Source organism: Haliotis rufescens, unplaced genomic scaffold (assembly GCF_023055435.1).
Source record: "Haliotis rufescens isolate VD_foot unplaced genomic scaffold, xgHalRufe1.0.p SCAF_20, whole genome shotgun sequence".
Classification (NCBI taxonomy): Eukaryota; Metazoa; Mollusca; class Gastropoda; order Lepetellida; family Haliotidae; genus Haliotis; species Haliotis rufescens.
Genome location: NW_025963891.1, coordinates 2,082,707 through 2,357,774, shown reverse-complemented (window position 1 = coordinate 2,357,774; position 275,068 = coordinate 2,082,707). Strand labels below are relative to the sequence as shown.

General features: G+C 41.7%; 9 protein-coding genes across 17 annotated transcripts; 6 read left to right on the top strand and 3 right to left on the bottom strand.

Moving 5' to 3' along the window:
- Positions 1 to 25,925: 25,925 nt before the first annotated feature.
- Positions 25,926 to 32,544, bottom strand: LOC124142733 (UDP-galactose/UDP-glucose transporter 7-like). The gene is made up of 3 exons (XM_046511362.2): positions 32,431 to 32,544; positions 30,962 to 31,520; positions 25,926 to 26,953 (listed from the first exon to the last, which is right to left on the bottom strand). Exons 2-3 carry the CDS (start codon positions 31,440 to 31,442, stop codon positions 26,313 to 26,315), a joined length of 1,122 nt encoding a protein of 373 aa, XP_046367318.2. The 5' UTR covers positions 31,443 to 31,520; positions 32,431 to 32,544; the 3' UTR covers positions 25,926 to 26,312.
- A 4,989-nt stretch (positions 32,545 to 37,533) lies between these two features.
- Positions 37,534 to 66,763, bottom strand: LOC124142734 (mitochondrial Rho GTPase 1-like). Of its 3 annotated transcripts, XR_007222507.1 has the most exons (22): positions 66,431 to 66,763; positions 64,052 to 64,110; positions 63,679 to 63,760; positions 62,779 to 62,822; positions 61,717 to 61,770; positions 60,697 to 60,807; positions 60,228 to 60,278; positions 59,711 to 59,812; positions 58,938 to 58,979; positions 58,718 to 58,774; positions 57,518 to 57,626; positions 56,709 to 56,829; positions 56,154 to 56,238; positions 53,906 to 54,051; positions 52,908 to 53,002; positions 52,005 to 52,096; positions 49,273 to 49,395; positions 46,807 to 46,932; positions 44,395 to 44,591; positions 42,597 to 42,665; positions 38,223 to 39,692; positions 37,534 to 38,181 (listed from the first exon to the last, which is right to left on the bottom strand). XR_007222507.1 is itself a non-coding variant. In XM_048400737.1 (21 exons), the coding sequence occupies exons 1-21, from the start codon at positions 66,471 to 66,473 to the stop codon at positions 39,575 to 39,577; spliced, it is 1,926 nt and encodes a 641-aa protein (XP_048256694.1). In that variant the 5' UTR covers positions 66,474 to 66,763; the 3' UTR covers positions 37,534 to 39,574. The 3 variants fall into 3 exon arrangements, 2 of the variants coding, with proteins under 2 accessions (XP_048256694.1, XP_048256695.1); XM_048400737.1 differs by having other exon boundaries at positions 37,534 to 39,692; XM_048400738.1 differs by lacking the exon at positions 42,597 to 42,665 and having other exon boundaries at positions 37,534 to 39,692.
- A 32-nt stretch (positions 66,764 to 66,795) lies between these two features.
- Positions 66,796 to 96,357, top strand: LOC124142736 (uncharacterized WD repeat-containing protein all2124-like). 5 transcript variants are annotated; one of them, XM_046511368.2, is made up of 10 exons: positions 66,813 to 66,944; positions 69,366 to 69,489; positions 76,525 to 76,713; positions 77,465 to 77,592; positions 77,957 to 78,137; positions 85,960 to 86,066; positions 88,055 to 88,201; positions 89,782 to 89,862; positions 90,807 to 91,013; positions 94,377 to 96,357. In XM_046511368.2, exons 3-10 carry the CDS (start codon positions 76,635 to 76,637, stop codon positions 94,491 to 94,493), a joined length of 1,047 nt encoding a protein of 348 aa, XP_046367324.1. In that variant the 5' UTR covers positions 66,813 to 66,944; positions 69,366 to 69,489; positions 76,525 to 76,634; the 3' UTR covers positions 94,494 to 96,357. The 5 variants fall into 5 exon arrangements, with proteins under 5 accessions (XP_046367323.1, XP_046367328.1, XP_046367326.1 ...); XM_046511367.2 differs by lacking the exon at positions 69,366 to 69,489 and having other exon boundaries at positions 66,796 to 66,944; XM_046511372.2 differs by lacking the exon at positions 69,366 to 69,489 and having other exon boundaries at positions 66,806 to 66,944; positions 94,032 to 94,519.
- Positions 96,358 to 105,095: 8,738 nt separating this feature from the next.
- LOC124142738 lies at positions 105,096 to 115,497 on the top strand. The gene is made up of 5 exons (XM_046511373.2): positions 105,096 to 105,329; positions 112,542 to 112,658; positions 113,469 to 113,550; positions 114,527 to 114,682; positions 115,064 to 115,497. The coding sequence occupies exons 1-5, from the start codon at positions 105,156 to 105,158 to the stop codon at positions 115,147 to 115,149; spliced, it is 615 nt and encodes a 204-aa protein (XP_046367329.2). The 5' UTR covers positions 105,096 to 105,155; the 3' UTR covers positions 115,150 to 115,497.
- Positions 115,498 to 117,553: 2,056 nt separating this feature from the next.
- LOC124142739 lies at positions 117,554 to 122,004 on the top strand. The gene is made up of 5 exons (XM_046511374.2): positions 117,554 to 117,838; positions 118,824 to 118,940; positions 120,157 to 120,235; positions 120,949 to 121,104; positions 121,458 to 122,004. Exons 1-5 carry the CDS (start codon positions 117,662 to 117,664, stop codon positions 121,541 to 121,543), a joined length of 615 nt encoding a protein of 204 aa, XP_046367330.1. The 5' UTR covers positions 117,554 to 117,661; the 3' UTR covers positions 121,544 to 122,004.
- A 4,601-nt stretch (positions 122,005 to 126,605) lies between these two features.
- Positions 126,606 to 131,652, top strand: LOC124142740. Its single transcript, XM_046511376.2, has 6 exons — positions 126,606 to 126,619; positions 127,004 to 127,205; positions 128,023 to 128,139; positions 129,792 to 129,870; positions 130,597 to 130,752; positions 131,106 to 131,652. The coding sequence occupies exons 2-6, from the start codon at positions 127,029 to 127,031 to the stop codon at positions 131,189 to 131,191; spliced, it is 615 nt and encodes a 204-aa protein (XP_046367332.2). The 5' UTR covers positions 126,606 to 126,619; positions 127,004 to 127,028; the 3' UTR covers positions 131,192 to 131,652.
- Positions 131,653 to 133,130: 1,478 nt separating this feature from the next.
- On the bottom strand, positions 133,131 to 139,635 carry LOC124142742 (cilia- and flagella-associated protein 299-like). The gene is made up of 6 exons (XM_046511379.2): positions 139,481 to 139,635; positions 137,564 to 137,694; positions 136,403 to 136,493; positions 135,362 to 135,504; positions 134,197 to 134,326; positions 133,131 to 133,322 (listed from the first exon to the last, which is right to left on the bottom strand). Exons 1-6 carry the CDS (start codon positions 139,586 to 139,588, stop codon positions 133,224 to 133,226), a joined length of 702 nt encoding a protein of 233 aa, XP_046367335.1. The 5' UTR covers positions 139,589 to 139,635; the 3' UTR covers positions 133,131 to 133,223.
- A 109-nt stretch (positions 139,636 to 139,744) lies between these two features.
- Positions 139,745 to 224,524, top strand: LOC124142741 (trichohyalin-like). Of its 2 annotated transcripts, none has more exons than XM_048400735.1 (14): positions 139,745 to 140,154; positions 156,776 to 156,949; positions 160,431 to 160,620; positions 161,504 to 161,612; positions 171,267 to 171,364; positions 172,631 to 172,710; positions 173,365 to 173,473; positions 173,951 to 174,048; positions 174,186 to 174,260; positions 176,162 to 176,262; positions 176,576 to 176,703; positions 183,791 to 183,946; positions 185,391 to 185,618; positions 224,027 to 224,523. In XM_048400735.1, the coding sequence occupies exons 2-14, from the start codon at positions 156,804 to 156,806 to the stop codon at positions 224,180 to 224,182; spliced, it is 1,674 nt and encodes a 557-aa protein (XP_048256692.1). In that variant the 5' UTR covers positions 139,745 to 140,154; positions 156,776 to 156,803; the 3' UTR covers positions 224,183 to 224,523. The 2 variants fall into 2 exon arrangements, with proteins under 2 accessions (XP_048256692.1, XP_048256693.1); XM_048400736.1 differs by lacking the exon at positions 139,745 to 140,154 and adding an exon at positions 149,159 to 149,269 and having other exon boundaries at positions 224,027 to 224,524.
- A 4,365-nt stretch (positions 224,525 to 228,889) lies between these two features.
- LOC125382663 lies at positions 228,890 to 236,842 on the top strand. Of its 2 annotated transcripts, XR_007222506.1 has the most exons (3): positions 228,890 to 234,504; positions 235,595 to 235,649; positions 235,815 to 236,842. XR_007222506.1 is itself a non-coding variant. In XM_048400734.1 (2 exons), the coding sequence occupies exons 1-2, from the start codon at positions 235,123 to 235,125 to the stop codon at positions 236,230 to 236,232; spliced, it is 945 nt and encodes a 314-aa protein (XP_048256691.1). In that variant the 5' UTR covers positions 235,103 to 235,122; the 3' UTR covers positions 236,233 to 236,842. The 2 variants fall into 2 exon arrangements, 1 of the variants encoding a protein (XP_048256691.1); XM_048400734.1 differs by lacking the exon at positions 228,890 to 234,504 and having other exon boundaries at positions 235,103 to 235,649.
- The last annotated feature ends 38,226 nt before the right edge of the window (positions 236,843 to 275,068 follow it).

Genomic DNA, 275,068 nt, shown 5'->3' with positions numbered 1-275,068 from the left:
TCTGGTCCAGACTCGATTATTTACAGACCGCCGTCAGGTTACGGGTGGCCCAGTCGTCTAAGGCGCCGCGATTCGCTGTGCAGAGTTGCGTCCCCTCGACACGCCAGAAACCTATGATTGTGGGTTCGAATCCCGGTTCACCCCGATTATGTTTCTAGGTTTGTCAGCACCATACCCGTGCTCGTGGGTTTCACCGAAGTGGTCAACGTCTAAGACCTGCATCACTTCGGGCTTTCATCCCACATTAAGCTGACACGCCGTGATATAACTGGAATAATGTTAAAAGCGGCGTTAAACCCAACTCACTCACTCACTCACTCACTACAGACAGCCGTCATATAGCGGGAATATTGCTGAGGGCGGCGTTAAACAACAAACAAACAAACCAAACCCTGCACATGTCAGTTCAAGTTGAACCTGTTTGCTGAACCAACGAGGAGTGTTCATTAAAGATTTCCCCTGACCCACTTCCGATGGACCTAGTGGAATGAAACTTGGCATAGGTATTAGTCTTTCTCCACATAGGAACCATCAAGAGTTACATACTTCTCCCATGGTTTTATGCAACTATGGAGACCTCGCTTGTAAAAGCCCTCATTTTGCGTCTCAAACAAGGACTTGACTCCAGAAATCAGTGTTTCATCATCTGTGAAACGTTTTCCCTTCAAAAATGACTCCATGGTTGGAAAGAGGTGGAAGTCATATGGTGCAAGGTCAGGAGAGTAAGGAGGATGTGGAAGGATTTCATAGCCACAGGACCGCGCTTCTGTCTGGGCAACATGAGAGTTGTGTACTGGAGCATTGTCTTGCAGGAGACGGACACCCTTGGTCAGCATGCCACGCCTCTTAAGCTTGATAGCGTCCCGCAATTTCCGCAGCAGTGAAGCATAATAAGCTCCTGTAATTGTGGTACCCTTTGCCAAGAAATCCATCATCACTACTCCGTGCTGGTCCCAAAACATCGTGAGCATGACCTTGCCTGCAGACGGTTGGACACGTGCCTTCTTTGGGGGTGGTGACTCCACATGCTTCCATTGCATCGACTGAACTTTAGTCTCAGGATCATAGTGATGGACCCATGTTTCATCCTGTGTGATAAGTCTGTCAAAAAAGTGTGCCTGTTTTTTTTGGCACATGTCCAAAAGATCCTTTGAGCAATTGACTCGTTTCTGCTTTTGGTGTGAGCAACCCGGGAATCCATCGTGCAGACACCTTATGTATGTTCAAATTGTCATGGATGTTTTTTTCCACAGACCCTACACTGATCTTGACATCTTGTGCTAACTGGCGAACAGTTATACGTCGGTCTGCCAAAATGGCGGTCTCCACTTGATGGATAGTGTCCTCATCAATGGCTGAATGGGGGCGACCAGGAATGGCAGCTGTTTCCACAGATGTCCGACCACATTTGAACTGGCGATGCCAGTGTTTAACAACGTCATATGATGGGGCATCTTCCCCATAAGTAGCTTTCATTTCATCGAAGGTTTCCTTTGGTGTGCGACCTTTCAACTATAAAAACCTAATCACTGCTCAGTATTCTACTGGCTCCATTGTCACACCCTACTCGATCATAACACCTGTAAAAGTGGTAAGATTAATAGTTCGGTGCTGCAAATTCAGACATAACCCATAGATACATCATTACACATGTGAAATTTAAACCAAATATGATAACTGAGTGTTTTAGGGGAAATCTTTAATGAACACCCCTCGTATAAACTGTCTTGTCTGAAAAAGAAGATAATTTTAATGTGATTGTTGTTGTGCTGAAAGAACTAGTGCATAAGGGACACTGGCACCTTTGTGATCAACAGCAGACAAGCTTGACTTCAATCTTAACCTGAACATCGGTTGGCATAATATGACCAAGAAAACCTTATTGGTCTGTTACCAAACCGTTCAATGCAAAGCAGTGATTAGAAATTATTATTCCCAAGTAATACCTTTCTGAAATCAACAACCATTATTTATAGTACAAGCAGGAAATCAAATGGGTAGAATAGCTCATAATACTATTGATGCTTCAACAAGGGCAGCACTAATTTAGGACTGAAATGATAAAAACAATTGATTCTTGGGCAGCTTTTGAGAAAGAGTGTGGCAAATAGTCGTTTTTATGTCTGATAAATTGTTATCCAGGTTTCAGAATTGATATTTAAGATAAAATCGCAAAGTTTCAGTTTGACATTGATGCATACGAGTCAAGCATCTCCTCACCTGGGAAAACAAGGTTTCAGAACTATGGAGCCAGGGCACTGATTACCCCAACTGATTGGAACAAATTGACAAGTTTGAATGATTTCACTGTTTTAAAAGATTGATGAATGAATGATGAACTGGATGAGTGTATATGGCGTATAATCTTATTTACTTAAGGTTTGTTTTAATGTCCAAATTTTAAACTCTTGCTTTGTTGTTTGCATGTCTCATAACCCTAAGCATGCTAAGGGTGGTTTTGACATGAATAGGGAAAATGTATTTCATACTGTACTGTGTGCAGAAAGTGGAACAAATGTAAACAACCTCTCTCTCTATGTATGCATGTAAATCGCCCAGCATGGGAGGGTCATGTGTGTTTGTCATGGGACAATGCCATCTAACAATCTGGATCACTGACTCGGCCACATGGAGGTGTAGTACTGATACAGAGCACACATAATGCATTACTTTTTCAAAAATGAAATACAGCAAAACTGTGAAACCGTAATGCCACTTTATCTAACTTTATTTATCTTTAGTTCAAAGCCCCAGTCTTGGTCTAATAAGTAGTTAAGTTTGTTATTTTGAAACTATTCAGATTAAACAAACAGTCTGAGGCATTATCTAATTCTAACTTTATGTAACTGTCTGAAGCCTGTGTCGCAAAAACATTTATGTTCTGTCCAATTAACTCCTCTAATAATTGTCCATATAATAACACTAAATGTTACTGAAAATGATGCTAAGAGCTGTATTTGGTTAATAGTCCCATAATATTTTGATAATACTGAAACTACACCAAATATAACAGTATGGAGTTGTGATCTTCCTGCTCCTTCCTTACTGTTTAAATGGCTGAATGTGTATTATTGAAAATGGCAGATTTACCATTGTGAGATGAAATTTATCGTTTTTCTATTATGTGGGCATCGATCTGGGGCAACATGTGTTGGTCTCCTGGAGGAAGAGGGCTCCAGCTGAAACGATCAATATAGCCTCAAGGCCAGCTTTAAGATGAGTATTGACACACCCTGGTATGATTAATCACCTGGCGTAATCGATGGTATCATATTGTGAAACTAGTCATAGAAACCTGTGACGATCCGGGGTAGAATAGGTCTTCAGCAACCCATGCTTGTCGTAAAAGGCGACTATGCTTGTCGTATGAGGCGACTAACGGGATCGGGTGGTCAGGCTCGCTAACTTGGTTGATGCATGTCATCATATCCCAACTGCGTTGATCGATGCTCATGATGTCAATCACTGGATTGTTTGGTCAGGACTCGATTATTTTTCAGACCGCTGTCATATTGCTTGAACATTGCGGCGTTAAACAACAAACAAACAAACTAGTCATTGAAATTACTGAAAACACCACAAACATTAGCGTTGCGAATCTATGGTTAAATTGTGCTCATTTCACGAGACCATGGTTAAATTGTGGTCATTTCACGAGACCATGGTTAAACTGTGGTCATTTCACGAGACCATGGTTAAACTGTGGTCATTTCACGAGACCATGGTTAAACTGTGGTCATTTCACGAGACCATGGTTAAACTGTGGTCATTTCACGAGACCATGGTTAAACTGTGGTCATTTCACGAGACCATGGTTAAACTGTGCTCATTTCACGAGACCATGGTTAAACTGTGGTCATTTCACGAGACCATGGTTAAACTGTGGTCATTTCACGAGACCATGGTTAAACTGTGGTCATTTCACGAGACCATGGTTAAACTGTGCTCATTTCACGAGACCATGGTTAAACTGTGGTCATTTCACGAGACCATGGTTAAACTGTGGTCATTTCACGAGACCATGGTTAAACTTTGGTCATTTCACGAGACCATGGTTAAACTGTGCTCATTTCACGAGACCATGGTTAAACTGTGGTCATTTCACGAGACCATGGTTAAACTGTGGTCATTTCACGAGACCATGGTTAAACTGTGGTCATTTCACGAGACCATGGTTAAACTGTGCTCATTTCACGAGACCATGGTTAAACTGTGCTCATTTCACGAGACCATGGTTAAACTGTGGTCATTTCACGAGACCATGGTTAAACTGTGGTCATTTCACGGACCATGGTTAAACTATGGTCATTTCACGAGACCATGGTTAAACTGTGGTCATTTTACGAGACCATGGTTAAACTGTGGTCATTTCACGAGACCATGGTTAAACTGTGGTCATTTCACGAGACCATGGTTAAACTGTGGTCATTTCACGAGACCATGGTTAAACTGTGGTCATTGTATGAAGCTTTGGTTGAGCAGGTCGTTTCACTGAGCCGTAGTGAAACGGTGATCATTCCACGATACATTGTTGGATTGATGGCTATTTCGTAAAACATGGTAAAACCTGTGGAATGGAATAACAATAAATAAGCGGCGTAAAACCATACTTACTCGTAACCGTTCATGACATGATAATGGCGTGTTCAATTTTAAAGATGGGGTCCAGTCGTGTGCTTTGACATTTCGATTTTTCAAATTTGATCAATATTGGTGTTTGCTTCAGTTTCATTAAAACCTAACAAAGTTATTCTGATCAACCACCGTGAAGTAGAAAATCAAACTAGAAACACTTGTGTTGGAAATTAACTCGATCAACAACATATCAGATATCTCCAACAAATGTCAAGGATATCACAGCTGTGTCCATTTCTGTTCACACTGAAATGCATTTGTTTCTTTCGAAAATGATTAATGTTACTCAACACCTGCCGGGTGTCTCTGTCGCTTCGATTCTTTCAAAATAGTTACTATATTGCAAGACATTTTTGGATGAAACGATTTTATCCCTTTGTCCGCATCTGTCACATGTTTCAATCCTTTTTGCGATCAGTCTGTTAATTAAAGATAGTCCTGATATATTTGCATACACTCAATCGATCAGAAAATTGTGTATTGGGGTGTTTTGTTCGTTAGTTTGTACGCGTATAATCTCACTGTCGCATTTTGACGTCATAGGGGAAAACCATTATGGCAAGGTATTTTATGTAATGAATGTATGGCGTTATGCATAAGCATACAAATCCATTTGATAATTATTTATGTCGTTCAGATATCAGGCAGTATTTTGTTCGCTCAGTTTCCATAAATCTGTTAAATAATAACATTTCTCGCACAGTACTATTTTGTTACCGGACTTACGTACCCTCTCAGGGGGACAATTGTTTTACATACTTCAACGCCCTGTGAAGATACAGCCACTCCATCTCAGTTATGAATTCATTCTACCAAATTAAAAATCACTTACTTAATACTATATATATTATTATCAAAATTTATCTATTAATTCAATTTCTTTTTGTGAGTGAGTGAGTGAGTGAGTATGGTTTTACGCTACTTTTAGCAATATACCAGCAATATCACGGCGGGGGACACCAGAAATGGGCTTCACACATTGTACCCATGTCGGGAATCGAACCTTGGGTCTTCGGCGTGACGAGCGAACGCTTTAACCACTAGGCTACCCGACCGCCCCTATTTCTTTTAAAAAACCAATGAGCACTTATTTGACTAAAAAGATCCTTGATCGATGTAATTTTGAAATACTTATCCCTTCTGATGGAAAAATCAATGCATTCAAGCAGGACATGCTTGACCGTGATTCTTTCATCACAAGGGATGCAGAATGGAAGATCCTCACCTTTTAATAACTATTCGTGGGTATATCTGCTGTGGCCAATATGACATCGTCGCATAATGACCTCTTCAAACCTGGACTGACAGCCCAAGTAGGTGTAACCCATAGTTGGTTTAATTTCATGTAATTCATTGATACCTACTTGGGTGTCCCACTTCTTCTGCATGAGATCCCTGATGTAACATCTAATAACAGGTTTATAATCACTGTATGGGATAAGAAGTGGTGTCACAGATTTGTTGAGCGCTGCTTTTGCAGCAGCAGCAGCCATTGTGTTACCAAAGATACCAATGGCTGGGTAACAAACAGAAAACGATGTCGTATTGGCCAGTGGCAAGATCATTAAACAATTCAATAATTTTGATTAAAATCGGATGCGTACAACATAGATTTTAATAGCTTGAAGGCAAGAGAGTGAGTCTGAAAATATAATAAATTGTTTTTGTTTTGATTGGTTATTGTTGTATTCTAGTGCTGTGAATATGGCCTTTGCTTCACTCCGAGCTACCCAGTCCTTGTTTTATTGAATGCCAAGCGCCAGACAGGGTAACAACAAGTACCATCTGTAAACGTCTTTTGGCATGAATCGCGAACCTTCCGCTCTTACACCAGAGCACTGAGACGCATGACAGCTTGGTCTTTCGTTTTCCAATATGTATAGTTAAGAATAAAACATGAACAAAAGAGTGAAACATAAAAAGAGAATTTTTTATGCTTGAATGCATTGTTTTTTCCATCAGAAGGGATAAGTATTTCAAAATTACATCCATCAAGGATCTTTTTAGTCAAATAAGTGCTCATTTAATCATCGTTTTTTTAAAAAAGAAATAGGGGCGGTCGGGTAGCCTAGTGGTTAAAGCGTTCGCTCGTCACGCCGAAGACCCAAGGTTCGATTTCCGACATGGGTACAATGTGTGAAGCCCATTTCTGGTGTCACCCGCCGTGATATTGCTGGAATATTGCTAAAAGCAGCGTAAAACCATACTCACTCACTCACTAAAAGAAATTGAATTAATAGATAAATTTTGATTATAATATATATAGTATAAAGTAAGTGATTTTTAATTTGGTAGAATGAATTCATAACTGAGATGGAGTGGCTGTATCTTCACAGGGCGTTGAAGTATGTAAAACAATTGTCCCCCAGAGAGGGTACGTAAGTCCGGTATCATTCAAAGTATTTTTTTCATTTCTTTGTGATTTTAATCGTAGTATTTTTGTTCTTTTTAACTGTTTGGCTAATCTTTCTGACCATCGCCAGTAGCCAGAGGGATGGTGTAAATCCTGCTAGGGTACCATGTAGGGGATACATGCTCTACGGAAGATATGTGTTTGGTGAATTTCAGCAGGATTTGGAAAACACTATCGGTGAGTTAACACTATTCTGAAACTGTTCATGTATCCTTAATAAGAACTTGGGATGTTTCATTTCAACCTAGCTTTTACAACATACTTACATTCATTTATCATATGTTCGGTGAATAATATGTGATGTGAACTAGATATAATTTAAGAAGAATATGTATGGTCGGATTTAGGGTTTAGATGGGAAATTTAGGGCACGATATGAGCGAAGGAAATCTTTCAGAGTTGGAAATTAAGATTGAAAATAAGAATAAGACTGACTTTTTACAACGAAATATATCACGGCGTGAATAAAGTAGAGAAATATTTTTTTAAAAACTATACTCTGAAAATGATTGATGGTATTGGTTGAATCAGATATTTTTCCATCCAAAAATGAAAGGTCCGTCTGTATTTTGTTAGCAAAAACAAAATATATATATTTCCTTGCAGTCGACTGTGATGATCAAATGGTGAATGAGGACATTCTCCTCTTCGTCTCGATGACGACATTCTAGCTACTTCATTGAGTAGCTATATCAAGAGATCGAGGACTGTTTCATTCTTTCACGATAGGGTGACATTCCATTTGCTGACGTTCATTCTAGAATGTATCTGAAAGTATCTACCCCGACTACAATCCAATAGCTGGCATTCCTAAAGAATTCCAAATTTCTTCATGAAAGGGTGACATTCCATTTGATGACGATCATTCTAGTATACATCTGAAGGAATCTACACCGATAGCTGGCATTCCTAAAGAATTCCTCAAATAAGACATTTTTAACTAAGGCCGCATTCGTCACATTCTTAACATTCAAGCATAATGACTCCGTTCTCATTGTGACGTTATGCATGTCTATTAGCTTAAGCTCATGAATATTCATAGGGCGCCTTCCACGGAAGGCGCTGGACCTCCACAATATATGTTACTGTCATTTATTCAGTATGTTGTGCTGTGCGTTAAACGAACGTGTGGTTTGGTAGATGTTCGTTAACGTTACTCTTTCCTTGATCAGGGCTATGATTGCTCGTATTAGGCCCATCAACATGGGCAAATAACATGTATATAATTTATAAATGTGCTCAAGTTGGTCCAAAGGGAATTGTATATTTGCCCCGGGACGTGCATTTCATAACCCGAGTCTCCAAAGAAAGAGATGTACGTGCCCACAGCTCAGGGGTTATATTTCACGAGCATCACGCAGGGCCGACACGCAGCGTTTTTTTTATAGAAAACCATGGAGTTCTTGAATATCTAAATAGGTTACAGTTACTGGGACCCTGGGCCCACTTGCACAAAGCGATCTTAGCGCTAAGATGATCGTAACTCCCATACTTTAACATAGGCTTACAATAGTCGTAGCACTAAGATCGCTTTGTGCAGGTGTCTAACCGTAAAAATCGTTAGAGTCCTAGAATTAGAGACTCTTAACTGACCATTTCAAAGATTGGACGTCGGCTCCCATTTCTCTGACCTAAACATAATGAGTGAGTAAGTTGGGTTTGACGCCGCTTTGAACAGTATTCCAGTTATATCACGGCAAGTCAGCTTAATGTGAGAGAAAAGCCTGAAGTGATGTTGATCTGAGACGTTTACCACAGGTATGGTGCTGACAAACCTTGAAACAGAATCGGGGCTAACCACGATCCGAACCCATGATCATAGGTTTCTGGCGTGACCAAGGGACGCAACTCTGCACAGCGAATTTCGACGCCTAAGACGACTGAGCCCCCGTGCCCCCAATGCATAGTGAATACCACGTATGACCCACCTCAGATTCCACCTCTCATATCACCTACATTTGCTTCAAACAAAATGGCGGCGCCCAGACAAGACAATCTGATTGATAATCAAAAGCTATATTGTAATAAAACGGATCTTACATCGCGAAGTGCATCAAATCACGTGAGCACCTTGATTAAAGACATGAAAAGATTTGGAAAATATATATTGACGCCGAATTGGCGGTACACTTGCTTTGCAAATCCTGCAATCGACCGAAATATGCGAACCGGGTGTCGATTTCGTTACGCGATTTTGATTGGACAATGCATGAACTCGTTAGTCCAGCCAAAATATAACTCAATAATTCCAGCCAAGTTCGGCAAGGGTGGAAGTTGGACTTTTATAGGCAGTTAATTCTCTTGCCTCGGGAAGATGATAGGTCCGGGGCCTCCGGGCTATTTTCATTACGGAATTAAATCACAATGCCCTGGATAACTTCTTTGTCCTGGATAATCGAGGATGTGGCAACTCGACCTTTTCCCGAACTAAGTATACATCAAATCGATTTCGGTTCTCCAACGGTAGTACTTTGTCTTCACTTTCATAATATACTTTTACTTGTTCTTTGTAATTTTCAAGCAGCGACTTTTTTTCACCATTTCTACGATATCTTTTATTGGTTTGTTAGGTCAGGGTACCACCCTTCTTGAACAAACTATACTAAACAACAAAAGTTCCCGTGACACTAATATTTTAGTGTATTTTTCTAACAAGTAAAGTTTGGTTTTCAATATTGTAGTACATGTATGGAATCAGGTCACAAAAACGCAACTGCTACAGAAAAGCATGCATTCCACGCAAAAGTTGACTTTTATGCAAGCCCCTTGCATTTCACTACCCAAGAATGGGTATAAAAGCATGTGCGTTAACGGGATTCCATATATACATTGTTTAGCATCGTGCTGAGAACAAACACTCAGAATAACAACAACATTATTACGAAATGCCACGCCTGTCCGAAAATGAGCGTCTGCGAGCCATTGGTAAGCAGGATCGAGTCAACGTGATGTTGCAAGACAATTTAACGTCTACAGAAACACCATTTGGTGTTTATGGCAACGTTAGCAACAGACGAATGCAGTCAGAGACCATCCTCGGAGTGGCAGGCCACGCGTAACCAATAATCGACAAGACAACTGGATTCGAACAACACACCTACGAATCGATTCCAGCCAGCAACAGTCACTGCAAGAAGCATCCCTGGCCTTCGACGAATATCTTCACAAACCGTACGTCGTCGCCTCAGATGTGCAGGGATTGTCGCCAGAAGACCTGCCAGACGTCCCATTTTGACAGGAAATCACAGTCAAGCATGTCTACAGTGGTGCAGCCAGCGTCTACGCTGGACGTCCATGCAGTGGGGATACGTTCTATTCACTGACGAGTCTCGTTTTCAACTCAGCCACAGCGATGGACGGATTCGAGTGTACCGGCGTCGAGGCGAACGTTACGTCAATCATTGTGCCATGGAAGAAGATCGGTTCGGGGGCGGCAGCATTATGGTATGGGGTGGGATTACACCAAGACAGAGGACCCGTTTGATAGTGGTAGAGGGAAATCTCAATGGACAGCGCTCTCTCTCTCTCTCTCTCTCTCCCCTCTCTCTCTCTCTCTCTCTCTCTCTCTCTCTAGTGTTGTATGCATATATATTGAATTTGATATGCGAATTTTTTGTAAATACCAGGGAGAGGGCATTCTAAGTTGGAAGGGGCGGTCGGGTAGCCTAGTGGTTAAAGCGTTCGCTCGTCACGCCGAAGACCAGGGTGAGATTCCCGACATGGGTACAATGTGTGAAGCCCATTTCTGGTGTCCCCCGCCGTGATATTGCTGGAATATTGCTAAAAGCGGCGTAAAACTATATTCACTCACTCACTCACTCTAAGTTGGAAGAACTTGTCCCCCAATCCCGTTCACTCCTTGTGAATAAATATGTTTAAATCATAAAAAAAAAAATCACCGCGACAAGACCATCGGCCCTGTTCTACCGTTTTTGCGTCGTCATGGCCCAGGCATTACCCTTCAACATGACAACGCCCGGCTTCATATTGCTTGACGTGCTCAGAATTCCCTTCAACAAAACAACGTGAATGTCATCCCCTGGCCGGATCGCTCCCCTGATCGGGCACATGTGGGATGAGATGGATCGGCGCCTTCGACGTCAACCACAGACACTCCAGGAACTTCGAAACATGCTCCAGCAGATATGGACAAATATCTCACAGGACTTTGTGCGACGCCCGGTCCATTCCATGAGACGAAGATGTGTTGCTTGCATAGCAACCAGAGGTGGACACACACGCTATTGATTTGTAAATTGACATTTTGGCATGTTCATGTTTTTTTTTTATGAAATCACGCATTTTCTGAAGTCAGCATGGTAAATTAAACCAGTTGAACACTTTCCCGAGTCTTTTATCTGTTGCGAAGCGAAATTGTTTCAGATTTGGAAAAAAACAACTTTGCATTAAATCTTATTCAATATCAGGAACTTTTGTTGTTCAGTATATATCAGGAGTCCAAAGTCGTGATAACAGACTCGCCCACTCGCTTTAAGAAACAATTAGGGTAGCATCCATTTGATTTACATACCGCAGGTATCCAGGTACTAGTATCTGCTCATTTGCGGTTCTATGGAGTGTTTAAACAATAAAATGACACCAGTAGAACAGTTTGTTGGTAGTGGTGAAAACATGAAGTGCTTAACCCTGTTCCATGGGTGTATATAACGCTCAGTCTATATTTTTGACTCAAATTACATGCTTATGAAGAAATTGAATTACACAACAAACAGGTTCAGCAATAAGCATGTACATGTCTTCATGGAATGAATACACCGACACGGAGTCTTAATCCATTATATCTTAACAACCCTCATAAAATACACACCTACCTTGCACTCAACCTGAAGACATTTTTGATCTAGCGTCCAATGAACTTTCCGGAGATATTCAGCAACCCACGTGATCATATCGACCAATAAAACGTTTCTTGCTGTGTAATAATGAAAATCCGTCGTGTTTTTTGTAGGACCAAATAAGACCTTTGTGCTTCGGCCAACGAAAACACCTCAATTTCATTCGTACGATATGAAGTGATCTTCACCTTTAAATATTACCAATGTGAATGGTTTGATGTTCCTTCGTGAACATTTCAGTCATGTAGGGGGTTTGTATGTACAGCCGCCCCCCAACCACCAACCACCCCCCCTTATCTCTTGAAATGTCTCTAATCTATCTTGGTTGTTCACCTGCAAGTCGCGGCCTGGTCACGTGATACAGAACTACTTATATCTGTTCGGTCATTGACCCGGGCTTCACCGCTAGCCCAAACCTGCTTGATGTGTCATCTCCCGTTGTGAACACCGTACAACAGTCACAAGCCCCGTCTCTATCCGACATATCATTCAAGTCTGGTCTCTGAAATGAACATATTTTACAGAAAAAAACAGTTGTTGAATTATAGTTATAAAATACAAAAAAAGGATGCCAGAGACTTTCTTCATTTTCAGATACTGCAGTAATCTAGACTTGCCAAACATTATAGACTTGCATGGGCTGTATTGAATATATACTCACACACAAAAGAAACGCAAGTGGTTTTAAGCAAATAGGTAACAAACACGGAACCATAAATTGATACGAGTTTTAGCATGAAGTGAAGCCTGATTGTGTTATCAAAATGTTTGGTTGCATTTTGGAAGCCCCGAGTAAAAACGCAACATAAAAAACGTATCGCCAAAACGCACCATTTTAATGATTATGTGGGTATCATGCACCGATTTCACGCGAAATCGAAAATGCACGAACTGTCACGAACTGTAGTGGGTATAAAACTGTGGCCGATTCTTGGACCTACCACTCCTTGGTCAACAATGCCACGCCTAACTCAAATTCAGAGAAACCAGGCAATCGGACGTTTGGAAGCTGGATAGCCTGTCCAAGATGTTGCCCGTCATTTCAACGTTAACATAACCACAATTTACCGTCTCCTGCATCGATACAATGCTACACAGACCACAGATGACCTTCCTTGGAGCGGTCGTCCTAGGGTCACCACACCTCGACAAGATCGGCAGATTACCCGTCAACACCAGCGACATCCGTTCCTAACTGCAAGTGAAAGTGCTCGACAGACCATAGGAACACATAATCGACACATTAGCCGGGACACTGTGATCCGACGTCTCCGTTCCAACAACCTCAGATGTCGCCGACCAGCACGTCGTCCTGTTCTCCAACCACGGCATCGACAAGCACGACTTCAGTGGGCACAGGGTCATCGCAATTGGCGTCATCGTGAGTGGAGGCGTGTGATCTTCTCTGATGAAAGTCGCTTTTGTGTCTCCCATGCAGACGGAAGAGTCAGAATTTGGCGGCGTCGAGGTGATCGTTTCGCTGACAGAAACGTCCTTTAATTAATTAGTTGCATGTACTTTCTAGAAATGTTTTATGTACAAATATGTATTATGCAGTAACTATATTATGTTTCTTATTCTGTAAAGTCCCCTAACCCAAACCGAGTGCATCGTATAGTTAGTTATTTGTAAAGTGGCGTCTTGTTTCGTCTCTAACTGCATGAGATAGTCACGCCTCACACGGACAATCATTACTAATGTCTGCGTTCTGTAGCACATGCGCTCGTATCGTTGTCGGCAGTGGCTGCACCTTCCCATGATGTTAATGTCATATCATAGGTATGGTATGGTAATGACCTACCTATAATATTTTAGACTACCGCACCTCCTGTCATTAACACAGGACAACGGTTACAAGCGTATGTGCTTATCAGTGGCAGTTAAGTTGTAATTTATAACCGGATGTTATATCTGCTTGATCACTTCAGATAAACACGAATGCTCGACACTTCAAACGGGCACGATTTATCGTCAACGCCCGTCCTGAATTTGAAAATATTTGAACAGTTCATCTGGTCACTACGGTGGCCCATAAGGGACATGGGGTCTGTTTTTCAATATCTTGATATTTCACTTGCTTTTATCATAACTTTTTTGCAAATTAACACAATTTGTCTGACTAATATGGGATAAATCATGTACAAAACAGCCGAAAACATGGGAAAATGTACTTTCAAGTAGCTATTGAGTCGCTGAAATGTGAAGCGAAAATGTCAAAAACTGAAATGAAAATGTCAAAAACAAAAACGAAAAATGTCAAAAACAAAAGCGAAAATGTCAAAAACTAAAATGAAAATACAGAAAAGTATTTCCACTGAGGTGTAAATAGTTTTCACCGCGGTCGAAATATTATCACCGCGGTCGAAATAGTTTTCTGTATTTTCATTTTAGCTTTTGACATTTTCGCTTTTGTTTTTGACATTTTCATTTTAATTTCTGACCTTTTCGTTTTTGTTTTTGACATTTTTATTTTAGTTTTTGACATTTTCGCTTCACTTTTCAGCGATTCAATATCTTCTTTATACATGATTTATCACATATTTGCATGACAAATCGTGTTAATTTGCAAAAGGCTACGATAACTACGGTGGCCCATAAGGGACATGGAGTCTGTTTTTCAATATTTTGATATTTCACTTACTGTTATCGTAAACTTTTGCAAATTAACACGATTTGTCGTTTTGTTTTTGGCATTTTCATTTTCGTTTTTGACATTTTCGTTTTTGTTTTTGACATTTCCATTTTAGTTTTTGACATTTTCGCTTCACACTTCAGCGATTCAATAGCTTCTTGAAAGTACATTTTCCATGTTTTCGGTTGTTTTCATACATGATTTATCACATATTTGTATAACAAATTGTGTTAATTTGCAAAAGGTTATGATAAAAGTAAGTGAAATATCAAAATATTGAAAATCAGACTCCATGTCCCTTATGGGCCACCGTAGATAACAGTAAGTGAAATATCAAAATATTGAAAAGAAGACTCCATGTCCGTTATGGGCCACCGTAGGTCACTGGTGTATTATTTCATACTCCAGTAAACCCGTGAAGATCCGGGGTAGAATAGGTTTTCAGCAACCCATGCTTGACGTAAAAGGCGGCTACGCTTGTAAGAGGGGACTAACGGGATCGGGTGGTCAGGCTCGCTGACTTGGTTGATGCAGGTCATCGTATCCCAGTTGCATGGGTCGATGCTCATTAAGGGTGTAACAATACATCGGACTATCGATGTATTGCAATAGTGAGTGCCCCAATATCAATTTATCGATGGGAGTCGCGTTTTTCAATCCATAGTATCGATTTAAGTGTCGAATATCGATAGTTTCAATGGTGTACGTACTTGTTTTATTTTGTAGCACTTTAGTGTTGTCTTTATGAAAAGTTGAAAACGTATTCTGATTGAATAGCGCACAATACAGTGATCCCTCGCTACAACGCTACCTTCGGGGTCCAAATAACTGATTCGCGTTATAGACGATCAGCGTTTTAACGAAGGTCGAATCGCAGGTGGTAGATGACCAACAAAACAGTATACATGCTCTGCCTACCTAACACGATCTACGTTGCACGTTTCAGAGTTTATAAAAAGATTATAATAAAAGTTATTTAAGCTTCATAGTGTAAAAAAAGATGTATCGAGTATAAATATGCGCTTAACCTCACCCCCCCAAAAAACAACACACACAACAACAACAAAACAAAACAACAACAACAACAACAACAAAACAAACAGGAACACCCAAACAAAACAAAAACAAACCCAAAAACAAACAAACAACAAAACAACAAACAAAACACATCGTATCCCTTCAGCGAATTCAGGTGAATAAACAGGTATAACAAACTTGGTCAATAAAAGTATGACATTTGATATAAAACATCACTAGACATGATGATTTACCATTTAAAATGTATTTCCTGCTCTCTAAGGCATTGATTTATATGCAGAGATAAAGATTCCCGTGTGTATGTTTTCGTAAACAAAGCCGGAAATAGCAATCAGCTGTGCACACGTTTCCTCCCAATCTACCGGTGATTCAGTTAAAAGGTACCCACTTATTCAACTTCAAACAATTTTGATGCAATGGTCGGAAAAAATTGTGTCTGAAATTATTTTATCAGGAATAATATATTCCAATCGTGTTATGTTAGTTGCAACTGCCACTATATATACTTAAAATTATAAGAACCATAAGCGTTGCACTTTAGTACAGGTGGTATACAGGATATGTGTTTACGTATGGAACAATTTGACCAGTCACCGTAGGGGCTTCCCGCGCTACATGTATTTCGATTGCGGAAACGTTATGTTGACATTTAATCGTCAAACTGCCTCAAATATGACTTTTAGCGAGTCAAAGTACGGCATTTATGATATGTGTATCCATTCTCTTGCAACTAAAGTTCGTTTCAAGGCGTCAATAGCGGTATCTGACTCACTTCGCATACGATTTCGCCGAAATTATTGTAAACATTATTATAATTATTGAATAAAATTTTAAATAGAATTAATAATAAAATATATTGAAAACATTAGTCCAGATAAACAATGAACAGTTTGTCTATAATCAGATATTTAAAAAATAGGATTAAATTGCGTACTTCAGTTCGGATTTGTTGATTGGTATAATTCCGGTGTTATGTGCTCGCGGTGATCAGCTGATAATGTTTTCTGAGATGGGGACAAACATCGTGTCATTGGAAAATTGATATAGCGCTAACTAGTGCTAACATTGTTTTTATAAGTTAAATCAGCAGTGAAATAAGATCTTATTCTACCATGAGAAGGTTTTGTTTCATATTTTGGCGTGGTTCGTATTGTTTACCGTGTTTGAACATCAAACAAAACATGGTAAAGTTTCAAATGTTTTATTGTTTGTGAAAATATTTTATCTTAAAAGGATGAAGTAATGGTTGACAATAGTTATTGCAATAGTCTTGCAATAACATCTTTCAATATCAATACTTGTTTGCAATAGTTATTGATATCGCAATGCCCTTTTTGGCTCACTAGTCACTACTAATGCTCATGATGTCAATCACTGGATTGTCTGGTACAGACTCGATTATTTACAGACCGCCGTCATATACCTGTACTATTGCTGAGTGCGGCGTTAAACACCAAACCAAACCAAAAACCATCGCATCGTATCGATAATCGCTTCATCGTATAGCTGCATCGCTTATTTACAACGGGAAGAAACAGCAACTATAGATGACCCGTTTTACAGCTGCCTGAAACCGTTTGATAGATGAAGTGAGGCGAGATAAAATGGGGTTTAACGTCGCGTCCAAGATTATTAAACTTATATAGCGACGTGCATGCACGTGTGTCTGTGTGTATGCTTGTACTAGTGCTAGCCCATTGAGATAACATGCCGCAATTTAACATGAATACCCCACTCAGATAAAGTATACCGACTCCGAGCTGACCAGTTCTTGTTTTAGCCCCTTAATACCGAGCACCAGGAAGGGCAACAACAAGTTACATCTTTTAACGTCTTTGGGTATGATGCGGCCGGGGATGGAACCCCCGACCTTCCGCTCTCCGGGCGGATGCTCTACCACTAGACCACAAAGACGGTCGTTTGATAAATGAAGCTGAAACTTGGTATGCCCCTCACCGTCACTAAATGCTAACCTATTTGCGATATGACCCCATACGAATTTGATTTCTTGTATACCTTATCTTCTTGGTAACTGAAACAAGGTTCCTGGTTGTATGTCAGGGCATTTCAACCACAGAGACCTTGACTGAGAACCACAGAGACCTTGACTGAGAACCACAGAGACCTTGACTGAGAGCCACAGAGACCTTGACTGAGAACCACAGAGACCTTGACTGAGAGCCACAGAGACCTTGACTGAGAGCCACAGAGACCTTGACTGAGAGCCACAGAGACCTTGACTGAGAACCACAGAGACCTTGACTGAGAGCCACAGAGACCTTGACTGAGAGCAACGGAGACCTTGACTGAGAACCACAGAGACCTTGACTGAGAGCCACGGACTTCCAACTCCTGAATTCACAGTGTCTCCGTGTCTTGTCACCTTCAGCTCCGGGGTTGCCACGCCTACCATTCTCTTGACTTCCACCTTGTGCTACACGTACTGCACATCTGACTTCCACCTTGTGCTACATGTATTGTACTTCTGACTTCCACCTTGTGCTATGTGTATTGCACATCTGACTTCCACCTTGTGCTACACGTATTGCACATCTGACTTCCACCTTGTGCTGTGTATTGCACATCTGACTTCCACCTTGTGCTACACGTATTGTACTTCTGACTTCCACCTTGTGCTACACGTATTGTACTTCTGACTTCCACCTTGTGCTACACGTACTGCACATCTGACTTCCACCTTGTGCTACATGTATTGTACTTCTGACTTCCACCTTGTGCTATGTGTATTGCACATCTGACTTCCACCTTGTGCTACACGTATTGCACATCTGACTTCCACCTTGTGCTGTGTATTGCACATCTGACTTCCACCTTGTGCTACACGTATTGTACTTCTGACTTCCACCTTGTGCTACACGTATTGTACTTCTGACTTCCACCTTGTGCTACACGTATTGCACATCTGACTTCCACCTTGTGCTATGTGTATTGCACATCTGACTTCCACCTTGTGCTACGTGTATTGCACATCTGACTTCCACCTTGTGCTACGTGTATTGCACATCTGACTTCCACCTTGTGCTACACGTATTGCACATCTGACTTCCACCTTGTGCTACACGTATTGTACTTCTGACTTCCACCTTGTGCTACGTGTATTGTACCTCTGACTTCCACCTTGTGCTACATGTATTGTACTTCTGACTTCCACCATGTGCTACATGTATTGTATCTCTGACTTCCACCTTGTGCTACATGTATTGTACACTTGACTTCCACCTTGTGCTACATAGAGAATCTCACCCGAGTGTCTTTTGATATCAAATATATCAACACGAGTTGATAAAAAGGGAAAAATTCCGAGGCTTGCCGAGGATTTTTGCCACTTTTATCAACGAGTGTTGATATATTTGATATCAAAAGACACGAGGGTGAGATTTTATTTATCATCCAACATCATTCTTTCAACTTTTTTAATTTGTAGACAGTAATTAGCAGTGTCTTCAGTGTAAAAAGTACTGCAAACAGCTTCAGTAGCAGAGCCATTAGTGATGTCATTTGATTGTGACGTCATGGTAACCAGTGACATCACAATGGTCTGCAAAGCATTGTGATGTAATTTCATTGCAGCGATATCTACAGTGTAGATATCGCTTGAACTCATCCAAGCGATATCTCCTGTGGGAGCCAGTTTTGGATGATAAATGTATTGTACCTCTGACTTCCACCTTGTGCTACATGTATTGCACCTGACTTCCACACGGTGCTGCCTGTATATTGTTCCATCTTTAAATGTCCAGCAGTAATACTTCTCTACAATCCAGTAATAATAATATAATCACAACACACGGATAAATTCTTTTATTAAAAAATATTTTAACCCTCTATGAATAAATTCCACAGTCAATTGTACTTCCACCTTGTGCTAAGTGTATTGCACCTGACTTCCACACGGTGCTGCCTGTATATTGTTCCATCTTTAAATGTCCAGCAGTAATACTTCTCTACAATCCAGTAATAATAATATAATCACAACACACGGATAAATTCTTTTATTAAAAAATATTTTAACCCTCTATGAATAAATTCCACAGTTTGATAATATTTCAATAAGTTACATAACCATTGTGCTGTAACCATGGTCATCTCCCTGAACACTATATTGCTCAGCTATATACTGACCAATGCCTGTGTACAAGTGTAGGCAAAGCTGAATGAACTGCTAGCAGTATCCCACTGTTCTAAGCTGAGTACAAGATATGATACAATGTTATTTGGTTCTCTCTCTGTACACTAAATATGGATGTACTGAAGGAGTAGGTTCACGAGTGAGGTTTTATGCATCTTTAGCAATAAATATCAAGAAATATCACATACCTGACATCTATTGCTTGATCACAGGTTTTCGGACATACAATGTTTACGGACAGCCATGGTTATCGCGATTACTCCCGCTATAACAAGGGGTGTGGCGTCACACAGACATTGTAAATACTCAGACGATTACATGTTTGAGTGAGTGAGTGAGATGTTTCACAGTTTTCTTGTGGTTAAAGACAAAATTACAAATTTATCTTAAGCGTCTGAAAACCCATAACATGGGATATATATGGGATCCTCACACAAATCCATGGTAGGACTCAGATCACTGGCAGGTTCTTACATCTTCACATATATCCTATCTATTAAATCAACCATATACCTTCATATGAAACTTCTGCAAATATCGTACAGTACCTGCATGACATCATAGCCTTAATGAAGTCACCTTGGGCATGACTTTTCGCAAACACCTGGTATCATCACTATTTGATAGTGATTTATAAACACATGCTCATGATATAGTCGGAATCCTATTATCGGCTCTGCTTTATGCAGAGATTTCTGTTGGATATGGAAAGGGTCTATTTACATTACTTCCATGAATGAAGCAACTGCTATGTTGGAGACCTGCCAAAGATCTGAATCCAACATCTGTATCTACAGTGAGATTTTACATCAAACATTTCCCAAATCCTTGATCCATCCATTTCAACAAAACTTCAATACTCTTAAAAATATTTCATAATAAACTGATGACAATGGAACGTTCTTATCCAAGATGCAAATCATGAGCTGGAGTGAGTGAGTTGGGTCTTATGCCACTCTTAGCTGTAATCTTGTAATAAAGAACATGGTGCTACCAGTACTGGGATTCACACATTGCACCTATGTGGGGAACGGAACCATGCCTTTTGGCCTCACTTTGAAGGTCAAGAGGAATTAGCACATAATGATGGTATGGATGAGAGTGAGTGAGTGACTTGGGTTTAACACCGCTTTGAACAGCATTCCAGTTATATCACGGTGTGTCAGCTGGGAGGAATTACTGAAGTGATGCAGGTCTTAGATGGGACACAACACTGCACAGAGAACTGCAACACCTTAGATTGGAACACCTGTGCCCCCGACAAAACTACGAATGATATTAATATCTGTATCTTGGATCTGTATAAATGAAATATATTTCAATTGATGCAGTTCCCATAAAAACTGCAATCTGTTTCGTTTCAGAAGTGTGAAGGCAACAGCTGCATCCAGACCGCATCAGTTCCAGGACCATGTGTCTGCTCTGTGTGGAAGGAAAGTCCACTGTGACATATTTTGCACACATTTTGAAAGCCACTAGCATGAGTAGGGCATGGTCAATTCATTGGATCACAGATCTAGCAACAGACTCATCAGTCCCATGCCAAAACATGGAATAGAAGGTCTCCATTTCATTCAAAACACTACTGTTTTAGGTCACAAGACTAGACTAGGTCTAGAACTGTGTAAAACTAATCAGCAATTATGTCAAGTTTATAAGAATATATTTAATTTTGTTATATGAGGGACTTGCCATTTATCATAAAGGGGTGGGCGATGTTTCACTGTTGGTTCTAACACCGTCATCAAGCAAGTAATAAAGAAGTTGATCATCCATATATCTTATCCTTACTTGGTACTTCAACTTCTAATGCCACTCAAAGAAGACTTGGGAAGGGTGATCTAATAATATGACAAGCATTAGGGGAGGGTCATTATTTTCAGTATATTAGTGCATCAAAAAATCTGACCCACCCACCCCTGTAATAAATGCAAAGGGAAGTTTGCACCAGACAAATAGTAACAAATAATAAACTGAACATTGTCTATAGACCTTACAAAAATATAAACTGTAATAGATGCATTTTTACAAGAAACATCTATCATCACAATGCTTCTTGCTATACCAACACAAATCAACATGAGATCCTTCCTCTCTGCTCGCAGAACAGTCATACATTATGCACATGTCAAGACACTTAATAGAACCTATTACCATGACAACTCTCACATCAGTGGACAAACATGACCCCCACTTGCCACCTCCGAAAATTCTCCTCTATAAATCAGGTTTAAGTCCAAAATCATCAACTGACATTGCATAACCTTGACAACATAACATACCAAAAATGCTTACAAGTACCATCAAGTGCAATACCACCAATATATACAACCCAATTATAGTGCAGCACATTGGACCTGTTGAAAAACATTGTTATATTGAATTACCAGTCTGTAATTCGTATTGATTATGAAGTCTACATTTGTGACTAATATTTAGTCAAATGACATTTTTTAATAGATTATTGGTCAAAATGGTCTTTTAGGCAATGATATGTGAGGCATGATATGGTTCCATTGACATTTTCTTCTGTTGTTCATGTCGCTTTGTTTCAATTCATAATTAGGAGGTTCAGTAAACCTTTCAAAATATGAGGCACAATTTTTAAGGAGTTGACATAAGATTTCTCAGAGGCCAATATTCGACCCAGGTCTACAGCAAATGTGAGTCAACTTTCTCAAATTCCAACAAAGGTTTTCTAAATCAGGATATGATTATGATAAGCTTTTAGTCTTGCAAAAGTGACACTTACAGGACAAACAAACAAAAATGGCCTATAACACATTATTATTATAAAATGGCTTTGAATTTAAAAAATAAAGGGGTTAACAATTTACAATTTCCCTATTTTTAATAAAATGTCATTTTTGGCCTGTTGTGTGAGATAATGGTGTGATGAGATGGGGAGGTTGTCATATCAGTAGTCATGAGGTGTGTGAGGTTGTGATGTGATGTGTGAGGTTGTGATGTGACGTGTGAGGTTGTGTTGTGACGTGAGAGGTTGTGTTGTGACGTGTGAGGTTGTGATGAGATTGGGAGGTTGTCATATAAGTAGTCATGAGGTGTGTGAGGTTGTGATGTGATGTGTGAGGTTGTGATGTGATGTGTAAGGTTGTGATGTGATGTGTGAGGTTGTGTTGTGACGTGAGAGGTTGTGATGTGATGTGTGAGGTTGTGATGTGACGTGTGAGGTTGTGATGAGATTGGGAGGTTGTCATATCAGTAGTCATGAGGTGTGTGAGGTTGTGATGTGATGTGTGAGGTTGTCACATGATGTGGAGGTTATCATGTGTAGTCATTAGTCATGAGATGTTGAAGGTTGTCATGCGATGGGGAGGTTGTGATGTGAGAGGTCGTCGTGATGGGTAGGTTGTCATGTGATGGGTAGGTTGTCATGTAATGGGTAGGTTGTTATGTGATGGGTAGGTTGTCATGTGATGGGTAGGTTGTCATGTGATGGGTAGGTTGTCATGTGATGGGTAGGTTGTCATGTGATGGGTAGGTTGTCATGTGATGGGTAGGTTGTCATGTGATGTAGAGGTTGTCATGTGATGTAGGGGTTGTCATGTGATGGGTATGTTGTCATGTGATGGGTAGGTTGTCATGTGATGTGGAGGTTGTCATGTGATGGGTACGTTGTCATGTGATGTAGAGGTTGTCATGTGATGGGTAGGTTGTCATGTGATGTAGAGGTTGGCATGTGATGGGTAGGTTGTCATGTGATGTAGAGGTTGTCATGTGATGGGTATGTTGTCATGTGATGTGGAGGTTGTCTTGTGATGTGTGAGGCTGTCATGTGATGTGGAGGTTGTCATGTGATCTGGAGGTTGTCATGTGATGTGGAGGTTGTCATGTGACGTCACCAAGGCTGGAATGCTTGTGTTCTGGGGATTTCCTATGGATCAAGACGTTAACCTTTGTCCCACCCGAAGGAAAGGTAATAAACCGACTATACCAATATTAAAGTTGTCACAGACTTCCCACCCCTTTTACACCACATTTTGCTTCCCATTAAATATATAATAGCATACCTCTAAAAGTGTTAAAAACAATAGGCATGTCTCCTCATTTAAACTCAAACATATACCGTACATATTACATGAAAACTAACAGCCCCTCATAATCGTCCAACAATCACTCAACATACATGCTTGTGTTGTAGCTGTGACAAAAGTAATAGACAAAAACACAATGACAATTTGAAAGATTCACCATCTTGCCTGGATGATAATGTGGAAGGATCATCGCGAATTAATGTACGAACCATTTACCACCTGATGCTAATGCTTGAAGACACAGGTTAGCGTTCAGTGAGCCGTGACAGTTGCAACATATGGTTCAATAAAAAAAATAGAGATTTGATCATGTAATATAAAACCAACAAATCGTGACTATCACAAGGCAATGGATTTCATCACGGCTGCTGCTCCAGCCACATGTTGTCTCAGAAGGATTTATCACAGAGCTGCACGACAACAAGTGCAGATTCTCTAGACACTAAATCGTACACTTTTAGACATAAAAATTTAGAATAGACACAAATAATATGCACATTTTGCAGCTTGAATTGTAAAAAACTAATTCATCTGTAGCATGAGAAAACAATCAAATGATTTAGATTGAATATAGAAAATCAGAAATGAACAATCACTAATCATGCTAATCACATTCTTCACAAGAATATTGACATCTGCCATACCAATAATTAGCACAGGGTTCCAGAGCATGCACATTGTCAGGCCACACTTTTTCCAGCATGCTTTACAGATCTGCCAAAAGTAAATATTTTGAAATGGAAAAAAATAAAAATCTGCTCCTTTTTTCCCATCCAGCTAAGCTGAAAGCATATTGCACCAAAAAATAATTTCAAAAGATGGGCCCACTGAGGTTTACATTAGGCATGGGAGTCAAAAGTTATGGGAGTTTGCAGCTGTTCCTGAAATTGATAGGATGCATCGAAACACAACAGTTGCCCCAAGTGATTCATCAGGTTTGCATTGTGTGCAGGCTCTCCTCCCACATTAAACCATTTATATTTTTTATATCAGCTGACCTTTAGTGGAGGAGAAAACTAAACAAAAAACTGAATCATTTTTTTCTTCTCTATTCCCCACCTAGATCTACCAACAGGTATTTGATGTGAAAAATCTGTAAAGCAAGAAAAAAAGTGTGGCCTTATGACTTTTCATATTTATGAAATGTCAACCAAATTCTTGGAAGTCATGCGTTGCCTGTAAACATAATCTTGGCCTTAGTGATCAACCAAGGGATTGCCATGATCAAGCCAGGGACATTCAAATTTCGCCCTGAGAACTCCTGACCCAAATTAGTCCCTGCAAGCACATTCTACAGGAGACCAAATATAATCACACAAGATTACATCATGTACACATACCACAAATATTTGTCTTAAAATATATATCCCTATGTACAATTGTTATGTGTAAACCATGACACATATTTGACTTGTTTGATCAAAGACATAATTTAAATTAGGCAAGGTTATGTAGTTCTTGGTTTATAGACTTTCCTTGGGAAATATCCTTGCTGGAAATAAACATAACACATCTTGGAACAATATATATTTTCCCCCAGCTATGTCCAACAACCTACTTATTTTCTGAGCACCATCAAATCCATTCATTTTCATAACATGTATTAGTACAAAAATTTGGTGATTTGACATTTTCCACAAAACAAACTATTCATTTTTTTAACCACTGTCAACAAACTATTTATTTTGGGCATATTTCTGAACAAACTATTCATTCAAAATATCACTGCCAACCCTTCTAGTAATCCAATGGAAGCCCCATCAGTGACAGTAGAACCCACAACTCAAGGACACAAAAGTCTTGCCTTATCCACATCAACAACAGCCGACACAGTTCCAGAGCCAGTAATGTATAGGGCCTGGATACTTGGCCCCAAAACTACTTGTTGCACAACATACCATTACAGTAGAATTCATGGACTTCAGATGATCAATTCTTCAACACAAGCACATGATATTTCACATTTCATCTTTGTATAGAAAATGAAACCATTAATACAGTATTATTGTTTGAAATCAGAGTCGCATGTTTCACCGGCCTGCAATTATAAAATCACTAATGCCTTTATTTTTTCAACATGTTTTATAGGAAAACGTCCCCAAATCAAGTTGAACAAAATATAAAGTCATATTCCTTTTTCGAAAGATTTTCATCCATGTAGTGGGAAACTCCAAATCTGTCAATGGTAATCCATGTTGCTATGATTACATCATATTCGTCAAATAACAAACTTTTTGCTAATATTAATGATCATGATACAAGCATATGTCAAAGCAGCATTTCTACTTGCTTTGACTTACATGTAAATTACAGACCTCCTCTTTCATGTCCAGTTTTAAATCATTATATGTATTTAGGTGTTTGTAAATCCCATTCAGATTTTAAAGTTGTATTTTTGCTACTTGCTTTGATTAACATATTAACTAAGAGACCACCACTTATGTGTCCAGACTTTGTCAGTTCAGCATATACTGGATGAATTTTGGCCTCATCATCCCGATATTGTCCGGTGTTCTAAGGGCTTCATCTGTCATCAAGACACTGTACGGGAATCATGCTTGTCATCCACTGTACTCTGGAAATAACCAACATTTCCATTAGCAGTATGTCTGTGACCTGATTTGACACTGGCCAGCTCTTGTAAATCTTTTGACGATGAAAAGCTCATCACTTTTTTCAAGTCCCCTGATATTCTCTGCTTGTTCTCTGTGTACTTGGCATAAATGTAAAGTATTCCTCCCAACAGGTTCATCCCGATGCCGGTGTACGTTGCTATGTTGTGACTGACACCTCCGAAGGTGAAGAGACCGAGGGTGGTTTGAACCATGGCCTTGAGACCTCCGACCACACTGGTGGTAAGAGCCGATGTGAGGCCCGTACACAGGAACAGCGAATAGTTGAGAAGGCAGCCAGAAGCCACAGCCACCAGAAACACCACGTAGAACAGCGGCTGGTGGTACTGGTCGTACTGGGCCAGGGTGGCCAGCTCCCCGTTGACTATGCAGGCCAGGATGAGGAGAGGAAGGGTGTTGAAGCTGTTGAGCTGCAGTGTCTCCACCGTGGACTGCTCTTTCTCGGAATACTTCTGTACCAGCAACAGGTACATAGCTTGGGTGAAGTTGCTGGAGATGCCACACAGGTAGCCATTCAGGTGGAAGAACAGGTCCCCATAACCTGCAGGAAAGAAGCCACATCACAGATGCAAATTAACATGAAACATTCAATAACCATGGCAACAGTGATAACATACACAAGGTCAACCCTAAAATTCTACTAATCATCAGGATGCTTCTAATGTTTAATGTACAGACTAGCAGATCAATCTCAATCTCGGTTCTTTGCGTGAAGATCTTTAGACACCTCCATAACAGGAGCAACACCAAACAGATAAAGGAAGGTTTTTATGAAGCTTGGGGGCTTAGGTGATAGCCTTTCATCCTACCCAGATGATGTGGAACATTGCTCTTATCACTGACTTGTCTTGTCCAGAGTACTACATGTGCTACAGACCACCGCCATATAGCTGGAATATTGCTGAGTTGCATTAAACAAATATACATGGCTTTGGACATAGTGGCTGTGCTTGTTTTTATGTCATTTAATTCAGATCTTAGAGCTTGCTACAGCTACACATAGATCTGAGGACATCCCATTACAGATAACATCAGAAAAACCTTACAACTGTACTGTACGTCTGATTCTGCAAAATCATCCCCTATCTCTCACCTCAATGGGATAAATATTTGAAACATAAGAGAAGAACTGCCATACAATCCCGACCATCAACATGATCTATGAGGCATTGCAGAATATTTGTTTGTTTTTCAAATTTTGATTATTTTTCAAAGCATAGTCTGGACTAGCGTAGAAAAAAATGCTTTCTGGCTACTGTCAACTTCATGTTGGTCATTTCATTGGTCAAACGTCACAAAAGGTCGTTTTGACCTGACCTGATCTGTAATGGGATGCCCTCAGTTCTTTTTGTAGAGGCAGTGAGCACTAAGATTTAATTTTAATGAGATTGTGGTTGTTCGGGGTCTCTCAACATGAGCATTAATCAAAAATAAGCACCCATCAACCCAACATGCTCAATCATGAGGGATTGGTCTTACAATATGGGGGATTGGTGGCATTGGGGTGGGAATGTTGCTGTGGGAGTGGTCATACAGTATGGGAGGTTGGTAGCATGGGGTGGGAATGTTGCTGTGGGATTGGTCATACAGTATGGGGGGTTGGTGGCATGGGGTGGGAATGGTGCTGTGGGAGTGGTCATACAGTATAGGGGGTTGGTGGCATGGGGCGGGATTGGTCATACAGTATGGGGGTTGGTGGCATGGGGTGGGAATGTTGCTGTGGGAGTGCTCATACAGTATAGGGGGTTGGTGGCATGTGGTGGGAATGTTGCTGTGGGATTGGTCATACAGTATGGGGGGTTGGTGGCATGGGGTGGGAATGTTGCTGTGGGAGTGGTCATACAGTATGGGAGGTTGGTAGCATGGGGTGGGAATGTTGCTGTGGGATTGGTCATACAGTATGGGAGGTTGGTGGCATGGGGTGGGAATGTTGCTGTGGGATAGGTCATACAGTATGGGGGGCTGGTGGCATGGGGTGGGAATGTTGCTGTGGGATTGGTCACACAGTATAGGGGGCTGGTGGCATGGGGTGGGAATGTTGCTGTGGGATAGGTCATACAGTATGGGGGGTTGGTGTCATGGGGTGGGAATGTTGCTGTGGGATAGGTCATACAGTATAGGGGGCTGGTGGCATGGGGTGGGAATGTTGCTGTGGGATTGGTCATACAGTATAGGGGGCTGGTGGCATGGGGTGGGAATGTTGCGGTGGGATTGGTCATACAGCATGGGGGGTTGGAGGCATGGGGTGGGAATGTTGCTGTGGGATTGGTCATACAGTATAGGGGGTTGGTGGCATGGGGTGGGAATGTTGCTGTGGGATAGGTCATACAGTATGGGGGGTTGGTGGCATGGGGTGGGAATGTTGCTGTGGGATTGGTCATACAGTATAGGGGGTTGGTGGCATGGGGTGGGAATGTTGCTGTGGGATAGGTCATACAGTATGGGGGGCTGGTGGCATGGGGTGGGAATGTTGCTGTGGGATTGGTCATACAGTATAGGGGGTTGGTGGCATGGGGTGGGAATGTTGCGGTGGGACTGATCTTAGGACTATCATATTTACTGACTCACTAATTTTACGTAGCATTTTATCATGCCCATCACCCCCCTTCCATAATAAAATGCCCAGTCCCTAAATAATGTACAAATATATCAGCTGTGTCACTCTTTCCTGACAACCCCCTCCATCTTACTCCCTATAACATATTACCAGTCCCTAGCGGTGATTCTGAGATATACAGTACCATCTGTCATGTCTAAATACACCCCATGCAGCATGTCTAAATAAAGAAGTGATCCTATCTCCAACAGCTGTTACAGCTACATGTACTGTGCTTCACACATGGATAAATGATGAACATAGTTAATAGACGATTGATCTGCACCAAGTATCATGATGCACAGGTGAAGTGTCATCTGTTAATACAGTGAATTTGCCAGTGGCTGTAGTATTGGCCAATAAGGCTGATCCTTGCAATATTGGTATAGGTTCCATGAGGGCTATACCATGTACACATAAACATACATCGATCAAACCTTATTGACATCAGTTGGAGATGTCAGAAGCTTGATAGTCATGGCATGTGAACACTAGATGTAAAGATTTGTACCCAATACAGTGCTTTTATTCCATAAGTTGGTATATGTTGTGAACTACAACCCTGAATCATTTGTTTTGAATTTGTAGGATAGTGGGCAGTGTGCATGTTTGCTATTTACAGCCAACTAGGAAATATTAGAGAATATGTGTAAGCTGGTTGTTGAACAGTTTGCTATTATTCACATATTTTTAACAAACAACTTATATAGTTGTAATGTAATGTATCGCAATGCAGGGTTTGTCAATTGATGTATTGCACTGTGGGACTCGTATCTGGATACAATACTGTATAGGGAGTAATGAGTTCAGTCAGTCATCATCCATGGCCAAGGAATGTGAGATGGGTGCTGCATATTCCATAGTGACAACTTGGCAGATTTTACAAAAACTGCTCTGAAGCTCCCAGTACAGATTCACAAGCTAACATCAATGAAACTCACTAGTGCTGGGACGATACACCGATGCATCACGATATCTTAATTCCCGATACAAGTATCGATCACAGTTGCACACTAAGTAAAAAATATCGATTCTTACCTTAAATGTTTACTTAAGTAGCTGTTACACAAAACACTAATTAGTAGTGAAAACTAGTAGAGAAAAAGTTGGTTTTTTTCATCAATTGTGCCATACTTGGCCAAAAGTAAATCGTAAAAGTAAAGTAAATCGTCAGTTGGCAGGTATATACTATTCTGTCTATGAAAAAGATGGCTCATTTATCACAGATAACATCTTCCCGAGACAAGAGTTAACTGACTTTATAAGTCCAGTTTCCACCCTTGCCAAACTAGTCTGGAATTCATGGGCTTGATCGTAGCACCACCAGTGGTTATTACAAGTTACGTCCCTTCTAAGCCTCTCCTATGGATCAATCAGATTCCACTTCGCGTATCACTTGGATTTGTTTCAAAAGAAATGGCGATGCCCAGTCAAGACGATCTGATAGATAATCAAGATCTATATTGTGATAAAACTGGTCTTACATCGCAAAGTGCATCAAATCATGTGGGCACCTTGATCAAAAACATGAAAAGACTTGGAAAATATCTGTTGACAACAAGTTGGTGGCCCACATGCTTTGCAAATCCTGCAATCGACCGAAATCTGCACGACAGTTTACAAACCGTATTTTGATTTCGTTGCACAATTCTGATTGGACTATGCATAGACTTGTTAGTCCAGCCAGAATGTTCATAATACCAGCCTAGTTCGGCAAGGGTGGAAACTGGACTTTTATAGTCAGTTAACTCTCTTGCCTCTCAAAGAATCACAGATAAGAGCACATACAAATATTGTGATACGTATCGGATCGTGAACAAGGTATTGTGTTATGTATCGGATCGTGAACTAGGTATTGTGTTATGTATCGGATCGTGAACAAGGTATTGTGTTATGTATCGGATCGCACAGTTGGTGTATCGTCCCAGTCCTAAATTATAGGCTAATACTCACCTGCAACAACACAGCCCATGGACAGCATAACAACTGCCACAAGGGTTAGACGTGATGGAAAGCCTTTCTTCAGGATCACTATGGCAAGTAACATGGTGGAGATAGGTACACATCGTTTCAGTACGCCATACATGGCAATGTTCATGTGGGCCAGTGCTGTAAGAGCAAGCACTGCATTTGCCCCATAGAATAATGCCGGCCACAGAAACTTCTTGGCTCGGGCCAAACTATATCTGGGTAGGTCAAGGACACCCAGAAAACTGAGGGTCTCCAGAAGGAGGATTGTGAACATCATCTGCACAACCATGATGAACACTGGGTAGTCAAACATCATCGATGTCATGAGGGCCTTGCTGATAAATGCTGTGGCTACAGAGCAGACTCCATAAAACACTGCTGCCATTGTCCCCTTGACTGTCGTTGACATGCTGGTGATGGGCTCCCCCTTCATCTCAATAACGATGTTGTTGTTGCTGGACATTTTGATTGGTCAGGTGTTACTGGAGGATGGTGAGATTTGGAAACACTCTTACATCACCAATGGTAGTTATCATAAATGCTGAAATAGAAAATTTATATCAATCAAAGGGGACTAAAAATGGTGCTCTCTCATCATATCCTTAACTCAAGTGCACTTAATCATAATAAGTTTATCCCCTGACAGTCTGAAAGAAAAGCAAAAGTTGTTCATGTCATGACAGCTAATTATACAACTAGTTGGCTTCTAGCATGTTAATAAACTGACAGGTTGTAATCACAAAACAAAATGGGTTCATCAACCTTTTGCTGCATATATATGAAGAAAACAAACAGCACGGTCTTGAAATCAGTTTCGGAATTTAATACGGAGAAAAATGTAACTGGTTTCAAGCTATTATGTTTACTTTATCTTTCCAAACTGTAACTTCTTACAGTTTGAAAAAACACACTTTTTAACAGCAAAATATATACAACTAGTTTGTTTTTCTACTTGAAGAACACATAAGACGTTGGAAGTAATTTCAAATTTAGACATTCGAAACAGGTTATATTAGTTATTCATAGAAAATATCTGAGCGACAAATGTACAAATTTTTGTGTGTACGAATTGTTGTTTTTTCCACCAGTACCCACCAGTACCCACCAGTAGCTATGCGACTAACATACGAATTCATCAGCAACCACGTCAACAAACACCAAACATCTCTCGCGAATCTACCAACGTCGACAAAAAAATAATTTCTAGATATGGCCCTTATATTGAAAAACAAAAATAATCTACATAACCATATAAATCGGCTGTGATTTTGTTATTATGAAAAGGCCCAGTACATGTTCAGAAACATAAGCGCAGTAGAAAGTTGTGAAAATGTCTGTTTTCGCCATGAGCACTACCAGCTTGTTTTGAATTGGAAGTTACTGAATGGTCATGTCATCTTACTTTTTCTCAAAACATCAGACACACCAACAGTGCAAAACAGTATAATTACCCCATCACCACGTATGAGATCTATCGTCATAACGAGTTTTGACAGTTCAGCATCTTCTTCTCTCGACCTGCGTGGCTAATCCTCCAGCGCCGCCTATGTAGCAGGGAAGGTAACTCTGCAGCCGGTGCATTGGTGAACTGGTACCCTCACACCGTTGCGTCAAGACGGTCACCTAGCTTACTACACACTGAAATTTCCAGGAGCTTTTTCTCTACTTTGTGATAAAACATATCAAATTAATTGGACTTAACTGGGAATGTGTATGATTTCTTCCCAATACCGATAAATTATCTTTTTTTTCCAGTAAACTAATAATTCAGAGGGACAATGTTGTTTATATTCACAAATATTAAGTCCACTAAAATGAAGACTCGGGTTTAATTCCCCACATAGGTACAATGTGTTAAGCCCATTTCTGGTGCACCCCGTCGTGATATTGCTGGAATATTGCTGAAAGTGGCGTATAATCATACTTACTCACAAATATAAATAAAATATAATGGTAATTTGGCAATGTGGTTTGTTGAAAAAAACTTTGTTAAAAGGGATTCATCGCGACGCCAGGGAATACTTTCGGCTTACGTTGTTTGGCAGATTTTCGTGGTCCATGTGCAAAGAGGGAGGGGATAATATAACTAGATGTTACAAGCGTTCATTGTTAAACACTTCTTGAACCAAAATCTTTAATGCAAATAGGGTCTACTAAAACATGACATTAGAAAGCATTAATTTCCACCTTTACTTGTTTCAGTATTCACGGGTGGTATCGTGGCGACTCCGGGACTAAAAAAACCCAACAGCTATATATTCTGTCAAGCCAAGAATAACACAAGCGCATCTATTTGTAGCATGTCCCGTGTTGATTCCAACTTACAACTGGTCTTCAGCAGCCTAGATCGGTTGGTCAAGCTCGCTGACTTGGTTGATGCATGTCATGGTATCCCAAGTGCGTAGATCGATGCTCATGATGTCAGTCACTGAATTGTCTAGTCCAGATTCGATTATTTACTGACCGCCGTCATGTAACTTGAATATTACTGAATGCGGGTTAAACAACAAACAAACTTGTAGCGCTCGATTACATTCCTCAACGGGTGCACGGGAGGCCCAGTCGTCTAAGGCGCTGCAATTGGCAGTGCAGAGTTGCGTCCCTTAGATCTCGATTACATATAGAATACTAATTAAACGAGCTCCCATGTAATACCAATTTTATGAAACGAGGGAATAGTTTTGGTATCTGATGAGTGATTGTGTACGAGAAATCCAGTTGATTAGGTGCAAGTCGGTATGGGTTATCCAACATTTGTGTACGAGTCCCGCCAAACACTACAGTTGAACTGTCCAGTTCCTTCTTACTTCGCACTCCTGATTAATGGTTGGTGATGTATATAAAGTGCAAATTCATGTTTCTTATGCATGTAAAAGTCTTTGTGACATATTGGAGATAATTAAGCTATGTACATATATAAATGTAGTGTTTGTGACATATGACGTTTTTCTTTTAGAAAAAACACCAAATCATCTAATGATTTATGCTACTTTTTAAATGATTGAAATAAAGAGTTACAGTGTCAAACACATAATGGTCCATGCCCTCTGTTTTATTGTTTTCACCAGTTAGGGGGCTGCCAGCAGAAAATAGGGCCCTTATGGCCAGCACACACCCTCGCTAAAGCCGCTTTGAATAAGGCTACTGTTGGCACAGATGTCTGCACCACAGCCTTCTGAAACACATGACAAAGAGAGGATGTACTGCCCTAGGACTGTCCATGGAGGTCTGAATGTTCTTCAACATCTGGGTCCACATGCACAGAGAGATCTTAGCGTTACAATCATCCAAACATTCTTTAAGGTTGACTTGGGACCAAAAGCATCACAGTGGCGAGATGTGTCACCAGAGATTCACCCGGATCTGTACCTCTCTGTTGCCACATCCAGTAGTGTATCCAGGCACTGAAGGTCAAACACTTTCCAGCACTTGAGTCTGGTGTTTCCTGTCAGAGAGTTCTACTTGGAAAGTTAACAAGTGATGTCCGCACAACCTACCAATTTCTGCTCAAGGAATGGACAAGACATTCACCTTTCCCTGAACCTTGCCATCAAAAGATTCTTGAGATGTCTGATCTTCACCAGGACTGTCAAAGCCCTCAGACAAATATGTTTACCATAAGCTAAGTTACGCAGTATTTACCACTTCAGAGAAACCCAGAGCAGTGCAAGGTACCAACAAACCAAGCATCATAATTTGCAGGAATCAGGCTTCAAACCTGTGATCCAAGCTCCTGGCGTCACGGCTCGTGCATTAGTAATGGTAGTGAGGAAAAAAGTGTCATTCGCAGCAGAAAGGAGGAGCTTGCCTGCAATCATCAGATGGTGGCATGACCGAGGGATGCAAGTTTGCACAGTGAATTATACGCCTGAAAGGATCATCTGGGCCACCTCAGGGGGTTTGAAAATAGCTCTGGCAGAACTATGCTTCAAATCTGCAGATCTAAATGTTTTAGATGAAGGTAATTGATTATTAACACAAAACAACAATAAAACAAGATAGTTGTCATGATATTTAATGCACTCTTTCAAGATTTTCTTGCATTTCTGGAATAAAATCTACAATACAATGCATTGTCACAAAACATCTCTCACACAGGTCTTAGTGGCAGCAGGTACAAGATCTCTCTATGCACACAGCAGTATCTGTCCGACATGGTCAAGCTAATTTCACAATAGGAGAGCCAGATGTTTCACCTTAGTGTCAGTGAGTTAACTACAACACTTCTTTGAAAGGTATTTCACTTAAATCACAGCATATCAACTTAATGTGGGAAGAATGCCCGAACTGATGAAGGTCTTGGCTGACAAACCAAGAATTGTAATCAGGGTGAATCTGGGACTTCAACTAACAGTCATAGACTTCTGACATGCCTTGACATCTGCCCATTTTAGCAGTTTACATGCAGGCAAAAACAGTGTTTGGGATTGATTCTGTCTGAACAGTATTTCAGTAATACCTCACAAGCTTGCTGTAGGAGTAAGTGAGGCAGGCCATAGACATTTGGGAATTTAATCAAATCCATGATTCCTAATATGCTCCATATGATCAAAATTGGGGCAAATCTGAAATCCATGACCTATGGAACCTGGCATCTAAAGGATGCTTTCTAAGTATCTACACTAGTTCTGCATAGCTTTAGAATTCTGAATCATGCTTATTCCATGACCATCACAAAAGTTGGGACTGCACCCCATTCCACAGAGCAATCTTAGCGCTATGACTAGTGTAAGCCAATGTCAAGGTATGGGAGTTACAATCATCTTAGCGCTATGACTAGTGTAAGCCATGTCAAGGTATGGGAGTTACAATCATCTTAGCGCTATGACTAGTGTAAGCCATGTCAAGGTATGGGAGTTACAATCATCTTAGTGCTATGACCAGTGTAAGCATGTCAAGGTATGGGAGTTACAATCATCTTAGTGCTATGACCAGTGTAAGCCAATGTCAAGGTATGGGAGTTACAATCATCTTAGCGCTATGACCAGTGTAAGCCAATGTCAAGGTATGGGAGTTACAATCATCTTAGCGCTATGACCAGTGTAAGCCAATGTCAAGGTATGGGAGTTACAATCATCTTAGTGCTATGACCAGTGTAAGCCAATGTCAAGGTATGGGAGTTACAATCATCTTAGCGCTATGACCAGTGTAAGCCAATGTCAAGGTATGGGAGTTACAATCATCTTAGTGCTATGACCAGTGTAAGCCAATGTCAAGGTATGGGAGTTACAATCATCTTAGTGCTAACATTACGTTGTGGAATGGGGAAAAGGTAACATCATTAGCTAAACTAGTGAGTGAGTTGGAATTAAATCCACCATGGACAATGTTCCTCTAATGCCCTTCCTTTAAGTTTAATGAGAAAAGAAATGCCAACAGTAATGCAGGTCGAACATGTTACCCTATTTGGTGAAACCAACAAGATTACTGGCACATACCAGATCTCTTGGATTTGCACAGTATCATCAGAGGATCAGCGACACAACTCTGCACAGCAAAATGCGCCAACTTAAATAAATGAGGTTCCCGTGCGCCACAGCAACCCCATTCTTACAACACCCTGTGTCTAGTTCAAATGTAGTTTGTTGCCAAATAAATACCCTTGATCTGCCACGCATGTCACCTCACCTATACTTTAAGAGCAGATATATGAACGGAAACAGGAGACTAGTTTGACACTAAGACAAGCCTTCGCCATCACAAGAGATTAAATAAAGCATTGCACTTTGTGTAAAGAAAACAGTACACACAACACCTAAATGGAAATATATACACATTTGTACATGAAAAGTTACTATACAGTATCAGCTACCTGAAGAAAATCATCATGTCAATCCCCTACATTTCCTTTTTTACTTATCAGAAAATGAACTAGTTAGACAAATTCTCTCTTTATTTTCACTTTCAGTCAACGAGGTGAATGATCCTTAAGTATTTCCCATTATAAAACTTCAATATGCCATTCAGAACATCAGTATTATCTGACAAAGAGCCTGTCAGATAATGTTAAAATAAAGACTTTTATTCAATGAATGTCAGTGGCAGAATATTTCCTTGACTAGCAAGCTAATGCTTCCCTACTAGTGGGTTGCAGATAACTGAACCTAAGACAATGCCAGACAGTGATGATGACAACATGACAGTGAAGACTTACTGAGCCACCTCGATGACCATGGACCCATGACTCAGGAGTTACTCTACCTCGAAACTACACCTTCAGATCTAGCCATTCTGCATCAGAATGACTGCGAAATATCTGAGAGTAAACTATCCACGGGAACTATTGCAACAGTATGTGATCGACCTACGCTTGTTCATGGGAAATAACCATGCATTCATTGGTGCAAAACAATAAAACAACAAAGCAATGCAGGTTACATAAGCTGTTGGGCTTGTTGTCGGAACAGGTACTACAGATACGTACCGAAGGTACAAATGTCCCTAGGCACCATTGGTGGATCGCAATTTTTTACTTCTCGATACAAGTATCATTCACAGTCGCACACTAAGTAAAAGGTATCGATTCTTACCTTAAATGTTTTCTTGAATAAGTCTTACAGCAAACACTACCAGTGATTACTAGTGAAAATGAGTAGTGAAAACGTAAATATTTTCATCCATTGCGCCATACCTGACACTCCCAACTGTTAATCATTAGTGTGCCAGGTATTTGGCAATCCTGTCTATGACGTACCACAGATAAGTGCACATGCAAGTATCGCGATATGTATCGGATCGTGAGCAAGGTCTCGTGATACGTATCGAATCGTCCCAGCCCTACTTCCTGCATAAACAAATGCACCCTAGGTACTTTCCTGTGTACACAAATGTTATCCAGCATGGCTATACATGTACAGCTCTGTATTACTACAACTCATGACACTGGTCCAGCTTGGCTGTCACATCACGTGTGCAAAATACGGCAGTGTGCAATTTACCTTTTCACCCAAACTTCAACGCCGTAAATATTGCCTCTCTAGGTTACATTGGAACATACAGTAAGATACCTTGGTACAGTTGACATACAGAAAGGTACCCGGGGTACACTACTGTGGTACCTGTGATGACAATGACCCAACTGATACAATTATCACAAAACATGTGACTACATGTCTCATTACCTGTTCTTTAAATCTTGTTCATGGAGTAAGCACCATACAAGTCAGGTAAAAACCTGACATATTGCATACACTGAAGAAAACCTGAAGATGTTCGACCATTGACAAACAAAGAGGGCTGAAACAATTCGATCAATGCGATACCATGTGAGGTCAGATATTGATACAAAAAACATACTTGTACACACAAAACAGTTTTTCATTGTAGGAAAATGAATGGAAAACTTTTGTTTTCTTTTGGTTGAGTCTAATTTTATTACTATTTTTCTCTCTCAAAAGAGGAGCTAAGATTCTATGATTTGGGTCCAAAACACATGTCCGGTGAACAATAATCTTTTTTAGCCAAATTATTTTTTCCCAATATAATTGGGAACATTTTCTTTTTTAAATCCGCTTCCCCATCCCCAATCATCAATCAGGTCAGTCCTATGCAGCAACTTAAGATATTATTTAGTATCTAGTCATAACCATTTATAGAAGAATGTAGCTTCGCAAGTTTGTATGTTGTATCAGGTACTTTTAAGGAATGTTACACAAGGTATGTAATCTGACCGCAGAGCGGTCTTTGGTGGTGGTGGCCTCGTCAAACACATGGAGCTTCTAAAAGTAATAGATCTGCCCCAGTGGACAGACTTGTAGAAGCTTGCCTGGGACTGATTATTGCTTGAAGACATTTATACAAGCAAGTACTAAACACACCAAAATACAAACTTATTCATGTAGCAAACATAAGACAAGTCAACAATAGTTGCAATAATTATAAAACTACACAAAAAGTATGTTGTAGATTCAACAAGCTGTGTGATTGTTCAGAAATGTTTGGGCATGTGTAGCCGCTGTTGGGAACATGGGAACGAACACAGGAACACAGAACGTACAAGCTTCATGTGTGAGTACACCCTGTAACAGAAGAGCCTGGATATACCGTAACCTACCCAATAGTTGTTGGTAAGTTATAACAAAAACACTGATTGCTGATGAGTTCCTATAGGTTCATGGTGAGGGTGGGGAGTCGATACCTCCACTGTCAGGCTTGAGTCGTCCCAGCTGCCACACTCAGCCTCAACACACGATCCCATTGACGCCTGCCTGTCACCGGCGGCAGGTTACATGTATACAGGTATACCCTCAACATGACCGTGACGTCGATATTGGTAGTACTTCTCACAAACCCTGATCTTAGCAACGACATCACATCTTGTCAAGATAACACAGAACGACATCACATAAGGTTAACAAAGACTCTCCTCGCTCTTCCTTGCTAGATGATAAATACTTGACACGAAATCAAACAAATACTGTGAAGTCATCAACAGTTTCTGTACCGAGAAGAAAAGCTTGAAACCTAAACAAGAAAACTTGGAGGGTTGTGCAGGTAATCTTTGATACGGCAGGTCTTCACTTCAACAATGCTTGAGAGTCCATTTTCTCTTGATCACACGGTATATTTGTGCTAAAATCCTAGTAACAAGAGTCCTCATCTTAATGCTCTGAGTATTTTATACATGGCAAATCCCATACCAGTGAGTGCTACAAGGCCAATCCCTAGCCTGATGTACACCTTGTTCTCGTCAGTGTAGAGGCCCTTCAGGTGTCTGCAAACAGAGAGAAGGTGGTTACACATGGCAGACACGCCCACCACACAGGTTATACAACAGATTCTCTACAGTGTTCAAACACAAGTCTCTCTACTTCACTATTTATCAGTGGTCAGGATTTATATGTGAAAAAGAAGTTAAAACTAAAGCATCTTCATTAAAAAGGCCAACACTTTTATATCATTAGGAATTTTATTTACATTATATTTTGAGAAGGTTTTTTTTGTATTAATAGTTTTATCATTGAATAATAAACATGTTACAGGAAAGAGCACTGTAGCCTCTGCTTATAGCAGGACAGCCAACAAATTTCAACTGAAAACATAAACAAAAACATCAACCAAATGCAAGTCATTCTGCAGAAAAACATGAAAAATAACAAAATGCAGGCAAATACTGAAATGAAAAAACAAAATGTACAAGCAGAAAAATTGGCATCCTGATGTGAAAAGAATGAAAACTAAAACTTCCTGACTTGGGGGGAAATACACAGACCTAAACAACTATAGGATGGCTAACACAGGACTTTGCTTCTAAAAACGGGGATTTAAACATTTGCTGGCACAGTGTATCTTCATCTTATTAAGATGTTAAAATTTGCAGGAGCACCTGTTCTATTACCAACTGATAGATCACCCCCCCCCCTATAAGCATATGCGATGAAAGCAGTGATTATTGGAATACAGATAACACACAGCATGAGTGTACCATTTTCTTCGAATTCAATAACACTAAATGGGTTAATCTTTTAACAGCTTTCTTACAACTTAACCTAACAAAAAAGCACGTGTAATTGAAATCTAACAAATTAACTACCGGTACTACTCTTGCAACAACGGTAGGACCCTGTTTACTGCGAGCCTGCTTGTTTCCTTGAGGTGGAATTGATGAGATCGGCACTAGTATAGTCAGACTATGCCAGACAGGCACAGGAACTCATCGGTGTTGATAACTGATTGAGCATTCTTTCCTCATGATATAACGCCAAGAACTGCTTTCAGTATTCCTACAAACGGGTAAACATCACTTTCCTGCAGTTCTGTTAATCAAGGACTATCTGTTTCTGCAGAATCATTATCCGACTAAGCATATCCACACTGTTCCCATCAGAAAGGATGTTTATCTATTCAGTAACACTAATGAACAGTAGCTTCGTACTCATGGTGCAGGAGGGTGAAGGAGAGAAAACCCAACAAAATGTTTCCACATGACAACATCATTTCCACATAGAACAGAAAGGGTTAACCAGTATAGTCACATGCATCATGTTAGCAACAATGGCAATGCAGAGAAGTTAGCTGTGAAATGGTAGCTAGGTACTGCTCTGGTTTTCCAATCTGACATCCACTGAGAGCTGCGATTCATGCCTTCATAACGTTCTACCTATAACAGATGCTAATTGTCAGAGTGCAAATTACAGAATATCCTGCACAAGTTGATACCCCTGGTTCCCAGAAAGTTAACCTCTGAATAGCGTCAAACAAGGAAGGGAGCAGGTGTGACGTTTGTCCATGATATTCTGTAATTTGCACATGACAGATCCTGCAATGCCAAAGCAAAATCAGTATCAGATTTTACAAGAATGTCATAATGGCGTGAATCACAGCTAAGTATCAACGACCAGTTGACGTAGGACAGTGATGACAGAGCAGTAAATAGCCACGATTTGCAACTACAGAGAAGTGTGCCACAACAGGATGTTATGTTCCTGGGCCGTGTTCCACAAAGTGATGCTAGAAGTAATTGCCACATTGTAGCACAAATTTACAACTGTCGTCGCTTTGTGGAATAAGGCCTTGGACTAGTTGAGTAGGGTTTAGTTTCTACAGCCTCTCTGTATTCTCCTGGGACTGTCTGTACAAGCATCTACAGTACATGGGGACACAAGTCTAATTCTCTCTATCTATGCTGGAGTCACCAGCGGTAGAAACTAACATTTCTAGTCCACTCCTTATAATGATAACATATAGCAAATCCCTTAAAATGCCAAATTTCTACTGGTCATTATGATACCTTACTATTGGGCATTTTGGAAAGGACAACAGGACTGGTGCTAATTTCTAACGCTGGTCACAGTGGTCTTTAAGTTGTCATGCCATCTACTAGTTTAAACAAAGGTCATCTAGTTTGCAAACCTTTTCAGTGTTGACCTTGTATAAGTGCTATATTAGGTTGGGAACCATTCTCTATCATGTGTTAACACCCCAGTGAGTGACAGAGTAAACAAGGTTGTGCACCTACCAATCGGTACCCACGATGCAAGTCATGACAGTAACAAATTAAACGTCTGGAGACACAGAAATCATACAAGCATTGATCATTTACTGTCTCAAAGTGATACAAGCACTGTTTAACTTTGTTCCCCAACCAAGAATCTGAACAAACAGGGTTTTTGTTTCAGTTGTATAATTTCAAGCCCTGAAAAGAGAGGCCGAAACACCAAATGACATAATCACTGTGAGTATAAAATCTACAAAGGAAAAAAAGAAATAAAATCAAACAAATATATACACCACAGACTGAAATACAGATGCAATGAGGAACCCCATGCTGTTAGACAAAGAGTATAGAGACACGCAGGTCATGGAGATGCTTTCACATACATCGTCAACTTCAGTAATGTTGTCCAAAAAGAAATGGTGGTTTAGTATGATATACCTAAAGGTAGTTATAAAAGTCATAAATTAATGCTAATGTGAATATCATATAAGTAAAAGTACCTATAAAGTTATAATAAGAATGTGAATATGAAAGCTTAAGCATGTTTAGTATGTCACATAACAGGTTCTGAGAGAGTTGTGTTAAGGCAGAAGTAGTATGTTGTAAGGAGATAGCATGTCCATGAGGTGGGTCGGTATTAAAGAGGTGACATGTTAGGAGAAGGTTGGAAAGGGGAAGAACCTGAACTTCTCCTCCAGCCAGAGAGACTTCTGATGGACCAACAGCATGTGTACTAGACGTTTCAGATTGCTGAAAAACACAACCAGGACAATGCTGCACTCAAACTAGGCTGCACTCAAACAGAGAGAGGAGGGCTGGAAGATCATGTACAGAAGGACACGAGGACATTCGATACAGCTGCTGAGTATCATATACAATGTGGGACAGATGTCACATTACATGAAATGCATGTACGCTCATGTGATGAAGGGCATCCAGACTAGAAGTCATCTTGTTTTGTGAAAAATGATCAAAGTGATGAAATGGCTTAATGTGATACAGATAGGACAATGGAGCTGGTTCGAGGATTCTGTTGGTATGAATACAATGTCTTCTTGAGAAAGAGGATTCTATATGTATTCATATCCATTAATGATAGTGAGTGAGTGACTGACTGAGGGAATTGGTTTAACGCTGTTAGCAATATTCCAGCAATATCCCGGGAAACAGGTTTCACTCATTGTACCCTTGTGGGGATATGAACCCTGTCCTTTGGCAGGACAATCAGACAACTTAACCACTTGGCTACCCTACTGGACCTCATCAATAATGATATGTAGAGTATGTGAGCACGGTTTTAGCACTTTGAGAAATATTCAAACAATATGATGCCATCTGAATCTGGGGAATGGGCCTGGGACATAGCTGAAACCATTAGACTTCCCCAAACCCCTGAAAGGAGTCCGATACACCTGTACATGCTGATCTAGCTAAGCAAACCCCACCCAGAAGCACTGGATCATTATTCATCCATCTACGCCATAATCTAAGCCATCCATCTGTAGGCTCCCATAACCAAATTCATTCAAGGGATCGAGATCGTGGTTACATGTACAACACAACATGTGCCTTTGCTGAAATAAATGTTAATATTAATGAAATGAAAAAAACATCATATCTTATAAAAGGGAAACATTTTACCCACACAAAGTATTGATGCAAATGAAGTGTTCAAAACCACATTAATACAGAAATGATTAATCAAAGAGTGAAACACAGAAGAAAGGCTACAACTGCGTTATTAACTTCAGTATCTGAAACACACGAAGCATGACTATCTGGACATTAGGGTCAGACGCTGGTTGTTCTAGATCATCAAATAAGTTTAACGATGAGGTGTATCCATCTACTGTGTTGCCCTCGAGCATGTCCAGGTTGTAAACAGTAGACTTAACCAACGGAAGAAAGCTTGAGAGGCAAGTGCATTCGTCACCACTCGCCCCTTTCCGTAACCTGCAAGAAGACTCGTCCCCCTATCGATGAGTGTTATGTGTGAAAATACGACAAACCAATCAGACTGCACGTATGACTTCAAGTACTTTGGTAAAAGAATCCCTCAGGAATAATGTTTGACTTTACATATATCTTGCACCTACAGATATCCCCAACAAACAGTTAAATATGTCCCATCATGCTGTATAATACCGTAAGTGCCGATGTGTTTTAAATAGCGTCTGGAAAAAAAATATATATGGAGAAAGTCACGTGAATCATTAACCAACAAGTTGACAATTCTCAAATATGCCCGTATGCATTTAGACAGAACCCAGTTGCAAAAAATGGCCACGAGAGGGGCACGAGTCGCTATTTAGCTTGTCCCGGAATAACACGAGTTAGCCACGAATGAGGCAAGTGTAGACGTGATGAGGTTTGACCAACAGGAACATGCGCTTGTGACATTAGTAGCTCCTAGAACAAAGGATGAGACGTTTGAGAAAAAATGTCAAAAGTTGAAATGTTAAGAGAATGTGTAACCTACGGATATGCAGCCATAGTTGCAAGTTTGACATAAACATCCCAGTTGACTTTGTCGATGCAGGTGAAATATTGAGGTGGAGGTAACTTGTAGCGGCTACAGAACTGGGCTGGGGTGAACTCATAGTCCTGGCGAACCTCAGGATGCTCAGCCTTACACGCCACTATCAGGGTGGGGATCTTACTGTCGATGAAATGTTTCTGGAAAAGAGACATCAACACAAACGTAGACTAACAAGGGAATGATCTTACATTTTCACTGTATATCAGCTTAATACTGTCACATGACTTCTTAAGAGGAACTGTCGAAGGTAAAAAAGTTTGTTGTTTAAATTTGCAATTTTAAACTGCCATATTAAGCCTGGACTAGACAAAGCAGTGATTAATATTATGTACAACATATCATTTGGGGCATGATGACATGCAATCAAACAAGTACCCAATCTGTATAGATTCGCCTCTTGCAACAAGTACATAAGTCTGCCAACCCAGTCTATATAGGATCGCCTCTTACATCAAGTACCCAAGTCTGCCAACCCAGTCTATATAGGATTGCCTCTTACAACAAGTACCCAAGTCTGCCAACCCAATCTATATAGGATCGCCTCTTACAACAAGTACCCAAGTCTGCCAACCCAATCTATATAGGATCGTCTCTTACAACACAAACCCAAGTCTGCCAACCAAGTCTATATAGGATCGTCTCTTACAACAAGTACCCAAGTCTGCCAACCCAATCTATATAGGATCGCCTCTTACAACAAGTACCCAAGTCTGCCAACCCAATCTATATAGGATCACCTCTTACAACAAGTACCCAAGTCTGCCAACCCAGTCTAGGATCGCCTCTTACAACACGAACCCAAGCCTGCCAACCCAATCTATATAGGATCGTCTCTTACAACAAGTACCCAAGTCTGCCAACCCAATCTATATAGGATCGTCTCTTACAACAAGTACCCAAGTCTGCCAACCCAGTCTAGGATCGCCTCTTACAACACGAACCCAAGCCTGCCAACCCAATCTATATAGGATCGTCTCTTACAACAAGTACCAAAGTCTGCCAACCCAGTCTATATAGGATCGCCTCTTACAACAAGTACCCAAGTCTGCCAACCCAATCTATATAGGATCGCCTCTTACAACAAGTACCCAAGTCTGCCAACCCAATCTATATAGGATCGTCTCTTACAACAAGTACCCAAGTCTGCCAACCCAATCTATATAGGATCGCCTCTTACAACAAGTACCCAAGTCTGCCAACCCAATCTATATAGGATCGCCTCTTACAACAAGTACCCAAGTCTGCCAACCCAATCTATATAGGATCACCTCTTACAACAAGTACCCAAGTCTGCCAACCCAATCTATATAGGATCACCTCTTACAACAAGTACCCAAGTCTGCCAACCCAATCTATATAGGATCACCTCTTACAACAAGTACCCAAGTCTGCCAACCCAATCTATATAGATTCGCCTCTTACAACAAGTACCCAAGTCTGCCAACCCAATCTATATAGGATCACCTCTTACAACAAGTACCCAAGTCTGCCAACCCAGTCTATATAGGATCACCTCTTACAACAAGTACCCAAGTCTGCCAACCCAATCTATATAGGATCGACTCTAACAACAAGTACCCAAGTCTGCCAACCCAGTCTATATAGGATCGCCTCTTACAACAAGTACCCAAGTCTGCCAACCCAATCTATATAGATTCGCCTCTTACAACAAGTACCCAAGTCTGCCAACCCAATCTATATAGGATCACCTCTTACAACAAGTACCCAAGTCTGCCAACCCAGTCTATATAGGATCACCTCTTACAACAAGTACCCAGTCTGCCAACCCAATCTATATAGGATCGACTCTAACAACAAGTACCCAAGTCTGCCAACCCAGTCTATATAGGATCGCCTCTTACAACAAGTACCCAAGTCTGCCAACCCAATCTATACAGGATCACCTCTTACAACAAGCACATGCTTCTGGGGACCTGTTCTACCCTGGAATCCCCATGAGGTAGGTTTCAGGTGCACCTCCCTGTGCTATTACTCCTGCTGCTCAATAGGTTCAGACAAGGTAACTCTACATTATTCTCTTCCATATACTGGACACACTAAGGATTATACTATGTGTTTTGAAGATTTTTTTTCCAGAAAACAAATGATGGGGACAGTAATTGTTTCCTTCAGTAAGGAGGCAATAATGTTAACACTGACATTTAGCTATGTTCCAGAAATACATTCACTTCTGATAGTAAAGTAGAAGTTTGTCATCTTTGTGAAACTCTGTATAAACCAAACTAAGTCTGCACATTTTCAGGTCCCGGTTCAGGGAATTGACAAGTGTTATAACAATCTCCTTAGTGGATAGTGTCGAAAACAGTTACAAGTCAAAAACCTGCATCTTACCAAGTACATTCTAGCACAGAATTCAAACGACCGTGGATTGGTGACATCATACACGAGACATGCCACATCACAGTCTAGCTCCGTCGGCGTCAACATCTCACACATGGCAACATCTACTTCATGGAGCTGCAAAGCAAAGTGCACATCAGATGTTTGTCTCAGCTGATGTTTTTTCTAATAAATCCCATACTACATGGTAGGAAGAGACTGTCTATGAACCACACAAATCCATGCCTTAATTTATAACCTGGGAAATTAATTTCTTTATAATTTAAATAATATATTTAAGCATGGAGTAAGATCTGAAGGACAAAGACTGCAGCTGATCTAATATTAAACTATTGATGAAGACTCAAGATAGCATGCATTTGATTTTGGGACAAAGGAAGTGAAGTCATTCAAAGAGTAAAGATTAGATGTAGCAGGCTTTGCTCTGCTACCTAGTTTGTGCAAGAGAGAAAAGGGAGATGGTACATGAGGGAAAGGGGAGATGGTACATGAGAGAAAGGGGAGATGGTACATGAGAGAAAGGGGAGATGGTACATGAGAAAAAGGGGAGATGGTAGTTGAGAAAAAGGGGAGATGGTACATGAGAAAAAGGGGAAATGGTACATGAGGGAAAATGGAGATGGTACATGAGGGAAAAGGGAGATGGTACATGAGAGAAAGGGGAGATGGTACATGAGAGAAAGGGGAGATGGTACATGAGGGAAAGGGGAGATGGTACATGAGAGAAAGGGGAGATGGTACAAGAGAGAAAGGGGAGATGGTACATGAGAGAAAGGGGAGATGGTACATGAGAGAAAGGGGAAATGGTACAAGAGGGAAAGGGGAGATGGTACAAGAGGGAAAGGGGAGATGGTACATGAGAGAAAGGGGAGATGGTACATGAGAGAAAGGGGAGATGGTACATGAGAAAAAGGGGAGATGGTAGTTGAGAAAAAGGGGAGATAGTACATGAGGGAAAAGGGAGATGGTACAAGAGGGAAAGGGGAGATGGTACATGAGAGAAAGGGGAGATGGTACATGAGAGAAAGGGGAGATGGTACATGAGAAAAAGGGGAGATGGTAGTTGAGAAAAAGGGGAGATGGTACATGAGGGAAAAGGGAGATGGTACATAAGAGAAAGGGGAGATGGTACATGAGAGAAAGGGGAGATGGTACATGAAAAAAAGGGGAGATGGTACATGAGAGAAAGGGGAGATAGTACATGAGAGAAAGGGGAGATGGTAGTTGAGAAAAAGGGGAGATGGTACATGAGGGAAAAGGGAGATGGTACATGAGAGAAAGGGGTGATGGTACATAGGGGGAGATGGTACGTGAGAGAAAGGGGAGATGGTACATGATGGAAAGGGGAGATGGTACATGAGAGAAAGGGGAGATGGTACAAGAGAGAAAGGGGAGATGGTACATGAGAGAAAGGGGAGATGGTACATGAGGGAAAGGGGAGATGGTACATTAGGGAAAGGGGAGATGGTACATGAGGGAAAGGGGAGATGGTACATGTGAGAAAGGGGAAATGGTACATGAGGGAAAGGGGAGATGGTACATGTGAGAAAGGGGAAATGGTACATGAGGGAAAGGGGAGATGGTACATGAGGGAAAGGGGAGATGGTACAAGAGGGAAAGGGGAGATGGTACATGAGAGAAAGGGGAGATGGTACATGAGGGAAAGAGGAGATGGTACATGAAGGAAAAGGGAGATGGTACATGAGAGAAAGGGAAGATGGTACATGAGAAAAAGGGGAAATGGTACATGAGGGAAAGGGGAGATGGTACAGGAGAAAAAGGGGAGATGGTACATGAGGGAATGGGGAGATGGTACATGAAGGAAAAGGGGAGATGGTACATGAGGGAAAGGGGAAATGGTACATGAGAGAAAGGGGAAATGGTACATGAGAGAAAGGGGAGATGGTACATGAGGGAAAGGGGAGATGGTACATGAGAGAAAGGGGAGATGGTACATGAGAAAAAGGGGAGATGGTACATGAGAAAAAGGGGAGATGGTACATGAGGGAATGGGGAGATGGTACATGAAGGAAAAGGGGAGATGGTACATGAGGGAAAGGGGAGATGGTACATGAGAGAAAGGGGAGATGGTACATGGGGGAATGGGGAGATGGTACATGAGAGAATGGGGAGATGGTACATGAGGGAAAGGGGAGATGGTACATGAGGGAAAGGGGAGATGGTACATGAGAGAAAGGGGAGATGGTACATGAGGGAATGGGGAGATGATACATGAGAGAAAGGGGAGATGGTACATGAGGGAAAGGGGAGATGGTACATGAGGGAAAGGGGAGATGGTACAAGAGGGAATGGGGAGATGGTACATGAGGGAAAGGGGAGATGGTACATGAGGGAAAGAGGAGATGGTACATGGGGGAAAGAGGAGATGGTACATGAGAAAAAGGGGAGATTGTACATGAGGGAAAGGGGAGATGGTACACGAGAGAGGCTGCTCACCATGAGGTACTTCTCTTGTCCGTACACCTGCACTGTGTTCATGGTGAAGCTGGACAGCAAGTGTTTGTTCAGAGTGGCCACATACCTCAGGTTCCGACTCAACAGCCCTTGCAGTAATGACGTCTACAAACATCACAAACATAACAAGGTCAAAATTTAGCCAATACTGCAAGCAGCCTTGTATCAGAAGGATGCTAACACCATCCAACTTACAGATATTGGAAATTTTACAATAAATTGTATACTGTTACAGTATTTATATACTTATCCTATCTCCCACTACTCACTTCTTCTTTCGTTCATATATGGAAACGTGCTTGAACAAACTTTCAAACTTCTAAAAAACAAATCACCCGAACACATCCAAGCATCATCATGGTCACCGCCCTATCAAATGGGTCACTTACTGTTATCCCATGCACAGCGACTTACACGATCTGATTACCCCTGCCACATCATTCTCTATGTTAGAGCTAACAGGATGTGATGAGCTGTGTTGTGGGGATGGTTGGGAGGGCATATAGCTTGTGAGATTGGATAAGCATATAAACATACAATTTCTTGCAAAATTTCCTAATTTTTTAACTTATCCTATCTCACACTATGCATTAATCCCATGGTTGGACCGTGAGGCGTAGATATCCAAGTCGATGTTGAAGACCGAAGTCTCTACAGACGGAATAATTCGCCCTCTGACTGGGAACTTATATTCTGTATGTACACGCATCAACTATCTGCACTGGTGTGCAGTTGACAGCTGATATGCCAGGATCAAGGGACCAAACTAGTAAAGACCCTGAACGTCTGTAATAGATATGTCACAGAGACAGTGGGAAGCAAAGACTGTATCTGACGGATGGTCGATTGACGCCAAAAGGAGATGTTAGTGCAGGAAACTTCTGTTGTGGCCGCTGTAGAAAGTAGGATGAAGAGCCTCTTCTGGTAGCACTGAAGTGCTCTTGCGGCCTCAAGGTAGATTCGAAGCACTCGAACCGGATATAAAGATATATCCTCCAGGTCAGCAGGGCTCAGGATGGATGCCAGCGACCCTTTGGTAAACAAATGATCTTGTTCCCTGGAAGCTGATTTTTCTTGATAAAATCCCAGAAAAGACTGGAAAAACCTTCCCATTCTGGAGCCTCTCGAACTGGGTCCTGTTAACATCCAGGGCTAGATCGCCAACTCGTGCAAGGGCATGGGCATGGGCAAGGGCCAGGATAAAAATGGTCTTAAAGGTGATCAACTCAAAATTCTTGTCAACAAGCAGTTCATACTCTGCCAAAGTCAAATGATAAAGTATGTCGTTTAAATCCCAAGGCAGTGGATGTGACTGAGATGAATGGTCTGCCAACTGTTCCAGTTTTAGTAGCAATATAAATGGAGTTGATCAAGAGTAGTAGCCAAAGTAGACCCCTTAAGCTTTTGCATGGATTGTAAATGATGGGGGTTTATTGGCGATCTGTTGCAGAGAAGCAGTGGTGGGTGTTGTGATGTCGAAAGGTCAACAGTAGGCCTCAAATGCTTTCAAACACTTGTGGCTTGTAAGGCTGAGCATCCTGAAGTTGGCAAAAGTTGATCACGAGCAACAGTAGCATTGGTTGAAGAGGAGCAATCGTCATCAACCTGAACATCACACGAAGGAGCAGGAGACTGGTAGCAGGCGGTCTAGGAGCTCTAAAGGGGTCAACCTGAGGCGTAATCGAGGCAGGTTCGGACAAATCGACGGAAAAAAATACCATGAGGACGTCCAAGGTAGCTGGCGGTTCCAAGGTAGACATGGACCTGGACACTCCGGTGACTGATTGTTGATCCGGCAAAGACGTCGTCAGTAAACAAACTATCCGAGACACTGTCATCAGCCACCAATAGAGCAGGCACGGCAGGTTCCGGAAGATGGTTTCACTGTATTGGTGAAGGGGAGCCGGCTTAATTGTCTTCTGAGTTTTCTCAACAGCTGACGGCTTGTCCGAGTTCTTGGATTTCAAGTGCCAGTCAATCTCGCTTCAATGGCGATTGTGTAAATACATGTAGAAGGAATCAGATGTCCACACTTTGAACAACGCTACACCTGCCACTGTAGTCACAACATAATTCAAGAGGGTCAGAGTATACGATGTTTGAGGATATACAGCAAGAAAAAACAACCCAAACCTATATTCTCTTAAACACTCAGGGCACGTGTACATGGTGTGGCGATGAGAAAGAGAATGATTTGGTAGGGGTAATCACAAGATCAGGTCGTGTAGGTCGCACGGGATTACAGTGTTTAATCATTTGTTGGGGTGTTCACCAATGTGATGCTGGGATGTGTAGCCTCAGAAATTGGCACTAGTCCTGAAGTCCTAACCAATCTGCCCAATAGTTAAGGTATCATAAGGACTAGTAGAAATTTGCCATTTTTAGGGTTTTGCTAAATGTAATCAGTATAAGGACAAGCGGACTCAAAATGTTAGTTTCTACTCCTGTGTGTTCAGGTGATTTGACTTTTAGAAGAATGAAACGTCAAGCACGTTTCCATATGGGATCGAAAGAAGAAGAAGTGCATAGTGTAAGATAGGATAAGTCTAAAACACATTTGTCTTTTTAATTATTACACTTACATCTTGTTTGAAAAAAGTGAGATCTATCACAGTAAATTTGTTACACATTCTTGTTTTGCTGTCAAATACAGTATTATTTGATCATGTTGATGAAAAACAGGAAAAAAACTATATTTCCAAACTTGTACCTACCTTCCCAACATTCTTGGAACCCAATACATGACATCGAAATACATTTCTTGTTGTTTGTCTCTTTTCTAAGTCGATCTTCTTGTCTCGTGTCACTGCAAAGATGAGATGAACAATGACAACATTTGATAATGAGTGAGGTGAGGTGAAATGGGGTGTAACGTCGCATCCAAGATTATTGCACTTATATAGCGACGTGTGGTAATGAGTGAAAGCTGTTAAAGGATGCAATTAAACCATATTCCATCTTTATCATCTCGCGGCAAGTCTGGACCAGACAAACCTGTGACAGACAGCATGAGGGAATATCCACGCCATCCGAGCACGGTGACACAGTCAGTCAACCTAACCACATCTTCATCATGTGTGTGTGAGAATGTGTGAATATTTCACTTACTTGACAACATCCTTTAAATAATCAAATGTGGACCAGACAAACCAGTGATTCAAGTTGTGAGCAATGACCTACACTGTTGGGGTATGACGACATACTGTTAACAAGGTCACAGAGCTTGACCACCCAATACCCACCCATTTGGTTGCCTCCAACGATCAGCAGAGATTGCTGAGGGCCTATTCTAACCCAGAATCTGCACAAAGTTCTCCCCCAGAATCCCCTTGGGAGGGAGGTAAGATCAACAAGGCTGTATGATATACTATGTTGTAATACGATACTTATGATACTTATCACAACAGTAAGGTTGCCATCAGATAGACAATTAATAGAGTCCACTAGTGATATGGTGGCTTTTGAACATAACAGCTAAAAAGTATAATTTTCAATTTACCATCATATCATCTTACATATCCTTCTATCATTTTGTTTTGACACGTGTTGCCAGCACCGTGTTATTTCAACAGTACTTTGACCAGCCGAGAACAGTATGACAGTGGTAGATTGTTTACCTTGTATAGCTGATAGCTGAGTTTCATGGTGGTAATGGTAGCCAAGGTGTCCAAGATATTCTAAAGTCCTTGGAACATCTAGTAATGTTGTTAATCTGAAATAAATACATCAGATACAGTCAAGTTATAGTGAAAAGTCAAGTAAACCTGTAAAGTATAGCAGAACTCCTATCGTCGATGTTCATGATGTCAATCACTGGACTGTCTGGTCCAGACCCGATTATTTACAGTCATATAGCCGCAATATTGCTGAGTGCGGCGTAAAAAACAACAACAAACCAACCTAGTAACAGAATTCATTCTTACTTCCAACATGGGATCAGTGTGCACACGATTTTCATTCTGAGCTCCCTAGGGAGCATACAACTCAAGCTGCCTTGTCAGGCGCTAGAAGTCACATTACAATCTCATCCCACCAGGTACCCATTCACCGCGTGGTGAACAGAGGCATATTTTGAATATTGTTACTTGCCTAATGTGACACACATGCTCCATGTACTTCAGACCTGTAAAGAATAGGTCTTCAGCAACCCATGCTTGCCATAAGAGGCGACTATGCTTGTTGTAAGTGGCAACAAATGGGACTGGTTGGTCAGGCTCTCTGTCTTGGTTGATGCGTGTCATCATATCCCAATTGCGTAGACTGATGCTCTTGATATCAGTCACTGGACTGTCTGGTCCAGCCATGATTATTTACAGACCGCGGTCATATAGCTACAGCGTTAAACAACAAACAAACAAACTACATGTGCTTCAGTGTGGGGCAGGCCCGAAGCCCAAGAAACGCTCAGGGGTCAACCTGCCGTACTGTCACCAATCCAACTACTCCCTGTGACCAACATTGCTTCAGTTCGCCTGATTTCGGACCTGTACGCTGGACACCGGTCACCACAACATTTATGAAGCTATCTAGTTATAAGCCAGATAATGCCAAACACAATCCCTAAAATTTGAGAGACAGTTGATAACAAACTACTGAAAATATTGTAGCGACTCACGTCCACTGTGCGAGGTATCCCTGCAGGGCGATCCAGCCCTCACTGTTGGTGCACACGGTGTTGTTGACGTCGGGCCCCCACGGCATGATGGGGCAGGTGCTGAACAGATTCTGCAGCTCGGTTGGGTTCAGGCAGCCATCACAATCCTGCAACACAGAGGACGGGAATCATCAACACGACTGCTATGATGAAAATATGACAAGAGCTGTGATCATGATTCAGGGAGTATAGGTTTAAGCCACTATTCAAGCAATATCACGGTGGGGACACTAGACTTCACACATTGAGGAGTGATAAAACTCAAGTCTGAGGCATGACTTGTGAATGATTTCCCCACCAGGCAAGCCTACCGCTCCCATGGGAATGAAAGTTAAAACTATCAACGTGCTTTTGATAAATAAAACACAAGGTCTTTCAAATCACATGTCAAGTGAGTGAGTCATGTGCATGTGTGCCTGAGTGAGTGAGGTGCGTGTGTGCCTGAGTGAGTGATGTGCGTGTGCCTGAGTGAGTGATGTGCGTGTGTGCCTGAGTGAGTGAGGTGCGTGTGTGCCTGAGTGAGTGAGGTGCATGTGTGCCTGACTGAGTGAGGTGCGTGTGTGCCTGAGTGAGTGATGTGCATGTGCCTGAGTGAGTGATGTGCGTGTGTGCCTGAGTGAGTGAGGTGCGTGTGTGCCTGAGTGAGTCATGTGCGTGTGTGCCTGAGTGAGTGAGGTGCGTGTGTGCCTGAGTGAGTCATGTGCGTGTGTGCCTGAGTGAGTCATGTGCGTGTGTACCTGAGTGAGTGAGGTGCGTGTGTGCCTGAGTGAGTCATGTGCGTGTGTGCCTGTGTGAGGTGTGTGTGTGCCTGAGTGAGTCATGTGCGTATGCCTGAGTTAGTCATGTGCGTGTGTGCCTGAGTGAGTGAGGTGCATGTGTGCCTGAGTGAGTGAGGTGCGTGTGTGCCTGAGTGAGTGATGTGCGTGTGTGCCTGAGTGAGTGATGTGCGTGTGTGCCTGAGTGAGTGAGGTGCGTGTGTGCCTGAGTGAGTCATGTGCGTGTGTGCCTGAGTGAGTGAGGTGCGTGTGTGCCTGAGTGAGTCATGTGCGTGTGTGCCTGTGTGAGGTGTGTGTGTGCCTGAGTGAGTCATGTGCGTATGCCTGAGTGAGTCATGTGCGTGTGTGCCTGAGTGAGTGAGGTGCGTGTGTGCCTGAGTGAGTGAGGTGCGTGTGTGCCTGAGTGAGTGATGTGCGTGTGTGCCTGAGTGAGTGATGTGCGTGTGTGCCTGAGTGAGTGAGGTGCGTGTGTGCCTGAGTGAGTCATGTGTGTGTGCCTGAGTGAGTGAGGTGCGTGTGTGCCTGACTGAGTGAGGTGCGTGTGTGCCTGAGTGAGTGAGGTGCGTGCGTGCCTGAGTGAGTCATGTGTATGTGCCTGAGTGAGTGATGTGCGTGTGCCTGAGTGAGTGATGTGCGTGTGTGCCTGAGTGAGTGAGGTGCGTGTGTGCCTGAGTGAGTGAGGTGTGTGTGTGCCTGAGTGAGTCATGTGCATGTGTGCCTGAGTGAGTGAGGTGCGTGTGTGCCTGAGTGAGTGAGGTGCGTGTGTGCCTGAGTGAGTCATGTGCGTGTGTGCCTGAGTGAGTCATGTGCGTGTGTGCCTGAGTGAGTCATGTGCGTGTGTGCCTGAGTGAGTGAGGTGCGTGTGTGCCTGAGTGAGTCATGTGCGTGTGTGCCTGAGTGAGTCATGTGCGTGTGCCTGAGTGATGTGCGTGTGTGCCTGAGTGAGTGAGGTGCGTGTGTGCCTGAGTGAGTCATGTGCGTGTGCCTGAGTGAGTCATGTGCGTGTGTGCCTGAGTGAGTGAGGTGCGTGTGTGCCTGAGTGAGTGAGGTGCGTGTGTGCCTGAGTGAGTCATGTGCGTGTGCCTGAGTGAGTCATGTGCGTGTGCCTGAGTGAGTCATGTGCGTGTGCCTGAGTGAGTCATGTGCGTGTGTGCCTGAGCTTCTTGACACAAACCAGAAGGCCACACATTGTCTCCCCCAATCCTCAAACGTCAGCTTTTCTGACACACAAGCTTGGGAATCTTGGACCTTTTCTGCCCTGCAATACCTATGGGGAGGTTCTAAAGTCCAAATGATTTTCATCCTACAGATCTCACCTCACTGGAATAAGGGAACAGAATGTGCCTACAAGAGGCACAATTGCCACACGTGATGATTCCCATGGAAGTCCCTCAGGGGATGGACGTAAGCATAAAGATGCTGCAAACACTTACCTCATCATACTTGTCAAAGAGGTTCGTGAGAAAAGAATATCCTTGGTGTGTCAGCTCAGTTGTACTTCCTGGTCCCACTTGCAACCTGGAAAATGACCCACAGATTGCAAATAATCACAATATCACTCACATTCAATATGGGTGGAATTAGTACAGTTAAAATCCTGTTACTTAGGTCAATCCCCTGTGAAGGCACCTCAACTTAGAGTGAGTGGGTATTGTTTTATGCAACTTTTAGCAATATTCCAGCAATATCACGACAGGGAACACCAGAAATGGGCTTCATACACTGCCCCTATGTGGGGAATCAAAAAGGGGTCTTTGGCATGACAAGCAAACACTTAAACTACAACGGCTACCCCACCACCCTTTATGCCTTTTGAAGTATGTACACAATGGCCTGTAAAGCAGGGTTTCCAAATTGACAAGGTTTCACTGGATACTGACATCAATTCTCTGGAAGAACAAGTTCATTTTAAATGTATCAGGCCTATCTTATAAGATTTTGGCTTTATTTTGAGGCTTAGATCTGTAGTACTTGGGTAATGGCCTGACCTAGGCGCAATGAAGTCTTTCGTTAACTGCAGGTTGTCGTCATATCCAAACTTGCGTAGCACCGTCCATGTCGTTTCATGTCTTCCCTTCTGTATGAATAGTGTATGCAGAAACAAAAACCCTGCAACAGATAAACAGCAGAGGTAAAAGGACTGGAACGTATACCATTGTATACATCAGATATACAACATTGATACAGCAGAGGTAAAAACATTAGAACATACACAGTAGAGTGAGTGAGTGAGTGAGTGAGTGAGTGAGTGAGTGAGTGAGTGAGTGAGTGAGTGAGTGAGTGAGTGAGTGAGTGAGTGAGTGAGTGAGTGAGTGAGTGAGTGAGTGAGTGAGTGAGTGAGTGAGTGAGTGGGTGGGTGAGTGAGTGAGTGAGTGAGTGAGTGAGTTGGGTTTAATGCTGCTCTGGGCAGCATATCTGGGTTAGACATGGCCACTAGTCTGTAGAGGTACAGCAGAAGTACAACATATCTGGGTGAGACACAGCCACTAGTCTGTAGAGGTACAGCAGACGTGCAACATATCTGGGTGAGACACAGCCACTAGTCTGTAGAGGTACAGCAGAAGTACAATATATCTGGGTGAGACACGGCCACTTGTCTGTAGAGGTACAGCAGACGTGGAGCCTATACATGGCAGATGTACCTCTGATGACAACACAGTATATCATGTCATCATTACTACATTATTAATTTTACTAACTGTTTAAGTATACTTATATCATATCCACCAATAAAAGTATAAATAACAGAAAATAACTCCAGGCATTTTCAAGAACAATATGGTGTTCAGTTGGTTACCTTTTAGTGAAATGCCATCATCACAAATGCCCTCGCTGGTGTGCCGACTGACGATAGCCTTCACATCCTCTAATGCTTGCGGGTGTAAAGGTGCATTGAAACATTTTTGCTGGAAAACAACATGTATGTGCTTTACAAGACTCGTAATTATTTAATTAGCAAAATCTCTATTTTTATAAGTTACTTGCACGAATGAGCTATGAAATGAAATTTATTCATTCTTAAAGTATAACCATTGGTTTAACGTGATGCATTTACATAGCTGCTTGTACTAGTCTGGATATATGCCTGTTTTAGCCCCCGAGCTACCATGCCACAGTTAAACATGGAAACTCCACACAGACACAGTATACTGACTCCAAGCTGACCAGTGCTTGTAAGATCCCCTTAAAGTCGAGCACCATGCAGGCTAATAACAAGTACCATCTTTTAATGACTTATGGTATGACGTGGCCAGGTGAATGAACTACAGAACTTCCTCTCTCCAGGCAGACCTCTATCCACTACAACACTGCGGCAGTCTGTAAGTGATGAGGGTGACAGGTCTGCTTCGAGATATGAACTACAGAACTTCCTCTCTCCAGGCAGACCTCTATCCACGACAACACTGAGGCAGTCTGTAAGTGATGAGGATGACAGGTCTGCTTCGAGATATGAACTACAGAACTTCCTCTCTCCAGACAGACCTCTATCCACTACAACACTGCGGCAGTCTGTAAGTGATGAGGATGACAGGTCTGCTTCGAGATATGAACTACAGAACTTCCTCTCTCCAGACAGACCTCTATCCACTACAACACTGCGGCAGTCTGTAAGTGATGAGGATGACAGGTCTGCTTCGAGATATGAACTACAGAACCTCCTCTCTCCAGGCAGACCTCTATCCACTACAACACTGCGGCAGTCTGTAAGTGATGAGGATGGCAGGTCTGCTTCGAGATATGAACTACAGAACTTCCTCTCTCCAGACAGACCTCTATCCACTACAACACTGCGGCAGTCTGTAAGTGATGAGGATGACAGGTCTGCTTCGAGATATGAACTACAGAACCTCCTCTCTCCAGGCAGACCTCTATCCACTACATCACTGCGGCAGTCTGTAAGTGATGAGGATGGCAGGTCTGCTTCGAGATATAATGAAGATTTATAAACCTTTCATCTCATGTTTGTCAACAGCTACTTGAGTCTGTTCATTCCTACCTGAAAGGCGTTCACTTCTTGATCATTCAGGTTGTTATCATTGTCCAAATCACAAATCTGAAATATAAATTGTAAATAATATCAATTTGTAAACTTGGTGATTGATTAGTATAAGATAGAGAGTTGACGTGGTGAAACCTGTCAGCAAGAATGAAAACCAGGTTTGAAAACATCCACATTAATAATGATACTCACAACATAATGTCAAAAGCACACTTACTCTGAAAATTCTTGTTAAAGCCTTCCTGCAACCAGGCGTCAACTGAAAAATAAACACTTTTTTCAACACCTATTTAACTAGAGAGAATGAAAAGCTCCTAATAAGTGACTGTCCGGATTGTGAAGTAGGTTTTAGGACCTCATATTACCACTGACTTAAACATTTGACCAACAATGTGGTATCTCATATCTAAGTCTTTAATCAGAAAGGGACATCTCTAAGAGATGTAAAAGGCCTCACATTGTAGTGAGTGAGTTGAGTTTAACAGCGCTGAGAACAGTATACACTTATATCACAGCATGACATCTTAATGTGGGAGGGTTAACACTTCAATGGACAGATCTGGGGTAGATCTGGGGTCTTCAGCAACCCATGCTTGCCCTAAAAGGCGACTATCCTTGTCGCAGGAGGCGACAAAAGGGATCAGGTGGTAAGGCTTGCTGACTTTGTTGATGCATGAGATCATATCCCAATTGCGTGGATCAATGCTAATGATATCAATCACTGGATTGTCAGGTACAGACCTGATTTTATACAGAACACATCATATAGTTGGAATATTGCTGAATGTGGCATTAAACAAAAAACAAACAAATAAACACTTCAGTGAAACCCATGAGCATGTGTATAGTGCTGACAAACCTAGAATAACAATTGAGGTGAACCAGGTTTTCGAACCATTTCATAGGTTTCTGGTGTGTCCAAGGGACGCAACTCTGTAAGTACAGTTAGACATAGCCCTTCTGTCCCTGTGACAGTAATGCAGCACCTACCTCTTTCTCTTCAGGGTTATATACAGGGGCTGTGGGATGTAGGACTGCCTTCTGGGCATAGTAGAACACTTCGCTGATGTTTTTCAAAGTCCGTGCAGAACACTGTCAAAAGTCAAAGTGAAACACATTTCAAGCACGGTACACCTTAGTAAAGTGGGATACAAAAATGTTAGCACATAATTTGGGAAACAATTTGTGTTTGTCAGACAAAAATTAATTAATTATTTTAGTGATATCACATCACCCAATGCTTTGGTTTCATGTTTTTTATACGTCAACATGATTGGTATGCTTTGAATCTGTGTATGCACTTGCAGCATCTTTATGCAAATGTTACAAATCTGTTTCAAATATTATATGCTGATATGAATCAAATCAGAAGATAGTGGTGAATGTATTTCTAAATACTTCAAGTGGTGTACTACTGTTAACATGGTTGATTCTGTTCCTTCCTGCTAATACTTCCAGGGTGTCATCTTGAGGCTTATCTGTTCAATCAAAGTGTTTAGATACTTACTTCAACACATGTTTCCACTTCTGCAAAGTCGTTCATGATGGGAAGAATTGTCTGGCAAGAAGAAAGTATTGTCAAAATGAAGGACGTTTAATGTTGTTACCCTAGAAACACCAAAAGTAATTAAATTGAGGTCTGACGAAAGAAAAAAATGAATTATGATAATTAATAACCATTGTTATTTGATAAAGTTAACTCCTAAAAAAAGAAACTCCATTATAATGAATAATCGGCTTCAACAAACAAAATAATTCCCCAGCAACATTCATCACCCTTCATGGCAACATGGATATTGTCTCAGAAATACAGCAAACTTATCTTACAGGTTAGTCTTTGTCATATTCAGAATTAGAGAGGTGTGCCAACTTTTATGAAATATCCAGTTTCACAACATGCTCCAGAGTACAGCTTGTCAGCTGCCATGTTTGGTTCAGGTTCACAAATGGGAGATAACTCTTGGTTAATGTATTACCTCTAGAGATGGAAAGTCTGCTAGGTCAACTTTGTTCCCCACAAGAATGACTGGGGTTCGGTGCTCATCCCCCAGACTTGCACGCAGTAACGGCAGCCAGAACATGGTCAACTAAAATGGAAGGGAAACATATGTTTGAATAGGCTTTAGATAACTGTAATGCATATATTATTACACTTATAACATGATTCTTGCAAACAACAAAAAACCAAATATCCTCTGATATGTTAAAGCCTTGGAAACAAAATTTTCCACAATTTCATCCTTCATAATTTCTACTAGTTGCATGAATACCTTTATCATGGGGAACTGTGGTTTTGACAAAAGGTTTTGATATGTATTCATACAAAGATGTCATAGTAGCAAACTAAGGAAGAGAATATATGGTCGGTCTCCATGGTGAACTGGATTCACAGCACCAGTGTGCTTGGACATATTGCTTTGAACGTTGTCGGGGCAAATTGCTGAGCTGGCTTCAATTTGCCCCTTGCTATGTCCATTCTTACACCTATCAGTGCTAATTACCCCCCACCCCCATTTGCCCAGTGTTCATTACAAATTACCTAGCTCTGATTACTTAAGTATTGGCTTCCATTGTCTATTGCTAATCACCTATCAGCACCAATCATCTGTTGGCTTCCTTTGTTAGTTTCCACCCATTGTTATTTTCAACCCTTTGTTATCTTATTAATTTTGTTGCCCTTACAGGTACATATATATGCCCTCTGCCTCATGACATTCATTCACATGATGAAGGAGTAAGCATATACTCCGAAACATTGTGTTCCTCATAGTAAAGAAGTTGACATCCATCAATTCCACCCATTGTCATTTTCCACCCTTTGTTATCTTATTTATTTTGTTGCCCTTACAGGTACATATATATGCCCTCTGCCTCATGACATTCATTCACATGCTGAAGGAGTGTGTTCCTCAAAGTAAAGAAGTTGACATCCATCAATTCTCTTCCTTATGTGTATCACTTCCAAATGCCTGTCAAAGACCCATAGTAGCACCTACCCTCTGAATGGAATCCTCGTCTGTGACAGAATACACCACACAGATGACACTCGCCTGGAACAAACACAGATATTAGGGGGAAATTACAAGTGTAATATCACAAAGGTGTTTGTTACACAGCATAATAGAACCGGTCTTCCTTCACACCCTTAAACACACCATGGCCATGGTTTTCTGAGCCTAGTGAAATCATTCAGAAATAATCTATGTTGATTTGCACCAAGAACATATTGTCCTGGACTTATGTCATATGCTAACCATGCTAACAACACAGCCTTCACTAACACATGACTAACTTAGTTACCTCGAATCACATTTTAGTTATGTTAGTCTTGAGCATGTTGAAACTATCAAATACAAATATCAAATAGTATGCATCTATCCAAATTATGCATACTGATAATCAATGATTTGGAAAATGGATTAAACATATACTTACTGAGAACCATATTTTTTATGAAAGAGTAATGTTGTTTGGATTGCCAGTTCTATTGTCCACTGATTAACCATCTGATGCTAATACTTAATGTAAATCTATACTTCAATGGTATTCAGAGAACTGAAATGTTCGACCTGTGAAGATCCGGGTTAGAATAGGTCTTCAGCAACCCATGCTTGCCATAAAAGGCGACTAACGGGAACGGGTGGTCAGGCTCATTGACTTGGTTGATGCCTGTCATTGTATCCCAATGGTTTGATGCTCATGATGTCAATCACTGGATTGTCTGGTCCTGACTAACTATTTACAGACCGCCATCATAAAGCGGGAATATTGCTGCGTGCAGCATTAAACAACAAACAATCAAAGAAACAACTAAAAAGTTCAAAAGACTAACACTATAACAGTTTTTAACAGAAAATGGAATTCACTGTCGAGATTGTCTCCAGACATGGATCACCAATAATACATTATTATATGAAGTGTCATTAAAATCCTTGATCAGGGCAACCAACTGAAAGAAGCACTGTGACAGATAAAACAATCTACTTGCTGTCATTGACCTGAACAGTTTTCTTAACAACATGTGTAACAATACATAAATGTACAATTTGTGAACGAACCTTAAGAATTTCTTCTTGAAGCACATTTTCATCTTGTTCTTGAGCTGCAAATGACAATATTTGTATGAATGGTTTGGGTAAGGATAATAACTCTGGGACAACAACTTCACGAACAGCCCTCTGGCGACAATATTTGTATGAATGGTTTGGGTAAGGGAAATAACTCTGGGACAACTTCACGAACAACCCTCTGGCAAATGACCAGCAACATGGCTGATGACATCAAGTGTCTAGTTGATATTTCCACAATCTCATTAAAATCTGATCTTAGTTCTCGATATCGCTAAACAAAGATCTGAAGACATCCCATTAAGGATCATGTCAGAACGACCTTTCATCCAACCAATCAGAGAGCCGCTTACCAGATCATGAAAGTGACAGTCAGAATGTGTTTTCTAACATGCAACCATGAAATATTTAACACGGGGTATTCCGAACGACAGTAATGGGTTTTATGATTATATCCATACAATCTAGGCCATCTATAAGCCATTCGAGAATGTTCTTCTTATCATTTTATTTAATTGAGAATACGTCAAAATATGTTTCGAAGCGTAGTCGCCAGTTTAAAACTAGTGTTGTAAAGCTCGAGAAAGCTGCCTTCTGATTGGCTATGTCGATTTCTTGTCAGTCATTTCATTTGTCGGTCAAAATTCGCGAAAGGTCGTTCTGACATGACCCGTAATAGGATGTCCTCAGATCTTTGTTTAGCGGTAGCGAAAACTAAGATCTGATTTTAATGAGGTTCATGTGAGTGAGTGAGTGAGTGAGTGAGTGAGTGAGTGAGTGATGCAGATCAATGCTTAAAGTCATTCTACAAATTCTCTTTAGGAAGCATCGTGATACAATGCACATGATACATGATCATTATTCTGCTCATTGTGTTGGGTGAGAACCTACCTGAGTAGTCTACGATGTGCGTAGGTACGTGTTCTGGTGTTACATCAGCTGGGATGGTGATCTCCTCTGCCCGGGATGGTACCTTGCAAAATGTTGTGTACTTCATCAATGGACTAGAAAACATTGTGTCCAGTAAAACTGAATTACTTTTTATAATATACCACATAACAATAATAACAATAATAACAAGATGCAGATTTCAGATAAAAGTACAAGATCTTACAGAGCTTTACATGTTGCTTCCTCAAACTTGCCTAACAAGATTTCAGTTTAAGGATTCTCTCTGAATTTGACAGCTCTTATATATTTGATTAAAATAATCACAAAACTACTGAAAATGGGCTATGTTGATCAATAATCATAAAATACTCACATCTTCAGCAAACTCTTCACTTACAAGTGACAATATCAAGGATGTTTTGCCAACCCCAGCTGGAAATAAGGAAAATTGGGTATCATGGGTTTAGATCGATTGCAAGTCTAGGACACGGACTAATTGTTATTCAGAATATCCTGAAGTTTTTTCTCCACAATTGTAATGATATTGAAGAATATTCTACCAACAAGCCCAACATGAACCTGTCTTATTGCCTTAAATCTTTAACAATGTTACTGTGGTATACAATAGGCCACAATGTTTCTCCTTCAATTTTTTAAGACAATCTGTAATTAACCTTACCTATCTCAGACATTTCCGATGAGCATGGTCAGGTGTCATCTCAGTTCATGGTCATTTAATATGTTCAGTGTTTGAAATAAACTTAAGTACAATATTACGATTCTGGGGATCCCTAAATCGTATGCTGTAGGGTAAAATCCATACCCCAGTCCCATCCACAAACACAGGGTTTTACCTTGACTTACAAAAGTGGGGGTTCAGGGGAACCCCAATAATTTAATTTTAAGGGTCCTTGTAGGCAAAATGAGGGTCCTGCAACAGTAAATTAATGAAATGGTGTTGTGTAGCGTACTGCATGTTTAGGTAATTACCTTTGAGTCTGGAATGAATCAATGATCATGCGGACAATGGTCATGATTAAGGTGTGATGTCTTTTTTGTGAATTTGAAATGCTTATTACAACACATTTTCCTACATCTGACTGATAAAAATGCCAGGGATCATTAAACGAGTAGTAAGTAATTTATTTCAGCATGTGTACATGGTGTATGTCTTTATGGATACAGAGAAAAACGTATCGTGTATCGTATCATCACATGATTTACACATTTCATTGAGGTGAAAGTCACTAAAATATAGATTTATTTATCTTGACTCACAACAAACTCTAAGGATGGTAAAGGGGCGTTTTTCACAAACAACAGTGACACAGCATTGAATGCACAAGGTACATATATTGGAATTGGAGGTAGGCTTCCTTTTTGCAGGATTTGTACTCGAGGTACATTCTTGTGGTACCCATGCCAAGAAAATCAACATAAACAGCGTAACGTTTTCACATCGTTGTGGTAATGTTGTGGATTGGTAACGTTGAGATATAACGTTTTCACAAGGTTATCATGTTACTGTGTAACATTTTATCACAAAGTTCCAACAACGATGCACTTTTATGGTGTGAAAATGTTGTGCATCGGAAATCTCAAGTTTTTGTAACTACGTTTCTAAAACTGGTGCAACATTATACAGTCTGCTTCATGATAGTCATATAATCAAATTTCATATAATTGGTTCACTGAGAGATTTTGACAATGATAGAACAAAAAGATTGAATACTGTACGAGTCTGGCTACAGAGCTATAAACTACACAGTGATGTGAATCGTAGCTAGTAACAATGCCTGTTTAATACATCTATTCACGTTTGGATTCTGGTTTAGAGTAAGTCCCCAATAATCCATGTTTGTACAAACAGCTGCCTAAGGGGCAACAAAATGAAGGTTGATTGTGTGTCATTGTACTGCGAGGTTGTGGGACATAGTCATATGTATTTTGTTAACAGGTAGCTGGTGTTTTACGTTTTGAACAGTGTCACCAAAACACAACCTAACTGTTAACTGGGTTCTACAACACCCTGGTTCTTTTGCAAAACATTGGTAAAACGTATCTTGAACCATACGCATTCATGTGACAAAAACATATTCCAAAACATTTTAGCTGGTATGGTCATGAGATAGCGTTGTCACAACGTATTTCTTCCTTCTAACACAACGTTATTTCACGTCTTTATGACGTCCATGGTAGTCCACAGAATAATGATGTATGGATGTAATATCATAACATTAACACAACATAAAGTACAATGTTCCCACAACCTAAAATTATAACATTCCCACAATGTTGAATACAACATTCCCAAATATTGTTGATGTGAAAATGACGTATTAAAACATTATCCCACAAAGTTGTCAACATACATGGGAGTCCACAGAATAACATTGTATGGATGTAACATCACAACATTGTGACAATGTAAACATAATGTTACCACAACGTGGTAACGTGATGTTGTGAGCTGGGTAATCACATGCAATATTATCTTTGACTTGCTGATGCAACATCATCATACCTACCCTATCATGTTTATGAAACAAAATTCTTTCAGCGTAAGAGTCTCACTAAGACTGGGTGAGTCAAATGTGACTATGTTCAAGACAACAGTCTCTTACACCTAGTATTATAAAGATCTCTCTTGACATGAGACTCGACAATAGGACTGGACATTTAAACGAACTTTTCTATTCCATTTGTGGATTCTGGGGGAAGTTGTCAGGTGTGCGTTAACTTGGCAACTTACCATCTCCCACGAGTAATATTCTCACGTCTCTTCTTGATCCCATGATGAATGATGAAGAACGTTTGATAATAACAATAAATATATTCTACAACTTTTCAAGGGCAAAGTGAATTTACGATGTCACATTTTGATGAATAGGGATAACGCCTAAAACCCTCGGTCCATTCAGAATCAAATTAGATTCTATATTCTACTACGCGAAAACATGCAATCCTGCAACTATATTTTCTTCATCTTTTTCATTTATCCTTGTAACCTAAGGTTTTTATCTACTTCACATGATTTCCGAAAACCATCGCCATTTTCTTTAGGAACTTCCGGATAATGTACGCATGCCAATCAGATTTTGACCAATCATATTTGGTTTTACAACAACTCGTCGGCTGTCGATCCGGCTGAAACTTTTCGTCTGCTAACGATAGTACTGGTGGAACTTGGCGACAAGCACCTGTTTGTTATTTTACTTTCAATTGAGCTTTTATTGTAAGCATCTTCAAAGCAAAAGACTTGATATGTGAGTCTTAAAGTTTTATTACCCTTTTACGTTTAAAATACGATTGTAAACTCTCTAGAGAGACAAAAGAGGTCAGACAGGTATGACACCGAATTGGAGACGACACATGATGCTGTAAAAAACACATGTCAAAAGACCTATAAATTGGAATAATAATAAGAAGTGGTTTTATGACTTATGTGTTTGTCGCTGCCCTTGTTTCAAACTTAGGTAGACTCTGGACATAACTTATTACGAAATAGGTCATGTGTGGGGCTCACAGGCACAGGCACTGACAGGAGTTCATAGCTATTCATAATCATTGTATTCTTCGGGGCCAAAGGATACATAGGTAATGAAAATCGATATTCTTCGTACAACTACAAATTCATTACTTTGGAAATTGTTTGAGTGAAATGTTGGGTACTAAAACTACAATTTCTACATAATTGTGTGTGTCTGTTTTTTAAAGCTGCACTTTGCAATTTTAAAATATCGTCATCAATTCTAAATTAAGGTTTTCATTAAAAATATACATATATATATCCTGAGCTTGCAAGTCGTGAAAAATATTTAAGCGCTTTTCTTTATGGTCATGTGATTGGTGCACAAATTAATATATGTTCCCGATATAAGTGTGTGCATTAAAATATAGTAAGTGTGAATATATATAGATCTATGGCATAATTACATTTTGAATTATTACTGAAATATTTTAATAAATATTATAAACTAGTCCAAAGGTACAAACAGCCCTGAAATAAAATATTATCAATGTAATAAAGGTACATCCGCATCCACTAAAATTATTGCTTGTTTGATAGGCATTATTTAGAAGTTGACAGGTGACAAGGTAGACACAATTTTATGGATAACAACTTCTTTAATACTGTAAAAAGCGATGTTTCGGTATAGATCCTTATACCGTTGTCAAGCAGTCTTGCTTGACAACGGTATAAGGATCTATACCGAAACATCGCTTTTTACAGTATTAAAGAAGTTGTTATCCATAAAATTGTGTCTACTTTTTAAAATTATTTCCACAGACTGAAAACCAACATGTTATTTCAACAAGGCACAATTAATGTCATGTTTAGTATTTTAGTGGCATGGTCAGTATATTTGAGGAAATGAATGGCTATTAATCACCTGCCTGTATAAAATTTTAGTTTGTTCATGCAATATTTAATTTTATAAGGAGTTCAGTTGATGTTCTATGTTTTGTGGAGCTCTCTATGTGGAGATAAATATGATCCTTGACTAAATTTGAAAACATTCACAATCCTGCTGAAATGTTACCATTCTTGGATTGTCAGGCTCCATTTTAAGAACTGACTTAATTTTCACAATTAATTTAGTTATATTTTATTTTGCCCCATTAGAATTGAAGGCTGAAACATTGTGTGGATAATTCCACCAGTGGTTTCTATTACTGATTGCAGCTCTCCCACAGTTTCAATCTGCTTTAAAACATCATTGCTCACTTAAAAGATATTTCAGTAAGGGCAACAATGGAAACCTTATAGAAAATGTTTTTATTTATTAGTTAACTGATCAGATCCAATTAAAAAACAAATTAGTTTACCCTTTTTTATGTTATTGAAATGCACTTATAGATTAAAGTTATAAATGACAGCGAAATACAATTCTATGGAAAAATATATTTTTAACATGTTAAAGAGAACTAATTAAAATAAACATGGGTGGAAATTTCATTTAGAAAATGTTCATTTGTTTTTCATCATGCTTTAGCATTATCTTGAAATGCACCTAAATTGCCTTTTATTAGTGTCAAGTTATAAAAGATATAATATAGAATTGGTGCTCATCATGTTGCAATTGATGTTTTTATAGGTACCCATCAGCATTATGGTATTAACATTTTCGGCTACCTATGAAATAAGTGCCATAAGATTTCATATGACAGAAGGAGCCAGAGATTTATAGCAACAGAAAATATATAAATGTCATTCACTTGAAAATAGCATGAGACGAACACAAATAATCAATGTACAATCATATTGCTATATTGCTAATGTTAAAATGGGTATTACTGACGTACATTGTAAAGCACTGTGTAGGACTGAATGCGGCTAATAACCCCTGACCTCATGGACACAAAGTAATCCCCAGCTGAGCAGATTCAAGTCCAGGCGGGTTGATTCTCTCTGTCTTCAGGCTCAGCTGGTAAACACTGTGTGTTTTGGACCGTGAATATAAATGTGATTATGAATATGTGACTGTCAAACCCTTCCAAAGATTTTATGCAAGGCATCAAGCAGGGAAGGTTTGTGTAATGTGAAGCAAGTTGATTTCTTCCTCGAATTACATCTATCTCTATATGGTATGAAGACACTGATCCACTTGGGTGTAGGGCATGTGCGCATTGTGACCAGGTAGATTAATTGCCTAAACTTGTTTATCGGCACTGTTTACTTTAAGTGAATTCCTGGTGACCGTACATTCAGCTGCTAATGTGCACAAGTAAACAAAACCCTGAGGCCGCACAGTGGATTGAACTTATTGAGTGTTGAGGGAGTTTATCGGCGAGAGGCTCATTCCATAGGTATGTATGATCACATACGATATCTGGAGAAGTTGATAAAGGGACACGTGCTACTGTAGACAGACACTCCCTGTAACTTCACAATATCATAAGTGCTCCTTGTGTGTAACTTTACAAAACCATTTCTGCGAAAGTGTAATAATGACAAAATATTAACATGGATATTTCATGTCTCCAGCATGTTTAGTACATATAGATGGTAGATTCAGTTATGGTACATGTCCAGTAAGCAAGCAGGTGTGTCAGCTAGGAGTAACTTCTACATAAATCAGTGATATTTTGTATACTCAGGTATGGTGAACAATAGTGGTCATTTTAGTTTCCAACTTTTTAGGTAAAACTCTGAAATGTAAAACAATCTGTCTGGTAAAACGTACTGGGTCATTAGAGCCTGTCATGGTGTTGACTGCTTACTAACCTGTAAAGGAACATGGTTTTTTTTGCTGTGTGTCCAATGAAACATAAGGACCAACCTTATTTAGAAAAGCTGTATATATAAAAGTGTGACATGTAAATTTGTATAAGGATTCATTTGAGAATTATGTTTTGTAGCAGTATGTATAAGAGGTCTCAAGCCACTGTGTCATGAATCGGTTTGTTTCTATTCATTCTCTTTGATAATGGAAAAATGTTTCCTAACATTGCAAGTGTCAGGTTTTTAAGTATTGTATAGTGTATCATCGCATGATAGCATGCACACTGACTTAGGCCACGAGTTAAAACCCAGAATTTGGTATAAACATCTTTCAGTCTACAAAGCAAATATTTGTGGCTATTCAAGACTTAAATATGTACTGAAATCATACTGAAAGAAAACGTTGGTAAAGACGAGTAGAATGCTTATGCAACAGACTGTCAAGGACAGAGGTCAGCAGTATGTTGAGGGGTCAATGATGGCGATATTACTGTACAAGTGTTTGCTCTAAAGAACAATGTATAACACCAGTGTATATATGTGAAAGTCAAACAATGAAAATCTGCATAAAGCCTCACTCACACAATGTTCAATTAAAATAGCTTAGTTTACTTGATTAACAATCACAGCTGCCGTCAAGTTAGTTAAGGGAGGGACCATATGATATTCAGGGGGAGTCTAGCTATCTTTTCACCTCATGCTGCAAAACCAGATATTTCTTTAAACTATGAGCCTAAATATTGTTTTGAGAAAAATACATTGCAACAATGTATTCATTGTACATTTCTTAGTGGGAATATATGTTGCAAACAGAAGTAGGAGAAGAAAGTAACGAACATTCAAATATATTGTAAAGTAAATCCCTCCCATATAACTCATTTCTAACTTCCTTTTGCTTACTGTTCATATTTGCTGGAAGCATTACTGTGTTGGTCACCCTGAACTAGCTGTATGACCTAAAGCACCAAGGGGGCACGGGTGGCCCAGTCGTCTAAAGCGCTGCGATTCGCTGTGCAGAGTTGTGTCCCTTGGACACGCCAGAAACTTATGATTGGTTCGAATCCCGGTTCACCCCAATTATGTTTCTGGGTTTGTCAGCACCACACCCGTGCTCGTGGGTTTCACTGAAGTGGTAAATGTCTGAGACCTGCATCACTTCGGGCTTTCCTCTCATATTAAGCTAACACGCCGTTATATAAATGGAATAATGATAAAAGCGGCGTTAAACCCAACTCACTCACTCACCCTATGTGAGATTGTGCTCCCAGTAACACATGCTTAACTCAGCTGCATTGTGTGACATACCCAATCTGCATGGGACCATACTATCAAACACCTTTTTGTCTTACCCAGTTTTGGTTATATGTGATATTGCTGGATTATCGTTTGTGGTGTAAAAAAGTATACAATGTGGTCCAGAATGGGGTCTCATTTATGACACATCTTTGTACTAGTTTGTCTTTCATCAATGTTATTAGCCAGACATCATGAATACTTCACAGGCTGGTATATGCACTACCTTCCTTACAACAATGGAGTCAATGTAAATGGATAAAACATTACTGGTATTACGTGTTATCGTATAGTTTAAATGAAACAAATATGCTAAAACATAACAGTTCCTTGCACCTCTTGTACACACAAGAATGTCAACAGTTTGTCTGGTAATATTATTTTATTCAAACTAATAGTTGGTAAATTGCCTTTTTGTGCTTTTCCTTATTCTGTTTATATTAATTAAAGTGATCAAGGATTTGCCTGGGACTGTCTGTTTTTGTGTGCAAGATATTCTATAAATTTAGTGGGTCCTTGCATTAATCATAGAAAGTGGTTTCTTTGTTTCAAGCAAGACTCAGTGATTGAGTGAGAAACATCAGAAATGGTGTTCTTTTAATTGTGTTTCTAATGAGAACAGAAATGTCATTTATGATAAGAGGCACACCACATGTGAACAAGTTCCAAGGATTCAAACAGATAATTTTTCGACCCACAGGGTTCCAGTGCATATTATTTGCATCCATTCTCAATATCTATGTGTATTGGGTCACCCAGTGCACTATTTTGCATCCGGTGAAACCCCAGTGATCTAGTTATCTTATAGTTCTAGATTACAATAAATACCTTTTGAAATGATACTATCATATCTTATTGGAAATGAAGATTGATTTTGGTAATCACTGAATGCCCTTTGTCAAAAGATATTACAGTGTTAACACAAGTATCATTATAGTTTTGGATTACAATAAATACCATCTGAAACGATATGATAATATCTTATTGGAAATCAAGATTGCTAATCACTGAATGCCGTTTACCATTGATATTACAGTGTTAACACAAGCGTCATAGCTGTATACATCAACAGATAATCTGACATTTTGTCTGGTTGAATAGATCAGCTAAACTAGTCCAGTGCATATTGAAGCAACATAGGTCAGGCCACACAAGCGGCAATAATACGCATAGTAAAGCTTTGACAACTGGGTGAAATGATATGCCATGTAATGTATTGGCCTTGAAGGAAACACTAATGGAGTTATGTATGGGAATTTTATGCTCTTTAACAGAACTGAATAGATCTACAGTCAGTACAGTAATACTGCTGACCTTACCATACTTGCATTTGGGAGCTTGTACGAGAGGGAGCCGACTGACATGGTGACTAAAAGCCATATCCAGTCAGCCCTCTAGTACATGTTGAGGAATACTGTTTGGAAAATTGTTGAAGAAATATTTTATATTCACAGGTTCAGTATTGCTGTATTATTTATCTTGAAATTAATAAATTAATATGACACAACATACTGACTATGAACATGTCATGGTTTAAGGATTGATTAATGTATTTTTACTTGGCTGCAACTGTAAACTGAAATTACTGAAATCACGATATTATATTTTGTTAGGACCGCATGATTGTTTGGATACAGTTTGATTGAAATTCCTAACCGGTTTGAACAGGTACAAACTAGTATTTGTTATCCCAGTTTAATGTGATTAATGATCATTTGCAGTTTATTCACATTTACATTTATGAAACTATCAATAATAATATTGTCACAATCTGATGTATTAATTATTCGCACAAGTCTTTCATATGCTTAATCTGATTCAAGATCAGGCCATGCAAAACAGGAAATAATGCAGTCAGGAAACATTGTGGATTGAATTGATCTGTTTTGATAGTTGTACCTTCAACTCTAGATGTTATGAATATTTTGATAAGAAAACAGTTACAGTATTCGACGTTATAAGCGCCCCGCTCTAATAAGCGCCCACGGCGATATTTGCTAATATATTGGCTAGTGAACAATCTCAATTAGCAATCCTTCCATCAATGTACACAAGACTTATTTATTCGTGTATAATACGCACTCGTGTGTTATATGCACCCTTCATTATGAGCAATTAAATCCTGGAAAAATATACATGTCGTATATAAACATTTCAGGTTGTCAGCATGAACCACGAAATTTACGAACTTTCAACTCTGTTTTTTTTCACCAAAATAATATTCCAATAAGAGCCCCCTATTTCTAATTTTGAGAGAGCCCTGGGCGCTTATTACGTTGAATACGGTAATCTGATACAAAACGGTTCAGTAAGACGAGTGACTGGTTCAAGAATTTTCAAACAATGGCATCATCTAACTTTATTCATGATACAACTTGCTTCATTATACATTATTATAAAACAAAATGTGGAATAATAGGTACAGATAGAGATTGACATATATGGTGTATCATATCTTGATGTTGTGATGCAATAGGGAAATGTTTTAGTCGAAATCATTATAGATTAAAATTCACACAAGAAAGAACCTACATTTGTTAATTATGATCGTTTTCCTGTTACAATGTTAAAAATTCATTGGGATATTAATTCATGTGCTGAAATTAATAATATTTCAATGCTTTCAGAACTTATCTGTACTTGTTAAAAATTACTTTATAGAATCCAGTGTTAACTAATAAGCTAAATATAATATGTACATGCATGCGTTATCAGTATATTATATTCAGTATTGTACAGTGCAGAAGTTAATTGTTCTGGAATATGTGCATGTATTAGGAGTATCAATTAATAATTAAGAAGTACAAAATTGATGATTTCTTTGTTTTATTTTAAATACCAATATATATTAGCATAGGTTTCTTGAAATACCCCTATACAGAAAATTCACTGCAACAAGTACCAGCATGTGATACAAATGGGCATGTTTCAAGTATAAGACAAAGTGAAATGTATTATTACCTAGTTGTTGTTTAATTACACTTTAATACCAGTCTTTAAAAGAAGTGTTCAGCACTTTGGGAGGTCACAGGGACACTCATCAACATGTTACCGTGAATGGGGCTGTCAGGTTCCTTTCAAGGTTGGAGTGCTATATGAGGAGGGTGTTATTGCCAGTTGATAAATCTACACCTGTAATTCTATACAAAGTAGTTGAGATCTATTCCAAGTAGTTGAGGCATAGTAGATTAAAGGTAAAATCTTGTATCAAAGTTTGAGTGAACACAAGCTGGAATAGTCTGCCATTGATTGTTTTGTTACAAGTTTGTGAAAGTTGTGCCAGTCATGTATTGCTTCATGAATAATCTGAATTTGACATACATGTATTAGTTGATTCAGAACTGTCAGCTGTATATGAAATGACTCCAACATGGAACTATTCCAAGGTTGATTTTGAAAAGGGGAATGCACACCTAGGTCACATGGTCCCAAAATTAAGAAAAAACACACAGTAAGACTGAAATGGTTTGACACTCATGGAAATTAACTCAAAACCAAACAAGCCCACAGGGCTAGTGGAATTATTTTCAGCTATCCTTGCAAAAGGTTACTAGTCCTTATAAAATAAGAAAACTTTGATCGATGATACATAATTTACAGCATGTGTAAAAAAACTTACAGGCCCTACGGGCTATTAGCCTGAGATTATTTCTACTAGCCTAAGGCCAATGGGCAAGCATTAATTTCCATCCCTGACACTTATGGTTTCTATTCGCTGTGTAGAGTTGCGTCACATGGGCACACCAGAAACCTATGATTGTGGGTTCGAATCCAAGTTCGCCCCGATTATGTTTCTAGGTTTGTCAGCACCATACCCATTCTCTTGGGTTTCATCGAAGTGGTAAACGTCTGAGACCTGCATCACTTCGGGCTTTCCTCCCACATTAATCTGACACGCTGTGATATAACTGAAATACTGTTAAAAGAGGCATTAAACCCAACTCACTCACTTATGGACCCGTGAAGTTTCCGGGGTAGAAAAGGTCTTCAGCAACCCATGCTTGCCATAAAAGGTGACTATGCTTGTAAAAGGCGACTAACGGGATCGGGTGGTCAGGCTCGCTGACTTGGTTGATGCATGTCATCGATCCCAATTGCGTGGATCGATGCTCATGATGTCAATCACTGGATTGTCTGGTCTAGACTCAATTTTTGACAGACCGCTGTCATATACCTGGAATATTGGTGAGTGCGACGTTAAACATCAAACCAACCAACCAACACTCACTTATGGTTTCTGAAAACAAGGTTGATACCCACCCCTTGCACACACCCTCTGAATCCCCCAGTACTAGTTAAGACCCTCCAGAGCACCCCCAATTGTGAACCAAAAGTATCCTACTAAACCCACTGAGAGCAATGGGAGACATTACTGATCAAGTGGGCCTATGCACTACTAATTACAATGACATGGTCAAGAAGATGAGGTATTTCTGTCCACAGTGTAGCTAATATAGTCAATAACACAAGGTGCAGGTTCGCAATCAACACACAATCAATACACATTTTCTGCTTTAGGTATTATTACTTGTTAAACACTACCTGGGAGCCTGGAGGTGGGTCTTGGCCAGTCAGTATTCTGGTATTGTACTCACTCAGTCTACGCCAAAAACCTTTGAGACTATGTGCCCGAACATGATTCTTAGCACGATGTTCAGTGGAATTAAGTGTTATTATATGTACTATTATTAGCTGAGCTTACTTGACCAAACATAATGCTACAAGACTGGGGCTTTGGACTGCTCAAAATTTAATCTGCAATTGGCTGTGAAAAGTAATTTTTGGCATATGTGTTTTACACATTCCGCTGTTGTTAGTTGTTCTGGTATGTTTTCTTATACGTATTTGATAGCAACTATGGACATTTTTGAAAGTCCATAGACAATGTTGGACTCAAATTTGCGCAATATATTGAACTCATCAGAAAGTTTGCACCTCAAACTATTCATAATTATTTGTTGTGTAGTTAGTCTAGTAATGTGTGATAAGCTACCATGTAATGAAACTTATTGTGACATCCAGTTTCAACACAATGGCATCGTGTTTTTCTGATTCAATAATCATTGGACCCATACCTTCCAAGGTTACATCTATCACAGACTTGTATATAGGTCCGTGCATCTATTGAGTATTGTGGTTCTTGCTTATTTATGTGAACATTATTGAGCAATGTAGTTCCTACAGACATTGAGGCATAGATAACAAATGTGTGAATGTTTGAGTCCAGTTCTGTGATGCTCCCACCATCTCCACCCTCCTGCCTCCAGTGAGGCTCCAATATGGATTGTCATGTTGCTATAGCAAGCCATGCTTTTTTTCTGATCCAGCTTCCTGACAGCTTTGCTCTGATCACATTGCCAGGAGATATTATCTCACCTGTCAGTTCACTTCCGTGTGTTGGTCGCTTTGAGTCGGTGGCAGTGGCAGCAGGGTAACAATGGCCCGCAGACAGATAGAGAGTGTGTACAAGAAGAGGCTGGAAGATGCTCTGGAGGCAGGGAAGGCCATGGATAAAGGTAAGCTTCAGTATTTTTCACTCTTTCTCATTAATATTTAACATATATCATTTATTTATTGATTTGGTTCAACATAATTATTTCCTAGATGAATAAACTTATAATTTAGATACCATCTGTTTTAATTTACAGGTCTTCATAATGATGTGTAGGTATATCAAAACCTTAAAACTTTAACTATTTCCTACGAGTCCTATGGGTGGATACCTTTACCATTGAACATGTTGGCTTGAGCTTTAAAATGGTGTCAGTTATCAATTAATGTAGTGCATTTTAATTTAATTTGGAACTGATTACTGAAGATGTATAATTTCTTGTGCTACCTTTTAGATATTTATATTGTTTGTTGTTTAATGCCCCACACAGTTGATATTTATGAAGATATTATGAACAAAATGTATGCAGTGTTTGGTGTCCAAAGGACTCCTTGTCATAACCCTGATGTTAATAATGAAATATTTACATTAGATAAATGCACTAGCAGAACCCCGCTACCCCTATTTTCTGATACATATGTTGTATGTGTGTATCTATATCTCATGCATATTCTACATATGAAGACTCGGGGTAGAATAAGTCTTCAGCAGCCAGAGGTGATTAGCGAGAATGGGTTATACTGTCCTTCAATGACAGTTTTTGATATATAATATAATTAAATCAAGTCACTTGTGGCTGAAATATTGCCAACGTGACTTAAACTTTATCTCACTCACCATTGATGCAGTTTAGATTGGAGTGTTTATTATTCAAGGAGAATTCACAAAAGTGGAAGTCCTGAAGGAAGTGAAACTGGATAAAACATTAGGTGGTGTCTTTGCTATGAGATACTCTTATGATGGAGAAATGCTGGCGGTCGGATTCAGAAATGGTGCAATTCAGGTAGGAGCTGAAAATAACATGATTATGATACAATGTGCAGTGACATGTATTAATTGATGTAACATTGAATGTTAAAATTTCACCTTGAGTTTTGGGCATGACAGATAGTTAGTCAAAGTGAACATTTCATTGTCGTCATTTATCATTGTTTTAATCACCAAAAAAGCATAATCCATATGTTACAATTAAACATAATTATTATAGATAAAAAAAACAAACTAAAGACTACTGTTTTAGCTGATGAATTTCTTTGTGCCTTTGTTGAACATATCTCTGTACAATTTATTGTCCAATGTGAAAACATGACTGATTAATGTGTCCTGTCTGTTGTATGTGTTGCATGATGTTTACTGCTTGTTGCTAGTTGTTTTCATCACACACGGGGAAAATGATCAAGGAGATACGAAAAACAAGACACGGAGGCTATGCTATAATGTGCATGCAGTTTCACACCAAAGAGCACCACATCTTGCTAGCGAGCACTTCTGAGGGGCATGTGTATGCATGTAACACAGATGATGGCACCCTCAAGCAGGTGCTCACAGGTACGCCATGCTGGGCATATTATTAGTACATGTATGTCCATATGTAAATTTACAAAGGTTTCACAATCTTAGTTTGCTAGCCCAGACTTGTCACTTGACGGTAGATACAGGTGAAAAAATAAACTATTATTAGACTGCTAACTAGACCAGAACAAATTTGACTAGACAAGGATTTTGTTGAAGTGGTAAAAGTTCCAAACTGGTCATGTCTTTAAATAGGTAATAGAGCGCTCTACTAACTTTTGGAAGATCTAATCAAATATAATATATTCATCAAGTCATGCATTTAGGTTTTTTGATCATGATTGATAAAGTAAGAACCTTCTAACCTATATAAACTGTCTTGTCTGAAAAAGAAAATAATTTCAATGTGATTGTTGTTGTGCTGAAAGAACTAGTTTCATAAGGGACACTGGCACCTTTGTGATGTAACTAACATCAAACAAGCTTGACTTCAATCTTAACCTGAACATGGGTTGGCATAATGTGATCAAGAAAACCTTATTGGTCTGTTACCAAACCGTTCAATGCAAAGCAGTGATTAGAAATTATTATTCCCAAGTAATACCTTTCTGAAATCAACAACCATTATTTATAGTACAAGCAGGAAATCAAATGGGTAGAATAGCTCATAATACTATTGATGCTTCAACAAGGGCAGCACTAATTTAGGACTGAAATGATAAAAACAATTGATTCTTGGGCAGCTTTTGAGAAAGAGTGTGGCAAATAGTCGTTTTTATGTCTGATAAATTGTTATCCAGGTTTCAGAATTGATATTTAAGATAAAATCGCAAAGTTTCAGTTTGACATTGATGCATACGAGTCAAGCATCTCCTCACCTGGGAAAACAAGGTTTCAGAACTATGGAGCCAGGGCACTGATTACCCCAACTGATTGGAACAAATTGACAAGTTTGAATGATTTCACTGTTTTAAAAGATTGATGAATGAATGATGAACTGGATGAGTGTATATGGCGTATAATCTTATTTACTTAAGGTTTGTTTTAATGTCCAAATTTTAAACCCTTGCTTTGTTGTTTGCATGTCTCATAACCCTAAGCATGCTAAAGGTGGTTTTGACATGAATAGGGAAAATGTATTTCATACTGTACTGTGTGCAGAAAGTGGAACAAATGTAAACAACTTCTCTCTCTATCTATACATGTAAATCGCCCAGCATGGGAGGGTCATGTGTGTTTGTCATGGGACAATGCCACCTAACAATCTGGATCACTGAATCGGCCACATGGAGGTGTAGTACTGATACAGAGCACACATTATGCATTACTTTTTCAAAAATGAAATACAGCAAAACTGTGAAACCATAATGCCACTTTATCTAACTTTATTTATCTTTAGTTTGAAGCCCCAGTCTCGGTCTAAAAAGTAGTTAAGTTTGTTATTTTGAAGCTATTCAGATTAAACAAACTACAGTCTGAGGCATTATCTAATTCTAACTTTACCTAACTGTTTGAAGCCTGAGTTGAAAAAAAAATTATGTTCTGTCCAATAAACTCCTCTAATAATTGTCCATATAATAACACTAAATGTTACTGAAAATGATGCTAGGAGCTGTATTTGGGTTAATAGTTCCCAAATTTTTTGATCATACTGAAACTACACCAAATATAACAGTATGGAGTTGTGATCTTCCTGCTCCTTCCCTACCCTGTATTGAGAAGCATACACAACTGTTAAGGGGTTAATCTTATATAAATATTTCATTCTCTCTTTAGCAATCCTAATGATTGATTGTCGATGTTTGGTGGTCATGCAATCTAAATTACTAAGAATAAGAATTGTTCAACACAGTTCTTGGTTGTTGATCAATGCAAAGTAAATCGAGTGAATTCAGTTACATTGTTGGAATATAATTCTTTGTTGAAATATTGATCAAGCCAGAGCATTAACTTGGGCAAATGTGAGTGCAAACACATTGACATTGATCAACTTCACCACGCTATCCAGGCATCAGAACCTTCATTAGGGATGTATGTGTTCGATTGACACTTTTATTGCTTTTGCTTACAAATCACAGAAGCAGGAAAGTGTGGTATTTTGGTGCAGATTTAATGTTATCTTTAAATATCATTTGGTTGGCAGATTGCTACCTACACGTTACATGTGTGTCATTTGTAGCAGTTCCTAATGTGATGTTAAATGAGTGTAGCCATCAGCTTTTGAAATACTTTTGTCATATTACAGTAAACTACGGTTATAATGAACTCAAATGGACCACTAAATTTAGTTCGTTACAACCGTAGTTTGTTATAAGCATATATACAACATCTATACAGCAAATGGCCAGGACGAATAATTAAGGTTGTAATATCCGTCAGTTTGTTATAAGCGTGTTTGTGATAAACATATTTTACTGTATGATAATTAGGTATCAGGGGAATGGTCCCTGTTCAGTGCTCAAACATATACACATATATATTGTGCTTGCTCATATGTCATGACAGTTCCTATAGTGACCATTAGGGTTGTTACGATACACTCACGTACTCTGTGAATCAAATCGTATCCATTCATGAATTGAATTTCTTATTCGTGGCCACTAGAATAAAATATTTATGAATATGCAAGCATATGCATTTACATACCCTGTACCTAAAAAGAACATATATGCATAGATTTCTTCAAAGACAACACTCTTATGATATTTAATTTGACAGTATTGTGGTCACTGGTCATTGTCACATTTGAGCAGATACTAGTACCTGGATAAGTATAGTATATATATGTATAAAATATAAATAATTAACAAACCATGCCAAATGATTAATGTTGTTAATGTTTCACTGAATATGACAAATAATACCCCAGATGCTGACTAGTTTTTGTATTTGTGAATTAAAATTCGTATTCGTTACCCTATATTTGTGATACAAATCATATTAGCCTCATAGTGGCTAATATAAGGTTGTAACGAACTAATCCCGGACGGGACTCAACCCAAAAAAGTACGAGAATCTGTACTTTACTAAGAAAGAGTTATCCCAAATATACCATTTGTTACATTTGACCACTTTCTGAATGGCATTGTGTATTCGTAGCTTTCGGCCATGGGAGCCGTGCCAATTTACACTTGTCAGAGGGGTACTCAAAGTACATGATCTAGACTACCAGTTGTCAGACTTTCATTTGGTGGAAGCCTCGGTGGCTGAATGGGTTAGATCGCTGTCTTTGTGTGCTGGCAATTAGGTGACTCACTCTGGCAAGTGTGGGTTCAAATCCCAGACGGAACTCAACCCAAAAAAGTATGAGAATCTGTACTTTACTAAGAAAGTGTTATCCCAAAAATAACATTTGTTACATTTGACCACTTTCAAAATGCATTGTGTATTCATACTGTGAACTGATATATTTTCTTTTGGAATGTGTAGAAATGGGGTGAAGATATTTAGTCAAAAATATTTATCAAGATATTTGTACAGATGTTTACAATACATATTTGACAAATGACTGGTTAGTCTAGAGCTTTAGCCATAAATGCTGTATATGTACAGACTGGTGGAATGCTCTGCCCTATGTGTCAGGAACCCCTTGCCCTTGAAAGTAAGCCTGCTCTTAGGCTAATACCCACAGATTAAGCCTACAAGTATACACAAAGAGGATTGTCTCCATCAAAATACCATTTATTTGTTTGATAGACAAAAGGGTTATACCAGTGGCAGGCCACATGAGCCCGAAAGGATATTTTCTATACTTTTGTCACAAAACTATAAAACAAAACTATAAATAACATTCTTAAAGAACGGCAACTTACTATATCAGTATAGAAATACAAGGTAAAAGTGGTACTGAGTGGTTGATTTAGTGTTGGTCCCTTGGCCAATGTCTAGCAGATACAAACTGAAAGTCTAAACTCGCACATACTGTCTCTATGGTAGTGAGAGTTTAGAGGAACAATTATTTTTAACACTCTAAAGAGCAGAGGAGTCTTTTAACTGAAATCTTCCCCTGATATTTTATGTATTGTCAATGGCAACACTCTCAAATGGTGGAGCAAGAATTTAATAAAAGTATAAAAACTGATACATGTATTATTTTACTTCATGTGAAACATTTTTCCTCCTCCCGACTTGCCTGGATTGTAACAGCTGTGGAGAGACCAATGAACGATCAATTTTATCAAACTTGGCATAGTACAGTCGCAACAAGCTCTAAAGGATTTTACTACAAATATTTTAAACATATACCTAGTTTTGAAAAGTACCTTTTGCTACCCAAAATCAATATCATACCCACTACTAAAATTTTGAACATCAAACTATCATCATCCCACTGAGACCGGAAGATAGAACAATACTCCTAGAGAAGATCGCTTATGTAACTTAAGTAACTGACAGTAACTCACCAGGCATTGCAGATGAATTTCACCATTTATTTCTTGTGAGGCTTTTAGAAAACAAAGTATAAAATATATCGATAATAAATACCTAAACTGCCCAAACATTTCAAATCTGAAACGCCTCTTATGTACTCCTAAATGCAAAGACTTAAAGCATTTTGGCAGATTCCTAGCACTTATTAATATAAACTTAAGTAAGTAGTTATATATAGAGAATACAATCTGAAGTTGCATTATATCCATGGTTATATATTAATATATACTCCCTGTCATCTTGATTCATTGATTCACTGTTCACATTTTATATATCATATCTTATACTTTTGCTCACGTATCACTGATGGTGGTTAAAAGAGAAATAAAGAAGAATCTGAATTTGTTTGATAGGCAAAAGGGCCATGCCAGTGGTAGGCTATATGTGCCTGAAAGGATATTTTCTATACTTTGGTCCTTCATAAGACAACTAGAATTATCATTCTTAACTAACAACAACTTACTATATCAGTATAGAAATACAAGGTAAAAATGGTACTCAGTCGTTGAATTAATGTTGGTCGGTAGCAGACACAGACTGATAGTCTAGACTTGGACATACTGTCTATATAGTGGTGAGATTTTAGAGGAACAATTGTTTTTAACACTCTGAAAAACAGAGGACTCTTTTAACTGAAATCTTCCCCCTGATGTTTTACATACATTGTATTATCAGTGAAATTGTTAATGTCAGCACCCTAAAATGGTGGAGCAAGCATTTAATAAAAATATTAAAAGTTATTTTTACTTCATGTAAAACATTTTTTCATCTTTTCATTTTCTCCTACTATGATCTTGTCATAACATGTTTTTGGGGTATTATATTGATTTTTTTTAATAAGGAACAAATCATTTCTTTGATTGGAGATGTTCTGTATTCATAAACAGACTACAGTCATGCCCCGCTTATACAGACTTCAGATATCCGAAACCTCGGTTCCCGGACGATTTTCATTCAAAACGAAATAAATACTATATAAATTTATCCGTATATCCGGAAATTCAGTTTCCGGAACTGGACGGTCATTTTCATACACAAAACGCTGAAATGCACACAAAATTGTCTCACTTATCCGGACAATACACTTCCGCTGGTGGTAATCCTTCCGCTGGTGGTAATCCTTTGATTCATGAGAAGTCAATTAACCAAGTGACACTGACTTACGTTTGAGACAAGCTTGTTTATTGTACGTTGTGTAAGTATGGCCTGTCAACCAGCGAAACGTAAGCGACACGCAGTTACAGCACGCGGAAAAAGGGAAATTTGTCTGTTTAAAGAAAAACACCCGTCAGCAAGTTTAGAAACCATCAGTAAGCATTATGGCACTGAATTTGGACATACCATAGGAAAATCGACAATTGGTGACAGTTCAAACTTCCATGACAGTCTTTTTGAAACGTGTATGAATAAAGATTGAGTGGATGTATCTGTTTGCTCTGTCATCTGTCATGAGTTGCATAATTGAAGGGAAGTAACTCTTCCAGTAAGTAGATGGTTTCAGTTATATGGAAATTTGTTTATACGGACGAATTGTGAAATGACGCAAGTGTCCGTATAAACGAGGCACGACTGTATTGGAAAGAGAATATGAGTGGGTGCAAAATACAGATCAGTTTCAACACAATTTTAAATGAAATAAAATGTAATTCTCACATAAAGATTACTCACAGAATTTGGTCAGGGGCTAATACGAAGAACACAGTAATTTTATTTGAGCAAGGATGGCATTACAAAAGCATGTTTTTATTGTTATATTCTTTCTGGAGAATATTGAAACAGCAGTAAAAGTTTCATTCTCACTGTGATACATCCTACATATTTGTTTTGCACAGCCATTAACCTACTTGTCAGTGAAGTGGATACTTGTACCATTTAGTATCTTGATTTTGTCTTGTTGAACCTTCAAACACGCAGCACAGAGGAATACATATATCATTACAGATGGTGTTTGATATTAAGGGGATCCTGGGGTCCTTGACATTGGCTCTTATAGGATTTATATCTTGGGACCCCTAAATCTTTAGATTGTAACATTAGGGTAATGACAAGGACACATTGACTTTCATGCCTGGTTTCTGTACATTGATAGGTAATAAATAAAAACCCTTCAATACTTCCCATTCAAAAGGGCCAATGTCATTGACCTATAAGTTTGTGAGTGAGTAGTGTTTAACTCCACTTTTAATAGTATTCAAGTTATATCACAGCATGTCGGCTTAATGTGGGAGGAAAGCCTTAAGTGATGCAGGTCTCAGATATTTACAATAGGGCTGTTACGATTCACTCGCGTATTCAGTGAATCGAACCGTATCCATTCATGAATTGAATTTGTTATTCGTGGTCACTAGAATTGAATATTTACGAATATGCAATCATGTGCATCTACATACCCAGTACCTAAAAATATCCATAAGAACATATTATATGCAGAGATTTCTTTAAAGACAACACTCATATATATAATTTAACAGTATTGTGGTCACCGGTCATTGTCGTATTTGAGCAGATACTAGTACCTGGATAAATGCAGTATATAAATGTATAATATATTAATAATTATCCAACCATGTCAAATAAATTATGTTGTTATTTTTCACTGAATGTAATAAATTAAAGATCAACTGCTGACTTGTTATTGTATTCGTGAATAAATATTCGTATTCGTTACCCTTTATTCATGATATGAATTGTATTTGCCTCATAGTGTATTCGTTGCAGCCCTTATTTACAATCTCATTAAAATCAGATCTTAGGGACATTCCATGACAGGTCACGTGAAAACAACCTTTCATCCAAGCAATCAGAGCGTCGCTTACCAGATCAGGAAAATGACATTGGGAATGTGTTTTCTAATCATGCAACCTTAGACAATTTAACTCAGGGTATTTCGAACAACAGCTACAGGATTTACAACAGAATCCGTCAAAATCATTCTCTTTCTCTTGCTTCAATGGGAAAAACATTTGAAAGGGAGACTTAATTATTCTCATATATGTCATTAATTTAATTATTCTCAAAAATGTTAATTGTTCTCAAATATTTCATTTTTACCCATTATTTGATAGTCAGTTTGATGAAGAATGACAGACAACAACCTGATAACACAAACTATGATAATCAACTACGTCAATGTGACAGTACAGGTGAATTCGTGGGCTAATGCACAGGATGTATGCCCACATGTGTGTCCATGCACTGTCATACTGTTGACTTCACCACTATCATTACACTCTGACTTATTCTTTTTCTTTTTCAACCAGCTGTCTGTTGTTGTGTCAATAAAATATTGGGACAGTCATGAATATTACAAAGTTATATGTAGGTCATCGGCATTACGTTTTCTTCTCAAGGTTTTATTAAAGTTTGTTAGTGTTTGTTTCTAGTTGAAACATTTTCATTTATTTTGTTATATCTATTTCTTTTTCAGAAAAAAACAATGAAATAAACTGTCTTGATTTCTGTGAAGATGGGTACAACTTTGCTACATCAGGCAAAGACCTTGCAGTCAGAATATATGATACAAAAACTTGCCAGGTAATGTGTAACTGTGTTGACTCCCCAAGACTCCAGACATTGGTATTTTTCTTAATTGCTTGGGTTTTGAATCTATGTTTATTTAAGAAATACATGTATCAATATGTTCTTCCAAAACTACTCGAAAGTAGGTAAAATTAACATAATGCCAGAGAATGACCAGTCTTGCTTATCTGCCGAAACCGATTCCATTGGGCATAAATGGCAAAGTAGTGGAGAAAGTGATATGAGATATGTCTATTACAACCTGAGAATTATCTTTCAGTTCTAATTGATAGAAAGTTTAGAGATGTTATTGTACGATTTAGTGGTGGTTGTTTAAAAGTGAAAAACAACAAAGGTAGAGACTGAACAATAAATAATTCACTTAGAACATGTCCAGGTTGCAATAATGGTATAGATGACAAATTCCACATTCTATTACCTTCTCCGTGTTATGATGATTTGAGAAAATCTGCATGAAAAATGTGTGAAATATCCTAGGTTGTGTAATGTTATGTCTGTGATGTGTAATAAAAAGGGAAATTTCTTGAAAGATTCATCACTTTACCGATACACTCAAATATGTGTAGTACAGTTTACTGAAAAGAGTGATCTAATCATACAGCAGTCCTTATAGATTTCCAGGTTTCACTTGAAAGAAAATGTGCAACCAAAATATTTTAGTGGTGTTTTTTTAAATTATTTAGTATATTTACTATGCAGCTTTTCTGGAGCCCTGGTTTGAATAATGAAAGCCATATATGTTATATTGTTAGATATGTTACTCACTTGAAAAGTGAAACACAAAGCATGGTTCCCACTGCCACTGGAAAACCTGGAAAACCTGGAAAAGTGTTGGAAAAATTTCCAGTCAGGGAAATATCAGGGAATTCACTAAAAACTTCAAAATCAGGGATTTATCAGGGATTTTTTGCTCTTGGAACTCATACTCTCTATTATTTAATGGTTGTGGCAGCCACTCAAATTTAAGCAATGGAGTTAATTCGTTTGAAAAAGAGGTATTTGTCAAATTTTACTATATCAAGGTCAAGGTCAATGTGGCTGATAGGGATTTGCGCCCCTTACCTCCAGAGCTAACTAAATTCTAAATTTAAAATATTTTGAGTAAAATATTACATTGCCTTGGTATTAGTTTACCATTTGAATTTCAGAAATCAATTTGAATGTAAAATTTCAAATCTCATAAAGTTCTACTGTTCAAGAACAAACAAAATAATGCAATTAGGATTCTATAAAGCTCTTTGTTAATGAAAAGTGTATCAGTGTTAGATAAATCATTGGAAAAACTTAGGGTGACTTCAGTTGTGGTTATAATTATCTATTCCCTGGTGACCTTTTGAAAGTGCAGATGTATATTTGAATGGTTAGTTTGTGAAATGCTGTGCATGAATGTTGCACTGAAAGTAGTGATGGTATTTACTTTATTATAATGTTACTAATTAGTTCATGTTCATGTTTCTAAAGTTGTGAGATCCTAGTCCTGAAGTCCATTTTCAAAAATTGTAATACTTGTTTTGATTAGGCAATGTTTGATGGAGTTAATTTGTTGTTTGAACTCTTTAAATGGTGGCAGATGGATGGCCTTAAGGGGAGGATAATTACTTGGTGACTTTGTTTTCCTTAAACCAAACATAACACACTTTTGTACAGAAATATCTAAAAAAAGACGTTTCCACTGGTCTATTTTAAAGCTGTTTATATAATAAAGTTAAAACACCACTCCCAGTTGTTATAATGGAGGCCGTGTAATGCAGTCTGGAAAAGTTCTAAGTTCTCTGGAAATATCAGGGAAATGTCAGGGAATTTTTCGGAAGAAAAAAAGTGGGAACCATGCAAAGGTTGTTTTGCAACATGAATTGTTTTGTTTATGATTCTGTATCATTAATGCATGTGTGTTTTGCATTATGAATCAGCTGCATTATCAATATAGAGTTATATTTTCACTGTACCACAATGCAGATAAAGGTGAATATATCACATTGCAGCTGGTGAATGAGTACGATGGCTATGACAACTCCAAGGATCCTTCGGACATGAAGTGCCTGGGAAACACACAGCGAGTCTTTGCTTTGAAATACCACCCTGAGTACAACGACATATTTCTGACTGGTGGATGGGACAACCACGTGAAGGTTGGTGGCACAAACCCATGAACATTTAGAAAAGGAGTGATATCTATGCTCCTTTCTTTTTCTTTATAGGTGAATATATGTATGTTGTTTCTAACATGACTTGGGGGCACGGGTGGCCCAGTCGTCTAAGGTGCCGCGATTCGCTGTGCAGAGTCGCGTCCCTTGGGCACGCCTGAAACCTATGATTGTGGGTTCGAATCCCGGTTCGCCCCGATTATGTTTCTAGGTTTGTCAGCACCATATCCGTGCTCGTGGGTTTCACCGAAGTGGTAAACGTCTGAGACCTGCATCACTTCAGGCTTTCCTCTCACATTAAGCTGACACGCCGCGATATAACTGGAATATTGTTAAAAGCGGCGTTAAACCCAACTTACTCACTCTAACATGACTTTAATCTGATCATTCAGTAATACTCCCAAACAAGCATGGATTAGTGCTAGTATTGACGTTTTGAATCATTGACACAGGTTCGGGGATTTTAGTCACTTTAGCTCGAGTCTAGTAAGCTCAGCTAAAGATTGTCTAATTATTAGTATTACATATAAATCTACAGAAAATGATACTTATAGCCAAGTTCTGGCTTGTATACTCAAATGGTTTTGGTACAGACTGACATATATTTCACAAAATGAGGTGTAAGTTTTATTAAAGGTGCTAGGATACAGTTGTGCTGTGACATCATAAGAAAGACGTTTGATGTCAACATACATCTGAACAATTCACCATGTGTGCAAATTGTCAAAAAATGTCTTATTTTTCTCTTGTTAGGCCGTAATGAAATAAAAACATTATTTCAAAACGTTTCAGCATACATGTCTACTTTCAATAGATCAGAGATATCTAGAAACTGCAATCGTTACCTAAATAGTTTTATGTCTGAAACTGGGACTTCAGAAAATGGGTCCAAATGTTTGATGTCATGTATCTCTGTAATAAATATGAATTGTATTTTTGTGGTCCTCAGGTACTGTAGTTGTAAATATTATAAGAAGTCAAAATGTGATTTTCCACCCATAAGGTCATGGTTGGTCACATTTGTTTTAGTTTATGGGTGAGCTTTGAATATACATTAATACTGCTGAAGACTGGTGTATCTGTGAAAAATCATTGATTTACAATATTGGATTTATGATATTGGCAGACCAACTCTTCTTTCCCCTTGGATTTTGATCTTAAAAAACCTAATGACAAACAGCAGAATTAAAGCTAAGCTCTATATAGCTAACCAGTCACCTCTTTAAAGATACTGTTATTTCTTGCCATATATTATGCTCTCTTCGGAGAAGTTGAACAATGAAATACTGCTGTAACAAGCTAAACAAAAAGTTGTATGTGTACTGTAAGTAACGATAAATTTGACAAGTTTTTGTTTTCAAAGACGACATTGCATAGAGCACATTCACCATATGTTTGCTAGTTTGCAATTGTGTCTCTGAAATTACAGAGTTTGCAAAATATAACTGTATAGCCCACCTGGTGTATAAGCTGACAGCCTTACCCTTGAAATCCTTACTGTAACCTTAGAAGTGTATGATAGATAAAATGTCCAAGTTAAAATAAACATTTACGTCTTGTTTCAGATCTGGGATTCTAGATCAACAGATGGAATCAAACGACAGATATGGGGACCTCACATTTGTGGGGACAGTTTGGATCTGAGGGTAATACTTATTGATATAGTACTATCCCTGTGTTAGGAACATTCAGAACAATTGTCCAAAACTAAATTCTTGGACTTTATGATGGCTTTGTCATACCCAAAGAGTTCACATGTTTCAATGAATATTTTTCTCTCTCTATTTTAATGTTGAAATGTTACCCAAATACATGTGACACACCAAAACATTGAGTTCTTTAAAAGCACACAGAGTGCCAGGTTAAGGGTTTGCTTGTTATGTTCCTTTTCCATTGAAACATTTTGAAACAACTAATCATTGTGGTCACAAATAAGTTTGTTACATCCATATTTACTGCAGGTTGATGTTGTTGATGTAATCATCTCTAAGTCTTACCTCTTCCAAGGAAAATATTATGCATAATATTAAACGGGGCTAGAACTAAACTGAAAAGCTTTACTAGCCGGGGTAAATGTAATGCCCTTGTAATGTTAAAAAGGTGGGGAAATTGAGAAATTTGTGCTAGCCCACAGGAATTTGTACCAGCCCCAGGGGGGTGCGGTGGGGGGTGAGGGGGGTGTAGCCTTGTGGCTAAAGCATTTGCTTGTCACACTGAAGACCCAGGTTCGATTCCCGGCATGGGCACAATGTATGAAGCCCATTTCTGGTGTCCCCTGCCACAATATTGCTTGAATATTGTTAAAAGCCTGGTAAAAGTAAACTCACTGACTTACTCACTTGCCCCAACCTAACGGGCTAGTGTTAATTTCTAACCCTGAATATTCTACCAGTTATTACATTTCCCAAAGCACCAATCTGCGACTTTAGTCCAAGTCTTGTTAGGTTCATTTCCTCCTAAGAGGCTCAGCTAATAATAGTCCATATGATAACAAAAGTTATTGGTCAGTCTCATTAAAATCAGATCTTTCACTCCTATATCGGAGTACACACTGTACTCATCTAAACAATAAAGCTCACTACTGTTTCAGGGATACGACATTCTGACTGGATCTTGGGTAGCAGAAGATGCATTGAAGGTGTGGAACTACACAGATGGCAAAGCCAAGAAGTCTGTAAACTTCCCGGGCCCTAAGGGCGCCTACCTGTATTGTGCTCAGTTCTGTGACAATGATGTGGTGCTGGCAGGGGGAAGTGGGACTAACAGTGCTAAGGCCATCAACATGGATACCAACAAGGTTAGAACTGCTGTGTGTACAACAAACATACATTGAAGCAACAGGCATATTATAAATCTAGGAACATGTCTTATTGTATTATATAATCTGTATCTAAACAACAGTGTTTCCCCTTGAGTTTGTGCTGGCCCAACATAAGCATGACTTCATATCTATAATATCTATAATATTCCTCTCCTGAAAGATGCACATTGGACATAAATATTTCTTACATTACATTACAATTTACATATGTACCGGTAATAGTGTCAATCATGAAATCATGAAATCCACATGTCGCCAGATCAATGTCGCCAGATCAGTGTGCTTGCCATAACCCCAGTGTAAAAGTTAAAGATTAAGGGAGTCCCTAGATTCAATAGTAAAGCAGTAAACCCCAAGGGCACCGAGACTCCCTTTTATTTCGGACACTGCTGTCTTAGCCAGATGGGATTAACTGAACAGTTGGTAGTTCAAGTTATTGTTTCCTTTAATAAATAACTCCTCATTGTTTTGTATTTTCATCAGTCCCAACTCAGCAGTATTCCAGCTGTATGATGGCAGCCTATAAATATTCAACACTGGACCAGACAAACAAGTGATTGATATTTTTAGCAATGTCCCACATGGTCAGACTACGATGACACGCAATCAACCAAGTCACCAAAGTACCTCTAGTTGCCACGTACAATAGCATGGGTTGCTGGGGTCCTACTCTAATCTGGAATCCCCATGGGTGACTATGGATGACAACCTAAGAATCCCAAATCGGGATTCCAGACCAGGTCCCCACTACCCAATGTATTTGACAAATGCAAATGGACATAGAATAGAAACTGGATTGGTGAGCACCTGACTGACAGTAACTGACTGAGTGTCATCATACCCAAATACCATGGTGCACTGCTCACAAGGTCAACCAATGGTTGATGTTGGCCAGGTATGGTTCCACCTAAGCGATCTTAGCACTAAGATGATTGTAACTCCTATACTTTAACATGGACTTTTGACAGTGGTAGTGCCAAGATCGCTTTGTGGAATGGCGCCCTGACTTAGACCAGCCACTATCACGGTCACTATTTCTTGCAATTAAATCTTATTTCACCAAATCTAGAACTGAAGGATCATGATCTAAGCACCTACATTCTGTATAGAATAAAAGCGACAAAACCATTTCCATAAACATAAGAAATCCATTGTCCATTGTATGATTCTGACTATATCATTAGCGTGTGTTTAGGAATCACTATCAAGTAGTGATGATGCCAGGTGTTCGCATAAAACTGAACATATTCTGCTACATCGTGGCACAGTCACAAACACATGCAAAGGCAAGTCAATTGTTTACCTGAGAGAACATATAAACATTTAGTACAAGTCAAAGTAGGTAATTGCAAAGGAAATTTTTTTTTTCACTGATGCGTCACATTTTGCAATGTCCTTCTCTTGTCTACCATAAAACGTTTTGAAAGCTTTACTGAGGCCTTGAGTGTTGTAACAAACAAATGATCAAACAACTATTGACCAAGAGTCATATGACATTCTTTGAAATCACCATAGAAAGATCAGGCTTGATTGTAACTCCAAAGTTTAGAAATGTAGTCTCCAAAGGGTGGAGATGCTTGAATAATGCTCAACATAAAGGGAAAGTTGACTATTGGAAAGTTGAAGTCATCTCTCTTGCCATACAGTCTTGTGGATAGATCCAAATATGAAACGGATGAGTCTGTTTCATAGGTTTCAGATGGAAGGGAACTGGCCATTTGACCATTATTGAATGATATCAGATCATTGATATTATCTGAAGCATAAGTTAAACTTCTTGGCCCAATTCCAGTTTACAATGCACTCTAGTGACTAAAGTGATGGGTGCTTGGAGGAACCATACTCCCTGCTTTGTTGCCTAATTCCAGTTCAGTCAATATGTTGTTACAGTAATTACAGAAAAAGAGACATCGTCTTTATGTAATACACCTAACTGCTAGCTAGAGTTTATTAGCCAATTGTATTTTTGTGTGAGAAATGCTACATACATATATTAGAAAAATATTACTCAAATGAAGTTAAGGACCTCCCGATTCTTTCATATTACTTAAGTTAATCTATCATGATTAAAGAATCAGGTGGTCCTTAACTATACTCCGCAAAAATAGAAATGCAATAGTAGTAATATCGTAGATATTTGACGAGTGTTGCCGACATCGATACAAAATTAATACCAAAAATGAATTGGTCATTTCTGCATGGATTAGGATTGAGTTGTGTAGAAAGAATGATGTACTGCAGAAATTTGGAGAAACAATGAAAAAATCGCAAAAAAAACACAAACATGTGAAAGCCTGGCGCCAAAACACACCAACATGACATGCACATGCAACATCACTTGTTGGGCTATAAAAATATTGGGTTTTCATTTGCATGCCATCAAAATCACCATTAAATATCTGCAATTAATTTAATCAACACCAAGCTGGATTTTGAATAAAACAAGTCTAGCTATCTGAATTCCACTAGTGGTGAAACGATATGGCAATACAGTATTGTAAACGAGGCCTACAATACAGTATATTGATTTACAACCCCAGTATCACGATACATATGATACATGTGATTACAAGTTATATTGGTGTAAAACATGAATGATAACAGGGACTGTAAAACCACCAGTTTATGCAGATTCTCTAGTATTTCATGGAATGACATGAATAGCATAACATTCATAGTGCCTTTTACCAATATGTACACTATCCCATCTTTGATCTCTGAAATTTAATTACAAATGATTCAGGGTTGTGATTCATCTGCTAAAAGAAAGAATATTTACTTGTTAAACAAAAGTACTCTATCGTAATACAAATCATATCACACCTATAGTATCGGGATACATATCATATTGTAACCCCTGGCCATATCACTCAGCCTCTAAATTACACACTAGAAAAATTGTTTTTTCGAAAGAAAAAATTTCACTGACTATAATGTTAGTCTACTCTTTATAATGCTATGTTATATTATATGTGATATATGTCTTTGTGGCAGGTGATTGGTGAGGTGAAGATGAACAAGCCTGTGCAGGCCCTGTATATGTGATATATGTCTTTGTGGCAGGTGATTGGTGAGGTGAAGATGAACAAGCCTGTGCAGGCCCTGTATATGTGATATGTGTCTTTGTGGCAGGTGATTGGTGAGGTGAAGATGAACAAGCCTGTGCAGGCCCTGTATATGTGATATATGTCTTTGTGGCAGGTGATTGGTGAGGTGAAGATGAACAAGCCTGTGCAGGCCCTGTATATGTGATATATGTCTTTGTGGCAGGTGATTGGTGAGGTGAAGATGAACAAGCCTGTGCAGGCCCTGTATATGTGATATATGTCTTTGTGGCAGGTGATTGGTGAGGTGAAGATGAACAAGCCTGTGCAGGCCCTCGACTCCAGCATGGGAGGGAGGCTGTTTGCTGTGGCTGGAGCTGATGACTGTATCAAGCTGTGTGCCATGTCATGAGGATGTGCCCAGTGCTCATCCATGGTACTACCATGTATAGAGGTTGTCACCAATATCAGCATGCACTTGGAATCTTCTCATATGTGATATGACCTGGACGAAGTTCTTCCATCAGATCAAGGCCTGTCAGTGTATTCCCTACAATAACAAGCTAGGGAAATACCATACCAAGAAACTGCCTCTAGCCCTCCAAAAATGGATATATTTTCCTTTTAGCGTGACTGTGATCACAGAATTTATAAACCACACACTAAAAGTGACCCTGTCATCGAAATGGTTTCAGATAGAGAGAATGAATTGTCAGTGTTACATGCTCATTTCACAATTTGCACTGAATGTTCTGTTGTTATGATAAAGTTATGAAGTCATATGTATTGTCATGTAAAATATGTTTATCTGCATGACCCTTTAACCAGCTGTTCAATTCAACAAACCTGCATAGTAAATGGATTGTATGATGTTTGATTCCTATACTACTCAGAAGAAGTTAACGGGTGATCCTTAATTTCTTTTGAGTAGTATATTTTACCATGGAGAAACATGTGGATTTCCTGTTTGCTGATACAAACATTATGTTATCATCATTCTTCAGATGATTTCTGTATTTGTTGCAGTATATGCTGTATGTCTTGTTCACAGCAGAACATTGCTCTTCTAATCTTTATATTTGACTTACATTGCCTATTGATTGTGTTGAACTTGGCGTAGTGTTTGATTAGAGCATGTTTAAAATGAAACCACAATTCCAATGAATTCAATTGTAGTTAAGTTTACGTAATGTACAAAAGACTGTTCAATGGTAACCTATTACAATAAATTGTATTGGATAGGGAAGAAATAGTTCAACTAACATACAAAATTCAATGACTTCAAGTGTGGTCATGTTGATGTAATGTTAAGAAATTTCTAGATTTTTAACGTTAACCTTTTGCATCAAACAGTATTGGATGGGGATGAAATAATGCAATTACAAGTTATCTTGTTACGATATGTATGAAATTCAAGGCAAAACCAAAACATGATAATTTTCGGTATTGGACTGAGTACTGAAAGAAGCATATCATTTATCTTTGTGCTGTTACACCGATAGCTTGTTCTAGCCTTAGTAAGTATAGTGAACCTGTTCTGCACACAGATAGTTGCCAAGTGGGTTGTCACCGTTGTGTTAAGGTGGTTGTGTTCATATTGCTTTAATCATACTGAATCTCACAAGCAGAAGAATTGTCCTCCGATTCACCTGGCACATGAAGGAATGTGTCATTGGAGCATTTTCAGCATGTCTCTTCTTATGCAGGATTAGACAGTTTCAGTCCACTAGTCCTTATAATGATAACATACAGATCACCCCTTAAAAGTGGCTAATTTCTACTTGTCCTCGTGATACCTCAACTATTGGGCAACTCTAGGACTAGTGCCAATTTCTAACGCTGTTATGCCTAATGTCTGTGCATCGCGCTACATCTTGAAAGGAAAAGTATTTTATACATATACATGTACATGTATTGAAGTATTGAAGTTGCTATTTTTGTTGTTGTTGCCTATTTAATAAGATTTAAATATCAAGGAGACTTGAAGGAAGACTGTTGCCATACTTGTTAACATTCCTGGCCTCTGGTGATTACAAGTATAAGGACAAAGTGAATGTGGTTTTGATTAATGGCTCTTGTTAATCTTGTTTCATTTTCAATAATTGGAGCCACAGTAATTCCTTTTAGCTCCATAATCTCCACATATCAATGTACATGTATAACAGTTGTTGCCAAAACAGTGAAGGTTGTTCCGTCCAACAAGATAAAGTATTATTTTTGCTTTTAAAGATACTTCATGTTACTATTTTATTTTGAATAAATTCATTCTGAAGATATTCGGGTGTTTCTTTTATTTTGAATTACAACATAGATCTCCCATCCTGATGGGCTCAAGCATAACACAATGGCCACAGATCCTAATGTGTTTAAATGTTTTATGTACATGATGACTTTGAGTTCTAGATAACTTTCAATGTTTTCAATATTTGGCTTTTTAACTTTGGTCATTGGTCACATGGTTTGGTACACTAACATCTAGTCTCTGACATGTACATATTTTATGGATAAAAACAGTTGTTAAATTTAAGTTATGAAATATAATCTAAAGGAGCCCAGAGACTGTTTTCATTTTCAAACTGATACTGCAGTAATCTAGACTTGCTAAATATTATAGACTTGCATGGGCTATTTTAAATATATTTGTTTCAGGATCTGTATGACAGACTAATGATTTGGCAGTCATAATAGTTTCAATTCTTCTGGAGTGCATTTTCAGGTAGTACATGTCTTCTTGAAACTTCTCTTCTGAATATAAAACATACATAAATTCCAAACGATGTCTCGACAGCTAATACATATAAAACTTCATAGCAGATTTAGGTCCTTTGATGGTGGCCATATTGGATTTAATAATTGAGGCATTTCTTTTCAAGGTTTCACATTTCATTGCACATTAATCTCGCCCACAAAAGACAAAATGTTGTAATAGACAATAAAGACTAAGGAGGGGCAAAACAGAAAGGGCAGATCATAAAACCAACTGGCCACTAGACCCCCAACACATTTCACTGAATTACTTGGGCACATTGTGCAGCAATAGTAAACAGTACGTTTTCTAGATCCGGGGTAGAATAGGTCTTCAGCAACCCATGCTTGCCGTAAAAGGCGACTAACGCGAATGGGTGGTCAAGCTCGCTGACTTGGTTGATGAATGTCATCGTATTCCACTTGTGTGGAGCGATGGTCATGATGTCAATTACTGGGTTGTCTAGCCAGACTCGATTATGGAATGATCCACATGCCTTTTAGTATCATTCAGCTTGAATATTACCCGGTAGGTAAAAATAGGGAAAAAGATGAGCAGGTCATGGGCAGACAAGTTTGGGTCATTTTGAGGTGCGTGTCACACATTTCTGTGCTTGTCAAAGCCCAAACCCATCACATTTGGCAGTTGAAGCAAGGGCAAGAGAACTACAGCATGATACAGAGGAGATATTTTCCTGGTGATGAACTACTTTAAAGGTATATTTCGTTATTTGTATTGTTTAACCTAATACCCACAAAGAAATTCTTTCAATGTTGATGTTTCTGTAGCAGGGTACCGTTATCATATTCTTCCTAGTTATATCATTATTCATACACCATCATCATAATCATCTATATGTTCAATGTTTGTCTTGTCTACAGTTGGATATCAGTCAATAACTCTTTAAACAACTCAACACCCTTATTTTCAATCTCTGGGAAGCTCTCACCAGATCTTCCCCTTAAACCTTCTGTCTATCTTTAGACATTTTTCACACCTGCAGGGTTTCCCTCAGTCTATTTATATCTTGCATTAAACACTTCCTTTGATGCTTAATGCAATCTGTCTTCTAATTGGCCACCCTGGTCCTCTACAGGTAGCTTCCTTCCATACCTGACTTCCTCCTCACTTCATGTGCTGCTGTTGAGGAGGAAGGACATTTTCTTTTCTTCAATCTGTTTTCATCTGCTTCTGTCAGAAATTAATATCTATATTAGGGTGCTGAATTAAATTGAATAATATATATAATATTTAAAGTAATATTAAATTAGTAATTGGAATATTGATATTATAAAACTTGTTTGTAAAATAATTAACCACATGGTCCATTTTGGCCCATGTGCTTTTCAAGTGTCCTATAGTGAACTTATAACAGTAATTTAACATTAAAGTTAGTTTTATCATAGTTATAAAATGGCTTTTTGTACTTTTATATTTAAGATAAATAATACCTGTGAACTTGCAAATATATGACTTCATGTGCTGCTGTTGAGGAGGAAGGACATTTTCTTTTCTTCAGATAGTTCTTCAACAGCAGCCACCCCCTTGTAATAAACACATTATCATCATCTGCCTGTGTCTGTGTTTCCCAACAGCCCGAGCCGGATCATAACCACTACCCCGGCTACATTTCCATTCGGAATTGATAGACAAAATTTCAGAAAGTGGAAGTAATTTTTCCCTCACAATGTTATCCCGCTGTATGCATGACTACAAGATGGCAGTGACTGACTGACTGAGTAGATCTATTGTTTACTCAATATGTAGAAAATTGGATCTACATGTACAATCAGTGTCAATCAGTGTCAAACACTTGAGCTCCCATATGTCTCAATCCGTATACCAATACACCTGTATTGCAATATATTACGTTTCATATTATGTTATATTTTTACGTTTATGTATTATTTTTTGTTAATACACTGCCCTAATGCTTGACATTCAATTTCTGTGCCACAGAAGATGTTCAGAAACTTTTTTATTGCCCATCGGGTTAGAAATAACCGAGTTCATTAACATTGTATGTGCACAGGTACAAATATCACTTTATGTTTACCAGTGTATTGTTAATGTCATCCAGACAGCATTTTTGACATCATTCAAATCTTATTGTGACATAAGGTGAGAATGATGTCGACAATTTGACATTTTTCTAAAGGGGAGTTCAAAATAATGGATAAAAAAGAAATGATTTCACTTGCATGGCTGTCATACTGATTTTAAGAAACTTAAACTTCATGTATTGTGACACTCTTTTTGTAAAATCAGTATGTCACACATAATCTCTTTGTATGAATAAACCTCTTTCCAAAAGACGTATTGCCAAGAAGGTGGAAACAATCATCAAGGTGAGACAATTTTAAACCATGGCCGGGATGCAAAGGTCAATACCAGGATATTCAAACTGTCTAGTTATGTTGAACCCCCTTACAAAATTACATACAGTTTATATATACAAAATATATTTTTTAAAAACAAGTAATAGCAAAAAATGGCAATATATGGCTTCTTTTTTATGGCTACCGTGGTGACCATATCTATAATCAGATTGACATCTCCTGAATGAATTTAGATTGGTGGGAAAATAGATGCAATTTTCAGCTACATTAGGACTGGTTCCTGAGATGTTTAAAACCAGGAATTCCTGCGAATCCTCTACCTCTATTACATCATAGCCATAGCCATAAATCCTGTATTTTGGCTGCAGACACAATGTAACTAAATCTTCAGATTTTTAACAGAAGTCCTCTTCACTGTCAACTACACAAAACTGGTTGTTCCTCTAATAGCACATGTAGCTCTTCTGTGCAAAAAGGCGGTAAAAACCTCACTTCTTTCCTATGTGTGCTAGAGTCAACACCTGATTTTTGTTAGCACTTGGTATAGGTAGTCACACTGTTTAGTTATGTTCTTCAGAAATACTATATTATTTGGTAATGATCTAGCTGGATACGTAAGTATACTGGTGTTTTTTTTATATGTGTTTTCACTTATTATGGCGTCATCGATGTGTCAGAAGTGTGGTCAGTTTATGGTTCTGGCGATCCACACAACTACTGCTGGAAGTGCAGAGAATCCCCATGCATGGAAGAGTCAAGATTCAACCCCTCTCCAAGTCCTTCATGAAGCTAGATGGATTGTTTTATAGGCATTACTTAGAATTTGACGGATGACAAACCAGAGTCAAGGATTTATTGACTGTCAACAAGTATTCCATGGACATTGGCACCTATTTGAATTGGTTCATCGCCGGAATTCGACACGTGACGCCACCTCTACTAACGACCTTTGATGATGTCCCGGCAGAAACTCTGATGTCCATCCGAAAAGATCAAGTGGGACTCATCTAAAGTCTGCGATCATCTGTATGCAGTAGGACATGTTTTCACCACAGGTCTGGACTGCCTCCCAGCTTCTATGGCTTCAGCGACAACAACTCTTGTCTCAAGTTAGATCAAGGGCTGTCTCCAAGCATGCCAAGCAGACAGATGTAACAGCTAGTCACATCATTGACGCTCTTTAACAACAAGCTGGGCATGATCTTGGATAAAGTCAGACAGGACACGACAGAGATTCCAAGTATCTATGATCAACTTGGCAGTCAAGGCACACGGATCACAGTTCCCTCCTAAACGAGCACAGGAACTGGCCAGAGATTCTGGATTCAAGTCCAGAGGTCACGGGGACAGCAGATGACTTGTTTCTCCCCCCTCCAAGCACCGCAGATCCTATCCAACTGGCTTTGTCTACGGATTAGGATACGCGACTTCTGCCATTCAACATGCCGTCTCAGGGTCCAGTGGGAGGGGATCTTTTGTCATACGCCGAAATTGGATACAACCGACTACTTGATTTTAGATGTTATCCATCACGGGTACAAGCTCATTTTCTCAAGCACCCTCAACTTGTATCCCGCCCGGTGGGACGCAGGTTTCACCTGAAGGGTGCCAAATTGGACACAGCCGACCTTGTCATTAAGACCCTTCTCACCAAATGGGCCATTCGGAGATTGCGGGATACCAACGAAACTCGGGGTTCTGCTCCCCGGTGTTTTTAGTACCGAAAAAGAACTCCACAGAGATGAGAATGATCATCAATCTCAAAACACTCAACAAGAAGTACTTGGTCCCGTCTCCAAGATTTCAGATGGAATCAGTCAGGAAACTACATTCATCACTCGGAACAGGAGATTTTGTCATTAGCATCGACCTTCAGGGTGCATATCTCCATCTGCCAATCCACCCCACATCACGTACCTCCATTTTGCAGTAAACGACCGTCGTTACGAATGACAGGTTTTAGCGTTCGGCATATCAATAGCCGCTTGGCTATTCACCAGAATAGCGGATCCAGTCATCAACTCAGCCAAAGACCATCCTACTAGATTGATCAGATGGTGGATGTCTCTCATGGGAACGCTGTCTTCTCTACAAGACATGACTCACAGAGGCTGATTACAATTACGCCCGCTGCAGAACTGGATCAATTCCCTATGATCTCAGACCCTGGATACACAGGTACTCATACCTCCCCACCTACATAAAGATCTAATCTGGTGGACTCAACGAGATCATGTCATGTCGGGGGTTCCTCTCACCCTACCAGCTCCCGAACACCACCTGTTCACAGACGCTTCGGATTCAGGTTTGGGAGCTCACATGGACGACCTCCAAGTTCAGGGTTTATGGACCGAGAGGGAAACAGCTCTACGTATAAACTGCAGAGAGATGAAAGCAATCTATTATGCTCTCCAGACTTGGAAAGATCGTCTCATCAAATCATCCGTTCTGATTGCCACAACACGACAGCAGTAGCCTACATTCAGACGCAGGGCGGAAGCAAGTCCCTTTCGCTGATGACGGAAACTACTCAGCTATTTGCACGTTCCCTCTACGGTCTCTCCTAGACAAGGTCATCCTCATCGCTCCAACTTGGCCAAGCAGGACATGGTATCCCAGACTACTCTCGCTCCTGATGGATGAGTCACTCCCTTTTCCACTTCGCAAAGATCCCCTGGGTCAGCCCAGGTCGAGCCCATTTTACTCCAATATTCCAAGCCTCCATATCACCGCCTGGAAAGTATCTAACAGAGAAGGCAGGCCTTCGGGTTCTCTCAAGCTGCCAGGGGGCACAGGTGGCACAGTCGTCTAAGGCGCCGCGATTCGCTGCACAGAGTTGCGTCCCTTGGGCACGCCAGAAACCTATGATAGTGGGTTCGAATCCCGGTTCGCCCCGATTATGTTTCTAGGTTTGTCAGCACCATACCCGTGCTTGCGGGATTCACCGAAGTGGTAAACGTTTGAGACCTGAATCACTTCGGACTTTCCTCCCACATTAAGCTGGCATGCCGCAATATAACTGGATACTTTTAAAAGCAGCATTAAACCCAACTCACTCACTCACTCTCAAGCTGCCTCTACTGCTGTCGCAAGATCACGGAGATCGTCATCCACCCAACTTTATGACAACAGATGGGACAAGTTCGTCCAGTGGAGACACAGATATGGTCTAACAAATGTCCCAGTGGACATTCCCATGGTTGGAAATTTCCTTTTACACCTAGGACAGGATAATAACTTCCAACATGGAACTATTAAAGGATATAGATCCGCCCTCCATTCCGTTCTCCAGCTCGATGGATTGATGATTGGAACACATCTGGTGCATAACAGACTCATGCGAGCATTCAGCCTAGAGGATATTCGCATTCCCTGGATCTTCCGATAATGGAATTTATCAGTCGTCCTGTCTGCTCTACTAGCCGTTCCGTACGAACCTCTTGGAAACCTCCAAAAACCTTGTAAAGCATCATTTTCACTAGCCATGGCTACCACAGGTAGAGTATCTGAACTCCTAGCTCTCCACTATTCCAGACTCACTCACACTCCCAACTAGACCTCTATAACCGTGCGGTCCTTACCGGACTTTATAGCTACTTTATAGCTATTCCCGCCTTGGTATCTACAGTGGGTTAGTCTGGTTGCCTCCTTTGTCCTATATGAGCTCTCAAGTTCTATCTGACAGCCACTGATCCACATCGCCGACATAAAAAATGTCTCTTAATCTCATGCAAGTGTCAACGCTCATGTTGATGGGGAATTAGCTCTTGGTGGAATAAAGGACAAAATCGACATCACTGTCCCAGAACGCTTTATGCACAACATGTTAACAATAAACAACAATTACACAATGAGAAGAATACCTGCTCTGACAACACAAACACAGCGATGAGCGGACCTTCCAGCTCAGGCATACACGAGGTGAGCGGAGCTCCAGCTCAACCTCAGGACGTTTCCTACGAGCGTCACATCCTGCTCGAGGTCGTCCCTACACCAGCACTCGGAATACCAAGCTTCACTAACACCATAGTAACTGTGTAATGGCAGCACATATATAGTAATGAACAACAATGGAAAGATAATGACGTTGCTCTGGACATGGGACTTCTAGGGGTGATGAACCGACATTGCTCAAGGGATGAACAATTAAGGCAATAAATGTCAAACTATAAATAAAAGTAATTAAAGGGAGTGATATAGTAGCCCAGGTTGGCTGTGAGTGAGTGAGTTTGATGTTACGCCGCTTTTAGCAATATTCCAGCAATATCACGGCGGGGGACACCAGAAATGGGCTTCATTGTACCCAAGTCGGGAATCGAGCCCGGGTCTTCGGCGTGACGAGCGAACGCTTTAACCACTAGGCTACCCGACCGCCCCAGGTTGGCTGTGAGTCAATATACAATGAAATGTTGGTGAGGATTAACAATGGGGATTAGCGCCTAAAACGTAATGACAATTAAGTTATGGAGACATGGCTACAGGGTAATTAGCCTTTTAAATCAAATGTTCTTCAGACAATGGTTGTCGTAAATCAGTCGCTATGACACAAGACCCACCTGGACAAAGACATCACTAAAGCAACGGTTGCTAGATGGCTAAAGACTAGCATAGCAGGGGAGGCGAGGATCTGACATCAGCAGCTACAGAAGGTGAGTACACCCCGGAAGTGACGTCACTCTCATAATCTGAGATAAATGATGAGTTAGAATAGAACTAAAGACATCATTTCATGATTATCAGCAAATACTAGGGTATTTGAAGTGAAGGTATCTCATGTTGACTGATATAATCATAATACCCGATTTCAAGTCCCCTGAGAGAAATTCTAGAGTAATCACCTCCTTAGAGGGTTTGGATCCGGTAATATACAAGAACTAATACGACAGTATTGAATTGCTGTCAACTACACAGGGAGTTACTAGAGACAGATCCCGCCTTATCCCTCTGGTATATTCTGACAATGATGTAATAGAGGTAGAAGATTTGCAGGAATTGTCAAACAATAGTTATCATTGTTAATAATTCTAAGGATACTACCTCTATTACATCAGGAAGTACTCCCACCCATTTCCCCAATTCATCTGCCTAAAGTGGTTAGATATTTTAGATAGAAGTGACGTTTTTCACGTCTTTTTGCACAGAGGAGCTGAAGAACTACATATGCTATTAGGGGAACAACTAAGTGTGTGTAGTTGACAGTAAAGAGGACTTTTGTTGAAGTAACTATACCCAAATACAGGATTTATGGCTATGATGTAATAGTGGTAGTATTCTTAGAATTATTAACAATGATAACTACTGTTGGATGTTTCAACTAAACTGAAAAGCTTTCTAGCCTGGGTAAAGATAAAATGGCCTTATTATGTTGAAACAATGGGGAAATTTGGAAATTGTTCTAGCATGCAGGAATTTGTACTAGCCCCGGGGTTGTTAATTTCTAATCCTGGTTTACAGAGGATAGCAGACAAGCAGGCAATAACATAACACACTTGACTTTCAGTCAGGTCATCCAAAAGTAAATGAACCTCTACTTCACTTTATGAAAAGTCTGCACAACAAATTGACTCAGAAGTCAAGGAACATGCAATTATATAGACAAATACATTGTCACAGGTGAGATGGGTCTAGAGATCGCACAGTAGACAATAAACTTGCTTCAAATGTCTATTAAGCTAAAGATTTTTCGATAATATATCCAATATATCCTTTTACACAGTAGAGTTTACACATGCAAGGAGCATCAGAATTCAGACAGCTTTCTTTATAAATATTGAAATGCACGCCCTGTGTGTAATATTAGTGTAGAGAGACACAGGTATGAGGACAAATTCTGATCACATGATTTTGTCTTTGCGTGATGGGCGTATATACAGTACATATCATGGAGAGGTGACTCAAGAGATATTAAGAGCAGGCGACGCATACACATGCAAAAAGGTATTTGACCTAGATTATCCCACCAGTACAAATACAGCGCCTCTACCTGAAAATGCGACACTTCAACCTTCAGGGCACCTTTTGCATTGTTTCCAAGATGGTTGCAATCTACATTTTTCTGATCTGTTTGGCATCTGCTCTGGCAAAAGACCCACCCACATGTTGTGTTCCTAACAGTTGGCAGGCTTATGTATTACAAACGGAGAAGCTCAACCTTGATCCACAGGTATGTAGAAAGCTTGTGTCGGAATGGAAGAAGCTTCATTAATATACAGCCTTTTTTTGTCTCAACTGACTTAAGGGTTTTATAACAATAAAAGTGACAAAACCCTTTCCACAATCATAAAAATTCCTGCCCAAAACAGAGTCAACTGTAAGATCATATCACTTATCCATCTTACTATTGATAGTTTTAACACCTCTTGATACACGTTGATAGAGATGTTTCAAACTGACTAAGTGACCGACCATATTCTATATTCTGTGGGGAGGGGGCCTGGGATTTTGTTAGGAAACTAGATAATTTTTCAGCTACAACTACAGCTGAAAAAAACCAGATATTTTTTCAAATTAAAACTGTGATTTAAATTATAAATTTTACAATAAATTGTATATTTATAATACTTATATAATTATAATTATAATCCTATCTCACTTAATGCATTTCATCCTTCTTCTTCCAATCCCTTGTGTGGAAACGTCCTTGAACAAAGTTTCCAGCTTCTAAGCTTCATTTGCCAAAACACCCCAGCATCACCATGTCAACCGTCCCTGCAGTCAGGTCAAGCACCCGAATCTCGTGCAGCATGCTGACCTCGATCTGGCCACTTGACCGCTGTCTCATCATTCTCTTTCTTGGAGCTGATAGGCAAGAGTAACTGTGAAGAGGCATTGGTTGGGCGGGCATAGATCGTGTGACATAGGATAAGTATTATTAATATACAATTTATTGTAAAATTTACAAATTTTTAAACTTACACTAACTCACTGTATGCAATTATCCTACAGTTCGATGGTGGGTCGCAGATTACCCTAGACTGTAACCATGAGATGTACACAAGGAAGCTGGAGTCAACATGCTTCAATCCTAGGACTGTTACACTTCCTCGTCTGGAGATATTTTCTCGTGATTTTATGGGTGAATCACTGCTGTTGAGTGAGTGAGTGAATATGATTTTACGCCGCTTTTAGCAATATTCCAGCAATATTACGGCGGGGGACATCCGAGATGAGCTTCACACATTGTACCCATGTCGGGAATCGAACTCGGACCACAAGCCTACCCGACCGCCCCCACTGCTGTTGAGTGATCTTGAAAACCCTTGTACGCTACTTGGACACAGCGTCATGTCATAGGGAATATCATGCGCTTCTGTGTTTTCGCATAGGACATCATAATATGACGACCGCACAGTTTTGAATTAGGCGAGCTGTTCAACCACGTACGCTCTATTGAGGCAGGTATATTTGTTTGGCTTCCCATTTAACGCTTTGTCGAAGCTGTTTTATCGATCCTACTGATGGATCGAATAGCTAAGACAAGAAGAGGAAACGATCGATCGATCTTCAAACCATTACTGCATCACATGTTAAAGGCAGCAGTGGGCTGATACTGGAATTGGGAGACCGTCGAACTGCGTAATGATAAGACTTCTTTAAGGTCTCTACAGATGAGTTTTTTGCTTCACGATTGAAGCCTCATTCTGGGAATAATTGATAATAATAAACAAAAGGGAGTGGCTCTCAATTATTTATTCATGCTGTACACGATATGACTGCGCAACTGCAGTGAGTGTACTCGCAATTTTTCTGCGTTGACAGGCTGTCTTAATTCTTGGGCCAGGACTAGCGGACCGAAGTGGTGTAGCCCTTGGACATCAGTTACGGAAATATCTCATAAGTAGTGGGAGCCGAAGACTGTGTCAGACTTCCAGAAACATCCTTCCATGATAGCACTGAGGGAACAGTTGATATGTAGAGCCATGGCAGATGCGACACCACTCGTGTCGTGAGGATTCGATGTCTGGGGTGGAGGCAATTCCATACGATTGTAGGCACAGAGTATTGTAGATCATAAACAGAAGGAGACCGCTGTACAGGAAACCTGAGGTAACCATCTGTTAGATGGACATAAACAATCTCTTCTGGGATCGTCAAAGTGTTGATGATGCTTTTAGATATAATCATAAAGATCAAACAGGACATAGTGACATGTCCTCTCGATCCTCCGGTTGAAGAATAGAGGCCAGTGTCGGGATGGTAAACAGCCTGTTGGGATGACCAGGGAGTTGGTGAAATCCCATCGCAGACCCAGATGTACCTTGCCATGGCAGTGCCTCTCGAATTGAATCCTGTTAACATCCAAGGCGTGTATCTTGCTGACCCTCGCTGCAGTGGCCAAGGCTAGAAGAAAAACTGTCTTCAGTGTGACTTGCTCAAAGTCTTTTTCTGCCAAGGTCTCATAATCTGATGGCGTCAAGTGTCATTCAAGTCCCATTTTGGTTGACGAAATTTGGACGACTGGTCGGCGAATTTAAAAGAGCATAGAAGTTCGGGAACTACAGCAATTTTCACGCCCGTTGTGGAAGCAATGACCGAATCAATAGCTGCTAAATTTGTAGATAAAGAAGAGCCCTTCAACTTCCAAGCGGAGCGTATGTGCTGAAGTTATTCTACAACTTGTTGAGGGGAGGCCCTAGTCGGTGAGGTGATAGATCTACCGCAGCAATATCCCTCGAAGGCTTTCCATTTATTATCGTTCAGTGCTTTGGTGGAAGCACGATGGGTCTCTGTAATGGTCTTTGCTACTTGCCTTGAGTACTCTTTAGCGACTAAGGATTTCTGTAAATGAGCCAGGCGCATGGATGTAGGGTGTCCAGCGATGGGTGTAGAAAGCTGGAGTGAGGTTGAAGGAGAAGATCTTTTTGCAAGGGGAGTAGATAATGGCTTCCCTTAGCGAGGTCTACTATCACGGTGAACCAGCTGCGAACTGGCCATTAAGGTGCGATCAAAATCAGTCATAATTGTTTTGTGGATACGATCTTCTGGATTACCAGAGCTTCATACTCCACACCTCCAGATCCGGAATCGGAGAGACGAATCTGAGGCGTTGTGTGTTGAACCTAGTGGCGAACAGATCGACATCTGGATGGTGGTAGAGGTGGCAAATCTCCTCGAAGTTCTTTGGATGTAATGCAATTCTGTTGAGGATGGTCGATCCGAACTTGAAAGGGAGTCTGCTATGACATTGCTTACTCCCATGATGTGTCAAGCTCGAGCGTTGATGCTCAATGGATTCATCATTTGAAAAAATTCCAATGTCAGAGCCAGTAGGGAGGCTGACTGTGTGGATCTCATCTTGTTGATATTCCAGATGCGTTCCCCAACCTACTGTTGATGCATCCACGAACAGGTGGTGTGTTGGTAGAAAGGGTTCTAGGGGAACTCCGGAGCAGACATTCGTTCTGGATAGCCATCATTGTAGATGGACATACAGGTGTAATGGAAGCTGAATTGGGACCCGGCAATCGTCGCTCTGAAGCAACAGTTTTAGAAAGCGCTGAATTGGCAGTAATTGTAGTCGAGCCGTTGTATCTTTTTCCATCTGTTCGGAGGGGTGAACATCTTTTCGAGATCTGTGTCAAAAAGTGCTGCAATAGATTGCAGTTGTAGAGAGGGTGTGGTTTCCGACTTCTCTATGTTTACTAACTAACCGAGCTGGTGGAGTAGTTTCTGCGCATAGGCGAGATGTCAAATTAGGATGGGCCTGGATGCAGTCGTCGATAAACAATTCGAAGACGATTTCTCTGACGTGCAGGAACTTCATAATGGGCTTGGTAAGGTGGGTAAAATGTCTTGTATTCTGTTGTCAAACAGTTGTGAAGATGACCAAGGCATCTGGTAGGGTCGTACCTTGTGGTGCTCTTCCCACGGGCAGTACTACAGGAGTGTCTGACGTCTCATAACAGTTAGTGTTCCCATCGGATAAGTAATTAGTTCCATCACGTCCTGGAACTTGCTCTGGATAAGGGTAAGGATAAGGCTGATGGTCCTCTGATATATGCTTCTTCTGAAGTCTTGGCGTAAGTCACAGACATGCATATTGCTTCTATACCTGACAATATCGATAGTCAATCGTGAGATCATGATGGGCTAGATGGGTTAAGAGTATCTGCAATCCAGGTGAGGATAAAAGACTAATCTGCCAAAACTGCCCGTAGATTGTGAAGGCGAAGACTGGTTTTCAGGAGAGGTATTTGAATGGGTAGATAGTCCTATCCCTGAGCAATATCCCCTGTATTATTTCCTGACTGTTCATTACGGGATTGTAGTAGCGATCCAATCTGTTCAGATAGTTGGTCTCTGTGATCCCCTGAAGTTGGTAGGGGATTCGATACTGAGGGATCCGTACTGATAGTAGGGTTCATCACTGGAGTTTGTGAGGGATGGTCTCCATATCCCAGAGTCAGATAAAGATAGAAAGGCATTGGCTGGTAGCGCTGAGATGCAGGTGCATGTCGATCCCATTTGATATCTCTTCCATATCTGTAGTGTCGAGACGACTATCAATCCTATCTGAGTCCGACAAACGCAATTGGTCAAGGAGACGATGTCGATCTGTAGAGTGGTGATGATCTGAGTCAGAATAATCTTCTCCTTGCTTTGATGTTTAAAGGTGCTCTTTAGACGATTGACCTTGAGAGGAGTGATCTGAAAGTCGACCTTTAGATTGTGGATCTACAGGATGTAGAGTCTTGTCAGATAGATCTCGAGATCGATGACTGGAGAAGGCGCGTTCCTTTGAATGTTCCTTGTCATATCAATCCGTGGAATGTTAATCCTCTGATTAATGTCAACCCTTTGAACATTGATCTGACGAATGTCGACCCTGGTTCGATGTCGAGCTCTCCATAGAATGTCGACCCTTAGAAGTTGACTCTGAATGTCGACCGTTGTCTCAATGTCGATCTTCTTAGTCGGGATCGATCTCTACTTTTCCAAAGTCCAGTTGGCGCTGTCGCTATCACACTGCTACAGTCAATATTAGTCTCTGTAGGTGGAGCTGCAGTAACTGGATTGATCGGAGTAGAGATGAGGCTGGTCGGCGTGGGATCGACTGGTCGCACATCAACCTCCGAAGTCGATGATTGACTTCCAATAGATAGGGTCTGAGTAGATGGACATATCTCGGTAGACTGGTCTTAATTTACTGCCAGCACCAAACGTGTGTCCGACGTATTTGTTGACATAGAGTTCGTCGTAGTCGCGGATCACTGATGATAGATTGTCGAGAAACAGCGGTAACTTCAACGTGTAAAAAACTGTCAGATACTGTATCTTCTTCCACTGAGAGCGAAGTAATCGTGGCTGGTGTCGTTTGCTTAACCACCGATTTTACAGATGGACGACTGCTAGTCTCTGTCACATGCTTGGGTTTGTAGTACGATGAGGGTCCATGTTCTGTATCTTTAGATTTTGATCGGTGATCAATGCCCCTCTTCTGGCATTTGTTAAGATAATCAGTGAATGCCTCCAGGGACAGATGAGTGCATTCTGAACACTGACATGGTTGACATACGCCCCGACAATCACAACTAAGTTTCTGAGGATCCGCGGGTGAAAAAATGTGACGACACTTCTTGCAAGCTGGTCGTTTTGCTAGATCCTTGCCCATATCTTAGGCATAAGAAGTGCCCCAAACTCCTGTATTGAGAAAAAGAAAGGCCTCAATATTCTCTGAAAAAATAGGCACGTCTCCACAAGGGAGGCGAAGAGAAAGAGAATGATGAGACAGGGGTCAAGTAGCCAGATCGAGGTCAGCATGCCGCACTGGTGCATGACCATGGCGATGCTGGGGTGTTTGGGCAAATGAAGCTTAGAAGCTGGAAACTTTGTTCAAGGAAGTTTCCACACAAGGGATTGGAAGAAAAAGGATGAAATGAATAGAGTGAGATAGGATAGGTTTAAAAATTATAATTGTTTTGCAACAATGTAGTTTCTGTGGCAGACAATTTCTTTTTTTTTCAACAGTTTGAAGCATTACTTTTTATTTCAAGCAATTTCTGGGACAACTTATTATTTTGGGTAAAATCCTAAGAATATCGAATTGTTGGTCCCAAAGAGTCAACAATGACGGAGGAGTGTAATCAATTCAATCTGCTTCTCCAGCATGTATCCTACCCCTGAATACTATGTCAACAAAAATATGTTTACTCCAGCATGTATTCTATTCCCGAACACTGTGTCAACATTCATTCTGATTACTCTAACATGTATCTTATCCCCGAATACTGTGTCAACAACATTATGTATACTGTGTCTGAATGTGTTATCCATGTTAAACTGCGGCATAGTATCTCAGTGAATAAGTCCAGACTAGCCACAAACACATGTGCAAGCACTTCACTATATAAGTGCAATAATTTTGAACATGACGTTAAACCACATTTCACCTCACCTCACTTGACTTGCAGCCCATCTCTGAATACTTCCTACACCATTATCTGTTTCTCGACATGCAGCCCATCTCTGAATACTGCCTACACCATTATCTGTTTTCTCGACATACAGCCCATCTCTGAATACTGCCTACACCATTATCTGTTTCTCGACATGCAGCCAATCTCTGAATACTGCCTACACCATTATCTGTTTCTCGACATGCAGCCCATCTCTGAATACTGCCTACACCATTATCTGTTTTCTCGACATACAGCCCATCTCTGAATACTGCCTACACCATTATCTGTTTCTCGACATGCAGCCAATCTCTGAATACTGCCTACACCATTATCTGTTTCTCGACATGCAGCCAATCTCTGAATACTGCCTACACCATTATCTGTTTCTCGACATGCAGCCAATCTCTAAATACTGCCTACACCATTATCTGTTTTCTCGACTTGAAGCCCATCTCTGAATAGGGGGCACGGGTGGCCCAGTCGTCTAAGGCGCCGCGATTCGCTGTGCAGAGTTGCGTCCCTTTGGCACGCCAGAAACCTATGATTGTGGGTTCGAATCCCGGTTCGCCACGATTATGTTTCTAGGTTTGTCAGCACCATACCCGTGCTCGTAGGTTTCACCGAAGTGGTAAACGTCTGAGACCTGCATCACTTCGGGCTTTCCTCCCACATTAAGCTGACACGCCGTGATATAACTGGAATACTGTTAAAAGCGGCGTTAAACCCAACTCACTCACCATCTCTGAATACTGCCAACACCATTATCTGTTTCTCGACATGCAGCCCATCTCTGAATACTGCCTATACCATTATCTGTTTTCTCGACTTGCAGCCCATCTCTGAATACTGCCAACACCATTATCTGTTTCTCGACATACAGCCCATCTCTGAATACTGCCTACACCATTATCTGTTTCTCGACATGCAGCCCATCTCTGAATACTGCCAACACCATTATCTGTTTTCTCGACTTGCAGCCCTTCTTTGAATTCTTCTTTGACTACACCCTGAAGAAGGAAGCCCAGCGGTTCATAAAGTTAGCCCCAGGGTCTGCCCCTGTTGCCGGCAACAGGACCGTCACCGACCACAACAAAGTAGGTCCTGCTATTCAACCTGCTCAGGACTGACACTGACACAGATAGACTTTGTTTGCATGATTACATTTCTAGAATAACCGGGCTTCCAATTCTTAAATAGATTGCAAAGTGTTTGAATAAACTACTGCAATTGCAAAGGTAAAGGTCGCTAAAGGTTACCGGAAGGTTAATATTGTCAGTGATCACACATTGTTTCTTTTGTCAGTGGGGGCGGCCGGGTAGTCTAGTGGTTAAAGCGCTCGCTCGTCACGCCGAAGACCCGGGTTCAATTCCCGACATGGGTACAATGTGTGAAGCCCATTTCTGGTGTCCCCCGCCGTGATATTGCTGGAATATTGCTAAAAGCGGCGTAAAACATACTCACTCTTTTGTGAGTGTTTGATATAAAAGGTAGCTGCTGCACATGTATGTGGACAAGTATAATGAGGACAACTATTTGTTATTGGTTGCAGGTTTGTACTACTCCTCATGAGTGTCGCATGCTGAGTTGCGTTCAGCCTGGCATTGTGGGGGGACCAGAAAGGGGCTTCACACATTGTACCCATGTCGGGAATCGAACCCGGGTCTTCGGCGTGACGAGCGAACGCTTTAACCACTAGGCTACCCGACCGCCCCTCCTGATATAACAGAGAGGTGCACCTAACACCAGCCTAGATGGTTATATTGCGTACTGACAGACCAGTGGCATGTCATCGTACACCGACGGCTCGTGGACAAGACTCCAGTATTTCCAGGGCACCATGCTCAGCATATAATGACTGAGGTATAAACACTGCATCCCCTTGACGTCTATCTGTATATTTTCAGGGTATGAGATACTTGATCTCTCCGGCGGGCGCGTGCACATCCTTTTCTTACCCGATACCTATGGTTTCCCCTTGTATCCCAGGTGAGTTTTCATAACGCACCAGCAAACCCATGGAGTTTCCGGGAAAGACTATAGATTCCAAGCATCCTATCCATGTTGTAAGAGGGGACTAAGTAGATCAGGTGGTGTGACTTGGTTACTTAGTTGAATGCATGTTTGTTTGTTTGTTGTTTAACGCCGTACTCATCAATAGTCCAGCTATATGACGGCGGTTTGTAAAATAATCGAGTCTGGACCAGACAATCAAGTGATTGACATCATGAGCATCGATCCAGACAATTGGGATCGATGACATGTATCAACCAAGTCAGCGAGCCTGACCACCCGATCCCGTTAGTCGCCTTTTATGACAAGCATAGTCGCCTTTTACGGCAAGTATGGGTTGCTGAAGACCTATTCTACCCCAGAATCTTCACGGGTTTTGAATGCATGTAATCATCTCGTTTGCGTTGATCGATGCTCATGACTTCAATCACAGGGTTGTCTAGTCCACATCCGATAATTACAGACTGTCGTCGTATAGATGGAATATTGTTGTGTGGTTAGTGAGTAGGGTTTTACACATTTAGCGAAATCCGAACTATATCAGGACAGGGGTAGGGGGCACCAGGAATTGTATCCATTTGGGTAATCGAACATGGGTCTGCATAATTGGACAACGCTTCAACCATTAGTCTGCCCATCTCCAATACAAATGTGAAAGAACTTCTTCCATTAGTGGTGGTGGTGACTGCAATAGTGAATGAGAATGGTTTTATGCAACATTGAGCAATATTACCTCCATAGCACGTCCTGCGATGTACAAACTGGGCTTCACGCATTGCAACCATACATATGGCATCAAACCCAGGCTTTGCACAGTGATGACCGCTTTAACCACTACACTACGCTACCGTCCTTTTCCAGTACAAACGTTAAAGAGCTTCTTTCATTATTGGAGATGGTGACATAGCAAGGACACCAGAGACTGATGGATGCGTATTTTTCCTCCTTACAGAATCTGCAACATATCTTGGTGAAAGCTACGTTGGCTTGCGTAATTATGGCGTTGCCTTCAATGTCTGGAAATTTAAAGAACCAATTACCAAGGCCAACATTACCATAGCTGTTACACAAGATTCTTGTACCCCGATTCTAGAGGGTATCAATGGTCGTAAGTTGACGTCTGGTGCATTGATTCTCTTAATCTCCTCATTCTTGTTAAACAATTAAGTGATTGGATTTTGATGCTTTGAACAATATTTCAGTAATATAATGGCAAATCAGTTTACCATGGAATGAAACCCCAACGTTTGACAAACCGTAGGCATTTACCAAATTGGAGGTAACACATGATCATCTAAGGGAGGCAAGTCTCCTCTGTGAAGTGCTCGGTCTTTGATAACTGGCTCACTTGGGCCTCTGTAAGATTATTATGAAACATCATCATGATGAAGCTAGTCATCCATTTCTCGTTCAGTCTTTATCTAAATGAAAAATGTCAGTGATGACCATGAAATATCATGATGTATATCAATGCTTTATATTGTTTCAGCTAATGTTAACACGAGCCTGCTCTTCAACTATTTCTCAAGTCCTGTTTCTGACAAGTCGGTGTTTGACGTGCCAAGTGGCTGTTAGCAGGACCTGCATGACAACACCTGGTCTGGACTGATTAAGACTTAAGTACTGCTAATTCGTAAGAGACAGATCTGGACCCCGTTGCACGACATGGTCTTAGCGCTATGATTATATTATGCCTTTGTTAGAGAAAGGAAGTTACAATCATCTATCTAAAGATAGCTTTGTGGAAAGGGCCCTGAGAGTTATTATAGAGAATATGCTGGAGATGTTTATTGTAATAATTAGCTGTGGTTGTGATAGACACATGATTTGAATGTATGCGTACAAATTAATTTATTTATCGTATACACGTGTCATTGTAAAAAGAAGTATTGTCATGATCATGATAATAAAATATTTACTTTACTTGATATGTACTTGTTTTTACTTTTAAAAAAACGTACTACGGTTGGTAAGGTAAGAATCACAAGGGGCGAAGGGGCGGTGGGGTAGCCTAGTGGTTAAAGCGTTCGCTCGTCACGCCGAAGACCCGGGTTCGATTCCCGACATGGGTACAATGTGTGAAGCCCATTTCTGGTGTCCCCCGCCGTGATATTGCTGGAATATTGCTAAAAGCGGCGTAAAACCATACTCACTCACTCACAAGGGGCGAAATCCTGCACAGCAAATCTCATTGGACCACAGCAGATCTATGTATATATGTCGGAGATATCAAACATGATTGTATATTAAATATATGCATACCATGACTGCCAGAAAACAATGTTAGGACCATTGCCTGACAAGCTCATTGAAACTGCTCTACTCTCCCACAGGAGCAACGTCGAAATGCATGCTTTTGTTGGTGAGGAATTATAGTAAACTAGGATCTAGAAATAATCATCAATGCATACTGATACCATGAGTGGCCTGTTGACTAAGGTGCAGCTGTGTATCCCTTTGTCAGGCAAGGATCTGCTGATCATGTATCTGAATCCAAGATTCACCCAAATTATGATCCTAAGTCTGCACCATTGCTGTGATTGTTGCTTTCAGTGATGTGCACCACTTCTTCTTGCCATACCAAACAAAATGATGTTTAGTGCAGCCAAAAACCTGTGCTGGTAAATATAAGGAATTAACACATGGCAGAACAATAACAACCAGTACTGATCACTTTTCTAGATTTAATTTTTATTCTCTGGCACAACATTTTGTAAACGAATTAACCACCCTTGATGTGCTAAGGGAGATAATCCATGATATCTAACTGATACAAGGTCGGTTGGAAGAAAAGGGGGGGGGGGGGGGGGGGGGGGGGGAACGTTGTGATGATGATAATAAGACAGCCTTGCTGGGGGTGGTCAAATACCTGTCAGGCCTCGATATGGGGAATTAGCTATTGGGAGCTAGCCTTGAAACAAGAGAGGAGAGAGCTGTGAGGTCCTTATGGTATATTCATACAAGTGACAAGGTGACTCTTGCGTTGACCTGATGTTTTTTCTCCTTGTAATGTGATCAGAGCAGTGGGGTAGCCTAGTGGTTAAAGAGTTCGCTTGTCATGCCAAAGGCCCAGGTTCAATTCACTACATGGGTACAAAGTTTAACATGCTTTGGTATTTCTGATAGTTTGATAACCAAGGAGAATGTGGCATGGAATAGATAGAACCATCTGAATCAAAGCAGCAGTGTAGTGAATAACATATTTAAGTCTAAACAATGTCTTTTGAAATCACAGTGATTTCTAAAAAGTACACTACACAACATATATCCCTTGTTTCATAGAAGCTACACAGCATATATCCTTTGTTACACAGGAGCTACACAGTATATATCCTTTGTTACACATCAGAAGCTACACAGCATATATCCTTTGTTATACAAGAGCTACACGGAATATATCCTTTGTTACACATCAGAAGCTACATAACATATATCCTTTGTTACACAAGAGCTACGTGACATATATCCTTTGTTACACATCAGAAGCTACACAACATATATCCTTTGTTACACAAGAGCTACACTGCATATATCCTTTGTTTCATAGAAGCTACACTACATATCCTTTTGCACACAAGAGCATACACATGAAAGGACACTGTTTTTCGCTTAACAGTAAGTTTCTAAAATTTGTCATGGGATATATCGCTGTATGACTGAATTATTGCACATGTGACTTTAAATATTAACACACAGGACATCATGGCTAAATATCTTTGTAGTCCTTTTACTCCGATTTGATACCTTTAGAGAGGTATTATATCTGGTAAAAAGATGTGTTTTTAATGAGGTTGCTTCATACACTAATATCATCTTTTAACATTAGATTCACTGTGTCAAAATCAGTGTTTAAACCTCATCAATAACTTTGGTTATCAATTAACACACACCCTGGGGGGAAGCAGACGTATGGGGAAGCTGTTCTCATCACATGATTTTGTCATCATGTGATAGGTCTGCAGTGTAAACATAATTGCAAGGTGACTCAATAGATATTTATAGCAGACGACACATACAGTGTATGTGTGCTGGAGGGTACATGACCTAGATTTTCCTACCAGTACAAATACGACAGCGCTACCTTCAAATGCGACACTTCACGCTACAGGGCACCTATTGTATCGTTTTCAAGATGGTGGCAATCTACATTTTCCTGATCTGTGTGGTGTCGTCTGCTCTGGCAAAAGACCCACCAAAATGTTGTCTCCGCGACAGTTGGCAGGCTTACGCTGTACAACCAGAAATGCTCAGCCTAGACCCGATGGTAAGTAGACAGCTTGTGTTGGAATGGAAAGAAGATTTATTAATGTAGAGCCGTGTTTGACTTGACAGACATATGGGTGTTATACCCAACACTTCTCCGTCTTACTACTGACAGTTGTGATGCCTCTTGACATACTGTACATCTTGATAAGGACGTATCGGTGACTGAGTGAGTGTAATTACGAGAGAGGAGCGTTATTTTCATATATAGTGCTCCACCTTTGTCAGAAAACACAAATCGATTCATACATAAATAAAAGCGACAAAAACTCCCGCATTAACAAGAAATCTCTGCCAAAAGCAGAGTCGATTGTGGGATTCTGTCTATATCATGAGCATGTGCTTAGGAATCACTATCAAATAGTGATAATAGGTGTTCGGAGAGACAGGGATGTAGAGCTGATTCTCTGGGAAGCATAACACTTAGAAATGAACAGGGTCGATCGTCATTAAGAATATGCTCGTGTTTCAGACATATTTACAAACATAACCCAACTGTTGGGAGATGGCAGGCTTGCATTCAAACTTTAACTGTTGTTTAGGAGAATGAAGTATCATCATTGTAAGCCTAGAGCTTCCTTAGACATCACAGACAAAATATGTGAAAACGGAGACCACGTTTTATGGTCTCTGGTGAAAAGCAGGCGTACGTAGTTATAACAAATCAGAAAGACAAGCATTCAATCTGTTACTCTAGCATGTGTAAATATGTCAGCTACAAGTTGTTTACTCTAACGTGCACCTTATCTCAAGACAAAATTTCCACTATAATCTGTTTACTTGTAACCCTTCTCTAAATACAACTTCCGATATAATCTGTTTACTCGACTTGTAACCCTTCTCTAAATACTACTTCCACTATAATCTATTTACTCGACTTGTAACCCTTCTCTAAATACTCCTTTCACTATACTGCATCTGATTACTCGACTTGCAGTCATTCCCTAAATACTTCTTTCACTGTAATTTGTGTACTCGACTTGCAGCCCTTCCTGCAATTCTACTCCGACTTGATCCTGAAGAAGGAAGCCCAGCAGACTTTTCAGTTAACCCCAGGGTCTGCCCCTGTCAAAAGCTACAGGATGGTCACCGACCACAGCAAAGTAAGTCCTGCTATTCAACCTACTTTAGCTGGACACCGACCACAGCAAAGTAAGTCCTGCCTTTCAACCTGCTTTATCTGGTCACCGACCACAGCAAAGTAAGTCCTGCTATTCAACCTGCTTTATCTGGTCACCGACCACAGCAAAGTAAGTCCTGCTATTCAACCTGCTTTATCTGGTCACCGACCACAGCAAAGTAAGTCCTGCTATTCAACCTGCTTTAGCTGGACACCGACCACAGCAAAGTAAGTCCTGCTATTCAACCTGCTTTATCTGGTCACCGACCATAGCAAAGTAAGTCCTGCTATTCAACCTGCTTTAGCTGGACACCGACCACAGCAAAGTAAGTCCTGCTATTCAACCTGCTTTATCTGGTCACCGACCACAACAAAGTAAGTCCTGCTATTCAACCTGCTTTAGCTGGACACTGACCACAGCAAAGTAAGTCCTGCTATTCAACCTACTTTAGCTGCTCAATGACACCAACAATCTTACAATGGCGTGTCACTGCAAGGGAAACAGGAAACTGCTTACAGGGTGTTTGAATAATTTATTTTAATTGCAAAGGATAATACAACAAGATTAATATTGTCAATAATAACGAAACGATTCTTTTGTCAGTGATTGATATGGAAGGTATACGACAAATTATGACAAGGACAACTATTTGTGACTGGTTGCCTGATGGTAAACATCGTAAGGATTTGTACTACTCCTCTAGGGTGTCGCATGTTGTGGTGTTCAGGCTGGCACTGTGGTAAAATACACTTGTTGTTTTAGCTTGCACTGATTTGGTGAAGTGTCATTAACAGTAAACTGCATTATAAGGTGTAAATTGCTAAAATAATACAATGATACCTAAATGCGCATATTTATGTTGATGTAAGCAAATATTCGCTTTCTTTCTTCCAACTATCAGTCATTCCATGAGAATTTACTCATCTGCCCTTTTCTACAAAGTGATCATCGTGCTACTACCATGGTAAATCTTACAGTTTATGTCTTCATAGCACTGTGGAACAGACCCCTGATATAACAGAGAGGTGCAACTGGCACCAGCCTGGGTGGTTATATTGTATAACCTGACAGACCAGTGACATGTCATCGTACACCGACGGCTCATCTGAAAGACCCAAGTATTCCGGAACACTGGGTTCTGCATATACGACTGAGGTATAAAACTGCATCCCCTTCATGTCTATGTGTATATTTTCAGGGAAGGACGTACAGGATCTCTCCAGCCGGCGTGTGCACATCCTTTCCTAACATAGTCCCTATGATCCCATGTATACCAGGTGAGCATTAACAAGGAACAGGCACTCGATTCTGGGGATGAATGTAGGTGTCTGGCGACCTGTACTTGTCGGTAGAGGCGACTACTACTTCTGCTAACATATTGTAATACGGCAATGCAGATCCAAGTTGAAAGAACGTGTTCCACAACCCGGTTCACTTCTTGGGAATAACTATGTTTAAAACGGAGGCGACTAAATTGACAGGGTTGTGAGACTGGGTGACATGGTTGAATGCATCCCAGATGCGTGGATTGATGATGCCCATGATGTCCATCACAGGAATGTCTGGTCCAGACCCTATTATTTACAGACTGCCGTTATTTGGTTTGAAATATTGCTGTTTCTACACTTTGAGCGATATTCCAGCTATTTCACGACCGAGGTAGGGGGCAACGGGAATCGTATATATGTGGAGATCTGTGTAACGAGCTAACACTTTAACCAGATGATTCCTCCGCCCATCCATACAAATGTTGAAAACTGCTTCCGCTATTTGTGATGGTAACACTGCAATGGTGAGTGAGGGTACATAAATACACATGCATATGGGGAATCAAACCCAGACTTGCAGTGTGACGAGCAACCATTTTAACCACTACGCTACTCTACTGGCCATCGCCAATACAAACAGTCAAGAGTTGCTTTCGTCATTGGTGATGGTGACACAGCAAGAACACCAGAGGCTGATGGATGCCTACTTTTCCTCCTTACAGATTCTGCGACATTCCTTGGTGAAAGCTACGTTGGTGCCCCTAAAATTGGCGTCGCCTTCAATGTCTGGAGATTTTCGATTGAACCTTACAAGCTCAACATTACCCTGAGCGTGGCGCAAGATTCTTGTATCCCCATTCTGGAGCGCATCAGTAGTCGTAAGTTCCGTCATATACTTGCATTGGTTACTCTTTTAATTTCCCCATTGTTACAGTATTTCAGTGACATGAGGGAATGTCAGCTCACTGTGGGATGAAACCCTAAAGTTTGACAAAGCATATAGGCATTTACCAAATCGGAGGTAACACATGATCATCTAAGGGAGGCAACTCTCCTCTGTGAAGTGCTCAGTCTTTGATAACTGGCTCACCTGGGCCTCCGTAAGATTAATATGAAACATCATCATAATGAAGCTAGTCATCCATTTCTCGTACAGTCTTTATCTAAATGAAAGATTTCAGTGATGACCATGAAATATCATGATGCATATCAATGCTTTATATTGTTTCAGCTAATGTTAACATTAGCCTGTCCTTCAGCGGATTCTCAAGTCCTCTTTATGACAAGTCGGTGTTTGACGTGCCAAGTGGCTGTTAGCAGGACCTGCATGACAGTACCAAGACCTGGTCTGGCCAGGTAGCGATTGATTAAGACTAAAGTACTACTAATTCATGAGAGATAGCTCTGCGCCTCGTTTCACAACACGGTCTGACCGCTAAGCCTATGTAATCGTATGGGGGTGACAGTTATCTAAGATAGCTTTATGAAAGGGCCCTGATAGGTGTTATAGAATATATACTAGAGATGTTTATTATTATAAATATCCATGGTTATGATGGGCAAAAGATGTGAATGTATGTGTACACATTAGTTCATTTATCATATACACATGTCATTGTAAAAAGTAGATGCATTGTACCAGAGACCATACAATAGTTTTATGGTCTCTGATTGTACTATTGGCCTTGATGCCTAAATTACTGAATAAACTGTCTCTCTGTCTGTCTGTCTGTACAAAGTGGAAATTTCATGATCATGATAATAAAATATTTACTTAACTTCACACGTCCTTATTTTTACTTGTTGAGAAATGTTGGAAAACCGTTCACTGATATGGACCTACTCACAAAGAATCACACAAGGGGCAGAACTCTGAAAAGAACTCAGAAAATAAGATAGGATCACTGAAGATCTATCTGTATAGATCAGAGGTATCCAACATTGTATGTTCAATATATTTATACTATGACAACCAGGAAATAATTGAGTAAGGACTAGACGACAAGTAGATCAGATCCCACATTGTAACACAATCCTGTTGAGTCCTCTTGCCTAAGAAGCTCATTGAAACTTCTCTACTCTCCCACAGGAGCAACATGGAAATGCATGCTTTTGTTGGTGAGGAATTATAGTAAACTAGGATCTAGAAATAATCATCAATGCATACTGATATCATGAGTGGCCTGTTGACTAAGGTGCAGCTGTGTATCCCTTTGTCAGGCAAGGATCTGCTGATCATGTGTCTGAATCCAAGATTCACCCAAATTATGATCCTAAGTCTGCACCATTGCTGTGATTGTTGCTTTCAGTGATGTGCACCACTTCTTCTTGCCATACCAAACAAAATGATGTTTAGTGCAGCTAAAAACCTGTGCTGGTAAATATAAGGAATTAACACATGGCAGAACAATAACAACCAGTACTGATCACTTTTCTAGATTTAATTTTTATTCTCTAGCACAACATTTTGTAAACGAATTAACCACCCTTGATGTGCTAAGGGAGATAATCCATGATATCTAACTGATACAAGGTCGGTTGGAAGAAAAGGGGGGAAAAACGTTGTGATGATGATAATAAGACAGCCTTGCTGGGGGTGGTCAAATACCTGTCAGGCCTCGATATGGGGAATTAGCTATTGGGGGCTAGCTTTGAAACAAGAGAGGAGAGAGCTGTGAGGTCCTTATGGTATATTCATTCAAGTGACAAGGTGACTCTTGCGTTGACCTGATGTTTCTTCTCCTTGTAATGTGATCAGAGCAGTGGGGTAGCCTAGTGGTTAAAGAGTTCGCTTGTCATGCCAAAGGCCCAGGTTCAATTCACTACATGGGTACAAAGTGTAACATGCTTTGGTATTTCTGATAGTTTGATAACCAAGGAGAATGCGGCATGGAATAGATAGAACCATCTGAATCAAAGCAGCAGTGTAGTGAATAACATATTTAAGTCTAAACAATGTCTTTTGAAATCACAGTGATTTCTAAAAAGTACGCTACACAACATATATCCCTTGTTTCATAGAAGCTACACAGCATATATCCTTTGTTACACAGGAGCTACACAGTATATATCCTTTGTTACACATCAGAAGCTACACAGCATATATCCTTTGTTATACAAGAGCTACACGGAATATATCCTTTGTTACACATCAGAAGCTACATAACATATATCCTTTGTTACACAAGAGCTACGTGACATATATCCTTTGTTACACATCAGAAGCTACACAACATATATCCTTTGTTACACAATAGCTACACTGCATATATCCTTTGTTTCATAGAAGCTACACTACATATACTTTTGCACACAAGAGCCTACACATCCAAGGAGCGTAAGAATTCAGAATGTTTTGCTTGTCAGTAAGTTTCTACAATTTGTCATGGGATATATCGCTGTATGACTGAATTATTGCCCATCTGACGTTAAATATTAACTCACAGGACATCATGACTAAATATCTTTGTAGTCCTTTTACTCCGATTTGAGATTCCGGGGTAGAATAGGTCAGATTCGCTGAATTGGTTGATGCATGTCATCGATCCCAATTGCGTGGATCGATGCCCATGATATTAATAACTGGATCGTCTGGTCCAGACTCGATTATTTACAGACCGCCGTCATATAGCTGGAATATTGCGGCGTTAAACAACAAACCAACCAACCAAACAACTCCGATTTGATACCTTTTATGGGCGGCCATTCGGTTAAAAATACAAAGTTAAAGAAAGGGATAAAAGTACACAATAATGGTCAAATATTACGAATAAAGAACTAAATGTTACTAATAAAGGTCAAATACAAAACAATGAGACGCCGGTTAAAAAATAAAAAGTTGAAATGAAGGTCAAAAGTACACAATATTAATAGTCAAATGTTACGAAAAGACGTCATAAGAAAAGAAAGAACAATGTGTACGAAAGAAAGTCAGTGAGCACGAAAGGACGTTTACAATAAAGAACGTCAGTGAGCACGAAAGGACGTTTATTACTTGCCCGTGAAGAGATCACCCGTTTAATAAACATACAGCTTTATTACACATTGTGTTATACCAAAACGCGTGCTTATGTACTCTCGGAACACGTTTCACGAACAAATATTGAAAGCTCTCAACATCCCTTGGCGTATTCAACGACATAGATCACTGGGAGGAGCTTATGCACACTCGATGACCCCAGCAACCTTGTTGCTAGGCTGACGTCACATGGCATTGTTTCGCCGATGGATCTTGCAACAAAATTCAACAAATTACGTCATCGGGTATTGTGACGTCATTGTAAACTTTGAGGTGCAAGGCGCCGTTCCACAAGGCGATCGTACTCTAGCGCAACGACAGTCGTTAGTCTAAGTTAAATTATGTGAGTTGTGATAGCCTTAGCACTACGATAATTTTGTGGGACGAACGCCTGAATTCTAAAGCTGGACCATTGTATGATATTAAATTCATACATTTCAACTTTTGACGTGTTTGAAGTATTATTCAATTGGATTATGCCATGGATCGTGTAGGTGTCAGCCTATTTACACTCAACAGTATAATTCTAAAAACATTATAAATGACAAGTAATAAATAAAATACTAAACTCGCTCTCGTGTAAAACCAATTTTATGAAACTCGTGAATAGTTGTGGTATCTGACTCGCTTTCGCTCGTCAGATACCACAACTATTCACTCGTTTCATAAAATTGGTATTACACGGGAGCTCGTTTAGTATTCTATATTTCTATTATAGAACGTCAGTGTGCACGAAAGGACGTTTACATTATAGAACGCCAGTGAGCACGAGAGGACGTTGACAATAAAGAACGTCCTTTCGTGCTCACTGACGTTCTTTATTGTAACGTCCTTTCGTGCTCACTGACGTTCTTTATTGTAACGTCCTTTCGTGCTCACTGACGTTCTTTATTGTAACGTCCTTTCGTGCTCACTGACGTTCTTTATTGTAACGTCCTTTCGTGCTCACTGACGTTCTTTCGAACACATTGTTTTTTTTTTCTTTTCTTATGACGTCTTTTCGTAACATTTGACTCTTAATAATACTTTCGACCTTTGTATTAGTTTAACCGGCGTCTGTTTGTTTTGTATTTTGACCTTTATCAGTAACATTTAGTTCTTTATTCGTAGTATATTTGACCTTTATTGTGTACTTTTGTCCTTTTTTCAACTTTGTATTTTTTGACCGAATGGCCACCTATAATATATATGCCTTTAGAGAGGTATTATATCTGGTGAAAAGTAGGGCTTCCACGAGTCCAAATTTTTGGACTCGAGTACCCGAGGGGTGAAACTCGACTCGTACTCGAGTACCCGAAAATAGGTCGTCCTTTAAGAATATTGGTTCATTAGATAAAAATTGCCATCTAAAAGTATTAAAACATGTTATAAGTATAATTGAACTGCACTGAAATGTGAATAGAAAGCGTCCACGGAACTTGTTTATCTGTCAAAGTGTATGGAAGTGTTCAGTGTTTGCTTGTGACTGCACTAATCTTAATCACGACCTTCAAAAACATTACGTCACGTCTACAAATACAACAATACATATTGAACACAAACCAAGTTTTTTTTCTGACGATCAGCGTTTCTTACGACACCTGCCAACAAGCACGAACAATAATTCGCAGGAAGAAAATCGATCATGTGCATCCCGTGACATACACGTATACACAGCTGCTGGGCTGCAAGACTAAGGCCGCTAAATATGGAAATGTAGTACTAAAAGTTCATTCATTCATGAGTTGGTCACGTTTTCAAACTGTACCAAACTGTCGACCTGTCGCTTGATTTGTAAGCACTGAAATAGCACATATATACCACCTAATCAGTTGGCATTTGAGTCGGAGCAAAGAAGCAATAATCGCCTTGATACATTCAATTTCTTAAAGTCGGGAAGGAAAAACAATAATTACGTCTATGTTATGTGACATTCTCAATTGTTCTAATGTACATCTACTTTCTACAAAGAATACATTATTCAAACAATATTAAAACAGAGTGATCTCCCCTTATCGAGTACTCGCGTCCGTTATCACTAAAACCGAACCGGCCCCGAGTGCTCGAGTACTCGTTGAAGCCCTAATAAAAAGATGTGTTGCTTCATACACTAATATCATCTTTTAACATTAGATTCACTGTGTCAAAATCAGTGTTTAAACCTCATCAATAACTTTGGTTATCAATTAACACACACCCCCGAGGGAAGCAGACGTATATGAGGAAGCTATTCTGATCACATGATTTTGTCATCATGTGATAGGTCTGCAGTGTAAACATCATTGCAAGGTGACTCAATAGATATTCATAGCAGGCGACACATACAGTGTATGTGTGCTGGAGGGTACATGATAGGGCTGGGACGGGCAACTCGGGTACTCGGGTACTCGGGTCGGGTGGGTGCTGAGTAGGACCCGGGTACCCACAGGACTACCCGGACCCGTGGTTATCACGTGATATATTGTTTCATGACAAAAATTCACTATATAACTGCATAGTTACATGACAATTTTAAGTCTCTAATGATCGCATTTCTTCATGACTATGAACACGTTCCTTCTGACATATATATGTTTGAACAAAGCTAAAACTTCATCATTTTATACGTGTATCTATACATTTTGCTACTGTCAAACTATTCCTAAAGTGGACATGTTGTACCTATCTCTTGACACCATTAGCGGGTGCCCGGGTAGGGTCGAGTAATAGGGGTGTGGGTACTCGGGCAGTAAATTTGGACTCGTCCCAGCCCTAGTACATGACCTAGATTTTCCTTCCAGTGAAATACGACAGCGCTACCTGCCAATGCGACACTTCAAGCTACAGGGCACCTATCGAAGCGTTTCCGAGATGGTGGCAATCTACATTTTCCTGATCTGTGTGGTGTCGTCTGCTCTGGCAAAAGACCCACCCAAATGTTGTCTCCGCGACAGTTGGCAGGCTTACGCTGTACAACCAGAAATGCTCAACCTAGACCCAATGGTAAGTAGACAGCTTGTGTTGGAATGGAAAGAAGATTTATTAATGTAGAGCCGTGTTTGACTTGACAGCCTCTTGACATACTGTACATGTTGATAAGGACGTATCGGTGACTGAGTGAGTGTAATTACGAGAGAGGAGCGTTATTTTCATATATAGTGCTCCACCTTTGTCAGAAAACACAGACCCGTGAAGATTCCGGGGTAGAATAGGTCTTCAGCAACCCATGCTTGCCGTTAAAGGTGACTTTGCTTGTCGTAAAAGGCGACTAACGGGATCGGGTGGTCAGGCTCGCTGACTTGGTTGATGCAGCTCGCTGACTTGGTTGATGCATGTCATCGATCCCAATTGCGTGGAACGATGCTCATGATATTAATCACTGGATTGTCTGGTCAAGAATCGATTATTTACAGACCGCCGTCATATAGCTGTAATATTGCTGAGTGCGGCGTTAAACAACAAACCAACCAACCAACCAACCAGAAAACACAAATCGATTCATACATGAATAAAAGCGACAAAACCTCCTGCATTAATAAGAAATAATTAAGTCTATTGTCATTAAGAATATGCTCGTGTTTCAGACATATAAATAATATAAACATTTACTCTAACATGCACCTTATCTCCATACACAACTTCCACTATAATCTGTTTACTCGACTTGTAACCCTTCTCTAAATACTACTTTTACAAAATCTGTTTACTTGACGTGCAACCCTTCTCTAAATACTCCTTTCACTATAATGCATCTGTTTACTCGACATGCAGTCATTCTCTAAAAACTACTTTCACTGTAATTTGTGTACTCGACTTGCAGCCCTTCATACAATTCTACTTTGACTACAACTTGACGAAGGAAGCCCAGCAGGCTTTACAGTTAACCCCAGGGTCTGCCCCTGTCAAAGGCTACAGGATGGTCACTGACCACAGCAAAGTAAGTCCTGCCTTTCAACCTGCTTTAGCTGGACACCGACCACAACAAAGTAAGTCCTGCTATTCAACCTGCTTTAGCTGGACACCGACCACAACAAAGTAAGTCCTGCTATTCAAACTGCTTTAGCTGGACACCGACCACAGCAAAGTAAGTCCTGCTATTCAATCTGCTTTAGCTGGACACCGACCACAACAAAGTAAGTCCTGCTATTCAACCTGCTTTAGCTGGACACCGACCACAACAAAGTAAGTCCTGCTATTCAACCTGCTTTAGCTGGACACCGACCACAGCAAAGTAAGCCCTGCTATTCAACCTGCTTTAGCTGGACACCGACCACAACAGAGTAAGTCCTGCTATTCAACCTGCTTCAGCTGGACACCAACCACAACAAAGTAAGTCCTGCTATTCAACCTGCTTTAGCTGGACACCGACCACAACAAAGTAAGTCCTGCTATTCAACCTGCTTTAGCTGGACACCGACCACAACAGAGTAAGTCCTGCTATTCAACCTGCTTTGGCCGCCTCCGTGGTCTTGTGGTAGAGCGTCCGCCCGGAGAGCGGAAGGTCCAGGGTTCGATCCCCGGCCGCGTCATACCAAAAGACGTTAAAAGATGGTACTTGTTGTTACCCTGTCTGGCGCTCAACATTAAGGGGCTAAAACAAGGACTGGTCGGCTCGGAGTCAGTATACTGTGTCTGAGTGGGGTATTGATGTTAAACTGTGGCATGGTATCTCAGTGAGCTAGCACTATACAAGCAGCCACAGACACACACGTGCATGCACGTCGCTATATAAGTGCAATAATCTTGGACGCGACGTTAAACCCAATTTCACCTCACCTCAACCTGCTTTAGCTGGACACCGACCACAACAAAGTAAGTCCTGCTATTCAACCTGCTTTAGCTGGACACTGACCACAGCAAAGTAAGTCCTGCTATTCAACCTGCTTTAGCTGGTCTCTGACACCTACAATCTTACAATGGCATGTCACTGCAAGGGAAACAGGAAACTGCTTGCAGGGTGTTTGAATAATATATTTTAATTGCAAAGGATAATACAACAAGATTAATATTGTCAATAATAACGAAACGATTCTTTTGTCAGTGATTGATATGGAAGGTACACAACAAATTATGACAAGGACCGCTATTTGTGACTGGTTGCCTGATGGTAAATATCGTAAGGATTTGTACTACTCCTCTAGGGTGTCGCATGTTGTGGTGTTCAGGCTGGCACTGTGGTAAAATACACTTGGTGTTTTAGCTTGCACTGATTTGGTGAAGTGCTAAAATAATATAATGATACCTAAATGCGCATATTTATGTTGATGTAAGCAAATGTTCCAACTATCAGTCATTCCATGAGAATTTACTCATCTGCCCTTTTCTACAAAGTGATCATCGTGCAACTACCATGGTAAATCTTAGAGTTTATGTCTTCATGGCACTGTGGAACAGACCCCTGATATAACAGAGAGGTGCACCTGACACCAGCCTGGATGGTTATATTGTATAACCTGACAGACCAGTGGCATGTCATCGTACACCGACGGCTCATCTGAAAGACTCAAGTATTCCGGAACACTGGGCTCTGCATATGCACGACTGAGGTATAAACCTGCATCCCCTTCATGTTTATGTGTATAATTTCAGGGAAGGACGTACAGGATCTCTCCTGCCGGCGTGTGCACATCCTTTCCTAACCCAGTCCCTATGATCCCATGTATACCAGGTGAGCATTAACAAGGAACAGGCACTCGATTCTGGGGATGAATGTAGGTGTCCAGTGACCTATACTTGTCGGTAGAGGCGACTACTACTTCTGCTAACATATTGTAATACGGCAATGCAGATCCAAGTTGAAAGAACGTGTTCCACAATCCGGTTCACTTCTTGGGAATAAATATGTTTAAAACAGAGGTGACTAAATTGACAGGGTTGTGAGACTGGGTGACATGGTTGAATGCATCCCAGATGCGTGGATTGATGATGCCCATGATGTCCATCACAGGAATGTCTGGTCCAGACCCTATTATTTACAGACTGCCGTCATTTGGTTTGAAATATTGCTGTGATGAGTGAGTAGGTTTCTACACTTTGAGCGATATTCCAGCTATTTCACGACCGAGGTAGGTGGCAACGGGAATCGTATATATGTGGAGATCTGTGTAACGAGCTAACACTTTAACCAGATGATTCCTCCGCCCATCCATACAAATGTTGAAAACTGCTTCCGCTATTTGTGATGGTAACACTGCAATGGTGAGTGAGGGTACATAAATACACATGCATATGGGGAATCAAACCCAGACTTGCAGTGTGACGATCAACCATTTTAACCACTACGCTACTCTACTGGCCATCGCCAATACAAACAGTCAAGAGTTGCTTTCGTCATTGGTGATGGTGACAGCAAGAACACCAGAGGCTGATGGATGCCTACTTTTCCTCCTTACAGATTCTGCGACATTCCTTGGTGAAAGCTACGTTGGTGCCCCTAAAATTGGCGTCGCCTTCAATGTCTGGAGATTTTCAATTGAACCTTACAAGCTCAACATTACCATCAGCGTGGCACAAGATTCTTGTATCCCCATTCTGGAGCGCATCAGTGGTCGTAAGTTCCGTCATATACTTGCATTGGTTACTCTTTTAATTTCCCCATTGTTACAGTATTTCAGTGACATGAGGGAATGTCAGCTTACTGTGGGATGAAACCCCAAAGTTTGACAAAGCATATAGGCATTTACCAAATCGTAGGTAACACATGATCATCTAAGGGAGGCAACTCTCCTCTGTGAAGTGCTCAGTCTTTGATAACTGGCTGACCTGGGCCTCCGTAAGATTACTATGAAATATCATCATAATGAAGCTAGTCATCCATTTCTTGTACAGTCTTTATCTAAATGAAAGATTTCAGTGATGACCATGAAATATCATGATGCATATCAATGCTTTATATTGTTTCAGCTAATGTTAACATGAGCCTGTCCTTCAGCGGATTCTCAAGTCCTGTTTCTGACAAGTCGGTGTTTGATGTGCCAAGTGGCTGTTAGCAGGACCTGCATGACAATACCAAGACCTGGTCTGGCCAGGTAGCGATTGATTTAGACTAAAGTACTACTTATTCATGAGAGATAGCTCTGCGCCTCGTTTCACAACACGGTCTGACCGCTAAGCCTATGTAATCGTATGGGGGTGACAGTTATCTAAGATAGCTTTATGAAAGGGCCCTGATAGGTGTTATAGAGAATGTACTAGAGATGTTTATTATTATAAATATCCATGGTTATGATGGGCAAAAGATGTGAATGTATGTGTACACATTAATTCATTTATCATATACACATGTCATTGTAAAAAGTAGATGCATTGTACCAGAGACCATACAATAGTTTTATGGTCTCTGATTGTACTATTGGCCTTGATGCCTAAATTACAGAATAAACTGTCTGTCTGTCTGTCTGTCTGTACAAAGTGGAAATTTCATGATCATGATAATAAAATATTTACTTAACTTCACACATCCTTGTTTTTACTTGTTGAGAAATGTTGGAAAACCGTTCACTGATATGGACCTACTCACAAAGAATCACACAAGGGGCAGAACTCTGAAAAGAACTCAGAAAATAAGATAGGATCACTGAAGATCTATCTGTATAGATCAGAGGTATCCAACATTGTATGTTCAATATATTTATACTATGACAACCAGGAAATAATTGAGTAAGGACTAGACGACAAGTAGATCAGATCCCACATTGTAACACAATCCTGTTTAGTCCTCTTGCCTAAGAAGCTCATTGAAACTTCTCTACTCTTCCACAGGAGCAACATAGAAATGCATGCTTTTGTTGGTAAGGAACTATAGTGTACTAGGATCTAGAAATAATCATCAATGCATACTGATATCATGAGTGGCCTGTTGACTAAGGTGCAGCTGTGTATCCCTTTGTCAGGCAAGGATCTGCTGATCATGTGTCTGAATCCAAGATCCACCCAAATTATGATCCTAAGTCTGCACCATTTCTGTGATTGTTGGTTTCTGTGATGTGCACCACTTCTGGTGAAATACCGTAATAAAGAAAAATAGTGTTCAAAGCAGCCGAAAATGTGCCTCACTCTCTCACTCTTACTCCTTCCGGCCTGAATATTGTGAGGTAAATATAAGGAATTAACACATAGAATAACCATAACAATCTCATTAAAACCAGATCTTAGTTTACACTACTGCTAGAGAAAGATCTGAGCACTTCCCGGTGAGGGTTATGTCAGAACATGACCTGTAAAGGGATGTCCTCAGATCTGTGTGTAGCAGTATAGAGAGTACTTAAATTGATTTAAATGAGTTTCGAACCACAACAGCCAATACTGATAACTTTTCTCTCATTTAACTTCTTTTCTCTGACACGTTTTGGAAACACATTTACCTCCCTTGATGTGATAATCCATGATATCTTAGGAAGGTTAAAAAGAGTGAGTGGGTGAGTAAGTATAGGAGAAATGGTTTGGTCTACTTATAAACCGACTCATCGCATAGGCAACGTTTTTAATTAAATAACTGTAATAAAAACTCTCAAATGTATAACCTTTATCGGAGATGAAATATCGCCTGCAGTCGTGAACTCAGTTCAATAAAACTGGTGACCTCAGCACCTGGGTTTCGCAACAGTGCGAAATCTGCACATGCGTCTCGCAATGGCACGAAATCTGCACGTGCGTCTCGTAGGCTGTTCGTAGTTTTTGTTCTATCAAGCTCCTGCAAGGTGTTACAATAGTTGTAATACATCCTGCGAGGTGTTACAATCGTTGTAATACCTCCTACGAGGTGTTACCACAATTTCAAAAACTCCATATCGAGTTACACAAACAGCCAGTAGGTTTATAAGTATGGTTAAACACGGCTTTTAGCTATACTTCAGCAATCACGGATGGGGACACCTGAAATTTGCTACACATTTTCACATGTGTGTTAAGAAGAAAGTAGAAGACTTGTTATGGTGATCATTTATTTACACATAGACATAGTATGACTTCACATGTTTAGGTATATATGGGGAAGTAAAAAGTGACTCTTGCGTTGACACCTTATGTTTTCCTCCTTGTAATGTGATCATAGATGACAACTTGGATGAATCTCGGTGTCTCTACCACTGTCCGTGTGGAATTGTCTCCCGGAGTCTGGGCCTGCAACATGTCGCCATGGAAACACATGAGTTGAACACATCTCATATGACATTGCATTCTTATTATAACTGACCACTCAACTACTTGCAGAGGCATATGGGTGACAATGTAATACCGATAGTCGTGAAATATGCTAGTTCCCATTCTATTATTGGACAGGGTTAGAAATAACTGCACAGTTGAGTTGGGCTGTTTTCATCTTGGGGAGGTAACTTTTAGCAAATATGATATTTTAAAATTCTTGAAGCAATCTTTAATGTCAACAATATGATTATTGATATTGAATCATTTAACTTATTGTCATTTTTTTATCATTTGCAAAGAATTGTTTCGTTCAATTTACAACAACTGGACTAGCGACTTTCTATCTGGGCAGGTAACTTTTGTGAGTTGCCAGTCCGGCTGGCTTGCCAGATTTTTTTGTGAATTATCAACACTGGCTTTGGTATTCTTTTTCTGTACATAAATAAAAAATATTGTACTTATTATCATACTGAAAGTTAGATGAATGGATAGAAACTGCATAATCAAAGGAGCATTATAGGTAATATACCAACAATATTTGTGGGGATTTTTCCATGAAATTGTGTGCTCAGTCTTCACTTAAAAAATATCTCCACAAACATCCAAACTTATTTTTGTTCAGTACAGTATTTGAGTTCGTGAGTGAGTTCTTGAGTGAGTTCATGAGTTCTTGAGTGAGTGAGATAGGTTTTGAGTTCTTGAGTGAGTGAGATAGGTTTTGAGTGAGTGGGTAAGTGAGGGGTGTCGCATGACCTGACCAGCAATGGTAAAGCTATCAAGTGATGTATCAAACAATCAAGTGATTGATAGTATGAGCAACAGTGGTTTGGATTAAAACTGTTCAACTCACCTTTGGATCAACATTGATAATTTTCCTGTCTCTTTTGTTCTTAAAGAGCAGACCTGAGGCATTTTCAGCTATCACCTGGTAGTTGGGCGTAGGGTTGGAGGTGGAGGTCTGAGTCTCCCAGTTGTAGAAGCTACATAACAGACAGATTGTTACACATCAGTAGCTACACAACATATATCCTTTGTCAGACATCAGTAGCTACACAACATATATCCTTTGTCAGACATCAGAAGATACACAACATATATCCTTTGTTACACAGAAGCCACACAACATATATCCTTTGTTACACATCAGAAGCTACATAACATATATCCTTTGTTACACATCAGAAGCTACATAACATATATCCTTTGTTACACAGAAGCCACACAACATATATCCTTTGTTACACATCAGAAGATACACAACATATATCCTTTGTTACACAGAAGCCACACAACATATATCCTTTGTTACAGATCAGTATCTATACAACATATATCCTTTGTCAGACATCACATATATCCTTTGTTACACAGATGCTACGGAACACATATCCTTTGTCAGACATCAGAAGATACACAACATATATCTTATGTTACACATCAGAAGATACATAACATATATCCTTTGTTACACATCAGAAGCTACATAACATATATCCTTTGTTACACATCAGAAGCTACATAACATATATCCTTTGTTACACATCAGAAGCTACATAACATATATCCTTTGTCAGACATCAGAAGATACACAACATATATCCTTTGTTACACATCAGAAGCTACATCACATATATCCTTTGTTACACATCAGAAGCTACATCACATATATCCTTTGTTACACATCAGAAGCTACATAACATATATCCTTTGTTACACATCAGAAGCTACATAACATATATCCTTTGTCAGACATCAGAAGATACACAACATATATCCTATGTTACACAGAAGCGACACAACATATATTCTTTGTTACACATTAGAAGTTACAAAACATATATCCGTTGTTACACAGAAGCTACACAATATTGCTAAGCAGCAAGATAAACGCTGAACATATCGCAACAGTTTCAGATATTGATAAACAGAAAGTTTGTCCTTAGATGGTAAGTAAAACAGAACTAGTTTATGTGAAACTATATGAGTCACTTACACTTCAGGCCGTCAAGTCATACCTTAAGTCTGATGGTCTAGGTAACAATCTCTTGCGACCTCCAAAATAAGGCTCAAAATCCTCAGTCTTCAAACGATGAGCGTAGTCTATGTAGCCAGAAATCTCCTGGCCTCTGGCATTCTTGTCACGGATGAATATTATTGTCTGAAAGTTGATAATTGTTTAACAATGACATACGCACAACAGATAAAAGCAGTAGAGATTGGAGTTAGATTGTACGCATCTTTCAACAGTACTTCAGTTACATCACAGTGTGCCAGCTAATGTTGAAGGAAAATCAAACTGAGAAAATGATGGAGGTTGTAGATCTTTACCAACTTTACCAAACCACAAATATGGGTGTACACAAAGAATCATAACTGGTCAAATAGGGGATCTGAAGCCACAATCAGCAGATCCTGGCATATCAAAGGGATGCAAATGTGAACAATACAAAACAGCGATTCATTCCCCAAAAGCAGATGTATTTCTGACACAATCCAGGTCAACAATGCAAATTCAACGATTTGATAAACCAATGTGAACTTGAAACAAACAGTAGCATAGAATAGTCTCATTGACTGATTCACTGTAGGTATGAAACTATCAAGATCGGGTGGTAAGACTCGCTGACTTTGTTCATGCATGTCATTGTATCCCACTGTGTAGACCGATGCTCATGATGTCAATCACTGAGTCCAAATTTGGACTTTTTACAGACTGCAATCACATAACTGGATATGTTGCGTAGCTTAAGCAGTGTCGCAGTTGAACTGTTGTGTAGCTTCTGATGAGAAGCAATTCTGAATGCAGCGTTAAACAACATACAAACAAACAATTGTAGGTAGGCAGGCTATTGGTCATGTGAAGCGGCAAGGTTCAGATCATATTTTGCAATACGGTAATATTATTTGCGAGGTGATCCCTCCATATATGCAGGGCTCATATCTGATTCTCCTGTTGTTTCTAGATAGGTGTATGTAATAGTCCACATTTCCCAACACAACCTTGTGTTCCACATGACAGATCAAGTATCGAGAAAGTAGGTGAATGGCTAACTTACTGTCATCTTGCCACTTCTGTTGGCTTCCTCTCTCTGAGCCAGAGCTTTTGAGAAAGGATCTTTCAGGTCCTTGCCAGAGCTTGCCAGTGTTCTGTGACATCATCATAACAGAGTGAGTAATTCATCATCAAAGGTCAACTGAAGTATTATCAAGTTTATGTCTTGTTTTGATGAGGTAACAGTGTCAATATCAGGCACAGAATGCATGTGAAGGATGTTGGCAGGTATGGTTTTGTGTTTGTAACTCAACTCAAACATTGTGTACTGGGAGTCTGTCAGCAATAGATTTAAGTCAACATATGGTCAATATAAAGTGATGCTGCTGAGAATAAATGACTAATGGTCAATTCATCACAAATACATCGTCATATATCAAACAAAAATATATTAATTCCCATTTTATAATTTTTATGGCAGGTATTGCTTAAGGTAAAGAGAACGAGAGTAGCGCCCTGAACCTTCATTAAACAATGACATTACTGCACTGTCATCTTCCCGAGGCAAGAGAGTTAACTGACTATAAAAGTCCAGTTTCCACCCTTGCCGAACTAGACTGGTATTATGGAGTTACATTTTGGCTGGACTAACGAATCTATGCATAGTCCAATCAAAATCGCTCACTGAAATCGAAATCCGGTTCGTAAACTGTCATCAGAGACCATATACTATTATATGGTCTCTGCTGTCAGGCAAATTTTGGTCGATTGCAGGATTTGTACAGCATGTCCACCGCCAACTCGTTGTCAACAGATATTTTCCAAATCTTTTCAAGTTTTTTATCAAGGTGCTCACGTGATTTTATGCACTTTGCATTGTAATACCCGTTTTATCACAATATAGATCTTGATTGTTGATCAGATCGTCTTTACTGGGCGCCGCCATTTTTTTAAAAGCAAATGCAAGTGATACAAGAGGTGGAATCTGATCGGTCCATAGGAGAGGCATAGAAGGGACATAACCTGAACAGCCACTGGTGGTGCTCCGATCGAGCCCAGGAATTCAAGCCTAGTTTGGCAAGGGTCACTTAACTCTCTTGTCTCGGGAAGATGGATCTATGTGATTCCAAAATATTTCAGATGTTTACTATCAAAGAATCCTACTGAACACAATCAATATGTCATTGTAGGATTAGAAATGATTAAGCATATATATTTAACCCACTTCTGTTGGCTGCGTTTGGAAAGTCTGCTAGCCTCTGCTGCCCGCTTCCTGGCCTCAAATTCCTCACGCTTGAGAACCTCCCCACTGCCTCTGTAGCCCAGCTCCACCAACTGACGTGCAAGCTCTTCATCCTATGAAAGACATTAACCACAATGAGAAAGACTTTCAGGAAATATAGCAAGAAAACTGATGCGCCAAAGTGAGACTCTCTCAAATCAAAATGGTCATGGTATTATTATTATCATGTAACCAAGGTAACAGAAATTTGCTTAAAGGCAAATATTGCTAAAACCATGTAAAAATATCAAAATGGAAAAAGTAAAAATGGCATCATGGTAATGACATTTATTAGCACAATATTGAAGGAAAAGTAACTTTTATGCAAGTTGGCAAGTTTATCAGTGGGGGATCTATTTGCCTGGACATTGAATAAGAAAATCATATCTTTATTTCATCAAAATGAGTCATTGTCTATTGACATATTATATTCGGACCCTGTGGTACCGCAGCATTCATCGTATCGCAGCATTTGCGACTTCTGGTAGTTCACTTGAGAAAAAAAACCTCGCGGAATTTTACTAATGCAAATCAGTAACCAGGAAGTGCTCGTTTCGAAAAACAATTTCAATTTCTGCGGAATGTTGCATCTACTGTAAGTAAGGATTTATTAACACGTTGATACTTAGTTCTGGCATCTTTTTAATACTGCCCTACCCCTATCTAGCAATGGACTACAATATAACCCATGGTTTCCTAAGTGAATTTTTTCTATCGATCTGAACTTGATCATCTGCATATTCCTGGTGACAAGTAAGGTAACGGAGGTGATGTAGTCCACACATTATTCCTGCTATGTGGCCACAATTTCTTTGGAGATAATAAGGGCACTAATGCCATACTTAGCAACATGTTCTTCACCAGTAGCCTAATGATAAATACATACTGTTGCCTTTAAAGGAGTGCTTTTTATACATGTATTGTTAACTTTAAACATTTTTTTCCACTTTTTTTGACAAATTTAGTTTCTTACATTTTTTAAAATAAAAATCTAAAAATAATTTTTTATGATCCTTTGTTATTGATTTGATATTTTGTTTCTTACTTTTCGGTAAATATGCATTAAATGCCTACAAATTATTTACACATACTAAATTTTACTTCTGCCGTGTTTGCACTTGTCTGGATAAAATCACTGGAGTCTGGCATCATCATACTTAATGGTCGGTAGAATCATGTCCTGTTTTTGTCTTATTAGGACCTCCATACACAACTTGGTCTCTCCCTTGTCAAACCGAGAACGATGCCCAGTGCACACTTTCGCTCGGTGCGACTAATGTAATTATTAAGTAATGAACTTTTATCGGTAAAATATGCATAGTTAGATCAAACAAATGACATCTGAACATGAATAATCATAAAGGTTAGCGAGTTTGTATTGTTCTGCTTAGCATGCATAACAAGTACTGCAATACCCCGAGGTTGCAGGTTATATGGTCTAGATCTGTATGTGCATGTGTAGCTGGACACTTGAGAAATCTTTATTGTGTTGTAAACACTATTAATGAATATCATTTAGGATGTTGGAGAAGCATACTTTATGTATCTCACACTTGTGTCAGTATTAGGCCTATTGTCATTTATTTGGATTGCAAAATAATGTTCGGCCTGGGCCTTTCATGTGACCTGGACTAAAAATTTAATTATTATGAAGATTAAAATGAATCTGCCTTCCTCAGCGACTAGTATGGTTATGGAATTACAATCAAATATGCAGGGTTTATCTCTAATATGGTGCGGAAAAGATAAACAGACAATGTATATTCTCGATGAAAACATCACTCCTACCCCAAATGATAATCATGTCATAGTCTTATTCTACAACATCACTGATTAGTAGTAAGTTATCAAAAACACTACCTCGAGATAATATAAATCCAGGGACGTTATCTGTGAATCCAGAAAATCTTCATATGTGTTGAATTCTGTGACAATATTGTCACTTCCACTCGGTACCTCCTCCTCCATGCTGAAGGTTGTTTACATGAGACCTCTCACCAACTATGAACTGACGGATATACCGACGTGTAAGAAAATAGTGCACAGTTTAATATTAATCTCAACAATGATGAACAAGCAGTACATACAAAATGTTATAAAGGCTGGCACTATATGTACACATTAACTTTAGGTTATACACACAAAGCTCGTATATGCTTCTCATAGCTGTGTTTCAATGACGACACATTGTACCGGTACTCGCGTAAGGATACATAGTTTTCCATAGCAACCTGAATGGAGTCACGTTTTCATGGAAACTGGCGGGATGGTGACGCCGAAGTTTGAATGTCAAAATAGCGAAAGCATTGATTTGACATGTCGCCAGTATAGTGTCATTTAAATCGTAATAGAATAATTAATATTTTGTGAATGACTATCTCCTAGACGACCTCTGTTCTGTATCCGTGACTGCACGTCGGCTGCTATGGAAAGTGTCAAAGTTGCCGTTTTGTAGTCAACTCGATGAGATATCAACACTTGCAAGGAACAACTTAGGGTCTTTCTATTAGCTTATTTAACAGCCAGGGTAAAATGTGAGTATCCTTTCATTTATATGTCTTCAGCTACCATGCCTTTACAGCGTGTATTCAGTGTTTGTTGACAGGGGGCACCTGCTTTTATTAACAAAGGGCACCTGCTATTTAACTGTTCAGAAATTTGCATATGATGACAAGATCGCCGTTCAACTTGTCAGTACGCTAGTTGTATCGTCGTGATTGTGACCTTTTCTTCAATTATTAATTTTGTTTGTGCCAGATAATGAGATTCATGACATATTTTTGAAATGATCATGGAATATCATAGTTTTGTGAAATGATTCAGAAATCGTTACGAGGTTCGATGAGTCAAATACGTCGTTTTTGGATGAGTGTAAGTTTTGTTCATGCCACACATGTATAATAATTAATTAATAATGTTTTTCTCAATTTATTTTCCCTCCGGCATATAATGGGGGATATAAATAGCAAGTCGTCATCTGGTCTTTCGTTTCCAGAGCATTACTTGAAAACCGTGAAAGATTTTTCATCCAAACTTGTACATGTAATGATCAGGGACTGAAGTGGTGCCTTTTTTCGTTGTGGATGCCGGTGGAATCTGTCATCTTCTGATGACTTGTTATATTTGTTTCTTTTTTTATCAAATCTAAAAATTCACAGGTGCTTATATAGATACCATGGTTACAATATCAACTGATCACCAGTATGCCTTACTGTCAAACAGGAGTGTGAGTTTTCTTTCAATTTCGTTTTGTGTTGGCATGTACAAATGATGTAGAAATTCTCTGGAAACAGAATTTAATGTTTATATGGAGTCTGTGCCAAAACCGAATGAGTTTACTGGCCCGTACTTTGTTATTAAATTAGAATTGTTTTAAGTTTATTCTTGTGTTTTTACATTGATAATTATTGGCTGAGCTTACTTGACTGAAGACAGTTTTACCAGACTCCGTCTTCAGATTAATTTTGGCTAATGTCAAAGACTGTGTATATGTAGAATGCTATGTTCCCATTTTCTGGCATATACTGGATATTGATTTATTTGCAAAAATAAAGATTGCCATGTGTATTTTCTTGTAAACTGAGCTGGAAATAGCAACCAGCAGTATGCCCATTTTAACATTTTCTACCAGTCTACCTATAACCTCCAGAGAATCCAGGTAAACAAACAGTTTATAACAAATTTGATCAATAATAATGTGAAATTTGAGGTTAATTATCACTAGACATGATGATTTACCACTTAAATTGTTTTTTTCTGTTTTGCTAGGCATTGTTTTATATGCAAAAGTAGGATTGACATGTGTATTTTCTTGTAAACTAAACCTGAAATAGCTACCAGCTGTGCGAACATTTTTATGCAATGATCGGATGAATTGTATATGAAACTATTATTATCCCCCGCCGCGCGAAAGCGCGAAGCGGGGGATATAGTATTCACGACCGTCCGTACGTCCGTCCGTACGTCCCACCTGTTTGTTGCCGCGATATCTCAAGAACTAAACACTGGATTGTCTTCATATTTGGAACTATGGTGTATATACAGACTCCGCAGACACCAGTCGGTTTTGGTGACCTTGATCCCATTTTCAAGGTCACAGCAGACAAATCTGCTTTTAGAGTTGGAAAACGGTGTTGCCGCGATATCTCAAGAACTAAACACTGGATTGTCTTCATATTTGGAACTATGGTGTATATACAGACTCCGCAGACACCAGTCGGTTTTGGTGACCTTGATCCCATTTTCAAGGTCACAGCAGGCAAATCTGCTTTTGGAGTTGGAAAACGGTGTTGCCGCGATATCTCAAGAACTAAACACTGGATTGTCTTCATATTTGGAACTATGGTGTATATACAGACACCGCAGACACCAGTCAGTTTTGGTGACTTTGACCCCATTGTCAAGGTCACAGCAGGCAAATCTGCTTTTGGAGTTAGAAAACGGTGTTGCCGCGATATCTCAAGAACTAATCGCTGGATTGTCTTCATATTTGGAACTATAGTGTATATACAGACACCGCATACACCTGTCAGATTTGGTGACCTTGACCCCATTTTCAAGGTCACAGCAGGCAAATCTGTTTTTGGAGTTGGAAAACGGTGTTGCCACAATATCTCAAGAACTAATCGCTGGATTGTCTTCATATTTGGTACTATGGTGTACAGGCGGGGGATATTTCGTCACTCTGTGACAAATACTTGTTTTATAAGAAATAATGTATTCCAATATCGAGTTATTTTAGTAGCAACCTTTACTATTTATTTTAAAATTATAATAACAATAAGCATAGCACTTTAAAACAACTGATTGCTACAGTTGGATATTTTTATGAACAATTTGATCAATCACTGTTGAGGCCTCCTACGTTATTGCTACAGCATATGAATGAAAACAAAATCATAATTGCAACCGACCAAAGTTGTATGTATTATATTGGGCAGTTCCAGGACTGTACCATAAATATCCACATAAAGGAACAATGTCCCAGTTTGATATCTTGGTAACAATGTGATATTTGAAAATATTTATAGCGTTTTGGGATATGAGCTGTGTTCATCTCTCAACTGATCACGTAAGTTAGTTTCAGGTGTTTCACATGGGTGTCAAGTCTCATTGGTCAGCTGAGATAGCACACGTGAGAAGTGTGTTCATGATGACCATTGTTCTTAAAAAAATCCATTGAGGTGTATAATAATGAGCAATCAATCAACAAACTATTGGATAATCCCTTGAACAGCGTGTGTTTTTACAAAGGCACTTCACGCCCAGATATGGGTGTATTCTGTCTGCTTTGGTATACCTACATATATTAACTATTACTTTTGACAAATCCACTTTGCAAGATAACAGTGATTAATCAATCAACGTATTATCGGTTAATCCTTAGATTGATGTTTTTTGTACCTCAACTGATCATATTTCTCTCTTACTGCGCGTAATATAACACGGAATACGTTCACCACATCAGACCTGGATTTATAACCCAATGTAAGATTGAATAATTACCCGAGATGACGAGAAATGCCAAATGCGAACCACTGATTGCTATATACCCTTGACATCCTCAGAGGCAGGGGTGCACATTATTGAGTTATTTTACATTTATATATGTATTTATGTAGTCTTTGTCAGGTAATCTGAATCTGAGTGGTTTTACTTTTAGTATGGTTAAACGTTATGATACATTCCGATGGCATAACACGAACAGTTCCGAATGACAGACCGGATATCGAGGGGCCTCATAGGAGATAGATCATGGCAACCCGCATGTGTGTCTTGAGAAGTCAACATTAATAGATGACTTCAGATGATTTGTCCTATCCTGGTGGTCAGGAGACTTCTACCACTAATACGTAAAGCCATTACCTGAGCATCATGAAGATAAATTCATAGGTGTATAGGTTTATTCCATGAAACATGGATGACGAGAAGGAAGAAGTAATTGTTGTGTTATATGCAATTTGCCCGAAAAATAAGGGTCGTTGCTGTTTTGAGTATATGAACTGAACTTCATTGATACAAAATAATGCACACTTATTTGCTGTGTACTGACCTACATAATTGTACGTACACATTTACTCATGCAGACGGATGTTGTAAGATGAAAGGTTATAGTAAGCATCATCCAATCAAATGCAAGGATTCAAGGGGTTTCCCCCTTGCTGTCAACAAGGTCCTCCAACTGTCCCCCTTGCTGGTCCGAAGCCCAGTTTGTTGGGTAGCTGATGCTAATTGGCATCAGGTGATCACATGGGCTAATTATAACGGCACTGGCTAGACAGCTAACAGTTGGAGCATTGTTTCCTATTATCTATTTGGTCGACTCTTAATTTTCTCGTACATTTATATAATTAAAATGAAGTGGGTGGGTTAGTTTAAGGGGATCTGGGTGGCTGACGTAGTACCGACCTTTGTAGTCATTTGTTGCCCACACGGGCACAGTGGCTGGAAAGATGTGACAATGTCACACTTTTTCAATGCTCGACTAAGCGGCAGCCATGTTTGAGAGTCAAGACGTAAGGAGAGGGTACGTTGGTTGTGTCTGTTTTCCTAGTCACATGGTCCGCGTGTCGACAATATATAAGCTTACCCTAGGTAGGGAATCGTCCTGGCCCAAAAATTATTGCAGAAGGCGTTAAATAAAACTCAGACATGGGCAATAAATGGGGCTTCTCTCTAAATGCCGAAAAAACTACAGGGATAGTCTTTAAACACAGAAATATGCGCACAAACACGGAACTAGAATTAAACAATAACCCCATAAATTTCCAAAAACAGACTAAAGTTCTAACACTAATCTCTGATAAAAACCTCGCCTGGGATGCTCACATCAAAAACCTAAAAATAGATGCACTAAAGACCTAAGCAGACGACACTGCTTGACAGGCTCCAGCTGGGGAGCCCCCAAAGATACCTTACTATAATTATACAATTCACTAATTAGATCCAAAATAGACAAAGGATCCCAAATATATAACACCCTAAACTCAAAATTAAACGATAAACTAAACCAAGCATTAAGGTTAACCACATGCACATAACAGGGCACACCGCGTACAACACTACAAGCACTAACAGGCGAAACCCCCCTGGACCTATGCCCATGATGCTGAGAACAACTAACAATAAATTATTTGGCCTCCAACCAAGATCACCCACGAATAAAAAAATCCTTAAAAATAACATAAGCTCCAGACTCCAAGCGCTAGCTGGGAAAAACCCTCTATTATATTACCCATTTCCCAGCGCATACTAAACTACTGACACAACACAACCTAAATGATTTAAAACTTAATACAGCACCAAACAACTCTTTCATACCCAAACTCCAAACCCCCAAAATTGACATAACTCTCTCCACCAAACTAAGTAAAGAAACTGGCCCAAGTATTGCTAAATCCATGACACTAGCATACATACACGAAAAATGGCCAAATTGGTGTCACATATACACAGACCGGTCCTTTGACCCGGACACAAAACGTACAGGTTTTGGCACCCATATCAACAAACATACAAAAGAAACCAAGTCCTATCGGCTCCCCAGTAATCAGTCAATCTTCACAGCAGAACTAATGGGAATAGTGACAGCACTACACAGTGCCCAAACTAAAAAAACACCAAAAAACCTTAATCCATACAGAGACTCCCTGAGTGGGCTCCAGGCTTTTAAAAAATAAAAACACCAAAAAACGTCCAAAACTTATACTTCAGAAACTTAAAAAATGTCAACAATCTCTGTAAACTAGGCAAAGACATAGAGCTATGGATCCCTGCCCACGTCGGTATGTTTGGCAACGAACACGCAGACAACGCAGCCAAGTCAGCACAAAAATGAGAAGAAATAAGCATTAACCTACCAATATCTAAACACAAAACTAAAAATATCACTAAGGAAAAAATCTTCCAAAAGTGGAAAAACAACTGTCTAAAATCAAACTGCAAATTAAAACACCTGCTTCAAAAGCCACAAAAAAACTACACTGCACACAGTACCAACAACTTAGAACAATACTCAAAACTACGCTAAACCACAAGGATCAGATAACACTACAAACTCTAATAAACCCCTTAAATCAATTACAAACCTATTAGACACTGGCACATATCTAATCAAAACAGGTCTACTCGGACACATCTAAAATAAACAACAATCTACAAATAAAACGAAAACCCTAAATCTATAAAAACACAAAACGACACATCCTCTCAAACTCCTCTAGTCCCTCCACCTTTGTTATGGCATGTTTCAATATTCCAAATTTCCACCGAATGTAATTAAGCAACCCTAAAAGGCCTTCCTGGTTGCCCTCGTTTCGGATATACCCCTTTCGACCACCTCACTAATGGCCTGGCGGGCCCGTTTGCGAAATATTCATAAAAGCGCATGTTAAATCTCCAAATCTCTCAAGAAGTAAGGGAATCGTCAGTTGTCCTTTATCTAGTATCTGGCAATGTATAGTTGGGTCCCGTGTCTTACTTCAGACCTTTCATTTATCTACTATTTTCTTGTCTTTGAATGGCATTAAGAAGAGAGTCTATGGATGTCAACTTCTTTATTATGAGGAAAACAGCATTATTGACATCAATACATTTTCTTCCTTATTGTTTTCCTGTCTGGGATAATTGTTAGATTAGTGACATGTAGGAGTGGGGAGGAAATCGTGTAGGGTTTGAATAGGTTTGTTTGGAGATATTGTATTACAGGTGTTAAGTAAGAGGGGTGGATGTAATGTAAAGTTCAAGAGTTGTTTAAGAAAGTTTTATGTGGTCAGGGAAGGGGAAAAGTATGTAGGGCTTTACACAAAGTTCATGAAGGTTTTGCCTGTTTTCTGTAAAATAATAAACTTTAAATTAAACTTCACTCTTTTTTTGTTTTGTGTCTATCTATCATTAGAGTTGATGACCTGGCCAAGGGCCTCACAGGACACGTTAGAGAATACGGTGAATAAAGCATCACAGTAAACATCCGACCTTTGCCACGTATCTATGTTGTCTTTTAGAAACATTAGAGGGCACCTATTACAGTTGTAAGCATTATCTGACCACTATAGATTACCTTCTCTCAGTTCACTGTAATGTTGTATTCGGATCACTAAAAATAATCATGGATGTATATTTAATGTGAAATAACACTGGGATTTCTTTTCTAAAAATATACATCTGTGCGCCAGATGAAGTATCCACACTTGCTGATTTGTTTTCCACTAAAGGCACATGATGCTGTAACTTCTTCTGAAAACACACACTTTAACACTGTTAGACAGTACTCTGTTGATAAGTATGCAAAAGGTCAAACAAAAATTGACTTGCAAAGTTGAGTCATGTCCAGAATTTTCTTGTAGTTTTTTGGAAGATATTTGCTATGTATATGGATAGTAGTACCTACTTTATGTTTGTTATTCGAAATGTACAATATGTCCTTTGTGATTATCCAAGCAACTGATAATGCCATCGGGATAACAAATAAACATGCATTACAATACAAAGTCTGTAGTATGCTGTGCCCATGAATTCTATACTTCTCAAAATCATGTTGAAAATTGGCATTTTCTAGACATTCATGCCCCTGCTGCGATATTACATTGAGAGTGAAATCTTGATAAGGGTGCCAGATTGAAAATAGAAAACAGACTCGGGACAAGTAGGAATTGACTTTCAGGGATTTATTTTGACCTGCTCAGGGGCTGATTTTCAGCCCTAAGTCTATAGAAAATGGTTCTAAAAATTCCCAAATTGTAATTGAAATTCCCAAACCAATTGTGGTTAAAACTAATGTTAAGGCTTTGTAGAAGTTACTTCTATTTCACTGATGACAAGGCCTATAAAGAGGACAAGGCTTAATGCCAAGTTTTACATTATTGTGTTGAAATTGTTGAATGCAATGTTAAAATATCTCAAGAATTTAAGAAAACTAAGAACCGTGAAAAATTCTATTTTTAAACAAAATCATTTAACCTGCCAACTCGACCAGGTTCTATATGATAGTTCTGATGCTTAAGAAGAATTGTCAGCTGACAGTCGATGTGGCCGTTGAGGAGGGTGCTAGCCTACATGTACATACTCACATCCCGCCACAAAGTAGCGAAACAACATTCCCTATCAGTCTCAATTACTCGGTACAAGAAAGAAGATACATATGGGATTTTGTGGCCTGATTTTGTAAATTTTCTATGATTTCGTTCAATGCACATGACACTAATATACAGATGATTACTCTTGGCACTTTCAATATCAAACAGCTACAATTCTGTTGTTGAAATGCTTTTTTAACTCCAGCCTTTTATCATACACAAAACTTGCTTCAAATACTGTTCATAGACTCTTTTACACAATATTCTGTGATTATTGTTATCATTAAATAAACTCTTGCTCAACATCAATAATTTCTCATGTTGGAGTTGGTTCATGTGGTAGCCTGACAGGTCAATATTAACATGGCAAGGTTGTCTAATGTCACATCACTCGGACTGATAAGAAATATGACTAGTAATTGGACATGGCCAGGTGTATTGTTTGCCTTTTTGTAATTACCTGGTTTAAAGACCCTTTTCCTTGCCAAGGTAACACTTTTTCATTTTTATTTTATTTCCCCTGATTGACAGTGCCTTTGGCTATGAAATCCATTAACAAAACCACCATAATATTTTTTTCTTTTACCACTAAATCATGGTTTTGGAAGAAAATGTGAATAAAGTATAAATATGAAAACAGCTCAGCACACTGGTCAGTCATTAGACCTACCATTCCTCATTTGTGCCTTCTCTTACAAGAAGCAAGGGTGCTGGACTCCTATTCTCATTAGACCTTATAGAGGTGAGGTGAGGTGAGGTGAAATTGGGTTTAACGTTCTGTCCAAGATTGTTGCACTTCTTTAGCGACGTGCATGCACATGCGTGTGTGTGCCTGCTTGTTCAAGTCCGGACTGATGCCGATTTATAGTGCTAGCTCACTGAGATACCATGCCACAGTTTAACATGAATACCCCACTCAGACACAGAATACTGACTCCGAGCCGACCAGTCCTTGTTTAAGGCCCCTTAATGCCGAGCGCCAGACAGGGTAACAACAAGTACCATCATTTAACTTCTTTTGGTATGATGCGGCCAGGGATCAAACCCCGGACTTTCCGCTCTCTGGGTGGACGTTCTTCCACTAGACCACAGAGGCGGTCTAGACCTTATAGAAACGTCATGGTAGAGAACTAAGTAATTGAAAAGGCACCATATTGTCACTGCAACAGAATCTTTTTCTGTTATTTACTACCCTGTGTTGACTTTGTCTAGTGGTCAGACTTGCTGACTTTGTCGGTGATGTGTTGCTCGTAATATCAACCACTGGTTCGTCTTGCCCAGACTGGATCATGTACAGGCAGCTGGGATACTGCTGGAGTATATTGACCATGACAACCACCAACACATTGTTTCAGTACACATCTTGAGATGCACTGAGCGGCACTATTCACTGTGGTGGAAACCCATGGGAATAGAGTATTGATTATAGTTGTACAGGTGTTGCCTTTTGCTGCCGTATCAGTGACAGTTGCTCTAGCCCACCAGTGTCATGGATTATTAACAAATCCTGCTTCTGCTCACTACCTGTAGACAAGTCGGGGAGCTCTAGCTTGTTGTATTACGCCCAATCAATCAGGTACGTTCCGATCTTAACATACCACACCATACGGGCATCTCGTTGTGATTACCGCTAATCCGTATCATTGTCAGGTTGTAAATTGTCTATGCAAACATAGCCGTGTAGCAATTCTACATGTTCTAGTTTCTTTAATGATTCCTGGAAATTTTAATAATTCAAACTTAATGGTGTTGATATGTTTCCTCTTCTGAAGATCTACTGCAGACACCATGAGTTTCATTCTCTACAGTGGACTTATAGTTTATATGACACAACCAGGGTAGGGGACAAGTAGGCCTCCCAGTACAGTGGACTTATAGTTTATACGACACAACCAGGGTAGGGGACAAGTCGGCCTCCCAGTACAGTGGACTTATTGTTTATACGACACAACCAGGGTTGAGGACAAGTCGGCCTCCCAGTACAGTGGACTTATAGTTTATACGACACAACCAGGGTAGGGGACAAGAAGGCCTCCCAGTACAGTGGACTTATAGTTTATACGACACAACCAGGGTAGGGGACAAGTAGGCCTCCCAGTACAGTGGACTTATAGTTTATACGACACAACCAGGGTAGGGACAAGTTGGCCTCCCAGTACAGTGGACTTATAGTTTATACGACACAACCAGGGTAGGGACAAGTAGGCCTCCCAGTACAGTGGACTTATAGTTTATACGACACAACCAGGGTAGGGGACAAGTTGGCCTCCCAGTACAGTGGGCTTATAGTTTATACGACACAACCAGGGTTGAGGACAAGTAGGCCTCCCAGTACAGTGGACTTATAGTTTATACGACACAACCAGGGTTGAGGACAAGTAGGCCTCCCAGTACAGTGGACTTATAGTTTATACGACACAACCAGGGTAGGGGACAAGTCGGCCTCCCAGTACAGTGGACTTATATTAAGTTATAGTTTATACGACACAACCAGGGTAGGGGACAAGTAGTCCTCCCAGTACAGTGGGCTTTTAGTTTATACGACACAACAGGGTAGGGGACAAGTCGGCCTCCCAGTACAGTGGACTTATAGTTTATACGGCACAACCAGGGTAGGGGACAAGTAGTCCTCCCAGTACAGTGGGCTTATAGTTTATACGACACAACCAGGGTAGGGACAAGTTGGCCTCCCAGTACAGTGGACTTATAGTTTATACGACACAACCAGGGTAGGGGACAAGTGGGCCTCCTAGTACAGTGGACTTATAGTTTATACGACACAACCAGGGTAGGGGACAAGTTGGCCTCCCAGTACAGTGGACTTATATTAAGTTATAGTTTATACGACACAACCAGGGTAGGGGACAAGTAGTCCTCCCAGTACACTGGGCTTATAGTTTATACGACACAACCAGGGTAGGGGACAAGTCGGCCTTCCAGTACAGTGGACTTATAGTTTATATGACACAACCAGGGTAGGGGACAAGTAGTCCTCCCAGTACAGTGGGCTTATAGTTTATACGACACAACCAGGGTAGGGGACAAGTAGGCCTCCCAGTACAGTGGACTTATAGTTTATACGACACAACCAGGGTAGGGGACAAGTCGGCCTCCCAGTACAGTGGACTTATAGTTTATACGACACAACCAGGGTAGGGGACAAGTCGGCCTCCCAGTACAGTGGACTTATAGTTTATATGACACAACCAGGGTAGGGACAAGTAGGCCTCCCAGTACAGTGGACTTATAGTTTATACGACACAACCAGGGTAGGGACAAGTAGGCCTCCCAGTACAGTGGACTTATAGTTTATACGACACAACCAGGGTAGGGACAAGTAGGCCTCCCAGTACAGTGGACTTATAGTTTATACGACACAACCAGGGTAGGGGACAAGTAGGCCTCCCAGTACAGTGGGCTTATAGTTTATACGACACAACCAGGGTAAGGGAGAAGAAGGCCTCCCAGTACAGTGGACTTATAGTTTATACGACACAACCAGGGTAGGGGACAAGTAGTCCTCCCAGTACAGTGGGCTTATAGTTTATACGACACAACCAGGGTAGGGGACAAGTAGGCCTCCCAGTACGTGGATTTATTGTTTATACGACACAACTAGGGTAGGGGACAAGTCGGCCTCCCAGTACGGTGGACCTATAGTTTATACGACACAACCAGGGTAGGGGACAAGTAGTCCTCCCAGTACGGTGGACTTATAGTTTATACGACACAACCAGGGTAGGGGACAAGTAGGCCTCCCAGTACAGTGGACTTATAGTTTATACACAAGGGGACAAATAGGCCTCCCAGTACAGTGGGCTTATAGTTTATACGACACAACCAGGGTAGGGGACAAGCAGGCCTCCCAGATGCTTGGTAGCTTGACAGCTAAGTGATGAGTGTTGTGTCGCGAACAACAAATATTCAAGAATATAGGGTTCAAAATTAACATATGGATGCTATTTTGAGATTAGAACAATTCGGTACAGATAAGTCACACTTCCTTGTGGACTACCATGTGGAATTCTCTGTAGCAGATCAAATATTTCGGACAAGGTATAATAATAATTAAAACCTTAGTATAAGGGCAAAATAAACATGAAGGCAGTGGAACCTGTTTGCTCAAATTTCATTTACTATATATCATGCAAAACAGTACATGAGTTATCACCCTTTGATATGAAATCATTGGTCATGTTTTTTTATTCATGTGCTAACAGTCGCAAACATTTTGATCTGCCTGTTGATATTCCAGGATTTGTTCATATTCTATGCAGACTGTAACGATGCTACAATTGTGAGTTTGAGTACGCTAATAACCCCTGCAATGTGTATGAGTGTTACTATGACGAGACTAAGACCTGTGTATCAGTTTTTTTTATAGGAACGTGTTTCGGAAAGCTGTGAGTCCTTGCTATAGCTTGAAAACCACTACATCTCTTAAAATGTCATCAGAAATGTTAACCCCACTGTTCACTGTTTTAGCAAATTGTGTTTTGTGTAATGCTAGATAAATTAGATATAGGAATACAATATTATCACAGCATTTAACATGATGCAAAAATGTGCGTCCATTACAAATGTATCGACAAATGTTGGGTCCCATTGGAAGCACAGTAGTATTCATTGTACTAAATCCTTGACAAAAAATATGAAGGTCGTGTAATTTAAGAATTATTAAATCTTACAGAATAGAGGGAAAGTGTTATCAAAAGTGGCCTTAGTCTCCCCTGAGGGGTCCTTGTTACAGAGACATGTCTATAGGGGTGTCATGATAAATTGAAATGTCGATATATTGCTATTGGTAACCACTTAAAGTCAATAAATCAATTGTTAAATCAGTTTCCGATCAATAATATCGATTTCAGTTACGAATATTGATAGTTTTGATTGTATTTACCATATCAATAAAATACATGCAATACTGTTCAAATTTGTTTTTCTTTTGATCATGAGTGGTAGTAATTTACACATGGTAATTTGGCAGTTTCTTTTTCTTAAATTATTAGGGTAAAGAAAAAACAAATCAGTCATATCTCAAACTTTACTTTATATTTGTTGTTATGGTTATCACATTTAAAGGAAAATTCAGTTCCAAGGTTTAATTCAACTCTAAAATCCATCTAAAATGATACACTGAAAACTATCGATATTTATCGCAATAGTTGCTTGCAATATCAATAGTTATCGCAATAGTGATTTCCAGACCAATAGTCGCCCCTACATGTCTACCTCTCTATCATGCTAATGGGATGAAGGACTTTCTAACATTTCTAATTCTGTGTAAATAAATAAATAACCAGCAGCAGAAGTAAGAATATATTTTTGTCATTAGAAAAGAGTGATGTTTCAGGTGCAAATTTAATCCAATCTCATTAAAATCAGATATTAGTTCTCGCTACCGCTAAACAAAGATCTGAGGACATCCCGTTACGGGTCACGTCAGACCGACCTTGCGCGTACTTTGACCGACCAATGGAATGACCAATCAGAAGGCAACTTTCTCATGCTTTACGGCACTTTATTCAAATTGACGACTCTGCTTCGAAACATATTTTGACAAATTCTCGATTACAAATTTGAAACCTGAACAAAAGAACATTCTGGAATGGCTAATAGATGGTCTAGATTGTATGGATACAGTCGTTAAACCCGTAACTATCATTCAGAGTTAAAGTTTTCGAGGCTGCATGATCAGAAATCACATTCCGACTGTCACTTTCATAATCTGGTAAGCGATGCTCTGATTGGTCGGATGAAAGGTCGTTCTGACGTGACCCCTTATGGGATGTCTTCAGATGTTTGTTTAGCGGTAGCGAGAACTGAGGTCTGATTTTAATGAGATTGATATTTAATCTGTCATGCCAAGCTAAAATTTTCTTTTAACCTCAGGAAACTGGGCTCTGTCCTTAGTTGTTTGAATACGAGTAGATGTAAAATCACAGCTACTTCAGCTGTGGTTGATGATAACGGGGGATGGTGGGGTAGCCTATTGGTTAAACTGTTTGCTTGTCATGCTGAGGGTCTGGGTTCGATTTCCCACATGTGCTAGATTTCTGACGTCCTCAACTATGATATTTCTAAGTGTGGCGTAAAACCACTCATTCATGGATGATGTGAATTAAAATGGTTTCAGTCAATTTGTGTTGATTATTATGAATGATTAGCTCTTATTATTTACATGAATGTTGATAACTAGGTGAGTGTTGATGACGTCTTATTCAGATTACGACCCATGAAGGTTTGGGATGAGAATAGGTCTTCAGCAACCCGTTCATGCCGAAGAGGCGACTATGCTTGTTTTAAGAGGCGACTATCTGTAACATGTGCAGCGTTAGAAATTGGCACTAGTCCTATTAGTCCTTACCAAACTGCCCAATGGTAAAGGTGGATCATGTTGCTGTCACAACCAGTTTGACATACATAATATCTCTACCTACACTGTGTAGGAATACATAATTGGCTTTGATGCAGGAATATATTCATGATATCAGAAACAAAAGCTTGCTGAAACAGCTGAAGCCACCATAATTGGTGTAGCATTTTTGTTCAGGCTCTGGGAAAAGCTAAAACTCATAATGCTTAGCTGATGTTGACTGCCATAAACATAAGATTATATACAATTTATCTGACACTGAGTTTGCCTTTGTTTGCATCTAACGAATGGCTAGTCCTACTCCTTGATGCTGCAGAGAGTTCAGGGTTGTATCATAGATTCCAGCAGGTGCCCTTGGAAGACAAACAAGGAAAACATTGTTTGTTTGTTCAAAATTGGCATTATTTAAAGTTCTTATTTTCTTAATTTCAGAGGTATATTAAAACTGTATTTTAATGTTATATTCAAGGCAATGATGTAAACCTTGCATATAGTTTCTTCCTCTTTATTGATCCTGTTGTGAGTGAAATGCAGTCCACCTGTACAAAGTCATAATATTAGATATGACTGTAACAATATTACCATAACACAGTTTTAATTCCAACTTTGGAGACCGTGGTCTAGTGTCTGCCTGGAGAGCAGAAGATCGGGGTTCGATCCCCGGCCACTTCATACCAAAAGACATCAAAAGATGCTACTTGTTGTTACCCTGCCTGGCGCTCGGCATTTAGGTGCTAAAACAAGGACTGGTTGGCTCGGAGTCAGTATACTGCGTATCCGTGGGGTATTCACGTTCACGTAGACAACATGGTAGAAGCAGCCACTCACATGTGCATGCATGTCGCTAAGTAAGTGCAATAATTTTGAACGAGATGTTTATACCCATCTCACCTCACCCCACCCATCTTGGGAAATTTCACTGACGTTTGCTGTGTAGCCAATATATATAATCAAGATTTAGCGAATTTTTTTATTTTGATCTTGTTTTGATCATGGGTGTCTGTCTTTGTTGACATTTTATACTGTGATCACGGAAAGATTTGCAAAAAATGTAACTCCCCGCAGAATATCAGAAACATCTTGTCTTTTTTTTTTTTAAATCAATCAAAACACTTATTTCCATTATTTTCAAGCTTTTCTTTTAAATTTTGCACTCGATTGATGCCCAAACATGTGAGTCAAACATACCAAATATGAATCCTGCAATAAAACGCAATTTGAAATAAATAATTTTCTCCAAACATAAACACTCGGCATATTTATTTGCATAATTTTATGTTTATCCTATGATAACTGTTAATATCAACAGTTTATGGAATTGCTTTGTTTTGGATTTGTTTGTTTTGTTTGTTTGTTGTTTAACGCCACGCTCAGCAATATTCCAGCTATATGATGGCGGTGTGTAAATAATCAAATCTGGACCAGACAATCCAGTGATTAATATCATAAGCATAGATCCACGCAATTGGGATATGACATGAATCAACCAAGTCTGCGAGGCTGACCATCCGATGCCGTTTGTAGCCTCTTACGACAGACATAGTCTCCTCTTATGGCAAGCACTAGCTGCTGAAGACCTATTCTCATCCTGAATCTTCATGGGTCGTAATCTGAATAAAACGTCATCAACATTCTTCACCTAGTTATCAACATTCATATAAATAATCAGAGCTAAACATTCCTAATAATCACATCAACCACAGATTGACTGAAACCATTTTAGTTCACATGTTTCCTTTTACGGCAAGCATGGGTTTCTGAAGACCAATTCTACCCTGGATCTTCACGGGTCCTTTTTGGATTTGGATTTGAGTTGTCAAAAACTGAATATGTACAATTTTTTGGAGGGAGATGGTTACGTATTTGCCACAGAATTTACTGCAGAATTTTTTAATTCTAGCTGCGGAATGTTAATAATTAAACTGCACAATGTTACTAATTTTACTGCAGAAGTCATCTGGGACCGTCTTATGGAGATTCAAGCATGACTTTGTTGTAGCACAATAAAGTAACAGACTTCCATTCATCATTCTGAATGTCGATGATTTTGTGTAGCAAATCAAGCCAATGATGCTTGTATCGTCTTGGACAGATCATGTGTTTAGAAAAGTCTGTTTCCGCATTGGCTTTCCTTTCTACCTTTTGGTTGCTAGAATGAAAATTCAACCTCTGAGGACTGAAATACAACATGGTGGAGCATATTGCATGTGTACAGAACATCCTGACATTACGTTTCAGATACGTGGAGTGAAGATAGCCTGTCAACATGGTGGAGGGTATTGCATGTGTACAGAACATCCTGACATTACATTTCAGATACGTGGAGTGAAGATAGCCTGTCAACATGGTGGAGGGTATTGCATGTGTACAGAACATCCTGACAATACATTTCAGATACGTGGAGTGAAGATAGCCTGTCAACATGGTGGAGGGTATTGCATGTGTACAGAACATCCTGACATTACATTTCAGATACGTGGAGTGAAGATAGCCTGTCAACATGGTGGAGGGTATTGCATGTGTACAGAACATCCTGACATTACATTTCAGATACGTGGAGTGAAGATAGCCTGTCAACATGGTGGAGGGTATTGCATGTGTACAGAACATCCTGACATTACATTTCAGATACGTGGAGTGAAGATAGCCTGTCAACATGGTGGAGGGTATTGCATGTGTACAGAACATCCTGACATTACATTTCAGATACGTGGAGTGAAGATAGCCTGTCAACATGGTTCTCACCGACCTCCCATTTGAGCGCAGTCCTGTCATCTACAGTCGCTACAGCCTCCTCCGGCGACCAGACAGCGCCCCGCCCTGCAACGTAGATGAGGGGAACACTGCCACTGAGAACAAGAGATATGCTGCGTTTCTCAAGTATGAAATTTCTTTTTCCAAATATTTTATTTATTTTCTTTTGAAGGGATTTCTTAGTAATGAATTTCTTTTTAAGATGCTATGTGTCTTTTTAATCCTAATTGTACTGGTAGTAGTCATACAGACCCTGAAACAAATATATTCAAAACAGCCCATGCAAGTCTGTAATGCTTGGCAAGTCTAGATAACTGTAAAATGAAGATCGTCTCTAGGCTCCTTTTTATTATATTTTATAACTACAATATCACAACTGTTTTTTTCTCTAAAATATGTTTATTTAAGAGACTAGATGTTAATCTATCCTAATTGCTCTATTAGTCTTATTGACTAGATAACTAGCTGTTCATTTGGTCACCACTCAGTGCAAGGGAGATAACCCTTTACTTGCAAGGACAAGACTGTTGTTAGAGTCAGTTAATAATTTTAATTTAAATATTGTGGTAGGAGAGATGCCATATGCTCATTTTGTGATTGTCAAGTTGTGTGATATATGCATCTGTGTTTTCAGTGGAATCCCTGGATATTTTGGGTACAGCAACTTTTCAAACACAAATGTAGACTTAAATAATATGTTGTGGTTCTCAAGAAATAGATTTCAATCGGATATTTTCGGTAAACCCATCTAACAAATCTCTGTGTTTTAAAAAGCAATAAAAATAAAAACCATGAACTTTATATAATCAGCACAGACAAGATGAAGTAAGTCACTTGCAGGAACCACAACATTCTGACACATGGACATGTACTTTCTCAGCTCGATTGTTGTATGCATGTTGATCTATCGTCCAGTTGGTCAGTCTGGGTAGTGTTCGCATGAATATAATAAGGGTAGAAATTATGAACACTGATAGAAATTACGAATCGTGCTGGGGTAATATAGTCAGGGTACAACTTTAAACTGATAGAAGTAAGGAAGCGTGCTGTGGTCCCTTAGGTTTGTGACTACAGGGGTAGGACATTCACAGAAGAGTGTAGGCATGCCCTTTGGAATTAGTGTTGTAATTCGACGAACATGAACACGAACTAGATAATATAAGGGTAACGCTATTTTTCAGGGCATTATCATTTACAGAAGTCTGAGGTCTTCCATTCCATGAGAAGACTGAGGGCTTCTGCAAATGATAATGCCCTGAAAAATAGCGTTACCATTATTATAGCTAAAATGGATGGAATTTGTTATCAAATAAAAAGAAACAATATCGATTTTGAAACATTTACTGCAATCAACATGAATGTCACCAGAGACCATATAATAGATTATATGGTCTCTGATGTCACTGAGCCTCTTTTACAAATATGGAAAAGTCATAGAACAAACCAGATGACGCCACTATTGAACGTGACATCACCTATCCCTATCCTATGACGTCACCTAACAACGGGCGTGAAAATGGCCCGTCATCAAGCAATATGTGGGCATTATCAAGTTACAGTGGCCCGCTCATTTTTGATAACATGTGGGCGGTTTAATGATAATTCTATCCATTTTAGCTATAGTAAGATGTAACCTTGAAGTCGGCCTCATTTCTTCTCGGTGAAATTGAAATTCTTGAATCCCCAGGTTTATTTTAGGAAATATACTGTGCAGTGAGCATTAAGTTTATATCTTCATTTTGTTTATATTTTCAAATGTTTGCACTGATTACTTTTGCTAAGCATTAATCACAGGCTTCCATCACTATACATCATCGCAAGGTATTGTTAAAAATAAAGTACAAGGAACTTGTTTTTACTGTGTCTTTACGATATTAGCCGTGACATTGGCACTCTAATACAAAGAGTTTCAAACCCTGAGCTTGTTTAATCTTGGTTCATATTCAGTCTTGTTGTATATAGCAGGTTTAGACCTTCATGGTCTCTCGGACCAGCGGACGTGTAGTGTTGTCTACTGGTGATCATGACTTGTGTCTAGAGATTAACGTTGGTAGTTGTTAGTAAATCACACAAAGCAACCTTGCATGGACATAGCTATAGATTCGACACATCCACAACAGATTTAGTTCAGTAGTCAATGTTTGTGTTCATTGGATCTATCTATCGTAGAAATATCTCTGGGCATTACAATTGCCTCTTCCACTAGTGCTTCTACCGAAGCATTTAGTTTAAACTCTCCAATTTGGATAAGATGTATTGTATGTACAGGTAGTGTTGTGGAATAAAGTTGCTTTTTGGAAAAGAGAAATTAAGATTACTTATACTGAGGACTGTTGAATTCATGTTACCCATGGTATTAAACTGTAGTACATAGGGAATCCGGGTTAGATTAGACCCCTATAGCAACCTCTGCTGGTCGTAAGAGGTGAGTACCAGGATTGGGTAGCGAGACTTGGTAACTTGGTTGATGGCAAGTTGTCATATACACACAGTAATATCAATCATTGGTTTGTTTGGTTTCAGGCCACAATAATATAGCTGGAATATTGCTGAGTGTGAAGGAATATTGCTGAGTGTGAAGGAATATTGCTGAGTGTGAAGGAATATTGCTGAGTGTGAAGGAATATTGCTGAGTGTGAGGGAATATTGCTGAGTGTGATGTTAAACAACAAACAAGCATGCCAGGGCAATAAAGTCACATTAAAGGTGACTATGCTTGTCGTAAAAGGCGACTAAAGGGATCAGGTGATCAGACTCGCTGACTTGGTTGATGCATGTCATTGATCCCAATTGCGTGGATCGATGTTCATGATGTAGATCACTGGATTGTCTGGTCCAGACTCGATTATTTACAGACAGCCGTGATATAAATGGAATATTGCTGAGTGCGGCGTAAAACAACAAACCAAACCAAAACCAAACCACATTGTCTTCCTCCATATATCAAGGCGTTGAAGTTGAAAGTAAATGTCACACTATGTATGGTCTTCTCACACTTGTAATGATATATCAAGGTACTGGATTAAGTTAAAAAGGCTACTCTATGTATTGTATTGTCGCATCTCTGATGAGATGAATATGATGAGATGACAGCCTATTGTTTTAAAGTGTATTATATTGTGCAGTAGTGTAGGCTAATGGTTGAAGCACTGGCTCACGAATACTGAAGACCTGGGTTTGATTCCCAACATGGATACAATGTGTGAAACCCATATTTTTGGGGTACCTCCATTGAGTCACTGCTGAAATAGTTCTAAAATTGGCCCGTGAAGATCTGGGGTAGAATAGGTCTTCAGCAACCCATGCTTGTTGTAAGAGGCAAATAAGGGGATCGGGTGGTCAGGCTTGTTGACTTGGTTGATGCATGTCATCGATCCCAATTGCAAGGACTGATGCTCATGTTGTCCATCACTGTATTGTCTGGTCCAGACTTGATTATTTACAGATGGCTGTCATATAGCTGGAATATTGCTGAGTGCAGCCTTAAACAACAAACAAACAAAGTTCTAAAATTGGCATAAACTCACTCACTCACACACTCTAGCTTATGTAAAATATGATGATCCTATATGATCTCCCTGTCAGAGTATCTCTCTATGTCGTCCAGAGAGCAGGAGAGGAAAGTGGGTCCGGATGGCTTCGTGGACTCCAGCCGGTACGGTCACCCTTACGTACTGCGGAATGACCCCAACAGGAAGCGTGCCCAGTCCAACGCCCAACGGCCGAGTGTGGTCAATCTCACCGCCAGGGTAGAGCGAGACAAGAAGGATTATGATAAAAGAATCAGAGTGATCGAGGTGAGTCCAACATGCCTGACTTCAGGTACGATACAACTGATGATGTTATGACTGCTGTTTGGGACTTCTTGTTAGGTCTGGTGTTGAAGAAAGAGTTGGGATTGATGATGTCTGGTGATGCAGTAAGCCATGAACTAGTCTTCTTCCCATATTCTTGTCCACCATTGTTACTCATCTCACTTCCTCCTCGTGTGTTTGAAATAGCTGCCTGCCAGCTAACCAAATGCCAGATGTTTGAATTGGGCCAGTAACATTTCCATAAGGCTGGCCCAACTGTCTAGTTGAAAATTCTACTCAGTTCATATTTATTTGTAGAATTTTCTACGAAATATACACTCAATTGAAGCATAAGTTTGTTTTCATTTCGTACATGCATTATTAGCTATGTGTGTGAAAGTCTAAGAACCATCACAATTGTCAAACAAATGTACCTAGCAGCCAATAAGCTTGCCATTGTTTAGCGTAACAATCTCAAGACTGTTTCAATACGTTTTGCAAATGGTGGCCGCCATAAAGTAGGGTTACTAAAATGTGATGAGGGCTTGCAATGTGTTTTGTTAACAAGCCCTCCTGGCCAGTGACACCTGTGAAAATCCGGTCAGAATAGGTCTCCAGCAACCCATGCTTGCTGTAAAAAGCAACTACACTTATCGTAAGAATGGACTAATGGGTTTGGTTAGTCAGGCTTGCTGACTTGATTGATGCATGTCATCGTATCCCAATTGCGTGGATCGATGTTCATGATTCAGTCACTGGATTGTTTGGTCCAGACTCGATCATTTACAGACCGCCATCATGTAGCTGGATTACTGCTGAGTGCGGCGTTTAGCAACAAACAAACAAACATAATCCCGAACTAATTCCTACACTGGTGTACCTACAGGACCACATGTGGCAGCACAAGCAGGAGGAGCGGGAGCTGAAGAGGGTGGAGGGGGACATCATCAAGAACCAGCGATCCGTCAGGCACACACTCAGGGACTTTGAAAATGGTTAGTATCGACAAAACTTTCTTAGTTTTTCAACAAACGGTAATTTGGTGAAATTCAAAGCATTTTTGGTAGTCCTTGGACTCTTATGATATGCTGCTATCTATTTGAATCTAGGGACACTAAATATAAGATGCTTGACATTAGGGGTATGATGAGGACTTTCATGCTTAATTTTGAACACTTGTTATGCTGATGGTTAAACATCTGCTCTGCATGCCAAGCACCTGAGTCACACCGGTACAAGCCAATCCTTTAGTTCACTAAGTCACGCGGGTACAAGCCGGTCCACTAAGTCACACCAGTAGAAGCCAGTCCACTAAGTCACACTGGTACAAGCCGGTCCACTAAGTCACACTGGTACAAGCTGGTCCACTAAGTCACACCGGTACAAGCTGGTCCACTAAGTCACACCAGTACAAGCTGGTCCACCAAGTCACACCGGTACAAGCTGGTCCACCAAGTCACACTGGTACAAGCTGGTCCACCAAGTCACACTGGTACAAGCTGGTCCACCAAGTCACACCGGTACAAGCAGGTCCACCAAGTCACACTGGTACAAGCCGGTCCACTAGGTCACACCGGTACAAGCCGGTCCACCAAGTCACACCGGTACAAGCTGGTCCACCAAGTCACACCGGTACAAGCTGGTCCACCAAGTCACACTGGTACAAGCCGGTCCACCAAGTCACACCAGTACAAGCCGGTCCACTAAGTCACACCAGTACAAGCGGGTCCACTAAGTCACACCAGTACAAGCCGGTCCACTAAGTCACACTGGTACAAGCCGGCTTGTACCAAGTCACACTGGTACAAGTCGCTCCACTAAGTGACACTGGTACAAGCTGGTCCACCAAGACACACCGGTACAAGCCGGTCCACTAAGTCACACCAGTACAAGCCGGTCCACTAAGTCACACTGGTACAAGCTGGTCCACCAAGTCACACCGGTACAAGCCGGTCCACTAAGTCACACCGGTACAAGCCGGTCCACCAAGTCACACCGGTACAAGCTGGTCCACCAAGTCACACTGGTACAAGCCGGTCCACCAAGTCACACTGGTACAAGCCGGTCCACCAAGTCACACCAGTACAAGCCGGTCCACTAAGTCACACCAGTACAAGCGGGTCCACTAAGTCACACTGGTACAAGCCGGTCCACTAAGTCACACTGGTACAAGCCGGCTTGTACCAAGTCACACTGGTACAAGTTGCTCCACTAAGTGACACTGGTACAAGCTGGTCCACCAAGACACACCGGTACAAGCCGGTCCACCAAGTCACACCAGTACAAGCTGGTCCACTAAGTAACACCAGTACAAGCGGGTCCACTAAGTCACACCAGTACAAGCCGGTCCACTAAGTCACACTGGTACAAGTCGCTCCACTAAGTGACACTGGTACAAGCTGGTCCACCAAGACACACCGGTACAAGCCGGTCCACTAAGTCACACCAGTACAAGCCGGTCCACTAAGTCACACTGGTACAAGCTGGTCCACCAAGTCACACCGGTACAAGCCGGTCCACTAAGTCACACCGGTACAAGCCGGTCCACCAAGTCACACCGGTACAAGCTGGTCCACCAAGTCACACTGGTACAAGCCGGTCCACCAAGTCACTCTGGTACAAGCCGGTCCACCAAGTCACACCAGTACAAGCCGGTCCACTAAGTCACACCAGTACAAGCGGGTCCACTAAGTCACACCAGTACAAGCCGGTCCACTAAGTCACACTGGTACAAGCCGGCTTGTACCAAGTCACACTGGTACAAGTTGCTCCACTAAGTGACACTGGTACAAGCTGGTCCACCAAGACACACCGGTACAAGCCGGTCCACCAAGTCACACCAGTACAAGCTGGTCCACTAAGTAACACCGGTACAAGCCGGTCCACCAAGTCACACTGCTACAAGCTGGTCCACCAAGTCACACCAGTACAAGCTGGTCCACTAAGTCACACCGGTACAAGCCGGTCCACTAAGTCACACCGGTACAAGCCGGTCCACTAAGTCACACCAGTACAAGCCGGTCCACTAAGTCACACCGGTACAAGCCGGTCCACTAAGTCACACTGGTACAAGCTGGTCCACCAAGTCACACTGGTACAAGCTGGTCCTTGTGGACAAAGTGATTGTTTGTCATTGTATTCTTACGATGTGGAATTTGCTCATGCTATTAAATTCTTGATTGCCTGGCCCATACTCTTGATTATTTACAGACGGCTGTGATAAAGCTGTCATATTTTCCGCTTGTGGAGTCAATCCACATTCATTCACTCAGTCAGTTCACTCCGTAACACACTCCATATTCCCGCATATCCAAAATGGCCGTAACCCCAGGCAACTATGTAACAAAACACTGAAGCCTCTCAAGGTGGTTATTACAAGACATGTGGAGTTGTCATCAGATCCCCGGGATACAGTAGCTGGTGATTATACACCTGACACAGCTACAGAGGCGGCAAGCGCTCCATTGCTGCGGCTGGTGTAGACGTGTGCAGCTGGTGATTAACGAGGGTCATTAGTGTTGTCATGTAGTCATTACTGGACACCTGTAAGGTGACACAAGTGAGCTGAACATCAGTCCACCTCATTTGGGTTGTTTGTGTTGCCCCGGAACAGGAGCGCGCTACTCTGTCAGAATATCCCTTCCTTCTGGATTAGTCATTAGGAAATACAAATGATACTGAAAGGAGAATCTTAAGAATCCATTGTAGTGCTTATTGTTGACAAGGGTGTCTCATTGTTATTGTAGTTGTTGAGAAAATATACATATTCTTTTATCAAATAGGGTTCTTGTTTAGAAGATATATAGGAGTTACACTTGTTCAGATATAATCGCTGAATTTTAGCTTATGTGGGTTGAAATAAGACTAAAATTGTGTATTTGAATTAAACTCTTTATTTTGACATAATCATGATTTGATTATGTTGGTCAGTCAATCTAACAAGGAAATGATTGCTGAAACTGTTCCAAATACAGTAAAGTTTCAGAAGAGGTTTCCTAGTAGGTGTTTGCAGTGGCTAGAGGCAATGCTATGTGTTTGATAACTCGGTGTTAAACCATAACAGTTTCTTGTTGTAGTTTATCTTTTAAAGGTTTTCTTTCAAACAAAAGAGCAGATTGGCAAATAAATTATAAAGTTGATGGAGTTAGATGAAACGATTGATGTGAAGCTCTCATAAAATATCGCTTTGTGGAAAGTTCATGGTCATGTGATGGTTATTGAGAAAGAAGTCTTATTTCATAGCAGCTTGCTGCGTGTGGAATTCCAAGTGCCCTTTGCCCCTTTTCATGGGCTACCCCGCTCTAATGCTTGATTCATGCTTCACACACTGCCCCATGTGCTGTCCCCCTTGAAGTGCCCCATGTTCTGTCCCCCTTGAAGTGCCCATGTTCTGTCCCCCTTGAAGTGCCCCATGTTCTGTCCCCAACACAGTGCCCCATGTTCTGTCCCCCATGCACTGCCCCATGTTCTGTCCCCCACACAGTGCCCCATGTTCTGTCCCCCACACACTGCCCCATGTTCTGTCCCCCACACACTGCCCCATGTCCTGTCCCCCACACAGTGCCCCATGTCCTGTCCCCCACACACTGCCCCATGTTCTGTCCCCCACACACTGCCCCATGTTCTGTCCCCCTTGAAGTGCCCCGTGTTCTGTCCCCCACACAATGCCCCATGTTCTGTCCCCCACACAGTGCCCCATGTCCTGTCCCCACACAGTGCCCCATGTTCTGTCCCCCACACAGTGCCCCATGTCCTGTCCCCACACGGTGCCCCATGTTCTGTCCCCCACACAGTGCCCCTTGTTCTGTCCCCCACACAATGCCCCATGTTCTGTCCCCACACAGTGCCCAATGTCCTGTCCCCACACAGTGCCCCATGTCCTGTCCCCCACACAGTGCCCCATGTCCTGTCCCCACACAGTGCCCCATGTTCTGTCCCCCACACAGTGCCCCATGTTCTGTCTCCCACACAGTGCCCCTTGTTCTGTCCCCCACACAGTGCCCCTTCTTCTGTCCCCCACACAGTGCCCCATGTCCTGTCCCCACACAGTGCCCCATGTTCTGTCCCCCACACAGTGCCCCATGTCCTGTCCCCTCACAGTGCCCCATGTCCTGTCCCCACACAGTGCCCCTTGTTCCGTCCCCCACACAGTGCCCCTTGTTCTGCTCCCCACACACTGCCCCATGTTCTGTCCCCCTTGAAGTGCCCCGTGTTTTGTCCCCCACACAATGCCCCGTGTTCTGTCCCCCACACAGTGCCCCATGTCCTGTCCCCACACAGTGCCCCATGTTCTGTCCCCCACACAGTGCCCCATGTCCTGTCCCCACACAGTGCCCCATGTTCTGTCCCCCACACAGTGCCCCTTGTTCTGTCCCCCACACAATGCCCCATGTTCTGTCCCCACACAGTGCCCCATGTTCTGTCCCCCACACAGTGCCCCTTGTTCTGTCCCCCACACAGTGCCCCATGTCCTGTCCCCACCCAGTGCCCTATGTCCTGTCCCCACACAGTGCCCCATTTTCTGTCCCCCACACAGTGCCCCATGTTCTGTCCCCCACACAGTGCCCCTTGTTCTGTCCCCCACACAGTGCCCCTTGTTCTGTCCCCCACACAGTGCCCCTTGTTCTGTCCCCCACACAGTGCCCCATGTCCTGTCCCCACACAATGCCCCATGTCCTGTCCCCACACAGTGCCCCATGTTCTGTCCCAGCACAGTGCCACTTGTTCTGTCCCCTTGAATTGCCCCATGTTCTGTACCCCACACAGCGCCCCATGTTCTGTCCCCCACACAGCGCCCCATGTTCTGCCCTCATGAAGTGCTCCATCTTCTGTCCACCACACAGTGCCCCGTTTTCTGTCTCTCACACAGTGCCCCCCCACACAGTGCCCCATGTTCTGTCCCCCACGTTCTGTCCCCTACACAGTGGCCCTTGTTCTGTCCCCCAGGTTCTGTCCCCTACACAGTGCCCCATGTTCTGTCCCCCACGTTCTGTCCCCTACACAGTGGCCCTTGTTCTGTTCACCTTGATGTGCCCCTTGTTCTGTCCCCCACACAGTGCCCAATATTCATTCCGCCACACAGTGCCCTGTGTTGTGTCCGCCACACAGTGCCCCATTTTCTGTCCCTCACACACTGGCCCCATTTCCTGCCCCCAAGAGTGACCCCCCCCCCCCCCCCTCGGGGCTTCCTTACATAACTCCTCTATATCCCATGGCGCCTCAGCTCCACGCCAGTCATGAGCTTCTGATTGCTATTCATGGGAGGATTGCAACAAATTCTCAGGTGCATGAAAAATACAAACACCTGCAATTTAACCCTTGTGATGTTTGTCAACATAAACAACCCCCCCTCTCCTCAAGTGGAGGAGAGAAGACATTGATTTACTTGGGTTCTTCTATTACTTAATGGTTGCCTCACAACGTGTCACTGTACCACTAGCTAGGTCCCCTCCTTCATCACAGCATGTCTACACATGTGTTCACCCCACCCCACACCCAGACAGTGGGAGGAAGCGTTTCAGACCGCAAACTATTTGCTTAATGAATTTTATGTGTGAATGTGAAAAATATAAACTCATACTTAAGTCCACATTAACATGATATTAATGGCACAGGTCCTAGGTCAGTGTCAATTAATGCATACTTTCGAGATGTTGGTGACAATTTGCATCTATGTGAGAGCCTGTGAAGTATGTCGGTGACAGGTGTGGAGACTTCCCATGTCATCTGTGATGAGCAGCTGCCCTCAGCCTTGAGAACACATACTCCCCTCTCTGCAGGAGTCCCTCAGCCTTGAGAACACATACTCCCCTCTCTGCAGGAGGCCCCCCCCGCCTGGAGAAATGCTCATTGCTAGCCAGCAGACTGGAACTACCTTAAAATAATTGACTTTTCGTCATCAAGCTAATTGTAAGTGAAGTAGCAATTTAATTTGAATAGTGTTCATTACTGTAATTAAAATTCAATTATATATAAACATTTTAAGCACACCTGACTGAAAGTGGCGTACCTGAATCAAAGATAATTGGTTCAAATCCCATATTTGCCATGATCAGGATCATTGTTGGTTTCCCAGAGTGGTATGTGATGTGTCTTAGATCTGAATCACTTTCTGCGTCTCATTAGGGGCGGTCGGGTAGCCTAGTGGTTAAAGCGTTCGCTCGTCACGCCGAAGACCCGGGTTCGATTCCCGACATGGGTACAGTGTGTAAAGCCCATTTCTGGTGTCCCCTGCCGGGATATCGCTGGAATAAGGCTAAAAGCGGCGTAAAACCATACTCACTCACTCACTCACTCACTCACTCACTCACTCACTCACTCACTCACTCACTCACTCACTCACTCACTCACTCACTCACTCACTCACTCACTCACTCTGCGTCCCATTAGCTGGAACATCATGATACAACTGTAAAACTATACCAGGTATTGAAATGAACAGAAGACTGGTGACGTTTCTTTGTGGAACACCACTTCTACCATTAGGCAACTCGGTAGTAGATTTTGCTGACTTAAGAAATAAGAATTTGTTTCCAACCTTGTTTCAAGGTGATGTAAAAAACTTCTCTCACTTCAATGAATAAGGTCAACTTACTGTTACTGTCAAGGCAGAGTCATTAAAACTTTAAGAAGGGTCTTGTCATGCAGTGGTTTTATTATATTATTGTCACACCAGCATTACCGTATTCTCTCTATTCAACCCCAGGGGCTTAGAAAATATACAAGTAGAAATGACCCATGACTGGGGTGATAATGGTGTTAACGGATGACAGGGATTTATCCAGGATACTAAACCATTAGGCCATTTTAACATTTTATTTTTAAGATTGCATTGAATGCATTAGAAAACAACAAGGTATTACAACCTCCACCTATATATTCATCCTATCTTCAGTGAAACACAGGCTATTCTGACAAAGCCATACAATTAGCTATTTGTTTTATATATTAACATAAATTGGAAAACTTTCAATTTCATTTTAGGAATTTTTATTGACATTTGCTGCAGACTAAGGGCTGAAAGGCAGCCTCTGAGTAGGCCCAGATAAATCTGTGTTTTAGCTAGAGCACATTTCAAATCTCCATAATTTGTTATTACTCTGGTTATTATTATTGTGAAATTACCTGGAAAAGCCACATTTCCATGATCTAATTGTGGTTCATTTAATAATATTACCATTAGGTACAAACATTGAAATGGTTCGATCTGTAGGCATAATTGTACCATGAGCTCTGTGAATGAATGCATTGTTTTTGTACGCTCCAAGTCATTGTGGACAATTTGTGTGTGTACATTGTGATGTGTTAGTAATTGTAGTAGCAGTAGAAACTGTTGTAAATATATTTGTGGTAATTGTCAGGTGCAGTGCTGTCGTGGCCCTATGTGAACAGCAGTTAACATTGGCATGGTGAATTTTCTAATATAGTTTTGTACTAGACCTGGAATTATCTGCCCTTGGAATTTCTGGGCTCGTTTGTAGCGCCACCAGTGGTTATTGTGAGTTATGTCCCTTCTATGTCCCTCCTATTGACCAATCAGATTCCAGTTCTCATATCACTTGCATTTTCTTCAAATAAAATGGCGTCGCCCAGTGAAGACAATCTGGTCGATAATCAAGATTTATATTGTAATAAAACGTGTCTTACTTCGCCAAGTGCATCAAATCATGTGAGCACTTTGACTAAAAACATGAATAAATTGGGAATATATCTGTTGACGCTAAGTATTTGGTACACAAACTTTGCAAATCCTGCAATAGACTGAAGTCTGCCCATCAGCTCAAGAAATGGATGGTGATTTTGATTTGACTATGCATAGACTCGTTAATCCAGCCAAGATATAACTCCATAATTCCAGCCTAGTTCGGCAAGTATGGAAACTGGACTTTTATAGTCAGTTAACTCCCTTGCCTCAGGAAGATGGCAACTTGGTGAGTCTGTTAAATCTGTTAGGAAAACAAGGTAATTTGTTTGTGAACTGTGTCAATCAAAATCTCTCATCAGCAGTGTTAATGGCGTGATGTGTGATGTGTTTTCCTTTGACAACACTGAGAAGTCTGGAACTCTTTTACTGGTCCAACATGATGCCAGTTTAGACAGTCCACTGTATGATGACAGGGATTAAAATGTTAGGAGATAAGATTTTGGAAATATTGTTATGACCCATGTGACCTTGTTGACCTGAGTGCAGGTAAGCAGGGTGCTGCCCCCTTGTGTCATTCTACTGCTGTACTTGCTGTCGCCGTCCTCAAACACACTGTCACTTTTATATCACCGATCCTGATAAACCTGTTGGCAAGCCTGACTTTGTGGCTTTTACCCTTATAAATATTGTAGGAATACATTGATGGACAGTCTGCCTGGCCTCCCAGCAGCTTTCATGGGGAGAAGAACTGAGGCTGAAACTGTTCCTTGCTTATTTCTGGAGAAATCTTGTTTGAAACAGTTCTGTCTCCATGGTGATCACATTGACACAATCATTGCCACTATTGCATGGATATTGCACATTGGTTTTGTATGTAAGGAGGGGATAAACTTGGGACAATCATTGTCCCATTAGGTTCGACTAAAGCTGTTCAAACAACTTCACTCCTGTAGAATTTTACCCTCATTTCAGGGTGCGCAGTATTACCGGTATATCGGTAAATTGAGGTTCATTCTCACCATGATACCTATCACAATATCATGTTTCAATGTTTGGTATATCGGGGGATTTCAAATAGCGATTTATATCATGTGTTTAATGTTTCACATTTTCCAAATACATGTACCTTCGAAGTGTTTCCATAATTCCAAAATGCAAGTTCGCATTCTGGAGTTCTCCTGTGGCAGTGTTGTAACACCAAGTCATCACTGTCCTGGAGCGTGCATCCTTGCATATTTATTTTTGAATGAGTTAACATTACGCTGGTCCAGTCCAGCATCTTGATTTTTTCCATTTATGAACTTGGATTCCTGCATCGATGTTTAAAATTGCTTCTGAATTCAAACTTTTTAATTATACAATATATCCTGCTACATATTGCAAATACGGCCTTGTGCATTGTAAAATATTGTGATACACTTTAAACATCCAATACCCATCCCTCCCCTCATTACACACAGACAATTTCCCACAAGTCACTAACTGCTCCCGAGCCGAATTGGTGGTATGTTCATGCAATATCATAATTAGCACACATGGATAGAATAGAATTATTTAAAAAAAATTAATTAAGCAGATGACTTATGAGTGATGAACTGTGTTGTTAGAAGGGTGACATCCACGGATTAGTCTAATGGAAATGTTATCAATGTCAGAGGAGAATTTGAGACTTCAGTTCCGTACCAAGTATAGTGACAGGATATCTATTTCTTCACAAATTTCTCAGGTTTAGAAATTGTGTTTGACAGTTGATCTGAAGTAAAATATTAATGATTATTCCGGACTTTTGAAGTGATTCGTCAATTTTCTTCACATCTTTGAAACAGGAGACAAAGTCAGTTCAACAGCAATTTGTTTCATATTGGGTGGTTTGACATATTTACTGGTCCTGAAAGTAAGCAATGAACATAGGGTGGTCAGGTGATAAGCCACTCCAGTAAAATGACCTTTGTTGGGGACACTGAAACAAATACAGGCTACTGGACAATGATGCCATCTGTTGCAGCAATCAACAAGAAACGTCTGGCTGAGGACAAGAAGTTAAATCATGCTCTGGAGAAGTTGACCAAGATATCCCAAGACCATACCCACAAGAAGGAAGAGGTGAGTTCACCCTCCTCTGTCAGTCCACCCTCATCTCTGTGTCAGTCCACCTCCTCTCTGTGTCAGTCCACCCTCCTCTCTGTGTCAGTCCACCTCCTCTCTGTGTCAGTCCACCTCCTCTCTGTGTCAGTCCACCTCCCCTCTGTGTCAGTCCACCCTCATCTCTGTGTCAGTCCACCCTCCTCTCTGTGTCAGTCCACCCTCATCTCTGTGTCAGTCCACCCTCCTCTCTGTGTCAGTCCACCCTCATCTCTGTGTCAGTCCACCCTCCTCTCTGTGTCAGTCCACCCTCCTCTCTGTGTCAGTCCACCTCCTCTCTGTGTCAGTCCACCCTCATCTCTGTGTCAGTCCACCCTCCGCTCTGTGTCACTAGTCTTTGTGTCAATACACCTTCAACTCTGTGTCAGCCCACTCTGTGTCAGTCCACCTTCCTCTCTGTGTCAATCCACTCTCCATCCATTCTGTATCAGTCCTCTCTGTGTCAGTCCTGTCTGTCTCAATCCACCCTCATCTCTGTGTCGGTCCTCTCTGCGTCAATCCACCCGCCTCTCCGTGTCCTTCCTGTCTGTGTCAGTCCACCCTCCTCTCTGCGTCAGTCCTGTGTCAGTCCACCCTCAACTCTGTGTCAGTCCTGTCTGTGTCAATCCACCCTCAACTCTGTGTCAGTCCACCTTCCACTTTCTGTCAGTCCACCTTCAACTCTGTGTCAGTCCACTCTGTGTCAGTTCTGTTTGTGTCAGTCCACCCTCCTCTCTGCGTCAGTCCTCTCTGTGTCAGTCCACCCTGAACTCTGTGTCAGTCCTGTCTGTGTCAATCCACCCTCAACTCTGTGTCAGTCCACCTTCCACTTTCTGTCAGTCCTCTCTGACAGTCCACCTTCCTCTCTCTGTGAGTCCACTCTGTGTCAGTCCTCTCTGTGTCCGTCCTGTCTGTGTCAGTCCACCCTGCTCTCTCTGTCAGTCCACTCTGTGTCAGTCCACCCTCCACTCTGTGTCAGTCCACTCTGTGTCAGTCCTCTCTGTGTCAGTCCACCTCCATCTCAGAGTCAGTCCAAGTTTGAACATCAACAGTTAACAACAATATGCAAGGATATCCGTAGTACCAGTAGAGTTAATATGATGATAAAAGACTGATAAACATATGTTTTTATTTGTTCTGATCCAAACTACAGCTTCCTGTTCAGACATGGCTATCCATTCAGTAAATGTTCCTAAGAATTTGTCAGACATTAGTCTGTATCTGTCATATATAATTTTAATCTTTCAGAGAACAAAAAGGAGAATAGGTTTGAGTGTATCACGAGATCAAGGCACGAAACAGGTGGATAGAAAAGTGTTTGTCAAACAGTGAGTGAAGACATCTTGGTACTTAAGGAAGTTAGCTTGTCGTTATCATGCTACTCACTCAATATGGCTCTTTATATCCTATGGTAACAACAGTCTCATTAAAATTAGCTCTTAGTTCTTGCTACCGCTAAGCAAAGATCTGAGGATATCCTATTACGGGTCACATCAGAATGATCTTTCGCAAACTTTAACCGACCAGTGAAATACAGTAAACTACCTTTATAACGAACACGCTTATAACGAACTGACGGATATAACGAACTATTTCTTGGTCTTGTCCATTTGCTGTATATATGCTTATAACCAACTACGCATATAACAAATTACAATTAGTTGTCCATTTGAGTTCGTTATAACTGTAGTTCACTGTAAGTTAAAAATGAAGTCTGCATTGGCCAATCAGAAAGCAGCTTTCTGGAGTTTCACAGCAGTAGTTTCAAACTGGCAACTTCCATTCCAGACTTCGCTTTCCAAAATGTTGACTCCTTATTAAAACGCTATACAACCAAAACTTTTAGCGCTGTGCTATTACTGTCTTCATTATGTCTTAAGTGTTCTGTTTATCAGAGATAGACTCAGATTGATATTGTTGCCTTTATGTTGCTGATGTTGCTGTTGGTGCTATCGATGTTGATGATATGCTGATGTTGCTAGGAATGTGGTCGCCCGGGAGTACCAGACGAAACTCAGCGAGCTGGAGCTCAAGAGAGTGGAACTGTCACACATCAGTCAGGAGTTTGAAACTAAGCTGAAGGAGAAAGAGGTAAAGCAATAGCAGATTAAGTCAGGATTGTCTTCATATGTTTTACCCCCAAGTGTAGTTGTTTGCTGAGTTTTTGTTGAATATTAAAAATGGGCTGTGTATTGTTTAATGCCATCACAGATTTGTTAAGTCAATTACCAATATATAAAAATATGTTTGTGCAAGAAAGACTTCTCATTTACTCACTCACTCACTCACTCACTCACTCACTCACTCACTCACTCACTCACTCACTCACTCTGTAAAGATCCGGGGTAGAATAGGTCTTCAGCAACCCATGCTTGTCGTAAAAGGCGACTAATGGGATCAGGTATCCCAATTGCTTAGATCTTAGCTCATCTTTTCAATCACTGGTCCAGACTCGATTATTTACAGACTGCCATCATATAGCTAGAATATTGCTGAGTGTGGCGTTAAACAACAAACAAACAAACAAACAAACAAACAAACACTCACGCTCTCTCTCTCTGTGCCCAGGTGGAGCAGTACAAGTTAAAGCAAGAGCTGGCCGAGCTGGCCATCTCCCTCAACATGGAGGCTCAGAAGAGGCGGGTTCAGAAGGTGGACACTTCCAGGTATGTCATTGCTTGTTGTATTTTGTGGCTGATTGACATTCACAGAAGTGACTGGTACTTTATAGTCCTTGAATGATGAATGTGATGTCAGGAGTCATTGCCGTCTGTAACCTGACCCTATTTATCTCCTTTTACAGAGACGTGAAGATGGACATGACCAAGAGAATACATGAAAATAACAATGCTGACATGTCGCTGGAGTCAAAACTTATGTGAGTTTCCTAATCTTACGTCCGAATTAATGAGTTAAGGATCATACTAGGGATGAGCAGTTGATACTATATACCACAGATAGCCCTGGTCCCCAGCAACCTATACTTGTCTCTCTGTGGGGATTCCGGGTAAGAATAGAGGTCCCCTGCAACCTATACTTGTCTCTCTGTGGGGATTCCGGGTAAGAATAGAGGTCCCCAGCAACCTATACTTGTCTCTCTGTGGGGATTCCGGGTAAGAATAGAGGTCCCCAGCAACCTATACTTGTCTCTCTGTGGGGATTCCGGGTAAGAATAGAGGTCCCCAGCATCCTATACTTGTCTGTCTGTGGGGCTCTGGGTAAGAATAGAGGTCCCCTGCAACCTATACTTGTCTGTCTGTGGGGCTCTGGGTAAGAATAGAGGTCCCCAGCAACCTATACTTGTCTGTCTGTGGGGTTCTGGGTAAGAATAGAGGTCCTCAGCATCCTATACTTGTCTGTCTGTGGGGTTCTGGGTAAGAATAGAGGTCCCCAGCATCCTATACTTGTCTGTCTGTGGGGTTCTGGGTAAGAATAGAGGTCCCCTGCAACCTATACTTGTCTGTCTGTGGGGTTCTGGGTAAGAATAGAGGTCCCCTGCAACCTATACTTGTCTCTCTGTGGGGCTCTGAGTAAGAATAGAGGTCCCCAGCAACCTATACTTGTCTGTCTGTGGGGCTCTGGGTAAGAATAGAGGTCCCCTGCAACCTATACTTGTCTCTCTGTGGGGTTCTGGGTAAGAATAGAGGTCCCCAGCAACCTATACTTGTCTCTCTGTGGGGTTCTGGGTAAGAATAGAGGTCCCCTGCAACCTATACTTGTCTGTCTGTGGGGCTCTGGGTAAGAATAGAGGTCCCCAGCAACCTATACTTGTCTGTCTGTGGGGCTCTGGGTAAGAGTAGAGGTCCCCAGCATCCTATACTTGTCTGTCTGTGGGGCTCTAGGTAAGAATAGAGGTCCCCTGCAACCTATACTTGTCTGTCTGTGGGGTTCTGGGTAAGAATAGAGGTCCCCAGCAACCTATACTTGTCTGTCTGTGGGGTTCTGGGTAAGAATAGAGGTCCCCAGCAACCTATACTTGTCTCTCTGTGGGGTTCTGGGTAAGAATAGAGGTCCCCTGCAACCTATACTTGTCTGTCTGTGGGGCTCTGGGTAAGAATAGAGGTCCCCAGCAACCTATACTTGTCTGTCTGTGGGATTCCGGGTAAGAATAGAGGTCCCCAGCATCCTATACTTGTCTGTCTGTGGGGCTCTGGGTAAGAATAGCTCTGATAATGGTATAAGGTGCTGCTCTTAGCAATTCCGGAATCCACAAATTGTGGGTAGGAATCCGACAAACTTCCAACTTGTCCCCATTTGTCTATTAATCTTAGTCTGTCATCATCACACCCTTGACTTACCTCTTGGACCAGCCTCACTTCAGACTTTCCTCACACTAATGCAATGTTGGTAGTCTAAATCAATCAATCAATCAATCAATCAATCAATCAATCAATCAATCAATCAATCAATCAATCAATCAATCAATCAATCAATCAATCAATCACCCAGCATGTATTAACCAGCGTCTGAAGTGGTGCCTTTTGCTATTGTGGCAGCTGGGGGGATTTGTCATCTTCTAATGACTCTTTGTTCATTTTTGAAACAGAATACAGTAATATCCTGTACCTTGAGTTGAAAACACCAGCTTCATTGGCACAAAGATTAGTGATGTTATTTGATTGTGACGCCATGCTAAGTAATGATGTCACAGAGATCTGCAAAGCATTGTGATGCAGTTTCATTGTAGTGATTTCTCCTAGGAGATATTCCTTGGTCTCACCCAAGTGATAGATCCTGAGGAAGCCAGTTTTGGATGTTAAAGTTGTTTGTCGTGTGCAGGAGGAGTGATGGGGATGGAAAGACAGCAGAGCTGCAGAAGAGGAAGCTCAGTGCTGACCTTTCCCTCACGAAGGGCCACCTGGACATCAAGAAGAGAGATGGTCAGTTCCATGTTGGTGTGTCATGATCGGACCACAGTGCCATGTACATACCTGGACTTGCAGTCTTTAGACAAGAATTGTTAATTTTTCAATTGTTCAAGAATGTTTTTTCTGATTGTTGAAGGACATTTTCATGTCTTGTTGAAAGCATTAGCTGTGAGTGTGGAGGTTCGGATTTCGGATAGGATTAGAGCTATTGGCAAACTATCAAAATAATAGCACAATAGTGATAACTCTTGCAGTATTATGGCAATGGTACAAATGTCTTGTGATAGACACCACAGTTCACTGTTATGAGTATGTTTCTTCACAGAACAAAGACATCTGACAGACACACAGATTCGACTGGAGGACAACACGACCATGCAGAGATCTCTCAACACAGCTGCCGTCAACGCGGAGATGGATCTGAAGGCTCGGCAGATTGATCAGAGACTGGAGGTGGGTGTTCTAACAAGTGCCCTTTAGCACGTAAATGTATCAGGGACTGGAGGTGTGTGTTCTAACAAGTGCCCTTTAGCACATAAACGTATCAGGGACTGGAGGTGTGTGTTCTAACAAGTGCCCTTTAGCACGTAAACGTATCAGAGACTGGAGGAGGGGGTTCTAACAAGTGCCCTTTAGCACGTAAATGTATCAGAGACTGGAGGTGGGTGTTCTAACAAGTGCCCTTTAGCACGTAAACGTATCAGGGACTGGAGGTGTGTGTTCTAACAAGTGCCCTTTAGCACGTAAACGTATCAGAGACTGGAGGAGGGGGTTCTAACAAGTGCCCTTTAGCACGTAAATGTATCAGAGACTGGAGGTGGGTGTTCTAACAAGTCCCCTTTAGCACGTAAACGTATCAGAGACTGGAGGTGTGTGTTCTAATAAGTGCCCTTTAGCACGTAAACGTATCAGAGACTGGAGGAGGGGGTTCTAACAAGTGCCCTTTAGCACGTAAATGTATCAGAGACTGGAGGTGTGTGTTCTAACAAGTGCCCTTTAGCACGTAAATGTATCAGAGACTGGAGGTGTGTGTTCAAACAAGTGCCCTTTAGCACGTAAACGTATCAGAGACTGGAGGTGGGTGTTCTAACAAGTGCCCTTTAGCACGTAAATGTATCAGGGACTGGAGGTGGGTGTTCAAACAAGTGCCCTTTAGCACGTAAACGTATCAGAGACTGGAGGTGGGTGTTTAAACAAGTGCCCTTTGGCACGTAGATGTATCAGAGACTGGAGGTGGGTGTTAAAACAAGTGCCCTTTAGCACGTAAATGTATCAGAGACTGGAGGTGGGTGTTCTAACAAGTGCCCTTTAGCACGTAGATGTATCAGAGACTGGAGGTGGGTGTTCTAACAAGTGCCCTTTAGCACGTAGATGTATCAGGGACTGGAGGTGGGTGTTCTAACAAGTGCCCTTTAGCACGTAAACGTATCAGAGACTGGAGGTGGGTGTTTAAACAAGTGCCCTTTAGCACGTAGATGTATCAGAGACTGGAGGTGGGTGTTCAAACAAGTGCCCTTTAGCACGTAAACGTATCAGGGACTGGAGGTGGGTGTCCTTGCAAGTGTTCTTGCAGATAAGCACCTCACGGACTGTTGGTAGGTGTTTTAGCAAGTGTTCTTGCATAAAAGCACCTCATGGACTGTTGGTAGGTGTTTAAGCAAGTGTTCTTGCATATAAGCACCTCACGGACTGTTGGTAGGTGTTTTAGCAAGTGTTCTTGAATATAAGCACCTCACAGACTGTTGGTAGGTGTTTAAGCAACTGTTCTTGCATATTAGCACCTCAAGGACTGTTGGTAGGTGTTTTAGCAAGTGTTGTGACCTAGTGAGTGATGTTTATATTACAGTAGGCAGCAATGGTCCGATCCCTAGTGATGGGCCTACGAGAGTACAGTAGGCAGTAATGATCCACTCCCTATTGATAGGCCTACAAGCATGAGTACAGTAGGCAGCAATGGTCCACTCCCTATTGATAGGCCTACAAGAGTACAGTAGGCAGCAATGGTCCACTCCCAATTGATAGGCCCACAAGAGTACAGTAGGCAGTAATGATCCACTCCCTATTGATAGGCCTACAAGAGTACAGTAGGCAACAATGGTTCACTCCCTATTGATAGGCCTACAATAGTACAGTAGGCAGCAATGGTCCACTCCCAATTGATAGGCCTTCAAGAGTACAGTAGGCAGCAATGATCCACTACCTATTGATAGGCCTACAAGAGTACAGTAGGCAACAGTGGTCCACTCCCTATTGATAGGCCTACAAGCATGAATACAGCAGGCAGCAATGGTCCACACCCTATTGATAGTCCTACAAGAGTACAGTAGGCAGCAATAGTCCACACCCTATTGATAGGCCTGCAAGCATGAATACAGCAGGCAGCAATGGTCCACACCTTATTGATAGGCCTACAAGCATGGGTACAGTAGGCAACAATGGTCCACTCCCTACTGATAGGCCTACAAGCATGAGTACAGTAGGCAACAATGGTCCCCTCACTACTGATAGGCCTAAAGCATGGGTACAGTAGGCAACAATGGTCCACTCCCTACTGATAGTCCTACAAGCATGGGTACAGTAGGCAACAATGATCTACTCACCCTCGAAAGGCCGTGGAGAGTACAGTACAAACACATCTAATAGACATTAAAGCCGAATGTTTAAGTAAATAAACTGTCCCCTCTGCCCTGAGTATCCCAATGTGCAATTAAAAAGCAGTTATCTGTAGCCTGTGTGTGTGGGGAGATATGCAGATTGACAGCCTCCCTGGTTTAGTGGGGTGGGTGACAGCATGTTTACAGTGGGGAGGTACCGCCAGGGTTTACTGGCCCTGTGATGGGTTGCACGTCACCCAGCTATCTGGCTTGTGTACATGGGCAGGGTACCAGGCAGGCTTATCGGGCTAATGGGGCGTGGAAACGGGACAGGAAATGGCAGAGCTGTTTGCTAATTACTCCAAGTGTGTCTCGTCTTGATGGAAACAGTACAGACCCACATCACTCAGCTCCCATTGTTGGGGGAGATGTAGAGCAGGATTCAACACTGTACCTTTCACGATTTGAAATTCCTTATATTAGGACTGCAGAGATAAAATGTAAACTTGCACACGTCTCGAAGTCAATACTTATACAGTAAACTACGGTTATAACGAACTCAAAGGGACCACTAATTTCAGTTCGTTATAACCGTAGGTCGTTATAAGCAGATATACAGCATATTTGCAACAAATGGTCGGGACTATAAAATAAGTTCGTTATATCGGTCAGTTTGTTATAAGCGTGTTCGTTATAACCATAGTTTACTGTATTTTAATCATAATTTCTAGATTATATGAATAATAAGAACAAGTTGTCCCTATAAACGACTGACATCCATATAAAGTCCGCTTATCTAGACTTGCCTATTATAAGGATAGAATTAATATACATCCATGGACTTACAATTCAGTACAGACTTGGAGCAAGGCTATGTTGAACTTGTAATGGCACTGTTAAAATATGTTCCAGATGTGATGGGCACACTTAGAAATCATATATTTTCACGAAAATGTTTGACGATATGCTGAGATATTCTTTGTTGATTGCAGTATGTATGGAAACAGTTTGGCCACACACTGACAGACTTGTACATGATGTTATGGCTGAAGTAATCGCTGTGTTACTATTTAACTGATTCTACCAGAATATATATTTGTTTAGGATGCAGTTGAATCACATGTATGTTTTTGTCATGCACTTCTACACATTAGAACAGTACAACCTGGAGAGAGTGTTTACAAGCTGGATATAGAAAGGACAAGGAATATCATGGCTAACATCCTCTTCATTATACACACACAATGTTTGGGGCTACTTCTTGCCCCTTCTTGGGGGGAATGGCAGGGTGGGGAAACATGGCATGTATACACATACAAGTACAGCCGCATATAATTAGATACATGCATGTGAAGACAGCTGTGACCAGGTTACAGTTGGTGTACACTTAAGAGGGAGTGAGTGAGTGAGTTTGGTTTTACGCCGCTTTTAGCAATATTCCAGCAATATCACGGCGGGGGACACCTGTACCCATGTCAGGAATCGAACCCGGGTCTTCGGCGTGACGAGCGAACGCTTTAACCACTAGGCTACCCGACCGCCCCCACTTAAGAGGGAGTTGTTGGACATGACAGTTGTTATACAAGAGTGGGCGAAATTAAGAAAGATTGTGTTGTTACTTATAGTAGACGAAATTGCAATTTACTGGGATTTTATTGATAGCAATAACTTGTCCCTTGAAATTTAAAAATAAAATTATGCTTCAGACTGTTGAAAAGAATAGAATTTGTCTGCCACAAGAATATCAAACGGTTTATTTCTAACAATAGTTATACTTAGTAGTGTGACTTGTAAGGAAAAGCAAATTATTATTTTTTCGTTCTTTCGAAATTAAATTGATTCATGTCAACATTTGTATTTTTAAGTCAGTAGCATGTAACTACATTTATGGTGTTAAATAGCTTAAATCAGATATCTTTCATTCAGGAGATAAACTTGCTTTCAAATGTGGGGTTGTTACTACTTTGATTTGTTAGCCAAATTATAAATAACAATTATAAACAAATGAGAAGCACATCTGATGCCTGGAGTCCCTTTGATTTGAAACATGCATCTGCAGTGTGTGGTGTACAAATTGTAGGGCATGTTTACCTGTAGGGCATGTTTACCTGTAGGGCATGTCTACCTGTAGGGCATGTTTACCTGTAGGGCATGTTTACCTGTAGGGCATGTTTACCTGTAGGGCATGTCTACCTGTAGGGCATGTTTACCTGTAGGGCATGTTTACCTGTAGGGCATGTTTACCTGTAGGGCATGTTTACCTGTAGGGCATGTTGCATGTTTACCTGTAGGGCATGTTTACCTGTAGGGCATGTTTACCTGTAGGGCATGTCTACCTGTAGGGCATGTTTACCTGTAGGGCATGTTTACCTGTAGGGCATGTTTACCTGTAGGGCATGTTTACCTGTAGGGCATGTTTACCTGTAGGGCATGTTTACCTGTAGGGCATGTCTACCTGTAGGGCATGTCTACCTGTAGGGCATGTTTACCTGTAGGGCATGTTTACCTGTAGGGCATGTCTACCTGTAGGGCATGTCTACCTGTAGGGCATGTTTACCTGTAGGGCATGTTTACCTGTAGGGCATGTTTACCTGTAGGGCATGTTTACCTGTAGGGCATGTTTACCTGTAGGGCATGTCTACCTGTAGGGCATGTTTACCTGTAGGGCATGTTTACCTGTAGGGCATGTTTACCTGTAGGGCATGTCTACCTGTAGGGCATGTTTACCTGTAGGGCATGTTTACCTGTAGGGCATGTTTACCTGTAGGGCATGTTTACCTGTAGGGCATGTTTACCTGTAGGGCATGTTTACCTGTAGGGCATGTTTACCTGTAGGGCATGTCTACCTGTAGGGCATGTTTACCTGTAGGGCATGTTTACCTGTAGGGCATGTTTACCTGTAGGGCATGTTTACCTGTAGGGCATGTCTACCTGTAGGGCATGTCTACCTGTAGGGCATGTCTACCTGTAGGGCATGTTTACTTGTAGGATTCCTGTAACAAATGTTATATTTGGGAAAACACTTTCTTAGTAAAGTACAAATTCTACTACTTTTGGGGGTTGAGTCCCATCCAGGATTCGAACCCACACTCTAAGAGTGAGGCACCTAATCACCAGCACACAAAGTCAGTGATCTAACCAACTCTAGCCACCGAGGCTTCCACAAAAATGAAAGTCTGGCAACTCTAGATCACATACTTTGAGTACCCCTCTGAGAAGTGTGAATTGCCATGTCTCCTATGACCAAAAGTTAAGAATAAGAAATGTTATATTTGGGATAACACTTTCTTAGTAAAGCTCAGATTCTTGTACTGTTTTGGGCTTAGTCTCATCCGGAATTTGAAACCCACACTCTCTGATTCCTTGTGGGGAACTGAGAATAGGTCCCCAGCCATCTGTGTTGGTTATTAGAGGCGACTCCGTGAAACAGGTGATCAGTCTAGGCTACTTGGCTGATTGTGTGTCATCATACCCCGACGGCATGGACCACTGCTCACAATATCCATCACTGGTTTATCCGGTTCAGACTCGATAATTTGCTGTCATATATATGGAATAATGATGAGTGTGGTATTAACCAATACACAACAAAACATGTAAGGTTCTTCTGGAAAATAACATGTAAAACAAATAAAAGTAAAGGAAATGATTTCGTTCATCAAGATCAGAATTTAAAACAGGATCAGGAATAGGAAAAATGGTATCCTTTCAGGGGAGGAGTGAGGCATGGCATGTATGGGTGGAGAGTAAGGGATTATGGGTGGAGATGTTTGTTTTGCTTGTCAGTGTTATGCTCCATTGGGGGATGTAAGGGGGATGCTACATGAAGTATGTTTGTTGTTGTTGAACGCCTCACTCAGCAATATTCCAGCTATATGACGCCTGTCTGTAAAAAATCAAGTCTGGACCAGGCAATCCAGTGATTGACATCATGAGCATCGCTCCATGCATTTGGGATACATTGGGAAACATACATCCATCAATTCAGAAATCTTGACCACCCAATAGTTAGTTACCTCTTACGACAAGTATAGGCTGCTAAACACCAGTTCTAATCCGGATCTTCACAGATGTATGATGCTACATGAAAGTTTTACGAGGAGCAGAGAGATTAGACCATGCTGGTGTTCCAGAGGGGAGGGGTGGGGGAACCGAACAGGTTCTTAGTACCCCTACGTTGATGTAGCAGCTGACCATTGATGATTGGGTGGTTATACTTTACCTGGCTGATTGTCATCATGTCCAAGTGCTCATACATTTATTCATCTGTCTGGCCAAGATTTGATATTGCTAAGTCTGAGGTGACAAAGCTTAAATAATGCTTACGGCAGCATTAAACCACATTCACTCACTCACTCACTCACTCACTCACTCACTCACTCACTCACTCACTCACTCACTCACTCACTCACTCACTCACTCACTCACTCACTCACTCACTCACTCACTGAAGGCACACTTTGTCTGTTGAGGAGTCGTTCATGTCGTGGGTCGTGTCATGCACTGTCTAATAATGTCTTGTATGTTGTGGGTCGTGTCATGCACTGTCTAATAATGTCCTGTATGTCATGAGTCGTGTCATGCACTGTGTAATAATGTCTTGTATGTCATGGGCCGTGTCATGTCTGATATTGACCAGTATGTTGTGGGTCGTGTCATGTCTGATAATGACCTGTATGTCATGGGCCGTTTCACTGTCTAATAATGCATGTATGTTGTAGGTCGTGTCATGTCTGATAATGACCTGTATGTCATGGGCCGTGTCACTGTCTAATAATGCATGTATGTTGTAGGTCGTGTCATGTCTGATAATGACCTGTATGTCATGGGCCGTGTCACTGTCTAATAATGTCTTGTATGTCATGGGCCGTGTCACTGTCTAATAATGTCCTGTATGTTGTGGGCCGTGTCACTGTCTAATAATGTCCTGTATGTTGTGTTTCTAGGCCCACAACACTCGCAGGGTGACGCAGCTGCACAACAGCATGCGTGTGAAGAAGGACAAGGAGGAGTCGCAGCAGGCTGTGTGGGAGGCGCGCTTCAAGAGGCGGTACGCGGAGCAGCAGCGGAGGGAACATGAAGACTCACTTAAGTTCTTTCAGGTGAGAAACCCACAGACCACACTAACAGCCTTTGTTTCAGGGAATCCTGCACAATTGTAGTTCCCAGTGAATAATATCATACAAGCTATATAACCCCCCCCCCAATCATCAAATATTGTGTCTTACCTACCAGTTTCATATTACTGGATCAGGTTGCCTAAAAGGAATATTCTAATTAATGGCCCCTATAGCTGTAAAATTGCTGATGTGGCATAAAGCTATATTACTCACTTGTAGCATCTTAATTTATTTATATATATGTTAAAATGGTTCCAAATATGTGTGAAGCCTTTTCTTGTGTCCCCCACCTTTATGTTGCTGGAATATTGCCAAACGCATCATATTGACTTTGAATAATTAACTCAATACATGTCATGTCACGGTTTTGTCAAATATCAGAGTCACTTTGAAGGTCATTCACTCATGAAATAAATTGTAAATAGTAAACACACACAACACACACACACACACACACACACACACACACACACACACACACACACACACACACACACACAGAGCCTACCGGTGGATTCCCCACAAGCATTGTAGCCAACCAATGGATTCTCCACAGGCATTGTAGCCAATCGGTTGATTCTCGACAGGCATTGTAGCCAATCGGTTGATTCCCCACAGGCATTGTAGCCAATCAGTTGATTCTCGACAGGCATTGTAGCCAATCAGTGGATTCTCCACAGGCAGTAGCCAATCGGTTGATTCTCCACAGGCATTGTAGCCAATCGGTGGATTCCCCACAGACATTGTAGCCAATCAGTGGACTCCCCACAGGCATTGTAGGCAATCAGTGGATTCCCCACAGGCATTGTAGCCAATTGGTGGATTCCCCACAGGCATTGTAGCCAATCGGTGGATTCTCCACAGGCATTGTAGCCATCCAATGGATTCCCCACAGGCATTGTAGCCAATCGGTTGATTCTCCAAAGGCATTGTAGCCAATTGGTGGATTCTCCACAGGCATTGTAGCCAGTCGGTGGATTCTCTACAGGCATTGTAGCCACCTGATGGATTCACCACAGGCATTGTAGCCAATCGGTGGACTCCCCACAGGCATTGTAGCCACCTGATGGATTCACCACAGACATTGTAGCCAATCAGTGGAATCCCCTCAGGCATTGTAGCCAATCGATGGATCCTCCACAGGCGTTGTAGCTATTGATGGATTCACCACAGGCATTTTACCCAACCAAGGGAAAAGAAGCTTGCAGTGAGTTGAAGTTAGTCTGAAGTGTGGAGTCTGATATTGTCATGTTTTCTTTGTAATTATTACTGCACAGAACTAAGTGCACTATTTCAAACTTGTGTGAAGGAGCTCCTTGTGCACATTACATTGATTTACCACTTGAAACAACCCTCTTTGGTTGAGTCAATGATCTTTTCTGATGTTAAACCTGCATGTTACAACATGGTGTGCATGTTCTTGCAGAAAATGGTTGTGAAGGGAGAGGATGCAGAGCAGAACTTATACCAGAAGGTTCGGAATGCTGAGTACGCTCGGCAGAAACAGGAGCAGTCAGTGCGACGTATTCAGAATGATCTGAGGGATGCCAAGAGAATCAACTCTATCAAGTTGAAGCAGGAGATTGCCGAGCGGCATCGGCAGGAACAGGAACTGGAACAGAAGCTGATCCGGGAGAGGGCCGAGCTGGACAAGGTGGGTGTCACTTGTAGGTGTGGGTGGAGAGGAAAATAGTGGTAGACACTGTGGGAATGGGCAATGCATGACAATAGTTTAATTTGTAACATGGAGAGCGACTAGAGGGTGGATTATTAGCAGTATACCTGTGGAATATACAGGAACCCCTGTCATACATTCCTATAAAATAACCCTGTTTTACATTCCTATAAAGTAACCTGTCATACATTCCTATACAGTAACCCCTGTTATATATTCCTATGCAGTAACACCTTGTCAGACATTCCTATACAGTAACCTGTCATACATTCCTATACAGTAACACCTTGTCACACATTCCTATACAGTAACCTGTCATACATTCCTATACACTAACACCAGTCATACATTCCTATACAGTAACCCTGTCACACATTCCTATACAGTAACCCTGTCGCACATTCCTATACAGTTGCCCCAGTCACACATTCCTAAACAGTAACCCTGTCGCACATACCTATACAGTAACCCTGTCACACATTCCTAAACAGTAACCCTGTTGCACATTCCTATACAGTAACCCTGTCGCACATTCCTATACAGTAACCCTGTCACACGTTCCTATACAGTAACCCTGTCACACATTCCTATACAGTAACCCTGTCGCACATTCCTATACAGTAACCCTGTCGCACATACCTATACAGTAACCCTGTCATACATTCCTATACAGTAACCCTGTCACACATTCTCATACATTCCTATACAGTAACCCTGTCATACAATCCTATACAGTAACCCTGTCACACATTCCTATACAGTAACTGTCGCACATTCCTATACAGTAACCATGTCACACATTCTCATACATTCCTATACAGTAACCCTGTCATACATTCCTATACAGTAACCCTGTCATACATTCCTATACAGTAACCATGTCACACATTCTCATACATTCCTATACAGTAACCCTGTCATACATTCCTATACAGTAACACCTGTCATACATTCCTATACAGTAACCATGTCACACATTCTCATACATTCCTATACAGTAACCATGTCATACATTCCTATACAGTAGCACCTGTCATACATTCCTATACAGTAACCCTGTCGCACATTCCTATACAGTTGCCCCAGTCACACATTCCTATACAGTAGCCCCAGTCACACATTCCTATACAGTAGCACCTGTCATACATTCCTATACAGTAACCCTGTCGCACATTCCTATACAGTAGCCCCAGTCACACATTCCGATACAGTAACCCTGTCACACATTTTCATACATTCCTATACAGTAACCATGTCATACATTCCTATACAGTAACACCTGTCATACATTCCTATACAGTAACCATGTCATACATTCCTATATAGTAACCCTGTCACACATTCCTATACAGTAACCCTGTCACACATTCTCATACATTCCTATACAGTAACCATGTCACACATTCTCATACATTCCTATACAGTAACCATGTCATACATTCCTATACAGTAGCACCTGTCATACATTCCTAAACAGTAACCCTGTCGCACATTCCTATACAGTAGCCCCAGTCACACATTCCTATACAGTAACACTGTTGCACATTCCTATACAGTAGTCCCAGTCACACATTCCTATACAGTAACCCTGTCACACATTTTCATACATTCCTATACAGTAACACCAGTCATACATTCCTATACAGTAACACTGGCACACATTCCTATACAGTTGCCCCAGTCACACATTCCTATACAGTAACCCAGTCACACATTCCTATACAGTAACCCTGTCGCACATCCCTATACAGTAGCCCCAGTCACACATTCCTATACAGTAACCCTGTCACACATTCCTATACAGTAGCCCCGGTCACACATTCCTATACAGTAACCCTGTCACACATTCCTATACAGTAGCCCCAGTCACACATTCCTATACAGTAACCCTGTCGCACATTCCTATACAGTAACCCTGTTGCACATTCCTATACAGTAGCCCCAGTCACACATTCCTATACAGTAACCCTGTCACACATTCCTATACAGTAGCCCCACACATTCCTATACAGTAGCCCCAGTCGCACATTCCTATACAGTAACCCTGTCACACATTCCTATACAGTAGCCCCAGTCGCACATTCCTATACAGTAGCCCCAGTCGCACATTCCTATACAGTAACCCTGTCGCACATTCCTGTACAGTAGCCCCAGTCACACATTCCTATACAGTAACCCTGTCGCACATTCCTATATAGTAGCCCCAGTCACACATTCCTATACAGTAAACCTGTCGCACATTCCTATACAGTAACCCCAGTCACACATTCATTCTCTTGTGGCACAGAAAGAGGTCGACCTCCGGCCTCACTGTACGATATTGTTACAGATAATCTAATGTAGGAAAGCAGATTAAGTACTGGCAATAGAGGGATTACGTCTGGTAGGCTTTGCTCTGACTCGATCAGATTTATGTACACTGCTTATTTTACTCATGTTGTAAATATGCCCATATCTACGTTGCCGTTCAAAGCAGCATATATATTCAAGTTTAGGGACTCTTTATTGAAAGTCCTGATGTCTCATAAAGACACTTTATGATCTTGGTGCTTTTTCAAAAGCAATCTCTGATTATGAAGTGAGTGAGTTGTGGTTGGTCCTGTATAGTGATGACTGAAAGAGACTTTCTACTAACACTATTTATGGTCAATCAATTGAAGTCACTTTGCTTATTGCCGTCGTACATTTAAACAATAAATTCATTAAAACAATATATTCATATTAAATGGTTAAACAAGAAACTAAGTCAGGGCTGAGTGGAAAACAAGATCTATCTGGTTGTAAGGTGTTTGAATATGATAACATAATTTTAGACATTAACCTTGTTTGCTACAAAATCTCATAGAGACTTTAATCAGTCTATCTGGCCCTTAAGTGTGAGTCAAGCCTGCAGTTGGATATGAAGGTTGTTTATGACAATGCCGGAATTTACACATAATTGTGAGAATCATTCACATCAGAATTCTTGTCAGTAACTTCCTTTGTTGGCAGACCAGCTAATTTGAAAATACTGTCATGTTTCAAAAGTCTATGCAATAATACAGATATTAAGCTGGAAGTCTGTGCTCATGAAAAGCTGTTGTGGTTTTGTCAATAGAGTTGTTGATGGAGAACTTCCCAGATCAGTTAACAGGGGGCTTCACGAGGTGCGAACATGCCACACTCATCCGGCCCTTCAACTGGCTCTTAATAAAGTTTATACATTAAAAGCCCCGGTTTAGAGTGATTCATTGATGATTTACTGCAGTAAATTTATAAAAAAAATTAAATGCAAGTTCTTGAAGAAAAATGTGAAAGTGCGAGGCGAAGAGCAACGAGATGTGACGGAAACTGGCTAATGATAGCATCGCCTGTCAAGTACCGGGCGTAATGGCCACCTCAATTTGACTGGTAAATCAGACAATATTGACCACCTACTGGTGTATTGAAATCTTTAACATAGGCACAGTCTGTTTTTTCTTTGTTAGCTATTGTGAGGAGCAGGGATTTGTAAAGAAGTCCAACACTTGAGTTCATTGTGAGCTTGTGTTAACACAAAAAGCTAATCGTGGGAGCTGTATGATTCATTCAGTGGCAGTACGAGCAGTGTTTGATTGCAACCCTTGAGATGCATTGTCCAACCCCAACGTTCACATGAAAAGATGGGATTCAGCCATTAAAACCACAGGATTCCCCCTCAACAGTAAATGCTACTCCAGTTACTCTTCAGTATTCAAATTGCGAGTCAACATTAATTACTGCGGCAGTCAAGCAGTCTGTATCCACTGAAGTGAATGGAGGGTTGTGGGTCAGGTGTATACCCTGAACAGGCTAAAAGACTATGTTGAACCAGAGAAAACTCTCTTGGTCCATCGGCAATTGAAAACAGCTTTATACTGATGGCTGTTCGACTTTCACTGCCTGTCAGTCTGGTGAAATACAAATACTTTAACATCCCACACTCTAAATGCAAAGTTTTGTCGTCTGGGTTACCGTTTTGTAAAGTCTGACCTTTTTTTTGTCGTTTTTTATGTTTTGTTTGTGTTTTTTGTTATTTTTGTTCAGTTGTTCTGAGTAATTTGTGTTTTTTTATGAAAGTATCTCGTTATATATTTTTAAAAAAGTTATTGTTTTTATTACGATAATGTAATAATTGGAGAAGTGTGAGTTATTTCTGTATGGGGTGTATCAAACACTTGTCACATGCATGAATATAGCATCTATGTATTCTTCATTACAACAAAAATATTTATGAGTTCTTTAACAATAGATGTGGTCTCTTAATAGTTGTTAAAAAACATCTATGAAAAGTATTGAACATTCCATTTAAGTGTTATAAAATATGTCACAATTTTTTAATCACAGAAAGTAGGGTTCTTGCACAGTTGGACACAAGTTGACCAATCAGAAGTGCAGATTGCTTGTATTTGGGAACTGCCCCACTGTAATTCAAAATTCTGCAGTCAATTTTTATAAATTCTACAACAAAGTTTTGATAATTCTGCAAACTTTTAAGCTTAGTTTTCTTGAATGTCATGGTTTTGCAGCTGTTGTGGCAGGCATGTTTCTGATCATCTTACCTATGGCTAGAAAAGCTTTTTGAAGTGAAGCTGGCTATCTCTAGTTTAAACACACAGACATGTACTTTTGGTAAGCAATGATGCAATAATCAGCTTCACTTCAAAATCTTATCAGGATATTTCATTTAACGATTTCTTGAAACCTAAAATGCTTAAAAGTTTGTTGGTAAATTATTTTTTTCCTTCTTAAATTCCTTTGGGTGAGAAACCAATTGAGATTACTTGTATTAAAGTTAGGTGTGAGATCGAGTTCCAGGTCTGTGATTGGCAACTCCATGGTGATGACCTAAGGTCAAATTATTAAAGACTACTTTCCTGACTGTAAATCATTGATAAGTTATTCGTGCATCCGTCAAATTCACCAACATCTGTTTCGGAACCTTATGGTTTGGGATTGTTAAATAAATGTTCTTTGGTCTTGTCTACATGGTCTAGTTTGCATTACCATCATCGGCTTGATAGCCACACATGTGCCTGAAACATTTGTCGAGGGTCACACCAGGTATGGGTCGTAAGCAGTAGGCAGGATGACATCACAGATGACCTGTGTCATGTATAAATGGACCACTATGATCACAAAAGCATCGATTCAATTCTTAAGTGATGCAGTCTTAGCGTGTGGAAGCAACAGATTACTGCACCCGTGCCTGTCAGATATCATTTATCTTACAACTTGTTTCAAAACTTATCTCACTCACTATCGATCATGAGATATCCTTTGAAGCAACTCCTAATATACATGGTATCTGACAGACACTTGTGTAGTAATCTCTATTTTCCATATAACACAAACACCTCAAATAATTCTTTGTAATGATTTAATTAATGCAATGCTTAATTCAGATAATGACTGTCGTTTCAGTAAACCTATGCAACCTTTACCTGTTTAAAATCACATGTTAAAATTCTGCAGTGTATTTGACAAATTCTATGGTTGAAAAAGGCAAAATTCTGCATGAGTTCTGCACAAAAAGTGATTTTCTGACTTTTTAACATGGCTGCCATTATTTCTTCATAATTCAGGTGAGCTAACGAGATGTGTGGCTCCATTTTTAGAAGATTTTTAATGAATGAAACTTGACCATCTTTGGGATGTTTTAACCTGTTGAATGTATAATACGAGAACAGATATATTTCAAAGTGCAGAATTAAACTTGTGTTCCTTCACGAAGCACAGCACATTCACGGCATATCACAATATATGGCAACACAGTTTCGGCTGGCGAGACTCACCTCAAACCTTATGGATACCTGCAAACAATATATCCTATTTACCTGCCTTCTGTAAGAAACAAGCATCCCATTTTTATATTGTACTGCTGGAATCTATGAAATGTTTGAGCAGAATGCAGGAATTGCAGTGATAGAAATTAAAGTGGTTGTCCTATGGTCTTGAAGCTTTTAATCTTAGGAGCCCTAAATCTTTAGTCAAACAGAAGGCCTGTGACATAGACCCTTTGACTTTCATCCTTGATTTGAACACTGAGGAGTATATTAATCTATCAGAGTATGCTATATTTTGACTTTGTACTGTGCCAGATCAGCACGACTTCCACACAGACAGTTGCCGTCACTATTTGAGTCAGTGTATGATAAATAGAAATATGATAGACATTATGTCTATGTCAATTTTTCCAAGATAATGTACATCGTTCTTAACCTAAGCCAATTTATGCTTTGAAGCCTGGAAGCAGGGTTATGCATACTGTGAATGGAGGGGGAATTTGCTCTTTATCTGTAGACCAGACTTGGTTTGGGGGGGGGGGATATTGAGGGGGGTAATAATCTGGATGCAAATTATGTATATAAGTGGGTCAGAGACATCTTAGATGGCTCTATCAAATGTTCTGAACAATAGACGCTTCGACTCAACCTCTCTTTACCACCTGGTTCATCTGTGGTTGAGAAACTGTGTGAGTGACATGGTGTGTGAGTGACATGGTGTGTGAGTGACATGGTGTGTGAGTGACATGGTGTGTGAGTGACAAGTTGTGAGTCCCTCAGTAAGTGACAGATTGTGTGTGTGTCATGTGGTGTGTGTGGGGTGTGTCTCTGTTGTGTGTGGGGTGTGTGTGTGTGTGACACTGTGTGAGAGAGGTGAGTCTTAGAGGAAGTGACAGATTCTGTGTGTGTCATGTGGTGTGTGGGGTGTGTGTCTCTGTTGTGTGTGGGGTGTGTGTGTGTGACACTGTGTGATTGTGTGAGAGAGGTGAGTCTTAGAGGAAGTGACAGATTGTGTGTGTGTGTGGGGTGCGGGTGTGTGTGAGAGTGTGTGTTTGTGTGACACTGTGATTGTGTAAGAGGTGAGTCGTAGAGGAAGTGACAGATTGTGTGTGTGTGTGGTGTGTCGTGTGTGGGGTGCAGGTGTGTGTGAGAGTGTGTGTCTGAGTGACACTGTAGGATTGTGTGAGGAGAGTCTCTCAGTAAGTGACAGATTGTGTGGTGTGTGGCATGTGGTGTGTGTCTGTGTGACACTGATTGTGTGAGAGAGGTGAGTCTTAGAGGAAATGACTGTTTGTGAGTGTGTGGGTGAGTGACTGTGTGCATGCATGCGTGCTAGTGTCTGTGTGTGTGTCTGAGTGACACGGTGTGAGTGACTAGTTATGGTGTCTTGTGTGTCAAGTCCCAACCCTGAAGGAGGAAATATCTCCTTCTCACTGTCAAGTTAGACCTTGTTCCCCCATTATCACTGCTAACCTCTATGAGACATTTTGCATGTACAGGTAAATTTGTCACTTGAACACCCATATCTCCCCCTGGGCCAACAATACAAAAGCCTCAAACACCTATTTATGTGAAAATTGACTACAATTCTGCCTTGGAGTCCGGTATAGTTACATCAAAGTCTGACAAGCATATGGCAACTAATCATGACGATTCAAGAGGGTCAGAACAAGGAGAGCGGAATGTTCACTCATTAACACACAGGTGAAACTGTTGTCTTCCTCTACATCAGGCACGCTCTATATTGAAGTCCACGCGTATGTACAGACCTGTTGGTACATGCTGCTCACCTTACTGCTTGTGTAATGTTATTGATTGGATGCATTGTAAGCTTTAAACAAAATTAATTATTAATGGGGCCTGTTTTATGATTTTGTGAGTCTGTTTTTTATACCTCTTTGAACAGTATAGTTAATGTCATGTCATGCATGGACACCACTCGTCGCTGAAATAATGCAGATGTGACATTAATTTTTAACTCACCTCACCCATGGACACCAGCCTGATGGTTTTGTAACACAACATATATGTATACTTCTAGCTACTGTTCAGAACACAAGACTGTCATCAGTACCCATGTTTAAAGTAGCCAACAGAAACACCACTTTTTTAAATTTGCAAGTATTTAAACTAGAAAACATTGTTTTATACAAGCTTTTGCATGTAATATGCAGTATTCCACCAATGTCTGTCCTTCCATTTTAGTAAAAGTAAACAAAAATAATGAGCAAGTTCCTATCTTCTACCAATTGGTTGGATCACCCAGAGGTTTAATTTTATAGTAATTTTCTGGAATTTGTTTTGTAGACATGTTTATCGAACCCTCGCTGGCGTACACCTACGAGGAAGGAAATCTATACATACTCTGATAAACTGTAATACCTGTCTCATCCTGAGTTAGTTGTGTAGTCGTCTACAGAGATAACCAAACACCCATCTACCGATGTGGCAACAGAAGTGGCTAAATACTCGCTGTGGATGTATGGCAGATGACACATGTGACGTGAATGTTATCCACGGCTGCCTGCTTTTATGTGACATCAGTACATGAGTGACACTGGTCACAGCTACGTACATACATGTGAATGAGACGTACATACACGTGACATTGAGACGTACATACATGTGACATTGAGACGTACATACATGTGACATTGAGACGTACATACATGTGACATTGAGACGTATATACATGTGACATTGAGACGTACATACATGTGACACTGGGTCATAGCTACGTACATACACGTGACATTGAGACGTACATACATGTGACAGTGAGACGTACATACATGTGACACTGGGTCATAGCTACGTACATACATGTGACAGTGAGACGTACATACATGTGACAGTGAGACGTACATACACGTGACATTGAGACGTACATACATGTGACATTGAGACGTACATACACGTGACATTGAGACGTACATACATGTGACACTGGGTCATAGCTACGTACATACACGTGACATTGAGACGTACATACATGTGACATTGAGACGTACATACATGTGACAGTGAGACGTACATACATGTGACAGTGAGACGTACATACATGTGACATTGAGACGTACATACATGTGACATTGAGACGTACATACATGTGACACTGGGTCATAGCTACATACATACACGTGACATTGAGACGTACATACATGTGACGTTGAGACGTACATACATGTGACACTGAGACGTACATACATGTGACATTGAGACGTACATACACGTGACATTGAGACGTACATACATGTGACATTGAGACGTACATACACGTGACATTGAGACGTACATACATGTGACACTGGGTCATAGCTACGTACATACATGTGACATTGAGACGTACATACATGTGACATTGAGACGTACATACATGTGACAGTGAGACGTACATACATGTGACAGTGAGACGTACATACATGTGACATTGAGACGTACATACATGTGACAGTGAGACGTACATACATGTGACACTGGGTCATAGCTACGTACATACACGTGACATTGACACGTACATACATGTGACATTGAGACGTACATACACGTGACATTGAGACGTACATACATGTGACATTGAGACGTACATACATGTGACATTTGGTCACAGCTACGTACATATATGTAACATTGGGACATAGCGATGTACATATATGTGACATTGAGACGTACATACATGTGACATTTGGTCCGACTAGGTACATGCGTACATATATTTGACGTTGGGTCATAGCTATGTACATATATGTGACACTGGGTCACAGCTTCTTACATATATGTGACATTGAGACATTGCTACATACCTATATGTGACACTGGGACTTAGCTACATACATACATGGGACATTGGCTGCAGCTACATACATATATGTGACATTGGGACATAGATACATATGTATTTGTGACATTGGGACGTAGCTACGTACATATATGTGTTATTGGATGTAGCTACGTACATATATGTGACGTTTGATGTAGCTACGCTCATACATGTGACAGTGGGATGTACATACATGTGACAGTGGGACGTACATACATGTGACATTTGGACGTACATACATGTGACAGTGGGATGTACATACATGTGACAGTGGGACGTACAAACATGTGACAGCGGGACGTACATACATGTGACATTTGGACGTACATACATGTGACAGTGGGATGTACATACATGTGACAGTGGGACGTACATACATTTGACAGTGGGACGTACATACATGTGACAGTGGGACATCCATACATGTGACAGTGGGACATACATACATGTGACAGTGGGATGTACATACATGTGACAGTGGCACGTACATACATGTGACAGTGGGACGTCCATACATGTGACAGTGGGATGTACATACATGTGACAGTGGGATGGACATACATGTAACAGTGGGACGTACATACATGTGACATTTGGACGTACATACATGTGACAGTGGGATGTACATACATGTAACAGTGGGACGTACATACATGTGACAGTGGGACGTACATACACGTGACAGTGGGATGTACATACATGTGACAGTGGGATGTACATACATGTGACAGTGGGACGTACATACATGTGACAGTGGGACGTACATACATGTGACAGTGGGATGTACATACATGTGACATTTGGACGTACATACATGTGACAGTGGGATGGACATACATGTGACAGTGGGATGGACATACATGTGACAGTGGGACGTACATACATGTGACAGTGGGATGTACATACATGTGACATTTGGACGTACATACATGTGACAGTGGGATGGACATACATGTGACAGTGGGATGGACATACATGTGACAGTGGGACGTACATACATGTGACAGTGGGACGTACATACATGTGACATTTGGACGTACATACATGTGACAGTGGGACGTACATACATGTGACAGTAGGACGTACATACATGTGACAGTGGGATGGACATACATGTGACAGTGGGATGGACATACATGTGACAGTGGGATGGACATACATGTGACAGTGGGACGTACATACATGTGACATTGAGACGTACATACATGTGACAGTGGGACGTACATACATGTGACAGTGGGACGTACATACATGTGACAGTGGGATGTACATACATGTGACATTTGGACGTACATACATGTGACAGTGGGATGTACATACATGTGACAGTGGGACGTACATACATGTGACAGTGGGACGTACATACATGTGACAGTGGGATGTACATGTGACAGTGGGACGTACTTACACGTGACAGTGGGATGTACATACATGTGACAGTGGGACGTACATACATGTGACAGTGGGATGTACATACATTCAATGTACTGCCATAGAAGTGGGTGTGGCATATCAGTCAAAGTGGCACTTTCATTTCCTCAGCCTTATATGAATGAACATTTACATTTCAGGTTTTATAAACACATGAATAAAACACATTTGTAAAGTGTGTGACCAGGAAGTGGGCTCATTCCCCCACATTCATAATCCCCCTCTCGTCTAACTGGATGATGTATCACAAGACGTCCTGCTGATTGTATGAACATGGTGTGGAGATATTAGCTACCTGTATCTTTGTGGCGTACAGAGCCGAGTACACGAACAATAAGTCCATGAAATCTGTTTTCATTATAAATTTGTCTGTTTAAGAAAATAAAAGTATATTTTATGAATGCCTTTTACCTAATGCTAGGTATACTTGCCTGGTTTAATTATCTAGATTTGATAACTTACCCAGAATAGAACGTGCAGGTATTACACAAGACTTGGGAGTCTGTCTTCCACCAAAGTGGTAAACATCTAGGGCCGGCATTTCTTCAGACTTGCCTCCTACATCAAGCTAACAAGCCGTGATAGTACTGAAGTACCGTTCTAAGTGGCTCAACCTAAACTCCCTCACTTACTTGGCAGGGGTAGATTGTTTGATGTTGACAACGCACTCAGCGCAGCCTCTTGGCAGGTAGTTCTGGTCGTGGAGATTATCTGGCATGTCTGCTGTTGTTATTTCAGAAACATTCAGGAGTTCACATAGTACCTGCATCACATCTCCGCAATTCATGTGATGATACGAGGGGAGAGTTAGTGAGGTGAAATAAGCAGACGCTCCATCTACTAGGTGACTACGTGTCAGTGAACATGGGTGAACAGAGGTGCCTGATTGTGAACATGAGTGATCAGAGGTGTCTGATAGTGAACATGAGTGAACGTAGGTGTCTAACAGTGAACATGGGTGAACAGAGATGTCCAGTAGTGAACATTGGTGAACAGAGGTGTCCAGTAGTGAACATTGGTGAACAGAGGTGTCTGATAGTGAACAGACCGTGTCCAATAGTGAACAGAGGTTTCCAATAGTGAACATGAGTGAACAGAGGTGTCTGATAGTGAACATGAGTGAACAGATTCCAATGGTGAAAATTGGTGAACATAGGTGAATAGAAGTGTCCACTAGTGAACATGGGTGTCTCATAGTGAACAGGTTTTCAATAATGAACATGGGTTTTTGATTGTGAACATGGGTGACCAGAGGTGTCTGATAGTGAACATTGGTGAATAGAGGTGGTCAATAGTGAACAGAGGCGTCTGATAGTGAACATGGGTGAACAGATGTCTGATAGGAACATGGGTGAACAGATGTCTGATAGTGAACAGAAGTGTCTGATATTGAACATGGGTGAACAGAAGTATCCAATAGTGAACATGGGTGAACAGAAGTGTCTGATAGTGAACATGGGTGAACAGAAGTGTCCAATAGTGTACATGGGTGAACAGAAGTGTCTGATATTGAACATGGGTGAACAGAAGTGTCCAATAGTGAACATGGGTGAACAGAGATGTCCACTAGTGTACATGGGTGAACAGAAGTGTCCAATAGTGAACAGAAATGTCTGATAGTGACATGGGTGAACAGATGTCTGATAGTGAACATGGGTGAACAGATGTCTGATAGTGAACAGAAGTGTCTGATATTGAACATGGGTGAACAGAAGTGTCCAATAGTGAACATGGGTGAACAGAAGTATCCAATAGTGAACAAGGGTGAACAGAAGTGTCCAATAGTGAACATGGGTGAACAGAAGTATCCAATAGTGAACATGGGTGAACAGAAGTGTCCAATAGAGAACATGGGTGAACAGAAGTATCCAATAGTGAACAAGGGTGAACAGAAGTGTCCAATAGTGAACATGGGTGAACAGAAGTGTCCAATAGTGAACATGGGTGAACAGAAGTGTCCAATAGTGAACATGGGTGAACAGAAGTGTCTGATAGTGAACATGGGTGAACAGAAGTGTCCAATAGTGAACATGGGTGAACAGAAGTGTCCAATAGTGAACATGGGTGAACAGAAGTGTCCAATAGTGAACATGGGTGAACAGAAGTATCCAATAGTGAACATGGGTGAACAGAAGTATCCAATAGTGAACAAGGGTGAACAGAAGTGTCCAATAGTGAACATGGGTGAACAGAAGTATCCAATAGTGAACATGGGTGAACAGAAGTGTCCAATAGAGAACATGGGTGAACAGAAGTGTCCAATAGTGAACATGGGTGAACAGAAGTGTCCAATAGAGAACATGGGTGAACAGAAGTGTCCAATAGAGAACATGGGTGAACAGAAGTGTCTTAATTGTGAACTTAATTGAATAGAGGTGTCTGATAGTAAACAGAAGTGTCTGATAGTGAACTTAATTGAATAGAGGTGTCTGATAGTAAACAGAAGTGTCTGATAGTGAACATGGGTGACTGATAGTGATCATGGTTAAACAGAGATGTCCAATAGTGGACATGGGTTAACAGAAGTGTCTGATAGTGAACTTAATTGAATAGAGGTGTCTGATAGTAAACAGAGGTGTCTGATGGTGAAAATGGGTGAACGGAAGTGTCCAATAGTAAACATGGGTGAACAAAAGTGACCGATAGTAAACAGGGGTAAACAGAACAGTTTTTCAGATATTCATCATCATGGGAGACATTTGGAAATATTACTTTTTTTAATAATTTCTCATAAATTGCTCTCCTGTAAAACTTAGTATCTAATAATATTATAATGTAATTGGTATGAATATTTGTGAAATTACTTGTCTCCTGCATCTGAAATTCTACCTTTGTTATCTTTTAACTCGTCTTCAGAGTTTTCCAACAATCACACATTTCCATTAAGCCAGAGCATCCTGGCTTTTTTCCACCAGGTTTGCCAACTAAAACTATACAGGTCAGGTTTAAAGAGAGAAAACATACATAAAGCTCTTTGGTGGAGGAATCAGATGGCAACTACAGTACACGTAGTTACGTCAATTATGCTGAACGAAAGCAGATTAGCAGACTGGTGTTGTTGAGGAGGGAGGGGTGGTGGTAGATCCCTGGGGCTGAAGGTAAAGGTTGCGTGTTTGTGGGAGAGGGCTGACATGGGCTGTGTCGTCATGGCCATCCTTCTAAAGTTGTTCAGCCCGTCACAATGTCAGGGGGGCAGTGGGGTAGTCTCATGGTTAAAGGTTCCGTTCGTCACGACTCCCAACATAGGTACAATGTGTGAAGCCCATTTCTGGTGTCTCCCGCCGTGATATTGCTGGAATATTGCTAAAAGTGACATAAAAAAATACTCACTCTCTCACTCACAAGGTCATGGACACTACTGCCTTACAGTGGTGAATGTCATCTTACATTCCTTATTTAAGACTCGGTCATCGTTTTCACATTACACACATGTTTTAGATATTGTGTTCTTTGTCGATTGACAAACTGGAATTATTTCTATCCTGATGACAGGTTTTAGAACAGGAATAGCTGTTTCAGAAACGGGTTGTGTGTAGGGGAATAATTCAGAGACAGGTTGTGTGTAGGGGAGTGATTCAGAGACAGGTTGTGTGTAGGGGAATGATTCAGAGACAGGTTGTGTTTTGGGGAATGATTCAGAGATAGGTTGTGTGTAGGGGAATGATTCAGAGACAGGTTGTGTGTAGGGGAATGATTCAGAGACAGGTTGTGTGTAGGGGAGTGATTCAGAGACAGGTTGTGTTTTGGGGAATGATTCAGAGACAGGTTGTGTGTAGGGGAATGATTCAGAGACAGGTTGTGTGTAGGGGAGTGATTCAGAGACAGGTTGTGTGTAGGGGAATGATTCAGAGACAGGTTGTGTGTAGGGGAATGATTCAGAGACAGGTTGTGTGTAGGGGAATGATTCAGAGACAGGTTGTGTGTAGGGGAGTGATTCAGAGACAGGTTGTGTGTAGGGGAGTGATTCAGAGACAGGTTGTGTGTAGGGGAATGATTCAGAGACAGGTTGTGTGTAGGGGAATGATTCAGAGACAGGTTGTGTTTTGGGGAATGATTCAGAGACAGGTTGTGTGTAGGGGAGTGATTCAGAGACAGGTTGTGTGTAGGGGAATGATTCAGAGACAGGTTGTGTGTAGGAAAATGATTCAGAGACAGGTTGTGTTTTGGGGAATGATTCAGAGACAGGTTGTGTGTAGGGGAATGATTCAGAGACAGGTTGTGTGTAGGGGAGTGATTCAGAGACAGGTTGTGTTTTGGGGAATGATTCAGAGACAGGTTGTGTGTAGGGGAGTGATTTAGAGACAGGTTGTGTGTAGGGGAGTGATTCAGAGACAGGTTGTGTGTAGGGGAATGATTCAGAGACAGGTTGTGTGTAGGAAAATGATTCAGAGACAGGTTGTGTTTTGGGGAATGATTCAGAGACAGGTTGTGTGTAGGGGAATGATTCAGAGACAGGTTGTGTGTAGGGGAATGATTCAGAGACAGGTTGTGTGTAGGGGAATGATTCAGAGACAGGTTGTGTTTTGGGGAATGATTCAGAGACAGGTTGTGTGTAGGGGAGTGATTCAGAGACAGGTTGTGTGTAGGGGAATGATTCAGAGACAGGTTGTGTGTAGGGGAATGATTCAGAGACAGGTTGTGTGTAGGGGAATGATTCAGAGACAGGTTGTGTGTAGGGGAGGGAGGATCCCCACCTTTGTTTCTCCTCAGACACCTGTGTTCAAGGGATAGTATTTGCATTATTTTGCAGTATCTGTTGTTTATTGGTCAATGCCTTGACAGTGTGTAAAAAGGTGTATTCAACGGTCAGTGTATATTGGTGGTAAGTGGTTATGTTGATGGATTTTATTTTATTTCGATACTCATAGTCTCTTGTTCGGTGTTGAAGTAGCCCAGTGGTTAAAGCGTTTACTGAAAACCCAGTTTCGATTCCATGGGTACAATGTGTGAAGCCCATTTCTGGTGTCCCACTCTGTGATATAGATGGAATATGCCTAAAAGCTGCGTCAATCCCAACTTCCACGCTTATATCACTCCAGTGTGGTACATCATCACCATCATCATTAGACCCGTGAAGATCCGGGGTAGAATAGGTCTTCAGCAACCCATGTTTACCGTAACAGGCGACTATGCCTGTCGTAACAGGCGACTAACGAGACCAGGTTGTCAGGCTTGCTGATTTGGTTGATGCATGTCATTGTATCCCAATTGCGTGGATCGATGCTCATGATGTCAATCACTGAACTGTCTTGTCCAGATTCGATTATTTAGAGACCGCCGTCATATAGCTGGAATATTGCTGAGTTCAGCGTTAAACAACACACCAACAAAACATACTCCAGTGTGGTGCATCATCATCATCACCATCATTAAGGTGTACTCGCTGGATGTGAGATGCGGACGAGTGATGCCAAGCTGATAATGTATACCTGATTTGCTAATATCATAAATGTGTTTTTCTCTAACATAAATATTGTCCCAACTAGCGATGTCAGATAATAGTACGACATACATGGTCTATCAGGTCGTTAGTGCCAATCAACAAGAGTGAGAAGTGCTGTCCTCTCCACCCCGTGCTATGATAAGTCCCTGACCAGGCCCTGGTTTGTTCTGGATGGCTGCCTCATTGACAGGTGCTGATGCAAAAGGCTGTGAGAGTGCTGACTTGTGCCCTGCATCACATGGACTGCCATCTGTAATGATCCTTTCCACATCCAAGCCTTTCATCACAGGTCGACCTTCGGATGTCGCACAGGGCGTATTTACCCATAACTCCTTTGATGTTGTTATGGAAACTTGGACACAGACACACAGTGTTTTGCTTCCTCTGATAGTGCGTCCCACAGACGGAACCCTTCATACACACATAAATATCTCATCCTAATATAAAGCTGCCATTACAGATTGTAAAGAGACTTCATAATTTATTAGATGTCATTTAGATAAATGTTAGGTTTCATAATGAAAGGGACATTTGTTTCTGCTGAGACTAGCTTGGTTGGCCTGTGATAAAAAAGGGTGAATTTGACAAGGGGAATACAGGCCATGTTTATGGGGCTCATTTTGGGGAAGAAATATGGCCGAGTTATGAACTTAGATAGGGACTGCCCAAGTGTAGCAGAACCATCCAGACAGCAGCCATAGATTTATTGCTTTACCATTGGCTAGAAATATTTGGTCATTAATTATGACGAGTTGCTGAGTTCATTAAGTGAAAATGAATGCACGATGAAAGTAGGGATCACCTGGAGCCAGGTCGTCTAAGGAACCACAATTCCCTGTGCAGAGTTTGTGTAACGTCACTTAGGCGTGCCATAAACCTGTGATAGTGTGTTCGAATCCTGGTTAACCCTGATTGTTTGTCAGTGACCACACCAGTGCTCATAGGTTTCACCAAAGTGCTACACATCCAGAGCTCCAGATAAGTTTTTGGTGTTGTGGGTATTTTACCCATGCATTTTAAAATCATTGGGTATGAGTAATTCTATCTGGGTATTCAAATTTCTGTAACCCACTAGTTTTTACACATGTGGGTATTTAAGTTAAATATTTAACAACACTATTCATCTAGTCCCTGCAAACTGGTTTCATGTGGGTTAGAGAGCTTTATAGGACTCACAAATACCACGATACTTCCACAAGAAAGTGTGATGGCAAATGATCATGATGTAACTGTCATCGTGGAGTTTGGCAAGGTTGATGGAATGCCCGTTTTTAATTTCAAAATAACTTGCTGATTAGCTAATCGAATACGCAGGGTTACTTCACCATATTTTGATGATACGTACAAGTTTTATTTTTGTAGCGTATCTGCAATGTTCGTTGCGTATTTGATACATTTGGATTTTATTTTACTGAGTATTTCTGCATTTCTAATGCGTATTTTACACAGATACGCAGCTTATCTGGAGCTCTGACATCTGAGAACTTCAACACTTCAGGCTTTCCTCCCTTATCAAGTTGACATTCTGTGATATAACTGAAATATTGTTCAAAGCAGCGTCAAACCCAACTGCTCACTCACTGGAGAAAATGTCTCATTGATAATGATATTTTCCAGTTCAGGAATTCAAAATCATTTCAATATTTTGATTAGTTTTTTGACCAAATTACTTTTGCAAAGATTTTGTGACATTCAAAGAACAATGTTTTGATAACCATTTAAAAAAAATATTCAAGAACTCTATGCTTAAGTGTGAGAACACATGGGCCTATTATGAAAAAAAAACATAGCCTGGGGTGCATACGTTGTACAAAGCAATCTTAGCACTAAGGTGATCGTAACTCCCATACCTTAACATAGACTTACGACATTTCCTCCATGTTCCCCGTGGCAGAAGACGACATTCATGGACAAGAGTTCAGTTACTTAATGCACAGACCCTTGAAGATCCGGGGTAGAATAGGTCTTCAGCAACCCATGCTTGCTGTAAAAGGCGACTGCTTGTTGTAAGAGCTGATTAACGGGATCGAGTGGTCAGACACGCTGATGTGGTTGATGCATGTCATTGTATCCCAAATGCTCATGTAGTCAATCATTGGATTGTCTGGTCCAGACTCAATTATTTACAGACCGCAATCATATAGCTGGTATATTGCTGGGTGCAGCGTTAAACAACAAATAAACAAACAAAATTAAACTTAATGCACGATCAGAGCAAAGGAGTCATGGCCTAATTTGACTTATAATCACCACCTTCATACTAGTTAGCGCTAACTTCTCTCTGTGATCGATGTGTAGTGACGAAAAAAAGGAAATGGTTGCTGTTAATAATGGTGAGTTGTGCGATCTTCCGAAAAATTAATTAAAACAATATTAAAAGGAATTTTGAATACAATTAATGAAATAAGTTACAAACATAAGTCCAGATATACAAAGAACACTTTTTATAGCCAGACAGTGTAATTTCATGATTAATTTGCGTACTTCAGTACAGATTTGTTGACATGGTGTTTCCGGTGTTATGTGCTCACGGTAATGTCTTTGAGTTGGGGGAAATAAACCAATCAAAACCCATTATGGCATGTATAATGCACACCCCTTCTACACAGCTGTGTTTTTTTTAAAAAAAAGTGTGCACTATACCCAAGAAAATTCGGTAATGAAAAATAAATAATAATGAAAAGGAAATCACCATTATGTGGGTATATTTAAGAAATGTGAGCCAAGCTGTGTTGTAGCTGATAATACAGTTTTTTGTTCACAAATCTATATGATGAGACACAGATTTGATATTACAGTAATATCTCACATGAGGAGGTAAAATGGTAATGACTTTATTTTCATGGGTATCTGGTTCCAATGGAGGAGTGCCCCCTTCCCGCGTCCCGTTTTTGTAGGATGGACTTCAGTTTAGCGAGTATGATGCGTGCTGAGAAATGCCTTTCTGTCTGTTTGGCCCAACTTTTGTTCTCTCGTTTGGATTTAGCTTCATGAAAAACACACACATTCATCTTTTTATAAAGCATTTCAAAAAATCCAATTTAGATAATGCCTAGATATGTTTGCATTTGTGCTGTGGTATGCTATATGACTTGGGGGGTTGAGAGAGAGTGGAGATATATTTGACATTCAGGTAGGTACATTGTCCCAGCACACAGCTTGTACACAGTTCATTCACAGAGTCAGGGAGCCTGTTTACAGTGTGGATTACACACAAGCCAACAGGTTGAACCACAGTCAATATCATTTATATGGTAAACTCCTGGAGGCCTGCACATAGAGACAGTTAAGTCAGTTATTGAATTAAAGAGATGGACTTTCTAAAGAAATGTTCTAGCCTGGTTGACTTCAATCAGCTGTCCGTCAGTTGGAAGTCATGTGTGTTATCCTGCTTTACTGACTGAACTGGGGGGGTGACAGGTTGGTTATCCTGCTTTACTGACTGAACTGGAGAGGTGACAGGTGGGTTATCCTGCTTTACTGACTGAACAGGAGAGGTGACAGGTGGGTTATCCTGCTTTACTGACTGGACAGGAAAGGTGACAGATGGGTTATCCTGATTTACTGACTGAACTGGAGAGGTGACAGGTGGGTTATCCTGATTTACTGACTGAACTGGAGAGGTGACAGGTGTGTTATCCTGCTTTACTGACTGAACTGGAGAGGTGACAGGTGGGTTATCCTGCTTTACTGACTGAACTGGAGAGGTGACAGGTGGGTTATCCTGCTTTACTGACTGAACTGGAAAGGTGACAGGTGGGTTATCCTACTTTACTGACTGAACTGGAAAGGTGACAGGTGGGTTATCCTGCTTTACTGACTGAACTGGAAAGGTGACAGGTGGGTTATCCTCTTTTACAGACGGAAATGGAGAGGTGATAGGTGTGCCTTTTCCTTCCTGACTTCCTTGGTTCTTTTGTTTCAAAACATGAAGCCAAATGCCAAAGTTTAATCAATCCAAAACACATAAACACAGTGACAGGGATTTATTGCTCCATTTCTCTCATTTTTGAAAATGTTGTCATATCCAACTGTTGTTTACACGTCTAGGTGAGCTACAGCGAATGTGGTTTGCGACAATATGCTTTCAGTTGCCATTTCAAGACAAACATTATTTTCACTGATGGGGACACCTCAGTGAACAATCTTATTTTGTGTGGGGAGGCGGAGGGGGAGGGTTGGGGTGGGGTGTCAAACCTGGAGCATAACGATATTTTCAAGAACAAATTATTTTTTTAAATGTAATACCTCATCAGCCTCAAAGCCCCTCCACCCCCCAGAATATCAAATGTTGGTCTCTTGGTGGGGGGCAGGGATATATACCTACTCACCCCGGGGCTGGCAGACATGGAGGTGAGATGCTACCGCTTCAATTAGTCTGTCATCTGATGGCCAGATAGGGATTTGAAGATTAGTATTAAGAGATCAGATTTCCCGAGTTCCCTGCGGCTAGAACACCTGTGAGGACGAAGGTTTGAGGAGATACGTCCTGGCTGTGTGTTGCAGGTAGAGATGGGGGACTGCCGGCGTGTGTGTCAATGGATGTGTAACCGTTTGCTGGCCCAATTCCTAGCTACTATTCACAACTTTTAGAACAACTTGTGAAGGATTAAAAAACAGAGATTAATTTGTGTTGATTAGATTTTATCATCTCCGTTTGAACCCGGGTTGGAATTGGTCCCCAGGTCATTATTAGAGGTGATCGGGCTCGACTTCATTGGTTGCATGGCATTGTGCTCTGATAACATAGGAGGTTGCTCATAATATTCACCATTGGTTTGTTTGGCCGGGACTCGATTATTTACAGGCCGCTGTGATAAGGCTGGAATATTGCTGACAGAATCAAGCAGGAAACATACAATACTGGACTCTTGTATGTCAGGTGTTGTACATTGTTAGTGAGTGAGTGAGTTTTAACAGTATTCCAGTTACATCACGGCGTGTCAGCTTAATGTTGGAGGAAAGCCCGAAGTGATGCAGGTCTCAGACGTTTACGCTTCGGTGAAACCCACGAGCACAGGTATGGTGCTGACAAACCTAGAAACATAATCGGGGCAAACTGGGACTCAAACCCACAATCATAGGTTTCTGGCGTGCCCAAGGGACGCAACTCTGCACAGCGAGTTGCGGCGCCTTAGATGACTGGGCCACCCGCGACCCCTGCAAATATATTAAAGAAATTATGAATTTAAAACCACCGTACAATTTGTCTTTTAGATTTTAGATTGTATTTGTTGGAATAAGTAGAGTAGTTATTGGGTTTTTTAAAGTTCACAGATTCAGATTCAGTTTATTCAGACTTCCAGGCCCTCATAGTATGTTACGTAAATCGTAAATTTACAGGTGCATCTTAATATCTCCTTTGATACAAAGAACATTGTATGCATTGTTTTGCAATTTTTGTGAATTTGAAGATGTACAAAGTTAGCTCCATCCACTATAGAATTAGTTGTATATTCTTGCAAGTACACATCATGTTCTGCCTCAGTTCCTGTTACAGTTGATGGTAATGGTATAGCCCAGCGATGATGACTTCCTCATCTCGACTGTCCTTCTGTCTCCTCACCCTCTATTTCAGTGCTGGGCTGCAGTGCAAATGACTGTAATTAGTTGTCACACTATATGTTGGATTTGATTCGTTAGGTTTCTTTTGGAAAAAATCAAGACAATGGACATTAAAACTGACATGAAAGAATGAAAAATAGTTCACGCTGTTCCTGTGACATTCATCACTGCAAAATTACTGATGTATTATTTACACTCTTCTCTCCAGGTAGAGGAGAGTCAGTCTATGTTTGTATGCAGGTGCTCAAGCTCCAGGTTCTTCCTTTCTCATTCAACAGACACAGGGCTGTGAATACAAAGACTGAGTCTCCGATGTGACACAGCTAAAGATAGAGATTGTGTCTTTTTAATGTCAGGCAGCTATCATCTTGTATTATTTTGGAATGAAACAGGATATGTGTGCTGCGGTCACCTGATACTGTTTCTGTCCATACTGCTAGTCACTGACCAGCTGTCTAATCACTGGCCACCAGACTGATTAGGGCTGGCTATCGATATAGATTATTGATCAATATCCATCAATTATCGATAAATATCAGAGAAGTATTTTTAAGCAATTATGGAAAAAAAAGTCCCAAAAGAAATCATCACATTTCATGTCACTTGTTAGCAGTGACACATTTATGCATAGATTACTTTGTGGACTGTTGCTTTCCATCTTCGACAATTGGCATTAAGGACAATAACAAGACTGTTTCGGTACTTTATTTCATCACAATAGTTTATGTAAGTAACAATGACAACAATATAATACTGATAATCATTAATATTTCTTCCCATTGACGATAATTCTGATTATCAGTCTTTTTAGCCAGCCCTAATACTGATGTGCAAACATACTCAAAACCCTGTGTACTATCCACACGGCATAGACAAGGCTCTAAGCATACAGACAGCATATACAAGGCTCTAAGCACACAGACAGCATATACAATGCTCTAAGCATACAGACAGCATACATAATGCTCTAAACATTCTGCTGACAGCATACATAATACTCTAAGCATACAGACAGCATATACAGTGCTATAAACATTATACACACGGCATATACAAGGCTCTAAGCATACAGACAGCATACACAATGCTCTAAGCATACAGACAGCATATACAGTGCTTTAAACATTATACACACAGCATATACAAGGCTCTAAGCATACAGACAGCATGCACAATGCTCTAAACATTCTGCCGACAGCATACCCAGTGCTTTAAACATTATACACACAGCATAGACAAGGCTCTAAGCATACAGACAGCATACACAATGCTCTAAACATTCTGCTGACAGCATACCCAGTGCTTTAAACATTATACACACAGCATAGACAAGGTTCTAAGCATACAGACAGCATAGACAAGGCTCTAAACATACAGACATCATACACAGTGCTCTAAACATACAAACAGCATACACCATGCTCTAAACATACAGACAGCATACACAATGCTCTAAACATACAGACATACACCATGCTCTAAACATACAGACTTCATAGACAATGCTCTAAACATACAGACAGCATACACAATGCTCTAAACATACAGACAGCATACACAATGCTCTAAACATACAGACATCATACACCATGCTCTAAACATACAGACAGCATACACAATGCTCGAAACATACAGACAGCATACACAATGCTCTCAGCACACGGACAGCATTGATAATGCTCTAAACATACAGACAGCATACACAATGCTCTCAGCACACAGACAGCATACACAGTGCTCTAAACATACAGACAGCATACACAATGCTCTCAGCACACAGACAGCATACACAGTGCTCTAAACATACAGACATCATACACAATGCTCTCAGCACACAGACAGCATTGATAATGCTCTAAACATACAGACAGCACAGACAATGCTCTCAACATTATGCAGATATATAACAAATGTTATATTTGGGATAGCACTTTCTGAGTAAAGTACAGATTCTCATACTTTTTGGAGTTTAGTCCCGTCCTGGATTAGAACCCATACTGCTAGAGTGAGGCACCTAATCACCAGCACACAAAGTCAGCGATCTAACCCATTCAACCACAGAGACTTCCACAAAAATGAAAGTCTGACAAGCTATGAACGCACAATGTCATTTAGAAAGTGGTCAAATGTAACAAAGGTTATATTTGGGACAACACTTTGTGGTTACACATTCTCATACTTTTTTATTCTCGGACTTCCAGTTGTCGGACTTTCATTTTTGGGGAAGCCTCGATGGCTGAGTGCGTTAGATCACTAACTTTGTGTGCTGGCGATTAGGTGCCTTACGACAAGCATAGTTACCTTTTGTGCAAGCATGGTTGCTGAAGACCTATTCAAACCTGGTGTAGATGTTTGTAATGGCCACGGAACAATCCATGGTATATACATAATTTTGGCAGCATTATTTTGGCATATCTTAAATTCTTTCTAACCCATCAAAAAGCAATTTGAAATTGTTGCAGACACACATGAATAATCTCCATATTCTCCTGTTTAGCTCTAAATGCAGAGTATGATACGCAACCCACATTTTGCAAATTATTGGAACTGGTTGTATATGAAATCATCCCATTTTCAGACACAATGTTAATGAAAGTAAGTATGTAATGAATACTTGAATATACCCCCTGGGAGAACGAATAGGATTCGATGGAGTTTTATAAGCTGTCCTGTCGCCTCCACTGTCTACGCAGCGTGATACCCGCAGTTGTACCTTCTACATTGGCGGAGTCTTGTTTATTGTATATGTTTACTTTGCTCCCGCAAACCATTCTTAGTTTAGAAAGTGTTCTCCTCCTAAAGACAACACATGTAAACACATTTGTTATAACTTCTCTTTAGTGTCAAACACAATGGCACTAAAATGACAGCCTTGGTTGGAGAGAATGTAAACCATGCTAGAACAACATAGACTTGTCTCACTTATTAATGTGCGGCGTGTTATAACAAATAACTCCCACTGATTAGCAACCTTTTAAAATATGGTGCTGGAAAATTAGGCACAAGCCCGTATTGCATTGTCTGGCTTGTTTACGATCTGTATTCTTCTTGAATATAATATGTTTATACCATACTGTGTTGTCCCAGTTGTTCAGTGTTGAAGATAGCCTTCCATTGTTTGATTTCTTACTTATAACAGTTTTCCTGTAAACATGATACAAGTCTTGAAGAAATATTAACAAATTTAATTTCAACTTTAAACGTGCATGCAGCCATAGAATGGGATTGTTATCAATACATATTTGATATGTTGCTCATGCTTGTACAGATTATTGTATTTCGGGGCTTGTGCAAGTGGCGGACAGGTGTCTCAGCTGATTAACAATTATTAGGAAAACATAACAATTATTAGGAAAACATAACAATTATTAGGAAAACGTATCTTACGTATCTTAATTAATATGTTGCCATGCTTTAATTGTGTAGTGTCAGTCTTGAAGTTGTCTTGATGTTTATCCATATTACCTATTGTCTTTTTCTGTTTTAACTATTGTAGTTCTTTTGTTGGGAACACATAATTTTGCATTCAGCAGAATGTATGATAGATCTATAGCTTTTTGGATTATAGTTTTACCACTTTTATTTATTATGCCCAGCTGAATTTGCGAGCCAATTTTTGCAAAGTGTCACCAAATGTTGGGATGTACAAGGAGTATCTATCTATCTATCTATCTATCTATCTATCTATCTATCTATATATCTATCTATCTATCATCCATGCATCCATCCATGCATCCATCCATCCTTCCATCCATCCATCCTTCCATCCATCCATCCATCTACCATCCATGCATCCATCCATGCATCCATCCATCCTTCCATCCATGCATCCATCCATCCATCCATCCATCCATCCATCCTTCCTTCCATCCATCCATCCATCCATCCATCCTTCCTTCCATCCATCCATCCATCCATCCATCCATCCATCCATCCATCCTTCCATCCATGCATCCATCCATCCATCCATCCATCCTTCCATCCATCCATCCTTCCTTCCATCCATCCATCCTTCCATCCATCCTTCCATCCGTCCGTCCGTCCGTCCGTCCGTCCATCCATCCATGCATCCATCCATCCATCCATCCTTCCATCCATCCATCCTTCCATCCATCCATCCATGCATCCATCCATCCACCCATCCATCCATCCATCCTTCCATCCATCCTTCCTTCCTTCCTTCCTTCCTTCCATCCATCCATCCATCCATCCATCCATCCTTCCATCCATCCATCCATCCATCCATGCATCCATCCATGCATCCATCCATCCTTCCATCCATCCATCCATCCGTCCATGGGGGCACATAGCTTCAGGTGTGTTGTGTTGTAAGAGGCAACCAAATGGATCGTGTGGTCAGTCTTGCTGACATGGTTGATTCTATGTCATCTTATCCCAACTGCATTGGTCATTGCTCATAACATCAATCACAGGACAGTCCGGTCCAGTCTTGACTGTTTACAAGTGATGTCATTGAGCTGGAATATTGCTGAGTGCGGCTAAACAACACACAAACAATACCATACTAAGGGTTTACAGCCATGTTGTCAACATCTGTGATCTACATCGCGATGGACATCTGTGATCTGCATCACTGTGGACGTTCCTCCCACATGTTTTCAGTTTGTTAACATGTTGAATATTTTAAAAAGTTTTTAAAAAAGTTATATTTTGCTTTTAACATAACTAAGTAGGCCAATGTTTTGAAATAACTTTCTATAGCTGTACAATACTTTTTGAATCTGAGAAATATTTGTTGATCATTTTTCTCAGTAATGATGATGTTCCAGGCACTGTGCTGCAGAGATGATTGAAATATGGGTAAACTTTCTGTACTTCTCAAACATGTGATTGGTGCCCTTTTTCTGGAATCAAAGGAGTACTTACTACATGATCCTGTATAACAACACGCGTAAGAGAGGGTCTATTATCATAGCTGGGGAACAAAGAGCAGCGTAGTTTGTGCTTACACAGAACGACAAGCTCCACTTTCTGTCCAATTTCAGTTTTGAGTTATTTGAGAAAAAATAACATTCTTTCTTGCAAAATGATGAAGAAATCATTCAAGTGATTCATTTGTGTGGCGAAAGGGATGTGAGCGGGGAACAGGAGGCCGTAATGGAGTTTGACCGGGAGATGAAACAGCGCCACAACTACAAGAGGGCCAAAAAAAGACAATCAAAAGGGATGGAATAACTTCTGGGAAGTAGAATTATTTCCTGGCATTTCTTTTGAAGTTCACCACACAAGTGGAAGTAAATGTGCTCTATATTAAAGAAAGGAAAAGAAAATAGCTCGCATGTCAAAATTAGATTTTAGAATGCAACTGCAGATGAAACTTCAGGTTGAAAGGCATTGGAACAGGAAGGAATTTTATCTTCTCAGATTATACCGCTTTGTTTTGTGGGAAAGATCAAATAAATAAGTTTTGCAAGTTTGACATTTTCTTTGAATTCAATGTATAGTGGTTATTCATCAATTAATGAATACCGCTGGGTATCTGTAAATCAATGGCAACTGTTTAATGAAGTTTGCTGTGTTTGGAAGAGTCATTTCATCACAAAGATATCAGATTGTGTTTTATATAATAACTGAACCTGTGCCCTCCAACACTATCTACACGTATATGTTTGATGTGTTCATTGACTTGATGGCAATGTTTGACAGTCTGTCTTTGATTTGAAAGTTGTTTGGGGGCGAACCATTTCATTTGATTTTGTGGGAGAGAGGGGTGGAGATTTTTGTACCAAAATATTATTTGTATGTCTTGAATAGCTGACTGAAAAACAAAATATGTCCCCCAAAAATAGGAGGTGGGTAGCCTGGTGGTTAAAGTGTTTGCTCGTCTTGCCAAAGGCATGGGTTCGATTCACCACATTGGTAATATAGAAGCCCATTTCAGGTGTCCCCTGCCATGATATTGCTGGAATATTGATTAAAGCGGCGTTAAACCATACTCACTCACTCACTCAAATAGAAAATTGACAAATGACTTTCCTGACTAATATCAGCTGATGTCCTCTCAATTGTTACCTGACCTTGTAACCCATGAAGATCCAGGGTAGAATAGATCTTCAGCAACCCATGCTTGCCGGAAAAGGTGACTATGCTTGTCGTAAGAGGCGACTAACAGGATCTGGTGGTCAGGCTCGCTGACTTGGTTGATGCATGTCATCATATCCCAAATGTGTAGATTGATGCTCATGACCTTAAGTAACTGACCTTGTCGGTGGCAAGCACCTTGTAAGAAGGGTGGGTAGAGTAAAACGTGACAGCAGATGACAATGGGCCTTTCCATGTGTGTGTCACCTCTCATACCATGGAGTCAGACAGGAAGTGTGCATAGTGCAAGGACAGTGACAAGTGCAACTGTTGATCTGGCTTTCTACATGACATTGCCTCATCGTTTGAATCCTTTATTATTCAAATCATGTGGGGCGAAGTGTTTTTACATTATGAAAACAATTAGATTGCTGTATTGTGAAGTTTATAATGTCGTGGGAACTTGTTCCATTGTGTCATGTGTGAAGTCCAAAGCCACATCAGACGTTCATCTGTGCTGTCACCAATTGGTTAAAAATATTTAGCATATGCTTTGTCATGGTTGAATGGCAAAAGAACCCTCATGCTAAAAAATTCAATTTCAAATAAATGCTCAAGAGTATCAATTCTATGACAGCATCCCTCACCTGTGTTTGAAATGAAGGGGGTCCCTCGGGTCCTTGAAGTTTGAATCTAGGGACCCCCTTATCTTTAACATCTAGCATGAAGACAATATCATAGACCCTTTGAGACCGCCTCTGTGGTCTAATGGTAGAGCGTCCGCCCAGAGAGCGGAAGGTCCGGGGTTCGATCCCCGACCGCGTCATACCAAAAGACGTTAAAAGATGGTACTTGTTGTTACCCTGTCTGGCGCTCGGCATTGGGCTAAACAAGGACTGGTCGGCTCGGAGTCAGTATACTGTGTCTGAGTGGGGTATTCATGTTAAACTGCGGCATGGTATCTCAGTGAGCTAGCACTATAAATTGGCATCAGTCCGGACTAGTACAAGCAGCCACACACACAAATACACGTGCATGCACGTCGCTATATAAGTGCAATAACCTTGGACGCGACGCTAAACCCCATTTCACCTCACCTCATAGACCCTTTGACGTTCATGCTTAATTTGGAGCACGGCCATCAGTAGACATTCATAGGCTGATGTTACAACTTTCATCTTAGTGTCTAAGGAGTGCTGCACATGCACATTTATGTAAATGATGATATGTTTCAAACATTAAGTGTTATATATATAAGATATAAAACATTAAAATAACCCCTGCAGAAAATCATGCCCTTGCTGCCAGCAACTTTCCTAAGTGTCACTTAGATTTGTAAGAATTGTTCGAAAAGAACACAAAGATGGCTTGCTATAAATTGTGTATATATGTGCAAATTGTTTTGCTGTGAAAAGCCAGCCAGATAAGCAGAGGTCTGTTGCCCTTGGTATATGTACAAATTTTAGGAACGTGCAGTGATCAAGAGGTTGCAGAAAAAGGGCTTAACACCAAAGACATCCATGAAGATGAGAGACCAACACTTAGCAAGGATCAACCAGCAACACCGGAAATGATCCAGAGAAACAACGATATGGTGATGACTGAGAGTGACTGAGGGTCATATTGCTAGTTCAGTAGTTATTTCCCAGGAGAGAGTACATTGCATTATCACAGAGACTTTGGCAGTGTAGACAGTATCAGCTCTTTGGTTTCCCAAACTTCTGATAAAAATGCACCAAGCACAACATGTGTCATGATATCTAGCTCTGTTTGAAGCTGATCCAAAAAGGTTCTTGTAACGATTTGTGACTATGAATCAAACCTGGGTCCAAACAACAATCTGCAAATACAAATCACTCAAGTTCCTCAAGTTTGTCCATTTTTCCAAAAACCACTATCATGTGGTTATTGTACTGACTTGTCACAGTGAAACAGTCAGCTCATATGACTCAGGTGTTTGTGGATATACCTCTATGACATCATATTTTGTTTGTTTGTTGTTAATGCATCACTCAGCATTATTCCAGCTATATGACGTCAGTCTGTAAATAATTGAGTCTGAACCAGACACTCCAGTGATTGACATCATGAGCATCGATCTACACAATTGGAATACAATGGCATGCATCAACCAAGTCAGCAACCTGACCACCCGATCCTGTTAGTTGCCTCTTACAACAAGCGTAGTCGCCTTTTAGGGCAAGCATGGGTTGCTGAAGATCTATTCTACCCCAGATCTTTACGGGTCAACATCATGTCATGTCCATAACAAAATAATTTAACTATTACGCAATTCCTTCTGTGTGAGGTTCAGAACTTATCAATCAACCCTCGTATAGAGGATAATGTAGGCATCAGAGTGTGCAGCCTCCATGGTGTCCCAGACTTGCAGCATATCCTGGGCATTGTCATCACCTTCTGTAATACCTACAACATAGCATTACCATAAGGGTAACAAGATCATTAGTCCTGTACATGGACTGTGGGATATATTTATTTTATCAAAACAAAACCAATCTAGATATACATATATTTTTATCTATCTATACAAAAGCAAGTCTAGCCAGCTCTAGCTACCTCTATTCTGTGAAATGAGCAGCAGGAAAATTATTTGTTTCATTTTAGAGAGAAGAGTATTGTGTAAATATAAGATTTCATAGACTAAATGTTTGTCTAAAAGATCATATGAAATAACTTTCTGATATTTGCAAATGTTGAATTTGGTGATTTCTAGTGCTGAGTGGTGCGTTGAAGCCAGATTATGTCACGTTGCTTCATTTTAAGAACAATACATATGACATCATCATCGATTGTTCATGGCATCACAGACCCGTGAAGATTCCGGGGTAGAACAGGTCTTCAGCAACCCATGCTTGCCGTAAAAGGTGACTATGCTTGTCGTAAAAGGCGACTAACGGGATCTGGTGGTCAGGCTCACTGACTTGGTTGATGCATGTCATCGATCCCAATTGCGTGGATCGATGCTCATGATATCAATCACTGGATTGTCTGGTCCAGACTTGATTTATTTACAGACCGCGTCATATAGCTGGAATATTGCTGAGTGCGGCGTTAAACAACAAACCAACCAACCAACATCATGGCATCACAGAATCATCTGAACAGAAGGTTGACTTCAGAGAAGTGTCTCTGTAGGGCTTACATTTCTTATATGTTTTTCTTCATTCTTCAATGGGCAGTGTGAGTTATATAAAGCAGTCTGCAAGAAACTTCTACTCATGGACTCTATGTCCCTTGTGAATGAAAGCTGAAAGTCTCTCTCCAATGGCTCACTCCATTCATTCATTTGGGACAGATAATCCGTAAATCTGACTTGATTATTGTTTTTTCTCCAACTGTTTCATGTGAACTGGCACATAAATGTGCTGCTTCCAATTACCGTGTGCCTCCTCGGTGCCAGCCCCTGGGCCTGCATCTCTGTGTGTGTCCCTGTGTGTCCCTGTGAGCTGGGGTGGGGGACAAAGCCCAGGGAGGGCCCCAGTAATGTGGAGTGAGATTTAATGGGATCTATATTGTTGAGACCATGCTGGGACTCCAAATTAACAAATTTAGCAGGGCTCTTTTTTCCATCATGTGTCATATATTACATCTGAATGAGGAAGGTGTACATTCCAATCTTGATATGACATGATGTTTGTTCCCATTATGTGAATACTATGCCGTAATATCATCTTGTGAACAAAGCTATAGAAGTTGTAGTAAGATTGGGAGAAATTTGTCCATTTTGCATTTCTTGCTCTCAACAAATCTATCTCATTGTCAAGGAGTTGAACGATTGTAGCAAACAAACACTGTCCAGGATTAGGCTAAATAGGGATGCTTTGTCAGTTTAAGATAAGATAAGATAAGATAATATTTATTGCTGAAACGTTCCATTACGGGACAGATGCAATTTTAAAAGACAAGACATTATGATTTATATATACATATATACAGACATACATAATTTACATTCCTGTAGACACATACAAAAACAAAATAATCAATATTACATATTTTTATACATAAAATGTCAACGGTTGATTATGAGGGGGTATTTATTGTTTGAAATTATAGATGTGGAAACAAATGCAGTTGATATTGACTGCTTCATTATTTGACAGGATGTATTGAAATAATTTGTCTTCATGACTGTGGACATTTACATTTACATTTTGTCTGGATAGTTTTTCAAAGAGTATATTTCTTTCTCGAGTGTGTTTAATACAGTGAAGTAAGTAATGTTTTTCGTTATCAATGGTTGAACATCTAGAGCATAGCCTCTGATGTAGTGGGGTTGGTGGCTTTGTGTGTCTTCCAAGTTCAATATTTAATTTATGGTTACTTAATCTTAGTTAAGAAAAGTGAACTCGATATTTTTTTACTTTACAGTGACTGAGATAGGGTTCTAATTTTATTTCATTTTTAACTATCCTATATGTCCTAAGTTTGTTTCCTGTGCCTCTTGTTGTATTTACATCTTGAAGAGATTCCTTGAAGAGGGAGTTGAATTTAGATTTGATTGTCTCTTTGAATATTGGTGAAAGGAAAGCTGAAATACTCAAATTGTGTTTTCCTAAGAATAGATTTAGCTGGTAAACCCATCCTAATCGTTTTTTCACCAAATATGTACTTTCCGTAAAAGCGTTCTGAAGTATTATGTTTTTGGAAGAACAGACATGGTGATAAAATTTTGCTATTTTGATTAATACTGTGTAGATAAGGGGGTAGAGTCCTAGTTCAGCTCGGCTTGCCCAGTTATGTGTTGTTTTGTTGACACTTAATATGGATTTACACAATTTGAGCTGCAGTTTATGCATCTCAATTTCAAGGGGTAGTGTTTTTTAAATAATAAAAAATAAACCTTTTTTTGTAAAGAAAAATCAGTCGATAAAACCCATTCCGAACTCATAAGAAATCTCTGCAAAAAGAAGAGTCCATGTTATATGTGACTGTATTGTAAGCATGTGTTTATGAATCACTATCAAATAGTGATGATACCAGGTGTTCTAAAAAATGGTGAGCTTCTCCTGCCTCACTGGTGGCACCCATCACAAACACATGCAAAGGCAAATCAATTTACCTGAAAAAAAACCCCATGGATATATAATGTTATATAAAAAGATAACAAGTTTCTTGATATTTTCTGTACCTTACCTGTAAGAATATGAGTTCTTATGATATAAACACGATACCTTACAATAATTAACAACAATGTAAGAGTATGAACAGTATAGACAACCACATAATTATTAACCACAGTACAAGGACATATATATAACCTCAGAGAGTCATAAGGTACGTTATTATGATGTATACACTATAGCTAATCTCATAGCGTAATAAACTACCTTAAAACTCCACCTGACGAATTCTTAGAAGATTATTTGCACATTAGACTGTGGTGACATTTAGGTGAGATTTTCTTAATCGTATTTAATCACCACAAACCATAATCTAAGGATCAAGGACATAGAAATTGCTTGAAGGGTTTGGGCTGGTATTCCAACCGACGCCATTGAGGTATGACACGGGTATTGTGATCCTTTCACTGTATGTCGGCCTTGTGTGTAAACACGACATCATCAGTTTCTCATCTCCTCAGTCTGCTAAGCCAGCGCTGTTATAGATTCACATTTAAAGATGAGGCTGAGGTAGAAATTGCTCTTTGATGTTGTGTGTGAGCGGTGTGATAATACCCATGTCAACACCCAGCATACAGGCAGAGGTTCTCCACTCCGGGGCCCCACTGCACTCACTTGTCTGTGGGTGACAAGTTCAGTTTTAGTAACATTTAAACAGTGGGGAGGGCTGACTATATAGCCTTGCTCCAAGGCTATACTGAAAGAAAAGTCCATGGATGTGTCGTAAGTTTATCCTCCTAAGAAGCAAGTCTAGATATTGGGACAGTATAGCCTCTAAGGACTCCAGTCTCTTTTAGGGATAACTTGTTCTTATTGTTTACATAATCTAGAAATTATGATTTGAACTAATTAGTATTGCCTTAGAGACTTGTGCAAGTGTAGGCTGACTGCATTGTTGCCTGTATTGCTATCAGTAATGCTGGCATCATGTAACAAGTGTGGTGTGGATGGTGACTGTTTGATTGAGGTTTCTCAATATAGCATGTCTGTCACATGCAGGTGTAATTAAATTGTCAGTGTTTCCAAGTGCTCACACTCCATTAACGTTATAAGTTTTTTTAACATCCTTTGTCATGGAATACGGATAACACCTTCAGAGGGCGGCCTGTTTTAATTTCAGGCAAAAATACTCGAACTGCATACAGGGACAATATTTTAAGTCATTACTTCTCGTTTGTTGTCTTTGTTCAAGGTTTGGCTGGGGAAGCTGCATTGTCAGTCGTGTATCTGGTGTATTCTACACTTTTATTTAATCAGGGTTAAACAGTTTACTTGATGCAGATGCAGGGCATGATTAGAAACACTTTTCACTTGAAATCTCTTTGCTCCAAACAACAATAAACAGTAGATAAAAGAATATTTCTCCCCCCCCCCCCCCAGCATAGTCATCATCTGGTCTGTCTTTCAGTCCGTCTGTATTTCGTCTCCAGAAAGTAACTTGAGAACCGTGCAAGAGTTTTCATCCAAACTTGTGCCTTTTACTATTTTTGAATTTTTAAAATTTTTCCTTTTTTCTTGATTCCACGTTAGACTTAGCTGAAACGAAGGTAGGAGTCATTTACCTCTGTTTAGGTTTCATTTCCTGAGCAGAACTTAAAAAACCTAGTCAACATTTTTCATTCAAACATGTATTAATCAGGGGCTGAAGTGGTGCCTTTTGCAATTTTGGAAATTTTGGAGAAAAAACATTTCCTGTTTCCATGGCAACAAGGTTGACTTTGACTCTGTTGATAGTTGTGTGTTTATCCGGACCATTTCTCTGAAACTAATTGCAACTCTTTCTTGAAACATTGTACACAAGGACCAGGTTGTCTACTGGTGCCTTTTCCTTTAAAGGGATTTTTATAATCTAGAATTTTTCTGTTTCCATGGCAACAAGTTTGAATTTGACCATACCTCTGAAACAAGTAGTCTTTCATGAAACATTGCACACACAAAGACCAGGTTGTGAAGAGGTGCTTTTTGCTATTTAGGGGCGTTTAGAATTTATATTTTTTTCATTTCCATGTCACCATGTTTGACTTTGACTCATATTGGTTCATATTGATGTGTACCTGACTTAGAAATACGAAGTTTCATCTCCCAATTCCATGGTATTGCTTTGATAGCTCAACAACTACTCTTGTATACGGACAGACAGATTAGATAGAAATTCTCTCATCAATTTGGACTTAAAGTAACAGTCAGACGACTTGTTCTTTCGAATTTGTGGGGGCCGGGGGGATTTGTCATCTTTTGATGACTTTTGTCTTTTTATGAATCCACTTAATAAATCTCTTATATTGTCCCTCTGCCACTGTACCTGGTGTGATGTCTCTGTACCTGTGTGTTGTAACTGCCCCTGTACCTGTGTGTTGTAACTGCCCCTGTACCTGTGTGTTGTAACTGCCCCTGTACCTGTGTGTTGTACCTGTGTGTTGTACCTGCCCCTGTACCTGTGTGTTGTAACTGCCCCTGTACCTGTGTGTTGTAACTGCCCCTGTACCTGTGTGTTGTAACTGCCCCTGTACCTGTGTGTTGTAACTGCCCCTGTACCTGTGTGTTGTACCTGTGTGTTGTAACTGCCCCTGTACCTGTGTGTTGTAACTGCCCCTGTACCTGTGTGTTGTACCTGCCCCTGTACCTGTGTGTTGTACCTGCCCCTGTACCTGTGTTGTCACTGCCCCTGTACCTGTGTGTTGTAACTGCCCCTGTACCTGTGTGTTGTACCTGCCCCTGTACCTGTTTGTTGTACCTGCCCCTGTACCTGTGTGTTGTAACTGCCCCTGTACCTGTGTGTTGTAACTGCCCCTGTACCTGTGTGTTGTACCTGCCCCTGTACCTGTGTGTTGTACCTGCCCCTGTACCTGTTTGTTGTTCCTGCCTCTGTACCTGTGTGTTGTAACTGCCCCTGTACCTGTTTGTTGTACCTGCCCCTGTACCTGTGTGTTGTACCTGCCCCTGTACCTGTTTGTTGTACCTGCCTCTGTACATGTGTGTTGTACCTGCCCCTGTACCTGTGTGTTGTACCTGCCCCTGTACCTGTTTGTTGTTCCTGCCTCTGTACCTGTGTGTTCTACCTGCCCCTGTACCTGTGTGTTGTTCCTGCCCCTGTACCTGTGTGTTGTTCCTGCCCCTGTACCTGTTTGTTGTTCCTGCCCCTGTACCTGTGTGTTGTAACTGCCCCTGTACCTGTGTGTTGTACCTGCCCCTGTACCTGAGTGTTGTAACTGCCCCTGTACCTGTGTGTTGTAACTGCCCCTGTACTTGTGTGTTGTACCTGCCCCTGTACCTGTGTGTTGTACCTGCCCCTCTACCTGTGTGTTGTAACTGCCCCTGTACCTGTGTGTTGTAACTGCCCCTGTACCTGTGTGTTGTACCTGCCCCTCTACCTGTGTGTTGTAACTGCCCCTGTACTTGTGTGTTGTACCTGCCCCTGTACCTGTGTGTTGTAACTGCCCCTGTACCTGTGTGTTGTAACTGCCCCTGTACCTGTGTGTTGTAACTGCCCCTGTACTTGTGTGTTGTACCTGCCCCTGTACCTGTGTGTTGTAACTGCCCCTGTACCTGTGTGTTGTAACTGCCCCTGTACCTGTGTGTTGTAACTGCCCCTGTACCTGTGTGTTGTAACTGCCCCTGTACCTGTGTGTTGTACCTGTGTGTTGTACCTGCCCCTGTACCTGAGTGTTGTAACTGCCCCTGTACCTGTGTGTTGTAACTGCCCCTGTACCTGTGTGTTGTAACTGCCCCTGTACCTGTGTGTTGTAACTGCCCCTGTACCTGTGTGTTGTAACTGCCCCTGTACCTGTGTGTTGTAACTGCCCCTGTACCTGTGTGTTGTACCTGCCTCTGTATCTGTGTTATAACTGCCCCTGTACCTGTGTGTTGTAACTGCCCCTGTACCTGTGTGTTGTAACTGCCCCTGTACCCGTGTGTTGTACCTGCCCCTGTACCTGTGTGTTGTAACTGCCCCTGTACCTGTGTGTTGTAACTGCCCCTGTACCTGTGTGTTGTAACTGCCCCTGTACCTGTGTGTTGTAACTGCCCCTGTACCTGTGTGTTGTAACTGCCCCTGTACCTGTGTGTTGTACCTGCCTCTGTATCTGTGTTATACCTGCCCCTGTACCTGTGTGTTGTAACTGCCCCTGTACCTGTGTGTTGTAACTGCCCCTGTACCTGTGTGTTGTAACTGCCCCTGTACCTGTGTGTTGTAACTGCCCCTGTACCTGTGTGTTGTAACTGCCCCTGTACCTGTGTGTTGTAACTGCCCCTGTACCTGTGTGTTGTAACTGCCCCTGTACCTGTGTGTTGTAACTGCCTCTGTATCTGTGTTATACCTGCCCCTGTACCTGTGTGTTGTACCTGTGTGTTGTACCTGCCTCTGTATCTGTGTTATACCTGCCCCTGTACCTGTGTGTTGTAACTGCCCCTGTACCTGTGTGTTGTAACTGCCCCTGTACCTGTGTGTTGTAACTGCCCCTGTACCTGTGTGTTGTAACTGCCCCTGTACCTGTGTGTTGTAACTGCCCCTGTACCTGTGTGTTGTAACTGCCCCTGTACCTGTGTGTTGTAACTGCCCCTGTACTTGTGTGTTGTACCTGCCTCTGTATCTGTGTTATACCTGCCCCTGTACCTGTGTGTTGTAACTGCCCCTGTACCTGTGTGTTGTAACTGCCCCTGTACCTGTGTGTTGTAACTGCCCCTGTACCTGTGTGTTGTAACTGCCCCTGTACCTGTGTGTTGTAACTGCCCCTGTACCTGTGTGTTGTACCTGCCTCTGTATCTGTGTTATACCTGCCCCTGTACCTGTGTGTTGTAACTGCCCCTGTACCTGTGTGTTGTAACTGCCCCTGTACCTGTGTGTTGTAACTGCCCCTGTACCTGTGTGTTGTAACTGCCCCTGTACCTGTGTGTTGTAACTGCCCCTGTACTTGTGTGTTGTACCTGCCTCTGTATCTGTGTTATACCTGCCCCTGTACCTGTGTGTTGTAACTGCCCCTGTACCTGTGTGTTGTAACTGCCCCTGTACCTGTGTGTTGTAACTGCCCCTGTACCTGTGTGTTGTAACTGCCCCTGTACCTGTGTGTTGTAACTGCCCCTGTACTTGTGTGTTGTTCCTGCCTCTGTACCTGTGTGTTGTACCAGGGTGTGTCTTGACTATTTTCCTCTGTGTTCGGCAGGTACATGCCCAGAGGGAGGAGAGCTACATGAAGCTGCAGAGTCATCGCCAGCATCTGCAGGAGGACAAGTATCTGATGAAGGAACACGAGAAGGAACATCTCCGACTCATCCGCATTGGGGCCAAGACAGATGTGGCCACCTCTGACTTGTACTAGAACACCACACAGACAGGGCCACCTAGAACACCACAGAGACAGGGTCACCAAGAACAGAACACAGGCATGGCTACCTAGAACACCACACAGACAGGACCACTTTGTACTAGAACACCACACAGACAGGACCACATCTGAACTTTGGGTTTTGACAAGGTCCCCTTGACTTTTATTCTTACTTTTGAACATTGATTCATTAATGTGCAACAAATTGTACTGTAGTGTGCAACAAATTGTCCTTAATCTGTAATGTGCAAGATTGGTTGGTTTGTTGTTTAACACCACACTCAGCAGTATTCCAGCTCTATGATGGTGGTCTGGACCAGACAATCCAGTGATTAATATCATGAGCATTGATCCGCGCAATTGGTCAGCGAGCCTGACCACCCGATCCTGTTAGTCGACTCTTACGACAAGCATAGTTGCCTTTTAGGGCAAGCATGGGTTTCTGAAGACCTATTCTACCCTGGATCTTCACGGGTCGTAATGTGCAAGAAGTAAGAATGACTTGATAGGCTTCCTTACACAGACATAGAAATATAACAAGCTGAAGAACATATGTTTACAGTATTGTTTGTTCCCAGTTGGAGGGGCATTGTGTCTATTCTTCCTTGCATCATTATGTAGCTCCCATAGACTGATGTATTGGCCCTGTAGAGGATACCTGATAAAGTATGTATGGTATCCCACAGGCTGGTAGAAGCTCGGGCTGATGAAGCGTTATCCGTATTTGCTATCACTATAAGGGCTAGTACATGTTTGAGTTGAGTATCATGGCTGTGTTTCAGTGTGGAACCCTCCCAGCCCTAGCTTTACCTAGGTTCTGAAACTGGGGGATTAGGCGGGGGTTTTTTGGTAGCCCTTGCCAGCTGGGTTACAGTCATTCAAAACAGTTTGTTGTAGTTTCAGCTCCGATTATATAGGTACACACTGGCACTTACTGTTTTAATGAAAATTATATGAGTGACGGGTGCTACTGGTAGAGCAGGACATGCTTACCTCTTTCGCAAACACCTGGTGTCATCACTGATTTTCAGTGATCCATTTATATGATTCTCATTACCATTTTGCCTTTACGCCTATGGAATCTGTTTCGGCTTTTATTCAAGACTGACTGTTCTCTGGTTATGATGTTTTTAGGTATCATTCTAACAGTAAATTATTATGCTTATGCTTATTACACTGAGACTGTCTGAGTACAAGATACTTACTACCAAGTCTTGACCTAGACCGGCTATGAACACCGTGGGGTATGGTCCTCTGTAAGGAGTTCAGTGGGTCTGTCTGGGGGGGAACAGCAGCTGTTCTTTTATTTTTTCGATTGCATTTGTTTGATTGACACAGCCAAAGACATGTTATACAAACAATATTTTACCATTTAAATTGTGTGCATTTTCAATTTTGCTTGTGTGTGTTCAATTTGAAGTTAGTAGTTTGTTCCTCATGAACATGTTGATGTCATACGAACTACCATTTTACAAGCCGATTCATGTGTTTTTTATATTGCCACTTAGTTTTTTTTCGAGCTTGTTCCATCATTTAGTGTGATGTGGCCTCCCACCTGGTTCAGCTCTCCCTGGTCCGGGGCTGACAGACCGGGTTATGATCATTATTGTTAGTGAACACTTCCTTGCTTAGAACCCAGGCACAACATGGCTGGTAGGTACAGGGTCAGCCATTCAGCTTTCAGATCAGCTGCTACCTAATCCATCTTTTTAATATGCTGCATGCTCCAAGAAAAATCTATTAGAAATTGTTGTGAAAGGTTGCGTTGATAAACTCCTTGATTGGAGAGTGAAAGTGAGTCTTGACCACGCCCACTGTGGCTGCCCCGCCCCCTGTTGTAATGGGGAGTGGAAGAGAGGGGAGCGTCAGGAGGGGGGACCACACACAGAGCTCCGCCATAACTTCCAACTAGCTGTATGGAAAATATTGTCGCCGATTTTATATGAAAGCAGTGTGTTGGGAAGCAGTACGCCTGGGGATGAAAAGACTAAATACAGAAGTCATGCATTAGTAGAATAAACTTTTCAATGGCATGTAAGTGAAGGACTTTATTTTGGCCTTCATTATTGGGTGAAGGGTTGCTTGTTAAAGTGTGCTGTTAACATTGTGAAATGGGAAATTGATAGTGTGGCATTCTGTTGTTGTATTTAATATTGCTGCTACATTAAGGCCACCGATGTTGTAGTGTTGCCATATAATCAACCCATACTATTGTGTGTGTACACATATCGCCAACCTTTGTCACATGTTTCCACAGAGTGAATGCACACAAGAATGGATGCCTGTATGAACAGTTTTCCTTATCATGTAATCCCACATGTATAGTGTCTTTCATATCATGTTATATATCTTCATGTTATGTTACACCATAGCTAGTTCACCTGGGGGTACAAGCTGTGCTATTGAGGCAGATGTATTACCTGTGAGCTCTGCCCTATATATGTGAATACACCCTGGGACTCTACAGGTGGGACATCGGGACCTTCATAATGGCCGACAACAGCTGTAGAGATTGTAAATGTTCTAATGTTATAGAGTTTAATTGTTAAACCTATTTTTTCCCTTTATGTTAAGATATCAGTAGGAACAGATTTTGTAATTGAGATTTTGTAGATAACATGTTCAGAGTTATGTCGTAGTCTGTCTCAGTATTACATTTTACATGATCTATATCAAAATGGTATTTGTTTTTATATCAATATGCATTTTACAACATACCACAGTATTTCTTGTGTTTATTTTGTGTGATATGATGGATTACCTTGCAGCATTTGACAAATTATATTTGCTTCTCAGTGACGATGTTTTTCTGTGTTTTTCTTGTTAGAGAACAGTGTTCTTTTACGAAAGGGTCGGCCGATTATATCACAAGTTTCATGAAACTATTACCCCAACAGATCTGTCATTAAAGATTCCTTTTGGGCTGTTTGAAGTAAACAGACTTTGACTATTAATATGAACAGGAGCTTTAACTTATTTCCTAGCTGTTTGTGCAAACAGGGTTTGGATGAGAAAAGTCTGTAAGGACCAGTGACTTTGGCTCGTGGAATACCGCTTTAACTATCATGTAACTCTGCCGCAGATCATTATTTTGGACTTGTGAAAATAAGAATAATTTCTAACCGAGAATAATCATGAAAGTAATTTGAAATTGAATGTGTTCATGACAATGTAGCGATGGTACTTGTTGTTGCCAGCTTCAGGGGTACAATCAATTGATGCTGTTACAGTTAGGACAGTGTCCAGGAAACGTTCACATCATGTACAGGATATATAGATCTTATACATAGTTTGTTGTCTGAAATGAGAAGAATTTAATTTTTATATCAGCATTTAATGAAACTGTACAGCATTATGAAGTATATCTGTGCTAGTGTGTAGAAGTATGTAGCTTGTGTAGACAGAATATAGTCAGCTAGTGTACAGTGGCCAATGGGCTGTGAATTGGATGGCATATATAACAATGAAATACATCGGCATTGCTTTTTTTACACTCACATCAAGATTTAATAATAATAATGATAATCCGTGTGTCTTGCACTGTTCCATGATGGATTTCATGCTCAAAACTTACCATTATTACAACGTTCAATGGATCTGTGTGCATTCAAATTTCACTCTCAGCTCCCTTGGGAGCCTACAACCAAAGCTACCCGCGAGGGCCAGCAGGTTAACAGTCACATCCTACTGGGTACCCATTCACTGGTGGGTTAACAGTGGCATCCTACTAGGTACCCATTCACTGGTGGGTTAACAGTGGCATCCTACTGGGTACCCATTCACTGGTGGGTTAACAGTGGCATCCTACTGGGTACCCATTCACTGGTGGGTTAACAGTCACATCCTACTGGGTACCCATTCACTAGTGGGTTAACAGTGGCATCCTACTGGGTACCCATTCACTGGTGGGTTAACAGTGGCATCCTACTGGGTACCTATTCACTGGTGGGTTAACAGTGGCATCCTACTGGGTACCCATTCACTGGTGGGTTTACAATGGCATCCTACTGGGTACCCATTTACTGATGGGTTAACAGTGGCATCCTACTGGGTACCCATTCACTGGTGGGTTAACAGTGGCATCCTACTGGGTACCCATTCACTAGTGGGTTTACAATGGCATCCTACTGGGTACCCATTTACTGATGGGTTAACAGTGGCATCCTACTGGGTACCCATTCACTGGTGGGTTAACAGTGGCATCCTACTGGGTACCCATTTACTGATGGGTTAACAGTGGCATCCTACTGGGTACCCATTCACTGGTGGGTTAACAATGGCACCCTACTGGGTACCCATTTACTGATGGGTTAACAGTGGCACCCTACTGGGTACCCATTCACTTGTTTGGTTAACAGTGGCACCCTACTGGGTACCCATTCACTTGTTTGGTTAACAGTGGCACCCTACTGGGTACCCATTTACTGATGGGTTAACAGTGGCACCCTACTGGGTACCCATTCACTGGTGGGTTAACAGTGGCACCCTACTGGGTACCCATTCACTGGTGGGTTAACAATGGCACCCTACTGGGTACCCATTCACTGGTGGGTTAACAGTGGCATCCTACTGGGTACCCATTCACTGGTGGGTTAACAGTGGCATCCTACTGGGTACCCATTCACTGGTGGGTTAACAGTGGCATCCTACTGGGTACCCATTCACTGGTGGGTTAACAGTGGCATCCTACTGGGTACCCATTCACTGGTGGGTTAACAGTGGCATCCTACTGGGTACCCATTCACTGGTGGGTTAACAGTGGCATCCTACTGGGTACCCATTCACTGGTGGGTTAACAGTGGCATCCTACTGGGTACCCATTCACTGGTGGGTTAACAGTGGCATCCTACTTGGTACCCATTCACTTGTTTGGTTAACAGTGGCACCCTACTGGGTACCCATTCACTGGTGGGTTAACAGTGGCATCCTACTGGGTACCCATTCACTGGTGGGTTTACAATGGCACATGTTGACTTCAGTCAATATTCAGTTCCCCTATTCCTCTGTAATGTTGATGTAATAGTGCAACAAGTGTATTGTTATTACTGTAATGACATTTTTGGAAGGTGAGAATGTCCACCAGATTTGTTACAGCTTGAAGTGTTTATTTATCAAAGACGATATTTGACTGAGTTGTTGTGATACTGTTCCTGAGCTATTGTTGATACACAGTTGAAATGTATTGTTTTAGTATGAGAGTTTTAGATGTACCTTATGCCTAGCTCTATTCAGAAAGTATTAATCCTTTTCTCTGAGTCTCCTGCATATTCTGCTTCTACAGCCTAACCACCATGTCGTGGTCTCTGATCAAAGCTGGCCAGGCGACTGGGCTCTCATTATCACAGTTACTGGGCAGAACGGCTATTAGGTGATACTGCATGTTTTCTTGGATAATATATTGTATTAGTTTAATATCAGACCAATGAAAGTTTGTATCTCTCCTTGTGCTGCCATTAAAGAGTTTACATTGTACATTAATGGAAATAAATTCAGGAAGTCTGTCAGATATGTGTTTGTTTCAAATATTGTAAATAGGTAAATTGTTTTGGTTGGTTTGGTGTTTGGTGTGTCAAATTTGGCAAATCTGACACCAAGGACATTAAAAGGTTTGGTGTCAATACCTGTGTGCATTACTGAAGTGAGGACTACTTCCTCCAGGGTAATCTCTATAGTGACCTTGACCTTCACATGGCAGGTTCTACCGGTAGAGCAGGACACGCTAACCGGTTTTGCGAACACCTGGTGTCATTAGAATAAGTAAATAAGGATTTATTGGTGTAGATCTTTTAAAATGTTTCCTCCTTTTTGGGGGACAAGTATATCTCCTCCTAAGTCATTAATGTATTTAACATTTGGAGTGTGCATTACTGTGATATTGTGCATTTCTTCATTTTTTTGTATTTCCAGTTGCTAATCTTGATTGCTCTATATGCAGCCACTTTGGTTGGATTTTGTCAGTTTTGTAAAGAAGTAAATCGTCAATAGTCCGGCTGATTGTTCAAGTCTTATATGTGCATTTGTTCTGCTCATGATATCAACCACAAGTAGTTTGGTGTCAGATGTCATGATTGTGACAGCTGAGTGTTAAGTTGATGATGTATGTATTAGATTGAATGGTAAAGTGAGCCATCAGCCCTGTCATAAGTCCTCTGCCTGAACATGACAATATTATTTTCGACATTTCGGTAACTTCAGGGTCCATGAAGCTGAAACTTCATGCGTGATCCCTGCAGTGGTGTCATGTCAGGTATTGCTCACTGGTGGACATCCTGTCCGGTATGAAACTGTTCGTGCAACACAACAGCCATGTGGAAAATGCCTTCACCAAGCCATGAATTTCTCAACATTTAATAACTGTATGGACAAAGTAACAGGTTAATATTAATGTGTATAGGTTTTAAACATTATTAGTTTTAACTTTGATTTCCCCCAGTTGATCCAGATATTGTTAGATAGAACACTACAACTACCTGGACACAGGGGAGCTGCATTAGCCTACTTACAAGTAGTGAAGGTATTATAACTGCCCCAAGCATGAAGTGATGAAGTGTCTTAAATGGTCACCCACATTGATGCCAAGTAGATGTAGAATCAAAACAATGTTTTCGTTACCAACCCATTTCTGGTGTTGCCTGCCGTGATGCTGTATGAATATCTGTAAAAGTGGAGTAAAATCTAATCACTCACTCACTCTTTACATGACCAATTTTCGCTTTCGGCTGAGTGCTGACATGAGACAGTGATGGTGCTTTGTCCTCCGTGCATCTTCCTGAGGCAAGGAAGTTAGCGGACTGTAAAAGTCCAGTTTTCATCCAAACTGGAACCGGAAGGACACCTTGACCACACACACTCACAGATCTCAGAATGGGGTGTCTGGGTCTGTCACTGATCACAGTTCTCAGGATGGGGTGTCTGGGTCTGTCACTGACCACACACACTCACAGTTCTCAGGATGGGGTGTCTGGGTCTGTCACTAACCACGATCACAGTTCTCAGGATGGGGTGTCTGGGTCTGTCACTGACCACACACACTCACAGTTCTCAGGATGGGGTGTCTGGGTCTGTCACTGACCACACACACTCACAGTTCTCAGGATGGGGTGTCTGGGTCTGTCACTGACCACGATCACAGTTCTCAGGATGGGGTGTCTGGGTCTGTCACTGACCACACACACTCACAGTTCTCAGGATGGGGTGTCTGGATCTGTCACTGACCAGGATCACAGTTCTCAGGATGGGGTGTCTGGGTCTGTCACTGACCACACTCACAGTTCTCAGGATAGGACGTCTGGATCTGTCACTGACCACACTCACAGTTCTCAGGATGAGGTGTCTGGATCTGTCACTGACCACACTCACAGTTCTCAGGATGGGGTGTCTGGATCTGTCACTGACCACACTCACAGTTCTCAGGATGGGGTGTCTGGATCTGTCACTGACCACACTCACAGTTCTCAGGATGGGGTGTCTGGGTCTGTCACTGACCACACTCACAGTTCTCAAGATGAGGTGTCTAGATCTGTCACTGACCACACTCATAGATCTCAGGATGGGGTGTCTGGATATGTCACTGAACACACTCACAGATCTCAGGATGGGATGTCTGGGTCTGTCACTGACAACACTCACAGATCTCAGGATGGGGTGTCTGGATCTGTCACTGACCACACTCACAGTTCTCAGGATGGGGTGTCTGGGTCTGTCACTGACCACACTCACAGAGCTCAGGATGAGGTGTCTGGTTCTGTCACTGACCACACTCACAGATCTCAGGATGGTGGTTTCTTCGTCTGTCACTGACCACGATCACAGATGTCAGAATGGGGTGTCTTGGTCTGTCACTGACCACACACACTCACAGATCTCAGGTAGGGGTGTCTGGGTCTGTCACTGACCACACACACTCACAGTTCTCAGGATGGGGTGTCTGGGTCTGTCACTGACCACACACACTCACAGATCTCAGGATGGGGTGTCTTGGTCTGTCACTGACCACACACTCACAGATCTCAGGATGAGGTGTCTGGGTTTGTCACTGACCACACACTCACAGTTCTCAAGATGGGGTGTCTGGGTCTGTCACTGACCACACACACTCACAGATCTCAGGATGGGGTGTCTTGGTCTGTCACTGACCACACACACTCACAGATCTCACAATAGGGTGTCTGGGTCTGTCACTGACCACACACACTCACAGATCTCAGGATGGGGGTGTCTGGGTCTGTCACTGACCACACACTCACAGATCTCACAATAGGGTGTCTGGGTCTGTCACTGACCACACACACTCACAGATCTCAGGATGGGGGTGTCTGGGTCTGTCACTGACCACACACTCACAGATCTCAGGATGGGGGTGTCTGGGTCTGTCACTGACCACACACACTCACAGATCTCAGGATGGGGTGTCTGGGTCTGTCACTGACCACACACACTCACAGATCTCAGGATGGGGTGTCTGGGTCGGTGTCCAGGGGATGCTGCAGTGTATGTAGGCCAGACTCTATCACATGTCATGTTGGCAACAAGAGCAACAGCTCAAGTGTGATAGGGGTGGTTGTGTGTCAACGGTTTGCCAACAATGGGCAAGTGCGTGCTATTGATGTATTCTCATTACACTTGTCTGATGTGTCTCACCATGCTAAGAATGACTCTCCCATCAGCTGTCCGTCCAACCATTTCCTTGGGTCTACTAATGTCACTTTAATGTGTAGATATCAATACCATCAGCATCACATCCCCACCTTAAAGAGATGATGATGATGCTGATGATGATATCTGCTGTTTCTGTGTCTTGTTACAGTGTGGGAAGCAATTATCTAGTAATTCTGCGTGTTTAACATCAGAGAAAACTGCTTTGTTAACCTTGATTTCCAATATACAATCTGGTTTTACGTTGCTATTAATGTTTGGTAATTCTAGGACATCTGCATGTTTGCATGTGTCTTGAATCTGTATTCTTTAATACAGCAATGTGGCAATCTCTAAATATTATGTAAAACTGTTTATCATCCAAAACTGGCTCCCACAGGAGATGTGGCTTGGGCGAGATCAAGCGTTATTACCCACGTGGTGAATGTCTTTGGCAAACCTCTGATTTCCCTCTTCCGAAATGGTACGGACATGATATAAAGTCAGCTGATAGATAAAGGAAACCGAATCATTTTGATTGCAGAGTCTGGGCCCCAGCAGTGCGAGTGACCGACTGTTGGTCCGATATTCAAAGCACCCCGCTTATGTGACTTTTCAAATTTTCTTATAGGTGTCCTGCTTACAAACATGCCGCTTGAATTACCAAAAGTAAAAGAAATTTTTCCAAAAGGATCTTGAGCGTCGATGCTGTTATGTTTGCAAACACAACTGCAGGCGCATGTTGTTAAATGCATATGCATAGAAATGTCAACAATGCCCATATTTGGGCATATATAAATATTCATGCGCAGCCAGATTTTGCAACCGGTTTCAGTTTGGTCTGTCAACAAACGAAAGTTGTTATGTATTTACTCTTTAATATATTTTTAACATGGGTAATAAGTAAAATACAACATTCATTCTCAGTAGATACCATTTTTATGAAACTTGTGAACTTTCTATGGGTCTGACCGAGCAAAAGCAAGGTCAGATACCACAGGAAGTCCACTCATTTCGTAAAAATGGTATCTAAGGAGAATGAGTGTAGTATTCTCTATATATCTACATTGTAGATATTGCTGCAATCAAATTGCATCACAATGTTTTGCAGACCATTGTGATGTCATTGGTTATTGCTTATTAATGTCTTCAAACTGAAAAAGGTGGAAGAATGATGTTGGATGATAATTAAAATCTCACCCTCGTGTCTTTTGATATCAAATATATCAACACTTGTAGATAAAAGTGCAAAAACTCCTTGGCAAGCCTTCGAGTTTTGCCTCTTTTATCAACTCATGTTGATATATGAAATATCAAAAGACACTCGGATGAGATTATGGATAATGAAGAGTAACATTAAAATTCAGAATATACCGAATATATCAATGACAGTTTGAATTTCTGCCTCTCTGTGCCCTGTGTGAACCTGAGGATTTCATGAGACATGAATGTACACATCACAGGTGTCTCTCTACTATGTTAGGTACTGGCTTCACTATCAGGTACTCCTACAATACCAGGTACTCTTTATGTCAGGTACTCTCCACTATGTCGGGTACTCTACTATGTCAGGTACTTGCTTTGTTATCAGGTACTCTGTACTATGTTGGGTACTCTACTATGTCAGGTACTTGCTTTGTTATCAGGTACTCTCTACTATGTCGGGTACTCTACTATGTCAGGTACTTGCTTTGTTATCAGGTACTCTGTACTATGTCGGGTACTCTACTATGTCAGGTACTTGCTTTGTTATCAGGTACTCTCTACTGTGTTGGGTACTCTACTATGTTGGGTACTTGCTTTGTTATCAGGTACTCTCTACTATGTCGGGTACTCTTCATGTCCGGTACTCCCCACAATGTCAGGCCCTCTCTCTACTATGTTAGGTACTCTCTACTATGTTGGGTACTCCCTACAATGTCAGGCCCTCTCTCTACTATGTCAGGTACCCTCTATACTATGTTAGGTACTCTCTACTATGTTGGGTACTCCCTACAATGTCAGGCCCTCTCTCTACTATGTTAGGTACTCTCTCTACTATGTTGGGTACTCCCTACAATGTCAGGCCCTTTCTCTACTATGTTGGGTACTCCCTACAATGTCAGGCACTCTCTCTACAATGTCAGGCCCTCTCTCTACTATGTTGGGTACTCCCTACAATGTCAGGCACTCTCTCTACTATGTTGGGTACTCCCTACAATGTCAGGCACTCTCTCTACTATGTTGGGTACTCCCTACAATGTCAGGCCCTCTCTCTACTATGTCAGGTACCCTCTATACTATGTTAGGTACTCTCTACTATGTTGGGTACTCCCTACTATGTTAGGTACTCTCTCTACTATGTTGGGTACTCCCTACAATGTCAGGCCCTTTCTCTACTATGTTGGGTACTCCCTACAATGTCAGGCACTCTCTCTACAATGTCAGGCCCTCTCTCTACTATGTTGGGTACTCCCTACAATGTCAGGCCCTTTCTCTACTATGTTGGGTACTCCCTACAATGTCAGGCCCTCTCTCTACAATGTCAGGCCCTCTCTCTACAATGTCAGGCCCTCTCTCTACAATGTCAGGCCCTCTCCCTACAATGTCAGGCCCTTTCTCTACTATGTTGGGTACTCCCTACAATGTCAGGCCCTCTCTCTACAATGTCAGGCCCTCTCTCTACAATGTCAGGCCCTTTCTCTACAATGTCAGGCCCTCTCTCTACAATGTCAGGCCCTCTCTCTACTATGTTAGGTACTCTCTACTATGTTGGGTACTCTACTATGTCAGGTACATGCTTTGTTATCAGGTACTCTCTACTATGTCGGGTACTCTACTATGTCAGGTACTTGCTTTGTTATCAGGTACTCTCTTCTATGTCGGGTACTCTACTATGTCAGGTACTTGCTTTGTTATCGGGTCCTCTCTACTATGTCGGGTACTCTACTATGTCAGGTACTCTTCTATGTCAGGTACTTGCTTCATTATCAGGTACTCTCTATTATGTCAGGTACTTGCTTCATTATCAGGTTCCCCCCCACAATGTCAGGCCCTCTCTCTACTATGTTAGGTACTCCCTACAATGTCAGGCACTCTCTCTACTATGTTGGGTACTCCCTACAATGTCAGGCCCTCTCTCTACTATGTTAGGTACTCTCTACTATGTTGGGTACTCCCTACAATGTCAGGCACTCTCTCTACTATGTTGGGTACTCCCTACAATGTCAGGCACTCTCTCTACTATGTTGGGTACTCCCTACAATGTCAGGCACTCTCTCTACTATGTTAGGTACTCTCTACTATGTTGGGTACTCCCTACAATGTCAGGCACTCTCTCTACTATGTTGGGTACTCCCTACAATGTCAGGCACTCTCTCTACTATGTTGGGTACTCTCTACAATGTCAGGCACTCTCTCTACTATGTTAGGTACTCTCTACTATGTTGGGTACTCCCTACAATGTCAGGCCCTCTCTCTACTATGTTGGGTACTCTCTACTATGTTGGGTACTCCCTACAATGTCAGGCCCTCTCTCTACTATGTTGGGTACTCTCTACTATGTTGGGTACTCCCTACAATGTCAGGCCCTCTCTCTACTATGTTGGGTACTCCCTACAATGTCAGGCCCTCTCTCTACAATGTCAGGCCCTCTCTCTACTATGTTAGGTACTCTCTACTATGTTGGGTACTCCCTACAATGTCAGGCCCTCTCTCTACTATGTTGGACACACTCTATATGTCAGGTACCCCCTACAATGTCAGGCACTCTCTCTACAATGTCTCTCTAAATAAAGTCCGGTACTATACCACCTGCTACAATGTGGGGCACTCTCTCTACAATGCCTCTCTAAATAAAGTCCGGTACTATACCACCTACTACAATGTGGGGCACTATGCCAGGTGCTTGTCCTCATATTGATGGGCTTCACCGTGTATACAGCAATGCTCCAGGTGTTGAGGTCTCTGTGTTTGCAATTACAGGTGTGTTAATAGTCACAGATATGTGTGGATGTTCTGAAAATAAACACTTTCACTGAATCTTGATTTGTCAATGCATATATATTATTGTTTGACACATTTAAGAATAACAACATACAGTACCACTATAAGGGTTTTCCTGTCCGACCATGATGCACGCTTATACCCTATGTTTATTGGAATGGTATGCATATACCAGTATCCTTATCGAATGTTGAGTGGTATATCTACATTGGGCCAAAGCTCATTCAAGGGTCCAAAACAATAATAAAAGCGATGAAACAATTTCCATATTCATAAGAAATCCTTGCTTGTAGCATGTGTTTCTGAATCACTATCAACTGATGATACCAGGTGTTCACAAAAAGGTAAGCGTCTCCTGCCTCACTGTGGTCCCCATCACAAACACATGCAAAGGCAAGTGAATTGTCCACCTTAAAGAAAACACATCGAACAGTCAAAACATTCCATATGAATAATGTCATACTCGAATATAAATAGTTTGTGTCTGAAAGAGTCCAGATAGCATGTGATAATTGGTTTGGCATACAGCCACAATGGCCTTTCGAAAGACCTCCTTCGAGTGTAGTTTATAGAGCGAGTGTAGTTTATAGAGCGTCTTCCCGGTGGTTCGATACCCTGGCAGCGTAAAAGACGTTGGAAGATTGTACTTGTTACCCAGCCTGCTGCTGGCACAAGCGCACACGCATACACACACACCATGCAGGTCACTGTAAAAGTGTATGAACGCGACCTTTAACCTCACAGTTACTTCCCTATTGGATATATATTGTGGGTACCTTTATTTGTCAACTCCACTCAACAAAGTTCATCCTTTTGTGAGAAAACTAGGACCTGTTCCATACATAAATGTAATACACAGCTTTCTTGTCTATGGCGCAGCATTTTCAGATTTGGGTACCTTAAGCGTGGTATTAATCACTGGATTTTCTGGTCCGGACTCGATTATTTACAGACCGCCGTCATATAGCTGAAACTTTGCTGAGTGCGGCGTTAAACAACAAACAAACAAACAAACGACACCTTCGGCGCACCAGGAACACAAAGTCTGTTCACCCAGACAATGTTTCTAGGTTTGTTAGGACCATACCACCGTGCTTTGGGTTACTGACTTTATTCTCTGTGTTCAGAGCAGCAAGCTAACGGGTGTTTACAGGCTTTGAGGGACATATCGCTTGTTTGGTTTCACCCTTAGTTTGTTGTTTGTTTGTTGTTTAACGCCGCACTCGTCAATATTCCAGCTATATGACGGCGTTCTGTAGATAATCGAGTCTCAACCAGTGATGGACATCATGAGCATCGATCCACGCAATTTGGATGCGATGACATGCTTCAACCACCCGATCATATTAGTCGCCTCTTACGACAAGCGTAGCCGCCTATTACGGCAAGCATGGGTTGCTGAAGACCTGTTCTGACCCGGATCTTTATGGGTCCGATATTCCAGCAATTTATGAAGACACTGTTGATCGTGTTCCCCTGATGGCATTCGTTGTTACTGCGTCAGACTCAGATCTCTGGACACTGACACAGCAGCCACCATCGAGCCTTACGTTCAGCAGGGTGGATTCCGCTGGGTGAAGAGCTTGAGAGACATTTGTCTCACTCTTTTTATTTGCAACGTCAGTGATCAAATTTCAAATCTTCAACAACATCCACGCGTCTGGAACGGCGATGCAAAGTAACGGCTTGATATTTCCTGTTGGATTCCGAAGTGTCACAATGTATAACTATTGGCAGATCATTGTTTCGTTAATGGATAGATGTTACAATTATCAGACTAATAGAACGTTTTGTTGAAACACAATTGGTCAGGCCCCGCAACTCGCTGTGCAGAGTCTCTTCCCTTGGACACACCAGGAACCTATGATTGTGGGTTCGCCCCGATTATGTTTCTAGGCTCCTGGGTTTCACCAAAGGAGTAAACGTCTTGAGACCTGCATCACGTCTGGCTTTTCTCTCACATTAAACTAACACGCCGTGATATAACTGGAATACTGACTGTTCAAATCGGCGTTAAATCCATATCACACACTCATTCACTCACTCTGTTATGACGGTGCGGAACGTTGCTTATACTATCTACCACTTGTATATCTGGTATATCTACACCTGGTATAACTGACCCACACTCGAGTATTACGGGCGGTAGTGACATGGTGAATGCTGACGTCAGCATACAACCACAAGCTAGACATTTAAAGGGACATCGTGTGGACTAAAAGCTCCTCCCCGTGATGTCGGACCGCTGTTGGTTGCGGCCATGATGACATTCTTCCGCATGACGAGTGTCGGTTAAACCAGTGAAGACTCCCCAACCATACTGTCGATGATACTCGACAATTTGTGATGTGGCCAAAATGATTTGACAGTACCGCTTAATGTTAAATGATCTGTTATATCAATGGATTTTCGTGTCAGAAAGAACTCGAGACTTTTCAATGGAGACTTGAAGGTACTGCTTTCTTCCATTACTGCCGACGTGAGGGGCTTAGTTCAAGTGACAGTGACGTGTTCTCTCGGGGAGGCGTGAGGCAGTAAGGAGACCTGTGAGCAGACGACACACACGAGGTGATAGATATATGTACGCTCTCCCAAACTGATCTCTTGTAAGTAAACTAGTTGATTGACAGGCTTCGAGTGGCAGCTTTTTCACCAGAATGATCCCGTGTAAGCTCCACGAGACTCTCATCCAAATTGGCGAGCACGCATCTGTTGTCCCTTGTATAGGTTTCTCTGCTGGAATTTTCTCGGGTGGCTTGTAATCTGTTGATGTTATCTTTCACAACACAAGCATTCGCTTCAAGTGGATAGTAAATAGACATTAAATTCCTCCGAGATAAGCTAGAGACCATAATAGGTGATAATTCTCTGTACAGACAGCGATCTGTTTGCGTCCTCGGATACATCCCATCCTCTTCCATACGCGAGGAGTACAGGACGTCCCTCCTTGCCCACGAGGCGAGCGACCATCTCATGAATCTGCTCAAGATTCAAGTGGGACTATCGCACATCTTCCAGCCGCTTCTTCAAGAGGATGTTTTACACCTGGATCGTGCCCCGAAGCCTGCCCGGGTACCGGGTGGGGCCGGGCAGAAGGGACGGGTACTTAGCCCATGATGTCTCACTCAACTCCTTAAGGAGTATGTTTTACATCTGGGTCGTGGCCCGAGACCGACTCGGATTCCGGGTGGGTCCGGCTAGAGGGTCCGGGTACTTGGCCCCCTGGTGTCTCAGTACACGCTGCCGCGTTGACAAATGGATACGTGAAGGAGGAGGGTCACCGCCGCAGACGCCGTCGTCGTGACGCGGTTGTTGGACACCAGGCATCCCTCCACCATTTATATGTGGGAGTAGTCGCGGAGATGCCTGGAGCGTGGGCTGTCGACTGTCTGAAGCTGGCTTGATAGATATACCCTCATCTTAATGTACTCTCCCCGTAGAACCTGGGCAAACTTATGTGGGTAGATGCACGGCATTAGACTGCGACAGACAGAAGGGTTACTTATAGTGCAAGTGAAGGTCTGAATCTGAGTGGATGCTCTCAGGAATATTGACCTTTTCAAGGATGACCAATACCAAAGGGAACGACAATTGAATATTCTAATTTTTTTCTATCTGAAACAAAATTATTCTCGTGGATCGTTGCTCACGTTTTGAATCACTGGTTTCCAATTGCACGGCCCAGACTCGATGTTTAGGCCGCAGTGACGTAGATGGAATAGTAACTGCCGCGTTAAACAACGTTGATTCTCTCTTTTGTGATCACTGCCTCACTCAATTGTACATCATATAGTATAGAAACCGTTTGTTATCAATAATTTTGAAACGTGACCTTTTATAAGGCGACGGCCTGTTATAAAACTTTAACGGATTTCTTAATTTTATCTTTGGAGACACTGGAGAGATGTAACGCGCGTCAAGAACATCAACTGTCCGGAGACAGCTTAATGTGGCTGCATGAGTGAAACATATGTTGAGAGTGTAGACCCAGTTTCCCCTGCGCGAATCATGTTTGATACAAACTGCGAATTATTCATAACAGAAGCTACTGTGAGGGACACCACCCACAAGCACTACTGTAAAAATCTCATTGGATGAACCATGGAGTAGGATTCAAGGTCAAAATAGATGGAAGCGGTTGCTACAGGGTCAGATTCAAGGTCAATATAGATGGAATGTTACAGAGTCAGATTCAAGGCAAAATAGATAGAACCGGTTGTTACAGAGTCAGATTAAAGGTCAAAATAGACGGAAGCGGTTGCTACAGTGTCAGATTCAAGGTTAAAATAGACGGAAGCGGTTGCGACAGAGTCAGATTTAAGGTTAAAATAGACGGAAGCGGTTGCTGCAGTGTCAGATGTTAGGTTAAAATAGACGGAAGCGGTTGCTGCAGTGTCAGATGTAAGGTTAAAATAGACGGAAGCGGTTGCTACAGTGTCAGATTTAAGGTTAAAATAGACGGAAGCGGTTGCTGCAGTGTCAGATTCAAGGTCAAAATAGACGGAAGCGGTTGCTACAGAGTCAGATTTATGGTCAAAATAGATGGAAGCGGTTGCTACAGTGTCAGATATAAGGTTAAAATATATGGAAGCGGTTGCTACAGTGTCAGATTCAAGGTTAAAATAGACGGAAGCGGTTGCTACAGTGTCAGATGTAAGGTTAAAATAGACAGAAGCGGTTGCTGCAGTGTCAGATTCAAGGTCAAAATAGACGGAAGCGGTTGCTACAAAGTCAGATTTAAGGTAAAAATAGATGGAAGCGGTTGCTACAGTGTCAGATTTAAGGTCAAAATAGATGGAAGCGGTTGCTGCAGTGTCAGATGTAAGGTCAAAATAGAGGGAAGCGGTTGCTACAGAGTCAGATTTAAGGTCAAAATAGATGGAAGCGGTTGCCACAGTGTCAGATTCAAGGTTAAAATAGATGGAAGCGGTTGCTACAGTGTCAGATTTAAGGTCAAAATAGATGGAAGCGGTTGCTGCAGTGTCAGATGTAAGGTTAAAATAGACGGAAGCGGTTGCTACAGTGTCAGATGTAAGGTCAAAATAGACTGAAGCGGTTGCTGCAGTGTCAGATGTTAGGTCAAAATAGATGGAAGCGGTTGCTACAGTGTCAGATGTAAGGTTAAAATAGACGGAAGCGGTTGCTGCAGTGTCAGATGTAAGTTTAAAATAGACGGAAGCGGTTGCTACAGTGTCAGATGTTAGGTCAAAATAGATGGAAGCGGTTGCTACAGTCTCAGATTTAAGGTTAAAAGAGATGGAAGCGGTTGCTACAGTGTCAGATGTAAGGTTAAAATAGACGGAAGCGGTTGCTACAGTGTCAGATGTAAGGTTAAAATAGAGGGAAGCGGTTGCTACAGTGTCAGATGTAAGGTTAAAATAGAGGGAAGCGGTTGCTACAGTGTCAGATTTAAGGTAAAAATAGACGGAAGCGGTTGCTACAGTGTCAGATTTAAGGTTAAAAGTGATGGAAGCGGTTGCTACAGTGTCAGATTTAAGGTAAAAATAGATGGAAGCGGTTGCTACAGTGTCAGATTTAAGGTTAAAATAGATGGAAGCGGTTGCTACAGTGTCAGATTCAAGGTTAAAATAGATGGAAGCGGTTGCTACAGTGTCAGATTTAAGGTTAAAAGAGATGGAAGCGCTTGCTACCTTGTGAGATTGTAGATCTCAAAGGCTGGCTTCAGATTCAACTGTGTCAGGTTTCAGTGTGTACGTCTGTCCATGCATCATGGTTTGGTCTTCCCGAACACACACCATCAATGACTGGAGGAACACCAGAGAATCCCTCAGAGAACGAATCTCTGTCTGCTATCGTTCATAAAGAACCAAACAGCTCTGAAGCTCTCCGAAAGAATAACTGTCTGACGTTGTTGCTGTATGGAAGCTGATCTCCGGCGAGTCCTGGATTAGCCCTTCACCCACAAGTTGACCCCGGCCAGCGCGGGTACAGCTCTGTTTACCCCTGTAGACGACTGCAGTGCTCCCAACCACAAGGGGGACGCCCATCAAACCTATGTCAAGTCCGTATTTTGATAAACTAGGGTATAACGGTAAGCTCTGGGCAAATGACAGGTAAATGCAGGCAAATATTGGTGTCAGTCCGGAGACCTTTGCGTCAACACCGCAGATTGTTTTTGCGCCTATGTGAAGCACGCTTTGATATGGGAAGGAATGCTAATTCAGGAGTGGACCTTTGAACTTGACAATAGTACAGTCCTTGAAGTTCTACTCCGGTAGTCCACTCGCACTTCCGACATCCCACGCACTGCTGCTGCTGCTGCTGCTGCTACTGCTGTACACGCCAGGCTACTCCAGTGTTACTGCGTCAGGTTCACGACTGACTGTCTCAGTAGTCGTTTTTCACCAGTAGATCATTAGAACTTCACTTGGTTTAGCGTCTCATAGAGACCCTGAAACAAACATAATCGAAACGTCCTAATCAAGTCTACAATACATTAGCTAGCCAGAACTTTCTTCTGAACATGATACGATTTCATAGGTTTCATTTGTATAAAAAGATAATTTATAAAAAAATAATATAAAATACTTTATTTTGATAAACCCTTAGCTTATATCATGTGAGGGAACGGGTAGCCTTGCGGTTTAATCGTTCGCTAGTCACGCTGAAGGTCCGAGTTCGATTCTCCACATGGGTATACTTGGTCCATTTCTGGTGACTTAAATGCTGAGACCATCACCACTTCGGGCTTTCCTCCCATATTAGCTGATACGCCGTGATATCACTAAAAAAAACTGTTGAAAGCGGCATTAAACGTGATCACTCACTCCCAATATGCCCGGCGTTGCCTGGCGTCCATACGAAGTGCGATACTTACAACAAGGCGTACTTCACACCCATCTCCCTCAGTAAACGCCACCGTTTAGGCGTTCTAGGAGTACGAATCACATTCAGTGATTCCGTTGGAAGTCGTTGGAAGCCCCCCCACCACACACACACACACACACACCCACACCCAGTATAGCATGCTTATCGTGCAAGCCGTCTAGTGAGGATTGGATGCTTACGTCGCGTGACCATTGTCATCTACGACGGCATGGATTGGTGATGATGCTGTCAACCACTAGTTTACCGAGTCCAGACTCAATTATTTACCGCCCTGATACAGCATAAATATTGCTGAAATAGGATCATACTGGAGCAATCTCCAGTTTAATATGACATGTAAAAATTCTCTCAAATAGCCTTACACAAGTGAATAAACATTTTTTAAAAATAAAAAATTAAAACATTGTTCAAGGTTATAAAATAGAGACACTGTTTCCATGAGTTGTTTATGCATTTGAAACACCAGGGAAGAGTGTTATTTCTTAATATTATTTTTCAATTCAATTCAACAAATAGTTTGTTGGTCTGAAACGTTTAACTCGGCTGCTGTTTCTACCGGACATCATGTACCAGGACCATATGTGCTTGCCCCCCACCTCTCGTCCATCATCGCCTTCCCACCTCCACACATCTCGGGTGAATACCCCCTGCGGGCCAACCCTCCCCCTTAAACACCACCCCACCCCCACCCCCACCCCCAGCCCCACCCCCACCATCCACTCCAAGACAAGCATCTCGGGTGAACACCCCCGACGGGCCAACCCTCCCCCTTATACACCACCCCACCCCCACCCCCACCCCCAGCCCCACCCCCACCATCCACTCCAAGACAAGCATCTCGGGTGAATACCCCCTGCGGGCCAACCCTCCCCCTTATACACCACCCCACCCCCACCCCCATCCCCAGCCCCACCATCCACTCCCAGACAAGCATCTCGGGTGAACACCCCCGACGGGCCAACCCTCCCCCTTATACGCCACCCCACCCCCACCCCCCGCTCCCAAACAAGCATCTCGGATGAAAACCCCCGGCGGGCCACCCTCCCCCTATCACCCCACCCCCCGCGCCCAGACAGGTATCTCAGACGAATACCCCCGGCGGGCCACCCCTTCCTGGCAGTCGCCACCCTATCTCTACGTTATTCTTCACATCTTTCGCGCTAGCCAGATTCACCAAAAACACTTCACAGATTCACAAGCATCGCATCACAAATACAACAATTCCACGAAACGCATATACGCGTTCCTGTAAACCTTTAAACGATCTTCGGGACCCGTGTTAATTGAAGGACTGTGCACTATGAATATCAAGGTAAGTCTGAGACAGGTATGCCACGTACAGTTCGGAGCTGGGATACCTGGCACTCCGCGCTGTATCTCCGGGGGATGCTGCACCTTTCTGCCTTCATCCCACAACGCTCGGGGGACTGATTGATGTGCAGACTGAACCTCTTCCTGAATCATGTCTATTCTTTGACGAATTCCGGTAATGTAACCATGCCCTCCCAGCCAAGACGCCACTTACCAATACAGCTGATTTATCTCTATGCACCTGTAATATTTCTAGGAGAGAGACGGCCCGTGAAGATCCGGGTAGAGAATAGGTCTTCAGCAATCCATGCTTGCCGAAAGAGGCGACTATGCTTGTCGTGAGAAGGCGACTAACGGGATCGGGTTGTTGGGCTCGCTGACTTGATTGATGCATGTCATCGTATCTCAATTGCGTGGATCGATGCACATGATGTCAATCACTGGATTGTCTGGTCCAGACTCGATTATTTACAGACCGCCATCATATAGGAGGAATATTGCTGAGTTCAGCGTTAAACAACAAACAAACATGTGAGAGAGACAATGCTGTTTTCACCTGCAACCATCATTATTACAAGTACACCTCGTGGGAATTCCTGTTTAGGATTTATCCCCAGCAACCTATACGACCCCGTAAGGGCGACCCAACAGATCGGGTGGTCAGGCTGCGTGGCTTGGTTGATTGTGTGTCATCGAAAGCCGACGGCGTGGATCTTTCAATCACTGGTTTGTTTGGTGCAGACTCGAATATTTACAAGCCGCAGTCATAGACCTGAGTACGACGTTAAACAACAAACACATCATGTCAAATACTGCCACATGTTCCAACTCCAGTGGTTAAAGCGTTCGCTCGTCACGCCGAAGACCCGGGGTCGACTCCCGGCATGGGTACGATGTGTGCCCCCCCGCCCCCCCCCCCCCCAAAAAAAAAAAGAAAAGAAAAAAAAGATGTGTGAAGCCCATTTCTGGTGTCCCCGCCGTGATATTGCTGGAATAGTGCTAAAAGCGGCGTAAAACCATACTCACTCGCTCACTTCTAACTCTGGGAAATGTGTAATGAAAACCTATTCTGCCTAGGGGAACCTTTACAATAGAGCTACAAAAGGCATCTCTTGGGCCGGTAAAATGTATATATATATTGGACATCACCTTTAAAATTATCTTACCACACTAGAACGCATAAACCTTTCATCCCTATCATTTGAAATCATGTTTAAAGAGTTTATTTTGGCGGAAAATCGTTAATATAAAATTTATGCGATGGATTTTCAATATGCCTCTCAATATACAGCTCCACAGCTAAATTGAATGTACACAATCAGAGAATAGACAAGCCCATCTGTTCGACGGGTTACAGCACAATCCGCCATGATCAAGGTTTACGGGATGGGTCGGGGGTATTTACGACAAAGCGTCAGAATTCATAATTCTTTGAAATTCTTTGAACATCTATAGAGCCACCTCATTCATCTTTCCTAGTCCTCCTCAGCATGCATCATTAAGTAGACAGGCCCGTCATGATCACCAGTTATTGCTAATGATGGTTTCCGACATGTAAAGAATTGAAAAATGGAAGGGTTCTAATTCACCTGAAAGCGACGTATGAAATGCCTAACATGTCTCCCCTCCAAGATCTATGATCATGACAGTCACTGAATGACATTTATATACCACTCTTTGAGCATACTGTCCTGTGAAGGAATGCACACAGCAACGGCTTAATTTAATGAGCGCCGGGGGCAAATCTGAATCTGCTATCAAACGGTTGTACAATATATAGGGGCGCGTCATCAGACGGAGACGACAGACAAGGCGTGTGGAGACACTGGTATGAAAGATGTATAATTTTACCATAAAAATCGTTCTTTTAATTTCACCTGGGATAATTAGCTTTTGATGTAATTCTTGACTATATATAGATATTTTATGATATAAATCAATTTTTTCATAACCATATTGTAATGTGAGTTTTCTGGAGTTTGTAAGTGCGACACTGCGGTTTAGGAGAAATACACGTAGAGTGTATGATATATACTTTTCTCATCACTTATCAAATTCTACTTAACCTCGTGCTCCGACACAATCTATTATGTATAAAGTTGAATTTCGACACTTGTAACTTCGAAAGAAATAGCCGTCTCCGTGGAAGGTAGCCTTCGCGAGACAATCCGTCTGTGTGCATTTGCCATAAACAGCAACACTAGAACAGAATTTACTGTCATGACGAACACAATTAATGTTTCCGCTATCATAAGTTATTCATTAAATGAACGCCAAAATGTAGCTAGTTTGTACAATAAGATTATTGATTCTACACCCATGTGTGAATGCGTGTGTGTGTGCATTTAAATTAATATAGATATTTGTATTATTTAACAGTAAGAAGATATTTGACGTTTTGTTGAATACGATTTACATTGTCCATTCGAGCACGTTTTGTTTGAAATTGTTTATTGAGGACGGCTAATCATGTGGTATTTTCGTTTAAGATTTTCACCTAAAAACCTGACAAATTGTCACGCTAAACTTTCTAATCCCTTGGCAGTTCCTCCCATAGTTGTTGATATTTGCAATTGTCAAGAAGATACCCAAACAGTGATGGCCTGCAATTTCTACAGTCGCTATCCTATGAATGACGGTGGGAACGAGAACTCGCACCTGCTGCCTACGTCACGAATGCTGAACGTGTGAATGAACTACTACAATGTGTTAACATGTTGGCAAGAGTGACAAGTATACGATATTATTTCCTTTCTAAACAAACCTGTTGGCCTTCGAATGAATTTGTCAATATTAATCCACCGTTTTTCCTCTTCAGTGGGATAAACAATGATTGCAAGGCAAGCTCTGCACCAACACCGGGCGAGAGAAACATGGCTCAACGTGTATATAAGCATAGATCATCCCCAGTGTAAATTTGTCATCGACAACATCAAAACTGAACAAATATGTCCTTTGTATTGTTGCTATGCTTATGTGTGTTTAGTCATTTCTTGTGTCTAGAGAAGTGATTCTCGTGGTTAAACACTGTATCAGCGGTGGACAAATACAACCTGGGGTCGACTGGACGGAGAGAGGCATCTTTAGGTGCTCGGACCATACACCTGTCCATGCATCCCGGCTCTACTGCTGATGAGAGAGACATGTTCCTGATAACGTTCAACCAAATTAGTGTAAAACCTTTAATGAGTAACTGGTAGTGTTTGTTTTATGTGTCCGTTATAATTCCATTTTGGCAGTGAGTTAATGGCAGTATTGTAGAAGCTAAACCATTTCTAACAAACTCATTACAGGTTTGGAGTGAGTGAGTGAGTGCGTGAATGCGTGCGTGCGTGCGTGCGTGCGTGCGTGCGTGCGTGCGTGAGTGAGTGAGTGCGTGAGTGAGTGAGTGAGTGAGTGAGTGCGTGAGTGAGTGAGTGCTAGCGTGCGTGCGTGCGTGCGTGAGTGAGTGAGTGAGTGCGTGAGTGAGTGAGTGCGTGAGTGAGTGCTAGCGTGCGTGCGTGCGTGCGTGCGTGCGTGAGTGAGTGCGTGCGTGAGTGAGTGAGAATTAATGAATTGGGTTTATTGTTGTTTTAAAAAATTCCGTGAATATGACGGCGTGACAGCTTGAGGACTGCCTGCAAGGATGTAGATATATACCACTTTGGTTAAACCCACGAATCATTATCAGACCGAAACTGGGATTCGAACCCATGATCAAAGGATTCTTACTCCGGGACCTACTGTTATGTAAATACTGTCCATTTGCCAATGGTTCTATCTGTATACACCAGCAATGGTTCTATCTGTATACGCCAGCAATCGTTCTATCTGTTTACACCAGCAATGGTTCTATCTGTATACACCAGTAATGGTTCTATCTGTACACGCCAGCAATGGTTCTATCTGTATACACCAGCAATGGTTCTATCTGTACACACCAGCAATGGTTCTATCTGTACACGCCAGCAGTGGTTCTATCTGTATACACCAGCAATGGTTCTATCTGTACACGCCAGCAATGGTTCTATCTGTACACGCCAGCAATGGTTCTCTCTGTATACGCCAGCAATGGTTCTATCTTTACACGCCAGCAGTGGTTCTATCTGTATACGCCAGGACTGATTCTATCTGTATACACCAGCAATGGTTCTATCTGTACACGCCAGCAGTGGTTCTATCTGTATACACCAGCAATGGTTCTATCTGTACACGCCAGCAATGGTTCTATCTGTATGCCCAATCAATGGTTCTATCTGTACACGCTAGCAATGGCTCTATCTGTATACACCAGCAATGGTTCTATCTGTATACGCCAGCAGTGGTTCTATCTGTACACGCCAGGACTGATTCTATCTGTATACACCAGCAATGGTTCTATCTGTATACACCAGCAATGGTTCTATCTGTATACGCCAGCAGTGGTTCTATCTGTACACGCCAGGACTGATTCTATCTGTATACACCAGCAATGGTTCTATCTGTATACGCCAGCAATGGTTCTATCTGTATACGCCAGCAGTGGTTCTATCTGTACACGCCAGGGCTGATTCTATCTGTATACACCAGCAATGGTTCTATCTGTATACGCCAGCAGTGGTTCTATCTGTACACGCCAGGACTGATTCTATCTGTATACACCAGCAATGGTTCTATCTGTACACGCCAGCAATGGTTCTATCTGTATACGCCAGGACTGATTCTATCTGTAACACCAGCAATGGTTCTATCTCTACACGCCAGCAATGGTTCTATCAGTGTACGTCAGGACTGATTCTACATGCACGCACTAGTAATGGCGTTATCCGTGTATACAATCCATGTACGGAGTGACAACCCTGGAGGAGACAGGCATTTCACACTTAAATTCATCCAGACCTACAACTATCACGCGTACTAATTTCCATTGTTCAAATAGCGGGGCTAATTTGCTGATCGCGGTGTTAAAGATAAGGTGTATTATTGGGGGCTTGAACGCCCGGGAAGAATGCTCCACCCCAAGGAGGGACAACCGGCCCAGGGGGAGTTAGGCAATCACGGGTGAATAGCTGATCATTAACACGAAGTTACTGCTCTTGTGGGTCTTCGATTGACAGCTAGTCGTCGGATTCGTGTAAATCACACAGGAATTACCGGGCGATGTTTTACTGCTCTTTTATTGAATTATTCCCTTATTTTCTATGCATGTTTTATAAGCACATTTCTCTAAAGTTACGTATTATATGTATTGAACAATACGAACGATCATAAAGTTAATCTGGGACAATGGTATGATGGCATTAAGAGAGAACTACGCCGGTGTTTTGAGTTGAGTTGAGTTCAAACAATACCTTTAAGTAGATATGATCACATAGTGTCTTCCTTTAATAATCCAGGAGGCAGATGGTTTAGAGGTCAAGCACTGATGGTATAAGGCAAGTAACGAAGTCAACGTTAGCTGAGAACTCATGGGCATTCAGGGGAGACTACTCCGGTTTGTTTTCTCCGTGACAGTGTCACAGACACTCGCATTCCCTCACTTACCATGACAGTGTTACACTCCCTTGCATACCCTCGCCATGACAGCGTTACACTCCCTTGCATACCCTCGCTATGACAGTGTTACCCTCCCTTGCATACCCTCGCCATGACAGTGTTACCCTCCCTTGCATACCCTCGCCATGACAGTGTTACACTCCCTTGCATACCCTCGCCATGACAGTGTTACACTCCCTTGCATACCCTCGCTATGACAGTGTTACCCTCCCTTGCATACCCTCGCCATGACAGTGTTACCCTCCCTTGCATACCCTCGCTATGACAGTGTCACCCTCCCTTGCATACCCTCGGTTTGACAGTGTTAACCTCCCTGGCATACCCTCGCTATGACAGTGTTACACTCCCTTGCATACCCTCGCTATGACAGTGTTACCCTCCCTTGCATACCCTCGCTATGACAGTGTTACCCTCCCTTGCATACCCTCGCCATGCCAGTGTTACCCTCCCTTGCATACCCTCGCCATGACAGTGTTACACTCCCTTGCATACCCTCGCTATGACAGTGTTACCATCCCTTGCATACCCTCGCTATAACAGTGTAACCCTCCCTTGCATACCCTCGCCATGACAGTGTTACCCTCCCTTGCATACCCTCGCTATGACAGTGTTACCCTCCCTTGCATACCCTCGCTATAACAGTGTAACCCTCCCTTGCATACCCTCGCTATGACAGTGTTACCCTCCCTTGCATACCCTCGCTATGACAGTGTTACCCTCCCTTGCATACCCTCGCTATGACAGTGTTACACATCCTTGCGTACCTTCGCTATGACAGTGTTACCCTCCCTTGCATACCCTCGCTATGACAGCGTTACCCTCCCTTGCATACCCTCGCCATGACAGTGTTACCCTCCCTTGCATACCCTCGCTATGACAGCGTTACCCTCCCTTGCATACCCTCGCTATGACAGTGTTACCCTCCCTTGCATACCCTCGCTATGACAGCGTTACCCTCCCTTGCATACCCTCGCCATGACAGTGTTACCCTCCCTTGCATACCCTCGCTATGACAGTGTCACCCTCCCTTGCATACCCTCGGTATGACAGTGTTAACCTCCCTGGCATACCCTCGCTATGACAGTGTTACACTCCCTTGCATACCCTCGCTATGACAGTGTTACCCTCCCTTGCATACCCTCGCTATGACAGTGTTACCCTCCCTTGCATACCCTCGCCATGCCAGTGTTACCCTCCCTTGCATACCCTCGCCATGACAGTGTTACACTCCCTTGCATGCCCTCGCTATGACAGTGTTACCCTCCCTTGCATACCCTCGCTATGACAGTGTTACCCTCCCTTGCATACCCTCGCCATGACAGTGTTACCCTCCCTTGCATACCCTCGCTATGACAGTGTTACCCTCCCTTGCATACCCTCGCTATGACAGTGTTACCCTCCCTTGCATACCCTCGCTATGACAGTGTTACCATCCCTTGCATACCCTCGCTATAACAGTGTAACCCTCCCTTGCATACCCTCGCCATGACAGTGTTACCCTCCCTTGCATACCCTCGCTATGACTGTTACACATCCTTGCGTACCTTCGCTATGACAGTGTTACCCTCCCTTGCATACCCTCGCTATGACAGCGTTACCCTCCCTTGCATACCCTCGCCATGACAGTGTTACCCTCCCTTGCATACCCTCGCTATGACAGCGTTACCCTCCCTTGCATACCCTCGCTATGACAGTGTTACCCTCCCTTGCATACCCTCGCTATGACAGTGTTACCCTCCCTTGCATACCCTCGCCATGACAGTGTTACCCTCCCTTGCATACCCTCGCTATGACAGTGTCACCCTCCCTTGCATACCCTCGGTATGACAGTGTTAACCTCCCTGGCATACCCTCGCTATGACAGTGTTACACTCCCTTGCATACCCTCGCTATGACAGTGTTACCCTCCCTTGCATACCCTCGCTATGACAGTGTTACCCTCCCTTGCATACCCTCGCCATGCCAGTGTTACCCTCCCTTGCATACCCCCGCCATGACAGTGTTACACTCCCTTGCATGCCCTCGCTATGACAGTGTTACCCTCCCTTGCATACCCTCGCTATGACAGTGTTACCCTCCCTTGCATACCCTCGCCATGACAGTGTTACCCTCCCTTGCATACCCTAGCTATGACAGTGTCACCCTCCCTTGCATACCCTCGCTATGACAGTGTTACCCTCCCTTGCATACCCTCGCTATGACAGTGTTACCCTCCCTTGCATACCCTCGCTATGACAGTGTTACCATCCCTTGCATACCCTCGCTATAACAGTGTAACCCTCCCTTGCATACCCTCGCCATGACAGTGTTACCCTCCCTTGCATACCCTCGCTATGACAGTGTTACCCTCCCTTGCATACCCTCGCTATAACAGTGTAACCCTCCCTTGCATACCCTCGCTATGACAGTGTTACCCTCCCTTGCATACCCTCGCTATGACAGTGTTACCCTCCCTTGCATACCCTCGCTATGACTGTTACACATCCTTGCGTACCTTCGCTATGACAGTGTTACCCTCCCTTGCATACCCTCGCTATGACAGCGTTACCCTCCCTTGCATACCCTCGCCATGACAGTGTTACCCTCCCTTGCATACCCTCGCTATGACAGCGTTACCCTCCCTTGCATACCCTCGCTATGACAGTGTTACCCTCCCTTGCATACCCTCGCCATGACAGTGTTACCCTCCCTTGCATACCCTCGCTATGACTGTTACACATCCTTGCGTACCTTCGCTATGACAGTGTTACCCTCCCTTGCATACCCTCGCTATGACAGCGTTACCCTCCCTTGCATACCCCCGCTATGACAGTGTTACCCTCCCTTGCATACCCTCGCTATGACAGCGTTACCCTCCCTTGCATACCCTCGCTATGACAGTGTTACCCTCCCTTGCATACTCTCGCTATGACAGTGTTACCCTCCCTCGCATACCTTCGCTATGACAGTGTCACCCTTCCTCGCATTCCCTCACTCACCATGACAGTGTCACCCTCCCTCGCATTCCCTCACTCACCATTACAGTGTCACCCTCCCTCGCATTCCCTCACTCATCACGACAGCGTTACCCGTCCCCGCATTCCCTCACTTACCATGAAAGTGTTACCCTCCCTCGCATTCCCTCACTCACCATGACAGTGCTACCCTCCCTCGCATTCCCTCACTCACCATGACAGTGTTACCCTCCCTCGCATTCCCCCACTTACCATGACAGTGTTACCCTTCCTCGCATTCCCTCACTTACCATGACAGTGCTACCCTCCCTCGTATACCCTCACTTACCATGAAAGTGTTACCCTTCCTCGCATTCCCTCACTTACCATGACAGTGTTACCCTTCCTCGCATTCCCTCACTCACCATGACAGTGTCACCCTCCCTCGCATTCCCCCACTTACCATGACAGTGTTACCCTCCCTCGCATTCCCCCACTTACCATGACAGTGTCACCCGTCCTCGCATTCCCTCACTTACCATGACAGTGTTACCCTCCCTCGCATTCCCCCACTTACCATGACAGTGTCACCCGTCCTCGCATTCCCCCACTTACCATGACAGTGTCACCCGTCCTCGCATTCCCCCACTTACCATGACAGTGTTACCCTTCCTCGCATTCCCTCACTCACCATGACAGTGTCACCCTCCCTCGCATTCCCCCACTTACCATGACAGTGTTACCCTCCCTCGCATTCCCCCACTTACCATGACAGTGTTACCCGTCCTCGCATTCCCTCACTCACCATGACAGTGTTACCCTTCCTCGCATTCCCTCACTTACCATGACAGTGTTACCCTTCCTCGCATTCCCTCACTCACCATGACAGTGTTACCCTTCCTCGCATTCCCTCACTTACCATGAAAGTGTTACCCTTCCTCGCATTCCCTCACTTACCATGAAAGTGTTACCCTCCCTCGCATTCCCTCACTCACCATGACAGTGCTACCCTCCCTCGCATTCCCTCACTCACCATGACAGTGCTACCCTCCCTCGCATTCCCTCACTCACCATGACAGTGTCACCCTCCCTCGCATTCCCCCACTTACCATGACAGTGTTACCCTTCCTCGCATTCCCTCACTCACCATGACAGTGCTACCCTTCCTCGCATTCCCTCACTTACCATGACAGTGTTACCCTTCCTCGCATTCCCTCACTTACCATGAAAGTGTTACCCTCCCTCGCATTCCCCCACTTACCATGACAGTGTTACCCTCCCTTGCATTCCCTCACCATGACAGTGTCACCCTCCCTCGCATTCCCCCACTTACCATGACAGTGTTACCCGTCCCCGCATTCCCTCACTCACCATGACAGTGCTACCCTCCCTCGCATTCCCTCACTTACCATGACAGTGTTACCCTCCCTCGCATTCCCTCACTTACCATGACAGTGTTACCCTTCCTCGCATTCCCTCACTTACCATGACAGTGTTACCCTTCCTCGCATTCCCTCACTTACCATGACAGTGTTACCCTTCCCCGCATTCCCTCACTTACCATGACAGTGTTACCCGTCCCCGCATTCCCTCACTTACCATGACAGTGTCACCCGTCCTCGCATTCCCTCACTTACCATGAAAGTGTTACCCGTCCTCGCATTCCCCCACTTACCATGAAAGTGTTACCCTTCCTCGCATTCCCTCACTTACCATGAAAGTGTTACCCTTCCTCGCATTCCCTCACTCACCATGACAGTGTCACCCTCCCTCGCATTCCCCCACTTACCATGAAAGTGTTACCCGTCCCCGCATTCCCTCACTTACCATGAAAGTGTTACCCTTCCTCGCATTCCCTCACTTACCATGACAGTGCTACCCTCCCTCGCATTCCCTCACCATGACAGTGTTACCCTCCCTCGCATTCCCTCACTTACCATGACAGTGTCACCCTCCCTCGCATTCCCTCACCATGACAGTGTCACCCTCCCTCGCATTCCCCCACTTACCATGACAGTGTTACCCTTCCTCGCATTCCCTCCCTCACCATGACAGTGTCACCCTCCCTCGCATTCCCCCACTTACCATGACAGTGTTACCCTCCCTCGCATTCCCTCACCATGAAAGTGTTACCCTCCCTCGCATTCCCCCACTTACCATGACAGTGCTACCCTCCCTCGCATTCCCCCACTTACCATGAAAGTGTTACCCGTCCCCGCATTCCCCCACTTACCATGACAGTGCTACCCTCCCTCGCATTCCCTCACCATGACAGTGTTACCCTCCCTCGCATTCCCTCACTTACCATGACAGTGTCACCCTCCCTCGCATTCCCTCACCATGACAGTGTCACCCTCCCTCGCATTCCCCCACTTACCATGACAGTGTTACCCTTCCTCGCATTCCCTCCCTCACCATGACAGTGTCACCCTCCCTCGCATTCCCCCACTTACCATGACAGTGTTACCCTCCCTCGCATTCCCTCACCATGACAGTGTCACCCTCCCTCGCATTCCCCCACTTACCATGACAGTGTTACCCTCCCTCGCATTCCCTCACCATGAAAGTGTTACCCTCCCTCGCATTCCCCCACTTACCATGACAGTGCTACCCTCCCTCGCATTCCCCCACTTACCATGAAAGTGTTACCCGTCCCCGCATTCCCCCACTTACCATGACAGTGCTACCCTCCCTCGCATTCCCCCACTTACCATGAAAGTGTTACCCGTCCCCGCATTCCCTCACTCACCATGACAGTGTTACCCTCCCTCGCATTCCCTCACTTACCATGAAAGTGTTACCCGTCCCCGCATTCCCTCACTCACCATGACAGTGTTACCCTCCCTCGCATTCCCTCACTTACCATGACAGTGTTACCCTTCCTCGCATTCCCCCACTTACCATGAAAGTGTTACCCGTCCCCGCATTCCCTCACTTACCATGACAGTGTTACCCTTCCTCGCATTCCCTCCCTCACCATGACAGTGTCACCCTCCCTCGCATTCCCCCACTTACCATGACAGTGTTACCCTCCCTCGCATTCCCTCACCATGACAGTGTCACCCTCCCTCGCATTCCCCCACTTACCATGACAGTGTTACCCTCCCTCGCATTCCCTCACCATGAAAGTGTTACCCTCCCTCGCATTCCCCCACTTACCATGACAGTGCTACCCTCCCTCGCATTCCCCCACTTACCATGAAAGTGTTACCCGTCCCCGCATTCCCCCACTTACCATGACAGTGCTACCCTCCCTCGCATTCCCCCACTTACCATGAAAGTGTTACCCGTCCCCGCATTCCCTCACTCACCATGACAGTGTTACCCTCCCTCGCATTCCCTCACTTACCATGAAAGTGTTACCCGTCCCCGCATTCCCTCACTCACCATGACAGTGTTACCCTCCCTCGCATTCCCTCACTTACCATGACAGTGTTACCCTTCCTCGCATTCCCCCACTTACCATGAAAGTGTTACCCGTCCCCGCATTCCCTCACTTACCATGACAGTGTTACCCTTCCTCGCATTCCTTCACTCACCATGACAGTGCTACCCTCCCTCGCATTCCCTCACTTACCATGAAAGTGTTACCCTTCCTCGCATTCCCTCACTTACCATGACAGTGTTACCCTTCCTCGCATTCCCTCACTTACCATGAAAGTGTTACCCTTCGTCGCATTCCCTCACTTACCATGAAAGTGCTACCCTTCCTCGCATTCCCTCACTTACCATGACAGTGCTACCCTCCCTCGCATTCCCTCACTTACCATGACAGTGTTACCCTTCCTCGCATTCCCTCACTTACCATGACAGTGCTACCCTCCCTCGCATTCCCTCACTTACCATGACAGTGCTACCCTCCCTCGCATTCCCTCACTTACCATGACAGTGTTACCCTTCCTCGCATTCCCTCACTTACCATGACAGTGTTACCCGTCCCCGCATTCCCTCACTTACCATGACAGTGTTACCCTTCCTCGCATTCCCTCACTTACCATGAAAGTGTTACCCTCCCTCGCATTCCCTCACTCACCATGACAGTGCTACCCTCCCTCGCATTCCCTCACTCACCATGACAGTGCTACCCTCCCTCGCATTCCCCCACTTACCATGACAGTGTTACCCTTCCTCGCATTCCCTCCCTCACCATGACAGTGTCACCCTCCCTCGCATTCCCCCACTTACCATGACAGTGTTACCCTCCCTCGCATTCCCTCACCATGACAGTGTCACCCTCCCTCGCATTCCCCCACTTACCATGACAGTGCTACCCTCCCTCGCATTCCCCCACTTACCATGACAGTGTCACCCTCCCTCGCATTCCCTCACCATGACAGTGTCACCCTCCCTCGCATTCCCCCACTTACCATGACAGTGTTACCCTTCCTCGCATTCCCTCCCTCACCATGACAGTGTCACCCTCCCTCGCATTCCCCCACTTACCATGACAGTGTTACCCTCCCTCGCATTCCCTCACCATGACAGTGTCACCCTCCCTCGCATTCCCCCACTTACCATGACAGTGTTACCCTCCCTCGCATTCCCTCACCATGACAGTGTTACCCTCCCTCGCATTCCCCCACTTACCATGACAGTGTTACCCTCCCTCGCATTCCCTCACCATGACAGTGTCACCCTCCCTCGCATTCCCCCACTTACCATGACAGTGTTACCCTTCCTCGCATTCCCTCCCTCACCATGACAGTGTCACCCTCCCTCGCATTCCCCCACTTACCATGACAGTGTTACCCTCCCTCGCATTCCCTCACCATGACAGTGTCACCCTCCCTCGCATTCCCCCACTTACCATGACAGTGTTACCCGTCCTCGCATTCCCCCACTTACCATGAAAGTGTTACCCGTCCCCGCATTCCCTCACTTACCATGAAAGTGTTACCCTCCCTCGCATTCCCTCACTTACCATGACAGTGTTACCCTTCCTCGCATTCCCCCACTTACCATGAAAGTGTTACCCGTCCCCGCATTCCCTCACTCACCATGACAGTGTTACCCTTCCTCGCATTCCTTCACTCACCATGACAGTGCTACCCTCCCTCGCATTCCCCCACTTACCATGACAGTGTTACCCTTCGTCGCATTCCCTCACTCACCATGACAGTGCTACCCTCCCTCGCATTCCCCCACTTACCATGACATTGTTACCCTTCGTCGCATTCCCTCACTCACCATGAAAGTGTTACCCTCCCTCGCATTCCCTCACTCACCATGACAGTGTTACCCTCCCTCGCATTCCCTCACTCACCATGACAGTGTTACCCTTCCTCGCATTCCTTCACTCACCATGACAGTGCTACCCTCCCTCGCATTCCCTCACTCACCATGACAGTGTTACCCTTCCTCGCATTCCTTCACTCACCATGACAGTGCTACCCTCCCTCGCATTCCCTCACTCACCATGACAGTGTTACCCTTCCTCGCATTCCTTCACTCACCATGACAGTGCTACCCTCCCTCGCATTCCCCCACTTACCATGACAGTGTTACCCTTCCTCGCATTCCCTCACTTACCATGAAAGTGTTACCCTTCCTCGCATTCCCTCACTTACCATGAAAGTGTTACCCTCCCTCGCATTCCCTCACTCACCATGACAGTGCTACCCTCCCTCGCATTCCCTCACTCACCATGACAGTGTTACCCTCCCTCGCATTCCCCCACTTACCATGACAGTGTTACCCTTCCTCGCATTCCCCCACTTACCATGAAAGTGTTACCCTTCCTCGCATTCCCTCACTTACCATGAAAGTGTTACCCTTCCTCGCATTCCCTCACTTACCATGACAGTGTTACCCTTCCTCGCATTCCCTCACTCACCATGACAGTGTTACCCTCCCTCGTATACCCTCACTTAACATGACAGTGTTACCCCCCCTCGTATACCCTCACTGTGACAGCGCTAGCCTCCCTCGCATTCCCTCACTCACCATGACAGTGTTACCCTCCCTCGCATTCCCTCACTCACCATGACAGTGTTACCCTTCCTCGCATTCCCTCACTGTGACAGCGTTAACCTCCCTCGCATTTCCTCACTGACAGTGTTACCCTCCCTCGTATACCCTCACTTAACATGACAGTGTTACCCTCCCTCGTATACCCTCACTATGACAGCGCTAGCCTCCCTCGCATTCCCTCACTCACTATGACAGTGTTACCCTCCCTCGTATACCCTCACTTAACATGACAGTGTTACCCTCCTTCATATACCCTCACTATGACAGCGTTAACCTCCCTCGCATTCCCTCACTCACCATGACAGTGCTACCCTCCCTCGCATTCCCTCACTCACCATGACAGCGTTAGCCTCCCTCGCATTCCCTCACTCACCATGTCAGTGTCACCCTTCCTCGCATTCCCTCACTCACCATGACAGCGTTAGCCTCCCTCGCATTCCCTCACTCACCATGACAGTGTTACCCTCCCTCGTATACCCTCACTATGACAGCGTTAGCCCCCCTCGCATTCCCTCACTCACAATGACAGTGCGAATGTCTTCCTGAAGTCTAAATGAGTGCAGTTTCACCTCATGCATCAACACCTTATTGAGACATCTACCTGCCAGGTGTGTATGGGTGTATCACCACCCCTCGCTATGAGAGATAAAGCCTTTATCCCCCAGCTCACACCAACTGTCGTCATGCGGTATGTGATAGAGTATTGTCGTCGACTTGACCCGTACTAAAAGTTAATTCTACCTCAGTCAACTCATTAATATATCGTCTTTATGAATCATAACGCCAAGACGGATTTTCAGCCTGTGTTCTGTGGGAACAGATACACTCACGTAGATTACCTTCACAAGAACCCGTCTCCCTCTGTACCGCGTGTGCAACGACTGTAACAAATGATGGGGGACGTTGTCGAGGTGACGTCATCAGACGCGCATGACATCTACGTCTCGACATCCATTCAGTCATGACACCACTTCCATTAATTTACTACTGACAGGCAATTTAGGCAGCAAAAGAGCATGCACTGCATGACCTGCGGATTAAATAAACACGACATAGCTGGGAATTCTTCCCGACCATGGACCCATGACGTTCCTGCCTTAAATTAGTGCTCATTTGTAAATCATTGCTACTCGCAAAACATAAAGATACCAAGGGTTTATGACACGCTCCCCATGCCTGCCACCTGTTTGATTAGTCACACTAATTGAGCTGTGAGCATGTAGCCAATCAGCGTGCAGCGTGCTGATCTGGCATCGGGGGAAATTAAGGCATACTAGGTCGTTATTTCTATTGAGGGAATTCCGTACCTGATACACTTTGCTGATAAGGGGGAAGAGAAACAAAACAATTTCGATGACCCCCGAAGAACACGTTCATCCCCTACCTCGAGCATGGTGCCTTGAGACGGGGCGAGTGTGCGGCAGACAGACGGAGGGGCCAGGGGAGATGAACAGAGGACGGAGGGGAAACATAAATCGTTTGTCCATCTGCATTGATAAAAACATCTCGGCACTTGAATGACATACCGTATCTACCTGGCTCTCTTCGGCTCCCTGAAGAATAACGGGGCTCCTCGCTATGCTAAGATGGGGGTTCTCCAACCTCTCTTGTGTTGAGTAGAAATGGATACCCGTTTTAATTCTAAAATTTTAAAACGTACACGCACTGTCTTCTGACTCTCTTTCTCTGGTGTGTTAAGTACAGGCAATATTCGTATACCAGCCTACAATATTATAAAACGTTTGAAAACACCAAACGTGTTTCCCTTCCCTTTTACAAATGCTGGATCCTCCCTTGGTCAGGGCTAGTACACACACAGCGGTTTTGAGTGAGTAAACTCTGCCAAGACTGCCAATTGACCCCAGCTTAGCTCCCCTTTATGAAAAGTCGAAATATACGAATTAAACATTAAAATGACTTCAGCTGTTCATGAATAACATCTATCCATACATTTGGTTCACAATTCTCACATTCACTTTTGATGTGAAAGGTTTTTAGATATTCCAGTCTACACTGTACACTTACTTACTTACTTGGAGATTTAACGTGCGCTTTCCGACTGATGCGTATTTCGCACACGGTACACTGTACAGCATTTGCTTAGATCCAAAACACGACGCTATTTGTTTAGATCCTAAACACGCTATTTGCTTAGATCCAAAACACGCTATTTGTTTAGATCCAAAACACGACGCTATTTGTTGAGATCCTAAACACGCTATTTGCTTAGATCCTAAACACGCTATTTGTTTAGATCCAAAATACGCTATTTGTTTAGATCCAAAACACGACGCTATTTGCTCAGATCCAAAACACGACGCTATTTGTTTAGATCCAAAACACGCTATTTGTTTAGGTTCTTACAATGTTCATAGTCTAAAACTGTTAAGAACCAAAATGTGTATATGGTACATGCATTAGATTCATTATTAGCATGTTTTGCACTTCTGCCAAGAATTAATTGTTCCTGGTACAGTTGCTCTTCTGCTACAGAAGGTAGTCAGTGTTAAAGTTATAGGTATGTAGGTATGAAGTGATATACCATACCCTTTCAGATTTTTAAATAAAACAGGAAATTGTTTTGTTCCGTTTAGGATTTAAACATTTAACACTATTCTCAACATGAGTGTGATGGCATATAGAAGTAGGGTGACGGGGCAAGCCCTAACACGTTCTGTATTAATAATAAAGAAGTTGTTATTTATCAAATTTCTTGTCATATTCGAAAACATGTATAGATCTAAACATATCTAGCATGTGTTCAACAACTCATGTTAACAGTCCATATCCGGTGAAAAGAGTCTCCGCAACCAGGCGCACTGTCCTCCTGTTTATAGTTTCACTGAATTTATTTGCATTACTTAACATCCTACTCACGCCTTTCGACACAACGGATAAGAACTTATTTGCATGTTGTTGTGTGTTGAGAAACAGACAAACACGAGACAGTTATGTTGTACACAGCGTTAAGTTGTTAAAACACACACACATAGATAAAAAAAGAAACGTGATTGTGTCCACACACAAACAAGTGCTTGAAATGACAAACGCCAAATAAATATTTAAATAACCTTTTTTTTGAAAGAGAAGAATGTAGAACTTAAGTGTAGCCAGTACTGTACAAGCACATATATCTTGATAATGATCCACATACGCGGATACAGAGGACTGAAGCCCAATGATAATGTCGACGTACACAAAACATGGCTAAATCATTCGGTGACATGTTTTCAACAAATATAGAAACATTGGCTTATAAACTCAAATTGTTTACCAAATTATTTCCACTAATGATGTTGTGTTCACCCGACTTAAGCTGAAGTGAGTGAGTTGGGTTTTACGCCGCTTTTAGCATTATCCAGCAATACCATGTAGATGAGCACTAGTAATGGACTACACACGTTGTACCCTTGTGGAGAATCGAACTCGGGCCTTCAGCATGACGAGCAACGCTTTAACCACTAGGCTACCCCCCGGCCCCAACCTTGACCTCATAACGTATACATACCAGACCGGAGAACGTTGTCTCTCTTTAACAAAAGAAATCTAAAATCAGCCATGTTATAAATACAAACTAAACATAGTGTCCTTCACTCCCTTCCTTGTTGCGCAGATGAATTAAAATAGTTGAGATTGGTAACGATGCATTCCTAACGTATGCTCCTATCGGCTGATTGAACTGGGGAGGTTAATTTGAATTAACCCCTGCCGTCTGTTTTGCTACTGTAGACTGCTATAACGACAGCCGCAACCTCAAGGTCACAGTGTGTATTTCAAGGTCGCTGCAAGGGTCAAGAGCGACGCCAACTGCTGGTCCTATAGGTGATATATATGTTGGGTTACTGGGAACAATATGGCTACCGGAAGTGTATACGCGAGATTGAGAACGAGGCAGCACGCCCTGATGAGCGACGAGATGACAAAAGCCTTGCCCCGCAAATACATTCCATGCCAATTTGTTGATCTTGAAATGAAAACTCTCTAACTGTATATGTTTATTTGCTAAGCTGGGCCATATATCTATGGAAGTCAATGCTCTTTGGGTTGATGATGTTAAAGGTAGCATGATCACAAAGTGAGTGAGTGAGTTGGGTTAAACGCGGCTTTTAACAGTATTCCAGTTATATCACGGCGTGTCAGATTAATGTGGGAGGAAAGCCTGAAGTGATGCAGGTCTCAGACGTTTACCATTTCGGTGAAACCCACGAGCACGGGTATGGTGCTGACAAACCTAGAAACATAATTGTGGCGAACCGGGATTCGAACCCACAATCATAGGTTTCTGGCATGCCCAAGGGACGCAACTCTGCACAGCGAATCGCGGCGCCTTAGACGACTGGGCCACCCGTGCCCCCTGATCACAAAGAACAGGAACATACCCTCCCCAAAAAGTTGCAAGATGTGAAATCGAACTTGTTTGTCTATGTTGAGATCACACACTAAGTTATGGATGCCCAATCACGTGACACATGGAATGACGGTGGGTAGTGTCTTAATGTTTACAACGTCGGTGACTCGGGTTCGATTCCGTACATGGCCAAATTGCGTGAAGCATTTTTTATTGTGACCCCCGCCGTTTTAAGGCTGAAATATTTCAAAAATGCGTTCTAAAGACATACTCACTCTGTGTGGCAAGGTCCGTCGTATTAAGTAACTAACGAAAGTAACGATGATTATGTTCTTATTTATCATATTGCTTTTAGAGGCACATAAAACGTTCCCAAAGATGTAACTGTACTGGTATTCACATGTGCAAGGGATCTCCACACACTTTAAAAAGATTTTTAACGCACGCACGCACGCACGCACGCACACACCTGCAATAATCTTGGATAATCTTGAAGCTTTTATCCAATCCAATCTACCCCACCACCATCCCACTCACTTCTGTTTCCCCATTAAACGCTAATTATATTATAGAAAGCAGCCCTTTTTTAATTTACCTGCAATGAATTTTAAGGGGGTATACACATTTAGACCCTAAACACGTTTAGCTGTTAAAAACGATCCTAAACATGTAAATACCGAAATATGTCAAAATAATGAGACAAGGGACGTGTTTAAGTTCGTATTTAGGATCTAAACACATTTTTTACAGTGCATGTACAAAACAGTAAGAAAATACATTTGTGTATTTGGGGTATCTTTCTGTAGCACCAACAACGCCTTCAACGGCACGCTATTTAACTTAGCAAGACAGGACAGTACAACAATCTCCATGGCCTTACCTAATAGGATACTCAACAGTAACATGCATACACCAGCCTAAGACGGGTGACACGTTTGGAACAAAAACAGGACTAGTTTTTCCGTAACGTTGCGACTAATCACAGCCGTATCTGCGGTCATCTAGTTTAAGATGTATACAGAACACCCGTGACAGGTAAATGTGGGGTTATTATTGTACGTGACAATCTTCCCCCTGGGGGAACGACAAGCAACATCTGACCACTAAACGAAGCCAACAGGAGATTAAGATGATAGGGAGATATGATAGTTGTCACAAGGAGGGCGCTAACGTCTCCCGTGACGTCCAGTCTTCGCTGGCGTGGTCATCGGAGACAGTAGATGTTATCGGGAGACTTAATCCGGCTTGTCAACTTCCCTGTTGTCCGGCTGTCAATGGACAGTGGCCAAGTCAGGTCCTCATTTGGAAACAAGTCCACCCATCCTCCTGACCAACCTAGGTCTTAATGTTGTTTAAAATCTTCTAATACGCCTATTGGCCGAGAAGCCCCAAGGACGGTAAAGGGCGTTATAATAGCTTACCGGAACTGGGTTAACTTTTAAGGTGTGGGGCACTTTTTCTCAGCAATTTTCTGTGAGAAAATGTCAGCGTTAAATTACAAGATCTCGCTGTGGTACCACCACACGTATATTGAACATATACTCCAGGAGTGAGCCAGGCGACATGACATTGTTGCCGGCATCCACGTGCTATACAAGTAGCGGGTAAACTCTATATATCATGTATATCGCTATTTGGTGATAATTTGACTAGAGAGGCTGTTATGCGGTATTTTGTTTCGAGATGGTGGTGGTGGAGGCCCGCGATGGCTGACACAAACGAGTCAAGTGGGTGGCCTGAAACCCAAGGCCTACATGCAACAGGAGAAATGGTCGAATAATGAGAAAGCGCTCTCCACTTACCGATAGACTGGTTAAAATAGCAAGAAGAGTGCCACTTTGCCTCGATTTATTCGCGGCGAGGAAATCTAATAACAGAAATTGTGGCGGGCGATGATGATTATCATTATCACATGAATTAAATTACTTACTGATTAGATATAGTGTGTTTCCGTCAAGACAACAACACGTTTCTGCACGCTCTTGTTGTGATTAGGTTTACCCGACATATATTTATTTCCTGACCCCATGTTTTGTTCGCGTTATTAGGGTCAGGACCTGTGCATCTAGCCCCCCCCCCCCCCCCCCTATTCAAGGTGTGTGTACATCGAGTACAAATGTACAATGGTGTGTACAATATGTACATTGGTATAAGGGGGAAGGGTGGGTGTACAAGTAGCACACGGGTGTGTACAACGAGTACAACAGTACCATGTCGCGGGTCCAGCGTCTAGAATGGTCCAGGACACATCTACTGCCTCAGGGCCTTGGCAGAAACAATACGTTGCTAATGTCGGAAAAATATATCTAGTTTTTTTAGCAGGAAACTCACATTGTGTCAAAACAGAATTTCAAAAGATTTCTATTCGGAAACACAACTTATTCGTGAGACGGACCGCTGTTGGTGTTTTCCTTGTAACTCGAGATGGTTAGGGGATTGTTTATGTGCGCTGAAAGCATGTATTGTAAAGACTGACTAAGACCGACATACGGGACTCCATCCATCGAGGCTACAATCTTAAATAAATAGCCCAGCTTTGTAAAATGACCATCACTCTTCCACTAACCAAGCCAAAGGAAGTGACGTGACACCGCGTGCCATTTGGCTGGAGGAACGCACAAAGCTTCACTGAATCAACAAGATTGGCTAGAATGACAGACAATGTACGTGGATATACAGAAAGTGAAGCTATGGTCTTAACTCCATCGTTGGGATTATTTATGAGAACCCATGAGGGAATACATTCTCAGTTGCCACTAGGTGTCAGAGCCGTCAAATCTAGAATCTCAGACGAGTAGGAGTTACTAGACCATTCACGGGGGCAAATAACCTATTAAACGATCATACCGGGAAGGGGGGATTTTTTCAGCAGAGCCCGATTTCTGACATGACGTCGCTTGGGCTGTCACGTCAAGCAACGTCACTGTTCCAGACGTTGTCTTTGACATGGGCGTCCAAGACGCTGATAATTGAAACACACCGACTAACTGTTGTGGTGACATATGAACAGCCTTACTGACGTTTTATATTTGCTCCATGCATTGCATTTCTGAGACATTTAAGCTCCATAATCTGCCTTTCGGGCGCAAGAGCTCCAAGCTTTGCGTTCTGTGACGTTAAACTCCAAAACAGCATTGACTTATGACGTGAGAACTCCTGGCATTGTATTTCTGTGACGCTTCCCCAAACAGTTTTTCCGATTCTTTAAGTGGCATTTAGAAGTTGGTGTGATGAAGTGAGACAAGTTCTATGGATGAACAACTTCTCTACTACAATTAGTGCTTGCCACGTCTCCATGTAGCACTTATTGTAATAAAGAAGTTGTCTTACTTACTTTAGTCTCTCCGACGTTTGAGGTTAATGATATACAAATTAAAAAAAACCGCTTTTACACGTTGTTAAAGCCTTCGTCGACTTTCAATACAATATATTTCTGGGGTTTCCGAATTAAATTCTTCTTAGTGCGTACCCATCAATGACATCTGTGACGCTCAACCGCCATGTACTCGCCGCTGCACACGACGTTGTCTTAGCCCCCAGCACTTCCTCCACGGTGTCATCGCGTGTTGTCACGGACGGGGAATCCAACATATCATCTTTGGGTAGTCTGTCATACAGACCCTGAAACAAATATATCCAATACAGCCCATGCAAGTCTATAATGTTTGGCAAGTCTAGATTGCTGCAGTATCTAAAAATGAAGACATTCCATGGGCCCCTTTTATTATATTTTATAACTATTTTATACAACTGTTTTTTTCTGTAAAATATGTTCATTTCAGAGACTAGATCTTAGTCTAATCTTTGGGATCCTTTTAGATTTGTCAGACCGTGTTGGCAGGCAGGATAAGCCACCTTTGTCCGTCTTATCCAACCCTCCTACAACGGTGTCACATGACAGCAGCACAGCTAGTAGCACAGTGGTAAAGGCGTCCATCTGTTACACCAAAGGTCCGGGTTTGATTCCTCACATCTATAGTATGAAACCCATACTTGGTGTCATTGTCCGTGGTATATCTTGAGCGCTGGGTAAAGCGGCATTAGACCGCCTCCATGGTGTAGTTGATAGAGAAAGGAGAGGGGAAGTTTGCTGGTTCGATCCCCGGTCGCGTCATACCAAACTACGTTAAGAGATGGTACTTGTTGTTTTCCTGCCTGGCGCTCGGCATTGTGGATAGATAGCAAGGACTGGTCGGCTCGGAGTCAGTATACTGTGTGTAAGTGTGGTATCCATGTGAAACTGCGACATTTTAATTAATTAACACTATAAAACCGGAATCACACACACTCACTTACTTTCTGACACACTTGAAAGCAACGTTAAACTCCCTGCACCCCTCCTCACCTAAACCGGCATATAACTCTCACAGCTGTATCATAGTATCCTCTTCTCACTGGAGGGGAGGGTGACTGACACGTTGTTGTGGTCGTGTTGCGGTCGTCAACGATGTCAGACGTGCCGGCGTGTACAGATAGGAGCCTTCAAAGACGTCAAGGGATGACACATTGTACGTGTATCTTGTCCAGGTGGAGGCGCTTCTTAAACAAAGGCCTCCTTTCAGACGATATGGTTTGGTTTGGTTTGGATTGTCGTTTAACGTCGCACTCAGCAATATTCCAGCTATATGACGGCGGTCTGTAAATAATCGAGTCTGGACCAGACAATCCAGTGATTAATATTATGAGCATCCACGTGATTGGGATCGATGACATGCATCAACCAAGTCAGCGAGCCTGACAACCCGATCCCGACGATATGGCGTGTTCCTGTGCCGTCTCAGGCGCAGCAACTCGCTGTGAAGAGTTGCGTCCCTTAAGCATGACTGGATCCTATGGTCACGGATTCGAATTCCAGATTCTCTCCAAATTGAGCCAAGTAAATGGTAAATTCCAGCACCTGCACGATGTAACTGTAAAATACTGTTCAAATCGACGTTAAACCAACAGTTCATAAGCTCGAAAAGTCCCTTTCATGTGGGTATGAAAATATGGTAGTATGCACATATGGTATTCATTCGAGGAGAACCTTCAGTGTGAGACAGAATATTACTCCTAAAAAGGAAACGCATAGCGACATGGACATACATATATTACCGCTTATTGTGGATACACAAGTGACGAGTTCTCATGACCTTGACCCTTGTCATTTTCTGTGTAATGTATTCCCTTCACGCTGGATAAGCGTCTACTGTTGTCGTGTTTACAATATGTCATCACTCATCAAGTATGCAGATGCTCTCTAACTGTGGTTACGAGGGGCGTTCAAAAACTTTTGCAACTTCAATATAAGACCAAGTCGCAGAATATCTTTTGCAATTTTATTTTTCAATATAATCTCCATTCACCTCAGTACACTTATTCTATTTGTCCTTCAAGCTTTAATACCACTTTTATTGAAATCCGTAGAATGGCCCTCTAACCACGCCTCTGTGGCAGCCTTTATGTCCTCGTCATCCTGGAAGCGTCTTCCACGTGGGGCAGATTTCATTTGCCGGAACAGGAAATAGTCACTGGGGGCTAAGTCTGGGCTGTACTGTTAAATCACACACCCTACAACCCAGACTAATAAAAGTGCAAAAGATATTCTGCGACTTGGTCTTATATTGAAGTTGCAAAACTTATTGAACGCCCCTCGTTCTTCCCACGCCCTAAAATTGTATTATGCGTTTCTTTTTAAGAGTATATTCAGTATACTTGAAGAGTCCCATCAATGCTGGATTAGAATCTTTTGGAGCAAACGTATGGAAGTGCACATATGACATACTTATGAAGAGTCCATTCTATATGACAGATGGTAGCGAGGACACCCAAAGTGACAAGTTGTTTTCAAAACATATTGATGTAATTGAGAGTTTTTTATAGTTGTTCAGCAGAGACACATAATATCAAGTTTAACATGGAAGTGACATTTGTATTGTTTATAGGCATTTCTTAGAAGTTGATAGATGACAAAGTAGACACAATTTATGGATAACAACTTCTTTATTTTTACTGTAATGGCGATGTTTAGGTGCAGATCCGTATGTCTCGAATTTGTGACATTTATAGTTTCTATTCAAATAAAAGCGACAAAGCCCTTACAATATTCAATAGAAATCTTTGCTAAAGAAGAGTCCATTGTACGATTCCGACTATATCATGAGCATGTGTTTATGAACCACTATCAAATAGTGATGTTACAAGGTGTTCGCGAAGAGGTGAGCGTATTCTGCTACCCCACCGGTGGCACTCGTTACAAACACATTCAAAGGCAAGTCAATTATTCACCTGAAAACTGAAAAAAAACACGGTAACATATGATACAAGTCAAAATAGGGAATTGCACCGGACATTATTTTTGTCACTGATGCGTCAAATTTGGAAATGTCCTCCACATGTCTACCATGAAACGTTTTTGAAAGCTTTACTGAAGCCTTGGGTGTTGTAACCTTGATCAAATAATTTCTGAGAAAGAGTCGTATGACGCTCTTTGAAATCTTGATAGAAAGAGCATGAGGACAGACTGAGGACATACGTTATATTTGATATTTTCAGTTTGTTGAATATGCTCGAAGAATTCCTGCAATGAGGAACCCAGTTTGTTCGTGCGCTGAAATGTAGGTGTATAAGTGCACACACATATATCTGTTCGAAGACTCCCTTTAATGTGGGACCTGGTTTGTTCGTGAGCTGACATGTAGTTGTATAACTGCACACACATATATATATCTGTTCGAAGACTCCCTTTAATGTGGGAAACAATATCAGCATGACCCTATCTGCTCCATCTAAATGCCACCCCTTCAGCTATCGGGTGTATATCTTCTATAGTTCTTACAACACACTGTGAACATGCTGGTGTGTGTGTCAGAGAGAGAATGCGCAACGTGTAGCGTGACACAGAGCTCTGAACCTCAGGGGGTGAGAAGGGGGCCACCCCGGGTGACTGGTAGCCCGTCTGTAAGCCTTGTTCACACCGGCATATCTCTGCGTCTAACCATGTACCATGAAATCTTTGTTTAAATGACAAATCACTTTTTGAAGTCGGTCAGAAAAGCGCTTGATGTGACCCTAGGAAAAGTCTGCGAGTATCGGCGCCTGTCGTAATGACCGGCTTACAAGTTGGGCATTGATTTAGACGATAGGAGCGGAGCGGTTCACATCAGTCGTGCACGCTTCATTAGGGGGACGAGTTTAGCGCTGGGTGAAGGGATCTCTGAACCATCTGGCCCGCATCGTGTGACTACGTCCTATCATAACATCAGGCTTTTGTTTCACTTCTATGGGCAGATTACTCGCAAATGACTTAACAACTATTGACATATTAATTATGTATGCGTTTATCGCCTGATTAACATGATGGCGAACAAAGTGGCCAAGTCGCCGCTCGGATCTCCTGATTCAAGGCAGTCGGAGTGTATGGGAACCAGAGACTCCCCTGAACCAGGTGCTAGGCAGGTGCTCGTAGGGGCGGGTGAGGGTTGGGGCGCTGCGGTTGGCTAGGGTAGGGACGGTAGGGTAGTGAGTGAGGGTGTTTGAGGGGGGACACCAGACAGGTGCTTCACACATCATTGTACCCATGTCGGGAATCGAACACGGGTGTTCGGCGTAGGTTCGGACGCTAGGGTAGGTTAGGGTAGGGACGCTAGGGTAGGTTAGGGTAGGGACGCTATGGTAGGTTAGGGTAGGGACGCTGTGGTAGGTTAGGGTAGGGAAGCTAGGGTAGTTGAGGGTAGGGACGCTAGGGTAGTTGAGGGTAGGGACGCTAGGGTGGGTGAGGGTAGGGACGCTAGGGTAGGTTAGGGTAGGGACGCTGTGGTAGGTTAGGGTAGGGAAGCTAGGGTAGTTGAGGGCAGGGACGCTAGGGTGGGTGAGGGTAGGGACGCTAGGGTGGGTGAGGGTAGGGACGCTAGGGTAGGTTAGGGTAGGGACGCTATGGTAGGTTAGGGTAGGGACGCTATGGTAGGTTAGGGTAGGGACGCTATGGTAGGTTAGGGTAGGGAAGCTAGGGTGGGTGAGGGTAGGGACGCTAGGGTGGGTGAGGGTAGGGACGCTAGGGTAGGTTAGGGTAGGGACGCTATGGTAGGTTAGGGTAGGGACGCTATGGTAGGTTAGGGTAGGGACGCTATGGTAGGTTAGGGTAGGGACGCTATGGTAGGTTAGGGTAGGGACGCTAGGGTGGGTGAGGGTAGGGACGCTAGGGTAGGTTAGGGTAGGGACGCTAGGGTAGGTTAGGGTAGGGACGCTATGGTAGGTTAGGGTAGGGACGCTATGGTAGGTTAGGGTAGGGACGCTATGGTAGGTTAGGGTAGGGACGCTAGGGTAGTTGAGGGTAGGGACGCTATGGTAGGTTAGGGTAGGGAAGCTAGGGTAGTTGAGGGTAGGGACGCTAGGGTAGGTTAGGGTAGGGACGCTATGGTAGGTTAGGGTAGGGACGCTAGGGTAGGTTAGGGTAGGGACGCTATGGTAGGTTAGGGTAGGGACGCTATGGTAGGTTAGGGTAGGGACGCTATGGTAGGTTAGGGTAGGGACGCTAGGGTAGGTTAGGGTAGGGACGCTATGGTAGGTTAGGGTAGGGAAGCTAGGGTAGTTGAGGGTAGGGACGCTAGGGTGGGTGAGGGTAGGGACGCTATGGTAGGTTAGGGTAGGGACGTTTGGGTAGGATGCTAGGGTAGATGAGGGTAGGGACGCTAGGGTAGGTTAGGGTAGGGACGCTAGGGTAGGTTAGGGTAGGGGAGCTAGGCTAGTTGAGGGCAGGGACGCTATGGTAGGTGAGGGTAGGGACGTTTGGGTAGGATGCTAGGGTAGATGAGGGTAGGACGCTAGGGTAGGTGAGGGTAGGGGCACTAGGGTAGGTGTGGTGTGAGTGCGAGGGGACGTTCGGAGTAGGGGTAGTCTAACGGTATGGGCGCTATTAGTAGATGAGGACAGGGACGCAACGTATAAGTGCGTGAGGCGAGATGATAATACGAACGGTGCGAGGCGGTGCTTGGCGATGTTTAGTAAGATGATGAGGATGGAAATAGCAAGAAGGTTCTAGCAAGGGTGTGGATACGGGTACAATGGTATTGATTAATAACCCGGATGATAGGATACAAGTAAAAGGAATCGGCAATGGAATGACACGGGTGTTGCTAACAAAGGTGAGGTATGGCGCTCGAGGGAGTGGGGCAACTACATTCGAACATCCCTACCCTCATCGGATTAACCTAACTCCTGCCATGTACATCATATAGACACGTAAATACAATGTTCCACAAATCTGGTTCCAGTTTCCAGTCCAGGTCTCGATGTTGTTATCAGTGCGTCACTGAAACGCTATCATTATGTTTTTAGGTAAGCATTAACTGTTGGTTTGATATACAGGACAAAAAGGTGCTGGCATCACTTGAATCCAACTTGCTACGGAATGCCAATTTTCAAGATCTAAGTTCCCCTTTAAATTACAGGATCAGCCACGCCCTTACAAGTGATACAAGATAAAACCCCAAAACAGATTGTTATCGACTCCTCTCATGGATTAGGGGCGGTCGGGTAGCCTAGTGGTTAAAGCGTTCGCTCGTCACGCCGAAGACCCGGGTTCGATTCCCGACATGGGTACAATGTGTGAAGCTCATTTCTGGTGTCCCCCGCCGTGATATTGCTGGAATATTGCTAAAAGCGGCGTAAAACCATACTCACTCACTCACTCACTCTCATGGATTGTTGTAACAAGCGCCGAAACGAGTCGTACAAACCGGTTTACGAAAAGCTTTCTGATTGGTCCAACGCCTCGGGTCACGTGATTTTAATAAAACCGGAAATGCATACGTTTCAAATCAAACAGAACCAATCTTTTGTCGTCAAGGTAACTTACAGTTACGTACTGGACTTGGTATAACCGTAAGCTCTCTAATTACAACACACACGCCATAAGGGGATATGAAAGCCAATATCTTATCCCTCACTCTCCACGGGATCTCGCCGAAATCCCACGAGTCTCGCGGTACTTCAGCGCCATCTCGGTAGGAAGGGTAGGCTTAACGTTGGCGTCGCGGCGAGGGGAAGGGCAATTATCGAATTAAGATTGAAATAATTAACCTAATTCTTTATCAGCATTTAAGATAGTCACCAAGTTAAGGTTGTCTGAATGACACAGCGGACAATATGGCGAAATTCTGGGTTTAAAATGGTGGAGCTTAGACGGCGTGGCTCGTATAGCAAGACTATCGGTCCGACATTTTAATACCTTCATTAGATAGGCTTCGTAAACATACAAGTGCATAAATTCCCCATTACTAACTGTAAACACGATAGCGATAATCTTACACGATAACATTGAGAAAATTGTAAATAGGTTATAAACATGAAGTACAAAGTGATGGTATGGCGGGGCGGAGACAGACCAGCGTCTAGTGTAGTGTGGGGAATGCAGGCGGCCTGAGCGCGCTGCCGAGTAAACATCTCCACAGCGTAAACGTGAATGTTAGTACGTTCTGTAGATTCGTAAACCACAAGAAAATGAACGTCTTGTGGTGTTTAATTAAGTTGCCAAGTCCAGAAGTACAAGAACATACATTGCAATGAAATGTCTGCGGGTTAAGCCTATAATCTCTCTCTCTCTCTCTCTCTCTCTCTCTCTCTCTCTCTCTCTCTCTCTCTCTCTCTCTCTCTCTCTCTCTCACACACACACACACACACACACACACACACACACACACATACCTACACACGCACACACTAATGAGACGATGTGTTATTCTGTGTTGGTGAGTGAGTTGGGTTTGCATGGTGTTTAGCACTGCCAGTAATCCCGCTAGTCGCGGGCTTCACACATTGTACCCATGTTGGGGATCAAACAGGAACTTCACTGTGACAAGCGAACACTTCAACCACCAGACTACCCACCACGTCCATAGTTGGCAGGATGTACCGTAACGTATCTGTATACATACGTGTAGCCACTGTGTTGTAGCTTTACAATTCCAATTTATATTTCAGAAAAATAAAACCGTTTTAAGCGAAATGTCTTTTCTTGATAATATCCCTAAATATGATGTTAATATATGCCCGTCTGGCTGGAGAATTTGCCAAACTAAAGATTGTCTGGCCTTAGTATTACATCGAGCTTGTTGGTTTCGTTTAATGCCGCCTTTAACAGTGAAAACCCACGAGCACGGGTATGGTGCTGACAAAACCGGGAAACATAATCCTGGCGATTCCGAGGTTCGAACCGATGATCATATAGAGAATTGCGACGCTTTAGACGATTGAGCCACTAGTGCCTCATAGAATAATACTGAATATTGAATCGACCTCGGTACTGTTGAATGGGAAGAAAATCTAACGTATCAAATCTGTCTTTGGGGAAAAAAAATC

Coding starts and splice junctions, on each gene's coding strand:
- LOC124142733 (XM_046511362.2), bottom strand. CDS start 31,442: ATGTCCAGCAACAACAACATCGTTATTGAGATGAAGGGGGAGCCCATC. Junction 26,954..30,961: donor CATGGGCTGTGTTGTTGCAG/GTGAGTATTAGC, acceptor TCTTTCCTGCAG/GTTATGGGGACCTGTTCTTC.
- LOC124142734 (XM_048400737.1), bottom strand. CDS start 66,473: ATGGGATCAAGAAGAGACGTGAGAATATTACTCGTGGGAGATG. Junction 56,239..56,708: donor AAAGACTTCATTGCGCCTAG/GTCAGGCCATTA, acceptor GTCATTTTCCAG/GTTGCAAGTGGGACCAGGAA. Junction 49,396..52,004: donor GTTCCAAGAATGTTGGGAAG/GTAGGTACAAGT, acceptor TGATGTTTGTAG/ACGTCATTACTGCAAGGGCT.
- LOC124142736 (XM_046511367.2), top strand. CDS start 76,635: ATGGCCCGCAGACAGATAGAGAGTGTGTACAAGAAGAGGCTGGAAGAT. Junction 78,138..85,959: donor CCTCAAGCAGGTGCTCACAG/GTACGCCATGCT, acceptor TTTCTTTTTCAG/AAAAAAACAATGAAATAAAC. Junction 89,863..90,806: donor GGGACAGTTTGGATCTGAGG/GTAATACTTATT, acceptor CTACTGTTTCAG/GGATACGACATTCTGACTGG.
- LOC124142738 (XM_046511373.2), top strand. CDS start 105,156: ATGCGACACTTCAACCTTCAGGGCACCTTTTGCATTGTTTCCAAGATG. Junction 105,330..112,541: donor AGCTCAACCTTGATCCACAG/GTATGTAGAAAG, acceptor CTCGACTTGCAG/CCCTTCTTTGAATTCTTCTT. Junction 113,551..114,526: donor GGTTTCCCCTTGTATCCCAG/GTGAGTTTTCAT, acceptor TCCTCCTTACAG/AATCTGCAACATATCTTGGT.
- LOC124142739 (XM_046511374.2), top strand. CDS start 117,662: ATGCGACACTTCACGCTACAGGGCACCTATTGTATCGTTTTCAAGATG. Junction 118,941..120,156: donor TGGTCACCGACCACAGCAAA/GTAAGTCCTGCT, acceptor GTATATTTTCAG/GGAAGGACGTACAGGATCTC. Junction 121,105..121,457: donor TCTGGAGCGCATCAGTAGTC/GTAAGTTCCGTC, acceptor ATATTGTTTCAG/CTAATGTTAACATTAGCCTG.
- LOC124142740 (XM_046511376.2), top strand. CDS start 127,029: ATGCGACACTTCAAGCTACAGGGCACCTATCGAAGCGTTTCCGAGATG. Junction 127,206..128,022: donor TGCTCAACCTAGACCCAATG/GTAAGTAGACAG, acceptor CTCGACTTGCAG/CCCTTCATACAATTCTACTT. Junction 129,871..130,596: donor TATGATCCCATGTATACCAG/GTGAGCATTAAC, acceptor TCCTCCTTACAG/ATTCTGCGACATTCCTTGGT.
- LOC124142742 (XM_046511379.2), bottom strand. CDS start 139,588: ATGGAGGAGGAGGTACCGAGTGGAAGTGACAATATTGTCACAGAATTC. Junction 137,695..139,480: donor TGGATTTATATTATCTCGAG/GTAGTGTTTTTG, acceptor TGTCTTTCATAG/GATGAAGAGCTTGCACGTCA. Junction 136,494..137,563: donor TCCAAACGCAGCCAACAGAA/GTGGGTTAAATA, acceptor ATGATGTCACAG/AACACTGGCAAGCTCTGGCA.
- LOC124142741 (XM_048400736.1), top strand. CDS start 156,804: ATGGTTCTCACCGACCTCCCATTTGAGCGCAGTCCTGTCATCTACAGT. Junction 156,950..160,430: donor AGATATGCTGCGTTTCTCAA/GTATGAAATTTC, acceptor TATGTCGTCCAG/AGAGCAGGAGAGGAAAGTGG. Junction 171,365..172,630: donor ATACCCACAAGAAGGAAGAG/GTGAGTTCACCC, acceptor TTAATCTTTCAG/AGAACAAAAAGGAGAATAGG.
- LOC125382663 (XM_048400734.1), top strand. CDS start 235,123: ATGTTGGGTACTCCCTACTATGTTAGGTACTCTCTCTACTATGTTGGG. Junction 235,650..235,814: donor CGGGTACTCTACTATGTCAG/GTACTTGCTTTG, acceptor CTATTATGTCAG/GTACTTGCTTCATTATCAGG.